The sequence below is a fragment of the Pristiophorus japonicus genome, chromosome 7 (genome assembly GCF_044704955.1).
Source record: "Pristiophorus japonicus isolate sPriJap1 chromosome 7, sPriJap1.hap1, whole genome shotgun sequence".
Taxonomy (NCBI): Eukaryota; Metazoa; Chordata; class Chondrichthyes; family Pristiophoridae; genus Pristiophorus; species Pristiophorus japonicus.
This window is the reverse complement of record NC_091983.1, coordinates 103020307-103308664: the sequence shown is the minus strand read 5'-3', so window position 1 is coordinate 103308664 and position 288358 is coordinate 103020307. Positions and strand designations below refer to the sequence as shown.

Here is a 288358-nt window from a genome sequence, read left to right as displayed (position 1 = left end):
TTTGGTCCAAAAAATAAGAACATATGAAATAGGAGCAGGAGTCGGCCATATGACCCTAAGCCTGCTCCACCATTCAAAAAGGTCATGGCTCAACTCCACTTTCCCACCCGACCCCCATATTCCATGATTCCCCTAGAGTCCAAAATCTATCTATCTCAGCCGTGAATATACTCAACAACTCAGCATCCACAGCCCTTTGGGGCAGAGAATTCTAAAGATTCACAATCCTCTGAGTGAAGAAATTCCTCCTCATCTAAGTCTTACATGGCCGACTCTTATCCTGAGACTATGCCCCCTAGTTCTTGACTCTCCAGCCAGGAGAAACAACCTCTCAGCATCTACCCTGTTAATCCCCCTCAGAATGTTATATGTTTCAATGAGATCACCTCTCATTCTTCTAAACCCCAGAGGGTATAGGCCCAATCTACTAAATCTCTCCTCATAGGAAATGCCTCTCATCTCAGGGATCAAACTCATGAACCTTTGTTGCACCACCTCTAAGGCATATATGTCCTTTCTCAGATAAGGAGACCAAAACTGTGCACAATACTCCCACCAGCCTTATTACTAGCTCACTGTTTTTTCTGCTGTCCTTGCTGGTCTTGTTGCTTGGTGCTTGCTTGCCAGCATGTTTTGCAACTGTCACCAACTTTGTTGCTGCCATTCACAGTCTTATTCTCAGTCTTGTTGCCATGCCACCAGTGCTCCCTTCAAATTTTCACCTAGAATACAATCTCCCGAGGCTAGTGTTGTAGGAATTGGGTTTAGGGTTAAAGCTGGGTTTAGGACTAAGTTTGGATTTAGAATTAGGGCTGGCCTTTCGTTAGGGGATGGTGTTAGTTAGTGTGAGGTTTGAGATTAGGGTTACTGTTATGATTAGGTTTAGGATTGAAGTTTGGCTTCAATTTTAGGGTTAGGCTTAGGGTTAAGGTTAACATTATGGTGTAGAATAGAGCTAGGGAGAATTTATTTCAGGAGTAAACTTTGTTTTATTGAAGGAAAGCAGTTATTTCATGGAGAGAGAATCTTGTGCTGGGGGGGCGGGAGGAGGGTTAGAAATAGTTCTGTTTTGTGCCCAACATATTTTCTGTCACCAGCTTCAATGTTCCCTTTGCCAACTTCTCTGCTGTTGTTGCTTCCCTCTCTCCCACTCTGGCCATGCTGCCTCTGCACCATCTGAGCATTAGCCATGTTTCTTCGGAAACAGTGGGTAATGCAGGGAAGTTTTTGCACCAACAATAATTCCTTAGTGTCAGCCTTGGCTCAGTATTGGCAGTCTTTTTTTTATATTCGTTCACGGGATGTGGGAGTCACTGGCAAGGCCAGCATTTATTGCCCATCACGTTTGAGAAGGTGGTGGTGAGCCACCTTCTTGAACTGCTGCAGTCCGTGTGGTGAAGGTACTCCCATAGTGCTGTTAGGGAGGAAGTTCCAGGATTTTGACCCAGCACCGATGAAGGAACAGTGATATATTTCCAAGTCAGGATGGTGTGAGACTTGCAGGGTAATTTAGAAGTGATGGTGTTCCCATGCATCTGCTGCCCTTGTCCTTCTAGGTGGTAAAGGTTGCAGGTTTGAGAGGTGTTGTTGAAGAAGCCTTGGCGAGTTGCTACATGCATCTTGTAAATGGTACACACTGCATACATGGTGCATCAGTGGTGGAGGGAGTGAATGTTTGAGGTGGTGGATGGGGTGCCATTCAAACGGGCTGCTTTGTCCTGGATGGTGTTGAGCTTCTTGTGTTGTTGGGGCTGCACTCATCCAGGCAAGTGGAAAGTATTCCATCACATTCCTGACTTGTGCCGTGTAAATAGTGGAAAGGCTTTGAGGAATCAGGAGGGGAGTCATTTGCTGCAGAATACCCAGCCTCTGACCTTCTCTTGTAGCCACAGTATTTATGTGGCTGGTCAATGTTGACCCCCAGGATGTTGATGGTGGGAGATTCGGCGATGGTAATGCCATTGAATGTCAAATGGCAGTAATTAGACTCTCTCTTGTGGAGATGGTCATTGCCTAGCACTGTCTTGCATCTGAGTCAGAAGGTTTTGGGTTTTAGTTCAGGTACTTGAGCACAAATACTTGGCTGTCACAGCAGTGCAGTACTGAGGGAGTGCTGCACTGTTGGAAGTGTTGTCTTTTTCATCAGCTGTTAAACCCTCTCAGGTGGACATAAAGATTTCATGGCACTATTTTAAGAAGATCTGGGGAGTTCTTCCCAGTGTCCTGGCCAATATTTATCCCTCAACCAACACCTAATAACAACTGATCTGGTTATTATCAAATTACTGTTTGTGGGACTTTTGCTCTGCATAAAGTGGCTGCTGTCTTTCCTACATTACAACAGTAACTACATTTCAAAAGTACTTAATTGTCTGTAAAGCATTTTGGGACGACCGGAGGTCACTAAAGACGGTATTTAAATATGTTCTTTCTTTTCCTTTTAGGCATTACTCATTGTCTTGGTTAAAATTAAATAGTGTCATTGATAAGATTCTTATCCATTTCAAATTAATGATTTTCTTGCTGCAATTGCTGGCTCCTGTTAGTTTTCAACACCGGATATATCCAGTAGATGCTGACGTATGGGAACTGCCGAGGCAGCTCAATTAAAAATTGCTTTCAACTACTGGAATCATTCTTGAACAATGCTTGAGACCCTTGTGAAGCAAATGCTAAAAGAATTTCCTTAGTAAATATTTAGCGTACTCAGATTACATCATTATGTATACAAATTATTTTAAGTGTAGTTACAAGGGCTCCCTGAGATATTTGTGTCAAGCTGAACTTGATACATCCTTTTTATTGCAGAACTGTTTCCATTATACTTCCTTGGCCTTATTGTGACTGTGACCAAGCATTTATGAATCCTAAAGTTTGCTTGGGAAATCAAAGGTTATGGAGTCGAATCAAAAGTTGCAAGCGGGATCAAATGTTGAATGATCAAAGTGAATGATTATACAAGTTATGGGGAGATGGGGTGAAGATGCATCCTGAGAAATGCCACTTTAACCACTAGGCAGCAATGTACTGTAAACAGCAAGGGCCTGTGCTATGTCCTCCGAAGGCTAGTACAACTATTTCCCACCCCAATTTTGCTGGACTCGCTGGAGGAAGATGGGGAGGCAGCATTCCATATGTTAATGAGGCTGCAAATTCAGCCAGCGGAGATGTGCCCCAACCAATAAATATTGGTTGTGACATCCTAAGCAAAATATGGGCTTGGGGCTATTTGTATTTCAGCATTTTGGTTATAAATTGCAATCAATCATTTGTTACTAAAATAGCTTCAGATTTATGCCTTGCTGAAAAATGAATGAAAATGAATAGTGAATAGTGAATTCCTAATCGGAGTAAGCCTGCTACATGTGTGAGCTGAGCCTGCGTATTATTTCTCATTGTGTTTTTTTCAGGTTTCTCCCTTTTTCTTCCTCTCTTGAAGGCATTACATCATACTGGGTAATAGTTCTTTAGGTACTAGCTGCCTCCAATAACTCATCCAAGTGGCTATTCTTCATGTGTGAGTCTGGACAGTATGGGGATCATAATAATCTAACCCACGGGATCGGGTGCAATGCCGGTTTTACATCCCACCGAATATTACTCTGCATTAACATCAGTTTCCCAATGGGTGGATTAGGTTAAAATTGCCTCCTGACTGTTATCAACCTATTCGACTGCAGGGGCAACACAACCAAGCTCAACCTCATTCTCACACACACAATTTCTCGTATGGGTCACTGGATAGTCTTCAGGAGTGAAAACATAAGAACATAAGAAATAGGAGCAGGAGTAGGCCATTTGGCCCCTCGAGCCTGTTCCGCCATATAATAAAATCATGGCTGATCTCCACTTCCCTGCCTGCTCCCCATAACCCTTCACTCCCTTATCGCTCAAAAATCTGTCTATCTCCATCTTAAATATATTCAATGACCCAGCCTCCACAGCTTTCTGGGATGGATAATTCCACAGATTTATGACCCTCAGAGAAGAAATTCCTCCTCATCTCAGTTCTAAATGGGTGACCCCTTATTCTGAAACTATGCCCCCTAGTTCTATATTCCTCCATGAGGGAAAACATCCTCTCTGCATCCACCTTGTCGAGCCCCCTCAGAATCTTATACATTGCAATAAGATCACCTCTCATTCTTCTAAACTCCAATGAATTTAAGCCCAACCTGCTCAACCTTTCTTCATAAGTCAACCCCTTCATCTCCGGAATCAACCTAGTGAACCTTCTCTGAACTGCCTCCATTGCAAGTATTTCCCTCCTTAAATAAGGAGACCAAAACTGTACGCAGTACTTCAGGTGTGGCCTCACCAATACCCTGTTAGATATGGCCCTTACGGCTAAAGGGTTCAAGGGGTATGGAGAGAAAGCAGGAAAGGGGTACTGAGGTGAATGATCAGCCATGATCTTATTGAATGGTGGTGCAGACTCGAAGGGCCAAATGGCATACTCCTGCACCTATTTTCTATGTTTCTATGTACAGTTACAATAGGACTTCCCTGCTTTTATACTCTATCCCCCTTGCACTAAAGGCCAACATTCCATTTGCCTTCCTGATTAATTGCTGTACCTGCATACTAACTTTTTGTGTTTCATGTACAAGGACCCCCAGGTTCCTCTACTGCAGCATTTTGTAATTTTTCTTCTTTTAAATAATAATTTACTTTTTTATTTTTTCTGCCAAAGTGGATAACCTCACACTTTCCCACATTATACTCCATCTGTCAAATGTTTGCCTACTCACTTAGCCTGTCTATATCCCTTTGCAGATTTTTTGTGTGCTCCTCACAATTTGTTTTCCCACCCATCTTTGTATCATCAGCAAACTTGGCTACATTACACTTGGTCCCCTCATCCACGTCATTCATATAGATTGTAAATAGTTGAGGCCCCAGCACCGATCCCTCTGGCACCCAACTAGTTACTGTTTGCCAACCGAAAAATTTCCTATTTATCCCCACTCTCTCTTTCCTGTTAGTTAACCAATCTGCTATCCCTGCAAGTATATTGCCCCGAACGCCGTGAGCTTTTATCTTGTGCAGTAACCTTATATGTGGCACCTTATCAAATGCCTTCTAGAAATCCAAATACACCACATCCACTGGTTCCCCCGTATCCACCCTGCTCGTCACATCCTCAAAGAACATTGGTTTATTTTTCCCCCATCATCACCTTAGAGCTGAGAGGCCATGTGCAAGCCCCCACTGTTAATCTGGTTGAGAGCAGCTAACTCAGCACAGACGAAGGATTGGTTCTGGAACACTTCTGACACTCTGGCTCGTATGCAACAAATTTACCAACTGAGCCATTGGGTGAGCTTATACCATCTATTTAGTCACTATCATTACATTTGCAGGGCTGTTATATTTGCAGTGAAACATAAAATGACATATTCGCAGTTTGCATGAGAATTTTGCTTCTGGACAGAAGTCCAACATGAAAATGTCCTCAAAGCACTTTTAATAAAGAGTAATGGTTGCACGACTAGCCATAACAACAGTTGAAAAGACTGGTGGGAAACTTTGAAAGTTTTTAAGTGAGCTGCTATGGTCTAAAGAAAACATGGTAAGACCAAGGCTACAGAACTTATTTTCACTTTGTGTCTGTAGACCTGGCAGCACCATGTCTCTCACTCCTCAGATTGTCTCACAATCAATGCATAGGCCATTCAGAATTCCTGGCAATGTGCCCAACATTAAAACAGAGTATTTGGATGTCACAGACTCTGATTTCTTCATTGGCTAATGCATACAATATTTAAGGCGATAGAACATATGATCAGATTTAATAAAACAAAGTTACTTTCATTAAGTATTGTAAGTTTTGGTTGAAAATGTAAGATAATTTAAGAATTATGGATTTCCGTATGCATTCACATCCTTTATATAATCTTTATGACCATGGCACATTGGTACATATCTAAATTGTTTTAATGCTTTTGTTCAATATCAGCCAAGTACGTGAATATATTATGCCAGGCTAATCTGTAACTTTATGAAATAATCTTTAAATGAACAAAGGAACTATTGCAACACAATACAGTGAACCGGAGCACATACTCGTATAAAGAGCAGTTAAAATAATCCCTTGAATATACCTTGTATCTGTCCTCATTATTGATGGATAGGTACTGAAATGTTGTTGAATATAGGCAGCCAATTTAAGACCATTCCTTTGAAATTATTTCACTAAAGATGAACTTTTTCAGATTCTTAAATCAAATTTTAATATAAATGTAAAGGTAAAGTTATGATCCATTCATTCTTCCACCGCTTGTCTGTTGAGTAATCCAGTGAAAGCTAAATGCTTTAGATAAGGGTGTCCAAGGTTTTGGTCTTCATGAGCCACATAGGTCCATGCCAAATAGTCCCAAGTGTCAGAAATAAAGTTTGCCTTCATATTTCCATTAATATACATTTATCTCAAGTTGCTGAAAACTAACATATCTTGGAGCTGTGATTTAGGACTAATCTACCAATGAGACAACAACACGATGAACTTCCTGAACCTTCAGGCTCACAACATTCAAATAGAAGAAATCAGTGAGTAAGAAATATAAACACAAACAGGACAATGTTGGCTGGGTTTCAAGAGCACAGCTTAGACACCCCTGCTTTGGATCAAATTCATTTGCCAAAACTGAGTTGATCTCTTCAGGCTTTCACTGTACATGTAAATAGAAAATTTTAGATGTACAATTTCTTCAGCGTTCGCCCTACTTCCTGCTGTAACTTTGGTGGAAGATCAGTGTAAACCCTGAAGAAATAGTGCAATTGACCATTATCACTGTTTCAATGGGATTTCCCCCAAATATGGCACAAAATCAGAAGAACCTCATGGAAATTTGAGGCAGTATTTTGTGTGTGCAGATCAACCACCCTGAACTTTAGGCCTATGGCTTAACTGCTGTGGAAGCCATGTACAGTATTACAAAATCAATACACGTGAATTGCGTTGACATCCGGTTTTGTGGTGTACCAGCTTTATTTAGCTTTGTTGAATGTACTACAAGGTATCCCGAATTGTACTTGAACTGAAAAGCAAGGAAATGTATCAAACGGAACTGCCGTCAGCCCCCAATGTAGTGTATGGGATTGCTGACCGCAGCTAAATATACTGAACTGCTTTTGAATGTACTGTACAAATTTTTATATGAATAAAGTATATTTTGAAATAAAAAACCCAGCTTTATTTAGCTTTACAGTATTGTTATTGTGCAGAACATCATAGCTAACTGAACTCTTTGTTGGTGAGACTTGAATTAACATAAATCCTTTAACACATTAACATTTATCAACTTCTGTTACTTTCAAGTAAAGAAAATCTTTAGCTTGGTCTCGTCATATCAGGGGGGGGGGCAAAATTGCTCGTTCCCTTAAGGCCTGTTACCGCCGGCACTCAGCAACCAGGCGGAGGAGTGAAATGGCTGCCGATTTTTCGTGGAATGGCCGCCATTTTGAAAATTGCCCTCCTGTGGTATCCTGCTGCTAGCGGTGGGAGATGGAGAAATGGGGACATCCCAGGAACCTAGTGACAGAATTATATCTCATACAGCCACATGGCATACAGCAGTCACTCATATGGTGATTGGTATCAGCAGCCAATGAATTTTCATCTTGTACATAATGGTTACCTTACCCATTCTTAATATAACACTTCCAAATCATCTCTTTACTCTCCCACAGGTCCATCAAATACCACCTCCCCCCTCCCCCACTGTCCAACCAGAGGAGGAAGATGACTTCTCGGAGGAACCTCCTGTCTCTGAGGCTGCAGGATCAGCAGATCCAAGCACACCCAGCACCAGTGCAGAAACGCACAGTTCAGTGGGTCCTGCGCGACATAGGGTGTCTCACACTTCACAAGAGCAGATGGTGTTGACAGGGACAGCAGTGGAGTCTCCTTGCCGGTGGGTGCAGGATGCTCCAAGCTCTGCTGAGCTTCATGCAGATGCTGAGCCTCGGGTGCTTTCAAGAAAGAGCAGCAACAATTTCAGGAGGCTCTGGCAGCTTTCAAGATCTGTCAAGGCATCTGAAGTGTATCTTCAGCATGCATATTGTTTGCTCTGTGACAAATCTGGTTGACATGTGGCTCTCATCATAACACTCCTCCGCCTCAGTACTTGGCGTCCTTAAAGATGCCATGAGCCACGTCTTCAGTGAATAGCCCTTGTCTCCAAGCAGCCAGCCGGTATGTCTGTTTGGAGGTGCAAAGAGCTGAGGGAGGGTGGACTGGCGCAGCACGAAAGAGTCATGACAGCTGCCAGGGAATGTGGTACACACATATGCATGATCATTTTATGATTGCAGACGTACTGCATATTGAGGGAGTGGAAGCACTTGCAGTTCACAAATACTCCTGGGTGAGGTGGGGGGTGCCTTGATGGCCACATGTGTGCAGTCGATGATGTCCTGCACCTGTGGAAAGCCAGCCAGAGCCACAAAGCCGAGCGCCCTCTCAGTTACACTGGTGTCATCAGTGGCAAAGTTCACATAATTGGCTGACTTGTGAAACATGGCATCGGTCACCTGGGTGATGCATCTGTGGGCCAACTGCGAAATGCTGCAAATGTCTACTACAGATCCCTGGAAGAAGTCTGAGGCAAAGAAGTTGAGAGCAGTGGTGACTTTGACAACCACTGTAAGGCACATCCACCAGGGCCTCTGGCATCAGGTCTTGTTTACACAAGCTGCAAATGTCTGGCTTGATCGCCTAAGCCTCCTGAAGCACGGCTGTTCAGTCATGTCCACGAAGCTCATCCTCTGCCTGTATAGCCTGAGTTGGGGGTATCGCCTCCGGCACGCTGCAGCCCTATGCTGATCCCCTCTCTCCTGTGGAGATTAGGTCACTGAGGAGAAGGCTGGTGTTGTGGTTGCTGGTGCTGGTGTGGCTGGTGTTGGTGCTGGGGTTCAGCTTGGTCCGATTCTGAGGACCAAAGTGAGACAGTATAAGCGGCACCCATGCTTATGTAGTAGATTGCAGGTAAAGAGAAGATCAGAGAGCCAATCCCTCAATGTTCTGATACTGAGTAGCAATGTGGTGAGAGTGACTTCTGAGATTGCAGGAATGACCTGCAAACAGCTGACACCTAAATCTGTGGATAAAATGGAGGTGTAAATGTTGGAGTATTTAAGTGCTTTGCCCAGCTCTCTATGAATGGAATTGCAAATTGGCCACTGAGCTCCCGCCTCCACCTCCCTTTCACAGGCGTGGTTCCTGAGCTGCATCAATCCTGCAGTTAGAGTTAAAAGCTGCTGTTAAACACCCTCTTCAGGATCTCTCAGCAAGCAGTTAATTAGTTGCTTAATTGGACCTGATGCCTTACATCCTAGGGTCTTAAAAGAAGTGGCTGCAGAGATAGTGGATGCATTGGTTGTAATCTACCAAAATTCCCTGGATTCTGGGGCAATCCCAGCGGATTGAAAAACCGCAAATGTAAAGCCCCTATTTAAAAAAGGAGGCAGACAAAAAGCAGGAATCTATAGACCAGTTAGCCTAACATCTGTTGTTGGAAAATTGCTGGAGTCCATTATTAAGGAAGCAGTAGCGGGACATTTGGAAAAGCATAATTCAACCAAGCAGAGTCAACATGGTTTTATGAAAGGGAAATCATGTTTAACAAATTTGCTGGAGTTCTTTGAGGATGTAACAAGCAGGGTGAATAAGGGGGAACCAGTGGATGTAGTGTATTTGGATTTCCAGAAGGCATTCGATAAGGTGCCACATAAAAGGTTATTGCACAAGATAAAAGTTCAGGGGCTAGAACCTCCACTTTTTTTGCATGCTTAATGCCCACTTAATGGCCATTTTACCGCTTGAAATGACGTATAATGCCCATATATCGCCCATTTTGGCACAAAATGGAAACTGGCGGGCATTTTTTGGAAACTTATCGCTGAGCATTACTTCCCCCATGTGCTTAACACCGGGAAAAAATATTACTGTCTGCCCACATTTTGGGGGCGGAATCATCAGAACGCCCATAATATCGGCCAGCATTACTTTCCACACTGATTTAACACTGAGATTCAATATTAACGCCTGCCCACTTTTTTTTGTCGTAAAGAGCATAATTACTGAAACTAGCGGCCATGAGATCGCCCAGCGTCAATTTCATCACCTCGCACACATATCATCCACAATATCACCGAGAAAAAGTGGCACTAACCAGAACTAATCACAGCATTATGGACGCCATGTTCTAGATCACATGTCACGTCCTTTAAAAGGCTGCTGTGCTTCAACCTCGGCAGAATTTGGATGTACTCTGCAGGTCATTGGAGTTGATGTGAACATCTGTAAAAACATCTTGACCACATTGTTACCGATTGGAATTGAATAGGTGTCTTCATCGGGCCATTCTATGTTTGTGACCAATCATTGGAAAACAGAGAGCTACTGCAATGGGGCCTGCCCTTTCTCACCCCCTCTTGTTGACCAATTACATGCAGCAGACTTGACATTGCCGAAGGAACGCTTCACTGCATTATGTGCCCAATGTAAGACATGACAGACAGATGAGGAGTACCAGACGTTACATCCCCTGCAAGTATAAAGAGAAGTATTCTTATCTCGACTTGCCTGACACCACCTGCCTTTGGAGACTGCGCTTCCACAAAGAGGTTATCACTGAGGTATGCCAGTTGATAAGGGCAGATCTGCAGCCTGCCAGCACCATCAGTACTGCACTGTCCGTCAAGGTCAAAGTCACCACGGCACTGTTGTTCTATGCCTTGGGTTCTTTTCAGGCCACAGTTGGAGACATTTGCGGACTTTATCAGCATGCCACACATCGCTGCATTAGACAGATCACTGAAGCCCTGTATGCACGCAGGAGGGACTTGATCAGCTTCCCTATGACCTGTGAGGCACAGAGTGAGAGGGCTCTAGGATTCTCCAGAATTGCAAACATCCCCAAGGTGCAGGGAGCAATAGACTGCATGCACATCGTGAAGCGGGCACCTTTTCAGGATGCTGAAGTTTTCAAGAACCGCAAAAGACAGAAAGGAGATGAGGAAAAGTGGAGGGCAGAGAAACCCAAGGCAAAGAACAAAAAGGGCCACTGTACAGCAAAATTCTAAAAGGACAAAGGGTGTTAAAAAAACAAGCCTGAAGGCTTTGTGTCTTAATGCAAGGAGTATCCGCAATAAGGTGGATGAATTAACTGTGCAAATAGATGTTAACAAATATGATGTGATTGGGATTACGGAGACGTGGCTCCAGGATGATCAGGGCTGGGAACTCAACATCTAGGGGTATTCAACATTCAGGAAAGATAGAATAAAAGGAAAAGGAGGTGGGGTAGCATTGCTGGTTAAGGAGCAAATTAAGGCAATAGTTCGGAAGGACATTAGCTTGGATGATGTGGAATCTATATGGGTAGAGCTGCAGAATACCAAAGGGCAAAAAACGTTAGTGGGAGTTGTGTACAGACCTCCAAACAGTAGTATGATGTTGGGGAGGGCATCAAACATGAAATTAGGGGTGCGTGCAATAAAGGTGCAGCAGTTATAATGGGTGACTTTAATATGCACAGAGATTGGGTTAACCAAACTGGAAGAATACGGTGGAGGAGGATTTCCTGGAGTGCATAAGGGATGGTTTTTTAGACCAATATGTCGAGGAACCAACTAGGGGGAAGGCCATCTTAGACTGGGTGTTGTGTAATGAGAGAGGATTAATTAGCAATCTCGTTGTGCGAGGCCCCTTGGGGAAGAGTGACCATAATATGGTGGAATTCTGCATTAGGATGGAAAATGAAACAGTTAATTCAGAGACCATGGTCCAGAACTTAAAGAAGGGTAACTTTGAAGGTATGAGGCGTGAATTGGCTAGGATAGATTGGCGAATGATACTGAAGGGGTTGAATGTGGATGGGCAATGGCAGACATTTAGAGACCGCATGGATGAACTACAACAATTGTACATTCCTGTCTGGTGTAAAAATAAAAAAGGGAAGGTGGCTCAACCGTGGCAATCAAGGGAAATCAGGGATAGCATTAAAGCCAAGGAAGTGGCAAACAAATTGGCCAGAAATAGCAGCGAACCCGGGGACTGGGAGAAATTTAGAACTCAGCAGAGGAGGACAAAGGGTTTGATTAGGGCAGGGAAAATGGAGTACGAGAAGAAGCTTGCAGGGAACATTAAGGGATTGCAAAAGTTTCTATAGATATGTAAAGAGAAAAAGGTTAGTAAAGACAAACGTAGGTCCCCTGCAGTCAGAATCAGGGGAAGTCATAACGGGGAACAAAGAAATGGCGGACCGATTGAACAAGTACTTTGGTTCGGTATTCACTGAGGAGGACACAAACAACCTTCCGGATATAAAAGGGGTCGGAGGGTCTAGTAAGGAGGAGGAACTGAGGGAAATCCTTATTAGTCGGGAAATTGTGTTGGGGAAATTGATGGGATTGAAGGCCGATAAATCCCCAGGGCCTGATGGACTGCATCCCAGAGTACTTAAGGAGGTGGCCTTGGAAATAGTGGATGCATTGACAGTCATTTTCCAACATTCCATTGACTCTGGATCAGTTCCTATGGAGTGGAGGGTAGCCAATGTAACCCCACTTTTTAAAAAAGGAGGGAGAGAGAAAACAGGGAATTATAGACCGGTCAGCCTGATATCGGTAGTGGGTAAAATGATGGAATCAGTTATTAAGGATGTCATAGCAGTGCATTTGGAAAGAGGTAATATGATAGGTCCAAGTCAGCATGGATTTGTGAAAGGGAAATCATGCTTGACAAATCTTCTGGAATTTTTTGAGGATGTTTCCAGTAGAGTGGACAAGGGAGAACCAGTTGATGTGGTATATTTGGACTTTCAGAAGGCTTTCGACAAGGTCCCACACAAGAGATTAATGTGCAAAGTTAAAGCACATGGGATTGGGGGTAGTGTGCTGACATGGATTGAGAACTGGTTGTCAGACAGGAAGCAAAGAGTAGGAGTAAATGGGGACTTTTCAGAATGGCAGGCAGTGACTAGTGGGGTACCGCAAGGTTCTGTGCTGGGGCCCCAGCTGTTTACACTGTACATTAATGATTTAGACGAGGGGATTAAATGTAGTATCTCCAAATTTGCGGATGACACTAAGTTGGGTGGCAGTGTGAGCTGCGAGGAGGATGCTATGAGGCTGCAGAGCGACTTGGATAGGTTAGGTGAGTGGGCAAATGCATGGCAGATGAAGTATAATGTGGATAAATGTGAGGTTATCCACTTTGGTGGTAAAAACAGAGAGACAGACTATTATCTGAATGGTGACAGATTAGGAAAAGGGAAGATGCAACGAGACCTGGGTGTCATGGTACATCAGTCATTGAAGGTTGGCATGCAGGTACAGCAGGCGGTTAAGAAAGCAAATGACATGTTGGCCTTCATAGCGAGGGGATTTGAGTACAGGGGCAGGGAGGTGTTGCTACAATTGTACAGGGCCTTGTTGAGGCCACACCTGGAGTATTGTGTACAGTTTTGGTCTCCTAACCTGAGGAAGGACATTCTTGCTATTGAGGGAGTGCAGCGAAGGTTCACCAGACTGATTCCCGGGATGGCGGGACTGACCTATCAAGAAAGACTGGATCAACTGGGCTTGTATTCACTGGAGTTCAGAAGAATGAGAGGGGACCTCATAGAAACGTTTAAAATTCTGACGGGGTTAGACAGGTTAGATGCAGGAAGAATGTTCCCAATGTTGGGGAAGTCCAGAACCAGGGGACACAGTCTAAGGATAAGGGGGAAGCCATTTAGGACCGAGATGAGGAGGAATTTCTTCACCCAGAGAGTGGTGAACCTGTGGAATTCTCTACCACAGAAAGTTGTTGAGGCCAATTCACTAAATATATTCAAAAAGGAGTTAGATGAAGTCCTTACTACTAGGTGAATCAAGGGGTATGGTGAGAAAGCAGGAATGGGGTACTGAAGTTGCATGTTCAGCCATGAACTCATTGAATGGCGGTGCAGGCTAGAAGGGCCGAATGGCCTACTCCTGCACCTAGTTTCTATGTTTCTATGCAAGGGATTCCACTCCCTGAATGTCCAACTGGTTGTCGACCACCAGCAAATTATACTGGCAGTGAATGCTCAATTTCTGGGCAGCATACATGATGCTCACATCCTGCGTGAGAGCACTGTATCTGACTTGTTTAACAATCAGCCACAAGGTCAATGCTGGACGCTTGGGGAACAAAGGATATGGCCTCGCCACCTGGCTGATGACCCCCCCTGAGTGACACCCACACTGAAGCCGAGATGCGACACAACGAGAGCCACAGATCAACTCGCAATATCGTCGAGAAAACCATTGGAGAGCTGAAGCAGCGCTTTAGATGCCAGGACCACTCAGGAGGCAAGCTCCAATACCACCCTGAGCAGGTAGCTAAATTCATGGTGGTGTGCTCCATGCTGCACAACTTGGCTATCAGGAGGGGACAAGAATTGCCTGATGAGTCTGACAGTCCACCTCAGCAGAGAGAGGAAGAGGAGGACGAGGAGGCGGACGCTGACATCGGCCCAGACAATCAGGCTGATGCTGAAGCCATGCCCCCGCCCCCCTGTAGACCACATGAAAGGGCCCATGGTGGCATGATAGCTGCAAGAGCCTTACGTCAGGAGCTCATCAATGATCGCTTTGCCTGAAAGAACGTTGGTGTTACTTACAAGGCTGACACACTGCTGGGTGTGCAGATGATACATCAATGGTGGGCATCACCTTGGTGACAGTTAAAGTTTAAATTGATTGAAGTTAAGTGTAATTATACCCTCTGATGTGAAGGAATCACCAGCATGTAGCGGTGCAGCTATCTGAGCCAATGCACTACAAAGTTTTGTTAAATAAAAAATATTTAAACCGAACATTAGTCTGAAATCATCAGTATTTCTGTGCAAACCAACCCTTCCCCCTCCCCCCCCCCCTCCCCGCTTCTCCTCCCCACCTCCAGCCCTATCCCTTCCCCTTCCCTCCTGACTCCAAGGCGCCTGGCCGAGGAGGTGCTCAAGCGATGCTTCATTGGTAGGGGGGAAGTGATTGCCGAAGCGCTGCTTGGACGGATATGGGAGAGGACGGTCCCGAGGTGGGAACATGCTCCGAGCCAGAAGCAAGATGTTGCTGCTGGCTCTCATGTGTGGTTGGCAATGAGGGTGCGGCACTTTGGGGCCACTAGGAGCCCTCTGCCACCAGTGTTCCTGGCTACCAGCTCCAGGGCCGCCTCCATCTCTTCCACGTTATATCTTATTTGTTGGACAAAAACTCAGTGCCAACTATGTTCTCGGTGCTTAATAGACTTTTTGCTACTGATGAATCTCTGTCATGCCTCCCACAACAGCCAGACAAGCACACACCACAGCCATATACGCTTTCAGTGCCTCTGAGCACCCACTCTCTCTGTCTCCTCTTCTGCGCATGTTATGATGACCCTTGACCTCCTGAATCGCGGGAATCGAGCATTGCCATGCTGTTACTAAGGACGGCCACACTTTACGGCAGAAGGTCAAAAAAATGTTACGCTACCACCCATTTGATATCAATCGTGTTCACGCCCATTTTCAAAATTGGAAACTAGATGTTTTGAGAATGGGCGAGAAGCCGGCGATCTGAAAATACCTTTTTAATGCCCATGCTGGAAATAACGCCCATTTTTGGGCGATGAGCACAAAAGTGGAGGTTCTAGCCCCAGGGGGTTTGGGGTAATATATTAGCATGGATAGAGAATTGGCTCACTAACAGAAAACAGAGAGTCGGGATAAATGGCAAACAGTGACTAATGAGGTGCCGCAGAGATTGGTGCTGGGTCCTCAACTATTTACAATCTATATTAATGACTTGGATGAAGGGACCGAGTGTAATGTAGCCAAGTTTTCTGATGATACAAAGATGGGTGGGAAAGCAAATTGTGAGGAGGACACAAAAAATCTGCAAAGCGATATAGACAGGCTAATTGAGTGAGCAAAAATTTGGCAGGTGGAGTTTAATATGGGAAAATGTGAGGTTATCCACTTTAGCATAAAAAATAGAAAATCAAATTATAATTTAAATGGAGAAAAATTGCAAAGTGCTGCAGAACAGAGGGACCTGGGGGTCCTTGTGCATAAAGCACAAAAAGTTAGTATGCAGGTACAGCAAATAATCAGGAAGAGAAATGGAATGTTGGCCTTTATTACAAGGGGGATAGAGTATAAAAGCAGAGAAGTCCTGCTACAACTGTACAGGATATTGATGAGGCCACACCTGGAGTACTGTATAGTTTTCGTCTCCATATTTAAAGAAAGATCATCATCATCATCATCATCATAGGCAGTCACTCGAAAACGAGGAAGACTTGCTTCCACTCTACAAGTGAGTTCTCAGGTGACTGAACAGTCCAATACGGGAATTACAGTCTCTGTCACAGGTGGGACAGACAGTGGTTGAAGGAAAGGGTGGGTGGGACTGGTGTGCCGCACGCTCCGGATATACTTGCATTGGAGATTGTTAAGGGAAGGTTCACTAGATTGATTCCGGAGATGAGGGGATTGACTTATGAGGATAGGTTGAGTAGGTTGGGCCTATACTCATTGGAGTTCAGAGGAATGAGAGGCGATCTTATCGAAACATATAAGATAATGAGGAGGCTTGACAAGGTGGATGCAGAGAGGATATTTCCACTCATAGAGGAAATTAAAACTAGAGGATGTAATCTCAGAATAAGGGGCCGCCCATTTAAAACTGAGATGAGGAGGAATTTCTTCTCTCAGGGGGTTGTAAATCTATGGAATTCTCTGCCACAGAGAGCTGTGGAGGCTGGGTTATTGAATACATTTAAGGCAGAGATAGACAGATTTTTGAGCGATAAGGGAGTAAGGGGTTATGGGAAGCGGGCAGGGAAGTGGAGCTGAGTCCATGATCAGATCAGCCATGATCTTATTAAATGGTGGAGCAAGCTCGAGGGGCCAGGTGGCCTACTCCTCCTATTTATTATGTTCTTATGAGTAAGAAATGTACAATATGAAACATATAGCTTGTGATTTTAATCTTGAAGTTGGAGGTAAACAGAATCTAAACTGGGCCAGCATGAAATGAATTATGCGGACCGCCTCTGCCAATCAGGTCCGTGGCGCACCATCTTAGGCGCCCGAGTTAAATGTGCAATGCGGCAGGATGACGGCGGGTTCCAGACGTGCTGGCAATTTCGGGATTTTTATTGTCAACCCAGCCCCCCCAAACCCACACGTTCGGCAACGGGAAAATTCCAGCCATAAAAATAATGTGGACTGCTTCTTGCTCTGAAATTCAGGGGAGGTCAGCCGTCACGAGATCTACAACCTGTTCTGATATGCAGGAGTTAATATTTGTGAAACATCAGTTTCAAAGAAGATTGCACTAATGGGAGCTAGCATAGAGTTGATCTAGAACAGTCATGATTGGTCTAAAGCCAAGTAGAGTTGTTGCTTTTCTCAAGATGGTGAATTTTAAAGATACATTTATCAGATTAAATAATTGCTGTCGGAGCAGTTAACTATCTTAAAGCTCTGGTAATTAATCCAATGGGGAGCTATACTCAGAAATTTTTATAACAGTTTTATCTGTACTTAAGGAGGATAGTACCTTTGAATGGAGATTTTCTTGTGTCTAGATCAGTGTCAGTCATTTTGATCTTAGTAATGCTATTCACCACAACCTGCTTTTCTTTGGTTTGTCCAAAAACTTGGTAACATTTACAGACCACAAAAATCATGGTTTAGAGCAGTGGTTCTCAAACTGGGATCTGCGGACCCCTGAGGGTCCGTAGAGACTTTCCAGAGGGTCCGCAAAAAACCCCAATCGGTAATGGAGAACGGGCCAGTGCGGAGCGACCAGGCGTTGCTGAACGGGTCGGTGAATGGTTACCATGGCGGCAGCAGCAGCGGCTGTGCGCTACAGGAACAGGAGAAGGAAGGAGGGAAAAGGACTGCCGGCCAACTGCGGCCACAATGCGCAGGGCCAGCTGCTTTGAGAGGAACCGACCGTCTGTAAACAAAGATCCCGTCCCGACTACCGGCCAGCTGCAGCAAAGCTGGGATATGGCCAAAAAGAACAGGCCCATAAGTCTCACATACATTACATTAGATCTGTCTGTCCATGATCAAGGGATGACCAAGGAGCAAATCTGACATAATCTGGGCAGCACTTGAATACACTGAATAACTAACACATTTGCAATTTAAAAAAATCAATGCCTTAACTTCATAATCATTTTATACATACATACGTGAGGGATTCCCCTTTTGTAAATGTCACCATAGCTATATTGCAATTCATTGTCAGAAGATTCTGGTACAGTATCAAGACAAGGGGGCGATAATAATTTAGATGGGGGTGGGGGGGGGCTCCGTGATTACTAATCCATTTGAAAAGGGGTCCTTTAAACATAAAGGTTTGAGAATCACTGGTTTAGTGGAAAACACCGGAAACACTCAGAATCAGTGCTCATACAGAAAGGCTTTCTGCACATTGTCGGAGATGGAAAAGCACAATGTCATAATACTGCGCAGAAAATGTCTCTGTTTATTTATACAACTTTTGAATACTTGAAGTAAATAAACGTCTGAGCAGCCTTTTTGTAATGCTTACTTCTCATATGCAGTAAAACAGCTCACATTATGAAAGATGTTGATACCAAGATAAAAATAACGAAAATTGAAAATGGTGGGAGGTAGTTGATGGTTACAGTAAGTTAAGATCATATGGCTCTGGCCTGAAATTTCTTAAGGACAGTTGACCTCTATTTTATTTGTTACAGTTGTCTCATGTGTGTATTAGAAACAAATGCAGAAATAAATTCAAATTTTTTGCTCAAAGTGGTGCTACAGTGTATGTCCACTGTAACATGTATTTAGATGGGATTGCTCGGGCACAGATATGTTGGAATACTTGTAGTAGTTTAAGTCAAGTGAATGTACTTATCTAGAACTACTACCATCCATGCGTGCAACATGAAATCATCCCAAATTTAGAAATCAAAGCGTGATTCAATATTTAAATAGAAATTAGCAGTCTAAAGCTTGCTCTGTGGAAGTGTATGTACATTGAGTTATATATGTGTTATTTATTTACTGAGTTGAATTAACAATGTCATTAATCCCGGGTGCTTCAGTTTGGTGTGATAATTCTGCCATTATCCCTTGATAAATGCCTGTTTGTTGGGCAAAAATGGGCCAATTTAGTAGTGGGACTGCCAGCACCAAAACTGCATTTGCCTTTGTGCCATTGCTAAATTCGTCGGGCCATTTTTTTAGGTGTCGCAGGTGGCCACCTAAAACAGATGTTAGGCCTCTTATATATGTTGGTGAAGGGCCAAGTCCTGCTTTAGGACCCCTCTGTGAAATTTGCTTTTGATGACTGGAGCAGGTGCCAAGCCTGCTCTGCTTAGGATTCTTCAGCGGTTCCTGCGGCCTAAGCAGCGGCCATCAACAAAAGGTAAAATATAATTTTTTTTAAAATGTAAAAACCATTCCTGTGGAGCCAGAAGCAGCACGAGTACTCGCAAACACCCCTCCGCATTTCCCGCTCCAACCCCGCCTCTCGCGACTTACTTGGATATTCATCCTCCAATTGTACAACCAGCAGCTCATATAAACAATGAGGACAGAGGAACAATTTCAAGCATCAGACCTCCCTGTGGCCACATTGCTGATTATGAATCTGGAATCGGGCCATAAACATTTTGTTGTATATGCTGACTATGGATGTACTCTATGTGTAGTCACTGTGAAATTGTATAAGATGGAGACTTGTTTACCTGATCTACTGACAATAAGGTTCACACCATGTACATACATGCTAGCACCACTAGAGGGTGCAACTGGTGGAGACCGGGGGTTTCCTGCCCAGGTGGCAGGGCCCTGTATAAAAGGCTGCACACCATGCTTGCACTGCACTCTGGTTATTTGGAATAAAGGACCAAGGTCACTACAGTTCAAGTACAACACATTGCCTTGTGGAGTCATTGATAAATGCACCAAAGACATAAAGGGCCCAAGTTTCCACATGATTTGCGCCTGATTTTCAGGAGCAACTGATGGAGAACGGACTATCTTAGAAATCGCAATTCTCCACATTTTTTTTTCTGCAGTTCTAGTCAGGTAGAACAGTTTTACTTTGGAACAGAATTTTTTCTTCAAAAGTGGGCGTGTCCGGCCACTGACGCCTGATTTCAAAGTTTCCACAGTGAAAATGTACTCCAAACTAACTTAGAATGGAGCAAGTGAAGATTTTTGTAGAACTGAAAAAACCTGTTCTATACATTAAAAAATCAGGCGCAGGTTACAAATTAGGCGTCCAGAACGAGGTGGGGGAAGGGAAGTCATTAAATTCTACAATAAATCCTTATTTATACTTCTACAAATATTATACAAATAAATCCAACCTGAATAAAAATTTATAAGCAAAGAAAAGATTAAATAAACCATCTTCCTACCTGTGTGAAAGTGCTTCTGCCACGGAGAATGCTGCAGGCGTTCGTTCCCGCGGAGGGTGGGGAAGGAAACAGCCGTTCGTTCCCGCGGAGCGGGGTGGGGGGAAGGAGACAGTGAGAAGGCTGCAAGAAGCCTCAGTGATGATGTGCTGATGGCAATGTGCTTTTATTAAAAAATGTTCAAAAATTAAACAGCTACAAAGAACTATAAAAATGGCCGAGAGCCAATGTTTCCTTCACACTGCGCGTGCGCGAACGCTCCGACGCGCACGCGCAGCGTTGCCGGCAGGAAAAAAACTAATTTAAATGGTACCCACCCCCTCCCACTTACAAAATCGGCGCGAGTGTAGGCTCCGCCCCCCTGGGCGCCGCGCCAAACAGACAAGGAGCTGCAGGGCTCTCCAGAATCGCGCGTTTTTTTTCCAGCGCCGTTTTAGGCGCGAAAAACGGGCGCCCAGCTCGGAGGGGCGCCCGTTTTTTATCGTGTGGAAACTTGGGCCCAATAACTGGTGATGAGAATAAGGACTTTCACGTGATCATGGCTACCTTTGGCACACTAAAAGACTTTGCAGAGGGTGATGATTGGGATGCCTTCATGGAAAGGCTCGAGCAATATTTCATGGCAAACGACCTGGCAGGGGAGACGGACACATTGGCGGAGAAGTGCAAGGCTATACTACTGACCAGTTGTGGGCCCGAGGTCTACCGCCTCATTAGGAACTTGCTGGCACCCACGAAGGCCAAGGATAAGACATACGATGAGCTGACTGAACTAATTCGTAACCAACTTAAACCAAAGGAGAGCATCCTCACGGCCAGGCACAGATTCTCCACTCACCACAGACCTGAGGGCCAGGAGATTGCAAAATATGCTGCCGACCTCAGGAGACTTGCGGCACCGTGTGATTTCAGCACGCACCTCAACGAAGCATTGCGAGACATCTTCGTTATGGGAATTGGCCACGAGGGTCTCCTTCACAAGCTATTATCTGCCGACACCACAGTCAACCTGCAGAAAGCCATCATCATCAGTCAGGCATTCATGACCTCGACCTGCAGCACCAAGCAACTCATTCAGCCTGTGGACTCAAACCCGGCAAGTACTGTACACAGAATGGTGCCTTTCACAGGCATGACTGTAGAATGTGGCTCTGTCCAGAGCAGTGAGCACAGACCTCCGGGTTCCGGAACTCAGAGTCCACTGAGGGGTGCTAATCAAGTAGCACCATGCTGGCGTTACGGAGGCTAACATAGGGCTCATCAGTGTCGGTTTGCGGAGTACGTATGCAAAGCCTGTAACACGAAGAGTCACCTCCAGCTCATGTGTACAAGAAATATGACTGACCATCTAGCAGAGTCGTCGGTAGATGACTTTGAATCCAGCGGGGAGTATGATGATTTGGCCAGAGAGGCAGCTCAGCCCCAAGAAGAAGTGTATGGAGTGTATACCTGCACCACTGATTGTCCTCCAATGAAGATGGAAGTCGAGATAAACGGCGTTCCAGTCTTCATGGAAGTAGACACTGGAGCGAACCAGTCAGTGATGAGCCAGGATGCCTTCGAGAGGCTGTGGAACGCAAAACGAACCGAGCTGGTTCCAGTGCAGGAAAAGTTGCACACCTACACCAAAGGAGCTGATCCCAGTCCTTACTAGTGCGGATGCAAGTGTAATTCATAATGGCGTGATGCATAAGTTACCTCTGTGGATTGTTGCAGGTGATGGTCCAACGCTACTCGGAAGAAGGTGGATGGGGAAGATCCAGTGAAAATGGGAAGACCTCTTCACTCCAGCAATCGATGTCCCCCGTGCTCAGTGGCAGAGCAAAACCTCACCTTCGCTTGGGCAAGGCACCAGAGAACAGACCAGCACAGCACCTGAGGCACACACATTAAACACAACATAAAAAATAAAAGAACATCTCACATATTTAAAATTAATTGAAATTTGAGTTAATTAAATGTTTTAGAAAAAAATATATTTTTGGGATTTAAAAAAAAATGTTTTAATAGGGTTTAAAATTAACTTTCCTTAGTGGACACGGTTTTTAACATCAAAATGTGTATTTAAATTTTATTTTTATATGTTTTAAAACTCTTAAGCTGGTAAAAGTAGGCCAAGCGCCTGTTTTTACCAGGTGCAGGAGTTTTAAGGACATTTGCTGGGCAAGCGTAGGGCAAATAGCCCAATCTCATGCACGCGAATGACCTGACTGTGGAGATGCGTTCGATCCATCAAACCAAAACCTGACAGATCGGAAAAGCTGGTTTTCGGTACATGCGCATTGCGTATGGACCCGGCAAGACCGCATTTTTGGCCCCAATTTTTTTCAGTAAGTCTCTGCTTATTGTAGTTATTGAAAGGATTCAGGGAAGAACAACTATAATGATTGAGGGGATAGAGGGATTGGATTAGGCCATTTGGCCCCTCGATCCTGCTCTGCCATTTAATAAGATCATGGCTGATCTGATCTTGGGCTCAGCTCCACTTCCCTGCCCGCTCCACATAACCTTTCACTCCCTTATCGCTCAAATATCTGTCTATCTCCACCTTAAATATATTCAATGATCCAGCTTCCACAGCTCCCTGGGGCAGAGAATTCCACAGATTTATAACCCTCTGAGAGAAGAAATTCCTCCTCATCTCAGTTTTAAATGGGCAATGCCTTATTCTGAAACTACGCCCCCTAGTTCTAGATTCCCCCACGAGGGGAAATATCCTCTCTGCAACTACCTTGTCGAGCCCCCTCAGTATCTTATATGCTTCAAAAAGATCACCTCTCATTCTTCTAAACTCCAATGAGTACAGGCCCAACCTACTCAACATTTCTTCATAAGTCAACACCTTCACCTCAGGAATCAACCTAGTGAACCTTCTCTGAACTGCCTCCAATGCAAGACACCTCAAGTCGCTGGAGAAATACCATCAATGATGCCTCCGCAAGATCCTACAAATCCTCTGGGAGGACAGACGCACCAGCATTAGTGTCCTCGACCAGGCCAACATCCCCAGCATTGAAGCACTGACCACACTTGATCAGCTCCGCTGGACAGACCACATTGTCCGCATGCCAGACACGAGACTCCCAAAGCAAGCGCTCTACTCGGAACTCCTTCATGGCAGACGAACCACGAGTGGACAGAGGAAACAGTACAAAGACACCCTCAAAGCCTCCCTGATAAAGTGCGGCATCCGCATCGACACCTGGAATCCCTGGCCGAAGACAGCCCTGAATGGAGGAAGTGCATCCGGGAGGGCGCTGAGTGCCTCGAGTCTCATCGCCGAGTGCATGCAGAAAGTAAGTGCAGGCAGCGGAAGGAATGCGCAGCAAACCTATTCCACCATCCCTTACCCTCAATGACTGTCTGTCCCGCCTGTTCAGTCACCTAAGGACTCATTCTAAGAGTGGAAGCAAGTCTTCCTTGATTCCGAGGGACTGCCTACAATGATGATGATGTACAGTTGTAGCAGGACTTCTTTGCTTTTATACTCCATCCCCTTTGCAATAAAGGCCAACATTACATTTGCCTTCCTGATTACCTGCTCTACTACAGTTATTCACAATATATATAAATGATTTGGATGAGGGAACCAAATGTAATACTTCCAAATTTGTTGACGACACAAAACTAGGTGGGATTGTAAGTTGTGAGGAGAATGCAAAGATGCTGCAAGGCGATTTAGATAGGTTGAGTGAGTGGGCAAACACATGGCAGATGCAGTATAACGAGGATAAATGTGAAGTTATCCACTTTGGTAGGAAAAACATGAAGACGAAGTATTATTTAAATGATGATGGCTTTGGAAGTGTCGATGTACAGAGGGACCTGGGTGTCCTTGTACACCAGTCATTGAAAGCAAACATGCAGGTGCAGCAAGTAGTTAGGAAGGCAAATGGTATGTTGGCCTTCATTGCAAGAGGATTTGAGTACAGGAGCAAGGATGTCTTACTACAGTTATACAGGGCCTTGGTAAGACCACACCTGGAGTATTGTGTACAGTTTTGGTCTCCTTACCTAAGAAAGGATATACTTGCCATAGAGGGAGTGCAGTGAAGGTTCACCAGACTGATTCCTGGGATTGCAAGACTATCGAATGAGGAGCGATTGGGTCAACTAGGCCTGTATTCACTAGAGTTTAGAAGAATGAGAGGGGATTTCATTGAAACGTATAAAATTCTGACTGGGTTGGATAGACTGGATGCGGGGAGGATGTTTCCCCTGGCTGAGAAGTCTAGAACAAGGGGCCACAGTCTCAGGATAAGGGGTATTGTTATATATGCAGACTATAGATATCTCTCTGTGTAGTCACTGTATAGTTGCATAAGATGGAGATTTGTTACCTGATGTACTATCAATAAGGTTTACACTGTGTATATACTATGCTGGCATCACTCGAGGGTGCAGCTGGTGGAGACCAGGGTTTCCTGCCCCTGTGGCAGGGGCTGTCCACCAGAGGGTACTGCAGTAGGAGACCTGAGGGTCACCTGCATAGGTGTGCAGGGCCCAGTATAAAAGACTGCCCACCATGCTTGTGCCTCATTCTGGAGTTACAAATAAAGGACCAAGGTCACTACACTTTGAGTACAACACATTGCCTCATGGAGTCATTCCTAAGTGCATTTCAGACATAACAACTGGCGACGAGCATACAGACTTTCACACGATTATGGCTACCTTTGGCACACTAAAAGACTTTGCAGAAGGTGATGATTGGATGCCTTCATGGAAAGGCTCGAGCAATATTTTGTGGCAAACGACCTGGCAGGGGAGACGGACACATTGGCGGAGAAGCGCAAGGCTATACTACTGCCCAGTTGTGGGCCCAAGATCTACCGCCTCATCGGGGACTTGCTGGCACCCACAAAGGCCAAGGATAAGACATACGATGAGCTGACTGAACTAATTCACGACCAACCAAAACCAAAACAGTGCATCCTCACGGCCAGGCACAGATTCTCCACTCACCGCAGACCTGAGGGCCAGGAGATTGCAAAATATGCTGCCGACCTCCGGAGACTTGCGGCACCATGTGATTTTGGCACGCATCTCAACAAAGCATTGCGAGACATCTTCATTATGGGAATTGGCCACAAGGGCCTCCTTCACAAGATATTATCTGCCGACACCACAGTCAAACTGCAGAAGGCCATCAGCATCAGTCAGGCATTCATGACCTCGACCTGCAGCACCAAGCAAATTATTCATTCTGTGGACTCAAACCCGGCAAGTACTGTTGCCTTTCACAGGCAAGACTGTAGAATGTGGCTCTGCCCAGGGCAGAGAGCACGGACCTCAGGGTTCCAGAACTCAGAATCCGTTGAGGGGTGCTAATCGAGTAGCACCATGCTGGCGTTGCGGAGGCTAACATAGGGCTCACCAGTGTCGGTTTGCTGAGTACGTATGCAAAGCCTGTAATATGAAAGGCCACCTCCAGCTCATGTGTACAAGAAATACAATTCACTGTCTAGCAGAGGAGTTGGTAGATGACTTTGAATCCAGCGGGGAGAATGATGATTTGGCCAGAGAGGCAGCACAGCCCCAAGAAAAAATGTATGGCATGTATATCTGCACCGCCGATTGTTCACCAGTGAAGATGGAAGTGGAGATAAACGATGTTCTAGCCTTCATGGAAGTGGACACGGGTGCGAGCCAGTCAGTGATGAGCCAGGATGTCTTTGAGAGGCTATGGAATGAAAAACGACCCGAGCTGGTTCCAGTACAGGAAAAGTTGCGCACCTACACCAAGGAGCCGATCCCAGTCCTTGGTAGTGCAGATGTAAGTGTAATCCATAATGGCGTGATGCACAAGTTACCTCTGTGGATTGTTGCAGGTGCTGGTCCAACGCTACTCGGAAGAAGGTGGATAGGGAAGATCCAGTGGAAATGGGAAGACCTCTTCACTCCAGCAATCGATGTCCCCCATGCTCAGAGGCAGAGCAAAACCTCACCATCGCTTGAGCCAGGCACCAGAGAACAGAAGAGCGCAGCACCTGAGGCACAGACAGTCCATCACGACTGCGTGGCAATGATCCGACCAGAATGACCTAAAAGTACCTTCCCGGCTCCAGTGGCAGGACTCCTGGGGAGGAAGATCGAATTAACAGGCACTCTTCCAGCTTTTGTGACAGAATCACGGGAGAGAAGGATCAAGGCAGTCGACCTCGAGGACAGAGGCAAAATGGCGACCCAGCTGCAGCGAGGTGCAGCGCGGCTGGAAAAAAAGATGGCCACGGCCAGACCACGAGGTGCAATGCTGAGGGACGAACACTTGGTGTCTAACAAAGGTTTTGATTGGGGTAAAGCCAGCAGGGCTCTCTTAAAGGAGACCTGCAACCAACTGATCTTAAAGAGACATTGTATGCATGGCAATCAATGTAACGAACCGATTAAGATTGTGAACAAAATGTTGTTGCGAGATGTCGGTACTATTCCTAATGTAAAGAACAAAATATTGTTACGAGATGTCGGGAATAGATTGTCCCCAAAAGTAGCAAGCGAGCGAATTCGGGAGGATAAAGGCATTGATCCTGATGCCCTGCCCCAGCTGTCCCCACACGTTATAGGCCAGCGACCTCAGGAGGGTGAAGGCACTGATCCTGATACCCTGCCCCAGGTCTATCCCACGCTGCAGGCACCCGATGGCACTATTCACCACGGACCTAGAAATGAAAACGACACCAATACACACAGTCGGCTGCCGTTGCCCACCACCCGGGTGGAGACGGTGCAGCCCCCAGACCCAGTCGCTACCTCGGCCATGTCCAGGAGCGAAAGGTCAGAACCGAGTTCCACAAACGGGACCTGGAACAGCCAGGTTCCCAACACCTTTAGAGAGCAGGCAGAAGATTCTGCAGCCTTCAAAGGAGGAGAGGGAGGCCGCACACATCTGTGGCTCTGCCCACCATTAGGCAACGACAAAGGTCCTGAGTCCTGGCTAGGTGAGCGAACCAAGCCCACCTCGCTAGCAGGGGGCACAGCGCCGCCATCAGACAACTAGGACCCCGTCCGTTTGCTCTGGAACCTGCGCCCTCGCATACCTGTACTGCTACCTCAGTACTGACCATGACGGAACCATGAATGCAATCTATCCAATCCTGGTGTACGACCACAAAACATAACGAATGTAAATCACTGAACCAAGGTGTCACGATACAAACTGTAACTTCCTTTCTTTGTACTTGCACTGTGTCTGATCCTGTATGTTAATGTAACAGGCCTGCTGCACGATCTCACTGTTGAGGGGAATGGATGTATGTAGCTATGGACACAGATATGGATCACACCCAGAACCCACTGGAACCTCCACTGCATCATCGAACCATCCAAACTGGTAACCACTACCCAATGTTGTGGCAAAAGGACCTGGGGTTAACAGGGAGAGAGCCAAGTCAAAGCACAGCCAAGGTGCAAGGGCTATTGGCACTTAAGTCTGGGGAGAGCTAAGCCAGAGCACATAGTACAAAGGTATTTTGCACAAAGGACTTGGGGAGAGTGATGTTATATATACAGACTATAGATATACTCGCTGTGTAGTCACTGTATAGTTGCATAAAATGGAGACTTGTTACCTGATGTACTATCAATACGGTTTGCACTGTGTATATACTATGCTGGCATCACTAGAGGGTGCAATTAGTGGAGACCGGGGTTTGCTGCCCTTGTGGCATGGGCTGTCCACCAGTGGGCACTGCGGTGGGAGACCTGAGGGTCATCTGTATAGGTGTGTAGGGCCCAGTATAAAAGGCCCACCATGCTTGTGCCTCACTCTGGAGTTACAAATAAAGGACCAAGGTCACTACAGTTTGAGTACAACACATTGCCTCGTGGAGTCATTCATAAGTGCATTACAGACATAACATAAGGAAATTTAGGACCAAGATGAGGAGAAATGTTTTCATTCAGAAGGTGGTGAACCTGTGGAATTCTCTGCCACAGAAGGCTGTGGAGGCCAAGTCACTGAATATATTTAAGAGGGAGATAGATAGATTTCTAGAAACAAAAGGCATCGAGATGTATGGTGAAAAAGCGATAATATGGTGTTGAGATAGAGGATCAGCCATGATCATATTGAGTGGCGGTGCAGACTCGAAGGGCCAAATGGCCTGCTACTGCTCCTATTTTCTGTGCATCTATGTATCTGCATACTAACTTTTTGTGTTTCATGCACAAGGACCCCCAGGTCCCTCTGTGCTGCAGCATTTTGTAATTTTTCTTCTTTTAAATAATCTACTTTTTCATTTTTCCTTCCAAAGTGGATAACCTCACACTTTCCCACATTATAGTCCATCTGCCAAATTTTTGCTCACTCACTTAGCCTGTCTGCATCCCTTTGCAGATTTCCTGTGTCGTCCTCACGACTTGCTTTCCCACCCATCTTTGTATCATCAGCAAACTTGGTTACATTACACTTGGTTCCTTCATCCAAGTCATTCATATAGATTGTAAATAGTTGAGGCCCCAGCACCGACCCCTGCTGTACCCCATTAGTTAACGTTTGCCAACCGAAAAATGACCCATTTATCGTGATTCTCTGTTTTCTGTTAGTTAGCCAATCCGCTATCCATGTTAATATATTACCCCCAACCCCCGTGAAGTATCCTGTGCAGTAACCTTTTATGCGGCATCTTATCGAATGCTTTCTGGAAATCCAATTACACCACTAGTTCTCCCTTATCCATCCTGCTTGTTACATCCTCAAAGAACTCCAGCACATTTGTCAAACATCACTTCCCTTTCATAAAACCATGTTGACTCTGCTTGACTGGGTTATGCTTTTCCAAATGTCTTGCTACTGCTTCCTTAATAATGCACTCTAGCATTTTCCCAATGACAGATGTTAGGCTAATTGGTATATAGTTTCCTGCTTTCTGTCTGCCTCCTTTTTAAAATAGGGGCGTTACATTTGTGGTTTTCCAATCCACTGAGACCTCTCCAGAATCCAGGGAATTTTCGGAGATTAAAACTAATGCATCCACTATCTCTGCAGCCACTTCTTTTAAGATCCTAGGATGCAAGCCATCAGGTCCAGGGGACTTGTCCACCTTTAGTCATAGAAATAGAAACATAGAAACATAGAAATTAGGTGCAGGAGTAGGCCATTGGGCTCTTCGAGCCTGCACCACCATTCAATGAGTTCATGGCTGAACATGCAACTTCAGTACCCCATTCCTGCTTTCTCGCCATACCCCTTGATCCCCCGAGTAGTAAGGACTACATCTAACTCCTTTATTTTAACAAGTACTTTTTCTTTAGTTATAGTGATTGTATTAAGTTCCTCCCTCCCTATATCCCCATTACTGGGATGTTTTTAGTATCTTCTACCCTTAAGACTGATACAAAATATTTCTTCAAAGTCTCTTCCATTTTCCTGTTTCCCATTATTAATTCCCCAGTCTCATCCTCTTAGGGACCAATAATTACTTTAGATACTCTCTTCCAATTTATATACCTCTTACTATCTGTTTTTATATTTCTTGCTAGTTTACTCTCATAATCTATCTTCCCTCTTTCTTATTTTTTTAGTCGTCCTTTGCTGGTTTTTAAAAGGTCCCAATCCTCTGGCCTCCCACTAAACTTGGCCACTTTGTATGCCAGTGTTTTCAATTTGATACCATTGTTTACTTCCTTAGTTAGCCACGGATGGTTCATCCTTCTCTTAAAGTCTTCCCTTCTCACTGGAATCTATTTTTGTTGCGAGTAATGAAATATCTCCTTAAATGTCCGCCACTGCTCATCAACCGTCTTACACTTTAATCTATTTTCCCAATCCAATTTAGCCAACTGTGTCTTCATACTATTGCAGTCTCCTTTATTTCAACCATATTATGGTCACTCTTTTCAAGATGATCCTTTACTACGAGATCATTTATTAATCCTGTCTCATTACGCAGTACCAGATCTAAGATAGCCTGCTCCCTGGTTGGTTCTGCAACGTAATGTTCAAGGAAACATCCCGAATACACTCTATGAACTCTTCCTCAAGGCTACCCTGGCCAATTTGTTTTGTCCAATCTATATGAAGATTAAATTCGCCCATGATTATTGCCGTATCTTCTTTACAAGCCTCCAATATTTTTTGATTTATCCTCCATCCAACAGTGTAGCTATTGTTCGGGGGCCTATAGCCTATGCCCACCAGCGACCTCTTCCTCTTATTATTTCTTATTTCCACCCAAACTGATTCTACATAGACATAGAAACATAGAAACATAGAAAATAGGTGCAGGAGTAGGCCATTCGGCCCTTCTAGCCTGCACTGCCATTCAATGAGTTCATGGCTGAACATGCAACTTCAGTACCCCATTCCTGCTTTCTCACCATATCCCTTGATCCCCCTAGTAGTAAGGACTTCATCTAACTCCTTTTTGAATATATTTAGTGAATTGGCCTCAACAACTTTCTGTGGTAGAGAATTCCACAGGTTCACCACTCTGGGTGAAGAAGTTTCTCCTCATTTCGGTCCTAAATGGCTTACCCCTTATCCTTAGACTGTGACCCCTGGTTCTGGACTTCCCCAACATTGGGAATATTCTTCCTGCATCTAACCTGTCTGAACCCATCAGAATTTTAAACGTTTCTATGAGGTCCCCTCTCATTCTTCTGAACTCCAGTGAATACAAGCCCAGTTGATCCAGTCTTTCTTGATAGGTCAGTCCCGCCATCCCGGGAATCAGTCTGGTGAACCTTCGCTGCACTCCCTCAATAGCAAGAATGTCCTTCCTCAAGTTAGGAGACCAAAACTGTACACAATACTCCAGGTGTGGCCTCGCCAAGGCCCTGTACAACTGTAGCAACACCTCCCTGCCCCTGTACTCAAATCTCCTCGCTATGAAGGCCAACATGCCATTTGCTTTCTTAACCGCCTGCTGCACCTGCATGCCAACCTTCAATGACTGATGTACCATGACACCCAGGTCTCTTTGCACCTCCCCTTTTCCTAATCTGTCACCATTCAGATAATAGTCTGTCTCTCTATTTTTACCACCAAAGTGGATAACCTCACATTTATCCACATTATACTTCATCTGCCATGCATTTGCCCACTCACCTAACCTATCCAAGTCACTCTGCAGCCTCATAGCATCCTCCTCGCAGCTCACACTGCCATCCAACTTAGTGTCATCCGCAAATTTGGAGATACTACATTTAATCCCCTCGTCTAAATCATTAATGTACAGTGTAAACAGCTGGGGCCCCAGCACAGAACCTTGCGGTACCCCACTAGTCACTGTCTGCCATTCTGAAAAGTACCCATTTACTCCTACTCTTTGCTTCCTGTCTGACAACCAGTTCTCAATCCATGTCAGCACACTACCCCCAATCCCATGTGCTTTAACTTTGCACATTAATCTCTTGTGTGGGACCTTGTCGAAAGCCTTCTGAAAGTCCAAATATACCACATCAACTGGTTCTCCCTTGTCCACTCTACTGGAAACATCCTCAAAAAATTCCAGAAGATTTGTCAAGCATGATTTCCCTTTCACAAATCCATGCTGACTTGGACCTATCATGTCACTTCTTTCCAAATGCGCTGCTATGACATCCTTAATAATTGATTCCATCATTTTACCCACTACTGAGGTCAGGCTGACCAGTCTATAATTCCCTGTTTTCTCTCTCCCTCCTTTTTTAAAAAGTGGGGTTACATTGGCTACCCTCCACTCGCTAGGAACTGATCCAGAATCAATGGAATGTTGGAAAATGACTGTCAATGCATCCGCTATTTCCAAGGCCACCTCCTAAGTACTCTGGGATGCAGTCCATCAGGCCCTAGGGATTTATCGGCCTTCAATCCCATCAATTTCCCCAACACAATTTCCCGACTAATAAGGATTTCCCTCAGTTCCTCCTCCTTACTAGACCCTCTGACCCCTTTTATATCCGGAAGGTTGTTTGTGTCCTCCTTAGTGAATCTTGATCTTCTGAGCCAATATCATTTCTCACTACTGCACTGATCCTTTATTATCAGAGCTACCTCACCTCCTTTTCCTTTCTGTCCATCTTTCCGAATTGTTAAATACCCCTGAATATTCAGTTCCCAGCCTCGGTCAACTTGCAACCACGTCTCTGTAATGGCTATCAGATCATACCCATTTAAATCTATTTATACCGTCAACTCATCTATCTTGTTACGAATGCTGCGTGCATTCAGATAAAGAGCATTTAAATTTTTTTTTTTACCATTTTTCCCTGCTTTGACCCCACTTTCTGATACACTCTTATGTTTATGCATTCTGTCCCTTCCTGTCACATTCTGGTTATCATTTCCCCGAGTGCTATCCTGCTCTATTGCCTTCTCCTTGCTCTTTGACTTTTAAAATTTCCGCTCACCTGAACTCTCACCATCACTATTTAGTTTAAAGCCCTCTCTACAGCCCTAGTTATTCGATTCGCCAGGACACTAGTCCCAGTACGGTTCAAGAACAGCTCCCTCTTTCCCCAGGAGTGGTGCCAGAGCCCCATGAACCAAAACCCATTTCTCCCACACCAGTCTTTGAGCCACGTGTTTAACTCTCTGATCTTATTTACTCTATGCAAATTTGCTTGTGGCTCAGGTAATAATCCAGAGATTATTACCTTTGTGGTTCTGCTTTTTAATTTAGTCTCTAGCTGCTCATACTCTTTCAGCAGAACCTCTTTCTTTGTTTTAACCTATGTTGTTGGTACCCACGTGAACTACAACAACTGGATCTTGCCCCTCCCACTCCAGGTTCCTCTCCAGCCCTGAGGAGATGTCCTTAACCCTAGCACCGGGCAGGCAACACAGCCTTCGGGACTCATGCTCTCGGCTGCAGAGAACAGTATCTATCCCCCTAACGATACTGTCCCCTACCACTACATTTATTTTTACTCCCCCCACTTGAATGGCCCCCTCTACCATGGTGCTGTGGTCAATTTACTCATCTTCCCTGTAGTCCCTGCCCTCTTCCACACAGGGAGCAAGAATCTCGTACCTGTTCGACAAGAGCAAGGGCTGAGGCTCCTCCATCACTACCTCCTGGGTCCCCATACCTGCCTCGCTCATAGTCACACCCTCCTGTCCCTGACTAAATTTGAATTAATTAACCTAAGGGGTGTGACTGCCTCCTAGAAGACAGCATCAAGTAACTCTCCACCTCCCTGATGTGTTGCAGTGTCTGAAGCTCGAACACCAGCGCATCAACACGGAACCGAAGTTCCTTGAGCTGCAGATACTTGCTGCAGATGTGGTCGCCGTGGACCCCAATGGTGTCCAACAGCTCCCACATAAAACAGCAATAACACATCGCCTGCTCTCCCATCTCTAATGTATTTAATTAATTAGATTTAGAAGTTTTCAACGTTTAGTTTTTATCCCAGCTCTTAATTTAAAGCAATGCCCAAGAAAAAAAGAGAAAAACTGACCAACCAATCACTTCCTTGCTCTCCTGTGACGTAACAATTTCAATCTTTTGACTTCTTATCTTTCCAGGTGAGTTGGAGCTGGTTGGGCTGGCTCTTTTGTAGGCTGCCGCTGCTCCCAATTTCGTGCTCTTCTGAGGAACGATTATATAAATTGGGCAGGTTCTCACTGGAAAAAAAAGATTGGGAGTTGATATGATTGCTGTTTTTAGGATTCTAAACAGACTAGATTGAATGGAATTGAAAAGCAGAGAAGTTATGTTGAATTTGTGTATAACCTGGGTTAGACCATACTTTGAGTACTCATAGAATCATACAGCACAGAAGGAAGCCATTCACCTCCCCCTGGACCATGGCCCCACCACCGAACATCAAGCCATCATTTCCAAGACTGTCACTGACCTCATCTCCTCTGGAGATCTACCCTCAATGGCCTTCAACTTCATTGTCCTGCAACGCCGCACAGCCTGCTTCTACCTCCTTCCCTCGATCCACAAACAGGACTGCCCTGGTAGACCTATCGTTTCAGCCTTTTCTTGCCCAGGAAACTGATTTCTTCCTATCTCGACTATTTTTTCTCCTTTTTCCAGTCTCTGCCTACCTACATCTGCGACTCTTCCGACACCCTCCAGCACTTTAAAAGTTTTCAGTTTCCTGGCTCGAACTGTCTCCTTTTCACCATGGGCGTTCAATCCCTCTAAAACCACCATCCTTCAGCAGGAAGACCTGAGTGAGAACTCTCCGCTTCTTCCTTGAATGGAGGCCCAACCAATCCCCATCCACCACCACCCTCCTCCATCTGGCTGAATCTGTTCTCACATTGAATAACTTCTCCTTTGACTCCACTCGTTTTCTCCAAATTAAAGATGTTGCTATAGGAACCTGCATAGGTCCTAGGTATGCCTGCCTTTTTGTGGGATATGTGGAACATTCTTTGTTACAGTCCTTCTCAGTTTCCCTCCCTCATCTCTTTTTCTGATACATTGATGACTGTATCAGTGGTGTTTCCTACTCTTGCCCCAAACTGGAAAATCTCATCAACTTTGGTACGCTCATAATAAAGGATGAAACTGAATACTGTGTACAATGAGCAAGTGTGACCTTAGCTTCTTTAATAAAACTTCAGAGTGCAGGTACCTCATGGGTGGCCTGCTTATATACCGTGCTCCCAAGGGATACTGGGATCCCTTGGGACTCCAACAGGTGGGCTCTCTGGTGGTCAGGTGTCAAACAGGTTCCAAGGGGTTAAATACATAACATCGTTCCCCCGTGAAATCAACAGTACACTTATTTACAAGGTGAGACGATCTGGGGCATTTCGTTCCCTTGTCGATCGTCTCGGTACAAATGCGGGTGTGGGTGAGTTGGTCAGTTCTTCACTGGGCTGTTGGGCAGCTGGCCTTGCCGGGCTGCTGGGGATGATGAGTTCGGCTTCGTGGTCAACCATGATGTCAGTTGCCACTTGTGTGTGTGTTGGAGGGTCAAAGATGGTGGTGTCTTCTTTGGGTTTTCGTAGCTATTGGTGAACCGCAATTTGATTTGGTCCAAATGTTTTCTGTACATTTGTCCATTGACCAATTTGACCTGAAACACCCTACTCCCCTCTTTGGCTGTGACCGTGCCAGCGAGCCATTTGGGACCATGTCCATAATTGAGCACAAACACAGGATCATTGATCTCAATATCGCGTGACAAATTTGCGCGGTCATGGTACACACTTTGTTGATGCCGCCTGCCCTCCACGTGATCCTGGAGATCAGGGTGAACAAGAGAGAGCCTTGTTTTTAGCGTCCTTTTCATGAGCAGCTCGGCTGGGGGAACCCCGGTGAGTGAGTGGTGTCTGGTGCGGTAACTGAGCAGCACTCGGGACAGCCAGGTCTGCAGGGAGCCTTCTGACACTCATTTCAAGCTTTGCTTGATGGTCTGAACTGCCCGTTCTGCCTGACCGTTGGATGCAGGCTTGAACGGGGCAGATGTGACATGTTTGATCCCGTTGCTGGTCATGAATTCCTTGAATTCAGCACTGGTGAAGCACAGCCCATTGTCGCTGACTATGACATCAGGCAAGCCGTGCATGGCAAACATGGCTCGTAGGCTTTCAATAGTGGCCGTGGACGTACTTACAGACATTATTGCACATTCAATTCATTTTGAGTAAGCGTCCACAACAACCAAAAACATTTTGCCTAGAAATGGACCCGCATAGTCCATGTGGATCCTCGACCACGGTTTGGAAGGCCACGACCACAAACTTAGCGATGCCTCTCTGGGTGCATTGCTCAGCTGAGAGCAGTGTTGCACTGGCGCACGCATGACTCTAAATCTGAGTCAATGCCAGGCCACCACACATGGGATCTGGCTATGGCTTTCATCATTACAAGCCTGGGTGGGTGCTGTGCAGTTCACATATGAACGTATCTCTGCCTTTCTTGGGCAAGACCACGCGATTGCCTCACAATAGACAGTCTGCCTGCAGGGACAATTCGGCTTTGTGTCTGTGGAACGGCTTAATCACCTCCTGCATCTCCGCTGGGACACAGGATCAGCTCCCATGGAGGACACAGTTTTTTACCAAGGACAGTAAAGGATCCTGGCTGGTCCAGGTCCTGATCTGATGGGCCGTAAAAGGGGACTTCTCGTTCTCGAATGTCTCCATGACCATGAGCAAGTCTGCTAGCTGTGCCATTTCCACCCGGTGGTGGGCAATGGCAGCCAACTGAGAGCATCTGCGCAGTTCTCTGTGCCCAGTCTGTGGTGGATTACATAGTTGTATGCCGACAGCATAAGCGCCCATCTTTGGATGCAGGCAGAGGCATTGGTATTAATCCCTTTGCTCTCAGAGAACAGCAATTTGAGCGGCTTGTGGTCAGTTTCAAGCTCAAACTTGAGGCCAAATAAGTACTGGTGCATTTTTTTCACCCCATAAACGTACGGCAGAGCCTCTTTTTCAATCATGCTGTAGGCCCTTTCAGCCTTGGACAAACTCCTGGACGTATAGACGACCGGTTGCAAAATCCCCGATTCGTTAACCTGTTGTAATACACACCCGAACCCGTATGACGACGCATCGCAAGCTAGCACTCATCGTTTACAAGGGTTATACAGGACAAGCAGTTTGTTTGAACACAACACATTTCTGGCTTTCTTAAAGGCAGCCTCTTGTGAATTTCCCCATACCCAGTCGTCTCTCCCTAGGGGTTCTAGCAGGGTGCTTAACCCAGGTAGGAAATTACTGAAATAGTTAAGGAGTCCCAGGAACGACCGCAGCTCTGTCACATTCTGTGGTCGCAGCACGTTCTTGATGGCCTCCATCTTGGCGTTGGTAGGTCTGATGCCGTCTGCCGCAATTCTTCTTCCCAAGAACTCGACATCCTGCGCCAGGAAAACACACTTCAAGCGTTTCAACCTGAGCTCCACGTGATCCAACTAACTAAGAACCTCTTCCAGATTCTTCAACTGCTCAATGGTGTCCTGACCTGTAACCAGTATGTCGTCCTGGAAAATCATGATGCAAGGAACCGACTTTAGCAGGCTCTCCATGTTCCGCTGGAAGATAGCTGGGCCGACCGAATCCCGAACGGACACCGATTATAGGTGAACAGACCTTTGTGCGTGTTGATGCAGGTGAGGCCTTTCGAAGACTCCTCCAGCTCCTGCGTCATATATGCCGAGGTCAGGTCCAACTTGGTGAACGTCTTACCGCCAGCCAGGGCTGCAAATAGGACATCTGCCTTGGGTAGCGGGTACTAGTCCTGCAGCAAAAAACAGTTAATCATTACTTTATAGTCCCCACAAATTCTAAGTGTGCCGTCCTCTTTAAGTACCGGGACAATCGGACTAGCCCAGTCATTGAATTCCACCAGCGCGATGATGCCTTCTCGCTGCAGCTCAATTTCCACCTTTTCACGCATCATAGAAACATAGAAACATAGAAAATAGGTGCAGGAGCAGGCCATTCAGCCCTTCTAGCCTGCACCGCCATTCAATGAGTTCATGGCTGAACATGAAACTTCAGTACCCCCTTCCTGCTTTCACGCCATACCCCTTGATCCCCCGAGTAGTAAGGACTTCATCTAACTCCCTTTTGAATATATTTAGTGAATTGGCCTCAACTACTTTCTGTGGTAGAGAATTCCACAGGTTCACCACTCTCTGGGTGAAGAAGTTTCTCCTCATCTCGGTCCTAAATGGCTTACCCCTTATCCTTAGACTGTGACCCCTGGTTCTGGACTTCCCCAACATTCTTCCTGCATCCAACCTGTCCAAACCCGTCAGAATTTTAAACGTTTCTATGAGGTCCCCTCTCACTCTTCTGAACTCCAGTGAATACAAGCCCAGTTGATCCAGTCTTTCTTGATAGATCATGTACGGTATCGTCTGTGCCTTGTGGTGGATAGGTCACATACCGGGAACCAAATGGATCTGCACTTTTTCCCCTAAGAAGCTTCCAATGCCTGGCTCGAACAACGATGGGAACTTGCTCAGAACCTGGGCACATGAGGCGTCGTCGACAGACGAAAGCACTCGGATGTTATTCCAGTTCCAGCGGATTTTTCCCAGCCAGCTTCTGCCAAACAACGTGGGACCATCCCTGGCATAATCTACAGCGGGAGTTCGTGTACTGCTCCGTCATAGGAGACTTTGACTTCTGCACTGCCAATTACAGGGATTAGTTCCTTGGTGTAAGTCCTTATTTTGGTGTGAATGGGGCTGAGCTTGGGCCTGTGTGCCTTTTTGCCCCACAGCCTGTTACTTATTATGGACTGACTTGCTCCCGTGTCCAGTTCTATAGATACTGGAATTCCGTTCAGTTCAACTTTCAACATTATTGGTGGACATTTCGTAGTGAATGTGTGTACCCCCGTACATCTCTGCCTCCTCAGTACGAGTCTCCAATTCAGCCTGATCCACAGTGGATTGGTCTTCCTCTGCAATGTGGTGGCTTGCAGGGTTTGCAGGGTTTGCAGCTAGCCTGCACATTCGCTGGAGGTGTCACATTGTTCTGCAACCATTGCACGCATAATGCTTGACGTGGCGTTGATGGGGCCGACAATCACCTCCAAAACGGCAATAAGGTGTTAACTGCCTCGCATTAACGGTTGATGGCGGACTCTGGGTCAACTAAGGTCGGGCAGCAGTAGCCGACGTGTACGTTCTGCCATGTACATTTCTGCTCGAAACTGACGTTATTTTATGCACAGTACTGGCCGAAACTTCTTTATTCTGCGAAATCTGTTTGGTGTTGTCGCTGGTGGACATAAATGCCTGGGCTATCGTTATGGCTTTACTTAGATTCGGAGTTTCTACAGTCAACAGTTTGCGAAGGATTGTCTCATGCCCAATGCCCAGTACAAAAACGTCTCTGAGCATTTGTTCTAGGAATCCCTCAAACTCACACTGTCCTGCAAGGTACCTTAGTTCGGTGATATAGCTCGCCACTTCCTGGCCCTCCAATCGTTGACATGTGTAGAACCGATATCTCGCCATCAAAACACTTTCCTTAGAATTTATGTGCTCCCGGACCAGCGTACACAATTCTTCTTAGGGTTTCTCTGTTGGTTTTGCCGACGCCAGGAGATTCTTCATGAGGCCATTGATTGTTGTCCCACAGACAGTTAGGAGGATCGCCCTTCCAGCTTGTTGGCCACAAAGTATTGGTTGAGTCTCTCCACGAAGGCCTCCCAATCATCCCCTTCTGAGAACTTCTCCAGGATACCGACTGTTCTTTGCATTTTCGCGCGGTTGTTCGTTACCTCATCACCAATTGGTATGCTCATAATAAAGGATGAAACTGAGAACTGTATACAATGAGCAAGTGTGACCTTAGCTCCTTTAATAAGACTCCAGAGTGCAGGTACCTCGTGGGTGGCTTGTTTATATACCGTGCTCCCAAGGGATGCTGGGATCCCTTGGGACTCCAACAGGTGGGCCCTTTGGTGGTCAGGTGTCATACAGGTTACAAGAGGTTAAACACATAACAAACTTTGCTTCCAATTTCCACCCTTCCCTCACCTTCACATGGTCCATCTCCCACTCTTCCCTTCTTTTCCTTGACTTCTGCCTCCATTTCTATGGATAGGCTTTTGACATATATCCACTATAAGCCCGCCAACTCCCACAGCTGCCTTGACTACGGTTCCTCCCTCCCCGCTTCCTGTAAGGACTCTATTCCATTCTCCCAGTTTCTCCATCGTCGCATCTGTTCTGACGATGCCACCTTCCATACCAGTGCATCCGATATGTCTTCCTTTTTCCTCAACTGAGGATTCCCTTCCATTGTGATTGATAGGGCTCTCGACCATGTCCGTTCCATTTCCTACACCTAGCGCTCTCACCCCTTCCCCTCCCTCGAAGAACCACGATAGGGTTCCCTTTGTTTTTACCTTCTACCCCACCAGCCTCCACATTCAACGGATCACCCTCTGCCATTTCCGCCACCTCCAGAGTGATCGCACCACCAAACACATCTCCCCTTTCAGCATTCTTAAGGGCCCGCTCCCTCCACGACACCCTGGTCCATTCCTCTATCACCCCCAGCACCCACTCCCCTTCTCACGGCACCTTCCCGTGCAAGCTCAGGAGATGTAACACTTGCCTTTTTACCTTATCCCTTCCCACTATCCAAGGTCCCAAATACTCCTTCCAGGTGAAGCAGCGATTTACACGTACTTCTTTTAATTTAGTATACTGTATTCGCTGCTCACGATGTGGTCTCCTCTACATTGGGGAGACCAAACGCAGATTGGGTGACTGCTTTGCAGAACACCTCCATTCTATCCACAAGCGTGGCCCCGAGCTTCCGGTCACCTGTCACTTTAATTCTCCGCCCCACTCCCATTCTGACCTCTCTGACCTTGACCTCCTACACTGAACCAATGAACCTCAATGTAAGCTCGAGGAACAGCATCTCATCTTTCGATTAAGCATTTTAAAGCCTTCAGGACTCAACATTGAGTTCAACAATTTCAGATCATAACCTCTATCCACATTTTTTCAGACATCAGCTGTTGCTGATAATTCTGATATGCCCATTTACACCTCTTCCAGACCCATCTTTTATTCCTTTACTTGTCCCATTACCATCTCCTTTCACCATGCACCTTCATCCCTTTTGTCATTTAATCTCTCCTGCCTTCCACAGACCTTCCCTTTTGTTCTTTCCTCCTCTCTCTCCTTTCCTTTACTCTCTGTACTTGCTTAAAAACTGTTACATCTGTAACATTTTCCAGTTTTGATGAAAGGTCGTCGACCTGAAACGTTAATTCTGTTTCTCTCCTCGCAGATGATGCTTGACCAGCTGAATATTTCCAGCATTTTCCATTTTTATTTTAGAAGATAAATACAAAAAAGATTTACAAGGATGATAGCAGAATTGAGAGGTTATAACTATCAGGAAAGAGTGAACGGGCTGGGGTTCTTTTCTCTAGAAAGGAGAAGGCTGAGAGGTGACCTGATAGACATCTTTAAGATTATGAAAGGGTTTGATAGGGTAGACCTAGATAAAATGTTTTTACGTGGGGGAGACCAAAACTAGGGGCCATAAATATAAGATAGTCACTAATAAACCAATAGGGATTTAGGAGAAATTTCTTTACCCAGAGAGTGGTTAGAATGTGGAACTCATTACCACAAGGCATAATTGAGGCGACTAGCATAGATCCATTTAAGGAGAAGCTAGATAAACACATGCGGGAGAAAGGAATAGAAGGATATGTTGATGGAGTTAGATGAAGAAGGGTGGGAGGAGGCTCGTACAGAGCAGGCATGAACCAGTTGGGCCAAATGACTTGTTTTGTATGTACATTCCAGATAATTCTATGCCAGATAATGTAGACCATGACAAAGTTATCCAGAACAGTAGAACCAGAGGACCCGGCCTGTGTTTGAAGGGGAGTAAACTTGAAACTAATCTGTGGAAGCGATATTTCTTTGAGCAAGTGGTCAATGTATAGAACAGGCTCAGTATTGATTGATTCAAATGCAAATTAGATACATTTCTTTCAGAAAATAATATTTTGAGATATAGAATATGAGTAATTTGAGACATGATACGTGGTAAGTATGGCATGCTGGGGGTGGAACAGGTGAGTTTGGACCTATGACTCCCAAAGTTTTCTACCATTGGGATTTTCCTCATTTCTGGATCTGTTGTAGTCTAATTGATAGAGATTATTTGCTACGATTAATCAACAACACCATTATCATTGTATCATGTGGCTACCAGGATGGTAGAAGGCAAACTAGATGGACCTTGGTCTTTTTCGTCTCGCAATTCCTATGTTCCGATGTGCATAAATTAGTGAATAGCAATAGTATGCAATAAAGCAAAACAAGTTTTGATCAGGTACACCAGATGAACATTTCTAATTCTTTAAGTAGGTATCATCAAGGAAAAGTCAAATGCTGCATTTCTAAACATTGTTATTTCCAAATCTCTTTTCTGTATTCGGCACTGCTCCCACTTCTCAGAATGGTTGGTGCAATGTACTCATAAAGATATGGGTATCTGCTTACTTTGTACAGCAGATAGTACTAGAACTCTCTAGGGGTAATTTGGCAAGGCTCCACTGCCAGTGCCCTGCTAGTGATAAGCGTGGGGAGGGGATAGAACAACCATACTTCAACTCCAATTATCTACCCACGCTTACTGCTAGCAAGGTCCCTCGCTGGCAGCATAGCCTTGTGAGATTATCCTTTATGTATCTAAGCACAGCAGTTCATATTGCCTCTCTAGGGTAAAGTCAGGTTTTAATACAATGAAACAGAAATATGAGAGAGTTAAAATATCTGCTGATTCACTTGGCCCCTATCTTAGCACTGGATTAATATTACAGGGCGTATAAAACCAAAATAACCTACCATTCTCGCAAACATTTTAAGTCTTCACTTCATGATAATGTGTGTTTCCAGGCCTGATACCATAGCTTTCTTGAAACAAATATCTCCAAAGCAGAGTGAATCATAAATATATAAATTGTGTGGGGTTTTTACCTAAGGCATGCTGTTCTGTAAAGAAAGAACATTTGAAATATTTGGGTATTAAATCCAGATGCTTCATAAGGTTCAAATCTGTGTTCTTTTAAATTACAAGTAATTGGAAAAATTAAAGAGGAACTTAACTTTTTTCCAAATGTTCCTAGCATTACAGATTCAAAACCAAGTCACATTTTAATTTAGAAAGGGTGGTTTGGAGAACAACCATCTTACAAACATATTCATTTCACGTCATTTATCAAATACAATGGGGCATGATGTACTTAAGTTTCAGTTTTAAGAATTAACTAGTTGTTATGATGGCATCTTGGGAACCTACAGTTTCTTATGTTTATTCAGCAAGTTTTACCATGTATTTCACTCGTCTACACTTAGACCACCCTGAAGTATAGAGTATCAAGTTTTATAAGAAAACAGAGCTCTGCTTAAGAGAACAGGAAACAATTCATTGTTATGTACTAGGCAAACAGGGTAAGTAGTAGTTACAGTGTACTTCCTAAACATGATAGCTTTATTACATTAGGGTCATTTTGTTTTGACTGTTAAACATACTTTTATCATAACTATTAGTATACCAGAAAACACAGTAGTCAATTTCACATGCAACATTTTTCCTCAAAGAGCACTCATTCAATGTAACATTTTGTAATGTTGTACTAAATCAAGCAGTGTATCATATACATCATCATCTGCTGTCCTAAAATACCTGACAATACTTTACTTACATAGAAACCTCAGGTATTTGAGCACCTATGAGGAAACTAATTGGTGTAGATGATAATTTGTGAATAGCATTGAACTAAAAAATGTCAGAATCACTGGTGAGACAGAGTTCATGCACTGTTTGATTATAGTTGGTAATGGATGAAGATCAAACCAAATACAGTGCAAAAGGTTGTGTTTGTGTGAGAGAGAGAGAGAAAACAGGTACAAGTTGAACCTCCCTTATCTGGAACCCTCGGGACCTGGCCTGTTCTGGATAAGGGATTTTTCCGGACGAAGGGTGGTCACATTAAATTGGATGGTGCAGGTACTGAACAAGGAGAATATCGGGGCTGGCTGGCTTGGGGCTGGGAGTGCATCAGAGAGATCATGGAGGGGAGCGGTGGATCGCAGGGTCAGGCCAGCGATTGCGGGAGTCAACAGCGAGGAAGGACTTCAATTTGTTCAATTTGTTCTGCGCATACACCACCCAGTGGCCAGGAATTGTCCCGGACAAGAGGTGGTTCCGGATAAGGGAGTTCCAGATAAGGGAGATTCAACCTGTACCATTTATGAACTAGCCTCAGGTATTGTGAAGATATTTTAACTGTCAGACCTCACACCTCATGCGTGGGCTCTCATTCTTTGTAGTTCAATTTTCACAATAATTCTTTCATTTCATGAATGCATCTATGTTGAAGTAACTGGTCTGTACAGAGAACCCAGAGAAATCCTTTGCATGTTGAGCTTGGGAATGGTTACAATACAAATAGGATGAGCTTTGAAATTGTATAACACCAACAAACACATTTTACTATCTATCCTGTTATATATTCTTGGTGATGGGTTTATCTAATGTTTTGCAACCAATCTAACAGCTGCAATAACTGGTGAACATTCTTGGTCCTGTCTACAAGAAAGCCAAAGAATTTCAAATTACATACAAGTTAAAAGAGATTATATCATTACTGTATAAGATGTTAGACATTATCTTCAGTACTGTGTGTTCTGATCACCTCAGCATAGAAAGGATATTATTGCCCTTAAGACGTTAAAGGGGCAAAAACCATTGGATTTTGTGTATCAGGAATTTAAGCTGTTAACAATTAGTTAAAAGAAAGCTGTAAAAATGTAAAATGTGGAGCACCAGATGGATACGGTTGCTCACAGTGGGAGGGTAAATAACTAATGAGGAAAGTGCAGGGCTGGGGAGATTATAACATGAAAGGACTACAAGAAGAAAGATGAACAGGGAGTGTGATTCCCCAGATTGGATAATGGTCTGTTCTTTTTATATGCTGAGGATGCACAAATAAAGGGAAAATGTTTTTATAATGAACCAAGAAAAGCAGATTAAAAAGAGGAAAAAATATAATTATAAACATTTTAGCAATATAAAATATATTGTAACAAAATTTAAGACATTGTCTCTCGTGCCCCATCCAGGGTCCTCATGGTGACCTAAGATTTCAAAATTAATTTCTACTAGATTGGTCACTTATGGTGTGGTAATAAGGAAAGAAACAATAAGACAGTACAAGATGGGGAATGAGTTGCTATTTGGGGCAAAGCAGTAAAAGTTGAGGCAGAGGCCAATGATCTTTTTATGGGAAATAGAGTAAGATGTTACAGTCTGGTCTGATTGTAATCAACAGTCCTTTACAAATATAGGTTCCAAAATGCTTAGACAACTGTAATGGCCTGGATTTTGCTGTACTGATTAATGGCAAAGCTGTCAGCACTCACAGTTATTACTGTGTAAAACTGACAGTAACTTTTGGTGTCCACACGTGCAGTTAAACGGGGAAATCCAGAGATTGCTATCAGTGATACCCTTTTCCTCCACAGGTTGTGCTGTTGCAGTCTTTGCCAATACACAGAGATCACTGTAATGGCATGAACTTTCTCACGTTAAAGACGGATGAATGAAAAGATTAGGGCTAATACAATCAGGAGTAACTGAGTTTTTAACAGAGCACTAAGTGATAATTACTGCTGAACAACCTCTCTAGCCCTGAAAAATTAATTTTACAACAGTGGAATCTCATACGCCTCAGACGAAAATCAATGTTGTAGATTTCTTTTTAAATAAACTTTAAAAAAAAAGTTTTACAGTTTTTCTCTTTTATGTCTCTTCCTTAATCACATGTGTATGTCCCAATCTTTATTTTGCTTCCTGTACAATGATTTCAATGTAATTTATATTTTCTGTTTTTTACTTCCTCCTTTGCAGTCTGTGTGTCTCACTGACGATTTTTCAATCTGATTGGTTGAAGAGCCTCCCTGCTGGCACAACCACCACAGATCCTCTGGAGAGGGCGCTGCACTGGATCAGATTCCCGATGACAAGAAATCTCTGATGACAATCCTGTGAAAAGTAATTGGGCAAATATTTGTAAGGTGAACGGCCATTCCGTCACCACTCAGAGCAAAGTCTGGGCCAATGTTTAAGCATTGACCATTCTCGATCAGTTCCGATGGAAGGGCCACATCATCCGCATGCCCGATACTAGACTCCTAAAACAAACGCTCTACTCAGAGCTCCGACACAGCAAGCAAGTCCCAGGTGGGCGGAGGAAATGCTTCAAGGACACCCTCAAAGCCTCCTTGAAAAAGTGCAACACCCCCACCAACATGGGAATCCCTGGCCCAAGACCGCTCAAAGCAGAGGAGAAGCATCCGGGAAGGCGCCGAACACCTCAAGTCTCCTTGCCGGGAGCACGCAGAAGCCAAGCGCAAACAGTGGAAGGAGCGCACGACAACCCAAGCAACCCACCCACTCATCCCTCCAACCACCGTCTGCACCACCTGTGACAGAGACTGTAGATCCCGCATTGGTCTCCTCAGTCACTTGAGAATTCATATTAGTGTGGGAGCAAGTCATCCTCGACTCCGGGGGACTGCCTACAAAGAAGAAGATCTCGAATCTTATCCCATTACCTCCTTTAAGGAATTTAATGTCTTTTATAACAGCCTTTAAATTACTTCGGTAAAAACAAAGTACAATACAGAGAAAGCTTTACAAAATTAAAAGAAAAATGCTTCCTTGTTGTATTTTACTTCCATAACTTTTCTTGACATTTGTATCACTGTTTCCATTATTTTTGTGAGCCAACCATGGTCAACATTCAACTGTCTAAGAGTTGATATTGTTTAGAAAAATATTAAATATTATTTTGAATGTTATGTTTATTTTTTTGTGCCCTGAGCTTCATACAACAGCTTGCAACATAAGAGTCAAATAATTAACATTGTAAACATATAAATACAATTTGCTTTAATTTATTTATTTTGTTAATAATTATTTGTATTGAGCTCCTGACCAGTGACTTCTTTGTGTCACTTCATGGCTTTTTGGCATCTCATAGAATCATAGCAATTTACAGTACAGAAGGAGGCCATTCAGCCCATCATGTTTGTGCCGGCCGACAAAGAGTTATCCAGTATAATCCCACTTTCCATCTCTTGGTCCGTAGCCTTGAAGGTTACTGCACTTCAAGTGCATATCCAAGTACTTTATAAATACTATGAGGGTTTCTGCCTCTACCACCCTTTCAAGCAGTGAGTTCCAGACTCCCACCATTCTCTGGGTGAAAACATTTCTCCCCAAATCCCCTCTAAACCTCCTACCGCTTACTTTAAATCTATGCCCCTGGTTATTGACCCCTCTGCTAAGGGAAATAGGTCCTTCCTATCCACTCTATCTAGGCCCCTCATAATTCTGTATACCTCAATTAGGTCTCTCCTCAGCCTTCTCTATTCCAAAGAAAACAATCTCAGCCTATCCAATCTTTCCTCATAGCTAAAATTCTCTAGTCCAGGCAACATCCTCATAAATCTCCTCTGCGCCCTCTCTAGTGCAATCATATCCTTCCTATAATGTGGTGACCAGAACTGCATGCAGTACTCCAGCTGTGGCCTAACTAGTGTTTTATACAGTTCAAGCATAATATCTCACTGCTCTTATATTCTATGCCTCTGCTAATAAAGGCAAGTATCCCGTATGCCTTCTTAAGCACCTTGTCCTGCTACCTTGAGGGGTCTGTGGAAATGCACTCCAAGGTCCCTCTGTTCCTCTATACTTCTCAGTGTCCTACCATTTATTATGTATTCTCTTGCCTTGTTAATCCTCCCCAAATGCATTACCTCACACGTCTCCATTTGCCACTGTTCTGTCCATCTGACCAGTCAATTGATATCTTCCTGCAGTCTAGAGATTTCTTCTTCATTATCAATCTCACAGCCAATTTTTGTATCATCTGCAAACTTCTTAATCATACCCCCTACATTCTAGTCCAAATCATTGATATATACCACAAAAAGCAAGAGACCTAGTACTGAGCCCTGCGGAAGTCCACTCAGCCTTCCAGTCACAAAAACACACGTCGACCAGTACCCTTTGCTTCCTGCCTCTGAGCCAATTATCGATCCAACCTGCTGCTTTGCCTTGGGTCCCATGGGCTTTTACTTTCGTAACCAGTCTTCCATGCGGGACCTATCAAAAGCCTTGCTAAAATCCATATAGACAACATCAAACACACTACCCTCATCGACCCTCTTTGTTACCTCTTCAAAAAATTAAATCAAATTAGTCAGACACAACCTTCCTTTAACAAATCTATGCTGACTATCTGTGATTAATCTGTGTCTTTCTAAATGAAGATTTATCCTGTCCCTCAGAATCTTTTCCGATAATTTTCCCACCACCAAGGTTAGGCTGACTGACCTGTAATTACTCGGTCTATCCCTTTCTCCCTTTTTAAAAAACGGTACAATGTTCGCAGTCCTCCAGTTCTCCGGCACCACACCTGTAGCCAGAGAGGATTGGAAAATGATGGTCAGAGCCTCTGCTATTTCCTCTTTTACTTCTCTTAATAGCTTGGAATACATTTCATCTGGGTCTGGGGATTTATCCACTTTCAAAGCTGCTAAACCCCTTAATTCTTCTTCTCTCACTATGTTTATTTTGTCTAATATTTCACACTCCTTCCTGATTTCACAAAAGAGAGGGACGATCCAGACATTGCAAACAGACACAAAGTATTCATTCAGAACCATACCTACGTCTTCTGCCTCCACACACAGTTTACCTTTATGGTCTCTAATAAGTCCTACTCTTTCTTTAGTTATCCTCTTGCTCCTAATGTATTTATAAAACATCTCTGGGTTTTCCTTGATTTTATTTTCCAATATTTTTTTCATGCCCTCTCTTTGCTGTCTTAATTTGCTTTTTAATTTCACCCCTGCACTTTCTATATTCCTCTAGTTTTTGCAGTATTGAGCCCTTGGTATCTGTCATAAGCCTCCCTTTTTTTCTTTATTCTACCCTATATGCCCCTTAACATCCAGGGTGCTCTAGATTTATTAGTCCCACCCTTTTTCTTTAAGGGAGCATACTTGCTCTGGACCCTCACTATCTCCTCCTTGAATGCCTCCCACTGCTCTGACACTGATTTACCTTCAAGCAGCTGTTTCCAGTCCACTTTGGCTAAATCACATCTCAGCTTAGTAAAGTTAGCTTTTCCTCAATTGAGAACTTTTATTACTAGTCTATCTTTTTCCTTTTCCATAACTACCCTAAATCTAACTAAATTATGATCACTAGCACCAAAATGCTCTCCCACTGATACCCCTTCCACCTGCCCAGCTTCATTCCCTAAAACTAAGTCCAGAACCGCCCCCTCTCTTGTTGGGCTTGCTATGTACTGGCTAAAAAAGTTATCCTGAATGCATTTTAAGAATTCTGCTCCCTCTATATCTTTCACATTAATTCTATCCCAGTTAATATTAGGGTGGTTGAAATCCCCTATTATTCCCTAGTGTTTTTGCACTTCTCAGAAATTTGCCAACATATTTACTTTTCTATCTCCCTCTGACTGTTTAAGAGTCTATAGTACATCCACAGCAGTGTGATTGCCCCTTTTTGCTGCCATTCCTGCCCTTCTTTCAGCCATTTCTCAGTAATAGCTATTTCATACTTTCACATGTGTATCTGTGCCCTCAGCTCATCTGTCTTATTCCCTGGACTCCTTGCTTGGAAGTATATACCATTTAGCAGTGCCAAACTCCCTTGTTGTCTATTTTTTTTAGCCTTTGTTTCTTCTGCCTCCCAAACCCGCTTACTAATTTTCTGCCTTCCATTTCCAGCTTTTCATCTCTCCCTTCTGAATCTACTCTCAGGTTCCCATCTCCCTGCCAAGCTAGATTAAATGCCCTAACAGCATTAGCAACCCCCCACCCCCACAAGGATATTAGTCCTGGCCCTGTTGAGGTGCAACCTGTCTGGCTTGTACAGGTCCCACCTCCCCCAGAAGCGGTCCGAATGCCTCAGGATTCTAAAGCCCTCCCTCCTGCACCATCTCTCCAGCCACACATTCATCTGCTCTATCCTCCTATTTCTGTACTCATTAGCAAATGGCACAATCTTTGACGTCCTGCTTTTTAATCTATTTCATCGCTCCCTAAAATCTACCCGCGGGACCTCATCCCTCTCTCTACATTTGTTGTTGATACCGATATGGACCAGGACCTCTGGTTGTTCACCCTCCCTCCTCAGAATGTCCTGCAGCTGTTCAGTGACATCCTTGACTCTGGCACCAGGAAGGCAACATACCATCTTGGAGTCACGTCTACAGTCGCTGAAACACCTGTCTGCTCCCCTCACTATCGAACCCGCTACCACTATTGGTATTCCACCCTTCTTGCTCTCCCCCCGCCCCCCGCCTGCTGTGGAGCTGAGCCACCTGTGGTGCCGTGGATTTGGCTCTGCACTCCCCAGAGGACCCATCGCCCTCACTAGTATCCAGAACTGAAAACCGGTTAGCGTGCACAATGCACTCGGGGGACTCTTGCTCTACCTGCCTGATCCTCCTTGTCTGTCTGGCAGTCACCCATTCCCTCTATGCCTGCACACTCTTATGTTGCTGGTGACCACAGCTTTCTTCCCAGAGTCATATTTTGTCATTTATATTTTTTATAGCTGTTCACTGTTATCTTGCAAAATCTATTGTGATCATGTCAAACGAGGTGACATCCCTTCATGGAGTATTTGTTATCTGTGTCATGGAATAGCAAAAAGGATTCTGTGCAGAGAAATCTGCTGATCAGCTGTACAATCTGGGAGGTATGTTGAGAAGAGAAATGGTAAGGTGCTTTCACAGAATGGTAGGATATAAACATTGGAAATTAAATCAGAAAGCTCACTCATGCGCTTATCATTTAGCTTAAAGTGTTTTTTGCAGAGGCCTGGGAGGAGGTTCCCTGTCTGAGTTTTTGGACATGGGGAAAGCAGTAAAGAGGAAAATAAAATAAAATAAATAAATAAGGCTACTCCACAATGCCTTTGCATATTCACAGGACAGCACTGGTAAACCATAAGGCTAAAACAGAGGAAATTGGACTATAATTGGAAATTGTCAAAACCAAGTGGATGTCCCTGTTGAACTATAAATCACCAATATGCAGAAGTATAAAATAACTTAGAATGAGAAGTTATGCTTAACGACAAGATTAATAACATAAATGCCAGCAATAAATGTGAAAAAGGTTTGAGCTGTGTTACAAATTGGGGTCAGCCATAGGTCACTCCCTTAAGCAATGTGTGTGTCTTACTTTATGGAAGTTGACCTATGGTAGCATAACCCAAGGTATTTATATAGCACCTTTAACACAGTAAAATGTCACAATGCGCTTCACAGGAGTGTTTTAAGACAAAAATTTGACACCGAGCCACACAAGAAATTATGACAGATGATCAAAAGCTTGGTCAAAGAGTTAGGTTTTAAGGAGCGTCTTAAGGAAGGAAAGAGAGGTAGAGAGGTTTAAGGAGGGAATTCCAGACCTTAGGGCCGAGGCAGCTAAAGGCACGGCCACCAGTGGTTGAGCAATTATAATCAGGGATGCTCAAGAGGGCAGAATTTGAAAACCGCAGATATCTCGGGGGGGGGGGGGGGGTTGTGGGGCTGGAGGAGATTACAGAGATAGGGAGGGGCGAGGCCATGGAGGGATTTGAAAACAAGGATGAGAACTTTGAAATCGAGGTATTGTTTAACCGAGAGCCAATGTAGGTCAGTGAGCACAGGGGTGATGGGTGAATAGGACTTGGTGCGAGTTCGGACACGGCAGCCAAGTTTTGGACCTCTAGTTTACATAGGGTAGAATGTGGGAGGCCAGCCAGGAGTGCATTGGAGTAGTCAAGTCTGGAGGTAACAAAAGCATGGATGAGGGTTTCAATGAGCTGAGGCGGAGCGGAGATGTGCGATGTTACAGAGGTGGAAATAGGTGGTTTTAGTTATGTGGTCAGAAGCTCATTTCAGGGTCAAATATGACACCAAGGTTGCAAACAGTCTGGTTCAGCCTCAGACAGATGCTAGGGAGAGGGATGGAATCAGTGGTTAGGGAATGCAGTTTGTGGAAGCGACCAAAGACAATGGCTTCGGTCTTCCCAATATTTAATTGGAGAAAATTTCTACTCATCCAGTACTGGATGTCGGACAAACGGTCTGACAATTTAGAGACAGTGGAGGGGTCGAGAGAAGTGGTGCTGAGGTAGAGCTCGGTGGCGTGAGCGTACATGTGGAAACTGATGCTGTGTTTTCAGATGATGTCACCAAAGGGCAGCATATAGTTGAGAAATAGGAGGGAGCCAAGTGCAGATCCCTGGGTAATAATGCAGGAGTGGGAAGAAACCAGATTGAAGGGATTCAAACATGGAGTTGCGGGAAAGATGGGCACGAATTTGGGAGGCGACAACACATTCAAGGACTTGAGAGGAAAGGGAGGTTGGGGGCGGTAGCTTGCAAGGATGGAGGGTTAAACGTTGTTTTTCTGAGGAGAGGAGTGATGATGGCAGATTTGAAGGAAAGGGGGACAGTACCTGAGGAGAACCGTTAACAATGTGAGCTAACATGGGAGCCAGAAAAAGAAGTTGGGTGGTCAGCAGTTTAGTGGGAATATGGACAAGGGAGCAGGAAGTGGGTCTCATGGACAAGATGAGCGTGGAGAGGTCATGAGGGGAGATTGGAGAGAAATTAGAGAAAGAACCTTAGAGGAAATTTAGCGTGGTGGGCTAGGGGAAGGAAGGGAAGTGGCAGAGATGGCTGATCGGATGGTCTCAATCTTAGAGACAAAGAAGTCCATGAGCTCCTGGCACTTGTTGTTGGAGGTGAGTATGGTGGAGACAGGAGAGAGGGATATAACAATAGCATATCCTCTGGACTGCATTTTATGTCTTTTGCACATATACTCCATCAAAGTTTATGAAGGCAAGCATTTAGTGAGATAAAGTCTGCTTCAAATCAATAATTGCTGTATTTTACAGTAAAGTGAGCATATAGAACTGGCATTATGACCAAACCCATTTGATTCAATCTGTGCAATGTATCTTTGACTAATCTTACAAAATTAAAAACATATCACATTATCTTACTTAACTTAAATAAGATAACTTCTAACTATTCTGTAGCATTTCTACCATTTTCACCAAAGTGAAAGCCCTTACAGCTTTCCCTTCAACAGCCCGAACCAGAAGTGCCGGAACCGGAAGTGTGGCCCCGAACCAGAAGTAGGACCCAGCAATCAGTCCTTCCATGTTTAACTAGCCTCCGAGCGACCGGGGCAGAGAGAGAGAGTCTGGGGGAGGGGGAGAGAGAGAGATCCTGGGGGTAGAGAGATATCTTGGGGGAGGCGGGGAGAGAGAGATCCTGGGGGGAGTGGGACAGAGATTTCCTGGGGGGAGTGGGAGAGAGAGATCTCCTGCAGGGTGGGGTAGAGAGAGATCCTGGGGGTGGGGGAAGAGAGATCTCCTGGGGAGTGGGGGAGAGAGATCTCCTGGGAGGAGGGGGAAGAGAGAGATTCTGGGGGAGGAGAGATCCTGGGGGGAGTGGGGGAGAGAGAGATCCTGGGGGTGGTGGAACTTGATGGTTTCTGGGAAAATCTATCCTCTGGCTCCTGAAAGGTAAAGTGGATCGAGTTACAATTTGCGAAGTTAGTGAGAACTTGGGCGGTTCCAGTTACACATTCCAGAGAAACTTCAGGGTGTGGCTTATCTGCCAAAGGGACCAGAGACAAAGGGCAACCATTTTTACAGTACAAGTAAACACGTCCATATTGTACATAAATGATGTGAATTTCCAGTCTATCCAGAATATGGGCTGGATTCCCTGCTGCGATCTCACCCAAAATGGGGTGGGATAGTGGGGGTGAATGCCTCACCATCCTGACTTCAATTTCCAGCCCCCCGTCTGTTCTGTTTCTGGCCTCCTCCACCTGCTACATATCAATGTTAGCGGGGTCTAGATTTAGTAGACACTCAGCCTCTGCTGATCTGGGAGGCGGGGGTAGTGGTCATTGAACGCTGCTGTGAAGTATCTTGGAATGTTTTACTACAGTAAAGGTGTTATATAAATACAAGTTGTTGCATGCATATGCAGCAGTGAATTGACTGTTCAAATATAATGACGGCCACACAGATACTGAGTTGGATCACTATGAAATGCAAGAATCTTGCAGATGCATTACCTTGCTGAGCAAAGCATCATGGAATGGAATTTGCAGTGTGTAGTAACAGCTTTTGCCATTATTACCCCTTTGAAACTGACCGCAACTTTAGGATGTGGCGTAGGCGCATCACAATGTGGAAATCCTGAAGTTGCGGTCAGTCATGTGCTGCTCCAACACTGGCTGTGCTGTGGCCCTGCCTCCCGGCATAGCCGGCTATCTGTGCAGTCAGTGAAATCACTGGAACTTAGGCTTTTCCACAGTATCATCATCATAGGCAGTCCCTCCAATTGAGGATGACTTGCTTCCACATCAAAAAGTTCACATATTTCAATGAAGGACCTAAAATTCCAGGTGCCGAACTAAATCTTGAAGGGTGGAAGATGCTTGTGCATGGCTTTTTTTAATGTGTGGTGGCCGTTGCACACCAGCCACCACAAGGCTTGACAGAGCTAGGTCTTGGTCCAGTGGCAAGGATTAACCAAGATGACTAGAGACCATCTCTGCTGCATGGACCTAGTGCGCACATATATCGCAGTGTGGGCTGGTCCGTGCTGCTCCTGGCCTCTCCTTGGCCCCGATCACATGCGTCCAGTTTCTCGCCCTGACCTCGCCACTCCTGCTGTACCTGCCTATGCTCCAATTACCGACCTGGACCTTGATGATGTCACTCTTCACTGCCGTTGCTCTCCTCCTCCAGCACATGCTGCTCCCTGGAGTGGCATGCCGCCACACTTCTCCTTCCGCTCCCTGGCCTGTTCCGCAGTAACAGCGCTGCTAAATACCCCATTAAATGTTAAGCCTCACTGGAATAGGGGTAAATGGGGTCTTAACAACGTATTGGCCCAACTCCAGCAATACTTTGCTCCTGACAAAATGCCTAGAACATGGTCTTGTCATTACCAACACCTTGTTCCATCAGAGATACAAGTACAAGGCATCATGGCAACACCCTCGCTCCAAGCACTGGCATCTGATCGACTACATCATCGTCCGACCAAGGGACTGCAAGGACGCACGCATCACCCGTGCCATGACAGGGGCCGACGACGGCTGACCCCTGGTTATCAAAATCCACGACGAAGCCTTGGACAACATGGACCATTTTCTATACCTCAGGAGCCTGTTAGCCAGGGCAGACATCGATGACTCGGTCCAACACCTCCTTCAGTGTGCCAGTGCAGCCATCGGTCGCCTGAGGAAGTGTTTGAAGATCAGGACCTCAAAACTGGTACCAAGTTTATGGTCTTCAGGGCTGTAGTGATACTCGCCCTCCTATATGGCTCAGAAATGTGGACTATATGCAGCAGACACCTCACAACGCTTGAGAAGTACCACCAGCGCTGCCTCCTGCAAATCCATTGGCAGGATAGACACACCATCCGTGTTCTCGCTCAGGCAAACATCCCCAGCATCAAAGAATTGACCATGCTTGATCAGCTCTGTTGGGCGGGCCACGTTGTTCACATGCTCGACACGAGACTCTCAAAGCAAGCACTCTATGTGGAGCTTCGACACAGCAAGCAAGCCCCAGGTGGGCAGAGGAAATGCTTCAAAGCCACCCTCAAAGCCTCCTTGCGAAAGTGTAATATCCCCATCGACACCTGGGAATCCCTGGCCGAAGACTACCCAAAGTGGAGGAAGAGCGTCCGGGAGGGCGCCGAGCACCTCGAGTCTCATTGCCGAAAGCAAGCAGATAGCAGAAGGAGCATGCGTCAACCCAGGCTCCCCACCTACCCTTTCCTTCAACCACTGTCTGCCTCACCTGTGACAGACTGTAGGTCCCACATTGGACTCTTGTGTCACCTGAGAACCCACTTTGAGAGTCAAATGTCTCCATTATGATCAATATTACAATTGTTAAGAAACTTAAAAAACATTTTCAGCTTCTACCTTATCCCTGTGAGAGCTCCATCTTTGTTTTGCTCTTAACATTTTTTAAAGTCCAGATAAAAGCAGCTTTTCATTTCCTGGTTCCGTCTGTAAGAATTCTGCAATGTGATTAGCTGCTTAGACAGCTTGCTGATGTCACAGCAGCATTACACTAGGAAACCCCACTACAGAGCACTGAAAGCACTTGAACGTCGAAAAAGGCAAACTTCTCGCCAGAGGTCGCGATATCTGTGGGGAACTTTCTTTGGGGCCAACGGTGAATACTTTTGTTTCGCCGCTGACTGCAAGTTCCAGGCCATTATTATTGCTTTATATGGTCCAGACTGTAGGCAACATCTCACATGATCCTTCACAAGGAAGGGTGCTGTTGGAGGTGAAGTGGATTCAGTAAGGAGATGCAGGATGGAAGGAAAACTGCTCTTTAATGACTTCTTTGAGTTCCCGACTTTGTTGTCTGGAATGTTCAAAGTGTTGGTAACTAGTACAATGCTTTTGAACAAAGAGTTCAGGACTAGGGAAGACACATGTTGAAGCTTTCTGGTCGGCTCTGTTCTGGTGCATCATTTTAGCAATGACTTTCAGGTTCTTTTGGCCCCTTTTGTAGGCCTTCAGATATATTTTTCAAGCTGATCCTCAAGTAATATTTCACCAATAAAGTACATCTTAAAAAGTTTGGATTGAAGGTTTGCAAAGCCACGAACATTGATGGAAAAGAATACCTATAAGTGTGCTTTTAACATCATTGGGTGTATTCAAAGTATATTGTTGTTGCGCTGGGCTAGATGATTTAAGGTGAGAAATTTCTAGAAACTTCTCCTTTATAACAAAATCCTGTGCATTCAAGTTCATGCGCTGGCACAATTTAGTATGGGGGAACACAAGCTATCAGCCCAGTAATACACCACTCTCATTTGTTTGAGATTAATATATTCCAAGATTGGAGTTTCTGAAGTGCATTGCTTCAAAGCTCAAATCCTAAACCTAACATTTTGAAAGTGAATAATTCAATAATTTAACACTTGGGTCTTATGCACACAGATTTTATTATTTTCTCAATAAAAAGGAAATAAAATTATACAAAGAATAAACAAATTTCACATTTTATTAGAATGTTACTCAAATCACAGTACAAATCACCCTTTTCCATAAGTTTAACATACAGTTAAGAAATGCTCAGAAATATTTATTTGACTGCTGAAGCTTTGATAGTAGTTCAGCTTAACATCCTTTTCTTGCAGTACTGACAAACATGAACATTACTCCATATATTACTTGTAGTCTCCATGTGAAATATACAAAGGATCCATATACACTACAGCAAAATGCTAAGCACAATTTGCATGGGGTGACATTTCTGAAGTTTCCTTTATATCCATTATTGCAACAGAAAATACTCTTTAAATGGAGTTCACTGTGAAATGCATGCAGAGCAGACGTTGTTCCACTATTCAATACTTGGCTGCCGCAAGCCCTTCTTTTTCCAGAAGCAGGTCTGCGTACCTTTGCTGGAGCTCTTTCTCTCTCTCCTGTTGCCGTGCAACATCTTCCCTCAAAGACTGAGTTTGGAGTTAGAAAAGGATATGACAAATAAAATAAATCAAATGATTGCTTATGAACAGACAATATCAGAGATCCAATCATTACTCATTCAGTTTGTTTTAAAGTCGGAAGACATTTATAGAATAAGCTTCACTCCAACTTTTTAAACTGCACTTTGAAAGATCACATACTTCCGATGTGCTATAGATCCTTCCTATATACATTTGGCAGCAATAGCACATATTACTCACACACCATTAGATAAATTATTCTTTTATCTTATGAAAAATAAAAAAATAAAATGTATCCTGTCAAACATAGCTATTGGGTCTAATTGACTAAAGCTAGTTGACTCAGAAAATACAAGTAGTCTGAGTGACAATTTCCACTAGCTTCTAAAGGTAAAATAAGATTACAAGTTTAAGTAAAACTGAAATATTAAACTGATAGGATTCTTGTAGGTTTAAGCAGAGACAAACAAGCAAGCTAACTTAGTTAATTGGCCAGCTAGTAAAAACTGGTTCTCTAAATGGGACAGTGGTGAGTCAGCTAGAAATAGTATAAAAAGAGGGGGCTTGGTGTAGTCTTGCTTGGAGTGCAGCAGCAGCTAAGAGTGCAAAGGTAAGAGTTTGGTAAGTGGGAGCGGGAGGTGTTGCTTTGTCTTGTTTTCCCCACCAGTGCTGACTCCCCGACCTGGGAGGAAAAGAAAACCAAGTGTGACGTCACAGCCAAGGTGGTAAGTGATTGGCTGGTTGATTGATGAGTCGTTTTTCTTTTTTCCTTATCTTGTCAGTAAGAACCCTTTGCCAAATTAGGTTATTTTAAGGGTTAAGTCATGGCAGGAGAGCCCAGACCCGTGTCATGCTCCTTCTGTGCCATGTGGGAAATGAGGGACACTTCTAGTGTCCCTGACAACTATGTGTGCAGGAAGTGTATCCAGCGGCAGCACCTGTTAGACCGCATGACGGCACTGGAGCTGCGGATGGATTCACTCTGGAGCATGCGCGATGCTGAGGATGTCGTGGATAGCACGTATAGTGAGTTGGTCACACCGCAGGTAAATGTTACAAAGGCAGATAGGGAAAGGGTGACCATCAGGCAGAGCAGGAGTAGGAAGGTGGTGTTGGACTCCCCTGTGGTCATCTCCCTCCAAAACAGATATACTGCTTTGGATATTGTTGGGGGAGATGGCTCAGCAGGGGAAGGCAGCAGCAGCCAAGTTCATGGCACCGTTGGTGGCTCTGCTGCATAGGAGGGCAGGAAAAAGAGTGGGAGAGCTATAGTGGTAGGGGATTCTATTGTAAGGGGGATAGATAGGCGTTTCTGTGGTCGCAACAGAGACTCCAGGATGGTATGTTGCCTCCCTGGTGCAAGGGTCAAGGATGTCTCGGAGCGGCTGCAAGGCATTCTGGAGGGGGAGCGTGAATAACCAGTTGTCGTGGTGCATATAGGTACCAACGATATAGGTAAAAAGCAGGATGAGGTCCTACATGCTGAATTTAGGGAGCTAGGAGTTAAATTTAAAAAGTAGGACCTCAAAGGTAGTAATCTCAGGATTGCTACCAGTGCCACGTGCTAGTCAAATAGCAGGATAGCTCAGATGAATACATGATTTGAGGAGTGGTGCAAGAGGGAGGGATTCAAATTCCTGGGACATTGGAACCGGTTCTGGGGGAGGTGGAACCAGTACAAACCGGACGGTCTGGGCGGGACCGGAACCAATGTCCTAGGGGGGAGTGTTTGGTAGTGCTGTTGGGGAGGGTTTAAACTAATATGGCAGGGGGATGGGAACCTATGCAGGGAGACAGAGGGAAATAAATGGGGGCAGAAGCAAAAGATAGAAAGGAGAATAGTAAAAGTGGAGAGCAGACAAACCCAAGGCAAAAATCAAAAAGGGCCACATTACAGCAAAATTCTAAAGGGACAAGAGTGTTAAAAAGACAAGCCTGAAGGCTCTGTGCCTCAATGCGAGAAGTATTCGTAATAAGGTGGATGAATTAACTGCTCAGGCAGCTATTAACGATTATGATATAACTGGGATTACGGAGACATGGCTCCAGGGTGACCAACATCCAGGGGTATTCAACATTCAGGAAGGATAGACAGAAAGGAAAAGGAGGTGGGGTGGTGTTGCTGGGTAAAGAGGAAATTAACGCAATAGTAAGAAAGGACATTAGCTTGGATGATGTGGAATCTGTATGGGTAGAGTTGCGGAATACCAAATGGCAGAAAACGCTAGTGGGAGTTGTGTACAGACCACCAAACAGTGCTAGTGAGGTTGGGGATGGCATCAAACAAGAAATTAGGGATGCGTGCAATAAAGATACAGCAGTTATCATGGGCGACTTTAATCTAAATATAGATTGGGCTAAGCAAGCTGGTAGCAGTATGATGGAGGAGGATTTCCTGGAGTGTATTAGGGATGGTTTTCTAGACCAATATGTCGAGGAATCAACTGGAGGGCTGTCCATCCTAGACTGGGTGTTGTGTAATGAGAGAGAACTAATTAGCAATCTTGTTGTGCGAGGCCCCCTGGGGAAGAGTGACCATAATATGGTAGAATTCTTTATTAAGATGGAGAGTGACAGTGTTAATTCAGAGACTAGGGACCCAAACTTAAGGAAAGGTAACTTCGATGGTATGAGATGTGAATTGGCTAGGATAGACCAGCAAATGATACTTAAAGAGTTGACAGTAGATAGGCAATGGCAGACATTTATAGATCACATGGATGAACTTCAACAATTGTACATCCCTGTCTGGAGTAAAAATAAAACGGGGAAGGTAGCTCAACCGTGGCTAACAAGGGAAATTAGGGATAGTGTTAAATCCAAGGAAGAGGCATATAAATTGGTCAGAAAAAGCAGCAAACCTGAGGACTGTGAGAAATTTAGAATTCAGCAGAGGAGGACAAAGGGTCTAATTGGAGGGGGGAAATAGAGTATGAGAGGAAGCTTGCAGGAAACACAAAAACTGACTGCAAAAGCTTCTGTAGATGTGTGAAGTTTTCCAACATTCTATTGCCTCTGGATCAGTTCCTATGGACTGGAGGGTAGCTAATGTAACACCACTTTTTAAAAAAGGAGGGAGAGAGAAAACAGGGAATTGTAGACCGGTTAGCCTGACGCCAGTAATGGGGAAAATGTTGGAATCAATTATTAAAGATGAAATAGCAGCGCATTTGGAAAGCAGTGACAGGATCAGTCCAAGTCAGCATGGATTTATGAAAGGGAAATCATGCTTGACAAATCATCTAGAATTTTTTGAGGATGTAACTAGTAGAGTGGACAAGGGAGAACCAGTGGATGTGATGTATTTGGACTTTCAAAAGGCTTTTGACAAGGTCCCACACAAGCGATTAGTGTGCAAAATTAAAGCACATGGTATTGGGGGTAATGTACTGACATAGATAGAAAACTGGTTGGCAGACAGGAAGTAGAGAGTCGTAATAAACGGGTCCTTTTCAGAATGGCAGGCAGTGATCAGTGGGGTGCCGCAGGGTTCAGTGCTGGGACCCCAGCTATTTACAATATACATCAATGATTTAGGTGAAGGAATTGAATGTAATATCTCCAGGTTTGCAGATGACACTAAGCTGGGTGGCGGTGTGAGCTGTGAGGAGGATGCTAAGAGGCTGCAGGGTGACTTGGTTAGGTGAGTGGGCAAATGCATGGCAGATGCAGTATAATGTGGATAAATGTGAGGTTATCCACTTTGGTGGCAAAAACAGGAAGGCAGAATATTATCTGAATGGTGACAGATTGCGGAAGTCCAGAACCAGGGGTCACAGCCTACAGATAAGGGGTAAGCCATATAGGACCGAGATGAGGAGAAGCCTTCACTCAGAGAATTGTGAACCTGTGGAATTCTCTACCACAGAAAGTAGTTGAGGCCAGTTCGTTAGATATATTCAAAAGGGAGTTAGATGTGGCCCTTACGGCTAAAGGGATCAAGGGGTATGGAGAGAAAGCAGGAATGGGGTACTGAAGTTGCATGATCAGCCATGATCATATTGAATGGTGGTGCAGGGCCAAATGGCCCACTCCTGCACCTATTTTCTATGATTCTATGGAATGTAGGCGTCGCTGGCAAGGCCACCATTTATTGTCTATCCCTAATTACCTGTGACAAGGTGGTGGTGAGCGGGCTGCATGAACTGCTGCAGTCTGTGTGGTGAAGGTACTCTCTCATTTGTATTAGGGAGGGACTTCCAGGATTTTGACCCAGTGACGATGAAGGAATGGTGATATATTTCTAAGTCAGGATGGTTTGTGACTTGGAGGGGAACTTTGAGGTAAAAACAGGAAGACAGAATATTATCTGAATGGTGACAGTTTAGGAAAAGGGGAGGTGCAATGAGACCTGGGTGTCATGGTGCATCAGTCATTGAAGGTTGGCATGCAGGTACAGCAGGCGATGAAGAAGGAAAATGGCATGTTGGCCTTCATAGCTAGAGGATTTGAATATAGGAGCAGGGAGGTCTTACTGCAGTTGTACAGAGCCTTGGTGAGGCCACACCTAGAATATTGTGTTCAGTTTTGGTCTCCTAATCTGAGGAAGGACGTTCTTGCTATTGAGGGAGTACAGCGAAGGTTCACGAGACTGATTCCCGGGATGGCAAGACTGACATATGAGGAGAGACTGGATGAACTGGGTTTGTATCCACTGGAGTTTAGAAGAATGAAAGGGGATCGCATAGAAACATATAAAATTCTGACGGGATTGGACAGGCTAGAGGCAGGAAGAATGTTTCCGTTGCTGGGGAGTTCCAGAACCTCGGGTCACAGTCTAAGAATAAGGGGTAAGCCATTTAGGACCGAGAGGAGGAGAAGCTTCTTCACTCAGAGTGGTTAACCTGTGAAATTCTCTGCCGCAGAAAGTTGTTGAGGCCAGTTCGTTAGATATATTCAAAAGGGAGTTAGATATGGCCCTTACGGCCAAAGGGATCAAGGGGTATGAAGAGAAAGCAGGAAAGGGGTACTGAGGTTGAATGATCAGCCATGATCTTATTGAATGGCGGTACAGGCTCGAAGGGCCGAATGGCCTGCTCCTGCACCTAGTTTCTATGTTTCTATGTTATCAATGGTCGTCCCACAATGCCCAATTCTCATAGTAGTACCTAGGAAGTTTCTTTAATTCAGAATTCATTCATCAATTAAGTCTTTCATATGACTACTAAGGAAAGTGAAAGGGCATCATTCTTGGGATGAAGCAGTATTGACCCAATATTGCTAAAACTACATTCTTCTTTGCTCAATAAAAAAGCCGGTCAGAACCTGTAACATCTGTTTCCTGCACTACACAAAACATCCATGCTTCCTTCCCCCACCCTACCCTTCCAAAGATAGCCTACTCTGCAGAGTGAAAGCCAAGCTTGTAAGATATCCAGTAACTAATTTTGCAACGGGGCTAGAAAATGTCCAGTACTCGGTTGGTGATGGTTGTGTGGTTGGCTTATGCTCCCTCCAAGATTCTGCATGATTGGCTAATTTAATGTGTCTACTCTCAGTGTATATTTGTGTGCGCGCAAGGGAGTGCTGCGTTACAAGGGGCATGGGGAATCCAAATTAAGAGTTGCTTCACTGAAAAGGAGGATCTTTCTTCATGGCGGATAACTGCTATGTAAAGGTGGTGGCTGCAGGAGCTGCAAAAACTGTTCCCTTTACTGGATCGACTGTAACATTCCCTCAATACCCCTCATCATCCAAAGTCAGCCACTTGAATAGATCAGCTTCAAGAAAAAGCCAGCTTTTCAATTATGAAGTTTTATTTTCTTTCACTACAATGTTTAAGATTATAATGATGCTTGCACCATAAGAGTCTAACTGCTTTTCTACCAAAAAGAGTGGAGCATGTTGAACCCTAATGATTTTTTTTTAAAAACACAGTTGCTAAAAATTCTTAGACTTAAAAAAAAATGTTACAGGTTATGTTTTGCCCCTCAACCCCAGCTTTCCATATCAATTATTTCAACATACTAGATTTAAATAAATTAGTATTGTATCACCAATGCATTTTAAAACATTCCATTGTGACAACTACTGGATATTTGCTTACAAAACAAAAATGAATCTACTGATACGCAAAACTCATAAGATTATGCCAGAATTACCTCTTGCCGCCTTGGAATAGCAATGTCTTCGTGTTTCTTCAATTCCTCAAAGGTACATAATTCCAGGTGTGCCTGTTCAATCTGATCCCAAAGATCGCTCAACTGTTTCATAAGGCCCGTAGCACGTGACTGATATCCACCAAGCAATATCTTGAGCTTTTTCTCCATTTTTGCTGCCTGTTTTGCTTCTGCAGTCATATGATTTCTGTTGGTCTGTAACAAGAAAAATTGCTGCTTGTATAACTTCAAAAACTACTTCCAGCATTTTCTAGAATTAAATAAAAACTAGCTATGTTGCATTACCCCTTAAATGCACATAATTTAGTGCTAATTTTATTTGAGCTTCTGACCATGTGATATTCCAAACATATCTGCTAAGTCCAAGTTCAAATAATCACATTTTCAAAGTTAGACATTTTATCCATTGTCTTTTTCTGAAGACATTTGATAAGTTACAGTATAAAGGCGTACAAAGATGAAGGAGTGTCAGCATTTTCCACGTACAAATTTAATATTGCTTACGAACAAGGGTAGCTGAAATGACAAATGTATTCTGCCTGTTTTAAAACAAGTTGTAGATGCCAATACAAAAACAGGGACACAATCCTGCTCACGAGGTCAGACTATAAATTGTGGTAACATTATTTTAGGGAATGCTCCTGAGAAATGTGTGTATGGATGCAACTTCAAAAATGCATAAGAAACTCGCTTTTAGCAAACCTACATTGAACTTGAACTTGTATACCACATTCATTATTTGAGGGTACGGTAGCCTAGTGGTTATGATACTGAACTAGCAACACTGAAATCATGAGTTTAAATCTCATGAATGGAAAGTTTTCAAATTGACTTAAATAAATCTACAGAATTTATAGGCTATCACTAAAAAAATGACCACTGTCGTAAAACCCACCGATGTCTTTCAATGAAGGGAACTTGCCAATCCTACCCGGTCTGGCCTACATCTGATTCCAGTTACACATTATGTTGTTGACTCTTAATGCCCTTAGGGAAAGTAGGGATGGGCAGTAAATACCATCTTACCAGTATCGCCAACATCCTAAATATAAGTTTTTTTTTTAAATGTCTGAATGCACTTCATAAAAGTGAGTAAACAACTGGAGACAGAAAATGGAAGAAGGAGGCTATGGGGTAATGACCAAAAGCAAGATGAAGAGGAGGATTCTGAAGTAGGGAAAGGTGCTTAGGCAGAATATTTCAGAGATGCCGAAATGCCTGAATTCTCTTCAGCTAAAAGCAGTGCAGAGATAAGGGAATACAAAGGCAGCCAGAATCAGAAAAGCTGAGGGTCGCACAGGAATATAGGGCTGAATCTGGTTCAAGAGGTAAGGAGCAATTTCTAGATGAGGATAAGGATTTTAAATGTATTTTATTGGTTGGTGAATAGTGAAGGTTCACGAGCAGAGGAGTCATTGGGGGAATAGGATTTAATGCAGGTTAGGATACAAGTGGCAGAGTTTGGATAAGTTGTAATTGAAAGAAAGGCCGACAGGGAGGACTTTGGAGTAATCGACTTTGAAGGCAATAAGGCATGGATAACCTTTTCAATTACAACAGTGGTGGGGGGGGCCGGGGGGGCGTTGAGGTTAGCATAGAGGGTGGCGATATTGCAGTGGACGACGAAGGCAGTCTTGGCGGCAAGAACATGGGATTTGAGGTTCACCTCAGAGTCAAGCATGACATCAAGGATGCATGGAGCAGGAAATGGGGTGGAGTTGGATGCTAAGATTTGGAGGTTTAGGAGAACCAAATATGGTGGCTTCAGTCTTGCTGATGCTGTGTTGAAGGAAATTCTAGCTCATCCAGGACTTGATATCATCTAAGCAGTTGGATAGCATAGTGGTACTCGAGAATGATGGCAAAGAGGTAAAGCTGGATGTTCTCAGCATATGAAAGTTGACTCCAATCTTATGAATAATGTCACCAAGGGGGAAACATGCAGACAAGGAATAGAATGGGGCCAAGGATAGAGCCTTGGGGCACATCAGGTGTGATTACAGCATTGACTGCATTGGAACAGGTAGCAGTGGAACAAGAACTAACTTGTTATAATTGAAGGTAAAATAGTATTTTAAGTGTTCAAGCTTATATCTGAAATAATGAACTATATGAAGATTTCTGTGCACTGAATTTCTGAATAGAACGGATACTGATCACATTAAAATAAACTGATCAAAAGGCCCTATTATAATTATTGCATTATAAACATCTGCCCCAGTAGCTCAGAATAAGAATCAGCTCTGTGAATAAGAAACTTTATACAGCACAATTGTGTAGACTGGTGGTTTATTATTTGACTGGATTTTTAGAAATAAATCTTGTCACTGGTTTAATTTAAAAAACAGGCATTCCTTTGTATGTCCCATTTAAGTATGCTTATTGTAATATTTTAAAAGAAAATGTTTTATCGTCCCGATTTTGTGCCATTTCAGGTGGTAAAACAGCAGTGTCAGAGAAAAGTCTTCAAGCAACACTAAGTTGTTTGAATTCCTCTTGTTTTTTTGAATATTGTTCGAGCCATACAATGTATATAACTGTGCATGACATTTAAGTAGCACTATAGACCAGAAGAAAATAAAAACCAGATAAGGTCATTCAGCACATACACCTCTTGTTATGCGGCCCTTTTCTGGAAGACTGAGGCTTTAAACACAAAATAATTTTCCTACCACTGTACATTATCAGGAATTGATCCATTTGCCATTTCAAATGATTCAAGAGGTTATTTCTAACTTTGCTTTGTGAAAAGGAGTGAGGGAGGGAGTAAAACTGCCTCAAAATTATTAATTGTGCTAGTTTTTCAGACTTCATTCCAGTCCACTTCACTGACTGTAATCCTTTATTACTGTTTTGATTCAAAATGGCAGCCAGGGCTTTGAAGTTTCACAGTAATATAACTTGGGAGACTGGAATGAGGGGGCAGAAACAAAACAATTACTTGAATTAAATTATATATAAAGATGGGCCATTAAAAAAATAATAGCTGGGAATGTGCTCGTTTAGTGGTTGTTCTTGCAAAAGGTCACAACTACCATGACTATTTCAAGCCACCAACTCTAAAAAGGATTAAGTAGAGTATGCACACCTTAGAGTTGTAATATACTGACAACCTTACAAACGTTTACTGCAATATGGTCTGCAGCTGTTTTCAATATCAATAGAAGCAGCGTAAATTCTCTGAATGGAACTGCTACTGCCTGATTCTCAGAACTACCCGTGTGAATGATTTCCAACCTACTTCCCACTTTTCCCTGCCAAGATATTTTAAACAAATCCACCCTTTGTGAATAACTTCCTTGATTAACTGAAACTTATCCATACGGGTATAAATAAAACATACTATCCTTGCAATCCTGTTGTGCTTATTTTTTCAACCAAAAATGGAGTTTAAAAAAAGAAACATGCTTATTCTGTATTAAGATTCTTGACATTCATTTTTGTTGCAGAAATAATAACCAAGTATACTATGAAACAGAAAGATCCATACTAAAATAATAGAAAAGCAAGATTTTAAAACAGCAGATTATAGAATACAACACTTTTTACCAGAAATACAAGGTAAAATGTCTTGATGCACATTAAAGCAATCTTATTGTCTCTTGGCCTGCACTCAGTTCAGTGATAGGTTTTAAAATGCACTTCAATTCTAAAAACTAAAACATTTGAGTAACTAATATTTAACCACTGAAGCCAAAAGAACTAACACAATTTCTGAAGAGTGTAGAAGTAGTTTCACAAATTAAACAATTAACAGGAGGCCATTGTAATGTACAGGTTGCTAGGGAAAGAGATTTATCATTTAGATTCACTTTTAGCTTTGTACCTTTTAACAAGTTGTTAAATAAAGGAACAAGCCATCACGATTCAATGAAAAAATTCAATAAACTTTCATCGACGACTTTGCAAATATCTTATTTATTCTGCATTGGGATAAAGTTCTGATTTAAAAATATGGCTTAATCAGTAGATTAATGCTGCGCCCTGCTGGATAACTAAGTGCAAGTCTTGCAAATATCTAGCATCACCTCATATTCCCAAATGTGAAATTTATTTTGAATTATTTCTATCTAAATGCAACATACTGTTTAAACTTAAATAAGTTATAATGTATGCATTTATAGCAAAATCATCAGCACTTCCTAATGTAGGTGAAATGGAAAGAACAAAATTGTTTTTGAAGTTTTAAAAATCATATTTAGAAAGAACTAAAAGTGCATTTATATTGTGTCTGTCATGACCTCAAGCGCTGCACAGCAAATGAACTACTTTTGAAATGTAGTCACTGTAGGCAGCCAAGTTGTACACAGCAAAGTCCCACAAACAGAAATTAAATACATGACCAGATAATCAATTTTAGTTGAGGGATAAATGTTGACCAGGACACTGGGAAACTCCTCTGCTCTTCAAATAATGCCATACAATATTTTATATCAACCCAATATATCTCACTAAAAACACATCACCCTCAACAACACAGCATAGCTCACTACTGCATTGTTTAGATCATGTCTCTTAAATAAAACATTAAACTAAAGCCGGGTCTGTCCTGTGGGCATAAAAGGTCCCATGGCACTATTCAAAGATTATCTGATCAAGTTCGGGAATGGAACTTGAACTCATGATCTTGAGGAGAATGATGTCTCTGAGCTAAGGTGGCAGTTAGGTCATGTTTATGGTCAGGTCTCTGCTATCTCCAAAATTCAGTAGTTTACAATACTTCTGCATTTTAGATGGAACCATTTCTGAGTCCAAAAATGCTGGCATGTTTTAATATAGTTTAAAAAATTGAGCCAGTATTAAATATTGCCAACATCACTAGACTAGGAGTAGTTTCCCCTTTTCATATTGCTTCTATTTTAAACTTAGTCAAGAGGATTTTTTGTAACAAATTGTGGTTTCAAAAATTGGTTATTACAGAGCTTAGAATTTTTCTAAAAGCATTACAGTGCACCACATCTGAATGGTGTGGACTTGATGGACCAGATGGTTTGTTCTTGTCTTCTTTTTCCCTGTAGATTGTCAGACATTGTAATAGCGAGTTTCTCCTGAAAGGTTAAATTTTTTGTGCTTTTACAGTGGACACCACCATCTACTATTAGAGCATGCACCAGAAGGTGCAACAATTAACAACGGCATCTCCAGATCTTATAAACTAGTTTTATATTGGGTTTAGTGGGTGTTAGGGATGCCAGGTGCGATGCATTGGTCTAGATCCAGTCTTTGTGAATCTAGCAACTTTATGTTGGATTTGCATATTGAAAGCCTGCAGTTCGATCACTGCACCAAATCCAATATGAAAGTAGCTTTTATAAATAACAGGATGGTTCTCTATTCTCTTACCAAATACGTTGAGGAACATCAAGGTTGAAATTGTTCATGTTATGGAATCTGTACTTCACACAATGGCCCCAAGTTTCCACATGATTTGCTCCTGATTTTTAGGAGCAACTGGTGGAGAACGGAGTATCTTAGAAATCGGAATTCTCCACATTTAAGTTTTCTGCAGTTCTAGTCAGGTAGAACAGATTCACTTTTGGACAGAATTTTTTTTTCAAAAGGGGGCGTGTCCAGCCACTGACGCCTGATTTGAAAGTTTCCACAGTGAAAACGTACTCCAAACTAACTTAGAATGGAGCAAGTGAAGATTTTTGTAGGCTTGAAAAAAACCTTGTCTACACATTAAAAACGCAGGTGCAGGTTATAAATTAGGCCTCCGGAACGAGGTGGGGGGGGGGGGGGGAAGGGAAGTCATTACATTCGACAATAAATCCTTAGTTATATTTATACAAATATTATACAAATAAATCCAACCTGAATAAAAATTTATAAGCAAAGAAAAGATTAAATAAACCATGTTCCTACCTGTGTGAAAGTGCTTCAGGCAGGCCTTTCAGGCAGCCGTTCCCGACGGCAGGGGGGGGGCAGGCAGCGAGAAGGCTGCAGGAAGCCTCAGAAGTTGAGGCAGCCGTTCCCGGCGGGCCCGACCGACGCCAAGGGGGGGGGGGGGGGGAAGGCAGTGAGAAGGCTGCAGGAAGCCTCAGAAGTTGAGGCAGCCGTTCCTGACGGCGGGGGGGGGGGGGGGGGGGGGGAGGCAGCGAGAAGGCTGCAGGAAGCCTCAGAAGTTGAGGCAGCCGTTCCCAGCGGGCCCGACCGACGGCAAGGGGGGGGGGGGGAAGGCAGTGAGAAGGCTGCAGGAAGCCTCAGAAGTTGAGGCAGCCGTTCCCGACGGCAGGGGGGGGGAGGGGGGAGGCAGTGAGAAGGCTGCAGGAAGCCTCAGAACTTGAGGCAGCCGTTCCCGACGGGCCCGACCGACGGCAGGGGGAGAAAGCTGCAAGAAGCCTCAGTGCTGATCATGGAAAGGCAATGTGGTTTTATTAAAAAATGTTAAAAATTGAACAGCTACAAAGAATTTGAATAGTCTTAAACAAGTGAAGGTGTCCTGTTTATCACAGTCTATCTTTAATTACAGAATGCACTCCCTCACCCTCACACACAGAAATATCAAGAAAATTAAAATACAAGCCTTTGCAAGGGTTCAATAAACAAATGTTCACTTTTTCTGCAGCACTTTTTAAAATGGCCGAGCGCCAATGTTTCCTTCACACTGCGCGTGCGCGAACGCTTCAACGCGCAGGGTTGCCGGCACGAAAAAAACTCATTTAAATGGTACCCGCCCCCTCCTACTTACAAAATCGGCGCGAGTGGTAGGCTCCGCCCCCTGGGCACCGCGCCAAGCAGACATCGAGCTGCAAAGCGCTCGAGAATAGCGCGTTTTTTTTCAGGCGCCGTTTTCGGCGCGAAAAACGGGCGCCCAGCTCGGAGGGTCGCCTGTTTTGCCGCGTGTGGAAACTTGGGGCCATTGTGTTGGCCGCGCGCATTATGTAGTAATGAGCATTATGAGCAATATCACAATCCTTAAAATAATGGTACGTCAAAGATCAAGAAAATATGTTGACTGATGAATTGACAAAATGGTGTGAATTTTAAAGACGCATAGCACAACACACAGCATAAACTAAGATATAATGAAATATGTTGACGACCTAATTACACGTCAATTTTTTGACTTTAAAGCAGTGTTGATCACTTGCACTCCATCCACATTTTGTTATTCCAAAGTTAATGTGATTAGCAGGTGTTCACTAGAATGCGAGAGCATTCATAAATACTAAAGTTATATTTCACCTTTTGGAAGGCTACCCCATCCAAAAATAATACAAGCTTAGACTTTCCATTTCCTTCAGCGTACAATATATCCTAAATCTTTTTCTACTCCAATACCCATAGGTTCTCGGGGGGTTAATATGCAGTTTATATCCTCAGTAAGACTTGCAAATCATACTTAACCCTTTAAGGGTTTGCAATTTTCAAAGTAGGTTTTCTTTTTAAATAAACATTTCCAAACAAGTTTTTCTACATCTTTCAAAAATAGATTAGAAACATAGAAACATAGAAAATAGGTGCAGGAGCAGGCCATTCAGCCCTTCTAGCCTGCACCGCCATTCAATGAGTTCATGGCTGAACATGAAACTTCAGTACCCCCTTCCTGCTTTCTCGCCATAACCCTTGATCCCCCGAGTAGTAAGGACTTCATCTAACTCCCTTTTGAATATATTTAGTGAATTGGCCTCAACTACTTTCTGTGGTAGAGAATTCCACAGGTTCACCACTCTCTGGGTGAAGAAGTTTCTCCTCATCTCGGTCCTAAATGGCTTACCCCTTATCCTCAGACTGTGACCCCTGGTTCTGGACTTCCCCAACATTGGGAACATTCTTTCTGCATCTAACCTGTCTAAACCCGTCAGAATTTTAAACGTTTCTATGAGGTCCCCTCTCATTCTTCTGAACTCCAGTGAATACAAGCCCAGTTGATCCAATCTTTCTTGATAGGTCAGTCCCGCCATCCCGGGAATCAGTCTGGTGAACCTTCGCTGCACTCCCTCAATAGCAACAATGTCCTTCCTCAAGTTAGGAGACCAAAACTGTACACAATACTCCAGGTGTGGCCTCACCAAGGTTTAGAAAATCTAAGGAATTGCACAACTCTATTTAATACGGAGTGACTCCTGACAATGAACCAGAAACTACCGGAAACTGCGCAAGTCAAGTCCGGACGCAACTGCTGCCAACGAACCAGAAGTAGTTCCGCATGCACAGTTCCAGTGGTTGTTTGTTGTCAGACTTCCCAAAATGAGGAATAAAGAAGCTGTTTAAAAAAAAATCTTGTCCATTTGTACTTTAATTTATTAATTGTGTGAATTGTAGAATTTAGTCAGGTATGAGCCACTTGTTTGAAACGGGATTGTGATCTGCCTCAGTGTTTCTGATCAGCCATTTCTCCTAACAGCTCCAGTGTTGACAGCCCTGACAAGTGATAAAATAGGTTAATTGTTTTTAAATTGACAATGTGGGGTGAAAAGCAAAGGGCCGTGATAACAGAGGTTAAGGAGGAACGAGAAACCTAGATAATGGTGATGTGACAGCAAGCTCGGCTTTTAAACACCTGTAGATTGTCGGAGGAAGGGAAGATTGAGGGAGGGAATGAGTTCCAGAAGTTTAAGGTCCCAGGAAAGTACAGATTAGTGCAGGATAGAGATGATGCTATTTACTGAGCGCTTAAAAATGGGTTTCTGCCGAGCTAGGGTGGCTGGGGCGCTCAACTACAGAGCTACACGAGCCATTGTGAATGTTATTTTTTTTAATTTGCCCATTATTTTTTTTTAATTTGCACAGCTTCCGGTTTGTTGTCAGGATTCACTCCGTTTTAATAATGAATGCAGTCGTGTATACACCCAAAGTATTAAACTTTTTTCCCCAGACCTGACTTCTCCAACACTTTATTTTTAAAATACTGTATTCATAATAATTGCTTGACTAAAATGCTAGTTTTTTTTTTTAAATCAGCGCGTTCAAGAGATGCTACTTCAGTCCTCAGCTAAATATTTTCTGCCAGAACAAGAACATTTGTAGTTGAGCTGAAAAAGCTTCCTCTACCCGATGGTAAGGCACTCCCAAAAACGTGAACAGTTAAATACACACCTAAGCCAAGTTTTAACAAAACTCCAGTAACCAATATAGATACAATGTTTCTAATCTGGCAGAACATTACTATAGGATACTGTATTCCAACTTTACAATACCTATCTGTAGGGAAATTGAACAACCATTCGATCAGAAATTACATAAATGTTAATATTGCAAAGATTCAAGTTGACAGATTTTGATTTACAAACTACATTGATCTGGATTTTGTGGTAAAAAGAACGGTGATCACGTCATTAAAATATAAATTGGACAGAAACTTTCAGTGACCACACGCGCGCAGTTATACACAAAAATCAGGAAATTGCTGTCCGAGTTGCCCTGCTCCTCATGAAGCTTCGCTATAACAGTATCTTGCCTAGGGACACGACATTGAAACACATGGAACAGCGTGAAGTTGCTATATTTAAAAAGAACAGCAGCTGGAGGGAGATTTAAACATCAGTGTCTCCCTGACAACAGGGGCAGCTCGAGCCTGGGACAGCTAGAGGGAGATTTAAACATCAGCATGTCCCTGACAACGGAGGCAGCCCGAGCCTGGAGCAGCTGGAGGGAGATTTAAACATCAGCGTGTCCCTGACAACGGAGGCAGCCCGAGCCTGGAGCAGCTGGAGGAAGATTTAAACATCAGCGTGTCCCTGACAACGGAGGCAGCCCGAGCCTGGAGCAGCTAGAGGGAGATTTAAACATCAGTGTCTCCCTGACAACAGAGGCAGCTCGGGCCTGGAGCAGCTGGAGGGAGATTTAAACATCAGCGTGTCCCTGACAACGGAGGCAGCCCGAGCCTGGAGCAGCTAGAGGGAGATTTAAACATCAGTGTGTCCCTGACAACGGAGGCAGCTCGAGCCTGGAGCTATTACAGGTCCTATCAAGAAAACAAAATGAGAAATAAAAAGTAATAAAATTATGACATCACAAGGATGCAGAACAGTCCTTCAATTAATTGAAATCATTCGACAGGGAATGAATCTTAAAGAAAGCTAACAGATTTAATTTGATTCAATTGCTAATTTTAAACTTAATTTATAATTATGGTATATATTATTTAATTTTGTTTAACTATGATTAATCTTTATTATACTGATTTTACTATTGTATATCCTTATATTATTTACAATGTAATTTGAATTTCTTTTTTTTTTTAAAAGTTTTTTTCGCCTGTGTCTATCTGCGTATGCATTTTGGCTGTCGCTTCGCACCCCAGCCTTTAACCTCTTTTTACACTTCTCTCTTTCCCTCCATGGTCAATACCAAACGTGTTGTAAAATTGTTGTGAAGCGCCTTGGGACATTTGACTACATTAAAGGCGCTATATAAATAAAAGTTATTATTATACTTGCGTGATATATACCCAATATAGAAAAAGTTAGGACTTGCCCATTACAATGCGAGTACATTTTTAACGGCGTTATTGCCAAACATCATCTCTGGCTCTGAAAATTAATTTTTACAAGTGTGAAATCTCACTCCTTCAGATTATAATTATTGTTGAGATTAAAAAAAATTAAAATATTACGGCCCGGATTTTGCAGACAGCGGCGAAATGATGCCACTTGTTTCTGACCTCGGAGAAAGCTTCCCACAAAGATCTAGCGATCTCTGCCATGGATTTCACCTTTCCTGATGTTAATTTGATTCCGGTGCCAAGTCCAGGGGATCTCCAGCGTTTAGCAACAATGATGTCATCAAACTGGCTACACAGCCAATCACATTGAAGAATTCATAGACACCAAACCAGGAAGCAAAATGCACTGATTATCTTTCACTTTTTAATAATTTTAGAGAGCGAAATAAAGATTGGAACATACACATGGGATTAAGCTAGAAACTGAAACATCATAAACAAGCCTTAAAAATATTAAAAACCGTGGAATTATCATAATGGAAAAATTAGTTTTTCAGAGCCAGAATGGTTGTTCAGCATTAGTTATGACTCAGTATGCCATTAAAAATTCAGTTTCACCTCATTTTACAAGGCTTAACTTTTTCAGGGCGGGGGGGGGGGGGGGGAGCTTAATAGCGATATGAGAGCGTAAAAGCTGGAGCTCTCACCAGTTCAGTGATTTCAATTGATTGCTGTTTGCAAGGACCCTGTGGGGGAGCAGGGAATGACCGACAGCAACTTTTGGATTTCCACATTTAAGTCCGCATGTGCGGACGCCAGAAATTGCTGTCAGTGAGGTCCTGCCTGGATGATCTTGCATTTTCTCGCGAGTGTAACGCTGCACTAAATGTCGTGCACACAGAGAAAGCAGTTCAGCTGTGAGCACTTCACTCTCACTCAGATGGGCAGGGTCATTGCAGTAGTTAGCCTTTTCGTAGTTTACAGAAAAAAACAAAGGCACACTGTCACACTGGAAGTCTGAACTTTCGTACATTCCTCATTTAAAACCTTTGAGACAGATGGGCTTTTAATCCTTTAGCAGATTAATAAAGTAATGTGACGAGGTGAAACAATTGTTAAAAAAAGAAAAACGGAATTCATTGACATACATCTATATTGCACCGGGAGGCCACTCGGCCAGGGCTAGGGGCGGGCGGGCAGGCGAACTGATAGAAATCATCCAGGCAGGAGCACTATCAGTTCTCCTGCCCGCCCGCCCCTAGTTCTGGCCGAGTGGCCTCCCGCACTGGCCGGCCCACTGCCTTCCCGGGCAGAGTTTGAAGATGAAGGTAGGACTTACTTCAATTTTTTATTTCTTATTGAATTCTTATTACTTTTTGTTTGCAAGGTTTGGTGGTTTGTAAGGCTTGGTGCTTTAGGTGCAGGCAGGTCCTCTCCGCTTCCCGCCCCTCTCCCAGGCCGAATGGCCTCCGATGTACCTATCTGCGCAGATTTATTTTAACTGTCCGCAAGGGTTTTCTGAAGTGGCCACATACGCTGGCCTAAGTGGATTTGGAGTAACTATTAGCTGGCCAAAGTTGCCTAAATGGGCAGAACTGGTGTAGGTGGTTGGTAACGCCCCCTTTTATATATTCAAGAGGGAGTTAGATATGGCCCTTATGGCGAAGGGGATCAAGTGATATGGAGAGAAAGCAGAAAAGGGATACTGAGGGAAGGATCAGCCATGATCTTATTGAATGGCAGTGCAGGCTCGAAGGGCCGAATGGCCTGCTCCTGCACCTATTTTCTATGTTTCTATGTTTTGAGAAAAAAAAACTAAACTAAAAAAATCGTTACTTACACTGGTGCAAATTGATTGTGGAAAATGGGGATTTTTAAGTTACGCCAGAAAAGCCAAGTTACTCCAAAAAATAACGGAGCAACTCCTGGCCAAAATTGAGCCCTATGTTTCTTTCATCTCTGGTATTTAACAGCCCAATTTGACGGGAACAAAAATGTTAGTGCTGGCTGCAAGACTATAATCTGAAATGATTCTGCAGTCTTGGCCCATTTCCCAGTGGGGTGGAGCCCACGGCACAAACCGTCTATAATTTGGCACTTTGAGAGGCTAGTGGATGTGGGAAATGGAAAATGTGATACTGCTGTTTTATGGGTTCTCTTCTGACGTTGTGGTATGACACACTGGTGGGTCATAACAGAGGAAGCTCTGGTCTTTACCTGTCCTGTGTCAAACCTAATCATTCTCTAGCACTGACATCCCACTCATTCTAATGCACACATAAATTTACCACTACAACCCAAAAACATAACATTTTATAAAATGGTAGGCACTTTTTCTAAGTAGTACATTTAATTGCTGCAGAATTAACATTTTTCCACTTTGGATTGATGACATCACCTCAATCAACATAACAAAAATGGATTATCTGGTCACGATCACATTGCTGTTTGTGGGAGTTTGCTGTGCACAAACTGGTTGCTGCGTTTCCCACATTACAACAGTGACTACGCTCCAAAAGTACTTCATTGGCTGTAAAGCGCTTTGAGACGTCCGGTGGTCATGAAAGGCGCTGTATAAATCAAAGTTTTTCTTTCATACTCCCTAGTTAAGTACCGCATATCAGAACCAATGCAGAGTCCCTACGATCTTACCCTGACCTGTCAACTTTCATTAATTTAACTGCACAACCTGTTTTGGCAAACTCACTCTTAAAAAATAAATGCAGTTTGTTTAAACAGGTCTGCAATCTGTCTTGCACAAATCTTACTTTTAGCATTTTCATGTCAACAATGTGCCTCATATTCCTGCCTCAACAATGTTGTCAGTTCCCAAACTGCCCGTAAACATCTGCAAGTGAGACCACAATCAGTTAATTGTGCTCAGTTTGAAAGGTTTAATTGTATTGATCTTGCATCCTCTAAGAAAACGGTTTTAAACAGGGCTAACTCATTTCCCTTTGGACCATGAGAGAAAAACAGTCTTTCCACCTTCTTGGGCTGCAAACAGCTTTCTATTTATAGCATCACCCAGTTCCTCATAATGCACACTGACCTCCAGTTTCTTTTCCAGTGATTCTATTCGGTCCTTCTTGCTAGCCAGGTTGGCGCGCGTGTACCTATTCTGTCCAGGCAGATACAGCACCTGACTGTAACATTCTTCCCACACCTGGTTATATGCGTCAAGTGGAAGGTCTCCATGGCCCATACCATGTTTTACAACCTCCATCTCCAGAGTTAACAAATCACTTGCCTGGAAAAAAATGTACACAGTAAATGTATTGTAAACTCTTAATTAAAGGTATTATTGGACATTATAGCATGATTTAAAAAAATAAATAAAACAATGCACTTGAACGGTTTTACTTGAAATAGCTCCAAATCCGATACTCTACTAGAATTGTGTCTTTCTAGTGTTTTCTTGCCATTTTATTCATTAAGGCAATAAATGGGTAATTTTGAATGAAAAGCCAACAATGTAGAAATACACTTGTTGTTGTCTTCTTCATTGCTTTAGGACCAGGTGAAAATGGCAAGTGGATTTGAAAAGCAACCTTAATTCTTTTGTCACAAAAGCAGACTATTATGTGAGCATCTGGTTCTGAGTGTGTGGGTCCATTCATTCATTAGTCTTGCCAAACTCTGTAGCACACTTTTGCAAACACATTACTGACATCCAGTGGCACAATCAAAGTATTGTAACAGTACCATGCAACATTTGATCTCAAGTATGCATTTTTCCTACCAAGTGGATCTTGAAACCAGTGCCATAAACCATATAAAAAGGTGCTTGCCATTAAGGACAGCAATAATGTGGCTTAACAATTTTAATTAGAGGCCAAAATGTGCCATCAGTGCATTATGCCCCACCCTTACCTTCACTCAAAAGTTTTTATTACTTTGATCAAAATTCATAGTCAGATAACTGGGAAAACAATACATGAAATACATGAATCTGATGTTTTAGATTTTTTTAATGCAAAATCTTCTTGAGAATTTCAAACATTATGGCTAAGAAATGCAAAATGTTACATTTTTCTAATTATAGTTTATTTATTCATTCAGATTACAAGGCCTCTGAAAGACTTTCTAAATATTATTCCTGGGACTTGCTAGACTGGTACATCATTATCAGTTTAAATAATGCAGAGATTAAAGGACCTAATTGCGAACATTAATGTGCAGCCATAGCTGTCGAAAAGAATAGCATTACTTTTTCAGACACAGGCATGCATTCAGACACAGCTATGGGCTATGTCCCCATGTACAAGTCTTTTTGATAATGCCGAATAAATTCAATGACAGTGACCTACTACTTCTTTGTCCAATCCAAAATGCTTCACATACAATTATACTAATCTAAACTTTTCATGAACATTTAATTAATTCTTATAATCTGTGCATGGTGCTTTTGCAAGTATACAAGGGCACCCACAATACATAGGAGGAAAGGATGAAGTGTTCACCCAATTTGGTTCAAGTATCCTGCAAATCACAATGACAGTATACATAGAATCATAGAAGGAGGCTATTCAACCCATCATGCCTGTGCCGGTTCTTTAAAAGAGCCAGACAATTAGTTCCACTCCGCTGCTCTTTCCCCACAGCCCTGCAATGTTTTCCCCTTCGGGTATTCATAATATTCCCTTTTGAAAGTTACGATTGAATTTGCTTCTACCAACAATTTCAGGAAGTGCATTCCAGATCAGTACCCTAGCTGAGGCCATATGAGTGACATAAATTATGCTACAATTGTAACGATCATGCTGGTTAATTTTTAAGAAATGAGTAATAACTAGCCAGCCATTTATTACAAGTTTATGTATATAGATTACGAAAAACCTCCATACTATCTGAAAACAGAAACTGCAATGCCCATCCAAAAAGCCACCGATCCCAGCTACATTTCCATGAACATCTGGACAAATCAGCAAATTAGATTAAAATGTAATTAATTCAGGCAGCTGAATTGCGAAGAAGTAACTGAAAAGCTTTTCATCAAAGCTTTTCATTAATAGTTTGGATACCGTACTACTTTTGTGATTTCAGGATTTTAAAATATATTAAATTGATTTTTTTCTGCCAAAAATAAAGCTAAGAGCAAGTTATTATTTAAATGGAGAAAAATTACAAAGTGCTGCAGCACAGCGAGACCTGGGGGTATTTGTGCATGAAACACAAAATATTAGAATGCAGGTACAGGAAGTGATCAGGAAGGCCAATGGAATCTTGGCTTTTATTGCAAAGGGGATGGAGTATAAAAGCAGAGAAGTCTTGCTACAGTTATACAGGGTATTGGTGAGGCCACACTTGGAATACTGCGTGCAGTTTTGGTTTCCATATTTACGAAAGGATATACTTGCTTTCAGAGGCAGTTCAGAGAAGGTTCACTAGGTTGATTCCGGGGATGAGGGGGCTAACTTATGAGGAAAGGTCGAGTAGATTGGGCCTCTACTCATTGGAATTCAGAAGAATGAGAGGTGATCTTATCGATACGTATAAGATTATGAGGGGGCTTGACAAGGTGGATGCAGAGAGGATGTTTCCACTGATAGGGGAGACTAGAATTAGAGGGCATAATCCTAGAATAAGGGGCCGCCCATTTAATACCGAGATGAGGATAAATTTCTTCTCTGAGGGTTGTAAATCTGTGGAATTCGCTGCCTCAGAGCTGTGGAAGCTGGGACATTGAATAAATTTAAGACAGAAATAGACAGTTTCTTAAACGATAAGAGAATAAGGGGTTAAGGGGAGCGGGCAGGGAAGTGGACCCGAGTCCATGATCAGATAACTCATGATCGTATTAAATGGCGGAGCGGGCTCGAGGGGTCGTATGGCCTACTTCTGCTCCTATTTCTTATGTTCTTATGCCAGATCAAAAAATGCATTACTGTTCAGTTTAGCACTTTTCAATCATGGGGTAGAGAGTACAATACTGTACAACTGTAAGTCAAGACAAAATTATACTGTTGCGCTATAATTCAGCAGGGCAAACATTTAAAGTGCTGATATTACTGGTAAACATTTAGTGCTGATATTACTGCACTTAACATGGGACTGTACAGCCACCTAAGAACTCATGGTAAGAGTGGAAGCAAGTCTTCCTCGATTCCGAGGGATTGTCTATGATGATGATAACATGGGAAATGTAATACCAGCACTTGTCATTTGCATTCTTGGAACATATTTTGGAATCTTGTGTTCTGCCTTTCAAATTGTTTTGTTCATTTTATACAATTTAAAAATGCAAAGCATGCATCTTTGTACTAATTTCAAAATTCTATAGTGATGTATATGCAGGCAATTATTAATATAAGGGAGAGGTTTTTTTTTAAGATACAAGCAATTTTTAGAGTTTCTATCCAATGTCAGATGAGAGAGCAAGTATAGGAAAGGAAATGCATAAGAAAATTCAAGAAAATGTAACATTTGCAAGAAATATTTCAGCAAACAGTCCAAGGAATAAAAGATGACCTTTCACTCAAAAGGTTCATATTTCATCATGGTGCTTGGGGTACATAACATTCAGTCTCATTAACTTTTTTTCTTGCGACAAAATCTTCAGTATCTCTGGTGTTATAATTCAGTATTGACTTTTGAAATCTTTTGAGATGTGGAAATGATGCATTTGTTCTCTGACTATGCCAAATACATCACGTGGTATGAAATAAACTCTAAAAGCACTGCAGTGCCCAGAAACCACCACACCCAAAAACACACATCAAAAATTAAACTTCATTCGAGCTACACATTTAAAAAAATTACTTCGACTTTTAACTCAGACATGGAAATGATCAGCTTATGAGCATATATATTTTGTGCTAGTTATGAGATTTAAACCTCTCATTCTATTATTATTGTTACAAGTTGCTTGTATTCTGATGGCTAAGAGTCATAGAGGAAACAGTTACTGCTGACTCCTCAATTTATAAAATAGGCAATATAAAACTGTGAACAAGAAAAAAAAAATTGGTTCATCAAACCTAATCTTTCCACATATCATATGCAGTTTACCCAGCCCTGGATTCTACTCTACTCATTTAATCGCCGGAGGGAATGTCCTGCATAATTATTTCCTAATCCTCAAAGGTGATCAAGCAATGATCTAAATTATTCATCCTGCCTCTTATCTCTTCTGTTCAACCTGGTGCACTTCACCAACCACCACTAAACCGCTTCTGCTGCCCTTCCCTACACCAGCAGCACAGAAATCATTCTGACCCAAGCAGTGTTTTATCCCTATTACCTCCAATCTAATTCCCAATCAGATATTCATCCATTTTATTTCTAAAGAAGTTGATTGGCTAAACTTCAGCTGCTTTTTCCGGCATATCCACTACTCAGTCGAAAAAGTCTCTTCTGATCTCAAGTACCACCTGAGGAGTATTAATTTTAAGCCTTTCTCTGCTATTCTGGCCACAGTAAGACAAATAGCTTGCTTATATCTCTACCTCCCAGCATTTTAAAGTCCTGGATCATTCTTTTTTTCCAATGAAAAAATGCAAGCTCATAATTAGGAGACCCAAGTCCTGGAATTATTCCTCTTCCGAGATGGAAACTTTAGAAAATTCTATTTTCTTTTGTTCCATACTTCAGATTTTGTTCACTCAATGGAATGTTCCATCATCCAAGGTCTATCATTGGTTACAAATTCTATTTGGAACATTAAAACAGTCAACAAACCTTTTTCATGTCTTCTTTACTGATTTTTTCGTATCCATTGTGCTCCAGGAAAGCAATATGCTCAGTATTACTAGAGCTTGATCCTGTTCCTTTCCCTCTTTTACTAAACTGGTCTACATATGGATGATGAAGAGTATCATAGTGAAGCATAATAATCATTTCTTTCTTCACCATCTCTTCAGCTTTCTGCATCTCAGTCAGAGGTGGTTCAACATTCAGAGGCCGTAATATGGTTTCATTTACCTACAATTAAAAGAAAATGCGGATTATACACTATAACTTTATATCTTGAAAGAACATTTTCATAGTATAATGCCTAATCTTACAAATTCTAAAAATGTTATTCATAATCCACTTTGGCAGAAATAATAGAAAAGTAAATTATAATTTAAATGGAGAAAAATTGCAAAGTGCTGCATTACAGAGGGACCTGGAGGTCCTTGTGCATGAAACACAAAAAGTTGTATGCAGGTACAGCAAGTGATCAGGAAGGCAAATGGAATGTTGCCATTTATTGCAAGGGGGATAGAGTATAAAAGCAGAGAAGTCCTGCTACAACTGTACAGGGTATTGATGAGGCCACACCTAAAGTACTGCGTACAGTTTTCGTGTCTGTATTTAAGGAAGGATATACTTGCATTGGAGGCTGTTCAGAGAAGATTCACTAGGTTGATTCTGGAGATGAAGGGGTTGACTTATGAAGAAAGATTGAGCAGGTTGGGCCTATACTCATTGGAGTTCAGAAGAATGAGAGGTGATCTTAACGAAACTTATAAGATAATGAGGGGGCTTCGACAAGGTGGATGCAGAGAGGATATTTCCACTCATAGAGGAAACTAAAACTAGGGGACATAGTCTTAGAATAAAGGGCCGCCCATTTAAAACTGAGATGAGGAGAAATTTCTTCTCTCAGAGGGTTGTAAATCTATGGAATTCTCTGCTCCAGAGAGCTGTGGAGGCTGGGTCATTGGATATATTTAAGGCAGAGATAGACAGATTTTTGAGTGATAAGGGAATAAAGGGTTATGGGGAGCGGGCAGGGAAGTGGAGCTGAGTCCATGATCAGATCAGCCATGATCTTATGGAATGGCGGAGCAGGCTCGAGGGACCAAATGGCTTACTCCTGCTCCTATTTCTTATGTTCTTATAATTATTTCTCTGTGCTACTTTTACTATCTTTCCATAATGCAATTCTTCCATTGATAAGCTAGCAATCCTTTCTATGTTCTATAAGATATGATTTACTAGCTTTCAATTCCATGTTTATTTTCTGCCTATATTTAATATTAAATCACAAGTTATACACTCACCTCTGTAGGTCTTGGAAAATTTCGCTGTATTGACTGGTGTCTCTTCTTTAATTCCCTCTCACGTTCAGCATCTTTCATTGCCTGAAAAGAAAATAATGAAACTTCTGAAAATTACAAAACATAAATTTGGCTTTAAAATACAAATACAACAGATCAGTTTCTGTAATTCAAATACTGGCCAGGTGATTCAATGAAATCTCTACTGTTAAAATGTGAGTCAGTATATTTGAAGTACAATGCATTACAAGTACACAAGAATTTTGAAAAGACTACTTTGGTAGAGCTCCTGAAGAAGCTTACTTGTCTACGAGATTCCACATCAGCAGCATCTTCTATGAAGTTATCTTCTGTCTCTTGTTCCTCAAGCTCTCGCTCTGCATTCTCTGGGAGCACAATTTCAAAGTCATTCTTCGGAGTAGGAAGGTTCAACAGACCCATTCTCAGTTGCTCACGATGCTCTCTTTCCTACAAGCAAAATTAAGTATGAGGGTTGGGTCAACATTAGCAAAGTCCAGAGTGGAAACACAATTGGAATGCAGCTCCAACAACACTCAAGAAGCTCGACACAATCCAGGACAAATCAGCCCACTTGATCGGCACCCCATCCACCACCTTAAACATTCACAACCTCCACTACTGGCATACTGTGGCTGCAGTGTGTACCATCTACAAGATGCAATGCAGCAACTCGCCAAGGCTTCTTTGGCAGCACCTCCAAAACCCACGACCTCTACCACCTACAAGGACAAGGGCAGCAGCCGCATGGGAACACCATCACCTACAAGCTCCCCTCAAAGTTACACACCATCCTGACTTGGAAATATATCGCCATTCCTTTATCGTCGCGGGGTCAAAATCCTGGAACTCCCTCTCGAACAGCACTATGGGAGTACCTTCACCACAAGGACTGCAGCGGTTGAAGGCGGCGGCTCACTGCCACCTTCCCATGGGCAATAAATGCTGACCTTGCCAGTGATGGCCACACCCAGGTATGAATTTTTAAAAACTGTAGGTGTGATAATATCTTGATGTTGGATTTCAATGCTGTATCTTTAATATGAAGTTTTGTAGAAAAAAAATCTTAAAAGTTTGAAGGTATTCAGAACCAAGTCTTTATTTAAATTTGCATAGCTCATTATTCATTTTTCAAACATTCTTTATGATATATTTTTTTAATTTTGGTGGAAAGACCATAGCAGAATAGGGTTCATTACTTTTTGCCAGCTTTCAAGGTTGGCAGGTATATGGTTACTTAGTTTTCTGTAAGATCACCTGGTTGTTGTTCCAGAGGGAAATTGGAGGAAAATAACTTAATCGTTTAAATCCATCTACCAAAAGCAGACAGATCTCACTCTGAGCTTGTGATTTTTTTTAGCATTTGAAGAAAACCTGCAACATGGTCTTGATGGTTTGCTAGATTTATCCAGTAATTAGCAAGAGCCATACATGCTAGAAGATGCCAAGTGCAATTCCCAATCTGTGCTGTGTTAGCAGATCTCAGCTGTTGTTATGGTACAGGACTCACAACTGGCATTAGCATCCTTGGATTGGGGTTAAGAGAGGGAGGAAGAAAGTTAGTCACAATCTTCATTCCTGATTTCTCTGTAGCAACATTTGCTGCAAGTGGTAGTTGGTAGACATTGGGTGAGGCCAGGATAGAACTTTGGTGTGATACTGCCAAAACTCATTTTCAAGGCTCACACGTGGGCAATTATCTGAGCGTGCCAGACAACATTGAATTTATACCCCAGCAAGGAATCAACAACTTCAGGAGAGGAGGAAAGTTGGCAAGATGGGAAAAAATTAGATCGTTTGGATGAATTTACACTGTAACTTAGATCAAGAACTGCAGTTAGAATTCCTGAAACCAGAACTGAGTTTATAGTGTGTGGCTCCTGCCTGGCTTGCTCAGATGAGAATTGTGTGTATGCCTGGATACAGACATTAGGCAGAGTTCTCTTCCCATTGTTAAAAATGTAAATGTTTAGAAAGGGGATAGCACTTTGTAGACCATGTTTGAGAATGCACAGGATTTATACTCTATGTTGTTCTCAAACTGAATTTGAGAGAAACTATTCTCTGTTGCAACTTTTGATGTTTCCAGAATTTCTGAATAGCATTTGTGAATATTAAAAACCATAATGATGGACATCCCAGTGTTAGCCTTAGCATAACTCTCAAGATAAGGCTGTCAGGTAACTAACTGTCAAAATCAGCTGAATATTAGCATGTGTAGATTTATTCTGTTGTACAGTGCCTGTTGATAATTTCAGAACCATTATGACTAACCAACCAAAGCACACATTTTAATAAATTCAGTTTCCCAAAAAAGGGCCAACTCTAAGCTGCGGAGGGGTATTAAAAAAGCGAACACACAAAATGGCAACACCCTCCCCACCCCAGATAGCTGGAAAGAGAGCAGCCAAAAAACTAGTAAAACAGAATAATGCACAGAGATGAACTCTCAGCCAGAGAGAAAGGCACATCTCATCTAGAAAGACGAATTAGCCTACAAAGATGACCGAGCCAATGATCTAAAAATAACCACCCACCCTAGAGCAGTATTCCAGGAGGGAGCCCAACTCTTTCAAGAACTTCTGAAAAGTTCCAAACCCATACTGTATGAAAGTTTTCAGATATATATCAGGCTGAGAATTGTCTAGATAGTATCTGTTTAAATTCTCACGTCCATTCCTTGTGATTGGTTCACTGTTTTTACTGTGGAAAAACATCCCATCAGATACTAAGAAAAGCATTTTAAGCTCACCTTTAGCGATCATTAGTTTTCTATTTAGCTCTTACAGCCATACAAAATAGAGAAACTGAGGCAAGTTGTGACTTTTCTATAAATCACTGGCATGTCCCCAATCCCATAACCTAAGTACATTGTGTTGCTCCCTTCCTGTGCCTCTCACTATACTACCATCTCTGAAACATCTTCGGACATTTATTTATCTACATTAAAAGGAGCTTTGTAAATGCAAGTAGTTGCTGTTAAGGAGAGGAAAATCAGCCAAGGTTTCTACCATTAATTTAAAAATAATAATCATTCTCAGGATGTGGGCATTGCTGGCATTTATTGCCCATCCCTAGTTGCCCAGATTTTGATAGAACTGAGTGGCTTTCTAGGCCATATCAGAGGGCAGTTAAGAGTCAACCAAGTTGGTGCAGGACTGACATCACATAGGCCAGACCAGGTATGGACAGCAGGTTTCCTCCCCTAAAGGACAATAGTAAACCAGTGGGTTTTTAAGACAAAGCATCAGTGTCACGGTCACTCTTACTTATACCAGCTTTTTAATTAAACGTTCTCTGCATTATTAGTCCAGGCCTCTGGATGACTAGTTCAGTTCAAGAAGGTGGCTCAAGATATATCATCAAGGGCAACTAGGTATGGACAATAAATGCTGGCTGTGACCCGTATCCAGAGAATGAATGTAAAAAAAAATAACCACTATGCTACCAAACCAGTCATTACTGGTAACCCCTGCCAAAGAGTGGATCAGGCTGTGGTGCCTTCCCCACTGCTCACCATCTAAGGATTACATATAAAGAAAGGCCACTTGAGTAAAGTATCAAGGGATGAACAATAACTATAGAACCGTCCCAAACAGTAGCAAACATCTTTTTCTCCACCGCTCGTCAAGGAGAGACAGTTGGCAAAACAGAAAAAATATATAGGGCTGCTTCAGATGATCTACAATACTGCACCTATACATTGGGCAGATTATATCTGCAGCAACAACAATTATTATTTTTTAAATACCCGCTAAATCAACAGGTTAAATAATGGTGAAAACAGTTCAGTACTAAATAGATTATCTTTTCTGCAAATCTTTCACTTACTGTTTAGATACCCTTTTTATAACAGTGGGCTGTGCAACTTTGGACCAATAGGTTAAATGCACTTTACATTATATATAAATCAAGTCAGGCTTTCTCTTTCATTTTCGATAAGTTAATTACCTCGAGACTAAAAAGGCAAGCAATAAATAACCAAAGTATTTAGTAATGCAGGTGATAAAAGTTTCACCAATTAGACGTAATAAATGAATTAGACAAGTATTCTACATCTCTCCTGCTTTAACACATTATAAAGCATGAATATTCAATCTATACTGAAAGCCTTTAAAGTAAAGGTATTGACTTCAAATTAAATACTCAAAACTACAGGCCATATCTGAATATAAACAAATTGAAGGGAAAAATTGTTTGGAATATTGATATTTATATTGCATAGTATATGTGCAGCACATGTGTAGGAATTTTAGTATTAGGCCAAGTACTTAAGCTTAGATGACTCAGTGTAAAAGTGAACTCCAGAAATGCCTTTTGTCCTACCAGTTGCTTGGTGTATGAAGGATCATTATAATCCACCATTTCCTCTCCTGGATTGATATTCAATTTGTCTCGTAAAGGAGTCCTTCCTGGGGTCACTGCAACGCTGGGTTTTGGTGTCATTCCACTATGTGGAGTTAAACCATCGCTACCATGTGTTGGAGTCCTAAATGATTTAAAATAAAAGAATTGTCGCTTATTAAATGTCATTCACTCTGCAAAGACTCCTCTCTTCTAAACAGTTAAATAAAATCTGAAAAGATGATGGATGTAACGCAGAAGCTACTTAAAAGCTCAGTAACGGTATTGACTACTGGTATCATTGCCCTCCACCTTTCCATTTGAAATGCTATTTTTTTTCTATTCTTACTTGATGTTTCTCTGCCCCCTCACCCTGGCAAGGTGATAAAGGATGTTTGTCTCATTTGCCTTGACTGGAAGCAATGCCACCCAGACCTATATTTGCTTTTGATCTGGTTTATCATTCTGTACTCAGTTTTTAAGACCTGAACATAAATAATGGTGCAAGGGGATGGGTTCTATTCTCTCTTTTCCAAGAGACAGCTCAGCATGCTCTTTAGTCAGTGTTGTACATAATCCAGAAGTTAATAATGTCACTATGCAATATGAACATAAAAACCAAGTTTAAAAAAAGAGGAAACATTATACAAGTCAAATTAAGCAAATAAGTCAGTTATCAATTGTTTATCTGTTCCTCCCCTCCAAAAATATAATCTAAACAACATTTTCTACTTTTTAATCCAAAACTGGTTGGAAAAAATATTAAATTGCTGTATCATAAAATTAATAACCTTTTTATTTAATAATTTTTATTTATTTTGTGCTATTAATGTTAAAATGTTCCAAGGCACTTCACAACAGTGTTATAAGACAAAACAGATAAATTTGACACAGAGCCACAGAAGAAGAAATTAAGACAGATGACCAAAAGCTTGTTTAAAGAGGTAGGAAGGAACGTCTTAAAGGAGGAAAGAGAGGTAGAGCGACGGAGAGGTTTAGGGAGGGAGTTCCAGAGCTTAGAGCCCAAACAGCTGAAGGCACGGCCACCGATTGTTGTGCAGTTATAATGAGGGATGTTGAAGAGGCCAGAATTTGAGGAGCGCAAACATCTTGAGGGGTTGTGAGGCTGAAAAGGATTACAGAGATAGGGAGGGGCAAGGCCATGGAGTGATTTGTAAACAAGGATGAGAAGGTTGAAATCGAGACGTTGTTTATCCGGGAGCCAATGTAGGTCAGAAAGCACAGGTGATGAATGATCGTGACTTGGTGCGAGTTAGTACACGGGCTGCTGAGTTTTGTATGACTTCAAGTTTATATAGTGTAGAATGTGGGAGGCCAACCGGGAGTGAGTTGGTGTAGTCACGTCTAGAGGTAACAAAGGCATGAATGAGGGTTTCAGCAGCAGAAGAGCCGAGGCAGGGGCGGAGGCGGGCAATGTTATGGAGATGGAAAAAGCAGTTTTAGTTATGTCGTGGATATGTGGCTAGAAACTCATTTCAGGGTCAAATATGACACCTAGGTTGCGAACAGTCTTGTTCACCCTCAGATTGATGCTAGGGAGAGGGATAGAAACATAAAAATAGGTGCAGGAGTAGGCCATTCGGCCCTTCTAGCCTGCACTGCCATTCAATGAGTTCATGGCTGAACATGCAACTTCAGTACCCCCTTCCTGCTTTCTCGCCATACCCCTTGATCCCCCTAGTAGTAAGGACTACATCTAACTCCTTTTTGAATATATTTAGTGAATTGGCCTCAACAACTTTCTGTGGTAGAGAATTCCACAGGTTCATCTCGGTCCTAAATGGCTTACCCCTTATCCTTAGACTGTGACCCCTGGTTCTGGACTTCCCCAACATTGGGAACATTCGTCCTGCATCTAACCTGTCTAAACCAGTCAGAATTTTAAATGTTTCTATGAGGTCCCCTCTCATTCTTCTGAACTCCAGTGAATACAAGCCCAGTTGATCCAGTCTTTCTTGATATGTCAGTCCCGCCATCCCGGGAATCAGTCTGGTGAACCTTCGCTGCACTCCCTCAATAGCAAGAATGTCCTTCCTCAAGTTAGACGACCAAAACTGTACACAATACTCCAGGTGAAGTCAGTGGTTAGGGAACACAGTTTGTGGCGGGGTCCAAAGATAATGGCTTCGGCCTTCCCAATATTTAATTGGAGAAAATTTCTGCTCATCCAGTACTGGATGTCGGACAAGCAATCTGACAATTTAGATACCAAGCAGGGATCGAGAGAAGTAGTGGAGAGGTAGAGCTGGGTGTCATCAGTGTACATGTAGAAACTGACTCCTTGTTTTCGGATGATATCGCCAAGGGGCAACATATAGATGAGAAATAAGAGGGGGCCAAGGACAGATCCTTGGGGGATACCAGATGTAACGATGCGGGAGTGGGAAGAGAAGTCATTGCTGGAGATTTTCTGTCTATGATTCGATAGATAAGAATGGAACCAGAATGTCAAAGGCTACAGAAGAATGAGGAGGAATAGTTTACCTTTGTCATACTCACAAAGGATGTCATTTGTGACTTTGATGAGATTACATATAAACGTTTACCTGAAAGGTGTAGCAAGCACAGTATTCGGTGTCTGAACCACCTGTCGTTGTGGGGTCACTCCAGAGAAATCACTTTCATGGAGAGGCGTGTTCAGTCCTCCTTTTAGAGGTGTATCAACATTTGTCAGTGCCATCAAGTTTTGAGCTTCCTACACAATGAAGAACAAAATAGAAAAAGCCACTTTAACAGCTCTCTAATTTTTCTGTTTAACTTTTCTATCCTTTCTCCTGAGGCCACTCATCACCTAAGGCCAAGGAACCCATTTCTAGCATTCCACCGATCCTACTCTAAACCAGAACAAACCCCTGCTGAATCCCCTCAAATCCGCTAAAAGAGCTTGGTACCTTCCTATAGTGGTACAACAGAGAACAAGAGCGAAGCAGAGATCTAATCTGTATTTTGCTACGTTGTAGAGTTCCAATAAACCACACTATACTCAAGTCAAAATGCACAATTTTATACATTTAAAAAATTTACCTCATTGAGCTTAGCAGAGTAGCTGTCCAAAAATAACAGGAAAAACCTAGGTTCAATTCCTGAGATGTGCTGAGTTAGTTCATTTCAGCCAGCACAGCATTTGCGATGCTACCACTGGCCTTATTGCTGCTGGGTTAAAGAAAGGAAATATATGACTATGGTTCCCAGGCTTGTTTTGTCCAATGATTCCTGCTGGAAGTGCTCACGTGTGGACATTAGACGAAGATTTAGACTTCAATGTAGGCCATGATTAAGCAGTTTGCAGATAGTACAAAAATTGGCCATGTGGTTGATAGTGAGGAAGAAAGCTATAGACTGCAGAAAGATATCAATGGATTAGTCAGGTGGGCAGAAAATGGCAAATGGAATTCAATCCAGATTATGAGAGATAATGCATTTGGTGAGGGCTAACAGACAAGGGAATACAAAATAAATGGTAGGATACAGAGAAGAGGAACATGGATAGATCAGGTGGTTAAGGCGGCATATAGTATAGAATACAAGAGCAGGGACATTATGCTTGAACTGTATAGGCCACAGCTGGAGTACTGCGTGCAGTTCTGGTCACCACATTATAGGAAGGATGTGATTGCACTAGAGAGGGCACAGAGGAGATTTATGAGGATGTTGCCAGGACTGAAGAATTTTAGGAAAGATTGGATAAGCTGGGGTCGTTTTATTTGGAACAGAAGGGGAGATTTAACTGAGGTGTATAAAATTATGAGGCCCAGATAGAGTGGATAGGAAGGACCTACTTCCCTGAGCAAAGAGGTCACTAACCAGTGGTCATAGATTTAAAGTAATTGGTAGAAGGATTAAGGAGTTGAGGAGAACTATTTTCACCGAGTGGATGGTGGGGTCTGGAACTAACCAGCTGAAAAGATGATAGAGGCAGAAACCCTCATCGTATTTAGAAGTACTTGGATATGCATCTGAAGTGCTGTAACCTACAAGCCTATGGACCAAGAGCTGGAAAGTGGGATTAGGCTGCATAGCTCTTTTTTGCCCGGCATAGATTTGATGGGCTGAATGGCCGCTTTCTGTGCCATAAACTAAACTTCTATGATAGGATCCGACAGCTGAATCAGTGTGATGCCATGTAGTTCAGTAGCCTGTGGTCAAAGTTCACGTTTTTATGGATGGATAAATGCTATCTATAATTTTTTTCTGTTTTTGAGCGAGATTCTTGTCTCGGATGAAGTGTGGAGTTCTTTCATTCCCTCATGAGAGCCATTATGTCATTCACAAAACTATCAAATTGTATTGTGTTTTCTGATCTGAAGTTAGACTGTTAAAACCTAAAGTTTCCATGGATAAGTAATTAAAAAAAAATACAACAAGTAATTGTGGAAGTGTAGTACCGGCTCTTTTAAGTTGTTTAGTTCTGGAGACCTAAAGAAACCTTCTTTTACATTCAAGATTTTGTACCACCAACTTTTATTCAGTTTTCTGAAGCTGTTGATTCCACACTAAGCTGTTCCACGACCACCAGCACCCTTGGTACCTTGCCTAAATACCCATTATTTATCCATCCATAAAAATTCAAGTGTATTAGTGATCATTGTACTGTGGGTGACATATTTGCATGAAGACTCCATATAATGACAATGCACTATGGGTTCCGATACAAAATCTGCAACAGTTCAGCTTCATATGGCTTGTTTACCTGAAGAATACGATCTTGGGCTGCAGGAGTACGTGCGGTTCGCAAACTCAAACCAGTGTTGGCAATGCTATATTCAGAAAGGAGAGCATTGGAGGCAGAGTTTGGCATTCCAGATTCTTCGACTGTCTGACAGGCCATCTCACTAGCCTGACCAATTTTGACTACTTCTTCCAGTTCAGCATCAGAGATCTTTTAAAAAGAAACACAAATAATTCTTTATTGGATAACAAAACTTCAATTCCATTGGTATTATAACATTTACAAGTTCTATTAAAATTATACAACTATTAAGTGTCTATCTGAAACCTGTTGGATAATATTTCTCCGCCCATAGAACTTAGCAAAGAATGGTAAAGTGACAAAGTCACAAATGTATTACGATGCCAGATAATTCATATCCAATGGCTCTGACAGCTTGCTGGTTAGATCAAAGGTACAGGACAGATAATTATAGATAGTCCCACTGCAGATTGAGATGATATGGTGTATAGTGCTATAAGGTGACAAGAAAACAAAACAATATCACAAAGCAGGGGAAAAAATGTAGCTATTATGCACAAAACTGCAGGGACTACTTCAAGTGGGTAGTTCAGAACTTCTGTTGAGTAGTTGCTATGAGATTTATTAAGCACAGGGTTTCCTGTACCGAGTGGATGAAGAGGAAACAGATGCCAATGTTTAAACTTTCAGTACATTCTATTCACACACAAGGAACAAAAAATAGATGGTTATGATCTTATCTTGCAACAGCTCAAGTAATAATTGCTGCTAATTCTCATTACTAACAAAAGCTATGGAGATCAATGAATTGGTTCTCTTAAGCAGTTCTTCGGCTTGATCTTCACAGACGTCAACAGTTTGTTAGAATGAGAAGTTTGATTTTTTTGGTACAACGGCCAAGTCGAGCTGTACATTTGTGCACAAGAATGTTCGAGTCAGCACTTGGTCCAACTAAATTCTGTTTTAGATAGAACTAAAGTTAAATTAAAAATATAGTCAGAGCAATTTTACAATGACAAATTGCTGCCACCTCATCACATCATCTGTTCAGCACATGGTGTTACTTAAGGGGACAGAAGGAGGAAAAGTAGTCACACTTAAGATGGAGATAAAAGTCATCACTACATAGACTTTCAAGCCTCGTTATGCTGAAGTTATCAAATTACATCTGCAAGTTCACACAAACAACCAGATGTATGAATTTTGAAGAAGGAAAATTATTTAAGTTGTGCAGCCTTAGGGAAAATGGGAATTTCAAGCTAGTGAGGGACCCTAAAAGAGAATATCATCAAAAGCTGTAGTTAAGGTGAAGACTAAAGAATGAAAACCAGGGTTAAAAATAATTTTTTGACAACCAAGGCCATCCAGGCTGTCTAAGGGGGTCAACATTTTACTTGTTACATAAAATTTGAAGTGTAGCAACAGAAGCAATTAAAAAGGAAATAGCCAAAGGTAATCTTACAAAAAAGCAACGGCCAAGTCGAGCTGTACATTTGTGCACAAGAATGTTCTCGAGTCAGCACTTGGTCCAACTAAATTCTGTTTTTAGATGGAACTAAAGTTAAATTAAAAATATAGTCAGAGCAATTTTACAATTTGACAAATTGCTGCCACCTCATCACATCATCAAAGTTTCTTAAAAAAGGATATTAAAGATATGCACACCTGTGATGGCCAATATCAAATTCACTTATTTTACACATATCTTCAAATATTTAAAATAATTGGAAGAGTATAACCATAGATTGACATGTCCTTGGGCCAAATCTCGTTCCATTCTTATTTTACAAAAGGAGGGCTTCCTCTACCATTGGACAATGTCTTCTAGATAATCTGAATTTATAAAGAGAAAGTAAAACCACACAGCAAAAGACCAGCAACATACATCACTCCTCAAGACTAGGCACAATATTTTAATGCAATTTGCTGGTTAAGAAATATAAAACTCTAAGAGTCAAGATAATAAATGGATTCTTAAGTTCATTTGGATCCAGTCAAATGTGTTCTTCGACCTCCAATTGAACTGTTGTTAAACTGATTGTCGTAAAAAGCGTACTGAAGGGTTTAATCCCAGTGACTCAGGCTGCACGCAAGTGCAACACCAAGCAGTAAAGTCAACATTTAAAACTTAACAGTCACACTGATAGACATTTAACCTAGACAGTGTTGATATGTTGAGCTATGGTACACCAAACTGTGCCTTTAGATTAAGGGGGAGAAATTGGCTTCCTTTGCTTCTCCCGTTAGCATGTCCAGGGGATGATAACACGGTGCTAAAGGCTTACCGACCGGGCGCGGTGAAAGTACTAATGCCCGCGAACTTCCCTGGTGGGTTAGCGTGGCGATAAACCTTACTGCCTCGATCTCTTGCGCCCCGGAGATAGTGAAGTCATTCGGTGCGTAGCGCCCTGTTATCGCCCCGGATCTTAAATTCGCTTCCACCCCCTGCAGTATCGCCGGGCATCAACAACGGCAGCTGCAGGAGGCGTTGAGAGCTCAGCCAGCCGCTTAGGAAGCGATAATTAAAGGATTGGTGGCCAGGTGGGCCAAATTTTTATTTTCACCCCACTGTGCTGCATTTTGAATTTTTCCCATGCCGCGATTGATCAGCCCTGCCTGCACTCTGTTAGACTGCTTGGGACCGATCTTCGCGGATCGCAGGTGCCATCACCAACCAGTCAAAGCCTTACTTTGAAACAACCTCAACATTGGCCCTTCCCTTTAAGGGAGGGAAGGAGCCGGTGAATTCGTTAACACTGCACTGAACAGTGTGCAGCGCTCTGCCACTACCGCCCCTCTTGCTTCGTTTAGCACGCCAAGGGAAGTGGTAGCGCTTCATTTAGCGCTCCACCTCCTTCCTGAAGCACTAACCCGATTGACTAAACTGATTGAATTTATCGAGCAGGTAACCAGGAGGGTCGATGAGGGTAGTGCGTACTATGTCGGGTATATGGACTTTAGCAAAGCTTTTGATAAAGTCCCACATGGAAGTCTGGTCACAAAGGTAAAAGCCCTTGGGATCCAGGGCAAAGTGGCAAGTTAGATCCAAAATTGGCTTAGCGGTAGAAAGCAAAGGGTAATGGTTGATGGATGTTTTCGTGACTGGAAGGATGTTTCCAGTGGGGTTCCACAGGGCTCAGTACTGGGTCTCTTGCTTTTTGTGGTATACATCAATGATCTAGATTTGAATCCAGGGGGTATGATTAAGTAGTTTGCAGATGTCACTAAAATTGGCTGTGTGATTGATAATGAAGAGGAAAGTGATGGACTACAGGAAGACATCATTCTACTGGACAAGTGGGCAGAACAGTGGCAAATGGAATTTAATTTGGAGGTGTGAGGTAATGCACTTAGGGAGGGTTAATAAGGAAAGGGTATACACATTAAATGGTAGGCCACTTAGAAATGTAGATGAACAAAAGAACTTTGGAGTGCTTGTCCACAGACCCCTGAAAGTAGCAGGCCAGGTGGATAAGGTGGTTAAGAAGGCATTCGGAATGCTTGCCTTTATTGGCCGAGGCATAGAATACAAGAGCAGGGAGGTTATGCTTAAATTGGATAATACACTGGTTAGGCCACAGCTGGAATACTAGGTGCAGTTCTGGTCGCCGTATTATAGGAAAGACGTGATTGCACTGAAGAGGGTGCAGAGGAGATTTACAAGGATGCCACCTGGAATGGAGAATCTTAGCTACGAGGACAGATTGGATAGGTTGGATTTGTTCTCCTTGGAACAGAGGAGGCTATGGGGAGACCTCATTGAGGTGTATAACATTTTGAGGGGCCTGGATATAATGGATAGTAAGGGCCTAGTTCCGTTGGTGGAGAGGTCAGTTACAAGGAGGCATAGATTTAAGGTGGTTGGTGGAAGGTTTAGAGGGGATTTGAGGGGAAGTTTCTTCACGCAGAGAGTTGTGTGGTCTGGAACTCACTGCCTGGAAAGGTGGTAGAGGCAGAAACCCTCACCACATTTAAAAGGTGCTTGGATGGGCACTTGAAGTGCCATAACCTGCAAGATTACGGACCGAGAGCTGGTGAGTGAGATTAGACTGGATAACCTCTTGTTGGCTGGTGCAGATATGATGCTAAGTACTTCAGGGAATGGAATATGCCCAGAGAGGTCTCCTGGGCAAGTTTTGAACGCCTGGATGGGTTGGAGAGGAATTTTCCCTAATTTTTCCCCCCCAATTGGTCTGGGTTTTTAAATCTCTTTTTTTGCCTCTTCCAGGAGATTGCATGGCTCCGGTTGAGGTGGAGTGTAAAATGTTGCGATACATGGAGTATTGCAGTTGTATGGGGCGGACTGGTTGGGCCGGATGCTCTTTATCTGTCCACCATTGTTCATAGGTTTATATGTAACCTTCAGGGCTGCTGACCGAGGGCCGCGTGGCTCTTTGTCGGCCAGCGCAGATACGATGGGCCGAAATGGCCTCCTTTTGCACTGTGAATTTCTATGTTTCTAGAGGTGATCCACAACTCGGCTGCCCATGTCCTAACTCGCACCAAGTCCCTCTCACCCATCACCCCTGTGCTTGCTGACCTACATTGGCTACTGGTTAAGCAATGCCTCGATTTCCAAATTCTCATCCTTATTTTCAAATTTCTCCATGGCCTTGCCCCTCCTTATTTCTATAATCTCCTCCAGCCTCACAATCCCCCAGGGATGTCTGCGCTCCTCTAATTCTACCCTCGAGCATCCCTGATTATAAATCGCTCAACCACTGATGGCCATGCCATCTGTTGCCTAAGCCCCAAGCTCTGGAACTCTCTGCCTAAACCTCTTCGCCTCTCTACCATTCTTTCCTCCTTTAAGACACTCCTTAAAACCTACCTCTTGGGCCAAGCTTTTGGTCACCTGCGCTAATTTCTACTTATGCGGCTCGTGTCAAATTATTTTTATCTCATAATAACTCTGAAGCGCCCTGGGATGTTTCACTACGTTAAAGGCGCTATATAAATACAAGTTGTTGTTGTTGTCAGGAGAACAACCCCAACATCTCCAGTCTATCCATGTAACCGATGTCCCTCATCAATAATTCTCGTAAATCTTTCCTGCGCCCTCTCCAAAGCCTTCACATCCTTACTAAAGTGCTGTGCCCAGAATTGGACACAGTACTACCGTTGAGGCCAAACCAGATTTTTATACTGGTTCATCATAATTTCCACGCTTTTGTACTTTATACTTCTATTCATGAAGCCCAGGACCCCGTAAGTGGTTTTTCAACCACTTTCTCAACCTGCCCTGCCACCTTCAACGATTTGTGCACATATTCCCTAGGTCTCTCTGTTCATGCACCCCCTTTAGGATTGCACACTTTAGTTTATATTTCCTCTCCTCATTCTTTCTACCAAAATGTATCACTTCACCTGCCTCGTGTCCACCCATTCCATCAGCCTGTCTATGTCCTCTTGAGGTCCAACACTATCCTCCTCTCTGTTCACTATACTTCCAAGTTTTATGTCATCTGCAAATTTTGTTATTGTGCTCTGTACATCCACATCCAAGTCATTAATACATATAAAGAAAAGTATTGGTCCTAGTACCGACCCCTGGGGAACACGACTGTATACCTGCCTCCAGTCCGAAAAACAACCTTTTATCACTACTCTGTTTCCTGTCACTTAGCCAATTTTGTATCCAGACTGCCACTGCCCCTTTTATTCCATGGGCTTCAACTTTGCTGCCAAGCCTATTATGTGGCACTTGGTCGAAAGCCTTTTGGAAATCCATGCACATGTCAAATGCATTGCCCTCATCAACCCTCTCTATTACCTCATCAAAAAACGCAATCATGATTTGCCTTTAACTAATCCATGCTGGCTTCCCTTAATGAACCCACACTTGTCCAAGTACCTTAATTTTGTCCCTAAAAGCTTCTCCACTACCGATGTTAAACTGACCGGGCCTATAGTTGATGGGTTTATTTTTACACTCTTTTTTGAAAAAGGGTGTATTATTTGCAATTCTCCAGTCCTTTGGCAGCACCATAATTCGAAGGAGGATTGGAAGATTATGGCCAGTAACTCCGTGATTTCTTCCTTCACTTCCCTCCGTGTCCTAGGATGCATCCCATCCGGTCCTGGTGACTTACCTACTTTAAGTACAGCCAGCCTTTCTAGTACCTCATCTTTATCAATTTTTATTCCATCCAGAATCTCCTCTACCCACTCCTTTACGATGTCTATGGCAACATCATCTTCCTTGATGAAGACAAATGCAAAGTATTGATTTAGCACCTCAGCCATACCCTTTGCCTCCATGCGTAGCTCTCCTTTTTGATCTTTAAATTGGTCCCACCCCTCCTCTTACTGCCCGTTTACTATTTATGCGTTTATAAAAGACTTTTGGATTACCTTTTATGTTAGCTGAGGCCACACCTAGAGTACTGCGTACAGTTTTGGTCTCCTTATTTAAAGGAGGGATACACTTGCATTGGAGGCAGTTCAGAGAAGGTTCACTCGGTTGATTCCGGAGATGAAGGGGTTGACATGAAGAAAGGTTGAGCAGGTTGGGCCTGTACTTACTGGAGTTCAGAACAATGAGGGGTGATCTTATTGAGAGATATAAGATAATGAGGGGGCTCGACAAGGTAAATACAGAGAAAATGTTTCAATTCATGGGGGAATCTAGAATTAGGGGGCATAGTTTTAGAATAAGAGGTCGTCCATTTAAAACTGAGATGAAGAGGAATTTCTTCTCTCAGAGGGTTGTAAATCTGTGGAATTCTCTGTCCCAGAGAGTTGTGAAGGCTGGGTCCTTGAATATATTTAAGGCGGAGATAGACAGATTTTTGAGCGATAAGGGTTATGGGGAGCGGGCAGGGAAGTGGAGCTGAGGCCATCATCAGATCAGCCATGATTTTATTGAATGACAGAACAGGCTCGAGGGGCCAAATTGCCTACTCCTGCTCCTAATTTTTATGTTCTAATGTTCTTTATGTTCTACCCGAGTCCGCTCTAAGGAACAGTGCCACTGCAGTTTTCCTCCACTTACACGTTTGGAAGACTGTAGTGTCAAGCAGATGACACCACAGAAAACACAAATATTACCTTTACAGTGTTTAGAATAAATATGTACTATTTACCTGTGGTGCTGGAAGAACTAATTTACTTCTTTTTTTGGTAAACTCAGAGACACCACTGATCTGTAATATCGCAGAAGGCAAATCAGATTCCTTCTTCTTTTTCAGACGCTGCTTATCTTTCTTCTGTTCAGATTCTTCTTTTTCACTGAATAAAAATGAACAATTTATATTACAATCAACATATTTAAAAACATCCAAGAATTACAGAAAGCTAACTGCAGGCTCTATCAGCCTATTAAATTTGTGAAATTGCTATGGCATGTTTTTTCTCTGAACTACTACAAAGCATTTTTTTTTAAAAAGCATTTTGATAAGGCCAAGAAACTGAAAACAAACATAGTTGAACTCAAAAATATTTACTGAAGCTTGTTCTCATGAAACAGTTGTACATGCTTGTAAATTTTAAAACTAAGCAGCAAGAACATTTTGGATAGTTAGGCCCACTTTGAATTACAAGTTGTTTCTAGTATTATGGATTACATGGAATAATATTTTATAAAGGAAGTAGAGGCTGCAGTGAAAACTAATGCTGGATTTCAGTAGTACATCAACATTGAAGCATGAATGGTGAGTTCAGGTATGAGTGTTGTCAAAGGATACTGTGATTTCAGCAGGCAATTCTTCAAACCAGGAGAATCATGATTGACAAGGAGGTTGAGATTCTGGGGAGTTTGGGGAGTCCAAGTCTGCATCAAGACTCTGGAATCCAAAGTCACCAAGGATGTCAGGATCAGCAAGGAGGTCTGTGTCAACCTCCATAGAATGATACAGCACAGAGGTGGTCATTTGGCCCATCATGCATGTGCCGGCTCTTTGAAAGAGCTATCCAATTAGTCCCACTCCCTTGTTCTTTCCCCATAGCCTTACATATTTTTTCCCTACAAGTATTTATCCAATTGCCTTATTGAATCTGCTTCCACCGCCCTTTCAGGCAGTGCATTCCAGATCACAATAACTCGCTGCAAAACATTTTCCCCTCATGCCGCCTCCAGTTCTTTTGCCTTTCACCTAAAATCTGTGACTCTTTGGTTACCGACTCTTGTGCCACTGGAAACAGTTTCTCCTTATTTACTCCATCAAAACCCTTCATGACTTTGAACACCTCTATTAAATCTCCTCTTAACCTTCTGTGCTCCAAGGAGAACTACCCCAGTTTCTCCACATAACTGAAGTCCCTCATCCCTGATACTATTCCAGTAAATCTCTTCTGTACCCTCTCTGAGGCCTTGACATCCTCCCTAAAAGTATAGTGCCCAGAAATGAACACAATACTCCAGCTGAGGCCTAACCATTGTCTTATAAAGGTTTAGCATAACTTCCTAGCTTTTGTACTGTATGCCTCTATTAATAAAACCAAGGATTCCATATACTTATTTGACAGCCTTCTCGACTTGTCTTGCCACTTCAATGATTTGTGTATGTACACGCGCCAGGTGTATTGTACCATTAAGTTTATATTGCCTCTCCTCATTTTTTCAACCAAAATGTATCACTGGAGAGTTTAACCAAATTATGTAAACTAAGCTGAGCTTGCAAAATTAGGTGGGAACAGTGTGCCAATAATACCGTAACTAACGCTAATCTTAGTTACTTTTGTGTTCTAAATCAAGGCGCAGCTGCCACCGGCTCCATGGACAACCCCTTAATCCCCCTCCAGTCTGCCACCCAGAGGAGCCTCTCTGCTCCTGTTCTCTGCTGATTCTTCCTAATCCCCTCCTTAGCACATTCATTTTGTCCAAGAAGCCTTCAAGCTGTTCCCTTGATCTCCTCTGATCTCAGATTGACCTTTCAAGTTTTCTTCTTCCACCCCATGTTGCTGACATCATTCCAATCATTTTATGTGGAAAAAATGCAAGATAACAAAACTAGGGAAGGCAAATAAACAGTGGGAATATAACGAGCTGCATTTATATAACGCCTCTCGAGTAGCAAAATGTCCTTAGGCGCTTCAAAGGAGCATTATCAAATAAAATTTGACATCGAGCCACATAAGGAGATATTAGGGTAGATGATAGGAGAGAGGGGTTTAGGGAGGGAATGTTTGTCAATAGCCTATCCACAGAAATGGAGACAGAGAAATTGACGAAGGGAAGGGAAAAGTTGGAGATGAGGGAAGGGTGGAAATTGGATGCAAAGTGAATGAAATTTTCTAGTTCAGGGCGAGAGAAGGACTGATACAGTCATTAATGTACCAAAAAGAAAAGGTGAGGGAGGGGGACCCGTGAAGGACTGGAACAAAGAATGTTCCACATATCCCATGAAAAAGCAGGCATAGCTAGGACCCATGCACTTCTGCACTGCACTTACCCCTTCCCTTCCCCTCCCTCCCAGAACCATGATTGGGTTACACTTGTCTTCATCTTTCACCCCATGAGACTCCAACATTCAACGGATCATCCTCTGCCATTTCCGCTACCTCCAGCATGATCCTATCACCAAACACATCTTCCCCTCCCCTCCCCTTTCAGCATTCCAAAGGGACTGCTCCCTCCGCGACACCCTGGTCCACTCCTCAATTACCCCCAGCATCCCTTCCCCTTCCCACGGCACCTTCCTGTGCAAGTGCAGAAAATGCAACACCTGCCCTTTTACCTTCTCCCTTCCCACTGCCCAGGGCCCCAAACACTCCTTCAGGTGAAAGAGTGATTTACTTGTACTTTTTAAATTTAGTATACGGTATTTGCTGCATTGGGGAGACCAAATCCAGATTGGGGGACTGCTTTGCAGAACACCTCCCTTCAGTCCGTAAGCGTGAGCCCAAGCTGCCGGTCGCCACTTTAATTCTCTGCTCCACTCCCACTCTGATCTCTCCGTCCTCAGCCTCTTACACTGTTCCAGTGAAGCTAAAGGTAAGCTCAAAGAACAGCGCCTCATCTTTCATTTAGGCACTTTACAACCTTCTGGACTGGAGATCGAGTTCAACAATTTCAGACCGTAACCCCTGCCCCAATGTTTTTTTCTGTTTTTTCCTCTTTCCCATGGCAGCTGTTGATGATTTTTCCATTTACATCCTATCTAGACTCAACTTTTGTTTCTTAACTTGTCCCATTACCATCTCCTTTTGCCTTGCGCCATCATCACTTTTGTCTCTTAATCTCTTCTGCCTTCCATCCTATCACAGACCTTCCTTTTTGTTCTTTCCTTCCCTCTACCCTTTCCCTGCCCAAACACTTGCTTAAAAAACCTGTTATATCTGTAACTTTTTCCAGTTCTGAAGAAGGGTCATCGACCTGAAACGTTAACTCTGTTTCTTTCTTCACAGATGCTGCCTGACCTGCTGAGTATTTTCAGCATTTTTTGCTTTATTACCTTAGGAGGGAGTACAATGTAGATTTACCAGAATGATACTGTGACTCCATGTGTTAAATCACGAGGAGATATTACACAAACTAAGATTGTACTTCCTGGAATTTAGACGGTTAAAGGGTGATTTGATCAAAGTTTTCAAGATATTAAGGGGAACTGATAAGGTCAATAGAGAGAAACTTGTGGATTATAGAGTCTAGGACTAGAGGGCATAGCCTAAAAAGTTAGAGCTAGGCCTTTCAGGAGTGAAGTTAGGAAACACTTCTACAGGCAAAGGGTGATGGAAGTTTGGAACTATCTTCTGCAAACGGCAGTTGATGCTGGGTCAATTGTTCATTTTAAATCTAAGATTGATAGATTTTGTTAATAAAGGTAGTAAGGGATTATGGGGCAAAGGCAGATATATGGAGTTAGGATATATGGAGTCACTGAATAGCAGAACAGGCTCAAAGGGCTAAACGGCCTACCCCTGTCCCTACGTTCGATGTGCAACAGAGACGCAATGGAGGCGGATGGTGTGTAAACAATTATGGGAGAATTGGATAAATATTTGAGGGAGTGCATGCAATCCTATACTTTCCTATGCAACCTGTGTCCTTTCTGTACAATCCTACCCTCCCCCAAATGTGCCATCACATCCCTCAAGATCCTAACCCCTTAACCCTGCCATCCTCTCCACTGACTGCCCTACTTCTAAACATCTGCCTACCCAGCTTTAGTTCTGTCCAGAAATGTGAACTTTACATCCATGATCAACTTCACAACATGAAGGTCTATGGAAGACAATGGCCTAGAAATTCAGGAGCGTCCCATTTGGGGGCGGTAACACTTGCGAGACGTGAGACTTTGCACCAGGTGCAGAAGTCTCGCCTCTCGCGAGAAATTGAGGTTACCACCCCAGAAAGGAAGTGGAGCACTAAATCAAGCGCTCCAATTCCTTTCTGGGGCAGTAGCGGGGTGCACGGCTCAGGAGCGGGGCGCACGGCTCAGGAGCGGGGCGCACGGCTCAGCAGTGCTACACACTGGGCCATGTAGTGCTGCCGTGTAGGAGGGGCTCTTCCCTGAATTAAAGGGAAGGGCCCAAGCTGCGTACTCTGCAGATTGTGAACACACCTACTTGGACCATCAGAGAGCAGGAATGCCACGCGATCAGCCCAGCACTCAAGCAGTGTGCCAGGCTGAGCGATCGCAGCACGGACCCCGCATCCAAAGTGGCAACAGTGAGGACAAGAAAATCGGACATTAATAGCAGCCAGCCACCGTGGCTTTAAATTTTGCCCCGCTCGCGGTCGGCCCCCTGATACACATCCCCTGAAGCTGTCATCGCCCGGCGCAGCTGCAGGGGGCGATACCCAATTTAGGGTCTAGGGCACTAACGGGGCGATGCGCATGGCAATGACATCACGATCTCTGGGCGCAGGAGATCGGAGCACAATGCCGTAGCGCCGCTGCTAAACTCGTGCTGAATTTAGCTGGAGTAGTTAGCGGCGCCGTGCCTAGTCGCAATGTCGTTTATGCCCTGTTAGCGTCCCCGGGGGCACTAACAGAGCACGCAAATGACCTGAATTTCTCCCCAATATCTTTCAAGGGTCCTATTGTTCGTCAAGCTGTGTAATATGTTCAGAAAGGGCATTGGAACTCCTTGTGGACTGCATCTCTCTTCACTGTTTACTGTATTACTTTCAGTAACTTTCCATGTTTTACAGGTTCTGTGCATTGTTCTACCTGTAAATAAGCATTAGTTTAACTGTGCACATTGATCTGACTTGCTTGTATCTTCCATCTTTCCATCTATTCCAAATAAATAGAAGAGATTCGGTCTGCTTAGGAAACTGGCTTTTTACTGTGAGCAGAAGTTTAACGTGTTAGAAGAAAGCCAAAATTCTAACATCTTGATATATGTAAAAAAATAAAAAGCACTGTGTAGCGAAGAAAAAAGTGTGTAGTATGTATATTTTCATACAGTAAGCAATTGACTTCATAACAGAAATACAGCAAATATACCAATCTTAATTATGAAATAGCATTTTTGCCGTAACTTACGATCTTAGTTCGCCATCCAGATGTTGCTGGCGGAGTCTTTTAAAGTCTGGTTCAAGTGTTTGATAGTTTTCCTCAGCAGTATCATAAAAACCTGGAGCAGGTTTCTTCTCAAAGGGGATTTCAGCATTATAGTCCACTCCCCTCTTCTTTTTTCTTTTCTTCTGTATCTCTATGCCAGCAGCTCGCAGTTCCCTGCGCTTCTGAAGTGCTGCAAGTCGTCTACATAACAGATGTTAATAGGCACAGAGATTATCAATTTGCCATCAAGGTTTTGTCTCCCATTCGATTAGAAATGTTATTTGATTATACAGTAAGATGATACCAAAGTTAGAACAAATTTACAGCATATTAGTATGCAAGTCAGAAAACTGAGGTTGATTGGACCAATCCTGAAACCTGTCTTTACATAAAGGTTAGCAAATGTTTGTTCTGAGAAAGTTCTTAAAAGGAAGCAACAGAATGTCAATCTTCACTGGCTCTGGGGTGAGTTTGAGATACTTATTGGAGACCAAAAATGTACACAATATTCAAGGTACGGCCTCACCAAGGCCCTGTACAACTGTAGTAAGACCGCCTTGCTCCTATACTCAAATCCTCTCTCTATGAAGGCCAACATGCCATTTGCCTTCTTCACCGCCTGCTGTACCTGCATGCCAGCTTTCAATGACTGATGTACCATGACACCCACCTCCCCTTTTCTTAATCTGTCACCATTCAGATAATATTTTGACTTCCTGTTTTTGCTACCAAAGTGGATAACCTCACATTTATCCACATAATACCACATCTGCCATGTATTTGCCCACTGAATATAAGCCTAGTCAATCCAGTCTTTCTTCATATGTCAGTCCTGCCATCCCGGGAATCAGTCTGGTGCACCTTCGTTGCACTCCCTCAATAGCAAGAATGTCCTTCCTCAGATTAGGAGACCAAAACTATACACAATATTCAAGGTGTGGCCGCACCAAGGTCCTGTACAACTGTAGTAAGACCTCCCTGCTCCTATATTCAAATCCTCTCGCTATGAAGGCCAACATGCCATTTGCCTTCTTCACCGTCTGCTGTACCTGCATGCCAACTTTCAATGACTGATGTAACCATGACACCCAGGTCTCGTTGCACCTCCCCTTTTACTAATCTGTCACCATTCAGATAATAATCTGTCTTCCTGTTTTACCACCAAAATGGATAACCTCACATTTATCCACATTATACTGCATCTGCCATGCATTTGCCCACTCACCTAACCTGTCCAAGTCACCCTGCAGCCTCTTAGCATCCTCCTCACAGCGCCACCCAGCTTAGTGTCATCTGCAAACTTGGAGATATTACATTAATTCCCTGTTTTCTCTCTCCCTCCTTTTTTAAAAAGTGGGGTTACATTAGCTACCCTCCAATCCATAGGAACTGAACCAGAGTCCATGGAATGTTGGAAAATGACCACCAATGCATCTACTATTTCTAGGGCCACTTCCTTAAGTACTCTGGGATGCAGACTATCAGGCCCTGGGGATTTATTTGCTTTCAGTCCCATCAATTTCCCTAACACCATTTCCTGACTAATAAGGATATCCCTCAGTTCCCCTTCTCGCTAGACCCTCAGTCCACTAGTATTTTCGGGAGGTTATTCGTGTATCCTTAGTGAAGACAGAACCAAACTATTTATTCAATTGGTCTGTCATTTCCTTGTTCCCCATTATGAATTCATCTGATTCTGACTGCAAGGGACCTACATTAGTCTGCACTAAACTTTTTCTCTTCACATATCTATGGAAGCTTTTGCAGTCAGTTTTTATGTTGCCTGCAAGCTAACTCTCATACTCTATTTCCCCCCTCCTAATTAAACTCTTAGTCCTCCTCTGCTGAATTCTAAATTTCTCCCAGTCCTCAGGTTTGCTGCTTTTTCTGGCCAATTTATATGCCTCTTCCTTGAATTTAATACTTTCCCTAATTTCCCTTGTTAGCCACGATTGAGCCACCTTCCCTTTTTTATTCTTACGCCACAAAGGGATGTATAATTGTTGTAGTTCATCCATGTGATATTTAAATGTCTGCCATTGCCTATCTACCGTCAACCCTTTAAATATCACTCTCCAGTCTATCCTAGCCAATTCACATCTCATACCGTCAAAGTTTCCTTTCTTTAAGTTCAGGACCCTAGTCTCTGAATTAACTGTGTCACTCTCCACCTTAATGAAGAATTCTACCATATTATGGTCATTCTTCTCCAAGCACGACCAGATTGCTAATTAATCCTCTCTTGTTACACAAGACCCAGTCTGGGATGGCTTGCTCTCTAGTTGGTTCCTTGACATATTGGTCTAGAAAACCATCCCTTAATTACTCCAGGAAATCCTCCTCCACAGTATTGCTACCAGTTTGGTTAGCCCAATCTATATGTAGATTAAAGTCACCCATGATAACTGCTGTACCTTTATTGCACGCAACCCTAATTTCCTGTTTGATGCCATCCCCAACCTCCCTACTACTGTTTGGTGGTCTGTACACAACTCCCACGAATGTTTTCTGCTCTTTGGTATTTCGCAGCTCTACCAATGTAGATTCCACATCATCCAAGCTAATGTCCTTCCTAACTATTGCGTTCATCTCCTCTTCAACCAGTAACTCTATCCCACCTCCTTTTCCTTCCTGTCTGTCCTTTCTGAATATTGAATACCCCTGGATGTTGAGTTCCCAGCCTTGGTTACCTTGGAGCCATGTCTCCGTAATCCCAATTACATCATATCCATTAACAGCTATCTGCACAGTCAATTCATCCACCTTATTGCGAATGTTCCTCGCCTTGAGACTCAGAGCCTTCAGGTTTGTTTTTATAAACACATTGTCTTTTTAGAATTATGTTGTAATGTGGTCCTTTTTGATTTTTGCCCTTGATTTCTCTGCCCTCCACTCTTGCTTCTCTCCTTCCTACCTTTTGCTTCTGCCCCCTTTTTACTTCCCTCTGCCTCCCTGCATAGACTCCCATCCCCTTGCCATTTTAGTTTAAACCCTCCCCAACAGCACTAGCAAACACTCCTCCTAGGACATTGATTCCGGTCCTGCCTAGGTGCAGACTGTCCGGTTTGTACTGGTCCCACCTCCTCCAGAACCAGTTCCAATGTCCCAGCAATTTGAATCCCTCCCTGCTGCACCACTCCTCAAGCCACGTATTCATCTGAGCTATCCTGCAATTCCTACTCTGACACTGGTAGCAATCCTGAGATTACTACCTTTGAGGTCCTACTTTTTAATTTAACTCCTAGCTCCCTAAATTCATCTTGTCGGACCTCATCCCGTTTTTTTTTACCTATATCCTTAGTACCTATATGTACCACGACAGCTGGCTGTTCTCCCTCCCCCTTCAGAATGCGCTGCAGCCGCTCCGAGACATCCTTGACCCTTGCACCAGGGAGGCAACATACCATCCTGGAGTCTCGTTTGCGGCGGCAGAAACACCTATCTATTCCCCTTACAATAGAATCCCCTATCACTATAGCTCTCCCACTCTTTTTCCTGCCCTCCTGTGCAGCAGAGCCACCCCTGGTGCCATGGACTTGGCTGCTGCTGCCTTCCCCTGATGAGCCATCTCCCCCAAAAGTACCCAAGGTGCTGTATCTGTTTTGGAGGGAGATGACCGCATGGGACCCCTGCACTACCTTCCTTCCACTGCTCTGCCTGATGGTCACCCATTCCCTATCTGGCTACGTAACCTTTACCTGCGGTGTGACCAACTCACTAAACGTGCTATTCATGACATCCTCAGCATCGCGGATGCTCCACAGTGAATCCATCCGCAGATCCAGTACCGCAATGCAGTCTGTCAGGAGCTGCAGCTGGATGCACTTCCTGCACATGTAATTGTCAGGAACACTGGAAGCATCCCTGACTTCCCACATAGCACAGGAGGAGCATGACACAGGTCTGGGCTCTCCTGCCATGACTTAACCCTTAAATTAACCTAATTGGTAACAACGCCAAAGGTTTCTTACTGATAAGAAAAGAAAAAGAAAACCACGGGTGCGAGTCAGTCTATAATGAGCAAAAAGGCCTTCAACAGGCTGTGGAGCAACAAGGCACACAGGCTCAAGCTTAGCCCCATTCACACCAAGCTAAGAACTTACACCAAAGAGCTGATCCCTGTAATTGGCAGCGCAGAAGTAAAAGTCTCCTATGATGGAGCAGTGCACCAACTCCCACTATGGATCGTGCCATGGAATGGCCCCACACTGTTCGGCAGAAGCAGGCTGGGAAAAATCCGCTGGAACTGGGACGACATCTGAGCGCTTTTGTCCGTTGATAACGCCTCATGTGCCCAGGTTCTGAGCAGATTCCCATCGTTGTTCAAGCCAGGCACTGGAAGTTTCTCGGGGGCGAAGATGCAGATCCACTTGGTACCCGGTACACGACCCATTCACCACAATGCACGGGTGGTACCGTATATGATGCGAGAGAAAATGGAAATTGAGCTGGACATGCTACATTGAGGTCAATGACCCTGTGTTTGTACTTAATTATGGACATGGTCTCAAATGGTTTGCTGGCACGGTCATAACCAAAGAAGGGAGTAGGGTGTTTCAGGTCAAATTAGCCAATGGACTAATGTGCAGAAAACATTTGGACCAAACCAAATTGCGGTTCACTAACAGCTACAAGCAACCTGAAGAGGACACCGCCAACTTCGACCCTCCAACACACACACAAGGGGCAACCGACATCATGGTTGACCACAAAGCCGAACTCACCATCCCCAGCAGCCCGGCAAGGCCAGCTGCCCATCAGCCCAGTGAAGAACCAACCAACTCACCCAAACTTGCATTTGTACCGAGACGATCGACTAGGGAGCAAAAAGCCCCAGATCGTCTCACCCTGTAAATAAGTGTGCTATTGACTTTGGGAGGGAAGTGATGTTATGTAATCCTTGGCAACCTGTATCACACCACTACCAGAGGGCCTACCTGTTGGAGTCCCAAGGGATCTCAGCATCCCTTGGGAGCACTGTATATAAGCAGGCCTCCCACGCTGTACCAACAGTTTAATTGAAGGAGCTAAGGCCACACTTACTCATTGCACACAGTACTCAGTTTCATCCTTTATTTTGAGCGTGATAATATCCATTTGACAGTCAATATAAAAAGGCTGTCATTTTATAAAATCAAAAATATCACTATAGATTAGCAACAGCTATATTGACAACTGCGACTGAACAACCATCATATTGTTTACTTCTCTTTTTGTAAAAAAAAAATAATTAAAACAAGAAATGTTTATTGGTTTTGATGTAGCATATCACCGACAGTAACAAAAGCATAATTGTAATATACTTACCTGGGGCATCATAGCATCGTATATTTCGGGCAAATCACGTTCGCACGCGGTAAGTGGAGGGGACTGTAATATCTATGCACATGCCCCCCACAGGGTTATGCCCAAAACAACAGACATTTGCTCATAAAATATGCTGTGAATTGTGGTGTACAAATTTGGACATAAAAACTAACCTGGCTTCTTCAAGCTGCTTTTCTCGTGCTTTTCGCTTAGCTTTCTTGCCCTGAGTATTAGCCAAACGAGCTCTAGCCTCAGAGAGCATCTCCAGCTCATCTAAGAATAAAAAGATTTTTTTTTAAAATGCAATCTGAGACAATCTAAGATCAATACCTCTGGGATATGCAAGGGGCAGATGAAAGTACTCAACATATAAAATGTACAGAAAAATATAGTCCCACACACCATAATAAATTAACCATTCACTGAAAAATAAGTGAGTCAGGATGAATCTCTTTGTTTTGTGTCAAATCTCAGCCTGAATATTTTATAAGCCATTTACATTAGAATTTGAGATGAACAGAAGTATGCTGCTGTTATAGTATCAACAGGAAATGGTAGGAAATGGAATCGCCCACTCCCAATGTAAATACCAATTTTAATACTACGAAGATTTAATGGACCATAAATTTCACCCACTCAGTAACACAATAATGAAATTTGATATGCAGTTAATATTTTTTTTGATGTTTAGCAAATATATCAAAAATATAACACTTTCAGGATTTGAATACAATGAATAAAAGTCCATACAAGACCACATATCTTTTACCACAAACAATGTATATATTAATTCTTAGCTGACAAAACATATTTAATCATATGCTCTCAAAAATAAAAGAACCACAAAGTAAAAACGTAAAATCAGGTATCTTTAAAACAGTGCCTGCTAATAACAAACTTGTATTTTGAAGAAAGGTTTGGTACAATTGGGGCAAATAGTGGAGGCACCTTAAACAGCATCTCAAACTAATCACTCTAGAAAAGCCTAATTCATAATAACCTTGATATTATCTTTGTCTAGAAATGGATGATCAATTCTAAATTAAACATTATGTGGATGCTCACAATTTAACTACTAGGGCCCTCAAACGAGGGATTGTGGGTCATGTTCAATTAAGATAAAAACAAGGAGACGGAATCCCTGAATGTGTCCAGGAGAAGTTTCTTGATCAGTATGTTTCCAGCCCAATGAGACAGAAAGCAGTACTGGATCTAGTTCTGGGGAATGAAATGGAGCAAGTTTCAGTGGGAGAGCATTTTAGAAACAGTGATCACAATATCATTAGGTTTAGCATAGTTATGGAAAAGGACAAGTAACAATCAACATTTAAGATACTCAACTGGAAGAAGGCTCATTTTAGTGAGTTGGAAAAGAATCTGGCCCAGATGGATTGGAAACAAAGATTAGCAGGTAAAACAGTAAACAATCAATGGAAGGCCTTCAAAGGTGAGATAGTTCAGGTACAGACTAAACACATTCCTATGATAGGGGCAAGGAAGAGCATCCAAAGCTAGACCTCCCTGGAAGACTAAAAGAAACTAAAATGAAGCAGAAAAGGGAGGCTTATGATAAATGTCAGATTTATAATACAGTAGAGAATCAAGCAGAATACAGAAATTACTGAGTGGAACTGAAAAAAAAATGAGAGACAGAGAGAGAGAATATAAAAAGATTAGCAGGTAACATAAAAGGGAACACTAAAGTCTTTTATAAACATATATTTTATAAACATAAGTAAAAGGATAATGAAAGGAAGGGTGGGCCTATTAGGGACCAAAGAGGAAATTTTCTTCTGGAGGCAGAGGGCAAGGTTGAGGACTAGCTGATTACTTTGCATCTGTCACAATAAAGGAGGGGGGGGGGAAGAGCTAGAGAAATTGGATAGGATAAAAATAGACAGAGGGTACTTCAAAGATTGGCAGTGATCAAAGTAGCAAAGTCACCCAGGCCGGATGGGCTGCTTCTTAGGTTGCTGAAGAAGGGAAGGGTGGAAATAGTAGACAGCTCTGGCCACAATCTTTCAATCATCCTTGGCCATGGGAGTGGTGTCAGAGGACCGGAGGGATGCAAATGTTACATCCTTGTTCAAAATAGGGGAGAGGAATAAACTTGGTAGCTACAGGTCAGTCAACCCAGCATCAGTGGTGGGGAATTTTCTAGAGACCATAATCCTGAACAAAATTAATTGCCACTTGGAAGAACATGGGTTAATAAATGAGAGCCAACATGATTTGTAAAAGGCAAATCTTGTTTTGAGTTCTTCAATAAATAGAGAGAGTTAATGTTGTGCATATGGACTTTCAAAAGGCATTTGATAAAGTGTCACAGAGCAAAACTGATGCCCATGGATTAAATAGGCAGTTACAGCTTGGCTATAAAATTGGTTAACAGACAGAAAGTAGTGGTGAACAGTTGTTTTTCACACACAAGGGAAGTATACAGTGATATCTCCCCATGAGGTCAGTATTCGGACCACAATTCTATAGCTCACAGCTGATATTTATTAATAACCTGGATTTAGGTATAGAAGGTACAAATTCAAAGTTTTCAAATGACAAAAACTTGTAAATGTAGTAAAGGGTAAGGAGAATAGTAGCAGACTTCAGGAGGACTTAGACCTACTGGTTAAATGGGCAGACATGCTGCAGATGAAACTTAACGCTGAGAAGTGTGAAGTGATGCATTTTAAATGGAAAACAAGGGGAGGCAATATAAACAAAAGGGTACAATTTTTAAGAAGGTGCAGAAACAGACACCCAAGGGCGCACGTACACAAATCTTTGAAAGTGGCAGGACAAGTTGATAAGGCTGTTAAAAAGCATATGGGATCCTTGGCTTTATAACTGGAGGCATAGAGTACAAAGCAACAAGTTATACTAAATATAGAAACATAGAAAATAGGTGCAGGAGTAGGCCATTCGGCCCTTCGAGCCTGCACCGTCATTCAATGAGTTCATGGCTGAACATGCAACTTCAGTACTCCATTCCTGCTTTCTCGCCATACCCCTTGATCCCCCGAGTAGTAAGGACTACATCTAACTCCTTTTTGAATATATTTAGTGAATTGGCCTCAACAACTTTCTGTGGTAGAGAATTCCACAGATTCACCACTCTCTGGGTGAAGAAGTTTCTCCTCATCTCGGTCCTAAATGGTTTACCCCTTATCCTTAGACTGTGACCCCTGGTTCTGGACTTCCCCAACATTGGGAACATTCGTCCTGCATCTAACCTGTCTAAACACGTCAGAATTTTAAACGTTTCTATGAGATCGCCTCTCATTCTTCTGAACTCCAGGTGAATACAAGCCCAGTTGATCCAGTCTTTCTTGATATGTCAGTCCCGCCATCCCGGGAATCAGTCTGGTGAGCCTTCGCTGCACGCCCTCAATAGCAAGAATGTCCTTCCTCAAGTTAGGAGACCAAAACTGTACACAATACTGTAAACCTTTATAAATCACTGGTTAACCTCAAGGTAGAGTTGTGTGTCCAATTCTGGGCATCATACTTTAGAAAAGATGTCAAGGTCTTAGAGAGTATTGAGGAGATTTACTGGAATGATACCAGGCACGAGGGATTTCAGTTATGTGAAGCTGGGATTGTTCTACTTAGAGCAAAGGTGGTTCAGGGTAGATTTAATTGAGGAGTTCAAAATTATGAGGGGCTTTGATTGAGTAAATAGCAAGAAACCGCTTCCAGTGGCAGGACGGTCAATAGCAAAGGACACAGCGTTAAGATAGTTGGGACTCCAACTATTTACAATCTATATTAACGACTTGGAAGAAGGGACTGAGTGTAACTTAGCCAAGTTTGCTGACGATACGAAGATGGGAGGAAAAGCAATGTGTGAGGAGGACACGGAAAATCTGCAAAAGGCCACAGACAGGCTAAGTGAGTGGGCAAAAATTTAGCAGATGGAGTATAATGTTGGAAAGTGTGGGGTCAAGCATTTTGGCAGAAAAAAATGAAAGAACAAGTTATTATATAAATGGAGAAAGATTGCAAAGTACTGCAGTACAGCGGGACCTGGGGGTACTTGTGCATGAAACACAAAAGGTTAGTATGCAGGTACAGCAAGTGATCAGGAAGGCCAATGGAATTTTGGCCTTTATTGCAACAGGGATGGAGTATATAAAAGCAGGGAAGTCTTCCTACAGTTATACAGGGTGTTGGTGAAGGAACACTTGGAATACTGCGTGCAGTTTTGGTTTCCATATTTACGAAAGGATATACTTGCTTTGGAGGCAGTTCAAAGAAGGTTCACTTGGTTGATTCCAGAGATGAGGGGGTTGACCTATGAGGAAAGGTTGAGTAGGTTGGGCCTCTACTCATTGGAATTCAGAAGATTGAGAGGTGATCTTATCAAAACGTGTAAGATTATGAGGGGGCTTGACAAGGAGGATGCAAAGAAAATGTTTCCACTGATGGGGGAGACTAGAACTAGGAGGCATAATCTTAGAATAAGGGGCCGCCCATTTAAAACTGAGACGAGGAGAAATTTCTTTTCTCAGAGGGTTGTAAATCTGTGGAATTCGCTACCTCAGAGAGCTGTGGAAGCTGGGAAATTGAATAAATTTAAGACAGAGATAGGCAGTTTCTTAACCGATAAGGGAATAAGGGGTTATGGGGAGCAGGCAGGGAAGTGGACCTGAGTCAATGATCAGATCAGCCAAGATCGTATAAAATGGCGGAGCAGACTCGAGGTCCTATTTCTTATGTTCTTAGGTGGGAAATTAAGAGAAATGTTTTTACACAGCGAGTTATGATCTGGAATGCACTGCTTGAAAGGATGGTAGAAGCAGATCCAATAGTAACTTCCAAAAAGGAATTTATACACCTGAAAAGAAAAAAAAATGCAGGGCTATGAGGAAAGAGCTATAGTGGGACTAATTGGATAGCTCTTTCAAAGAGTCAGTGTCGGCACAATAGGCTGAATGACCTGCTTCTATGCCATATGGTTCTATGATTCTGTATGTTTGGATTACTAATAAATTCAAAGCTCTCTGCATTAGCATGTTTATTAATTTTCTCTGCCCCAGTTTTGGTTCTCTCCTATACACGTACAATCAGGAGTACCAGCAAACATTAAATTCTCAGGCATCTGCCACTCTTTAACTAGTCACTAGGAGGTGTCCCATCAGACTGGATAAATACCGGAACAGATTTTCCTATCTTGCAGCAGCAGATGCATCTTGCCTCATTCAGAGTTTCTCAGTGCTATGATACCATGCGCTAATTTCTTAACTCTCCGCAAGGGTTTTCTGTGCGGCCTCATACGCTGGCCTAAGTTAGTTTGGAGCAACTATTAGCTGTCCAAACTGGCTTAAATGACCAAAACAGGCGTAGGTGGCTGATAATGCTCCCTTTTGAAAAAAAAAACTAAAAAAAATCCTAACTAACTCACTTACACTGGCGCAAATTAAATGTGCAGAATTGGGATTTTTAAGATACTCGAGAAAAGTCAAGTTGCTCCAAAAAAAAAAACGGAGCAACTCCTGGGCAAATTTCAACCCTGTAAGTGCACATCCAAGTATTTTTAAAAAATGTGGTAAGGGTTTCTGCCTCTACCACCCTTTCAGGCAGTGAGTTCCAGATCCCTATTTCCCTCTGGGTAAAGAAATTTCCCCTCATATCTCCTCCAAACCTCCCCCCAATTACTTTAAATCTATGTCCCCTGGTTGTTGACCCCTCTGCCAAGGGAAACAGGTCCTTCCTACTCACTCTATCCAAGCCCCTCATCATTTTATACACCTCAATCAGGTCTCCCCTCAGCCTCCTCTGTTCCAAAAAAAACAGACCCAACATCTCCAATCTTTCTTCATAGCCAAAATTCTCCAGTCCAGGCAACATTCTTGTAAATCTCCTGTGCATCCTTTCCAGTGCAATCACATCTTTCCTGTAATGTGGCGACCAGAACTGCACACAGTACTCCAGCTGCGGCCTAACCAGTGTTTTATACAGTTCAAGCTCTTGTATTCCATGCCTCGACTAATAAAGGCAAGTATTCCATTTGCCTTCTTAACCAACTTATCGACTTGGCCTGCTACCTTTAAAGATCTGTGGACCTGCACTCCAAGGTCCCTTTGTTCCTTTACATTTTTCAGTGTCGTACCATTTAATGTGTATTCCCTTGCCTGGTTAGGCCTCCCCAAATGCATTACCACACACTTATTCGGATTGAATTTCATTTGCTACTGTTCCGCCCACCTGACTAGTACATTGATATCTTCCTGCAATCCACAGCTTTCTTCTTCATTATCAACCACACAGCCTATTTTAGTGTCATCTGTAAACTTCTTAAACATACCCCCAACATTTAAGCCTAAGTCATTGATATATACCACAAAAAGCAAGGGACCCAACACTGCAGCATCCCACTGGATACAGCCCTCCAGTCACAAAAACACCCAACAACACCCAACACCCTTTCTCCCTGCCTCTGAGCAAATTTTGGATCCAACTTGCCACCTTGTCCTGGATCCCATGGGTTTTTACTTTCGTGACTAGTCTGCCATGTGGGACCTTATCAAAAGCTTTGCTAAAAACCATATACACTACATCATATGCACTGCCCTCATCAACCCTCTTGACTACCTCCTCGAAAAATTCAATCAAGTTAGTCAGACATGACCTTCCCATAACAAATTCATGCTGACTGTCCTTGATTAATCCATGTCTTTCCAAATGAAGATTTATCCTATCCTTTTGGATTTTTTCCAATAATGTTCCCACCACTGAGGTTAGGCTGACTGGCCTATAACTACTCGATCTATCCCTTTCTCCCTTTTTAAACAAAGGTACAACATTACCAGTCCTCTGGCACCACACCTGTAGCCAGAGAGGATTGGAAAATGATGGTCAGAGCCTCTATTTCCTCTTTTGCCTTATCCACGTCCAAAGCCGCTAAGCCCCTTAATACTTCCTCTCTCACTATGTTTATTCTGTCTAATATTTCACACTCTTCCCTCATTGCAAAGTCTGCATCGCTCCTCTCTTTTGTGAAAACAGATGCAAAGTATTCATTAAGAATCATATCCACATCTTCTGTCTCCACACACAGATTTCCTTTATGGTCTCTAATAGGCTCCACTCTTTCTCTAGTTATCTTCTTGCTCTTAATGTATTTATAAAGCATCTTTGGGTTTTCCCTGATTTTACTTGCCAACATTCTTTCATGCTCTCTTTGCTTTCCGGATATCTTTTTTAATTGCACCTCTGCACTTCTTATACTCCTCTAGAGTCTCTGCAGTATTAAATTCTCGGAATCTGTCACAAACTTCCCTTTTTTTCTTTATCTTACCCTGTATGTCCCTTGACATCTAGGGGGCTCTGAATTTGTTAGCCCCAACCTTAAAAGGGAACATACTTGCTCTGTACCCTCAGGATCTCCTTCTTGAATGCCTCCCACTGCTCTGACACCGATTTACCATCACGTAGCCGTTTCCAGTCCACTTTGGCCAAATTCCATTTTAGCTCAGCAAAATTGGTTTTACCCCAATTGAGAATTTTTTTTTCCTGGTCAACCTTTGTCCTTGTCCATAACTACCCTAAATCTTACTGAATTATGATCACTAGCACTAAAATGCTCTCCCACTGATGCCCCTTCCACCTGCCCCTCTTCATTCCCAAAAACCAAGTCCAGAACCACTCCCTCCCTTGTTGGGCTTGTTACATGCTGGCTAAAGAAGTTCTCGTGAATGTATGTTAGGAATTCTGCACCCTCTACCATTCACACTGCTTTTTTCCCGGTTAATATTAGGGTAGTTGAAATCCCCCATTATTACTCGCTCTATAATTTTTGCACTTCGCAACAATTTGCCCACATATTTGTTCTTCTGTCTCCCTCTGACTGTTTGCAGGTCTATAGTACACTCCCAGTAGTGTGATTGCCCCTTTTTTGCTCTTCAACCCATATGGCCTTGTTTTTTTTTTTTTTATAAATTCGTAGCCAATCGTTTCCAATTCTTTGTCAAGTCACAAACGCCAGAGGTCACCCTGCACCAGTCAAGGATCACTCTGCGCCAATGCTCTTAGCCAAAAGGCCTAGAGCCACTGCACCGTTCCTGGAAGTACTGCAATACCAGGTTCGTGCCATGGAGGTGGATGGGTCAGGTCCCCCACACACCTCCGTGGAGGTGGATGGGTCAAGCCATCCCACCCACCTCCTGTTTACAAAAATGTAAGCATATACCTTCCTGACCAGGGAGAAACCACCCGGAGGTCATGGTGGCTGGTCAGGTTAGCTATGCAGATCTTAGCCAAAATGGCCTTGTTTGATGACTTCTAACATAGCATCCCTTCTCACAGCTGTAATTGTTTCTTTAATTAATACTGCGACCCTTCCCTTCTTTTTTTACCGCCCATCTATATCCTGTCTGAAAACGTGTAAGCAGGAATGTTGAGCTGCCATATCTGTCCTTCTTTCAGTCATGTCTCAGTAATGGCTATAATATAGTACTCCGAAGTGACTATCTGCTCTCAGCCCATCTACCTTATTCCCTACACTCCTTGCATTGAAGTATATACCATTTAAATCAGTCAAATAAAAAATACAACAGAGGCTTTTAAATAGTATAATACGCATAAAAGTAAAATGGAGCAACTATGGGGATATAGGAACAGGAGGTCATTCACCCCCTCGAGCTTGTTCAGTCATTTAATTAGATCATAGCTGATCTGTACCTTAACTCCATCTACCTGCCTTGGTTCCATAACTCTTAATACAGTTGGCTAACAAAACTCTACCAATCTCAATTTGGACATTTTCAATTGACCTAGCCTCTACAGCTTTTTGAGGTAAAAGAGTTCCAGGTTTCCACTACCATTTGGGTGAAGACGTCCTTTCTGACATCATACTTGAATGGCATAGCTCTAATTTTAAGGTTATGTCCCCTTGTTTCCCCCCCCCTCCCCCAACCAGAGGAAATGGGTTTCTCTCTACTTATCCAATCAACTCCTTTGATCATCTTAAACACTTCAATTATCACCTCTTGATCTTCTACATTCAAGCTAATACAAGAATTGTCTATGCAACCTGTCCGCATAACTTAACCCTTTTAGCCCCAGTACCATTCTGATGAATCTGTGATGCACCCCTCCAAACCCAATATATCCTTCCTGAAATAGTGCCCAGAACTGAACGCAGTACTCCAGATGGGGTCTGGCCAGAGCTCTGTGCAGCTGCAACATAATTTCCACCCATTTGTATTCCAGCCCTCGAGATAAAAGCCAACATTCCATTAGCCTTTTAAATTATTTTTTGTGCCTATCTACTAAGCTTTTAGTGATTTCTGTACTTGGACCCTTAAATCTCTTTGCTCATCCACAGTTCCTAGCTTCTTGCCATTTAGAAAATACTCTGATCTATCTTTCTTGGGGCTAAAGTGGATGACCTCACACTTTCCTACATTGAACTCCATCTGCCACAGTTTTGACAACAGTTTTGTCAATGCCCCTTTGCAACTTTGTGCTCCCATCTAAACTATTTACTGTGCCATCTAACTTAGTATCGTCAGCAAACTTAGATATATGGCTCTCTATTCCTTCATTTATAAATATAGTGAAAAGTTGAGGCCCCAGGGCAGAGTTCTACAGAACACCGCTGGTCACATCCTGCCAATTTGAGTACAGACCCATTATCCCTACTCTCTGTCTCCTACCTCCTACCAATTCCCTATCCAAGTTCCACGTGCTCTCATTTTTGTTAACAGTTTCTTACTGGGACCTTGTCGAATGCCTTCTGGAAGTCCATATAAATAACATCCATAGTCACTCCCTTATCTATCATGTTCATTATCTCCTCAAAATATTCAACTAGGTTTGGAAGAGAGGACTTGCCCTTTACAAACCCATGTTGGCTCTCTCTGATCAGCTCATATTTGTCCAAATGCTCAGTCAGTCTGTCCCTAATAACAGAATCTAGTAATCTCCCCACACCTGACATTAGACTAACAGGCTTATAATTTCCAGTTTATCTCTCCTACCCATCTTAAATAATGGTGTGACATTAGTGATTGAGAAATCGTCCCCTTGGATTGGACAATCAAGAGTTTTAGAAGATCATGACTAATGCATCAATAATTTCCTCACCTATTTCTTTTAAACCCCTGGGTGGAAACCATTGAGTCCTGGAGATTGTCTATCTTTTATCTCAGTAGTTTTTCGATTAGCATTTAAAAAAAATTATATTGAATCTTGTTAGTTCTGCCCCTTGATTCATTTTTAGTTTTCCTCGCATCTCTGGGACTTTATCCTAATGCCCTATTGTGGAGAACGATACAAAGTAACTATTTAGTAAATTTGCCATTTCCTGATTTCCAATTATTATATCACCTGCGTCTATGCTTGACGGATTCACTATTTGCTTGTTAAACTGGGTCATTAAGTAGGTGGAAGGAGCTTCAACAATGACAGCATGGTTAGGCACACAAGTATGATCAAATGGCATTTTCCATTAAAATTTTCATTAAACAAGATTCATTAGTCATTTTAATCTCAACAGCAAGGTCACAAATCTAGTTGGCAAAGAACCATTGGAAACTTTAAAAATCGAGTTTGGCACATCTTTTCAACACCAACAGTGACCCTCTCCTGCACGCATGAAACACTTTTATTGCAACTTTGACTAGCCTGATGTTCTCATGTTATTTTTAACCTACATTCCTGAACTTTATTATGCAATGCCACATTCCCAAAGTCCTGTTACACACACCATCATTTCCAATTATATACATTAACAGTGACTGCTGCAGGAAACATTCAAAGCTGCGTTTATATTGTAGCTACTGTATTGAGATGCCAACATTGCAATAACTACATCTGAAGCCTGGTTGTGAAGTGCTGTCCCAATTATCTTGTTTCACCTCCACTCTCAAGCAGACTCTCAAAAAACATTTCACATCAAGAAATCAGGTGGACTTCTATTTGGGCTAAAGCTGTAGTATTAGGTTTTTCTAAATGATACGCATCTTCTCCAGAAGTTTCATAAATTTAAGACTTAATCTAATCTAATTGAAAACACATGGCTTATTTTGTTCAGATGCAAAATTTATACTGAAATTTTATTGGCTCTTTGACACTGACTTCGGAAAGTTTGGTGTAATCAGGATGCAAGATATATCCAGCTTTACTGACATGGGATTGAAGCTTCAGAATCTTTTTGCACTTACCATAGACTCCCTGAACCAAAAGTAAGCATTTCCCGAAGTATAGCAAAGTAGTAGGAATGTAAATGTTTAATACTATATTCTTCCTCTCTGTAGTGGAATATTAAAAATTAGATTTCTAATCTCTCAATCAAGTGTCTGCAACAGCAAGCACGACTACATGGAGACCTGCCACATCAAAGTCTGCTTCTTGCTGTAATCAGGCCTGTCCTTAACCCATTGCCCCTGTGGAAACCCATGCTCTCAAATCATGCTTAGCAATGTTAGATAGCCAACTGAGCAACTGCCACCCCATCACCTTTGCTGCTGAGTAATGGCAGAAAGCCGCTCATTTCCATCACCCTCCTTACATCTTTCTAGCTGCAATGGGCTTAAAACAATGCGAGAATGCATTAATCTGAAACTTCGGGCCCAAGTTTCCACACGATAAAAAACGGGCGCCCCTCCGAGCTGGGCGCCCGTTTTTCGCGCCTAAAACAAAAAATTGCGATTCTGGAGCGTTCTGCAGCTCCTTGTCTGCCATGGCGCAGCGCCCAGGGGGGCGGAGCCTACACTCGCGCCGATTTTGTAAGTGGGAGGGGGCGGGTACTATTTAAATTAGTTTTTTTCCAGCCGGCAACGCTGCGCGTGTGCGTTGGAGCGTTCGCGCATGCTCAGTGTGAAAAAAACATTGGCACTCGGCCATTTTTGTAGTTCTTTGTAGCTGTTTAATTTTTGAACATTTTTTTAATAAAAGCACATTGCCATCAGCACATCAGCACTTGCAGCCTTCTCACTGTCTCCTCCCCCCCCGCGGGAAGAACGGGCGCCTCCTAACACCCCCCCCCCGCAGGAAGAACGGGCGCCTCCTACCCCCCCCCCCCGCGGGAAGAACGGGCGCCTCCACCCCCCCCCCCCCCGCGGGAAAGAACGGGCGCCTCCTCTCCCCTCCGCGGGCAGAACGGGCGCCTCAGGCTGACTGCAGAATTCTCTGTGCCTGAAGCACTTTCACACAGGTAGGAAGATGGTTTATTTAATCTTTTCTTTGCTTATAAATGTTTATTCAGGTTGGATTTATTTGTATAATATTTGTAGAAGTATAAATAAGGATTTATTGTAGAATTTAATGAGTTCCCTTCCCCCCCCCCTCGTTCTGGACGCCTAATTTGTAACCTGCGCCTGATTTTTTAATGTGTAGAACAGGTTTTTTCAGTTCTACAAAAATCTTCACTTGCTCCATTCTACTTTAGTTTGGAGTACGTTTTCACTGTGGAAACTTTGAAATCAGGCATCAGTGGCCGGACACGCCCCCTTTTGAAGAAAAAATTCTGTTCCAAAGTAGAACTGTTCTCCCTGACTAGAACTGCAGAAAAAAAAATGTGGAGAATTGCGATTTCTAAGACAGTCCGTTCTCCACCAGTTGCTCCTAAAAATCAGGCGCAAATCATGTGGAAACTTGGGATCTTCATCCCTCAGAAACCATCCCCTCACATGATGATATTGAAACTGGCATAATGAAAAGATGAAGGAAATCTCCCCAGCCAACCATTGAAAGCAAAGTCAAAGCAATGAAGGAGTGAAAAGCAGCTCACTGAACTGAGGAGGAAATAGCAGCTTATATTCCCAAACGATGAGATAATGCACTTAAATGATCCCCAGTTCTTCTCCTCTTCTCCTATCCTCTACCTCTTCCCTTTGCCCTCACTTGGGACCAAATATACCCACCCCATCCTCTAATTCAGCTTGACCTGAATACTGCACATGCTCTTGACTCCCTGCATGCAACACAATGCAAGTATAAATAGATGTATACACATTTTTAAAACGTGATGCAGTATATGGTCATATATAATTCTGATGTTGTAATATTGGTTACAAGATTTTTTTTTAAAAAAAGAGTAACAATTTGGTAGCCCTTCAGAGTCACCCTTAAAACATTACTCATTTTAACCAAGATGTACCTTCATCCATATCAACTGGATCAGGCCTGGCTGGTTTAGTTTCTGGATTTGGATCAATTTCGCCAGGTTTAAGCTTTCGGGGATCATCAGCAGTTTCTTCTTCTTGATCTCTCTGGGCAGCCTTGTCTCTGAAATATGTCCAGGTCCATCAAGTCAGTTGCATAACAAACCTTGTAAAAAGTGATTTTCTAAAATAGTCAGTACTTGCAAAATCCACAAAAAGCAGGACAAATCCAATGCAGCCAATTACCGCCCCATCTGTTTACTCTCAATCATTAGTAAAGTGATAGAAGCTGTCGTCGACAGTGCTATCAAGCGGCATGTCCTCACCAATAACCTGCTCACCAATGCTCAGTTTTGGGTCCGCCAGGACCACTCGGCGCCAGACCTCATTACAGCCTTAGTCCACTACACATGGACAAAGGAGCTGAATCCTGGAGGCGAGGCGAGGTGAGGTGAGACTGTGCTTGACATCAAGGCAGCACTTGACCGAGTGTGATCATAAGGTCAGAAGTGGGGATGTTCACTGATGATTGCAGTGTTCAGTTTCATTAACAACTCCTCAGATAATGCAGTCCATGCCCGCATGCAGCAAGACCTGGATGACATTCAGCCTTGGGCTGATAAGTGGCAAGTAATGTTTTCACCACACAAGTGCCAGGCAATGACTATTGCCAACAGGAGAGTATAACCACCTCCGTCTGACATTCAACAGGATTACCATCGCTGAATCCCCCACCATCAACATCTCTGGGTCACCATCGACCAGAAACTTAACTGGACTAGTCACATAAATACTGTTGTTACAGAGCAGATCAGAGGCTGGGTATTCTGCGTTGAGTGCCTCACCTCCTGACTCCCCAAAGGCTTGCCACCATCTACAAGGTACAAGTCTAGAGTGTGATGGAATACTCTCCACTTGCCTGGATGATTGCAGCTCCAACAACACAAGAAGCTCGACACCATCCAGGATAAAGCAGCCCGCTTGATTGGCACCCCATCCACCACCTTTAACATTCACTCCCTCCACCACTGGCACACCGCGGATGCAGTGTGTACCATCTACAAGAGCCACTGCAGCAACCCGCCAAGGCTTTTTCGACAGCACCTCTCAAACCCGCAACCTCTACCATCTACAAGAACAAGGGCAGCGGGCGCAAAAGAACACCATCACCTCAAAGTTCCCCTCCAAGTCACAAACCATCCTGACTTCGAAATATATCACCATTCCTTCATCGTCACTGGGTCAAAATCCTGGAAGTCCCTCCCTAATACAAATGAGAGAGTACCTTCACCACACAGACTGCAGCAGTTCATGCAGACCGCTCACCACCACCTTGTCACAGGTAATTAGGGATAGACAATAAATGGTGGCCTTGCCAGCGACGCCCACATTCCATAGAATCTTAGAAAATAGGTGCAGGAGTGGGCCATTTGGCCCTGCACCACCATTCAATATGATCATGGCTGATCATGCAACTTCAGTACCCCATTCCTGCTTTCTCTCCATACCCCTTGATCCCTTTAGCCGTAAGGGCCACATCTAACTCCCTTTTGAATATATCTAACGAACTGGCCTCAACTACTTTCTGTGGTAGAGAATTCCACAGGTTCACAATTCTCTGAGTGAAGGCTTCTCCTCATCTCGGTCCTATATGGCTTACCCCTTATCCGTAGACTGTGACCCCTGGTTCTGGACTTCCGCAACATCGGGAACATTCTTCCTGTATCTAACCTGTCCAATCCTGTCAGAATTTTATATGTTTCTACGAGATCCACTCTCGTTCTTCAAAATTCCAGTGAATATAAGCCAAGTCGATCCAGTCTTTCTTCATATGTCAGTCCTGCCATCCCGGGAATCAGTCTGGTGAACCTTCGCTGCACTCCCTCAATAGCAAGAATGTCCTTCCTCAGCTTAGGAGACCAAAACTGGACACAATATTCAAGGTGTGGCCTCACCAAGGCCCTGTACAACTGTAGTAAGACCTCCCTGCTCCTATACACAAATCCTCTCGCTATGAAGGCCAACATCCCATTTGCCTTCTTCACCGCCTGCTGTACCTGCATGTCAACTTTCAATGACTGATGTACCAGGACACCCAGGTCTCCTTGCACCTCCCCTTTTCCTAATCTGTCACCATTCAGATAATATTCTGCCTTCCTGTTTTTGCCACCAAAGTGGATAACCTCACATTTATCCACATTATACTGCATCTGCCATGCATTTGCCCACTCACCTAACCTGTCCAAATCACCCTGCAGCCTCTTAGCATCCTCCTCACAGCTCACACTGCCATCCAGCTTAGTGTCATCTGCAAACTTGGAGATATTACATTCAATTCCTTCGTCTAAATCATTCATGTATATTGTAAATAGCTAGGGTCCCAGCACTGAACCTTGCGGTAACCCCACTAGTCACTGCCTGCCATTCTGAAAAGGACCTGTTTATTCCTACTCTTTGCTTCCTGTCTGTCAACCAGTTCTCTATCCACGTCAATACATTACCCCCAATACCATGTGCTTTAATTTTGCACACTAATCTCTTGTGTGGGACCTTGTCAAAAGCCTTTTGAAAGTCAAAAGCCTTTTGAAAGTCCAAATACACCACATCCACTGGTTCTCCTTTGTCCACTCTACTAGTTACATCCTCAAAAAATTCTAGAAGATTTGTCGAGCATGATTTCCCCTTTCATAAATACATGCTGACTTGGACCGATCCTGTCACTGCTTTCCAAATGTGCTGCTATTACATCTTTAATAATTGATTCCAACATTTTCCCCACTGCCAATGTCAGGCTAACCAGTCTATAATTCCCTGTTTTCTCTCTCCCTCCTTTTTTAAAAAGTGGGGTTACATTAGCTATTCCCCAATCCATAAGAACTGATCCAGAGTCTACAGAATGTTGGAAAATGATCACCAATGCATCCACTATTTCTAGGGCCATTTCCTTAAGTACTCTGGGATGCAGACTATCAGGCTCTGGGGATTTATTGGCCTTCAATCCCATCAATTTCCCCAACACAATTTCCTGACGAATAAGGATTTCCTTCAGTTCCTCCTTCTCGCTAGACTCTCGGTCCCCTAGTATTTCTGGAAGGTTATTTGTGTCTTCCTTAGTGAAGTATTTGTTCAACTGGTCTGCCATTTCTTTGTTCCCCATTATAAATTCACCTGATTCTGACTGCAACGGACCTACATTTGTCTTCACTAATCGTTTTCTCTTCACATATCTATAGAAGCTTTTGCAGTCAGTTTTTATGTTTCCTGAAAGCTTACTCTCTCACTCTATTTTCCCCCTCCTAATCAAACCCTTTGTCCTCCTCTGCTGAATTCTAAATTTCTCCCAGTCCTCAGGTTTGCTGCTTTTTCTGGCCAATTTATATGCCTCTTCCTTGGATTTAACACTATCCCTAATTTCCCTTGTTAGCCACGGTTGAGCCACCTTCCCCATTTTATTTTTACACCAGCCAGGGATGTACAATTGTTGAAGCTCATCCATGTGATCTTTAAATGTCTGCCATTGCCTATCCACTGTCAACCCTTTAAGTATCATTCACCAGTCTATCCTAGCCAATTCACATCTCATACCATCGAAGTTACCTTTCTTTAAGTTCAGGACCCTAGTCTCTGAATTAATTGAGTTACTCTCCATCTTAATGAAAAATTCTACCATATTACTGTCACTCTTCCCCAAGGGGCCTCGCACAACAAGATTGCTAATTAATCCTTTCTCATTACACAACACTCAGCTCTCTAGTTGGTTCCTCGACAAATTGGTCTAGAAAACCATCCCTTATACACTCCAGGAAATCTCCTCCACCGTATTGCTACCAGTTTGGTTAGCCCAATCTATATGGAGATTAAAGTCACCCATGATAACTGCTGTACCCTTACTGCACGCATCCCTAATTTCCTGTTTGATGCCATCCCCAACCTCACTACTACTGTTTGGTGGTCGTACACAAGTCCCACTAGCGTTTTGTGCCTTTTGGTGTTCTGCAGCTCTACCCATACAGATTCCACATCATCCAAGCTAATGTCCTTCCTTACTATTGCGTTAATCTCCTCTTTAACCAACAACGCTGCCCCACCTCCTTTTCCTTTCTGTCTATCCTTCCTGAATATTGAATACCTCTGGATGTGGAGTTCCCAGCCTTGGTCACCCTGGAGCCATGTCGCCGTAATCCCAATTACATCATATCCATTTACAGCTATCTGCGCATTTAATTCATCCACCTTATTATGAATGCTCCTTGCATTGAGACACAGACACTTCAGGCTTGTTTTTTTGACACCCTTTGTCCTTTTAGAATGATGTTGTAATGTGGAACGAAAAAAAAAATCAAATTGCACACCAGTTACATTTTTGTGCTACAATTTGTCTACAAATCTAAACAATCAAATTCACTTGATCCAGCCAAAGAAATTGATTACTTGAACTATACAGCATGAAGGCTTCAATGGCAATATGATGGTAATTGGTTCAATCTTGTGTATAGGAAATGTAGAAATATTTGTTTCCTTCATGATAGCTTCTCACTAAAACAACAATGTTTAAAACCAGTTTAAATTGGTGCATAAGTATGTAAATGAAAAAATTCATCATCTCTGTCATAAATGCAGAATACAAAGAACTACGGTTCACAGAGAATACATCATGCATGCCCGCACCCTTGTGCATATCCTCAATTCTGATTTCCAAATGAAAGCACTTCTCATATGCAACAAGTGACCATATAAAGGCTTTTGGACTCTTTGTACATTGATTTGTAGCAGACCAATGATCATTGGTGGTTTACCGGAAATCAGATTTGTCCAAATCACTTATACCAAGTTCATACCATTTCTGAGTGTCGAAGGGAAATCTGAAATATGGAGCAGATTTCTTTCAAATAAGAAGTGGCTTTCAAATATCTGGTTTGAAGAGTCTCTCCTGTGCAAAAATCCCTTTCTCCTCTACATCGCAGAAAAAGAATACTTGGTCTCTGCAGCTTTTTATATTAGTGACTCCTCGATAAAGGCAATCTTAAAATTAAGAGCAATTTGGCTGTCAATGGACACAGTCTAACGCTTATCGCTGGATTTGAACAAGGTGAAGAACACAGAAATTAAATTATCCTGTCTGCCACTTGTAAATGGAATTATCTACTGAAATCCTGACAGCTGCCGGCAGCACTAGAAAACTAGACGCGCCATCCCAAACCATAAGTAAATAACACACCAGTGTAAAAAATACACCTTTTCCCAAATCTGTCATCTATCGTGTTTAACAGTTTAAAAAAAAAAATTCCTAGCTTAAGTAAATGATTTGCATTTGTATCAAATAGAATCTTTCAATAAAGGCTGTTTTTCCACTTAACTAAAAACTTAGAACATATTACATAAATCTACAGTACTGTACTTAGTCAGCTTTTAGGTATTTCTATTCAATTACGTGTCTCCCCCGTGGCAATACAGGTTGAACCTCCCTTATCCGGAACCACCCCTCGTCCAGAACCATTCCCGGCTACCAGGTGGCGCATGCGCAGAACTCCAACATGAACAAATTGAAATCCTTCCTCGCTGCCAACTCCTGCAATCGCTGGCCTGACCCCGTGGTCCACCGCCCCCCAATGATCTCTCTGCCACACTCCCAGCCCCGATATCCCCTTGCTCAGTACCTGTAGCATCCAATTTAACATGACCACCCCTTGTCCGGAAAAATCCTTTATCCGGAACAGGCCAGGTCCCAATGGTTCCAGATAAGGGAGGTTCAACCTCTATAAGCTTTCCCCAGGCATTTTTTTCTCTTCCTACTATAGTGTTTTTATTTATGGGGAGCTTTTCTTTTTATTGAACACAAGAAATAACTAACCAGCAATATCACAGGTTATTGCACTCTTGTGAATTCTTGATAATGTAACATCTGTCTCTCTAGAATTGAACTAAAGCAAACAATCAGGTCACAGATTTTAAATTTCAAGGCACATTATCTGTCAACTTACAGAAGGTACTCGTAATGTTCCAAGCATTGGGCAGCTGTTCTGCCAATAATTGGAGCAATGGTCCTCCACTGGGTTGGCATGAGCTTTGCCAAATGAAGTAACTTCTCTTCTTCCTCCCTTGACCATTCTGTCTTTTTGATACTTGGATCCAGCCACTCGTACCTTGTTTGCAAAAAATAGCAAAAACATGATTTAATTAGATATAACAATGAAAAGCAAGTCTGCTCATCCACTGGCTTGGATTTTACTGTAATTAGCAAAGAAGCACACACAACCTAAAAAGCTTGACTCGAATGCTGTATTAAAGTAGTACATAATTGAAGAAGACTTTACTACAAGAAATTAAAACAAACAAATACATAATAAGACAATTCACTATTATAGTTCCCATTTTATGAAGCATCGTGCCTAAAATCACTGAACTATTATCTGTATTTAATCTATGCTGTGAAGCTGAGTGATGTTCTGTATCTGATAAATCTGGTACACCAGTTGCATCTTAAACCTATAAGCTGTTAACTGACAAGTACAAGGACCACACAATACTTTGATTATGTGATTCCCAATGTGCAACTTGTACATCCATTTTCACTGTATTGATTTTGAGAGCCAATAATCTTGTTAATAATGAAAGCTCGCTAAAGGGTTTGAATTGGAAAAAAAATCTCATTACATTCTATACTGGCCATAGAATGTCCAGATAATCAACTAATAATTAAGCTCACCGTAGGCGACATCAAAGCAGTTAATCATACCCAAGATAAATGTAAATGAGAAAGGTCATTCAACCCAACTTAGATCACCGATCACAGCACCCAAGGGACTCTTAAAGGGTAAAAATTTTACTAGCACTACTCTGACCAGAAATCTATTCGAAGTGACCATCATTCTTTGTGAAAATCTTGACATTTAAAGATCTGTTCACAAACACATTGAACTTGTCTTCACTCATCCTATTTTTGTGACAAAATGAAGTAGTGCTCTAGAGATTTACCTTTTCTATACCATTTAATATAATTCTCTATTGGTGCTCTTGCATCTTAAAGCTAACACAATTTTGGAATAATGACGGAACACAAGGCATCCTTTTTTTCATTGAAACGGTCTAAGGATTGTAATTCAAGGCACTACCTGGGCTGAATGAAGTAAAGGAAAAGATAAATCAGTAAGTAACATTAGGAAACATTGCTTTTGTTTTAAAAGCCCAAACGTGAAGAAGGAAGAGGGTAGAGAAGTTCTAGTTTTGAGGTGCTTGGAAAGAAAAAGTTAGAAGACTGTGGGCTGAGTGATATCAACAGTGAGGTTGTAATGTAGTGAGAAGGAAGAACATGCAGGATAGTATATTTGAAACTTAAACAGATAAAAGAAAGAAAAGTTGAGAGAGAGAGAGAGAGAGAGAGAGAGAGAGAGAGAGAGAGAGAGAGAGAGAGAGAGAGAGAGAGAGAGAGAGAGATTAGCAGAGCTTCTTCCCCAACCATGGGAGCAGTATTCAAGCTGATTGAAAAGAAGTGTTTGGCACAAAAAAACAAAATTCCCTGGAGACATCTGAGATCAGAAGAAATAGAGGTCCAGAATGTTGACAAATGAAAGAAAACTACATGTGCAGCCATCAGAGGTCAGTAGTAGTAGCTGTTACATCTGCAAAAGACATGAAAAAACTGTTTTTGAAGAAATGCAACACTTTTCATTCCCCCATTGAAAGACATGGGGAGGGGGAATTTGTTTTTCAGCCACTGCACTGAAAAAGGATTTTACATTATGTGCACTGAGAGTGAAGATCTGAAAGAAGTTGACGAATGTAGAATGGAATCATTAGTAAAAGTGGATAGGGCGAATGATGAGTGGAATGTTACTAATAAGAACAAGAAAGAAAGAGATCCCTATGGGATTGGCTGAGTTAATGGGAAAAAAGAATGAAGTCCATCCCAGTGCAATTCTATACATTTGTCAGCATTCCGTTTAATTTACACCATTGTGCAACTTGTCCAAACCCTCTGCAAATCTTAAAATGCATCCTCTGATTCTAATGCTCTCCTTATTTTAGTGTCATGTGTAAATTTAATAAACTTGCAAATAGTTTTAACATTCAGGTTATTTACATGGATCAGAAATTACAGCTGTGCACACACCGACTATTGTGGACTCCATACTTTTCCCTCCAGTCTGACACTACAGGGATGATTTTCCCACGTCCGTATCCTAGTTTGTCTGGAGCGCAGCAAATATTGGAAAATCAGGCCGATTGGAGCACGCATCTATAAAGAAATCTGCCCAATTTTCCTTGCGTTAGTTTAAATGGCATGCATTCCAACTTGTCCAATTTTGCCATATTCGCTGCAGCTAGGCAATCCAATGCACCTGGTACCATCCAGGAAAGTCTCCTTTTGCGTCTCTTACAGGTACTCTCGGCTTCCTGGTTTTTAGACCAACTTCTCACCTGGTTCCACGTTCTACCATGGATGGTTAGTTTAATCAAAAAGTCTTTCAAATGGAACTTCTTAAAAATCCAAAAACATTAAAGCAAGTGGGAAAACTTTTAATCTGAAAGCCCCTTAGACTCTGCTCTGTGGTTCCCAAGAAAGCCAAGCTGAGATCAGGAACTTATTGTGGACAACTGCAAAGGTAAGACCATATTCCACCACTCTGGCAACATGTAGTGGCAACATACCAGCTTCCTGTGAAGGATGTTTATTTTTGCTTCAAGTAACAACAAAGAGCAAGAAAATATTATCAACTTAGTAAGGGTTCTTTTAGCTGTGATATGGAAATACTTTTTATGTGTTTGGAGTATAGGAACAGGAGTAGGCCATTTAGCCCCTCAAACCTGTTCCTCCATTCTATTAGATAATGGCAGGTCTGTTCCTCAACTCCATTTACCCCCCATTTCTCCATATTCCTTGTTATCCTTACCTGACAAAAATCTATCTCAGTCTTGAAAATTTCAAGAGATTTCCACCACCCTTTGTGTGATGTAGTCACACATTCTGTTGTACAACTGCTATTTTGTGCTCACTAACAGCTTAAACAACAATTTCTGCTAAAATGGAAAGAAAATGTCAAACTTACCATCTGGCTTTGCATTGTTTGGCTGACTTCCTGTGTAGCAGAGATGCAATACGAGACCATTGGTTTTTGCCATATTTCATAACCGCTGCTTTAAGAATCTCATCCTAAATAAACAGACAACATGTTACTTATGACAGAACTGAAGTGTGACTTTTTAAAGCAAATAAATGTTTAGCATATGAGCCATTAAGATTGCAGAAACAGACAAATTCTGATAAGAGTCGTGGTTAGCCGGAATACTTCCATCAATTTTTTTTAATATTACATTGAAAATACATTTAATAAAACATTTTTAAACATTGTTTGTGCTTCTCCATTGTTAATTGGCAGGCTGTGGACTCTTTGTCATGATTCTCCAGTGTAACTAACTCCCAGTCTTGGCTGTGCTATCAGGTGGAGAAAAAAAAGCAGGATTTTCCCCACAAACAAATGGACAGTAATCAGCAGCTACTCTCAAATGGTTCAAATTCAAAATTGTTAAAGGTCATTTGTCGTTGGGGAAATTGCATGTGGAACAGATGGGTTTTGGTTTTTTTTTAAAAAAAAGGTGGGGGAACCAGAGGAAAGTAGGGCAAAATAAATTAAACAGAAACAGATCAGAAAAATGTTCTTAAAAATGCCTAGTCTTGTGTCACTAACTTCAACACTGATGCATGCTAGATTAAATAGGACAATGTATTGAACTCTTTGTCGTCTCCTAAATAAATGGAGATTAAATTCATTCTGAAACTGTAAATTCCTGTCCCCTCAGTACAGATTCACACGAGGTATGTAGTGAAGTCAAGGTCACTCTGGACCGGCATCTTTATTTCACAGCTCTGGAATGCTGCACTTGCCTGAGACCTGTCCTTATATACCTGTCTCTTGCAAGTGCACCCCTGGTGGTAAGGTATGCTGGTGGTTACAGGTCATATCTTATTACAGTCATGTATAGCATGTTAGGATACATTTATATATAATAATGTAAGATACATGACATCACCCTCCCCCAAGGTCTTATTGTCTTTATAGGTTCAGTCTCTCAGGTGGTCTACGCTCTCGCGTGGAGCGTCTGAGTTGTGGTTCAGTTGTTTGCCTTGGTGTCTGTTTTTCTTTGCTGGTATCTCGCCTGGGCTGTCTGTTTCGATGTGTGTGATTGTTGTTGACTCGCCTGGGCTGTCTGTTGTTCTCTCTGTCTGTCCATCAGGTGTGGTGCGAGTTCCACATTGTAGTCTGCCTCTGGTTCCGCAGTGTTGTTGGTAAATCTGTTTTTGACTTGGTCTACATGCCTCCGGCAGGTTTTGCCATTGTCCATTTGTACTACCAGTAGCCTGTTTCCTTCCTTGTTTTGTCTGTGTGTGGGGGTAGCAGCTTGTTTAGTGCTGTGAACTTCTTGTTCTGATATTTCGTTAGTTGTCGTACCTGCATTGTAAATCAACCTTGTTTCTTCTTCCCTACCAAGAATGTCTGTGCAACCAGTGCTGCTGCCTCTAAGGTCAGGTTCTTGGTCTCTGAGCTTTCGGAATATGCCTGCGTGGCCTATTCCTTCAATGAAAAAGTCTTTCAGCATTTCTCTCCTCAGTTCATCGGAGAACTCACATAAACTAGCCAACCTCCGAAGTACCACCACGAAGTCGGGTATGCTCTGGCCCACACAGCGTCTGTAGTTGTAGAACCTGTGTCTGGTCATGTGTAGGCTGCTCGCTGGCTTCAGATGGTCTTAAGCCAGTGTGCTCAATTCTTCAAACGACTTGCTTGCTGGTTTCTCGGGTGCCAACAGATCCTTCATTAAAGCGTATGTTTTCGAGCCACAGCTGGTCAAGAGATGGGCTCTTCTCTTGTCTGCCTTATCGTCGCCTAACCAGTCTTTGGCTACAAAGCTTTGCTGGAGCCTTTCTATAAAGTCCTCCCAATTGTCTCCCGCATTGTACTTTTCATCTGATCCGTTGTTCGCCATTCTGTGGATTCTGTAATCCCGTAACTCGTCGCCACTGTAAAGTCCTGTCCCCTCAGTACAGATTCACCCGAGGCATGTAGTGAAGTCAAGGTCACTCTGGACCTGCACCTTTATTTCACAGCTCTGGAATGCTGCACTTGCCTGAAACCTGTCCTTATATACCCGTCTCTTGCAAGTGCACCCCTGGTGATAAGGTATGCTGGTGGTTACAGGTCATATCTTATTACAGTCATGTATAACATATTAGGATACAGTTATATATAATAATAGTCCGTTGCTGGAGCCTCTTCACGTGCTACTCAGGAAGGAGTGCGATTGATTTTGGGGGGACGCCCAGGAACGCGCCTTCAATAAGGCACGCAACATTCTGTGTTCCAACAGTGTTTTGACTTTCTTTGATCCAGGTAAAAAGCTAGTTCTCACATGCAATGCGTCAGCATATGGAGTTGGGTGCGTTTTGCAACATGTCAATAGTGCTGGCAAATTACAACCCATAGCTTATGCCACCAGGTCACTTTCGCGGGTGGAGCGCAGGTACGGAATGGTAGAGAAGGAGGCGTCGCGTGCGGTGTCAAAAAGATGCACCAATACCTTTTCGGGGCAAAGTTCGCATTAGAAACCGACCACAAGCCCCTCACGTCCCTCCTATCCGAGAGCAAGGTATTAAACGCCAACGCCTCGGTGCGAATTCAACGGTAGGCACTCATGCTGGTGTCCTACGACTACACCATAAGGCACAGACAACTGTGCCAACACGCTCAGCAGTCTACCCCTGGCGACCATGGAAGGGTCTGACGAACAGGACTGTGAGATAGTCATGGCAATCAATGCCTTTGTTCGCCCATGACGGCTCGCCAAATCAGAGCCTGGACGGCCAGCGACCCCACGTTATCCTTAGTAAAAAGATGTGTCCTAACCGGTGACTGGGCAGAGGCTCGCGATGCCTGCCCCGAGGAATTAAAACCCTTTCACAGGCGCATGCATGAGCTATCACTACAAGCAGACTGCCTGATGTGGGGCAGAAGAGTAGTCATGCCTCTGCGAGGCAGAGAGGCATTTGTCCGGGAGCTCCACCGCGAGCACCCGGGGATCGTTCTTATGAAGGCCATAGCCAGATCCCACGTCTGGTGGCCTGGTATTGATGCGGACTTGGAGCTCTGTGTCCGAAGGTGCACCATTTGTGCCCAACTCAGCAATGCCCCCAGGGAGGCTCCACTGAGCCCCTGGCCCTGGCCTACCAAACCGTCGTCGCGGGTGCACGTAGACTATGCGGGCCCATTCATGGACAACATTTTCCTCGTAGTTGTAGATGCATTTTCAAAGTGGATCGAATGCACCATTTTAAACTCGAGCACAACCTCCACCACTGTGGAGAGCTTCGCAACCATGTTTGCAACACACGGAATCCCTGACATATTAGTCAGTGACAATGGTCCGTGCTTCACCAGCGCAGAATTCCAAGACTTTATAATTGACCACGGCATAAATCACGTCAAGACGTTACCGTTCAAGCCGGCCTCCAACGGCCAGGCGGAGAGAGCAGTGCAAATCATTAAACAAGGCATGCTTAAAATCCAAGGACCCACGCTGCAGGGTCGCCTGTCGCGACTGCTGCTGGCATACAGATCTCGTCCGCACTCATTGACTGGGATCCCCCCCGCGCAACTGTTGATGAAAAGGACTTTAAAAACAAGGCTCTGATTAATCCTCCCAGACATGCACGAAATCGTTGAGGCAAAGTGCCGTAAGCTGACCGAGTACCATGACAGAAATTCGAGGGGGAGATGGAATGAGATAGGGGACAAAGTGTTTGTACTAAACTATGGCAGGGGTCCCAAATGGCTTGCAGGGACAGTAACGGGCAAGGAAGGATACAGTTATATATAATAATGTAAGATACATGACAGAAACCATTAAAACTTAAGTTTAAAATGGATTTATTGGAAGATTCATTTATGACTGGTGGAAAAGAGAAATTCACTCGATCAATCAAATTCTCACATTTGTTACCAGCCTGGAACCGATAATCTTGAACTAGAACGCCAAACAGTCAGTGCTTTCACCAAGGCAAGAGATGCCAGTGAGAGGAAATGGAACATCTTTTTGGCACCCATTGTCAAGTATCCCTAGATCACACCCAGGGGAAGAGCAAACACCACAGCAATTTCTCAACTCAAATCTCTGAACATCACCGCTATGAATTTGTTTCACGCCAGCTATCTTTCCAAATCCTAAAATGAGATTGCTAATTTGATACAAATTGCAGAAATATCAGGTGTACATAATCGTATCAAGCAGATTGAGACTGCACAATCTCATGTTATTTAGGGCCACTCCAACAAATAGAGAGCAGAGTTTTAATTATCAGTTTAGGTTTATTTCAAACCCAGATCCAAATATGAAAAGACAGTGTGCTACCCCCAATCCACTATTTGAAGTGCTTGGCTATTAGATGGTCCAGAAGCACAGACAAGCATCTTTTCCAAGATTGATAAGTGTGTTGCGAGGCACAATGCCGATTCTGGGCACAGCCTCATAAAAATTGGAAGCCACATGCTAGCCTGAACCAATAAAACCCGACACTCCACCTTTAGTCTTCATTAACAGCACAGAGCTAACCACTATGACCCGTGTCCACATCCTGTGCCATATGTTCCCAAAGATCACTCGTTGATTAGTAAGTATGGCAGGATAAAATCACTAACAACAAAAAACTGGAATGCACTGACAGCTCCAGCATTGAGGCTATGATAATCAATGCTCAGCTTCACTGGGCTGAACACGTTAGGCTGGATGCCATATGTTTGTCGGAGCAAGTGCTTTACGGAGAACTGGTACATGGTAGATGAAAGCAGGGCAGACAGCAAAGGCACGACAATGGCACACTGAAGATTCACTTGAAGCAATGCTACGAGTCAACTATTTACAATCTATATTAATGACTTGGATGAAGGGACCGAGTGTAATGTATCCAAGTTTGCTGATACAAAGATGGGTGGGAAAGCAAGTTGTGAGGAGGATACACAAAATGTGCAAAGGGATATAGGGCCCAAATTTCCCCAACCCCTTTTTTCGACACACTCTCCCGAGATGCGCCGACTTGATGCGCTGGAAACGGCGCCGAAAAACTTACTCACGATTCTAGCCGCTCTGCTGTGTGTCCCGGCGCGGCGCTCCTCGTGGAGTGGAGGGCGGAGCTACAGCCCTGCACCAAAAAACAGCGCTGGCAGCTGCACGCATGCGCAGTAGCTCCATCCCATGATTATGATGCCTGCAGAACGCGTCCAGCCCCTATCTCAGGCCGAATGGCCTGCCGCACAAGCCAGCTGCTGAGGGCTGCAAGAAACAGATTGGTGCGACTGAGTTTTGATCGAGGCGAGGCGAGGGGTGGGTGGCAGGGGGAGGTTGGTCGTCTTTGCCTGCAGTCTAGTGGTTTGGACCGAGGATAGCTTGTCGTATAGCGACATAGCTTGCCATGCTGGGCTGGCTTTGCATTCGATCGGTCTTGTCATGTTAAAGAAGCACATATACAGTGACAGCCATGTGCTTAACCTACATAGAAACATAGAAAATAGGCGCAGGAGTAGGCCATTTGGCCCTTCGAGCCTGCACTTTCAATATGATCATGGCTGATCATGCAACTTCAGTACCCCATTCCTGCTTTCTCTCCATACCCCTTGTTCCCTTTAGCCATAAGGGCCACATCTAACTCTCTCTTGAATATATCTAACGAACTGGCCTCAACAACTTTCTGTGGTAGAGAATGCCACAGGTTCACAATTCTCTGAGTGAAGAAGTTTCTCCTCATCTCGGTCCTAAATGGCTTACCCCTTATCCTTAGACTATGACCCCTAGTTCTGGACTTCCCCAACATTCTTCCTGCATCTAACCTGTCCAGTCCGGTCAGAATTTTATATGTTTCTATGAGATCCCCGCTCATTCTTCTAAATTCCAGTGAATATAAGCCTAGTCGATCCAGTCTTTCCTCATATGTCAGTCCTGCCATCCTGGAAATCATTCTGGTGAACCTTCGCTGCACTCCCTCAATAGCAAGAATGTCCTTCCTCAGATTAGGAGACCAAAACTGTACACATCATCCCATCCTGTGTATCAATAAATAACCAGCAACATGCAGTTAGGTTGTATTACAAACAATTTGTGTCTCTTTGAAGATGTCAGTGGACAAAAAGGGAAAAGGGGAAAATGGGCAAAAAGGGGAAAAAAAATCCCGCCCAAAAAGGGTTGAAAGTCGGTGGGGCGGCAGCCGCATTCTCCCTCCACTATCCCAGGCCGAAGGTAGGATTTACTTCAGCTCTTTATTTGTTAATTTTGATAATTTAATTATTTAATTCAGTTCTTTAGTTTTTATTGAATGGTTATTACTGCTTGTGCTTTGTTTGATGCTTGGTGGTGCTTGAAATGTTGTTTAGGTGCAGGGTTCCTTCTATTTTTTTATTTTTTATTTATTGATTGCTTATTACATTGGTCTTGGTGCTTTAAGTGCAGGAATGCTTCTATTTCATTTTGTTAATTAATTGCTTATTACTTTTTGTGCTTTGTTTGGTGCTTGGTGGTGCTTTAAATGTAGTTACTTGCACCGATTCCTTAACTGTAAGTAAGGTCGTTCTGTGCGGACAAAAGTGGACACATACACTGCCCCAAGTATGTTTAGTACAACTTTTTTCTGGCCAAATTGGCATAAATGGTGGAAGTGGCTGGGAATGCCCCCTTTTGAAAAAAGAAATTGACCTAACAAAAAACCTAACTAACTCACTTACACTGATGCAAATTTAATGGCCATATTTGCAACTTAAAAGATACACCAGAAAAATCAAGTTACACCAAAAAAAAACAGTGCAACTCATGGGGAAATTTGGGCCCAAAGACAGGCTAAGTGAGTGGGCAAAAACTTGGCAGATGGAGTATAATGTGGGAAAATGTGAGGTTACCCACTTTGGCAGGAAAAATGAAAAAGTAAATTATAATTTAAATGGAGAAAGATTACAAAATGCTGCAGTACAGAGGGACCTGAGGATCCTTGTGCATGAAACACAAACAGTTAGTATGCAGGTACAGCAAGTAATCAGAAAAGCAAATAGAATGTTAGCCTTTATTGCAAGGGGGATAGAGTATAAAAGCAGAGAAGTCCTGCTACAACTGTACAGGGTATTGGTGAGGCCACACCTAGAGTACTGTGTACAGTTTTGGTCTCCGTATTTCAGGAGGGATATACTCGCTATGGAGGCGGTTCAGAGAAGGTTCACTAGGTTTATAACTGAGATGAATGGGCTGTCTTATGAAGAAAGGTTGGGCCTATATTCATTGGAGTTTAGAAGAATGAGAGGTGATCTTATTGAAACATATAAGAAACTGAGGGGGCTCGACAGGGTAGATCGATGCAGAGAGGACGTTTCCACTCATGGGGGAATCTAAAACTAGGGATCATAGTTTAAGAATAAGGTGTCGCCTATTTAGAACCGAGATGCGGAGAAATTTCTTCTCTGAGTGTCGTAAATCTGTGGAATTCTCTGCCTGTGAAGGCTGGGTCACTGAATATATTTAAGGTGGAGATAGACAGATTTTTGAACAGATAAGGGAGTGAAGGGTTATGGGGACCGGGCAGGCAAGTGGCGCTGAGCCCAAGATCAGATCAGCCATGATCTTATTAAATGACAGAGCAGGCTCGAGGGGCCGTATGACCTACTCCTGTTTCTTATGAGCTTATGCACATGGTTGTTGGCTCTTGGGACACCCTAACCATTGATAGGTGGCAATGACACGAGATGTGAGAGGAGAGAAGGGCTTTGAGATACAACACCATGCCAGTATGGTGATGAAATGCAAGAGACGTATGGATCAGCAAGGTCAGAGGGATCAACAGGAGAACCCGCCCCCAGGAATGAGGTTATGAGAGACTTATGGAAGAAAATATTTATCACCTATTGGCCTGCATAGTCATCAACACAATCGTCTATGATTAACTTATGCGCCCTTCCGTTGGCACTGTCATCTTTAAGTACAAGGGACACACGGCTACTAGCACACAAGCACATAATACAAGAATCTACATGAAGACATATGGAGTCAGCATGGCATCACCTTGAAGACTACGGTTATGGTCTACAATACAGCCGTTGGTGCAGCTGGCTATGGATACTCTGGAAATGGCATTAGCATTATCAGATTGTAGTATTTCATTGCTACACAAGCTTCAAGATGTTGTGTTTCCATAACAGCAGTAGTATGTGCTAATGGAGCTCTCATTCTTAGACTAGAATCCAGTAATGTGCAGGTTCCAGCTACTCGGGGAAAACTATTTTAAGTAAGCTATTATACTGTGGGAACCATTGCATCGAGCCTAATTTTGTCCAAGCTTGGTATGCACACTTAAAGCAGGGATTTCAGATAATGACCAGGAGTGAGAACCATAGTTGATTTTTACCCCATTCCCTCCCCTACCTGTGTTTGCTGTCTAGCCTTTGGCCCATCATTCACCATGACATTTCTACAGCTACCCATCTGTTCAATCACACCCACGTCTCCACCTACAATGCTCTTATGCCATCTAAAACCATTGCTGTCTCTCACCCTGGTTGTTCCCCAGTATGGCCGTCATCTCCACTCCCTTAACTCCAGGGGACGCAGACTTGAATGCTTATGGCAGACAACTGGTTGAGCCATTCATTGCCAGATTTGGCTGGGCCACATAAAGCACTATCGGGTCCTGCTCTGCTAAAACTGCACACTATGATCGTCCTGGAATGCAAAAGTTACCCCCAGATTCCCTTCTCCACTACAAACCGTCTTCTTTAGCCATAAATAACCTTCCGAATGTATTAGGGGACAGTGGGTCTAGTGAGAATGAGGAATTGAGGATATTATTATTAGGCGGGAAATTGTTAGGGAAATTGATGGGATTTAAGGTCGATAAATCCCCGGGGCCTGATCGACTGCATCCCAGAATACTTAAGGAAGTGGCCCTAGAAATAGTGGATGCATTGGTGATCATTTTCCAACAGTCTATCAACTCTGGATCAGTTCCTATGGACTGAAGGGTAGCTAATGTAACACCACTTTTTAAAAAAGGAGGGAGAGCGAAAATGGGTAATTATATACCGGTTAGCATGACATCAGTAGTGGGGAAAATGTTGGAATCAATCATTAAGGATGAAATAGCAGCGCATTTGGAAAGCAGTGACAGGATCAGACCAAGTCAGCATGGATTTATGAAAGGGAAATCATGCTTGACGAATCTTCTGGAATTTTTTGAGGCTGTAACTAGCAGAGTGGACAAGGGAGAATCAGTGGATGTGGTATATTTGGACTTTCAAAAGGCTTTTGACAAGGTTCTGCACAAGAGATTGGTGTGAAAAATCAAAGCGCATGGTATTGGGGGTGATGTACTGATGTGGATAGAGAACTGGTTGGCAGACAGGAAGCAGAGAGTCGGGATAAACGGGTCCCTTTCAGAATGGCAGGCAGTGACTAGTGGAGTGTCGCAGGGCTCAGTGCTGGGACCCCAGCTCTTTACAATATACATTAATGATTTAGATGAAGGAATTGAGTGTAATATCTCCAAGTTTGCAGATGACACTAAACTGAATGGCGGTGTGAGCTGTGAGGAGGACGCTAAGAGGCTGCAGGGTGACTTGGACAGGTTAGCTGAGTGGGCAAATGCATGGCAGATGCAGTATAATGTGAATAAATGTGAGGTTGGCAGATGCAGTATAATGTGGATAAATGTGAGGTTATATATTTTGGGGGAAAAAACACAAAGGCAGAATATTATCTGAATGGCGGCAGATTAGGAAAAGGGGAGGTGCAACGAGACCTGGGTGTCATGGTTCATCAGTCACTGAAAGTGGGCATGCATGTAAAGCAGGTGGTGAAGAAGGCAAATGGTATGTTGGCCTTCATAGCTCGGGGATTTGAGTATAAGAGCAGGGAGGTGTTACTGCAGTTGTACATGGCCTTCGTGAGGCCTCACCTGGAATATTGTGTTCAGTTTTGGTCTCCTAATCTGAGGAAGGACATTCTTGTTATTGAGGGAGTGCAGCGAAGGTTCACCAGACAGATTTCAGGGACTGCTGGACTGTTAAATGAGGAGACTCTTGATCAACTGGGCCTTTATTCACTGGAGTTTAGAAGGATGAGGGGATCTCATAGAAACGTATAAGATTCTGACGGGACTGGAAAGGTTAGATGCGGGAAGAATGTTCTCGATGTTGGGAAGTCCAGAACCAGGGGACATAGTCTTAGGATAAGGGGTAGGCCATTTAGGACTGAGATGAGGAGAAACTTCTTCACTCAGAGAGTTGTTAACCTATGGAATTCCCTGCCGCAGAGAGTTGCTGATGCCAGTTCATTGGATATATTCAAGAGGGAGTTAGATATGGCCCTTACAGCTAAGGGGATCAACGGGTATGGAGAGAAAGCAGGAAAGGGGTACTGAGGGAATGATCAGCCATGATCTTATTGAATGGCGGTGCAGGCTCGAAAGGCCGAATGGCCTACTCCTGCATCTATTTTCTATGTTTCTCCTCTGTCTCCTCGACCTTCATCAACAAGTGCGAGGAGCTCCTGGACGACTTAGTCACTATGATTGGAACCATCCATTCAGCTGCCTCTGCTGATTCCCCCCCCTTCCCCTCGTCCAGCAAGCCAAACTTCTCCTATGGTTTCCGCCAGCCCTGAAATTGCATAATTGTCTAGTTTCTCTCCTATCTCATGCCTTCTACGAGCTCATCTGGTCAATGAGACCCACCTCCTGCCTCCGCGACCATATTGTCACCGAGCTGCTGACCACCCAACTTCCATTCCTGGCCCCATGTTAGCTAATATTGTTAACGTTTCCCTCACCTCAGGTACTGTCCTCCTCGCCTTCAAATCCACCACCATCACCAGCCTCATCAAAAACCCTACCCTTGACCCGATGTCCTTGCAAACTACCGCCTGATCTCCAATCTCCTTTTCCCTTCCAAAGTCCCTGAATGTGTTGTCGCCTCCTAAACTCCTGCCTAACTTTCTGGCAACGCCATGTTTGAACCCCTCCAATCAGGTTTCTGCTCCTGCTATAGAACGGAAACGTCCCTCATCAAAGTCACAAATTACATCCTGTGATTGTTAGCATGTAAAAATAGCCCTTCTTATCCTTCTCGACCTGTCTGCAGCCTTTGACACGGTTGAGCACAACATCCGCCTCCAACGCCTCTCCTCCATTGTCCAGTCCTTGCCTGGTTCCATTCTTATTTATCCAGTCATAGCCTGTGAATCACCTGCACTGGCTTTTCTTCCTTCTACTGCACCTTTACCTCCGGAATTCCCCCAAGGATCTATCACTGGTTCCCTCATATTTCTCATCTGCACATTACCCCTTGGCGACATTATCCAAAAACAGATCCGATTCCCCATGTACACTATGACACCCAGCTCTACCTCATCACCACCTCTTGCAACCGCTCCATTGTCTCAGAGTTGTCACACTGTATGTTCGACATCCGGTCCTAGATGAGCAAAGATTTCCTCCAAATAAATATTGGAAAGACCGAAGCCATTGTCTTTGGTCCCCTCCACAAACTCTGTTCCCTAGTCACCGACTCCATCCCTCTCCCTAATCACTGTCTGAGGCTGAACCAGATCATTCTCAACCTTGGCATCCTGTATGACGGATGAGCTTCTGACCACATACTCGGTCCATCACGAAGACCAGCTACTTCCACCTCTAAGAGTGGGGGTCGGCACCCCTGCCTCCGCTCATCTGTGCTGAAACCCTCATCCATGCCTGTGTTACCTCCAGACTTGAATATTTCAATGCTTTCCTGACCTTGTACTCTGGTAAACTTGAGCTCATCCAAAACACTGCTGCCTATGTCCTAACTCGCACCAAGTCCTGTTCACCCATCACCCGTGTTCGCTGACCTACATTGGCTCCCGGTCCAGCAACACCTCGATTTAAAAATTCTCATCCTTGTTTTCAAATCTCTGCATTGCCTCATCCCTTCCTATGTCCGTAACCACCCCACCAGATCTCTGCGTTTCTCCAATTCTGGCCTCTTGTGCATCCCGGATTTTAATCTCTCCACTATTGGCGGGCCTTCAGCTGCCTAGGCCCCAAGCCTTGGATTCCCTCCCTAAACATCCGCCTCTCAATCCTCTTAAGAATCTCCTTAAAATCTACCGCTTCCCTGTCCTTATATCTCCTTGTAACTCGGTATCAAATTTTGATAACACTCCTGTGAATCGCCTTGGGACGTTTTACTATGTTAAAGGCACCATACAAGTGCAAGTTGTTGTTGTTGAGGCCAATTGTAGAAGTGTTTATTCATGATGCCGCAGACCAGCTAATTCAAGAAATTAGATTGAACCTGGGAGCTTTTTGGTTTGTATGGCTCAAGGAAGGAGTGATCTCTGTTGTTTACAATAGGTATTTGCTTCTCCTTTTCTTAGATATTCCAATCTCAGAGGTTCAGCAAACATGTTCAGGCATTCTGCCAATATCACTCTGAAATCTATAGGTAATGGAAATGCAAGGACAACCCACAAAGGCTCTTCACTTGGATTCCCCTCTTCCTTAAACTCCCATAAAGGCAATGCACCCTCAGGAAAGATAGTCTGGCACAACAGAATGGTAGGAAACATAGAAAATAGGAGCAGTAGTAGGCCATTTGGTCCTTCGAGTCTGCACCGCCATTCAATATGATCATGGCTGATCCTCGATCTCAACACCATATTCCCGCTTTTTCCCCATACCCCTTGATGCATTTTGTTTCTAGAAATCTATCTATCTCCCTCTTAAATATATTCAGTGACTTGGCCTCCACAGCCTTCTGTGGTAGAGAATTCCACAGGTTCACCACCTGCTGAGTGAAAAAATTTCTCCTCATCTCGGTCCTAAATTTCCTACCTCATATAGAGGTGTACCGATGGATGTGGTGTATTTAGATTTCCAAAAGGCATTCGATAAGGTGCCACACAAAAGGTTACTGCAGAAGATAGAGGTACGTGGAGTCAGAGGAAATGGATAGAGAATTGGCTGGCGAACAGAAAGCAGAGTTGGGATAAATGGGTCCTTTTCAGGTTGGAAATCGGTGGTTAGTGGTGTGCCACAAGGATCGGTGCTGGGACCACAACTGTTTACAATATACATAGATGACTTGGAAGAGGGGACAGAGTGTAGTGTAACAAAATTTGCAGATGACACAACGATTAGTGGGAAAACGGGTTGTTTAGAGGACACAGAGAGGCTGCAAAGAGATTTGGATAGGTTAAACGAATGGGCTAAGGTTTGGCAGATGGGATACAATGTCGGAAAGTGTGAGGTCATCCACCTTGGGAAAAAAAAACAGTAAAAGGGAATATTATTTGAATGGGGAGAAATTACAACATGCTGCGGTGCAGAGGGACCTGGGGGTCCTTGTGCATGAAACTCTTTTGAGTTTATCTGTGAAAACATAAAACATTAAACGGTGCCACCCGACCTGGGTGACACTCCAGACATTTACAAGGCCCATTTTTTTTTCCCCCTTTTTTGTGTTTTTTTTTTTTGTTTTTTCTTTTTTTTTTTTTGTTTTTTTTTGGGCACTAAAATCACAATTTTTCCCCAGTGCCCCCTATAAAAGGGAAGGGGACACTAAAAGCACCGGCAATTAAAACAAATTAACTTTAAAACGTAAAATCAAATTAAAATTTGGTTGCCGGGCGTGATGATGCACTCCAGTCCCTCCGGTGCCCACCTCTCGCGGAAGGCCGCGAGCGTACCGGTGGACACCGCGTGCTCCATCTCCAAGGACACCCTGGACCGGATGTAAGAGCGGAAGAGAGGCAGGCAGTCAGGTTGAACGACCCCCTCGACCGCCCGCTGCCTGGACCGGCTGATGGCACCCTTGGCCGTGCCCAGGAGCAGTCCTACGAGGAGGCCTTCGGACCTACCCGCTCCCCTCCGCACAGGGTGCCCAAAGATCAGGAGAGTGGGACTGAAGTGCAGCCAGAATTTCAGGAGCAGCCCCTTCAAATAATGGAACAGGGGCTGCAACCTTGTGCACTCAATAAAAACATGGAACACGGACTCCTCCAGACCGCAGAAATTGCAGGCGGCCTGGGAGTCCGTGAACCGGCTTAAAAATTTGTTGCACGGCACTGCTCCGTGCACCACCCTCCAGGCCAAGTCCCCGATGAATAGTGGGAGGACCCCTGCGTAGAGTGCCCTCCATCGGGGACCCCCGCCTCCTCCGGACGGCAAGATGGTGCGCCATGGCGTGTCCGGACGGCCGGCGAGGATGGCAAAGTTGAGGGTGTGCAGGAGCAGCCCGTACAGGAAACCCCTCCGCGCGGAACTGAAAGGCACGGAGGGGATTTCCCCGAGGCGGCTCAAGTTGTGAGGCGCCGGCCCCCGAGGGAGGTTCCGGGGTTTGGCGCCGATGAGGAATTCCGTCCGGACGGGGGTCAGTTCGGACGGGATCTCCCCACGTGCTTGAGCCTCCTCGATACACCTAACGGAGTCAGGGCCCAGAGCTGTTTTTAGCGACTCGATGGCATCGGCCGCGCGGCGGACGTTGGCAGAATTTAGGCGCCGCGCCAGCGTGACTGGCGCCATCCAGCCCGCTCCTCCGCCATCGAGCAGGTCCCTGACCCTGGTCACCTCACCAGCCACAGCCCTCTCTTCCGACCGCCACATGAAGCCTCGGCCGTGGAGGTACGGATTCCCGAGCAGCGGCTCCTGCAGGACGGCCGCCACTCCAGCCGGCGGAGAGCTGCGCTTGGTGGAGACTTTGTTCCAGACCCTGATGAGTTCCCTGTAAAAGACAGGCAGCTCCCGGAGGGCGGTCCTGGCACCCCCCAAGTTCACAAACAGGAGCTGCGTGTCATAATTGAGGTCGAGCTGCTGGCGGAAGAATCCTTGTGCATGAATCCCAAAAAAAAAGTTAGTTTGCAGGTGCAGCAGGTAATCAGGAAGGCGAATGGAATGTTGGCCTTCATTGCGAGAGGGATGGAGTACAAAAGCAGGGAGGTCCTGCTGCAACTGTATAGGGTATTGGAAAGGACGCACCTGGAGTACTGCGTGCAGTTTTGGGCACCTTACTTAAGGAAGGATATACTGGCTTTGGAGGGGGTACAGAGACGATTCACTAGGCTGATTCCGGAGATGAGGGAGTTACCTTATGATGATAGATTGAGTAGACTGGGTCTTTACTCATCGGAGTTCAGAAGGATGAGGGGTGATCTTATAGAAACATCTAAAATAATGAAAGTGATAGACAAGATAGAGGCGGAGAGGTTGTTTCCACTGGTTGGGGAGACTAGAACTAGGGGGCACAGCCTCAAAATACGGGGGAGCCAATTTAAAACCGAGTTGAGAGGGTTGTGAATCTGTGGAATTCTCTGCCCAAGGAAGCAGTTGAGGCTAGCTCATTGAATGTATTCAAATCACAGATAGATAGATTTTTAACCAATAAGGGAATTAAGAGTTACGGGGAGCGGGCGGGTAAGTGGAGCTGAGTCCACGGCCAGATCAGCCATGATCATATTGAATGGCGGAGCAGGCTCGAGGGGCTAGATGGCCTACTCCTGTTCCTAATTCTTATGTTCTTATATCCTGAGACTGTGACCCCTTGTTCTAGACTTTCCAGCCAGGGAAAACATCCTCCCCACATCCAGTCTATCCAACCCAGTCAGAATTTTATACGTTTCAATGAGATTCCCTCTCATTCTTCTAAACTCTAGTGAATACAGGCCTGGTCGACCCAATCTCTCCTCATACGACAGTCCTGCCATCCCAGGAATCAGTCTAGTGAACCTTCACTGCACTCCCTCTATGTCAAGTATATCCTTTCTTAGGTAAGGATAGAGTAGGCTTGTGGGATTCATTTAAAAAAAAATACCATAGCAGAGAGCCTGCAAAACATGATTGGCCTTCTTCTGTGCTGTAAACCTCTAGTTCTAATACACCAATTCTCCCAACTCTGTACTGCTGTGGAGTACAGCCATGCAACAAGTGTCATGTGAAGAAACGGTTATGACATTATACATCAGAAATCCTTTCACAAACACAAACCAATACAACTGGCATGAAAGCAATGTTCAACAGGATTATTGGGTCAACCACGTTGTTTATATGATAGACAACCGAAGTCCTAAGCTAGTAAGTTTGTGTGAGATCAAAAATTGCAGGTGTCCTCTGGGTCGGCAGCAGTGGTACGACGACACCTGGAGAAAGCTAGGACTGGGAGGGCAAGTCTGAATAGATTGGAATATTACATCATCTTGAATGGTGTAGTACAGTTTGGAAAGAAACACCAGTACAAGCCGAGCAGACAGAGAAACCCAGGGAGCCACACAGCAGGTGCTGTAACAAATCCAAGCACAGTATCTCTTGTGGTTCGCAGACTGGACTCATCCAACACTCACCAACAACGGGTATTTATATAGCGCCTTTAACGTAGTAAAACGTCCCAAGGCGCTTCACAGGAGTGTTATAAGACAAAACAAATAAATGACACCAAGCCACAAAACTTGGTCAAAGAGGTAGGTTTTAAGGAGTGTCTTAAAGGAGGAAAGAGAGTTAGAGAGGAGGAGAGGGGGAGAGAGGTATAGGGAGAGAACTTCAGAACTTGGGGCCGACGCAGTTGAAGCCACGGCCACCAATTGTTGAGCATTTATCGGAAGATAAAGGTTCCTTTAAAAATACCCAAAGCACTTGAGTACTGCACTGAACAATCACTGATTAAAGATAAAACTCAAGACAGGTCGGTGTAACATCAGGGGGAGGGACTGGGGAACCTCCAACATCACAGTAGCTTAGTATCAATATCATGGCCCGGAGTCTATTGAAGTGTCGCACAGTCCCAGGGGCCGGAGCTCAGGGCTTTTGGTGCAAAATCTGTAAAATTCTGCACAACAGGACTTTATTCGGGCATAAAGCACACAGTGTCATTGTATCAGAATATATCACACTGAAACCGTCGGTAAGTAGCAGGGACAGAGGCCCGGGGTTAGGAGCAGGGGGATCGGAGTCAGGGATCCAGGGGATAGGAGCCGGGGGTCAGGAGCTCACGGACAGAAGCCGGCGGTTAGGGGGCCCAAGGGACAGGAGGTCAGGTGGCCCAGGAAGTCAGGGGCCCAGGAGATCAGGGGCTCAGGAAGTCAGGGGGCCCAGGAGTCAGGGGCCCAGCCACGGTGGCCCAGGTATCCCCGCCGGCCCGTGTGGCGCAGGCCCGCCGCTCACCTCCGTGTTCCTCCAGACGCCTCCTTTGATCATAATTCGCGGCATCTTGGCGATGGGCTGGAGGCGATCCTCCGACAGCCGAGCAAGGGGAGACGGGGGGGATGCGCTGGGTTGGTGGTCAGCTGGATGGCGGTCCGGCAACGCAGGCTTGGGCCCAGCGCACAGCAACAGCCGAGTGCCAACAAGGAACAGCTTCCACTCCCCGCACCGCAAGAAGACAACACGCCGCCGCCGCGCTCACTCCGGCTGCGTGCGCGCCCTCTAGTCAGGCTGACGGGCACTGCACCCGGGCGCAGCACGCACAAGCACATCCATCACCTCACTCTCAACTTAAGGCATTGGGGTTAGAGTTGCCAACCCTCCAGAATTGTCCTGCAGTCTCCAGGAATTCAACACTGATCTGCAGGGCACTCCTGGAGAAAAATCATTGGGACTGGAATAAGCTACTTGAAGGTAAATCAGTGTCCGAGCAGTGGGAGGCATTCAAGGAGGAGATCCTGAGGGTACAGAGCAAGTATCTTCCCTTAAAGGAAAAGGGTGAGACTAACAAATCTAGAGCCCGCTGGATGTCAAGGGACATACAGAGTAGGATAAAGAAAAAAAGGGAGGCTTATGACAAATACCGAGTGCTCAATACTGTAGAAACCCTTAGAGGAGTATAGAAAGTGCAGGAGTGAAATTAAAAAGGAAATTAGGAAAGCAAAGAGAAAGCATGAAAACATTTTGTCAAGTAAAATCAAGGAAAACCCAAAGATGTTTTATAAATACATTAAGTGCAAGAGGATAACTAAAGAAACAGTAGCACCTATTAGAGACCATAAAGGTAATCTGTGTGTGGAGGCAGAAGACATGGGTATGGTTCTTGATGAATACTTTGTGTCTGTTTTCACAAAAGAGAGGGGCGATGCAGACACTGCAATCAGGGAGGAAGAGTGTGAATATTGGATGAAATGACCATAGTGAGAGAGGAAGTATTAAGGGGTTGAGCAGCTTTGAAAGTGGATAAATCCCCAGGCTTGGATGAAATGTATCCCAGGCTGTTAAGAGAAGCAAAAGAGGAAATAGCATCGATTTAAAGTAATTGGTAGGAGGTTTAGAGGGGATTTGAGGGGAATTTTTTTCACCCGGAGGGTGGTGAGGATCTGGAACTCACTGCCTGAAAGAGTGGTAGAGGCAGAAACCTTCACCATATTTAAAAAGTACTTGGATGTTACTTAAAGTGCCGTAACCTACAAGGTCATGGACCAAGAACTGGAAGGTGGGATTAGGCTGGATAGCTCTTTATCAGCCGGCACAGACACAATGGGCTGAAATAGCCTCATTCTGTGTTGTAAATTTGTATGGATCTATGATTAAAACAATTAGGTGTCTTTTTAATTTTCTTTTAAGACATTTGCTAATTAGTTATAAAAACATTGGAGATGGGAAATAGAGCTGCTTGACTGATGTTGAGAATAATCTAATTGGATAATGAAAAGTCTGTTCCCTTCTCATTTGGCTTGGGCAGGTGATGCACCATGAGGATGGAAGTGTTAGTAGACCGATCAATGGTGATGGCAGGGCCGTTGGAGGTGGGAGGTCATGTGATGAAACCTCCAGGAATATGTCCAACCGGAGTTGGCAAACCATATATGGGTGTATTTTCCTTTGTGAGAAAAAGGAATTTTTTTTTCCTGAACTGTTTTTATGAACGAATTACAGCATTTCTTTTAACTTTACACACAGAAGATATACTATCATGAATATTGTTAAGTGCATGTCCAAATGATCTGCATTACCACTAGGATTTCAGCAAAGCCTAATATTCATACAAAGTTTAAGAACTGTGAAAAAATATTCTCTTTTTAACTTAAGCCTGGATAGATAACTTTGAACTATATAGCCCTAAAATTCCTTGGTTGTGGGAAGGCGTCAATCAAGATTGGCATCTGAGGAAGGGGAGCAGAAATTTCTGGTGTGGCCGATTTACTCAGGGATCCACTTTGCTCCTTACTGCCATTCATTACATTCTAATCCTGAGCCTCAACATCAGCATTTTAACTCATCTCCATTGTCATACAAGAGAAACAAATACCAAGCAGTGTTTACATTGAATATTCCATTGATTTATTGCAAATATTTACAAATGCATCATTTAGTTCTGTCACCATGCGCAGTCCTTTTGACCATGTGAGTTTTGCAATACTTTTATTCAGGGGTCTGAAATGTAGACGGCAGCTGCAAAATATTATGAGCCTCTTGGATTGAAGGTGGACCTTCTGGCAGAGCCCCCAAATCCTGAGATGACTGCAGACAGTTTGACTCCTTATCATGGACTTTGTGACAGCCTGATTGTGCAAAGATGAAAGCTTCTGCAGAAAACTGATGGACTGCTCCTCTGGGTAGACCATTGGTCATAAACCAACTGGTGGGCCAGCCCTACAGACATACCTACTATAAGTTGAGTATCCTGCAAAGTGGTGTGCGATGGCAATATTTTTCTTCTGCCAGTTGCATGGCCTGAATTACAACAGGCAGTTCTTTTACAACAGATTACAGGGATTGACCGCATCTTTGCAGAAGCTGCCTGTCTTTTACTGGGACATACTAAAAGTTTAGAATTTGGTTGCTTCCAGCAGGGGCATTTTCCCAAATGAGCTGGTAGCAATCCTGGTGGAGCCGCTCCTCCGAGAACCACAGTTGCGCGTGTTTGGGTTTAGTAAACAAGGCTGGTGGAGAGAAGAGCCTTGTTGGAAAAGTAATCTGAGTTAGGAACCTATTGGATGGTAATGGGGGCGATGGCTATCGCCAGAGGCATTCGCTGACCTAATGTCTTGGTGATATGTTCACCTTGTGACCAGAGCCATCTCGGAAACAAAGTCGTCTTTAGGCACTGATTGAGTATGGTGTACCGAGGGTTAAAGTTCATGGAGTGGTTCCATCCGATCTCACCCCATGTTCACATAAGAACATAAGAAATAGATGAATTGCTCATCAACACAAGGCTCCAAAGCCTCTCTCGAGAACTTTTGCTTCACAACTCGAGCCTTCTCTTGGAAATTTCCTCCACGACATTCCATTCTGCATGGTGGAATTTCCTGTATAATTTGCTACTGCACACTCAGGATATTGCATGGCACTGTGGCTTTGAATAAATTATTGACCGACTTTATGTACACTTGTGTGTTCTTCCGCCTTGAGAACCCCTCCCCGACAATTTTTATTCTTGTTTCATCTGGTGTGCAGGGGAGACAGGCTTGTCATTGGAACTCCTGGTCGATCTGCTCCTGGCAAAAATCGGCATCCACAGATCTAGGATACACAAGACTGATGGAAAGGAATGCTGCAGTTGTTTGCCCCTCTTTCAAGGCCTCATAAGCACCCAGATGACCTCAGGGCTCCCTTCAAGCCTTTTGTGACTGGTGTGCACCACAGGATATATTGTATTCTCATCTAAAAGACAGCACCTTCGATTGCACTGCACTAAAGTATTTGGCTAGATTATGTGCTCAATCTCATGGAGAGGGTCGTGAACCCACAACCTTCTGATTAAGAGATGAGAGTGCTCCTGACTGAGCCATGGTTGACACAAATTTGAATGCTTTTCATCGTAACATTATCTAATTTTGACAAAGGAGTTGCATCTGAATGTTAATTTGACTGTTCTCTCCACAGATGCTGCCTGAGTGTTTACAGCAATTTCTATTTTTGCTTTAGATTTCAAGCATCTACAATTTTTTTTGTTTTTTGTTCATTAGCTGGGATAAACATGAAATTGAATTACAGTTTCAAGGATTACAAGACATGCTTACCAAAGTTTGTTATTTTCAGTTTATATATCAAACTAACAGGGCAGCCCTTGTATATTACATTTATCTATACCTTGAATTATATTAATATAAAAAATATTGCCTTTGATCAGCCAACAGTTTTTTATTAAAACAGTTGAGTCTTTCTCTGCGGTGCGCTGCTTCAAGCCTTTCAGCAACTTGCATGTTGTTTTCTTTCTTCCTGTCGTCTTTGCCAACCTTCTAGCTAGTACCGTACATGTATTTACACTGTTATACTACACTGAACTTTTTGTACTTCTCCTAACTTATAGTACTGAATTAATTGTTGGATAATGCTGTTCCATATACTACTATAAACTGTTCCAACTGTTGGTCTATCCTCTGGTTCAAAGGGTAGTCCAATAATTTGATGGTTTTCAGATATCTACTGTTTAGAGATGTCGTCTTCTATGGTAAATACACTTCTTTCAATGTGAATTTTGTCTTTAATCATAAGATCACAAGACAATTGCAGATGAGAAAGGTAATTTGGTCCTTCTTAATTCATCCTTCCAGAGATATCCTAATGTATCTCCATTGTAGCATACAATTGTTACTTAAATGATTCCAGGGTTTTCCCAAATGTTGATCACTCTTTGTCTGAACAAGAATATTCTTATATAAGTCCTAAAATGACCTTTTACTTTTTTGAAAATACTCAACAGGTCAGGCAGCATCTGTGGAGAGAGAAACAGAGTTAACATTTCAGGTCAACGACCTTTTGTCAGAACCGTTCGTGAAAGGTGCTGTATAGAAAGATAGAAACATAGAAAATAGGTGCAGGAGTAGGCCATTCGGCCCTTCGAGCCTGCACTGCCATTCAATAAGATCATAGCTGATCATTCCCTCAGTACCCCTTTCCTACTTTCTCTCCATACCCCAATACTCCAATAGATGCAAGTCTTTCTTTCTTTATTAACCTCTATCTCTACAAGTTCTTGACTGTTAATTTCTTTTTGACTTATAACACTCCCATGAAGCACCTTGGGACATTTTATTACGTTAAAGGCGCTATATACATACAAGTTGTTTTGTTATCATTTCCATCATCCTTTTGTTTTTTTATTTCAGATTTCCAGCATTTACAGTTTTTCTTTTTAGCTCTGAATATTGAAGTGAATTTCAACAGGTCATTTAAAGATGATGACCTCATTTACCAGTTGAAGTTATATCTGATTTTTTAAGAAGCTATTGGGACTGATAGAAGTTCCTGCTGTCATCCAGGGGGAAACTATAACTCCCATGATGCTGTGGGCGGGGTGCGCAGTGCGCATGCCCGGATCGCCCCTGGCGCGGTGCGGGCCGGGATGTGAGTTCCCCCTTAGCTCCGGCCCGGCCCCGGCCATCATGGTGGGCACCTACTGCTGTGTCCCGGGCTGTTTCAACAACACGCTCAAGAACAAGGAGCTCTCCTTTCACGTCTTCCCCAAGGACGAGGCGCTGAGGGGCGTTTGGATCGGCAACCTGTCGCGTTTGGACGAGAGGAAATTCAGCGTGTGGCAGCCCAAAGCCCACCACAAAGTGTGCGACGCTCACTTCGCGGGAGGCAAGAAGACCTACATGAACAATGTGCCCATCGTCTTCCCCGTCAAGGTCGAGCGGTCCCGCAGGAAGGAGCAGCCGCGGCTGGTGGCGGCCGCCAGGGAGCCAGCGCTCGCAGGTACACTTCCCCCACCCGAGCAGCAAATCCACGTCAGAGGTCAAATCAAAAGTTTAATCCGTGCCGAGTTTAGTAACTAAATGTCACCCAAAAAATGGAAAATTCAGATGTTTTTTCTTTAGTGATTCGCTTTATCTGGAGGTGCAGTGTCCCGTAGGCAGGTGTGTGTATACCACATACAATCCGCCCTCTCGTAAATAGAGTCTGAGCTGCAATATGTTTTGTTTACTGTGTAATCTCAACACTTTTGCTGTGCAACTCTTCTATCATTCACTAGTTTTTATTGAGTATTTTGTGATGACGTTGTGGTTCCCTGACCTGTTTTTAAAATGAGGTTGGGATACAGCTGATTTAATTTTAGCTTCTCCCATCATGCCATTCCCCTACTAAGAGAACAAGAAAGCAATGTGTTCCATTGCTACTTGAATAGGTAACTAGTATATATATTTCACCAATGGCCTGGGATACTTTCTCCTCGGTTTATTTTCCTTTCTGTGTACATCAGGCAAGAAATCTCAGAAACAAGAGGTATTAAGAAAAACATTTATAAAATCCCCCTGCGCCCCCATGGCACATCCTTGGCAGGAATTCTCCGAAGAACACTTTGGCTCAGCAGCATATTCTGCCACTAGTGGTACAGTGCATTGAAACACACTGCCCTAGTTATTTAATGAAGATTGTGAGGTGGAGTTTAAAACGGACAAAAGTTATTACTCCAGTGGCAGCATACTGTGACAGGTCTATTCTTAGTAAGCACTAATAGTCCTGTGCTTTTTTATGCAAAGCTTTCTGAGTACAGCAAAGCTCAAGGGTATTTGCATGATTTGCAAACTGATCAATTTTACATTACTAACAACCACAATATTTTATTTACATCTGATTCATTGTGTCTTTCTAGTAAATTTGTCTCCTTGATTCTGGAGTCCAGCTCGCCCTGTAAGGGTCTATGGGGCTGAAATTTGTTTGCTTAGTGCCATCCGTTAGCATTCGAGAGGGACACTAACGGGCCTCTGAGCTCCTACTGATCCGAGCGCCCCACTGGCAGTGCCTCCCAGGAACTTTAGTCGGGGTTCATCGGCAGTGCTAACAGTTAGCGCTGCACACTCCAGCGCCACCCACTTGGTGCCGTAATGCACGTGCAATGTCCCATTAGTGCCGTGGTTGCAAACTTCATTGGGTTCACTTGCCACTAATCGCGACAGGGAAAGCAGGCGTTCCCCAACCTCCTGGGGCGATAAGGAGACGGCTGAGCAGGTGGGTGTCCGTAAGTTGCGATTTTTAAATTTGCATTTAATTATTGTGCACTTATTTCACTTTTATTAGTGTACAACAGTCTTCAAAGGAGCTCTGGTTGATTTTTTTTTTCCAGTCTTCAGGTAATCCTTCAAACCTCTTTAAGCGCTAGGATGCTGGTTTCCTAGTGCCAAAACTTCAGATGCAATGCAGTGCACTACCCCAGGAATCGGGGTTAGCGCCCTAAGAGGAGTGTGGAACGCTTCCCTTAGTGCTCCACTCCCCTCTTGGGGCACTAAAATGAATGTCCTGGTTGGGACGGTAAATATCGTCCGGTGTGAAAGTTAGCGATCAAGCGGTGTCACCACTTCAAACCGGGCTATACTGAATTTCCGCCCCATGTCTCTCAGCCAGATGCCAGCCAGAACTGTTCACACTGGTTTAATTATTGGATCATTTTCTAGTATTTCCTCTGATTTTATTGCTCCACATTGTTCAACAAGAATTATTTTGTCAGTATTTGGGGATGTCACTCTAGAATTACTGGGAAAATTATCATCAAACCTTGATTAGGATTAGCCTCCAATTAGGATTAACCAGATGGTAGAGATTCAGTATAAATATCTGAGCCAAATGGAGCAAATGACACTCCACGTACTGACCATAGATAGAGTAGTAACATCTATGACTTGCAGTTTATAAAACATCTCCGAGTCTATGTACTGAATGCCTGGCAGTGAGTGGAGTACCTCCTACTCTGAAATTCAATTAGGGTTGAAAATTAGAATATTAAATAAATATCTTGGAATTAGGTTTGAGGGTCCAGGGAAAATGAAATCAGTTTTATCTTCTCGGAAATTAAAGTTCAGCGTTCACTTCCCTCCAGATAGTTGTCAAATTGGGGAGATTCCACCATTGTCCAAATTGTGCTTGATCTTTTGGGAAAAGACATAATGGGCCCAATTTTGGCCATGACTTGCATAAATTTTTTTGGAGTAAGTTGTTTTTTCTGGCGTAAGTTTAAAAAATGCCATTTTACCTCAAAAATTTGCTCCAGAGTAAGTCAGTTAGGTATGATTTTTTTTTTTTAGTTTTTTTTATTCAAAAGGGGGCGGTCCCAGACACACACCAGTTTTGGCCATTTATGCCACTTTGGCCAGCTAAAACTTACTCCAGCATATGTGGCCAGCTCTGATAAACATTGTGGGCAGTTAAGAATTCGGCGCGCAGGTTAGTACATTTAAAGCACCAACACTTACAAAGCACTAAACAAAGCACAAAAATAAGCATTCAGTAACAAATAAAAAATACAAGGAAGCTGAGAGGACCTGCACCAAGACTTACAAAGCACGAAACAAACCACAAAAAGTAATAAGCAATCGATCAATAACAAAAAATAAATAAAACTACTACCTTTATGCCAGAATCAAGTTTTTTTTTTAAGTTCTCTTTTCCCCCCCTCCCCCCATCAAAACAAACTTTCTCTTTCCCCCCCCCCCAAAAAAAAAAACTCTCCCCCTCTCCGCCCCCCCCCACCAATCGAAACTCTCGAGCACAACCAACAATAAAAAAAACTGAAGTCCTACCTCGGCCCAGGAAGTCAGCGAGCCGGCCGACTGACCGATGCGGGAGGCCACTCGGCCGGGGATAGGCTGCGGTGAAGATTGGGGCATCCCTTCGGCCGGGGATAGGGGCTGCGAGTATCGGGTCCTGCTCACAGCCCGCAGGACACGCTGGGAGGGCAGGAGCATGTGCGCAGACTTCACTGTGCATGCGTGCAGCTGCCAGCAGTGCTTTCTGCGCTGGCCTGTTGCTCCGTCCCCCCACTTCACTAGCTACACCACGCTGGGACACCGGAGACTCGGCAGAGCAGGCTGGATGGGGCCCCTTTTTTTCGGCGCCATTTTTGGCGCATTTAAGGTAAGTGCGCCGTAAAAAGAGGTTGGGTAAAATTGGGCCCAATGAGTGGAATTGCTTGCTTTTATACCATATTTTAGCTATATATTCTAATACCATATTAATAGATATACAAGATAACGAAAATTAGGCAAGAATCAAAATTTATATTATATATCTTGCCAAAAGAATTCCAGCAATTTATTGGTTACATATATTGCAGTTGTTCCTAGAATAGCAGATGGGAGAGGAGAGAGAGCTGGTTTTATTGACAGGTCTACTCGTAAATCATTGAACGGGGAAGAAGTCACAGTGACTGTCTTCTCGCAGGCTGGGAACAGATAGGCAGTGGGTCAGCCATCCAGGTCTGGCTGGCCCAGTGAGGGGAATCGTGCTCTTCTCAAGCCCAGTACCGGACAGGATCAGAAGGCTGACCAAGGAAAGGTTAAGCAAACCTGCTAATATATAGTGTGGCATAATTTTATTATTTGTCTTTTGGGTTCTGTCATTAATTGAAACAAGGTGAGACTTGATATGTTACTCTACATTCACTTGCTGTCTAAAATAAAGCAGCTTAACCATTCATATCTGGTCCTGTTGCATTAAAGTTTCTCATTCCACCATCGGAAAGATTGGAGACGTGCATGAGGGCACATGCAAAAGACAGATCAGATTACTAGAGGGTCTTATTGTTACACTCTAGAGTTACGCTACAGTATAATTAGATATTGTGCAGTATGGTTATACTCCTGCACATACGACACTCCGACTACTTGTGGATGTGACTGGCACTGCTGTAAAATATCTAAGGCAGACCCAAAACTTGTAACAGTACATTTAATATTAAAGTATACCCCCCATATGAATATATATTCCTAGTCTCAATTCAGCTTGGAGAGGATAGAATAGGAAAGTAATGGATAAACAGCTTATGATCGGTGAATAGGAACACAATGTATAAACAGCTTATGATCGGTGAACTAGGTGTTACAGTGGTGAACATTGTCCTTTCACCTCAGAAGTCTAGGTTTGAATAAGCATGTAATGAGATGACATTATCTCTTCTAGTCGTGATGGTTCCAGACCTCATTACAGCGTTCGTCCAAACATGGACAAAAGAGCTGAATTCCAGAGATGAGGTGAGAGTGACTGCCCTTGACATCAAGGCAGCATTTGATTGAGTGTGGCATCAACGAATCCTACTAAAATTGAAGTCAATGGGAATTGGGAAAACTTTCCATTGGCTGGAGACAAACCTAGCACAAAGGAAGAGGGTTGTGGTTGTTGGAACGCAATCCTCCCAGCCCCAGGACATCGCTGCAGGAGTTCCTCAGGGCAAAGTCCTAGGCCCAGCCTGTTATGTATGTAAACCTGTAAATACCATGTCTAACCACCTGAGGGCTTATCCCCTGGAGTCTCAAGAGATCCCACAATCCCTTGGGAGCACATGTATATAAGGAGGCCTCACAGGCTGGAGAGGCACTCTTGAGATCTGTAATAAAGGACTACGGTCACACCTTACTTTGAGCTTGCAGTATCTAGACTGACTCTTTTTATTCAGGACATAACAACTGGCGACGAGTTACAAATGACAAACCCCACCGTAACAATGCAGAGAACCGTGGGCATCCTGGAGAAATTTTCGGAGGGAGATGATTGGGAAACCTTTGGGGAGCGACTCAACCAATACTTCGCGGCCAACGAGCTGGAAGGAGAAGCGAATGCTGCCAAACGAAGGGCGATCCTCCTCACTGTTTGCGGGGCACCAACATATGGTCTCATGAAAAATCTGCTTGCTCCAGCGAAACCCACAGACAAGTCGTACGATGAGTTGTGCACACTGATCCGAGAGCAGCTAAACCCAAAGGAAAGCGTTCTGATGGCGAGATACCAGTTCTACACGTACAAGAGGTCTGAAGGCCATGAAGTGGCGAGCTACGTCGCCGAGCTAAGGCACCTTGCAGGACATTGCGAATTTGAAGGACACTTGGAGCAAATGTTCAGGGACTTCTTTGTACTTGGCAATGGCCATGAAGTAATCCTTCGCAAACTTTTGACTGTAGAGACCCCAACCTTGAATAAAGCCATAGCGATAGCCTAGGTGTTTATCGCCACCAGTGACAATACCAAACAAATTTCTCAGCACACGAGTGCTGCTGCAAGTACTGTAAACAAAGTAACGTTGTTTTTGAATTGAAATGTACAGGGCAGGACTTACACGCCTGCAGCTGCACGTCTGCAGATGACTGAGTCCACCATCAAGGGTGGTGAATACAAGGCCATTAACACCTTGTTGGGGTGTGGGGGTGATCATCGTTTCCATTCATGCCGCTTCAAAGGATACGTCTACAAGGGCTGTGGAACAATGGGAGACCTCCAACGTATGTGCAGGCGAGCTGCAAACCCTGCTAATCCTGCAAACCACCATGTTGCAGATGGGGACAGATCCACAGTGGATCACGACGAACCAGAGCCTCAGACCAAGGGGGCAGAGGTATATGGGGTGCACACATTTACCACAAAGTGTCCCCCGATAATGCTGAAGGTTGAATTAAATGGACTCCCGGTGTCCATGGAGCTGGACACGGGCGCAAGCCAGTCTATAATGAGCAAAAAGACTTTCGATAAATTGTGATGTAGCAAGGCCTCAAGGACAGTACTGACTCCCATTTGTACTAAACTGAGAACGTACACAAAGGAACTGATTCCCGTAATCGGCAGTGCTACTGTAACGGTCTCCTACGATGGAGCGGTGCACAATTTACCACTCTGGGTGATACCAGGCGATGGCCCCACGCTGTTCAGAAGGAACTGGCTGGCAAAGATACGCTGGAACTGGGACGACGTCGGAGCGCTTTTGTCCGTTGACGACACCTCGTGCCCAGGTCCTAAACAAGTTCCCCTCGCTGTTCGAACCAGGCATCGGGAAGTTCCAAGGAGCAAAAGTGCAGATCTATTTGATTTCGGGGGCGCGACCATCCATCACCAGGCGAGAGTGGTACCTTACGTGATGAAAGAGAGGGTGGAGATCGAACTGGACAGGCTGCAACGCGAGGGCATCATTTCACCGATCGAATTCAATGAGTGGGCCAGTCCAATTGTTCCAGTCCTCAAGGGAGATGGCACCATCAGAATCTGTGGTGATTATAAAGTAACTATCAATCGTTTCTCACTGCAGGATCAGTACCTGCTACCGAAGGCAGAAGACCTATTTGTGACGCTGGCGGGAGGGAAAACGTTCACGAAGCTGGACTTGACCTCGGCCTACATGACGCAGGAGCTGGAGGAATCATCGAAAGGCCTCACCTGTATCAACACGCACAAAGATCTCTTCATTTACAACAGATGCCCGTTTGGGATTCGATCGGCTGCGGCGATATTCCAGAGGAACATGGAAAGCTTGCTGAAGTCGGTCCCGCACACCGGGATGACATCTTGGTTACATGTCGGGACACCGTCGAACACCTGCAGAACCTGGAGGAGGTCCTTAGTCGGCTTGATCGTGTGGGGCTCAGGCTAAAACGCTCGAAGTGCATTTTCCTGGCACCTGAAGTGGAGTTCCTGGGGAGACGAATCACGGCGGACGGCATCAGGCCCACCGATTCGAAGACGGAGGCAATCGAGAACGCACCGAGACCACAGAACGTGATAGAGCTGCGGTCGTTTCTAGAACTCCTGAACTATTTTGATAACTTCTCACTGGGTCTTAGCACATTGTTAGAACCCCTGCACTCTTTACTGCGTAAAGGTGATGAATGGGTATGGGGTAAAAGCCAAGAAAATGCCTTTGAGAAAGCTAGGAAGCTGTTATGTTCAAATAAATTGCTTGTGTTGTACGATCCATGTAAATGTTTGTTACTAGCATGTGATGCGTCGTCGTATGGGGTCGGATGTGTATTGCAACAAGCTAATGAATTTAGGAAATTGCAACCGGTTGCTTATGCATCCAGAAGTCTGTCTAAGGCCGCGAGGGCCTACAGTATGATCGAAAAAGAAAGTTAGCGTGTGTTTATGGGGTAAAGAAAATATCTGTTTGAGCTCAAATTTGAATTGGAAACTGACCATAAGCTGCTTATATCCCTCTTTTCTGAAAGTAAGGGGAGAAATACGAATGCATCGGCCCGCATCCAGAGATGGGCACTCACGATGTCCACATACAACTACGCCATTCGCCACAGGCCAGGCACAGAAAACTGCCGATGCTCTCAGTAGGCTGCCATTGCCCACCACAGGGGTGGAGATGGCATAGTCTGCAGATTTAGTCATGGTAATGGAAGCATTCGAGAGTGAGCAATCACCTGTTACTGCCCGACAGATTAGAATCTGGATGAGCCAGGACCCCTTACTGTCCTTAGGAAAAAACTGTGTGCTCCACGGGAGTTGGTCTAGTGTCCCGTTAGAGATGCAGGAGGAAATAAAGCCGTACCAGTGGCGCAAAGATGAAATGTCTATACAGGAAGACTGCCCCCTATGGGGTAATCGGGTAGTGGTGCCAAAAAAGGACAGGGACACTTTCATCAGTGATCTCCAAAGCACCCACCCAGGCATCGTAATGATGAAAGCGATAGCCAGATTCTATGTGGTGGCCCGGTATCGATGCAGACTTAGAGTCCTGCGTGCACAAATGTAATACATGTTCACAGTCGAGCAATGCACCCAGGGAGGCGCCACTAAGTTTATGGTCCTGGCCCTCCAAACCGTGGTCCAGAGTCCATGTCGACTATGCAGGCCCATTCTTGGGAAAAATGTTCTTGGTGGTTGTAGATGCGTACTCCAAATGGATTGAATGCGTGATAATGTCGGCAAGGACGCCCACTGCCACCACGGAAAGCCTACGGGCCATGTTTGCCATGCACCTGATATCCTTGTAAGTGACAATGGGCCTGCTTTACTAGTGCTGAGTTCAAGGAGTTCATGACCCGCAATGGGATCAAACATAGAAACATAGAAATTAGGTGAAGGAGTAGACCATTCGGCCCTTCGAGCCTGCACCGCCATTCAATGAGTTCATGGCTGAACATCTAACTCCCTTTTGAATATATCCAATGAACTGGACTCAACAACTTGCTGTGGTAGAGAATTCCAGAGGTTCACAATTCTCTGGGTGAAAAAGTTTCTCCTCATCTCGGTCCTAGATGGCTTACTCCTTATCCTTAGACTGTGACCCCTAGTTCTGGACTTCCCCAACATCGGGAACATTCTTCCTGCATCTAACCTGTCCAATCCCATCAGAATTTTATATACTTCTATGAGATCCCCTCTCATTCTTCTAAATTCCAGTGAATATAAGCCTAGTTGATCCAGTCTTTTTTCATGTCAGTCCTGCCATCCCAGGAATCAGTCTGGTGAACCTTCGCTGCACTCCCTCAATAGTCTCCTAATCCTCAGATTAGGAGACCAAAACTGCACACAATACTCAAGGTGTGGTCTCACCAAGGCCCTGTACAACTGCAGTAAGACCTCCCTGCTCCTATACTCAAATCCTCTCGCTATGAAGGCCAACATGCCATTTGCTTTCTTTACTGCCTGCTGTACCTGCATGCCTACTTTCAATGACTGATGTACTATGACACCCAGGTCTCGTTGCACCTCCCTTTTACTAATCTGTCACCATTCAGATAATAATCTGCTTTCCTGTTTTTGCTACCAAGGTGGATAACCTCACATTTATCCACATTATACTGCATCTGCCATGCATTTGCCCACTCACCTAACCTGTCCAAGTCACCCTGCAGCCTCTTAGCATCCTCTTCACAGCTTACACTGCCACCCAGCTTAGTATCATCTGAAAACTTGGGAGATATTCCATTCAATTCCTTCGTCTAAATCATTAATATATATTGTAAATAGCTGGGGTCCCGGCACCGAACCTTGCGGTACCCCACTAGTCACTGCCTGCCATTCTGAAAAGGACCCATTTATTTCTACTCTTTGCTTCCTGTCTGCCAACCAGTTCTCTATCCACGTCAATACATTACCCCCCAATACCATGTGCCTTAATTTTGCACACTAATCTCTTGTGTGGGACCTTGTCAAAAGTTCAAATACACCATATTCACTGGTTCTCTCTTATCCACTTTACTAGTTACATCCTCAAAAAATTCTAGAAGACTTATCAAGCATGATTTCCCTTTCATAAATCCCGCCACTGCTTTCCAAATGCGCTGCTATTACATCTTTAATAATTGATTCCAGCATTTTCTCCACTACTGATGTCAGGCTAACCGGTCTATAATTCCCTGTTTTCTCTCTCCCTCTTTTTTTAAAAAGTGGGGTTACATTAGCTACCTCCAATCCATAGGAACTGATCCAGAGTCCATGGAATGTTGGAAAATGACCACCAATGCATCTACTATTTCTAGGGCCACTTCCTTAAGTACTCTGGGATGCAGACTATCAGGCCCTGGGGATTTATCGGCCTTCAATCCCATCAATTTCCCCAACACCATTTCCTGACATAAGGATTTCCCTCAGTTCCTCCTTTTTGTTAGACCTTTGGTCCCCTAGTATTTTCGGGAGGTTATTCGTGTTGTCCTTAGTGAAGACAGAACCAATGCATCCACTATCTCTGCAGCCACTTCTTGTCACATCTGCCCCGTTTAAACCAGCGTCCAACAGTCAGGCAGAACGAGCAGTGCAAACAATCAAGCAGAGCTTGAAAAGGGTAACTGAAGGCTCACTGCAGACTCTCTTATCCCGAGTCCTGCTTAGTTACCGCACAAGACCCCACTCGCTCATTGGGGTCCCTCCTGCTGAACTGCTCATGTAAAGGGCACTTTTGACAAGGCTCTCGTTAATACACTCTGATCTACACGAACAGGTAGAGAGCAGGCAGCTTCAACAGAATACATATCATCATCGCGCTAATGTGTCACGCGAAATTGATATAAATATCCCTTTATTTCTGTTGAACTATGGCCAAGGTCCCAAGTTGTTTCCTGGCACTGTTTTGGCCAAAGAGGGGAGTAGGGTGTTTGTGGTCAAACTCTCAAATGGACTCACCTCAGGAAACACTTGAACCAAACCAAACTCAGATTTATGGACTATCCAGAACAGCCCACAATAGACTCCACCTTTTTCGACCCCCCCCCCCAACACACACACACACACAAGTGGCAACTGATCCAGCGGTTGACCACTAAGCAGAAGCCATCACCCGCAGCAGCCCAGCGAGGGCCCAACAAACGACTCACCAAAACCAGCATTTGCACCGAGACAATCAACCAGGGAAAGGAAGGCCCCAGATCGACTCACATTGTAAATAGTTACACTATTGACTTTGTGGGGGGGGTGGGGGAGGGGGAGCGGGGGAGAGAGTGGTGGTGTTATGTATGTAAACCTGTAAATACCATGTCTGACTACCAGAGGGCTTATCCCCTGGAGTCCCAAGGGATCCCACAATCCCTTGGGAACACATGTATATAAGGAGGTCTCACAGGCTGGAGAGGCACTCTGAGATCTGTAATAAAGTACTACAGTCACACCTTACTTTGAGCTTGTAGTATCTAGACTGACTCGTTATTCAAGACATAACATAACCATCTTCAGCTTCTTCATCAATAGCCTTCTCTGCATCATAAGGTCAGAAGTGGGGATGTTCGCTGATGATTGTACAGTTCCATTCGCAACTCCTCAGATAATGAAGCAGTCTATGCCCACATGCAGCAAGACCGGGATGACATTCAGGCTTGGGCTGATAAGTGGCAAGTAACATTCATGCACACAACTGCCAGGCAATGACCATCTCCAACAAGCGAGAGTCTAACCACCTCCCCTAGATATTAAACGGCATTACCTTTGCCAAATTCCCCCCACCACCAACATCCTGGGGATCAACATTGAGCAGAAACTTAACTGGACCAGCCACGTAAATACTGTAGCAACAAGAGCGGGTCAGAGGCTGGGTATTCTGTGGTGAGTTTCTCATCTCCTGACTCCCCAAAGCCTTTCCACCATCTACAAGGCACAAGTCAGGAATGTGATGGAATACTCTCCACTTGCCTGGATGAGTGCAGCTCCAACAACATTCAAGAAGCTCAACGCCATCCAGGGCAAAACAGTCCACTTGATTGGTACCCCACCACCACCTTCAACATTCGCTCCCTTCACCACAGGTGCACCGTAGCTGCATTTATGTACCAATTATAAGATGCACTGCAGCAACTCGCCACAGCTTCTTCGGCAGCACCTCCAAACCCATGACCTCTACCACCTAGAAGGACAAGGGCAGCAGATGCATGGGAGCACTATCACCTGCAAGTTCCCCTTCAAATTACACACTGTCCTGACTTGGAAATATATCGCCTTCATCGTCGCTGAGTCAAAATCCTGGAACTCCCTCCCTGACAGCACTGTGGCAGTACCTTCACCACAAGGACTGCAGTGGTTCAAGAAGACAGCTCACCACCACCTTCTCGAGGGCAATTCAGGATGCACAATAAATGCTGGCCTTGTCAGCAACATCCACATCCTGGAATGAATTTTAAAAAACTATAGTGAATTTGGAGAGTATCAGTCCAGTTTCACAGCACAAAACTGCCAATATTGTGGAACTAGATTCACAGTTATTCAGAGGCTGGAACGATGACTGGTTTTGGAAATGAAAATATCACACTAGTGCAAGAGAAGCATTCCTATGAGCATCTTGGTACTGAGGTATATTGTTGGAGGAATGTACTCTGAACCTGTTCCAAATTATGTCTGACTTGGAAAAGCGCTCACCTGTACAATTACAAGTTTTTGATCTTCCAAACTTAGGTTGTGTTGGAAAAGAACATTTTGAGCCATGTAAGTCTGCTTACCTTCTAGGATGCAGTGGTAACAGGTGCTCTCTTGAGCAGTATGAGTGTCTTACTTTAATGGGAGTTGACTAACACTGTCCTATATCTACTTGTACGATAGCATAACCTGGGATGTAATAATAGCATTCTCTGGATTGGATACTCGTGTCTTTCGCATGTGAATTTTTTTAATATCTCCGAACTGAGCAAATACTTGGTGAGCCGATACAATATGAATCATTAATTTGCTTTGTTACACAATAAGGCGAACACCGAGAGCAACCATTATGATGAAATTCACTTTGTTCAATTGATAAAACTTGCCTTTGTGCTGTTGAGCATACTATATAATATCCCACTTTAACGGGCCATCTTATTTAACTCAAACCGAGTAACTCTTCTGCATTCAGTCCGACAGCTCACAGAACGTCCTCTCCTTGCCATCTCCTGTCTGACTGCCTCCGCAGCAAGCTGATTTCAAAAGCCAGACTGTCTTGTTTTAGTGCCAGTCTCACCTTATTTCTGGCTGTTCTCACCCAGAAAGAGATCAAAAACTTTCTAACACAGTGGGTGTGGGGCATTTATTGATTACTGAGACAAGCTAACAAATTGTTAATTATTTGCAGTCCATGAGGAAACAACATCTAAGCTAGCTCATTAGCAGCTTAATTACTTGCCATCTCAGACCCCCACCCAGTTCCTTTATTTTCACGAAAATACTATGCTTTACAACACAATATTTAAAGTAACTTTTTTTCCAAATCTTTTTTATGGAAAAATAGTCAAGAGATCGTGAAATGTGCCGAAGGCCGAGACAAAGCCTAAGGTTAAAGGTCTGTCACTGGTGCTGATGACAGCAAGTATTGATGATAATATGCTTCTTGTACAATACTCTTCATTTAACACTATCAAAAGTACCATTCCTCCTTATGGCATATTGGTGCCAATGGTGTTTAATGACCCTTGTAGGAGTAGTCATTTATAGTGATTCTACTGTCCCTTTATGGTTACTGTTCGCATAATTTTAAGTAAGACATCATTTAGAGCTGTTCTTATTTCTAGTCATTCTAAAAATACAGTTTCTTGCAGAGTGAAAACGTACCCATCCCGTTGATGCACTGTTTGATGTGCATGACTGAAGCTGAAGCTAGTCAGTTCTGAATGAATGCTTTCTCCAGCCAATCTCTATACCATCAGGCTATAAATAGGATTAACACTGCAGGTATAAAGACAGGTTTTATATGTAAATTCTTACCCCATATTAGGCTATTTTCATGTCATACCACAAGTGGCACTGAGGATATGTTTGACAAGTAGAAGATAGTAATTTTGTATGATAGCCCACTTGTGATCAGGCTACTATATATCCTCATGTATAAATACATTTCGATCACTATATGGGAGTTCAAATGGGAGTGGGGAGAGGAGTGTCTAAGACTGCTTATACCCATATCATTTGGGTGGATGGTCTGTAACTCACTCTTGGGGAACGCACACACCTGCTTCTGACCTAGGCCTGCTTGCCTGTCTGCTTTGGAGTTATCAGTGCCAGCCTTTCAGCATCTGGACTGCTCTCTGTGTGTAGAGGCAGTAGTGCATGATGGAACAGTCACCATATTAAACTTAAAGTTAGTATTCTACGGGAAAGTGTGGTGATTGATCAGGCAGTTCCCCACAGAGTGGGACATTTGAATGAATGCTGACTGCTCCACATGCTGCTCATGTGTATAAGCACAATCCAAAAGCAGAAAACTGTGTGGAGGAAAGAGAGTTGTTTGCGAATGAGGCATGGGAGACCAGATACTGGAGCGTGAGGCGAGGAGTTGGAGAGAAGTAAATGCAAGACTGTATAACACGCTACTTTGTCAGGCCAATCTTAGTTTTAATTTTCGTGACCATAATGCTGTTTTGCTTGAGCTAAGACGAGCTGGGACCTGCCTAAAATTGACCCCAAATTGCACATTCTATGGGCCCAATCCTGGCCATGACTTGAATCAATTTTTTTGGAGTAAGTTGTTTTTTCTGGTGTAAGTTTAAAAAAATTCAATTTTCCACAAAAAATTTGCTCCAGAGTAAGTCAGTTAGGTACGATTTTTTTTTAAGGTCATTTTTTTTTCAAAAGGGGGCGTTCCCACACCAGTTTTGGCCATTTATGCCACTTTGGCCAGCAAAAACTGACTCCAAATCCACTTAGGTCAGCGTATGTGGCCAGCTCTGAAAAATCTTGCGGGCAGTGACGAAAAAGCAGCACACATTCAGCAGACATTAGGGAAGGGAACTGGATAGGATCTCAACAAATAAGCACCAAACATTGCAAGGAAAAGCTCAAACAATTAAAATACTAATAAAAATGAAGTAAATCCTACTGGAGAAATGCAAACTGCTGGCCGCGATGTCACCCAGGGAGTGGGGGGGGGTAAGGCAGAGAGACGCTCTTTTTCTCTCTCTTTCTCTTCCCCCCCCCCCCCCCCGCCACATACACTCCTCCCCCTCCCCAGTCAAAAGTCAGCACAGCCACTAAATAAAAAATAAAAATGAAGTCCTATCTGCCCGGGAACTCAGCCGGTCGGTACGGGAGTCCACTCGGCCGGGGATAGGGTGCGGCGAGATCGGGCGTCCCCTCGGCCTGGGATAGGGGCTGCGAGCATTGGGTCCTGCTCATGGCCCACAGGACGCGCTGGGAGGGGGCAGGAGCATGCATGCAGGTGCCGGCAGTGCTTTCTGCGCTGGCCTGTTGCTCCGCCCCCTCCCTTCAGTTTCCACGCCACGACTCCGGGGACTCTGAAGAGCGGCCAGGATGGGGCCCCTTTTTCCTGGCGCCCTTTCCAGCACGCAAAGTCGGTGCGCCTCAGGTTAGTACGCCGAAAAAACGGCTTGGGCAATGTTGGGTCCATTGAACCTTAAATTATAGAACCAGATTGAATTTGGAAGCATGCAAGTAGATCAAGATTGGCTTGATTAAGATCTGGAAAGGACTCCAGAACTCCTCCATACACACATTTCTCTACTTTTCATTCATATAAAATATATAGACATTGGTCCCATTATCCAAAGTTGATTATGTATTATGATTAATGTCTGATGATTTTAATGCAAAATTATTAAGGGAGAGCTGGCATGTACACATTCTAAAGTAGTTTCAACAGTAGTGTGTGAGGCATTTGAGTTATGTATAATCTGTATTGTTACAAAATATATTAGTCTATTTTTTTCCGTCAATGTTTTCCTTCTCTTCTCCAGCAGGTATTGACTTGTGCTAGATATGCTTCCATGGATGTCAGCTGCCCTCTTGCCAAACCAAAGTGGCTATTCTTCACGTGAGCTTTGATGATGAATTGCCAGCCTGCAATTTGACCATGGGGGAGGGGGAGTCATAACTAAACTCAATCCTGACTTCACCCCATGTGCGTGCGTGCGTGTGTGTGCGCGCGTGCACACGCACACACGCACACACACACACACACACACACACACACGGGCATTTTACAGTAGGAGCTTCTAAATAACATTCAGGAGCTGAGATCCTGGTTGACTTCCCCCTCTCCAAAGCCCACACATGCTGAAGACAATTGCAGCATCTCACTACTTTCCTGCCTGAGATCAACTGACTCAGTGCAGATCAGTAAATGAACTGGGCAGTACCTTTATAACTGAGCCTTCAGGGCAGCCTCTTTCAGCTTTTGACGTTACACATTTGGCCCAAAAAGCAGTGAAAAGATTTTGATGTGTATCGTTACACTATTAAAAGCAGATATCCCAGTTACAGTGATCAGAGTTAGGGTCGTGTCATTTTCCCAGTAATAACTTTAATTGTGGAGCACCAGCTGGTTTTCTGTGTGAACAAAAATCAGTCCTTTATTTTAAAACCATTATTTTTCTGTTGTATTATTTTAATATATATTTTTTAATTGAAGTGCTCATTGTGGTAATCATTTTAATTTAATCGCTGCAGCAAAAGTTCAATATATTTATGTAGCTAAAGCTACATATAAATTTCAGGTTCTGTGTACACCTATACCTTTTGAGACACAGTTACCACTGTTAAGTGGACAAGAATAAGTTGACAATAATTTATTTTCACTTTATCCTGTCATTACCACTGAGGAGAGGACTCTTGATCTTTGAGGTTTCTTATTGGAGACAGAGCAATATCAGTAACTGGATTCATTTCAATGTGACTCAAAGTATCTGTTCTAAATTAATTGTTTTCCTCTAAAATAAATTCACATTTGGAGAATTATTAGACTTTCAATGTACCTACATTCCTGGAGCAGTGCTACAACCTGCAGTTGAGAGTAGTCACATTAAACCATTTAGGGTATATTATGAATAATCTTTAATTTGAATTAAATACAATGCAATGCTTTGTGACATAAATATAAAAATACATCACATTGTTATCCAATTATCAGACATAAATAACTTTTTCCCGATTAAAATTCTAAAGCCCTGGTGTTTACAGAGACCCAGGTTCGAATTACAATCTTGACAGCTATTTGAATCTGGGTGTAAAATATGTGTTGGCTGAGTTCCTCGGAAGAAGGAAAACATTACTCTGGGGCAAGCAGTGTAACGAGTTGTGCTCCTCACAGGAGCACAACTCGTGCTACCCTGTATCAACCAGTGTTGATGGCAACCGTGAAGTGCCCAGACCATCTGCTTGACATAAGAACATGAGAATTAGGAACAGGAGTAGGCCATCTAGCCCCTCGAGCCTGCTCCACCATTCAAAAAGATCATGGCTGATCTGGCCGTGGACTCGGCTCCACTTACCCGCCCGCTCCCTGTAACCTTTAATTCCCTTATTGGTTAAAAATCTATCTATCTGTGATTTGAATACATTCAATGAGCTAGCCTCAACTGCTTCCTTGAGCAGAGAATTCCACAGATTCACGACCCTCTGGGAGAAGAAATTCCTTCTCAACTCGGTTTTAAATTGGCTCCCCCGTATTTTGAGGCTGTGCCCCCTAGTTCTAGTCTTCCCAACCAGTGGAAACAACCTCTCTGCCTCTATCTTATCTATCCCTTTCATTATTTTAAATGTTTCAATAAGATCACCCCTCATCCTTCTGAACTCCAACGAGTAAAGACCCAGTCTACTTAATCTATCATCATAAGGTAGCCCCCTCATATCCGGAATCAGCCTAGTGAATCGTCTCTACCCCCTCCAAAGCTAGTATATCTTTCCTTAAGTAAGGTGACCAAAACTGCATGTAGTACTCCAGGTGCGGCCTCACCAATACCCTGTACAGTTGCAGCAGGACCTCCCTGCTTTTGTACTCCATCCCTCTCGCAATGAAGGCCAACATTCCATTCGCCTTCCTGATGACCTGCTGCACCTGCAAACTAACTTTTTGGAATTCATGCACAAGGAACCCCAGGTCCCTCTGCATCTCAGCATGTTGTAATTTCTCCCCATTCAAATAATATTCCCTCTTACTGTTTTTTTTTCCAAGGTGGATGACCTCACATTTTCCGACATTGTATTTCATCTGCCAAACCTTAGCCCATTCGCTTAACCTATCTAAATCTCTTTGCAGCCTCTCTGTGTCCTCTACACAACCCGCTTTCCCACTAATCTTTGTGTCATCTGCAAATGTTGTTACACTACACTCTGTCCCCTCTTAGAGGTCATCTATGTATATTGTAAACAGTTGTGATCCCAGCACCAATCCATGTGGCACACCACTAACCACCGATTTCCAACCCGAAAAGGACCCATTTATCCCGACGCTCTGCTTTCTGTTAGCCAGTCAATTCTCGATCCATGCTAATACATTTCCTCTGACTCCGCATACCTTTATCTTCTGCAGTAACCTTTTGTGTGGCATCTTATTGAATGACTTTTGGAAATCTAAATACACCACACCCATCAGTACACCTCTATCCACCATGCTCGTTATATCCTCAAAGAATTCCAGTAAATTAGTTAAACATGATTTCCCCTTCATGAATCCATGTTGTGTCTGCTTGATTGCACTATTTCTATCTAGATGTCCCGCTATTTCTTCCTTAATGATAGCTTCAAGCATTTTCCCCGCTACAGATGTTAAACTAACCAGCCTATAGTTATCTGCCTTTTGTCTGCCCCCTTTTTTAAACAGAGGCGTTGCATTAGCTGCTTTCCAATCCGCTGGTACCTCCCCAGAGTCCAGAAAATTTTGGTAGATTATAACGAATGCATCTGCTATAACTTCCGCCATCTCTTTTAATACCCTGAGATGCATTTCATCAGGACCAGGGGACTTGTTTACCTTGAGTCCCATTAGCCTGTCCAGCACTACCTCCCTAGTGATAGCGGATGACACTAAGTTGGGTGGCAGTGTGAGCTGCGAGGAGGATACTATTAGGCTGCAGAGTGACTTGGATAGGTTAGGTGAGTGGGCAAATGCATGGCAGATGAAGTATAATGTGGATAAATGTGAGGTTATCCACTTTGGTGGTAAAAACAGAGAGACAGACTATTATCTGAATGGTGACAGATTAGGAAAAGGGAAGGTGCAACGAGACCTGGGTGTCATGGTACATCAGTCATTGAAGGTTAGCAAGCAGGTACAGCAGGCGGTTAAGAAAGCAAATGGAATGTTGGCCTTCATAGCGAGGGGATTTGAATACAGGGGCAGGGAGGTGTTGCTACAGTTGTACAGGGCCTTGGTGAGGCCACACCTGGAGTATTGTGTACAGTTTTGGTCTCCTAACTTGAGGAAGGACATTCTTGCTATTGAGGGAGTGCAGCGAAGATTCACCAGACTGATTCCCGGAATGGCGGGACTGACCTATCAAGAAAGACTGGATCAACTGGGCTTGTATTCACTGGAGTTCAGAAGAATGAGAGGGGACCTCATGGAAACGTTTAAAATTCTGACGGGTTTAGACAGGTTCGATGCAGGAAGAATGTTCCCAATGTTGGGGAAGTCCAGAACCAGGGGTCACAGTCTAAGGATAAGGGGTAAACCATTTAGGACCGAGATGAGGAGAAACTTCTTCACCCAGAGAGTGGTGAACCTGTGGAATTCTCTACCACAGAAAGTAGTTGAGGCAAATTCACTAAATATATTCAAAAGGGAGTTAGATGAGGTCCTTACTACTAGGGGGATCAAGGGGTATGGCGAGAAAGCAGGAATGGGGTACTGAAGTTTCATGTTCAGCCATGAACTCATTGAATGGCGGTGCAGGCTAGAAGGGCTGAATGGCCTGCTCCTGCACCTATTTTCTATGTTTTCCAGGTCCTCCCTTCCCACATTCCCGTGACCAGCAATTTTTGGCATGGTTTTTGTGTCTTCCACTGTGAAGACAGAAGCAAAATAATTGTTTAAGGAAACAGCCATTTCCACATTTCCCATTATTAAATCCCCCTTCTCATCTTCTAAGGGACCAACATTTACTTTACTTGACGAAGGACATGGAAAGCTTCAAAATAAGGATAGAACTATTAACATTTTCAGATAGATAATGAAAAGACTGCTCTGTACAGTAAGGACTTAAATTGCAGCTTGGTTATTTGACCATTTTTTCTATGGCTTTTCTTAATATTAAATTTCACACCTTTGCTGATGGGTCTAAAATGTAAAATCAGCACCTTTTCTTCTTTTTCTTCAGGCCAGCTGTCACATGGCGGAAACCAGTTTAACTATCCTCAGAATGTCTTGGCATTTCACAAGAGGGCAAAACAAAAGTATGGCCATAGACAACAAAAGGATCTTCCAAAAAGAACCAGAGTTGCTTTTGCTGTGCCTGCAGTTCAAGAGGAAGGATCAGTTGTCGCATCGTTATCACTGAATCATCAAGAGGGTGATGATGAAAAAGCACGGTTTGAGGCTGCACAGACTCTGCTGGATATCTTCAAAGTTAATTCGGGCTGCGAAGGTGTTCAGATGACCACTGTGTGTGAGGCACTACAGCAAATAAATGAGAAACTGAATACAGAGATTGCTGGTTTGAAAGATGAACATCGGTATCTAAAGGCAGAATATAATCAAATCAGTGGGGAGCTGAAGAGATTTAAAGAGGGTGAACCCAAATGTTGCAGTCAATGTCCAATTTATTCAACATCACCATGGCTACAGTCCAAAGTAAGTTCTGAACTTACAAATGTGGTTTGCAATGTCAAATACATTTTATTTCAGTTTACTCACTTTATTAAGAAATGAATTTACTTTAATGTTTATTAAATGTAGCTTTGGCTGGTGCTAATGATTTAAGGTCTTCATATGAAAGAACCATATGAGCAATTGTGGCTTTATTGACTATTTTAATAGCTTGCGTAACCTATATATTGCACTATGAATATCTATTCAGAAAGCATTCTGGCTATGAGACTGATTATCAACCAGTAGTTACTGATCCCATTTTGCCCCACAGTTTCTTGTTAATCGAACCAAGCTGTTTTCTCTTAGACATGATTTCTTGTTCATGCTTATTCATTTTTATGTTGGTCTTGAAGGTTTAAGAAGATTGGGTGGGTTACTGTTAATAATAAAGTCAGGAAGTCACCAAGGCAGCAAGAAACAGAAACAAGAGTGATCGATATAAGATTGTTGACGAGCAAACACAGGACAAGTGTACTGAGCAAATGGAGAGAAATCACAGGCTAAGTATTAATGTAGAACTATTTAGTGAGGAGCAATAGTGAAACTGTTAAGTCAGACCATAGTATGGACGTGATGAGCACTAAATGAGATCAGGTACAGCAGAAAACCCCCAAATATATTACAGAAAAAATGACAAATAAAAAGCAATAAAATGATCTGCACTTCATGTACCAGCTGACATAGCTGACTGATAAATAATGGTTTTACTGTAAAGCTCAGTAGAGGACAAGTTTATAAATAAAATATAGGAGCTGTTTGACTTTAATAAACCAAAGTGCTGTAAGACTCAGTGCTGTCTAGTTTTCGTGCTCCATTGGGATCCCTCTTCCTTGCGTAATTGGAACACAATCATCGTGAAAGTGAATGACTTCTAGGCTTGAAGAGGAGAGCTTCACTTGTCATGCTGCCTTTGCTGTTATAGTACCATGACCATTTATCTAGTGGTGTAGGTGGAGAACACATCTTAAATCGCCCTGGCTGCGCTACTATACAGGATGAAGGATCTCTGTGCAGGCCTGCTCAAATGCATATTGAGTGCAATTTACTGACATTTGCAGTGCTGGTGTCTTTTCTTAATATGCAAAAGAGCTGTAAGCTTCCAGGACAATCAGCTGTTTACAGTCAATACAAAGTCGGTCGCCTGCTGTACCACCATATTTTTTTAAATTGTGTCGTGCTGGTTGTTGCAAGACTAAACATGGGCAAAACTTGCCTTGTTTTTTGTCTATATTTTAAAAGTTAGATTGGTACTTGATGGTACAGAGCAGATAACATGATGGCAGTCACTCGATGAATTGGAGGTGTCAATGCCAGCATACAAGCTGTGTGCGAGGCTCATGAGGCCGCTGAATTTCATTTAAATGAAACACCTGCTCCCTAACGTGGCTGGGCTGGCGAGAAGTACCAGCACTGCACATGGACTCGTTATCAACCCCTAAATATATTGTATCATTGATCATTTTATTTTCATGGTAGTTATTCCTGGACTAATCATTCTGGTGCTAAGAGGGCAAGCAACCTGCTGACAGACCTACACTAATGCTGGCTGCTTGGAATTGTGATTTACTCCCCAGGCTGCTCCACCTTGTCATTGTTTTATTTTCTGTCTTCCTGTTGGGAGACACTGCAAGTTCTGTTCATGGTTTCCCACTTTGGTGTGGCTCAGATCAGGAGCCAAATGGATTGGTGGAATTGAACCTTCGTCCTCCCACACTGGATGTTCAGTTCCACAAGCTTTTAACTATGCTTGGTTCTTTTCCAAGAATGCAAGTTAGTCCTGTGAGGATTTCTTTTACTTTCTCCAGTGAAACCAAAATAACTCGAGCTGTTCCTGTATATCACTGTCATAGTTTTATTTTCAATTTTATCTCATCCTCTGCTGGAGGTGCTGATTCTTCCTGTTTTAGCAACTTGGATTCCAAGTAATAATTATCTGGTGTTTGTCTACATAATAACAGTGACTGTGCTTAAAAAAAAAAGTCATTGGTTGTAAAGCATTTTGGGACTTCCTGAGGATGTGATACAAGACTATAAATGCAAGTTATTTATTTTTCATAGAATCCTGGAATAATGCAGCACAGAAGGAGGCCATTTGGCCTACCTTTGAAAGAACTATCCAATTAGTCCCACTCCCCACTCTTTTCCCTATAGCCCTGCAAACTTTTCCTTCTCAAGTATTTATCCAATTCCCTTATCAATTCCACATCCACCACCCTTTCAGGTAGTGCATTCCAGACCATTACAACACGCTGCGTAAAATAATTTCACCTCATCTCCTTTGCCAATTATCTTAAATCTGTGTCGTCCTCCTAGTGTAAAGTTTCTCCTTATTTATTCTATCAAACTCTGTATAATTTTAAACACATCTATTACATCTCCTTTTACACTTCTCTGCTCCAAGGAGAACACCCTCTCCAGTGCCTTGAAATCCTTCCTAATGTGTTGTGCCCAGAATTGGACACACTATTCCAGCTGAGGCCTAACCAGTTATATGTAAAGATTTAGCATAACTTCCTTGCTTTTGTACTTTCTGCTTCTATTTATAAAGCCAACGATCCCATATGCATTAATTTTTCTCATTTGGCCTCTGTGAAGCACCTTGGAACTTTTTTTCTGTGTTATTAAAAGAGTTCTATAAATGTAGTTATTGTTGATAATGGAAGTGGAGGTGGGTGAAACACTTCTGTACTTTGGGTCCTCAAGCGTGACGTTAATGGGCTTGGAGGCCTGAGGGCCACTCGCTCATGCCTGCGATTGGGAAGTATTTGGAGCATGTGCACAACTATCATTGTGGAATGGTACTTAATGCCGATGAGGGGATTTCCATAATGCAGTTCCAAGGCTTGACCAGTGCCCATCTAAAACTGACTTTGCAAGGGGATGGAGGTGGGGAGTGGGGTGAGGTGCTGTTTCATTTGGTTGGGTTCTTATAAGAAGATAAGAAATAGGAACAAGAGTAAGCCATACGGCCCCCCGAGCCTGCTCCGCCATTCAATAAAGATCATGGCTGATCTGATCATGGACTCGGCTCCACTTCCCCACCCGTTCCCCATAACCCCTTATCCCCTTTATCGTTTGAGAACCTATCTATTTCTGTCTTAAATTTGTTCAATGTCCAAGCTTCCACAGCTCTCTGAGGCAGCGAATTCCACAGATTTACAACCCTCTGAGAGAAGAAATTTCTCCTCATCTCTGTTTTAAAAGGGCGGCCCTTTATTCTAAGATTGTGCCCTCTAGTTCTAGTCTCCCCCATCACTGGAAACATCCTCTCTGCATCCACCTTGTCAAGCTCCCTCATAATCTTTGACGTTTCGATAAGATCACCTCTCATTCTTCTGAATTCCAATAAGTCGAGGCCCAACCTACTCAACCTTTCCTCATAAGTCAACCCCCTCATCCCCGGAATCAACCTTGTGAACCTTCTCTGAACTGCCTTCAAAGCAAGTATATCCTTTCGTAAATATGGAAACCAAAACTGCACGCAGTATTCCAGGTGTGGCCTCACCAATACCTTGTATAGCTGTAGTAAGACTTCCCTGCTTTTATACTCCATCTCCTATGCAGTAAAGGCCAAGATACCATTGGCCTTCCTGATCACTTGCTGTACCTGCATACTATCCTTTTGTGTTTCATGAACAAGTACCCCCAGGTCCCGCTGTACTGCGGCACTTTGCAATCTTTCTCCATTTAAATAATAACTTGCTCTTTGATTTTTTTTTTCTGCCAAAGTGCATGACCTCACACTTTCCAACATTATACTCCATCTGTCAAATTTTTGCCCACTCACAGCCTATGTCCTTTTGCAGATTTTTTGTGTCCTCCTCACACATTGCATTTCCTCCCATCTTTGTATCGTCAGCAAACTTGGCTACGTTACACTCAGTCTCTTCTTATTAAAGGTACATTGCTCTTCAGCATCTCATCTGTTTCGGAGAGAAATCCAAGCTCCATTCTCAGCAGTTGTAGGGGCCCTTAAGCAGACCCTCTGGCCAGTAAGTCACAAATTTTCATTCGCTCTTAGATCGCCTCCTCTTGGTGGCCACCTAGAGGAAAGGATTAATCATACCATTAGCAGTAATACTTTGAACCATTGCAGTGTGTTGGGCAGCTGTGAATACACATTTATGTTTGCGTGTGAGAGAGTGTCGAGCAGGAGCTGTGTCAAAATATGTAAATGAGCTGATTCTACATTGTGGTTACCCCGCAGTGGCACCAGGAGTCTGTTATCTGCCCTCTTGTTTACAGTCTGTGACTTGCCTTGCAAGATGATAACATTTTGAATGTCCAGATATTTTTATGATACACTATGGCCTTGAAAATCAACGGGCTTTTGATTCCGGCATAAGCACTGACCTGCTGGGAACTACCATTACTGACCCAGCTGGAGTATCAGAGGGAACTTCTCTCATCTCCATATTTGTGTTGGGTGTCCACACAACTATAAGGAAATGGAGAGGCTTTTCCACCAGTCTGGCTGAATTGAAACCCAGATTTCAGAATAAATAGAACTATGTTGAAAACCACTTCACTGACCTATCCACTCTTTTTAAAATTAAATTTTAATCATCATTACAAAGAAAGAAAGACTTGCATTTATATAGCGCCTTTCATGACCACCAGACGTCTCAAAATGCTTTACAGTCAATGAAGTATTTTTTGAAGTGTAGTCACTGTTGTAATATAGGAAACATGGCAGCCAATTTGCGCACAGCAAGCTCCCACAAACAGCAATGTAATAAGATAATGACCAGATAATCTGTTTTTGTTATGTTGATTGAAGGATAAACGTACAGGATATCATTTTTGGAATAATTGGCTATGAATAAATAGTTTTTATTCAAAATGCAATAATGGTAGAAATTCTGATTGCCAACATAAACTGGTCCATGCCTTCAAGAAAATAGTATGAGTGTGGTAAATGTCGAGATACGATCTTTGCTGATCGTATAAAGTCTTGCATCACAACTTTTAAAAATGTTTTTAATTTCTTAGGCATCGGTTGAAAGTAACCCAGTTCAGCCTAGTATTTACTCAGACTGCTATACTGACTGGAGTATAAAGACAAGGGTCTTGATTACCTCACCTACTCCATTTTCCTGGGCAAAATCAAGTACCAAATGGTCATCGGGAACGGGATCCATTCACGGAACTACAATAATACCTAATGAACTTCACATTAAACAGGTGAGGCAATTTTTAAAAACTACTTGTTATTCTTTATGGGTGGCACCAGTCACTATATTCTAAGCTAACCTGCTCATTTTGTTTCTGACTTGTTTTGTTACTAAGAATCACAATATGAACATAATGTGAGAAGGTAGTAAAGAGAACAGCTCCCTCCCTCCCTACCACCGTCCCCCGTCCCCCCCCCCCCCTCTTGAATAGCCTTCTGCTTCAAGTATAAAGAAATCCTTCCACGGAAGCATTCTCTAAAATACAAATGTTTAAAAATCTTCCTTGTAGGAAGCATTACTATTATCAGCATGTTAGTTTTCCAGTCAACAGAGATCTGCCATTTCAGGCTTTCCTTCTCTCTGTTAGTTTTATCTATGAGGCAGATGGTGAGCACTTTTCCCTAGAGTCTCAAGGATTGGTTTTCATGCTAGTCCTGGATACTGATTGGGAGCAGGTACTGAGTTTGCCAGTTTGGTGACTCCTGGAACTGGGATGGAAGATTCTAATAATCACTGTGCTTCGCTTCTGAGTTTCATCCAGCTCAAGGTTTTCTTAGCTTAGAATCATTTCCCTTATTATGCTCTCCTGATTCGGGACAAAGAACTTTCCAATTTCTCCATCGGTTTACCTTCATGATTTAAAAACTTTTTTCACTCTTCAATCAATCATAGTCATTGTTCATTAAGAAAATATTTAGTTTCTTTAGCATCTCTGTATTGTGCTATACTTGTTGCCTTTCTTTGGATTTTTTTTGTAAGTATGTTGAACAAATTGTAAAATAGAGCAATATTTTTTTCCATTAAGGAAACAAAATATTTAAAATAAATTGAAATCTATTGGTCTTTTGCACTGTTGGGAGAGGAACATGGTTGGAACATTCTTGTCCTGGGAGGGCTAATGGAACCGTTACATTTTTTAAGTGTACAAATTCCCTGTGCTGTAGTCTTTCTTTACTCCCTGTGCAGCAAGCTGGGTTGTGCTTTCCCTGTGGTTGTGAAGTCAGGTAGGTGATCTGCTTCAAGGGTTCTGTCGGTGCTGCTCTTCAGTCTGCCTTATATCTCAGATGACTATTTCAAGTTTTCTTATGAATTATTCTTAATTTGCTACAATTGTTTACAACCTGAATTTTTTGTGATACTCTGGGCTACAAATTCGAGGGCTTTAGGCCACCCGCTACCAGCAAAAAAATAGCAAAAAGAGAGCGGCTGCCACTCTTTCGCCAGCTGGTGGCGGGTCCCACGCGTCCTCCATTTTCACAGACCCAGTAGTGCTTGCCAGTAAGATTCATCGCACTGAAAATTAAAATGAGGGAGAGGTGCCATCAGTCGGTGTGGAACACCAACTTAATGTCACCACAGCGAACTTGGACTTTTATGCTGAGTTCTAACCTCGCCATGTAAACCTAGGGTGCAGCAGACTGACAGAAGCACTGTCAGCACCTCTTAAAGGGCAACACCCATCTTTTAGGTAAGTTTGCATTTAAGCTTTTGGACTGGGTTTTTTGATTTTGATTTGGGACTTCTTTTTAATAATTTTTTTTAATGGCATAAGGGCTGAAAACTGCTTTTTTTCACTTCAAATTTATTTTTTGTTGAGAAGGCATTGACCCATTAATTTCCCACAATGCCTAGCAAACTCTTGCCTCGCTTCCAGGGGTGGTTGGAAGCTGGAACGCCGCTTGTGGATGAGAACTTCGACTCCCATGCCTGCACTAATGCCACCAGCAGGGCATTACATGGTAAGTTAGCACTGGGCTAAAAATCTTTAGCCCCTAACATGAATTCTTCTCTGGTGGCACTTTGTCCATTTTCAGCGGCCGTTAACCCGAGGTCACAGTGACATCGACAAATCTCGTGGTGGGCTCCCATTTTTAGCCCAGAATCTTTTCTGTACATATTGTTTAAGGAATGTACTTAGAATAATATGAGCCCCTCTTCTATCTTGGTTGGCGTATTCAACTTTTATGTTGTACTATGCTGTTTATCATTGTTCTGAACATTTATACAGTTGTACCCAATAGCTTGAGTAGGAATTGAAAGAAAGAACTTGCAAATGTATAACTCCTTACTTGTCTTCAGGATGTCCCAAAGCATTTAACAGCCAATAAATTACAAAGGAGAATGATGGTGAAAATATTTCTTGAAGATAAAACTAAAAATCAACATTTTTGTTTGTTTGAGTCCTATTTAATGAGCACCGAGGATTTGCTAAAAATAAATACTTCAACTTTTGTGAAAACATTAAAATATCCCCAAAAGGAAGTCGGCTGTCTTGGATAATCCATCATCTAACCCACAAATTCGTATCACCACGATAAATAAAATATATACATTAAAATACTCTACTGAACCAAAGATGAAGAAAGAGCACTTTGTCTTTGATCTCATGAATCATGTGTAATATTTGATGATACACGAGGCAGCCACTAATCCATTTTAAAATGTCTAGACAAGGAGGGCCATATTTTAAAAATGTGACCAAATGAGGAAAAAACTGACTCTGTTGGGTTTCCAGGCAGTAAAATTGAGGAGTACATGTTCTGAAAATAAATTGTTCTGTTTGATTTAGCATAATAAATATACAATTCACCATTAATTTTAGAAAGAGAAAATACTTGCAGGTGTTGCTGAATATTGAAATAGTGTCTGTCACTAAGCCCTATTTAGCACGCTGGCACAGATACACTTAAAAAAAATTGCACTTACGCCAGTACACTTTAATGTTCTACCAAAATGCTTCATGATACTTTTAATTTATCACCTCAACTTACTGAGTGGCAGACCCTTAATCACCAATACTTCATCTTATTTTGTACAGCTCAAAATATTTTCCCCAGACATAGCTCAAGTTTGGAAAAGCAGAATCTATAATTGTACTATTTTATACTTTTCACAGTTCACACAAACACAGTGTGAAAATTTCACACTCACTATGCTTTACTGAAATCCTGGTTGCAAATCCTATTGCACTTTCATGTATATCCATAACTATCATGTTTTTGACTATTGATAATTTTTCTATCAAGGGGAATGGAGAGAAAGCAGGAAAGGGGTACTGAGGGAATGATCAGCCATGATCTTATTGAATGCTGGTGCAGGCTCGAAGGGCCGAATGGCCTACTCCTGCACCTATTTTCTATGGGTTTTTTTTCTATGTTTTTTCATGGGAAGGGTTTTGGTATGATTTATATTAAAAATATTTTCTTTAAGTCCAGCTCACAAGAAATGTGTGTTAAATCTAGATAGACCAGCTTGTGGAATGTTGCTGCTTGTATACCATTTTAGACTGGGTCAATAATAGTTAATTAACTCATCCCAGACTTACTGTGCCAAAATGGCCTCATTCATCTTGAGAATAGCAGATGATAGTTTCTAAGGACCCAAGTTTCCACAGGAGTTGCTCCTATTTTTTTGGAGCAACTAGGTTTTTTTGGAGTATCTTAAAAATCACACTTCTCCACATTTAGTTTGCTCCAGTTTCAGTGAGTTAGTTCACTTTCTTTTTAGTTCAGTTTTTTTTCAAAAGTGGGTATTACCAGCCACTTATGCCTGTTTTGGCCATTTAAGCAAGTTTAGACAGCGAAAAGTTACTCCAAACTAACTTCGGCCAGCGTATGTGTCCGCTCTGAAAAACCTTGCGGAAACTTTAGAAATCAGGCGCAGGTAGCCAGAGATCGGGGGCGGGGTGGGTGGGGAAGGGAAGTTAGAGGATTTTCTAAAGCACTAAACACCTTCACAACAACATTAAAGAAGCATAAGTACATTTAAAGCACTAAGCACGAAACAAAGCAGTACATTTAAAGCACCAAGACTTACAAAGCACAAAAAGTAATAAGCAATTAATTAACAAATAAAAAAAAAATAGAAGGAACCCTGCACCTAAAGCACGAAGACCAAAGTAATAAGCAATCAATCAATAAATAACAAATAGAAGTCCTATCTTTATGTGAAGGGAAGGCAGCGGGCCGCCGCTGAGGGCAGGAGAGGAAGATATGGGGGGAGGGGGAGGAGGGTGGGGGAGGGGAGAAGAGGGGGATGTGTGAGGGGGGGGGGAGAAGAGGGGGATGTGTGAGTGGGGGAGAGGAGGAGGAGGAGAAGGGGGGGCGAGGATGAGAGAGAGGAGGAGGATGGGGGCGGGGGCAGACGAGCCTGCCCTGTGAGCCTGAACTTCCATTAGTACAAAACTCTTGCAAGAATCCAACTCCACTTACTCACTTCACACACAAGTATTAATTATCAAAAAAAAAGTCCTGTCCAACTATACCTAGGTGCTGAACTCACTATCAGGCTGAACTCCCACTGAGGCTAAATTCCATAGTCGTCTGTGCTTTCACAGTCCACTGTTCCCTCGCAGGTCGCGGTGGGGAGCCCATTCGGCCAGGGCTAGGGGCAGCGTGCTTCGGGCCCCTCCCACACAGCCTGCAGCACACGCACACAGAATCTGGGGGCAAGGAACTACTGCACATGCGCACACGCTCTAGCGCACATGTGCAGAGGTCCCGGCACTGTTTTCAGTGCCGGGATCTGGCTCCGCTCCCCACGCGTTCTGCTGTGCTGCGCCAAGGGCCTAGATCGATCGGACTGCATGGAGAATATGAAGGTAAATAAAAGGCGCCGTTTCTGTTCTTAAAAAGTCAGTGGACCGCACGGAGGTGCGGCGTTCTAAGGGTCGGTGAAAACTTGGCCCCTAAAAACCCACACCCATGGGGAGAGGACAGTAGCCAACTAAATTGACAGTCCTACTAGCCAATCCCCAGAGGGGAAGGGTCAGCTACTAATTTTCTGTCCAGAAGGAACTTCCATGGCAGATTTAGTGCTGGCGATAAAACTTAACGCGCCCCGGATATCGTGATGTCATCCAGTGCGCAGCGCCCCCTGCAGCATCGCCAGGCTGCATGACACATTGTGCAGTGCTCTGCCTCTCGCTTCCTTTAGCGCGCTAAGGGAAGTGGTAGCACTTGATTAAGTGCTCCACTTCCCTCTTGGAGCACTAAACTGGAAGTTCCTGCCGGAATCAATTGTGTAGCGCCCAGCAATACCTTTGCGCTCCCGCAAAAATGATCGCCCCAAACGGAGTGCTACGCAATTTCTTGCCCTTTGTTTCTGCAGATACAAATATTAATGACAATTAGATTCACCCAAAAAGGGAAATACTGGCTTGCTGTATGTGCACAAAAAGTTTAAACTACCACTGATCACACTCTTGTAAAGGAAGTAAATTACCTTGCTTGCTCACTGTAAAGTTTAATTTTTAATTATAATTTCTCTTGTTAAAAATTTAGCACGATGGATGGAGACACTCCTGGTATATTTAGCTTAGTCTGGTCTACTTTACTGTTCACCTCTACTACTAACCATAGAAAATCTTTCAGGTTTTTTTGTACAGAGTGAAACATGCCTACTTGTTTTATTTTGATTTTGTTTGTTTACTAATTCAGGAACCTGATGATAGCCCTACTTTAAAGTGTGCCTTTCAGCAGAGTATGGAATACTGGATGTACCCCAGGCTGCCCTGGTTGCAGCTTTTTCCAAGAATTGGAGTTAACAGTGTATCAGTTGATAATGGATTACAGTGGTCCCCGGATTGCAAGATACAGAATATTTTAATGAAAGATTGGTAAGTCAGTACTAGCCAACTGAGAAACGACATGCAGTGGAAAACACATCAAATCAGTCGATCCCTAATATTTAGTTCTGAAAAAATGCATCTAGGACATTATTTTTTCTCTCTCTGCCGTTTTCAGTTTCAGAAATGTGTGCTCTTCTGTGAATGAAAGGCATGTGGAACAGAGTCAACTCATTTTTGAGTGAAAATTAGAATAGCTGCAGAGCTTGTGCCATGCAGATTATTTACTTAACACAACTTTCAAACTTATCGAGTGTTTCTCGATGCTCATAATGTATATATTAGTAATAATTTTCTGTTCTAAATTTTCCTCAATGTTTATACTTTTAGAAGAAGACTACTCAAAATATAAAATGTTCAATGCCATCATCATTCTTTTTTTATCATTGTATTCACTTGTATTCAGAAGAATGAGAGGGGATCTCATAGAAACGTTTAAAATTCTGATGGGTTTAGATAGGTTAGATGCAGGAAGAATGTTCCCAATGTTGGGGAAGTCCAGAACCAGGGGTCACAGTCTAAGGATAAGGGGTAAGCCATTTAGGACCGAGATGAGGAGAAACTTCTTCACCCAGAGAGTGGTGAACCTGTGGAATTCTCTACCACAGAAAGTTGTTGAGGCCAATTCACTAAATATATTCAAAAAGGAGTTAGATATAGTCCTTACTACTAGGGGATCAAGGGGTATGGTGAGAAAGCAGGAATGGGGTACTGAAGTTGCATGTTCAGCCATGAACACATTGAATGGCGGTGCAGGCTCGAAGGGCCGAATGGCCTACTTCTGCACCTAGTTTCTATGTTTCTATTACTGAGATTGGGACTGACTCCAAGGCATTCTTCTCACCCAATGAATATGGAGTGGAATTCTGGGTGGGGTAGTACAGGCTAAAACCTTGAAATCATTGAAGAAACTGCTGGATGCTGTGATGGGAATAGCTTTTTCTGGATGGATGAAGTAGGATGGGCCTTCCTCGCCTGTATATGAACATACAAAAGTGACGGACAGGAAAAGATCCACTGGTCCATCCAGCCTGTCCCATACAATCAAAACCTTGGCCATCACAACATATACACTCCCCATGCCACCCAAAATGCATGTAGCTAGTGATTTTGGAATAAAAATTATGCTCTTGGTGATTTACAGAATGTGGGCTGTGAACATGGTAAACTTGTAATATTTACAAAGGATTTTTTTCTTCATGGGAAAGAAATAGACATTTCATTTGAAACTTGATTGTGAGCATTTCTGGCCAAAGGAATACAAAATCTTTTAACCTTTTTTAAACTTGTTTTAGTTTTTCACACACTAAAATCTATAATAAATTCTATTCCAGGTTGTCGACCTTTAACTCACTCTTTGACCTTCTTCAGTCTGGTCATTGCCCTTTCTTTTACATCTGTACACACCAATTCACAGTGCTCTTCAGGGCTGCTTGGGAATCCAGGAGAGAACCAGTTACAGCCTTGTTGTATCCAGCAAGTGTGGAAATTTTGGAAGCAATGAGATCGTCAGGTAAATGATTTCTATTGCATAATCCATTTTCAATTGAGCACCTTTGCACTAAAATAAATAGCACTCTTGGGAGTCAAGTAGTACTATTAATGAAATTCTAAATGCCAAATATTGAAAAAAATCTTTGCTCTTACGAATATTGGTGATACATGCTCGCCAACAGTTGCACTGTTTTTCACACCAATTTTGATCTTGTACATCATTGTCAGCCGTGACTGAAACCATTGCATAAAAATGACTTGAAAATATGAATACAGAAAATTTAGGAAAGCTAATAATCCAGAAATTATGTATCCTTAGAACAAGCATCTTTATAAATGGAGTAAATATTAAGTAATGATACTTTCAAAATTCTGTAGTTTTATGGAAGATGAATGGATCAAAGGACTAGTTAGTAATTTCTGTAAAAATAATCTTTCAGTACAATTTGTCTATTAATGTATTTCATATTTTGCAGAAGTTGTGTTTTCGACATATTTAGTGGAGCATTCTCAGGAAAATGGTTACATGAACCTTTCTTCACCAGATGGACGTGGGTTAGTGCATCTTAAACCAGCTTTCTCGTAAGTAGCACAGTATACAGTTAACAGTTTTGTTTTTTTGCTGTGTCAGAAATTGCTGTGACATTTTCCTATTGCCATTTCTAATTACTGTGTACATTGCATTTTTGTTCCCCCGTCATAACTGCCCTATATTGTCGGATAGCAATATGTTGACGCCACTCAAAAAGTATGTCAATTAACCCCTTTTTCCTGAGATGGAATGTAAACAGTATCTCTTCCCCCTCCATGAAAAAGAAACACAAATAGAGAATCCTATCTAGTGACGAAATCAAGCAATGAAGATGGTAGAGCAGTAGTTACAAATTGAATCTATGAACATAGGATTGCAAAGTGGGGATCTTGGTTGCTATTGCTACTGAACAGCACATGATGTTTTAATATTTTTATAAGTAGAGGATTCCCTTCATGTTCCTCCTGCTAAATTAGAAGATATGTTTTATAATTGGGCCCAATAAGCCCTAACATGATCCATCACATAATAATGGACAAAATAAATGCATTGCATCTGATTTGAACATTGTGTTGAGTTTTTATTTGCCATTGGTTACAATAGAACAGAAGCACAGAATAAGATGTCAATTAACGGTATTTGAATTACTGTACATGTAAGAGAAGATGATTCATGCATAGCGACTTTACAGATGTGATTTACAGACTTAAGAAATGGTGTAGTTCTGGCACTGGTTGAAAGGAACCTTGCTGTGTAGCTTGTTGCACATTTAATTAATTGCTATCATTTTCACCCACTTGCTCTGCTATGCTGGTCATTGACCTACATACTAAGGCCTCTTTAGAGGATGGAGTTATGTAGCAGATGACAGTTGTTCTTGAAACTCTATGAAATTTGTTTGGTTGAGATATCTGAAGGATGATTCTGTGCTGGTAGTAACATACCAGATATACATTCAGAGATTAAAATCCCTTTCAGTTCCTACATGGGACAGCAATGTGCACAGGTGCAGTGATGACACCATGACTCTGGGTAAACTAACACACGTGTAGAATTGTGTTTCTGTATCGTGTTACTGCACTAGTCACTAATCACAGATGGAACTGCTGAAGTCTTTGACCTTAATACATCTGTGGGCAGAAAACTCATTAATGCTATAGATGCCCCCAGTTGCTAAGTTGGAAGAAACTGAAAAGTTAGAAATTAAGGACCAAGAAGTCTTCCAGAAGGAAATAGCACAGCTCTGTTGCAGTCTCCGTTAACTTTAGCCTCCTTAGACACATCCCAAGTAACTATGCCTGGTATGGTAAGATCCGTTGTATTGCCTGATGTCTCAAGCAGCCTGTTCCTACTCCTGGTGGTCCTCATGTACCAAGTCTGGTACTGGTGGAGCACTAAATGCAACCCCATGGTGTGCCAGAAGTTGAATGTATTTGTTTTCCAATTAAACACTCCCAGGGCAGAACTTCGTGTGATGAGAGCACATAGAAGGAATGTGGGCATGAAGGTCAACATGCTTGATTCATGGCCTTCACAATTTTCTGTCCATTGATAGTGATATTTATGAATTGGGCAGTCGGTGAGGGCTAACCAGCACTTACTAAATTGTTGTTGTAATAAGCTTAACACCAAACTGCAATTTCCAGGTCATCATCTATTTAATAGCCATGAAGGAGAGACAGATTAGCCCATGGAGGTTGGTTTTCTTTGGACATGTATGTGTAGGTGTAGCACTGATCCACATTTCCAATGCCAAACAGCCAGAGGTGGCAAAAGACACATACTTTGGCAGGTACTATACGATTCTTCTGTTTCTAAATAGAACTAATTTTATTCAGCTCCAAATAATGATGGGCTGAGTGCGCACTGCTGGAATCTGAATGTGGAGCTTCCAGGTCCGAAGTCCAAAACTCAACTGACTGGTCTAATTGACAATCATATAAGTAATTTAACTGGTAATTTTCTTTGTTGGTCAGATGTACTACATTTTACATGTAATATTTTAATTTTCTCTTTTTAATAGAAATAATATAGGAAATGTTAACAAAGCAGTGACTGATTCACATTCACAGAAGTCTTTTCAACCCATAAAGACAGAACCTCAGGAAGGCATTACTACATCAGACTCTTCAGAATGCTATCTGTATCCTTTTTGATATGTTGCTGGAAGCTTACTTTCTAGCCAGGTGTCAACATGAGGCAAAAGCAATAGATATCCAGCTTATTAATATTCATCTTTTTAAGGAGATTTATGCAATGGAGTAATACTGATGCCAGACTTCTGAACGAGCCCATAATTTAGTTCAGATATTGCTCAGTCTCCAGAACAGTATAGGAATTGGAGGTGAAAGAAAATAAATGATTTATGTGACGTCAAGATAGATGTACAGAACACAGCTTCCATCAATACTCTTTGAGCTTATCAATTGAGTAGCTGAGCTACGTAAGTCATTAAGGTCTTCGGTTTGAATCCTGGATTGTGCTGAGTGAATTGATTTAGTTATAGTGATGTTATGGGTGCTACAACTGACCTCTGGAGATTTGTGGAAAGAAGAATCAACCCCTAGGACTGTACTCTAGCAAGGAGTCACTACAAAAATATTTTGGGGGAGAAATTCAGTCGTGCCATTAATCCAGGTGGAGCCTGGATTAATACCACAACGACTTTTGGCACCTTGAAAAAGTTTGCGCCTCCTGTCCAGAAATTCGTCAGAATCAGTCAAAGAGCTGACTGGTGCTAAATCAGCCGTTGTATACCAGAGCTAGGGGTGGGGGGGGCGCGAACAAAAATGCTGCCGCTAAATCTAACCGACCCATCACACATGTGCCGAACTCTGATTCATATTCCAGGAAAAGCCAAATCTTAAAGGTGTGGCATTGTAATGCACCCATTAAAATTTTCAAAATCACTTTTTCTCAAGGTGAACTCTTATTTCTGTCTGCTGCTGCAAACTCGGAGGCTCACGCACCGTGCTGTATGTAAACGTTGCACTGCCTGTGACCTCCGAGGGAAGCGCTCCCTCATCCCTTTAAGTAGCCACCAGTTAATGACTCTGTAAGCCTATAATGACTATTTTTCCAGACGTTCTTGGCGGTCACTAAATCAGGTGGCCACACCTAATTTACCAACCGGGGCGCAGACGTGGCCGATACATCAGGATCGCACTGATCCTCAGCAGCCAGTGCTACTGGTTTGCCCCCTGGTGAGCCTCTAATCAATTTTCGGTCGGGGCACTAAAAGCTGCGATTCCAGTCGGTAACCTCTCACGCTCCCATTAACGCCCCCTCTGGCCGCTAATTGAGGCATTAGCCAACCGAAAATCAAGCCCTATATGTTTTATTCTGCAACATCACTCAAGAAACTTATACATACATTCAGGGATATAATTCTAGTATAATGAGTTATATTGGATTCATATATTAATACTTGAGTGAGGAATATATCCAGTGCTTTTTATGACAATAAGCATTGAATAATAGAAATGAGTGTTGGCAAAATGTATTTAGAAGTGCAAATTATTATTTTTAGTGCTACAATAACTAAAAACATTGAGCAAAGAACCATGGGTATGTATACCAGAAGTTAACCAGCCAAGCAAGCTATCGTGTTTTTTCTAAAGTGTCATTAGACCAGTCTTTAAAGTATATGCTTATAATGTAGTTCAGTTGTCTTGATGAAGACACCACAGAACTTAATCATTTTGGCTTTATTGGTACGTCAAAGATTCAAGTGAAATAGATCATAAAGTAAAGTCCTGTAAACAAGCTAACTTCAATGGATCAAAAAGAACAGATCATACATCACTGATCTGCGTGACACAAAAGATCTGCTAAGCAGGACCTGTTCTACCTTGCATGCATGCTCCTGCGTATATACACCCAGAGCTGCCTAAAAGTTCTCCTTTGAAACACTTGGTGTACGTGACTACTGCCCCATTTACTCATTATATGATTACAACAAAAAAAGTTAAAACAAGTCCATGTCAGGTAAAACTTATTAGACAGACATTTATCTATAGCTTCGCTAAAGAGGATACCATTCTTTATACCAGTGGGTACCAGTTAATTTACCACACAGTATATTTTTCTGCATCTAGTTACTGTACATCCTTGGGAGCCTATAGATTTCCCAAATCTGCTGTTAATCCTGCTTCTCTCCAGTTCCAGTCTGTCTCATCTTGTATCTCTCCCGCACATTATTCCTACATTCCAGTGTTCACTTTACTTTATTTGTACAGCAATTTTATGTTCCAGTGATAGTTCTACATTCTAATGTATGTTTCATTCATACATTAATTCTATGTTTGACATTCTAATGTATTAACTCTATTTTCTTCAGTGTGGGATCAACTATAATAATATGTCCTTTCATTGTTTCTTGTCATGTAGATCGCTTCTTCCCTGTGCTGTAAACAATAAGATTACATGGCAAGATGATGTATGGAGTCAAGTGTACAATATAAGCTATTCCAAAACTAACCCAATAGAAGCACAATAATTAAATATTCAAAGTGATTGTAGGACTTATTTTCCTTACATTATTCTGATCAGGCATCAGCAATATCAGGATAAGCAGCTTAAGTTTCTGGTTGTAGTTGAAGGACCCTATACAGCATCCTTAATAACCTTTCTAATGAACTCGCAACATATAGTTGCACAGGAGGGTGTGCAAAGAGGACTGCCACCAACTCTGCTTTGCCCTATGGCCTTCCCTGGAGCATCTTTACAGTTGCTTCAGGTAAGTTTCTATTGTATCAACTGAAAAACATTTTTAAGTGTCTGAATCAAAGAGAGAGGTAACTGGAAAATCATCTATCAAACCAGTTTTTGAAAAAAGAATTTTTTATTTTGTAATGAAAAAAATGCTAATTTTAAAGATTGGATTTACTTTGAGAATAAATCTGAGGTAAACTGTGTGTGGGAGTGTGTGTTTGTGTGTGGGGAAGAGGTATTATCATGCTTTGATTATAGTTGTCGTATGAACCTGGAATATTGTTTTCTGTCAGCTGTTGTCTTGAAACCTGCGAAGGGAAAAGGGATGGCCCCAATATTTACAGGGAAGCGGGTGGGGTGGTGAAGCATGTTTACAATTCTCTATCATTTTTTTACTCCATTACCTGCCTGGCATCCGGCTAGATTGAGAGGCTGGGCGGGACTGCCACTGGTAGAAGGCCGTAGCCAGGAACCACTCAGAACAGTCCCCACCAACCGGGAAACATTGTGGGTTGGTGGAGAGGTGATGTTGTACTGGCAGTCAGGAGGGTGGGAGCTGGCAAACTTTGGTGGGGTGGGGAGGAACATCTGATCGTGTGAGGGGCCAGGAATTGCAGCTCCTCTTGGCCCATAAGCAGGGCTCTTTAAAGAAACCATTTATTTGCTGGATCCATTAACTCCCACGGCCGTTAAGTTTAAGTATCAGGATTGGAGTTGCAATTATATGTTATGTTACAGGTCACTCGGATGCACCCAAACCAGCAGTGATTAAAACGGAAGCAGGGCGTTTGTGGCAGGTTGGGGTCGAGTTTTGCAAATTTGCCGATTTAACCTCCCCTTCCGCCCGACATGGGGTTCCCCAATGATTTTGAGCGAACCTATTTAACTTGAGGTCAGAAGTCTGAGTGGGGAGGAGAGCAAGGACACAGTGCTCACAATTATTTCCTTACTTCGTCTACTGCGATATTATTGTGTTTTATCATCATGTGACCATCTATGTGTTGATGCTTTTGAATGCATTCTAGAATTTTTGTATAGTATATAATATAACATAATTCTAATCAGACTTTCTTTTGTTTTCTCTCTCTTGTAGGTCGATAATACTTGCGGAAAAGTCCAGGGTTGCCTTGGTCCTGTAGACTCTTACAGTTTAGAGATCACAGGTCCCATTCTTCCTCACTTTATGGACTGTATCAATCGTATTCTGCAGTGTAATGAGTATGGTGGAACAGCGACTGTTGTTAATGTTCACGAGTGCACCTCTGTCTTCAATGTACATTTATCTAGTTAGTCAAAATCCAGACACTATGTTTGTTGTCAATATTATACCATAGGTAGTTATTATTTAAAAAAAAATCTTTTGGCTAGAACGCATCCTTGCTCCAAGGCCAAGCTGCTCTTGCGAAGCTAAGGGAATCGTAATGGAAAATAAATACATTTTAAAAAAAACAAAGTACTCATTTCTAGAATTTAAGGGTAGAAATGATCTTACAGGTGTAGATTTGTCTTGAGTTTTAGTGTGTTTTTCAAGAATCAGTTTTAGCATTTTCATTTCAGGCCAAAACTGTCCCTTGTGTACACATCTCATTCACTGTTACCTAATTATTTTGTGAAGATTAACTACATTATTATTGTGAAAGTATGTTTCTCCGTATCTAGCACAATACCGATCAATATTGTGAATATGTGTATATTCCTTTTTATAATCTAGTTTGATTACGGCAATAGAATGTTCTAAGTTATATTTATATTGTGTATTAATCATTGACTAATTAACGGGAATAAATAAGTGGTATTAGCAAGGTCTGGATATAGTGCAGGGAATCTCTACTGATAACAATTATTTTGCATTAAATTAACTTAAAATATTAAATAAACATTATATTGATTTGGTGTACATTAATCTATGTTGAATGATATCCAGCTGTAATAAACAAATATTAATTGTGTATCTTTACAGCACAATCATTTTGGGTCACTCTGTAATCTCTTCCCACATAAACTACCTGTTTGATCCATGACAAACACTGCAACACGCAAGTTATTTAATTGTCTATCCTGTCAATTAAATGTACATATACAAGATGCATTGTTTTAATGGACTAATTATTTCACACTGCCATAACTTGTGTCACAAAGCCTTTCAAAAGTTATTAAAACTCAGAAAAATTATTAAAACTAATACACAAGTCATTTTCACTTCATATTTCCATGAGTCTTGAAATTATTAATTGCCCCAATCTATTTTCAGTTCCTTAGCATAGAACATCACCAAGGTTCAAAAGGATAGAAGAAAATGTGTGATAAATCAAGGTGTGTTGATTAGGTGATGCAAATCTTTGGTTTTAAAAGATTATAGAAAGGGAGGAATGAAGCGAGTGAGTAATTTCACTTTTTGAGATTGTGGTAAAGAGTAAGTTAGAGAAGGAAATGCTGCAATAGGTTTTTTTTGATTCCACAGATGAGTAGCAGCGAATAGAATGGTGTATTTGGAGATTTGAAAGAAAAATTTGGAGAAAAAATTCTTAATATTTATGTTTATATAATGCATAATGTTGAAATATTGCAAACACCCCACACAATTCATGACACTAAACGCAGTTATGTAAGAAGTGCAGCAGCCATTTTGTGCCAGCAGCAAAGCACAGGCAAGTGCAGAAGTTACATTAAACATGTATAAAACCTTGGTTAGACCACACTTAGAGTACTGTGCATAGTTCTTGTCTCCATATTACAAAAAAGATATAGAAGCACTGGAGAAATTGAAAAAAAGATTTACAAGATGATACCAGAACTGAGAGGGTACAACTATCGGGAAAGATTGAACAGGCTCTTTTCTCTCAAGAAAGCAAACTGAGGGGTGACCTAATAAAGGTCTTTAAAATTCTGAAGGGATTAGATAGGGTAGACATAGAGACGATGTTTCCAAAACTAAGGGCCATAAATATAAGATAGTCACTAATAAATCCAGTAAGGAATTCTGGAAGAACTTCTTTACTCAAAGAGTGGTAAGAATGTTGAACTTGCTACCATATGGAGTGGCTGAGGTGATTGGCATTGATGCATTTAAGGCAAAGCTAGATAAGTACATGAGGGTGAAAGGAATAGATGTTGATATGGTGAGATGAAAGTGGGAGGAGGCTTGTGTGGAGCATTAACACTGGTGGAGACCTGTTGGGCCAATGGCCTGTTTCTACACTATAGAAGTCTATGCAAGATTATTGACTAATTAATCTGTTTTTTGGTAAATGTTGGTTGAGGGCGGAATATTGACTGGGACATCAGGATAACACTGCTCTTCAAATAGTGCCATGGGGTCTTTAGCATCCATTTGAACAACCAGACAAGCCAATAATCCATCTGAAGGATGGCACCTGTAATAATGCAGCACTACCTCTACCTTACATGGTGAAGCAAGGCAATTTCAGCTCTTATTATTCGTGAAGGTTGCAGTCAATTTAATATAATGCCCCTCTTGTTTGTAATTGAGATTAGTAGCATTTCTGATATGTGGAAAAGTGCTGCACAATTGGGAAGATGAATAATGTGCATTTATATAGCACCTATAACATAGGAAAACATCCCAAGGTGTTTCACAGAGGCATGAGGAAAAAATGCCTCTGCAAGCCAAAGAATGAGATATTGGGATGAATGAACAAAACTTCAGTCAAAGAGATGGATTTTAAGAAGGGTCTTATAGGAGGAGAGTGAGATGGAGAGGCATATCAGTTTAGGGAGAAAATTCCAAAGTGTTGGGCGAGTGAGTAATTTCACTTTTTGAGATTGTGGTAAAGAGTAAGTTGGAGCAGGATGCAGAAAATGTAAGTCAGAAGCTCAAGGGATGCAACAGTCTCGTTCAGCCTGAGACAGTGGTTTAAAAAAAGGGGATGGAGTTTGTGGCAAGGATTGAAGATGAAGGCTTTAGTCTTTCCCGGTGTTTAGCTGGAAGAAGTTGAAGCTCATCCAATATTGGAGGTAGGTGTTAGAACATGGAGAAGGAAAAGGCAGAGAGGTTGATGGGAAATTAAGGCCAGCTTAACATTAGGCTATAGGCAGGGTGGCCAATCAGCACCTCTTCAGAGGTCAATATGTGTCTCCTGAAATCTTTCAATAAGTACAGGTACAGTCCGGCGTGCGATTGGTCCGACCCACGTGTGACCCGAACTGTCCCAACTCACGTGCTCCCTGACCCGACCCAACTCACGTGCTCCCTGACCCGAACCGACTCATGTGCTACCCGACCCGACTCACGTGCTCCCTGACCCGACCCGACCTCACGTGCTCCCTGAACTGACCCGACCCGACCCGACTCACGTGCTCCCTGACCCGACCGGACCTGACTCACGTGCTCCCCGACCCTACCCGACTCACGTGCTCCCCGACCCTACCCGACTCACGTGCTCCCTGACCCGACCCGACCCGACGCACGTGCTCCCTGACCGGACCCAACTCACGTGCTCCCTGACCCTACCTGACTCACATGCTCCCCGACCGGACCCGACCCGACTCATGCGCTGTTTTAATTCGAAAACCGGCACGGCTTTGGCCCCGAGTTTGCCGGATTCGGGCCGTCAGATTTTCTTACCCCATCTAACAATGAAAGGCAAGTGCAAATGGAAAGTAAGTTTTCATTATTATCATAGTTCATTATATGTACAATAACAATGTATATTCATACATTTATAATGTATATTATCATTATTTATTATATATGTAATATCATTACATATTACTGTGGCTCTTTGACAATGTATATTTGTAAATTCTGGCTCCTTGTCAGGCTTAGGTTGGCCACCCCTGCTATAGGGCAAATGAACTAGCTTGGATTTTAAATTAGTATTTCCTTAGTTGGGGAGAAGTTAAACTAATATGGCAGGGGGATGGGAACCAATGCAGGGAGACAGAGGGAAACAAAAAGGAGGCAAAAGCAAAAGACAGAAAGGAGATGAGGAAAAGTGGAGGGCAGAGAAACCCGAGGCAAAGAACAAAAAGGGCCATTGTACAGCAAAATTCTAAAAGGACAAAGGGTGTTAAAAAAACAAGCCTGAAGGCTTTGTGTCTTAATGCAAGGAGTATCCGCAATAAGTTGGATGAATTAACTGTGCAAATAGATGTTAACAAATATGATGTGATCGGGATTACGGAGACGTGGCTCCAGGATGATCAGGGCTGGGAACTCGACATTCAGGAAAGATAGAATAAAAGGAAAAGGAGGTGGGGTAGCATTGCTGGTTAAGGAGGAGATTAAGGCAATAGTTAGGAAGGACATTAGCTTGGATGATGTGGAATCTATATGGGTAGAGCTGCAGAACACCAAAGGGAAAAAAACGTTACAATGAATGAATGGAGGGAACTATGAGCTGGCATGTATACAAGCAGAAAGTTATGGCCTCCATGTTTAACCTAATAGGTTCCCTTGATACAGATAATGAGGTGGTAGATAAAGGATGATTAATAAGTACTTTTTCTCCAACTACAAACTCAGTAAAGGAAAGAACGGGATTCTACTTTGAAGTTTGAAGAGTGCACTCATTTTAATTACAGTTTCTTGTAATCAGCAAACCATGACTAATATCCCACAAGTAGTTAATTACTTGTTTCATCTATTCCTTGCTCACTTTTTCATATCATTTCCTCCACTTATCTTTCAGGACAGGTGACATTGGATTTTTGGACAGCTGTCTAATAATAGATCTGAATCTCTAAGGATTCTGATAATGCATTTGATATATGTAATGTAAAACTGCAGTTGCTCTTGATATAATCTGGGCAGTCCATTATATAGTTTAAACTAATTATCTCCTTAAATCTTTTCATTGAAATCAACATGATGATTGAATGGTAGATCAAGTACAAATATTTTGTAGTAACTTTGTAACAAGGCAAATATAATATCTAATACTTTGAAATAATTCCAAGGAGAGTGGCAACACAAGACTGGGCTATTTGGAGGGTCCTTTGATGGCTCCTCTGACATTAAGAAAGAACTCACATTTAAATAGTGCCTTTCATGACCCCAGCATGCCTCAAAGTGCTTTATAGCCAAGGAAATACTTTTGAAGTGTAGTCGCCTTTGTAATGTAGGGAAATGTGGCAGTCAACTGTACAGAGTATTGGTGAGGCCACACCTGGAGTACTGCGTACAGTTTTGGTCTCCATATTTAAGGAAGGATATACTTGCAATGGAGGCTGTTCAGAGAAGGTTCACTAGGTTGATTCCGGAGATGAGGGAGTTGACTTATGAGGATAGGTTGAGTAGGTTGGGCCTATACACATTGGAGTTCAGAAGAATGAGAGGTGATCTTATTGAAACTTATAAGATAATGAGGGGGCTCGACAAGATGGATGCAGAGAGGATATTTCCACTCATAGGGGAAACTAAAACTAGGGGACATAGTCTTAGAATAAGGGGCCGCCCATTATAAACTGAGATGAAGAGAAAGTTCTTCTCTCAGAGGGTTGTAAATCTATGGAATTCTCTGCCCCAGAGAGCTGAGGAGGCTGGGTCATTGAATATATTTAAGGCAGAGATAGACAGATTTTTAAGCGATAAGGGAGTACAGAGTTATGGGGAGCGGGCAGAGAAGTGGAGCTGAGCCATGATCTTATTGAATGGCAGAGCAGGCTCGAGGGGCCGAATGGCCTACTCCTGCTCCTACTCCTATTTCTTATGTTCTTATGTTCTAGCCAGTATGTGTAAAACAAGGTTCCACAAAACAGCAAATAACTAGATAATCTGCTTTTAATGATATTGGTTGAGGAATTAATATTGGTCAGTAGACCCAGGCAAACTCCTTTGCTTGTCTTTAAATGATGTCATGTGATTTTTACTCCACCCGAGAGAGGGAAGATGGGGGTCTCAGTTTATCAACTCATCCAAAAGATGAAAGTTACACTCAAATAATGTAGCTGAATAGGTTAATCTCTCCTTGAGTAATGAATCCACAGAATGTAAAAAGTTTGCTTTACTTTAGCAAAATTAGGAGATTTTCAATTTAAAGAAGTTTTTTTGCCCTAGTTCATAATCACAACAATCCAAATTGTAATCCCTACTACAAGAGCAATCTAGAAGGTTCCTTTGAGCCTACTGGATTGGAGATTGTCCGACTTTGAATCACTGAAGACTCTATGTGGCCAATAACTTGCTGCTCGCAGTGCAGTGCAGTGCTGGGACTAAGCTTGGTTTAGTGGTCACACTCTTGCCTCTGAGTTAGCAGGTTCTGGGTTCAAGTCTCTTGCATGCAGTACTGAGGGAGGTACTGCCTTGTTGAAAGTGTTGTAATTTGGATGAGATGTTAAATTAAAGCCCCTTCTACCTGTTTAGGTGGATGTAAAAGATCATGGAACTTTAAAGATGAGCTCTCTTGGTGCCTTGCACAACATTTATCCCTCAACTAACACCACCAAAAGCAGATGAACCATTTATCTCATTACTGCTTATGGGGTCCATGCTGTCTAGGTGTAAAAGAGCATGCCAGGAGCAGCACCAGGCGTACCTAAAAATGAGGTGCCAACCTGGGGAAGCTGCAACACAGGAGTACATGCATGCTAAAAAGCGGAAGCCAAGGCTAAGCGATCCCACAATCAAATCAAAGCTCAGCAGTCCTGCCACATCCAGTCATGAATGGTGGTGGACCATTAAACAATTAACGGGAGGAGGAGGCCCCATGAATATTCCCGTCCTCAATGATGGCGGAGTCCAGCACGAGTGTAAAAGACAGGCTGAAGTGTTTGCAACCATCCTCAGCCAGAAGGGCCAAGCGGATGATCCATATCAGCCTCCTCCTGAGGCCAGTCTTCAGCCAATTCGATTCACTCCATGTGATATCAAGAAACGGCTGAGTGCACTGGATACAGCAAAGACCATGGGCCCTGACAACATCCCGGCTGTTGTGCTGAAGCCTTATGCTCCAGAACTAGCCGCACCTCTAGCCAAGCTGTTCCAGTACAGCTACAACACTGGCTTCTATCCGACAATGTGGAAAACTGCCCAGGTATGTCCTGTCCACAAAAAGCAGGACAAATCCAATCTGGCCAGTCTACTGTCAATCATCACATGATGGAAGGTGTCGTTGACAGAGCTTTCAAGTGGCACTGACCAATAACCTGCTCCACCGATATCCAGTTTGGGTTCCGCAAGGAGCACTTGGCTCCAGACCTCATTACAGCCTTGGTCCAAACATAGACAGAAGAGCTGAATTCCAGAGGTGAGGTGAGAGTGACATCAAAGCAGCATTTGTCCAAGCATGGCATCAAGAAGCCCTAGTAAAACTGAAGTCAATGGGAATCGTGGTGCAACTGTCCACTGTCTGAAGTCATACCTAGCACAAAGGAAGATGGTTGTGGTTATTGGAGGTCAATCATCACAGCCCCAAGACATCGCCGCGAGAGTTCCTCAGGGCAATGTCCTAGGGTCAACCATCTTTAACTGCTTCATCAATGACCTTCCCTCCATCGTAAGGTCAGAAGTGGGAATGTTCGCTGATGACTGCAGTGTTCAGTGCCATTCGCTAATGATTCCTCAGCTAATGAAGAAGTCCATGCCCGCATGCAGCAAGGCCTGGACGACATTCAGGCTTATGCCACACAAGTGCCAGGCAATGACCATCTGCATATAGGTACCAACGATATAGGCAAAAAACGGGATGGGGTCCTACAAGCTGAATTTAGGGAGCTAGGCGTTAAATTAAAAAGTAGGACCTCAAAGATAGTAATCTCAGAATTACTACCAGTGCCACGCGCTAGTCAGAGTAGAAATAGCAGGATAGTTAAGATGAATACCGTGGCTTGAGGAATGGTGCAAGAGGGAGGGATTCAAATTCCTGGGACATTGGAACTGGTTCTGGGGGAAGTGGGACCAGTACAAACCAGACGGTCTGCACCTGGGCAGAACTGGAACCAATGTCCGAGGGGGAATATTTGCTAGTGCTGTTAGGGACGGTTTAAACTAATATGGCAGGGGGATGGGAATCTATGCAGGGAGACAGAGGGAAGTAAAATGGGGGCAGAAGCAAAATGTAGAAAGGAGATAAGGAAAAGTGGAGGGTAGAGAAATCAAAGGCAAAAATCAAAAAGGGTCACATTACAACATAACTCTAAAAGGACAAAGAGTGTTTAAAAAAAAACAAGCCTGAAGGCTCTGTGCCTCAATGCGAGGAGCATTCGTAATAAGGTGGATGAATTAACTGCGCAGATAGCTGTTAACGGATATGATGTAATTGGGATTATGGAGACATGGCTCCAGGGTGACCAAGGCTGGGAACTCAACATCCAGGGGTATTCAATATTCAGGAAGGATAGACAGAAAGGAAAAGGAGGTGGGGTAGCGTTGCTGGTTAAAGAGGAGGATAACGCAATGGTAAGGAAGGACATTAGCTTGGATGATGTGGAATCTGTATGGGTAGAGCTGCGGAATACCAAAGGGCACAAAACGTTAGTGAAAGTTGTGTACAGACCACCAAACAGTAGTAGTGAGGTTGGGGAATTAGGGATGCGTGCAATAAAGGTACAGCAGTTCTCATGGGTGACTTTAATCTGCATATAGATTGGGCTAACCAAACTGGTAGCAATATGGTGGAGGAGGATTTCCTGGAGTTTTTAAGGGATGGTTTTCTAGACCAATACATCGAGGAACCAACAAAGAGCTGGCCATCTTAGACTGGGTGTTCTGTAACGAGAGAGGATTAATTAGCAATCTTGTTGTGCGAGGCCCCTTGGGGAAGAGTGACCATAATATGGTAGAATTCTTCATTACGATGGAGAGTGACACAGTTAATTCAGAGACTAGAGTCCTGAACTTAAAGAAAGATAACTTCGATGGTATGAGATGTGAACTGGCTAGGATAGACTGGCGAATAATATTTAAAGGGCTGACGGTGGATAGGCAATGGCAGACATTTAAAGATCACATGGATGAATTTCAACAATTGTGCATCCCTGTCTGGCGTAAAAATAAAACGGGGAAGGTGGCTCAACCGTGGCTAACAAGGGAAATTAGGGAAAGTGTTAAATCCAAGGATGAGGCATATAAATTGGCCAGAAAAAGCAGCAAACCTGAGGACTGGGAGAAATTTAGAATTCAGCAGAGGAGGACAAAGGGTTTAATTAGGAGAGGCGAAACAGAGTATGATTTAGACGAGGGGATTAAATGTAGTATCTCCAAATTTGCGGATGACACTAAGTTGGGTGGCAGTGTGAGCTACGAGGAGGATGCTATGAGGCTGCAGAGTGACTTGGATAGGTTAGGTGAGTGGGCAAATGCATGGCAGATGAGTATAATGTGGATAAATGTGAGGTTATCCACTTTGGTGGTAAAAACAGAGAGACAGACTATTAACTGAATGGTGAAAGTTTAAGAAAAGGGGAGGTGCAACGAGACCTGGGTGTCATGGTACATCAGTCATTGAAGGTTGGCATGCAGGTACAGCAGGTGGTTAAGAAAGCAAATGGCATGTTGGTCTTCATAGCGAGGGGATTTGAGTACAGGGGCAGGGAGGTGTTACTATAGTTGTACAGGGCCTTGGTGAGGCCATACCTGGAGTATTGTGTACAGTTTTGGTCTCCTAAGGAAGGACATTCTTGCTATTGAGGGAGTGCAACGAAGGTTGACCAGACTGATTCCCGGGATGGCGGGAATGACATATCAAGAAAGACTGGATCAACTGGGCTTGTATTCACTGGAGTTCAGAAGAATGAGAGGGGATCTCATAGAAACGTTTAAAATTCTGATGGGTTTAGACATGTTAGATGCAGGAAGAATGTTCCCAATGTTGGTGAAGTCCAGAACCAGGGGTAACAGTCTAAGGATAATGGGTAAGCCATTTAGTATCTGTAAAAGCCATTTAGTATCTGTAATAAGGTGGATGAATTAACTGTGCAAATAGATGTTAACAAATATGATGTGATCGGGATTACGGAGACGTGGCTCCAGGATGATCAGGGCTGGGAACTCAATATCCAGGGGTATTCAACATTCAAGAAGGATAGAATAAAAGGAAAAGGAGGTGGGGTAGCATTGCTGGTTAAAGAGGAGATTAATGCAATAGTTAGGAAGGACATTAGCTTGGATGATGTGGAATCTATATGGGTAGAGCTACAGAACACCAAAGGGCAAAAAACATTAGTCCTCCAAACAGTAGTAGTGATGTTGGGGAGGGCATCAAACAGGAAATTAGGGGTGCATGCAATAAAGGTGCAGCAGTTATAATGGGTGACTTTAATATGCACATAGATTGGGATAGCCAAACTGGAAGCAATACGGTGGAGGAGGATTTCCTGGAGTGCATAAGGGATGGTTTTCTAGACCAATATGTCGAGGAACCAACTAGGGGGGAGGCCATCTTAGACTGGATGTTGTGTAATGAGAGAGGATTAATTAGCAATCTCGTTGTGCGAGGCCCCTTGGGGAAGAGTGACCATAATATGGTGGAATTCTGCATTAGGATGGAGAATGAAACAGTTAATTCAGAGACCATAGTCCAGAACTTAAAGAAGGGTAACTTTGAAGGTATGAGGCGTGAATTGGCTAGGATAGATTGGCGAATGATACTTAAGGGGTTGACTGTGGATGGGCAATGGCAGACATTTAGAGACCGCATGGATGAAATACAACAATTGTACATTCCTGTCTGGCGTAAAAATAAAAAAAAGAGAAGGTGGCTCAACCGTGGCTATCAAGGGAAATCAGGGATAGTATTAAAGCCAAGGAAGTGACATACAAATTGGCCAGAAATAGCAGTGAACAAGGGGACTGGGAGAAATTTAGAACTCAGCAGAGGAGGACAAAGGGTTTGATTAGGGCAGGGAAAAGGGAGTACGAGAAGAAGCTTGCAGGGAATATTAAGACGGATTGCAAAAGTTTCTATAGATATGTAAATATAAATAGGTTAATAAAGACAAACGTAGATCCCCTGCAGTCAGAATCAGGGGAAGTCATAACGGGGAACAAAGAAATGGCATACCAATTGAACAAGTACTTTGGTTCGGTATTCACCAAGGAGGACACAAACAACCTTCCGGATATAAAAGGGGTCAGAGGGTCAAGTAAGGAGGAGGAACTGAGGGAAATCTTTATTAGTCGGGAAATTGTGTTGGGGAAATTGATGGGATTGAAGGCCGATAAATCCCCAGGGCCTGATGGAATGCATCCCAGAGTACTTAAGGAGGTGGCCTTGGAAATAGCGGATGCATTGACAGTCATTTTCCAACATTCCATTGACTCTGGATCAGTTTCTATCGAGTGGAGGGTAGCCAATGTAACCCCACTTTTTAAAAAAGGAGGGAAAAAGAAAACAGGGAATTATAGACCGGTCAGCCTGACCTCAGTAGTGGGTAAAATGATGGAATCAATTATTAAGGATGTCACAGCAGCGCATTTGGAAAGAGGTGACATGATAGGTCCAAGTCAGCATGGATTTGTGAAAAGGAAATCATGCTTGACAAATCTTTTGGAATTTTTTGAGGATGTTTCCAGTAGAGTGGACAAGGGAGAACCAGTTGATGTGGTATATTTGGACTTTCAGAAGGCTTTCAACAAGGTCCCACACAAGAGATTAACGTGCAAAGTTAAAGCACATGAATTGGGGGTAGTGTGCTGACGTGGATTGAGAACTGGTTGTCAGACAGGAAGCAAAGAGTAGGAGTAAATGGGTACTTTTCAGAATGGCAGGCAGTGACTAGTGGGGTACCACAAGGTTTTGTCCTAGGGCCTCAGCTGTTTACACTGTACATTAATGATTTAGACAAGGGGATTAAATGTAGTATCTCCAAATTTGTGGATGACACTAAGTTGGGTGGCAGTGTGAGCTGCGAGGAGGATGCTATGAGGCTGCAGAGTGACTTGGATAGGTTAGGTGAGTGGGCAAATGCATGGCAGATGAAGTATAATGTGGATAAATGTGAGGTTATCCACTTTGGTGGTAAAAACAGAGAGACAGACTATTATCTGAATGGTGACAGATTAGGAAAAGGAGAGGTGCAACGAGACCTGGGTGTCATGGTACATCAGTCATTGAAGGTTGGCATGCAGGTACAGCAGGCGGTTAAGAAAGCAAATGGCATGTTGGCCTTCATCGCGAAGGGATTTTAGTACAGGGGCAGGGAGGTGTTGCTACAGTTGTACAGGGCCTTGGTGAGGCCACACCTGGAGTATTGTGTACAGTTTTGGTCTCCTAACTTGAGGAAGGACATTCTTGCTATTGAGGGAGTGCAGCGAAGGTTCACCAGACTAATTCCCGGGATGGTGGAACTGACCTATCAAGAAAGGCTGGATGAACTGGGCTTGTATTCACTGGAGTTCAGAAGAATGAGAGGGGACCTCATAGAAACGTTTAAAATTCTGACGGGTTTAGACAGGTTAGATGTAGGAAGAATATTCCCAATGTTGGGGAAGTCCAGAACCAGGGGTCACAGTCTAAGGATAAGGGGTAAGCCATTTAGGACTGAGATGAGGAGGAACTTCTTCACCTAGAGAGTGGTGAACCTGTGGAATTCTCTCCCACAGAAAGTTGTTGAGGCCAATTCACTAAATATATTCAAAAAGGAGTTAGATGTAGTCCTTACTACCAGGGGGATCAAGGGGTATGGCGAGAAAGCAGGAATGGGGTACTGAAGTTGCATGTCCAGCCATGAACTCATTGAATGGCGGTGCAGGCTCGAAGGGCCCAATGGCCTACTCCTCCACCTATTTTCTATGTTTCTAACAAGCGAGAATCTAAACACCGCCTCTTGACATTCAACAGCAATACCATTGCCAAATCCTCCACCATCAACATCATGGGGGGGGTCACCATTGACCAGAAACTTAACTGGATCAGCCACAATAAATACAGTGGCAACAAGAGCAGGTCTGAGGCTGGGTATTCTGCAGCAAGTGTCTCACCTCCTGACTCCCCAAAGCTTTTCCACCATCTACAAGGTACGACAAGAGTGCGATGGAATACTCTCCACTTGCCAAGATGAGTGCAGCTCCAACAACAGTCAAGAAGCTCGACATCATCCAGGACAAAAAGCAGCATGCTTGATTGGCACCCCATCCACACCTGAAACATTCACTCCCTCCATCACCGGTACAACGTGTCTGCAGTGTGTACCATCTCCAAGATGCGCTGCAGCAACTTGTCACGGCTTCTTTGGCAGCACCTTTGAAAGTCGCGACCTCTACCATCTAGATGGACAAGGGCAGCAGGCACATGGGAACACCATCACCTGCAAGTTCCTCTCCTAGTTACACACCATCCTGACTTGGAAATATATTGCTGTTCCTTCATCTTCGCTGGATCAAATTCTTGCAAGTCACTCACTAACACTCTGGGAGAACCTTCACTATACGGATGGCAGCGGTTCAAGAAGGTATCTCACCACCACCTTCTCAAGTGAAATTAGGTATGGCAATAAATGCTGGCCTTGCCAGCAACGCACACGTCCCATGAACGATCAAAAAAAAAAAAAAATTGGCTGCTGCATTTGCCTCTTAGATACAATTAGCACCTTGAATATATTAAAATGACCCAAGGTGCTCACAGGAACATTATAAAACAAAATTTAATACCAAGCCACACAAAGTAATATTAAGGCAGATGGCCAAAATCTTGGTCAGAGGTAGGTTTTGAGGAGCATCTAAGAAAGAGAGGTAGCGAGGCGCAGAAGTTTAGGGAGGGAATTCCAGAGCTTAGGGCCTAGGCTGCCGAAGACACAGCCACCAATAATGGAGCGACTGATATCGGGGATACTCCAGGGATCGGAATTAAAGGATCAGAGATATCTCTGAGCATTGTGGGGCTGTAGGGGATTACAGAGAAGGGGATGGGCGAGGCCACGGAGGGATTTGAAAACAAGGATGAGAATTTTAAAATTGAGGTGCTGTTTAACCCGGTAGCCAATGTAGATCAGTGAGCACAGGGGTGTTGTGTGAATGGGACTTGGTGCAAGTTAGGACATGCGCAAGTTAGGACATGCGCAGGGGTTTTGGATGATCTCAAGTTTATGGAGGGTAGAAGATCGTCAGCTGTGGCTCAGGGGGTAGCACTCTCGCCTCTGAGTCAGAAGGTTGTGACTTCAAGTCCCACTCTAGAGACTTGAGCGCAGAAATCTAGGCTGACACTGCAGTGCAGTACAGAGGGAGCGCTGCACTGTCCGAGGAGATATCTTTCGGATGAGACGTTAAACCGAGGCACCATCTGGTCTCTCAGGTGGATATAAAAGATCCCATGGTACTAATTTGAAAAGCAGGGGCGTTATCCGTCGTATCCCTCAATCAACATCATAAAAAATATTTGGTTATTATCACATTGCTGCTTGTGGGACCTTGCTGTGCGCAAATTGGCTGCGACGTTTCCTACATTACAACAGTGACTACACTTCAAAAGTGCTTCATTGGCAGTAAAGTGTTGAGACATCTTGAGGTCATGAAAGGCACTATATAAATGAAAATATTTATTTTAGAACATGGGAGGCCGGCCAGAAGACCACATAGGTACCAACAACATAGGACAAAGAAAGAAGTTCTGCTGAGGGAGTATGAGCAGCTAGGGGCTAAATTAAAAAGCAGAACCACAAAGGTAATAATCTCTGGATTACTACCTGAGCCACAAGCAAATTTGCACAGAGTAAATAAGATCAGAGAGATGAACGGTGGCTCAAAGATTGGTGTGGGAGAAATGGGTTTCAATTCATGGGTCACTGGCATAAGAGGGAGCTGTTCCGTCGAGACTGGCTTCACTTGAACCAGGCTGGGACCAGTGTCCTGGCAAATCGAATAACTAGCACTAGATAGAGCTTTAAACTAAATAGTGAGGGGGAGGGATCTGGTGAGCGAAAATTTAAAAAGTCAGTCAAAGAGAAAGGAGAAGGCAAAAGTGCAGGGTAGTGATGGGGTAATAATAACCAGAGTGTGACAGGAAGGGACAGAGCATATACACATAAGAGTGCACCAGAAAGTTGGGTCAGAGTAGGGAAAAATGGTAAAAAGACAGAATTAAAATCTGAATGCACACAGTATTCGTAAAAAAATAGATGAGTTGGTGGCACAAATAGAAGTAAATGGGTATGATTTGATAGCCATTACAGAGACATGGTTGCAAGTTGACAAAGGCTGGGAACTGAATATTCAGGGGTATTTTCCATTTTGGAAGGATAGACAGAAAGGAAAAGGAGGTGGGGATAGCTCTGTTGATAAAGGATGGGATCAGTGCGGTAGTGAGAAATGATATTGGCTCAGAAGATCAAGATGTAGAATAAGTTTGGGTGGAGATAAGAAATAATAAGGGAAAGAAGTCACTGGTGGGAGTGGTCTACAGGCCCCCTAACAGTAGCCACAGTGTAGGACAGAGTATAAATCAAGAAATAATGGAGGCTTGTAAGAAATGTACAGCAATAATCATGGCTGATTTTAATCTTCATATTGATTGAACAAATCAAATTGGCAAAGGTAGCCTTGAGGAAGAGTTCATAGAGTGTATGCGGGATGGTTTCTTGGAACAATACATTGTGGAACCAACCAGGGAGCAGACTATTTTAGATCTGGTAATGTGTAATGAGTCTGGATTAATTAATTTCATAGTGAAGGATCCTCTTGGGAAGAGTGATCATAGCTTGGTAGAATTTCAAATTCAGTTTGAGGGCGAGAAAGTTACGTCTCAAACTAGTGTTCTGAACTTAAATAAAGGCAATTACAAAGGTATGAAGGCAGAATTGGCTAAAGTGGATTGGGAAAATAGATTAAAGGGTAAGACGGTAGAAGAGCAGTGTCAAACATTTAAGGAGCTATTTCATAACTCTCAGCAAACATATATTCCAGTGAGAAAGAAAGACTCTAAGAGAAGGATGAACTATCCGTGGCTAACTAAGGAAGTAAAGGATGGTATCACATTGAAAACAAAGGCATACAATGTTGCGAAGAATAATGGAAGGCCAGAGGATTGTAACATTTTTGGAAGCCAATAAAGGACAACTAAAAAATGATAGAGAAGATAGATTATGAGAGTAAACTAGCACAAAATATAAAAACAGATAGTAAGAGCTTCTACAGGTATATAAAAAGGAAGAGAGTAGCTAAAGTAAACATTGGTCCCATAGAGGATGAGACTGAGGAATTAATAATGGGAAACAGGGAAATGGAAGGGACTTTGAACAGATATTTTATATCAGTCTTCATGGTAGAAGACATTAAAAGCATCCCAATAATTGATAATCAAGAGGCTGGGGGGCTGGTGGAGACTTAAAACAATCACTATCACTAGAAAAAAGTACTAGGCAAACTAATGGGACTAAGAAAGGTGGACAAGTCCCCTGGACCTGATGGCCTGCATCCCAGGGTCTTAAAAGAGTGGCTGCAGAGATAGTGGATGCATTGGTTGTCATCTACCAAACTCCCTGGATTCTGGAGAGGTCCCAGCGGATTGGAAAACCGCAAATGTAATGCCCCTATTTAAGAAAGGAGGGAGACAGAAAGCAGGAAACTATAGAGCAGTTAGCCTAACATCTGTCATTGGGAAAATGCTGAAATCCCTTATTAAGTAAGTAGCAGGACATTTAGAAAGTCATAATACCGTCAAGCAGAATCAGCATGGTTTTATGAAAGGGAAATCATGTTTGACAAATTTGCTGGAGTTCTTTGAGGATGTAACGAGCAGGGTGGATAAAAGGGAACCAGTGGATGTGGTGTATTTGGATTTTCAGCGGCATTCAATAAGGTGCCACATAAAAGGTTACTGCACAAGATAAGAGCTCACGGGGTTGGGAGTAATATATTAGCATGGATAGAGGATTGGCTAACAGAAAAAAGTCGGGATAAATGGGTCATTTTCAGGTTGGCAAACTGTAACTAATGGGGTGCCACAGGGATCAGTGCTGGGGCCTCAATTATTTACAATCTATATTAATGACTTGGATGAAGGGGCCAAGTGTAATATAGTCAAATTTGCTGATGATACAAAGATGGGTGGGAAAGCAAATTGTGAGGAGGACGCAAAGAATCTGCAAAGAGATATAAATAAGTTAAGTGAATGGGCAAAAATTTGGCAGATGAAGTATAATTTGGGAAAATGTGAGGTTTTTCACTTTGGTAGGAAAATTAAAAAAGCAAATTATTTAAATTTGGAGAGATTACAAAATGCCGTGGTACAGAGGGATCTGGGGGTCCTTGTACATGAAACACACAAAGTTAACATGCAGGTACAGCAAGTAATCAGGAAGGCAAATGGAACATTGGCCTTTTTGCAAGGGGGAATGGAGTATAAAAGTAGGGATGTCCTGCTACAACTGTAAGGAGGATTGATGAGACCACACCTGGAGTACTGCATACTGTTTTGGTCTCCTTACTTAAGGAGGGATGTACTTGCATTGGAGGCAGTTCAGATAAGGTTCACGAGGTTGATTCCTGAGATGAAAGGTTTGTCGTATGAAGAAAGGTTGAGGAGGTTGGGCCTACACTCATTGGAATTTAGAAGACTGAGAGGTGATCTTATTGAAACATATAAGATCCTGAGGGAGCTTGACAGGGTAGATCCAGAGAGGTTGTTTCCCCTCGTGGGGAAATCTAGAACTAGGGGGCATAGTTTCAGAATAAGGGGTTGCCCATTTAAAATGGAAATGAGGAAGAATTTCTTCTGAGGGTTGTGAATCTTTGGAATTCTCTACCCCAGAGAGCTGTGGAGGCTGCGTCATTGAATACATTTAAGGGGGAGATAGATAGATTTCTGAATGATCAGGGAGTAAAGGGTTTTGGGGAGAGGGCAGGGAAGTGGCGTTGAGGCCATGATCAGATCAGCCATGATCTTATTCAATGGTGGAACAGGCTCGAAGGGCCAGATGGGCTACTCCTGCTCCTATTTCTTATGTTCTAATGGAATAGTCAAGTCGGTAGATAACATAGTTGAGGCAGGGGCGGAGTTGGGCACATTTCCGGAGGTGGAAATAGGCCATCTTAGTGATGGCGTGGATATATGTTTGGAAACTCATCTCTGGGTCAAATATGACACCAAGGTTACGAGCAGTCTGGCTCATCCTCAGACAATTGCCAGGGAGAGGGATGGAGTAACTGGCTAGAGAACGGAGTTTGTGGCAGTGACTGAAGACAATGGCTTTGGGTCTTCCCAATATTTAGTTGGAGGAAATTTATGCTTATCCAGTACTGGCCGCAAATAAGCAAACTGACAATTTCTATCCAGTGGTGGGGTCGAGAGAGGTGGTGGTGAGGTAGAGCTGGGTGTCGTCAGCATACCTGTGGAAACTGACATTATGTTTTTGGATAATGTTGCCGAGGAGCAGCATGTAGATGAGAAATAGGGTGTGGACCAAGGATAGGTTGTTGGGCAGGGGGATGGGGTTGTAGGTCAGGAAAGCAATAGTAATTGAGCAATAGTTAAGGGAAAGACAGGCATTTCTGCAGCCGCAGATCTGACTCCAGGGTGGTATGTGGCTGCAGGACAATCTGAGGGGGGAGCGTGAACAGCCAGAGGTCATGATCCATATTGGTACCAATGACATAGGTAAAAATGGAAGAGGTGCTTCAGGCAGATATTAGGGAGCTAGGAGAGAGATTAATAAGCAGGACCTCAAAGTTAGTCATCTCCAAATTACTCCTGGTGCCACGCGTTAGTGAGTACTGAAATAGGAGAATAGAGCAGATAAATGCATGGCTGGAGAGATGGTGTGGGAGGGAGGGCTTCAGATTCCTGAGGTATTGGGACCAGTGCAAGCTGAATGGGTTGCACCTCAATAGGGCTGAGGGGTTTGCTTGTGCTGTTGGGAAAAGGTTTAAACTAGCTTGAACCCGCGCATAGATTCAGAAGGGAGAGAAGCAAAGCTGGAAATGGAAGGCAGAAAATTAGTGAGTTTGGAAGGCAGAGGAACCAAAGGCTAGAAAATAGACAACAATAGGATTTGCAGAGCTTAATGGTATATATTTCAATGCAAGGAGTCTGATGAATAAGACAGATGAGCTGAGGGCACAGATAGAGAGTATGATATTATAGCTAATACTGAAAAATGGCTGAAAGAGAACAGGAATGGCAGCTCAACATTCCTGGTTACAGGGTTTTCAGATGAGATGGAGAGGGGGATAAAAAAAAAAAAGAGGGGAGGCGTCACAATATTGGATAAAGAAACAATTACAGCTGTGAGGAGGGATGATATGTTAGAAGGATCATCAAATGAGGCCATATGGGTTGAACTGAAGAACAAAGAAGGGACAATCATGCTGCTGGAAGTGTACTATAGATCCTCAAATAGTCAGAGGGAGATAAAAGAGCAAATGTGTACTGCAAATTTCTGATAAGTGAAAAAATAGGGCAGGGATAGTAGAGGATTTCAACTAACCTAATGTTGACTGGGATATCATCAGTGTAAAAGATATAGAGGATGCAAAATTCTTAACTTTTTAGCTAGTACGTGGCAAGCCCAACGAGAGAGGATGGTTTTGGACTTGGTTTTCGGGACTGAAGCTGGGTAGGTGGAAGGGGTTTCTCAGTGAGAGCATTTTGGCGGTAGTGATCATAATTCAGTTAGATTTAGCAGAGTTATGGAAAAGGACCAAGATAGACCAGGAGTAAAAGTTCTCATTTGGGAAAAGGTCAATTTTAATAAGCGGAGATGTGATTTAGCAAAAGTGAACTGGAAACAGCTCCTTGAAGGTAATCAGTGTCAGAGCAGTGGTAGGCATTCAAAGAGGAGGTAGTGAGGGTTCAGAGTAATTATGTTCCCATAAAGAAAAAGGCGAGATTCCCAAATCTAGAGCCCCCTGGATGTCAAGGGGTATACAGGGTAAGATAAGGCAAAAAAGGGAAGCTTATGTCAGATACCATGACCTAACTACTGCAGAAAGCCTAGAAGAGTTTAGAAAATGCAGGGGTGAAATGAAAAAAGAAATGAGGAAAGCAAAGAGGGCACAAAATAATATTGGCAAGTAAAATCAAGGAAAACCCATAGATGTTTGACAAATACATAAAGAGCAAGAGGATAACTAAAGAGTAGGGCCTATTAGAGACCAAAAAGGTCACTTACATGTTGAGGTGGAAGAAGTGGGTATGGTTCTTAATGAATACTTTGCATCTGTCTTCACAAAAGAGAGGGGCTTTGCATCTTTGAAAGTAAATAAATTGCCAGGCCCAGATGAAATGTATCCCAGTCTGTTGAGAAGCAAGGGAGGAAATAGCAGAGGCTGACCATCATTTTCCAATGCTCTCTGGCTACAGGTGTGGTGCTGGAGGACTGCTAAAGTTGTACCATTGTTTAAAAAGAGAGAAAGGGATTGACCAAGTAATTACAGGCCAGTCAGCTTAACCTCGGTGGTGGGCAAATTGTTGGAAAAAATTCTGAGGGAGGGTAAATTGTCATTTAGAAAAGTAGGGATTAATTACGGACACTCAGCATGGATTTGTTAAGGGAAGGTCGTGTCTGACCAACTTGATTGAATATTTCAGGAGGCAATAAAGGAGGGTCGATGAGGGCAATGCATTTGATGTAGTCTACATTGATTTTAGCAAGGCTTTTGACAAAGTCCCACATGGTCAAAAAAGTAAAAGCCCATGGGAACATGACAAATTGGATTCAAGATTGACTCAGTGGCAGGAAGCAAAGGGCAATGGTCGATGGGTGTTTTTGTGAATGGAAGGCTGTTCCTGTGGGATCCCGTAGTGCTTAATAGCAAGCCCCTTGCTTTTTGTGGTATATTTCAATGATTTAGACCTCAATGTAGGGGGCATGATTAAGAAATTTGCAGATGATACAAAGATTGGCCGAGTGGTTGACAGTGATGAAGCTGTAGATTGCAGGAAGATATCAATAGACTGGCAGAAAAGTGGCAAATGAAATTTAAGCCGGAGAAGTGAGTTCACGCATTAGAGGTGAGCTACCAAGCCAAGGGAGTACACAATAAATGGTATGATACTGAGAAGCGCAGAGGAACAGTGGGACCTTGGAGTGCATATCCACAGATCCCTGAAGGTAACACGGCAGGTAGATAAGGTGGTTAAAGAGGCATACAGAATGCGTTCCTTTATTAGCCGAAGCATAGAATACAAGAGCAGGGAAGTTATGCTTGAACTGTATAAAACACAAGTTAGGTCACAGCTAGAGTACTGCGTACAGTTCTGGTTACCACATTACAGGAAAGATGTGATTGCACTAGAGAGGGTACAGAGCAGATTTACGAGGATGTTGCCAGGACTGGAGAGTTTTAGCTACGAGGAAAGATTGGGTAGGTTGCTTTCTTTGGAACAGAGGAGGCAGAGGGGAGACTTAATTGAAGTGTATAAAATTATGAAAGGCCTAGACAGAGTGGATAAGATGGCCTTTTTCCCCTCAACAGAGGTTAATAACCAGAAGGCATAGATTAAAAATAATTGGCAGAAGGATTAGAAGGAATTGAAGAGAACAGTTGAGGGAGTCTGGGACGCACTGCCTGAAAGGATTGTAGAGGCAGAAACTCTCAATGCCTTTTAAAAAAAAAAAGTACTTGGATATGCATTTGAAGTGGCGTAAACTACAGGGCTATAGCCCAAGAACTGGAAAGTGGGATTCGGCTGGATAGCTCTGTGCCATCTTTATTTGTGCCATCTGCAAACTTTGAAGTTATGCCCCGTCTACCCAAGTCTAGGTCATTAATATATATCAAAAAGAGGTGTGGGATATACTTCCCTCCAGTCTGAAAAACAAATGTTCACCATTACACTCCATCAACACAGTTACTGCCCCATTAATCCCAGGAGAGGCGTGGGCCCAGGAGCAGCATGGTCCAGCCCACACTGCGAGATGTGTGCACACTAGGTCTGTGCAGCAGAGCTGGTCTCCAGCCATCTTGGTTAACTCTTGCCACTGGATCAAGACCTAGCTCTGTCAAGCCCGTGTGGTGGCTGGTGTGCAACGGCCACCACACATTAAAAAAATCCACGCACAGGCACCTTCCACCCTTCAACATGTAGTTCGGGATCTGGAATATTAGGTCCTTAATTGAAACACCTGTGAACTCATCCCTTTTTGGCGTGGAAGCAAGTCAACCTCACTTCGAGGGGCTGCCTATGATGATGATGATGATGATGATCTTTTAGCTGGCGCAGACATGATGGGCTGAATTGCCTCCTGGTGTGCCATAAATTTCTATGATTCTATGAATAGGCTAGTGCAAACAGTAACTTTCAAAAGGGAATTGATATATACTTGAATGATTTGCAGGGCTATGGGGCGAGAGTCGGGAGTGTGGGATTAATTGGTTAAGTTTTCAAATAGCTGGTACAAGCAAATCCCTCAGTGCTGCAGGATTTTATGATTGAGTCTAGCTGCTGTAAATTAGGCTTCACAGAAAAAGCTACACCCTTTCCAGTTCACCGTTTCTATCCCTGGGAAACAATTTACATCTCTTTAAATTCAACCTTTATTCATACACATTATTTGGACAAGTATGCATAGTACTTATAGCAGCTTCCCTCACTAGTGTAAACCTCTAGATTACCCATTTCATTTTTTAAGATCCCAAACTTTAAAAAGCAGGACAAATCCAATCTGGCCAATTACTGCCCCATCATCAATCATCAGCAAAGTGATGGAAGATTTCGTCGACAGTGCTATCTCGCGGCATGTACTGACTTACCGGTGCTCAGTTTGGGTTCTGCTAGGACCACTCGGCTCCAGACCTCGTTACAGCCTTGGTCCAAACATGGACAAAAGAGCTGAATTCCAGAGGTCAGGCAAGAATGACTGCCCTTGACATCAAGGTTGCATTTGACGGAATATGGCATCAAGGAGCCCTAATGAAATTGAAGTCAGGGGGATATCTCTCCATTGGCTAGACTCATACCTAGCACAAAGAAAGATGGTTGTATTTCATCTCAGCCCCAGGACATCGCTGCAGGGGTTCCTCAGGGCAGTGTCCTAGGCCCAACCATCTTCAGCTGCTTCATCAATGACCTTCCCTCCATCATAAGGTCAGAAGTGATGATGTTCGCTGATGATTGCTGTTATATATGTAAACCTGTAAATAGCATGTTTAACCACCAGAGGGCTCATCCCCTGGAGTCCTAAGGGATCCCACAATCCCTTGGGGGCACCTGTACATAAGGAGGCCTCACAGGCTGGAGAGACACTCTGACCTGTAATAAAGGACTATGGTCACACCTTACTTTGAGCTTGCAGTATTTGGTCTGACTATTCAAGACATAACAATTGCAGTGTTCAGTGCCATTCGCAACTCAGATAATGAACCAGTCCATGCCCACATGCAGCAAGACCTGGATGACATTCAGGCTTAGGCTGTTAAGTCTAATCCTGGTTAGACCACACCTGGAGCACCGTGAGCAGTTCTGGGCACCACACATTCCGAAGGATATATTGGTCTTGGAGGGACAGCAGCGTTGGTTTACCAGAATGATACCCGGACTTCAAGAGATAAGTTATGAGGTGAGATTACACAAATTAGGGATGTATTCCCTAGAATTTAGAAGGTTAAGGGGTGATCTGATCGAAGTTTTCAAGATATTAAGGGAAACAGATAGGTAGCAACTTGCCAAGGCTTTTTTGACAGCACCTTCCAAACCTGCGACCTAGACCACCTAGAAGGACAAGTGCAGCAGGCACATGGAAATACCATCACCTGCAAGTTCCCCTCCAAGTCACACATCATCCTGACTTGGAAATATATTGCCGTTCCTTCATAGTCGCCGGGTCAAAATCCTGGAACTCCTTCTCCAATAGCACTGTGGGAGTACCTTCACTGCATGGACTGCAGCGGTTCAAGAAGGCAACTCACCACCACCTTCTCAAGGGCAATTAGGGATGGACAATAAATGCAGGCTTTGCTAGCGACACCCACATCCCGTGAATGAATTTTAAAAAGCAATGAGAGGTCTGATGCAAGAAGCAGACACTAACTGGGAAAAAAAATAAAGTGGGACAATGGTGCAGGTCCTTGGACTTTATACAAATTGGCATATGATCATGTGCAGTATTGCCCATCTACATCATGATGCCAATGGCATGCACTTGCTTGGCATGTAGTTCTCAGACCTATTAAACTAGTTTATATTCCAATGGTGTATGGAGGAAATAAAATAAATGTTCATAACTTGCAAAGCAGTTAAAGTTCAGACTATAACAAATCTGTTCTGCTAACTCTGGTCTCTTGTGCATGCCCTTACCCGTTGACACTCATTTGCAGCCATGTCTTCAGCTGCCAAGTCCTACTCTGTGGAATTGTCTCCCTAGACTCATCACTCCAACTCTCTCTCCCTCTGCTCCTTTATCCTTTAAGATCCTCCTTGAAACCTAACTATTTGCACAAGCTTTTGTCCAATTCTCCTAATCTTTCCTCCTTTGGACATGTGCTCGTTTTCCTCATGCCTCTGTGAAATGTCGATGTTAAAGGTGCTATAAAACACAAAATAGCAATAGAAACTTAGCCCATAAATAAAATATTTTCAATTGTATTTGTCTGTCTGGACATGAAGCTGTAACAGTTCACAATTATTAAACACTCAAATTCGATTGAATTCCAAATAAAAGGCATTTAGCTTAAATTACTTGTGTTTAAGTATCAGCATGCTATTTACACAAGAGCTGTTATACAATCTTCATAAAAGCTTTTAATGTGTGATTATAGTTTACCCCACAAAGTGAATTGAGTTACAAATAGTTACAATATATGGATAAACTATAAACTTTCCCAGAAAGTACAGAAGACAAATATATTTCAAGTCATTTTTGATTGGCATAATTGAAAACAAACTTCTAAAATACAAAAGTATTAATTGCCATCCACAATGACGTTCACATTGATTGTTGCCTCTTGACTAAATTTCTCTCAATGTCAGCAAGCACCTGTACAGCTGCAACTGGAATTCTGGTACCTGGGCCAAAGATACTGCAAACGCCTGCCTTGAACAACATGTCATAATCCTAGAGGAGTTAAAGAATTAAATGTTAGCATTATTTTCTTCTGTTTGAGACATAAATCAGTCACCCAATACCAATATTAAAATGGTTACCCTGAATTTAAGCAGTTTCTTACTAGAAGTCTTTTCCTTTCACATACATATGGGACATTCCATATTAGGATGCACTGTAACTGAAAACTATATTAAACATGGAAAAAGTGGAATTTTCAGGTTTAAAAAAAATTACAACTATATTTGCTGAACAGTAATATTTGTATTCCCAACCAAATGTCAGTGGGGGAAAGATTGGATGATCGCAACATCCACCCTCAGAGCTTTACTGGCCTTCTAGTTCCAACACAACTCGAAGAAGAAATTGTTCTTTTACCTTGGTAGGGTAAGGCTGTACCAAGTACCAAAAGAGCTTATGCCCCGTCACTGAATTGATCATCAGAGTTGTTTCTCCAAATTGGTTAAACTTGCCAAGTCTCCAGCCTCTAGTCCAGAAGTTTTCAAACTTTTGTGTTTGTCTCACAGAAGCAGTACTGATCAGAAGGATTTTTGTTTCTCATCTGTCTGCTGCAATCCCTACCCTCACCATCTTCATCTGTGCACTTTTCCTTGATCTTCTTCTCATTCAATTCCTGATAATTTAGCTTCTCTTACCCTCCGCCCCCTCCCCATCACCACATGTTAGCTGCCACCATCAATGGGTTCCCTTTCCTCAGACACCATCCCTCTCCTCTTCAAAACCTCAGTAATCACCCCCATCAAAAAATCCACCCGTCCACTAACTTCACCTCATCTCCAACCTCTGCTTTCTCTCTAAAGTCCTCCAACATGTTTACAACTCCCATCTCAGAAACTGTTCAAATACCTCCAGTCCAGCTTTCTCTCTTCTCAGCACTGAAACACATCACAAATCCTGTGTGACCATTACCATGGTGTATTATCCACCCTCGAGCTTTCTTCAGCTTTCAAAACAGTCTGCCATGCCATTATCCTCCAATGGTACTCCTCTATCATCCAGCTCCATGGGACTGCTTGTGCATTGTTTTATTCTTACCTATCTGAACACAACTAGTGTTTCTCCACTAATGGCTTCTTCTCCCTCCCCTGCATGGCCACTTATATAGTTTATCCCAGGTCTCCTCCTCTTCCTTATCTACATGCTGTCCCTTGGTGACATCATCCGCAGGCACGAGGTCAGCTTTTACATGGACTATCTCTCCACCACTCTTCACGAGCCCTCAACTGCCTCTGTGCTGTCAGACTTCTTGTCAGACATCAATATCTGATTATTTCACAATTTCTTCCAGCTCCACAATGGGAAGATTGAAGCCATCAGCTTCAGGTCCCTTCACAAACTCTATTCCCTTACCACTGACTCCATACCTCTCCTGGATCACACTGAACCAGACAGTTTGCAGTCATTATGTCCTTTCCGATCATGCGTAGAGTGTTAAGCCCCAAATTTTATCCAATGCAAGGCTGCTTAATTTAGTGTCTGGAACATTGCCCATCCCTACCTCAGCTGCTGAAACTCTTGGACATGTCTTGCTCACTCTAGACCTGACTATTCGAACACTGTCCTGTTGATCTCACTTCCTCCATAAACCTCAAATTGTCCGAAACTCTGCTGCACATATCCTGTCTTGCACACTTATCGCCCCATGCTTGCTTACCTCCATAAGTTCCCTGTTCCCCAACATCAAAATTGAAAATCCTTGACTTGTTTACAAATATATCCATGGCTTTGCTCCAACTTACCTCTAATCTTCTCCAAGTGTATATTCTCTCCTAAATACTCCGTTCCTCTTATTGTATCTACCCCGCATCTTTTCCCCCACCACTAGTGGTGGAGTTATCAGCTGATAATTGTACTCTCGCTGGGAGTTCTCCCAATCAGCCACTGTAAATGAGATTTCCAACAGATCTGCTGAATCTCCGAGGCAATGTCTCTCCCCTAAACCTCTCTGCCTCTCCTCCTCAAGTTCGACCAAGCATTCAATCACTACTTTTGCTTCCTGACTCATTAGGCTTGATGTTAACCTTCACATGACAGGCAAGAGGTTGGTTGTTAAACGCTTACAACAGAAAACGCAATCCTAACCTACCACTTTTACGGCAGCGGATAACATGCCATGCAAATGTTCCACCGTGGCGAGGCAGGACACTTCATTAACATATTTAAATCAGGCTCCCACTGTGCAATTGGGAGCCTGATTTAAAGTTAAGTGCTGTCGGTTCCAGAAGGCAAGTGTTTTTTTTTTTTTTACAGCACTGCTTGTGGGCTAGGAGAAGCAAGAGTACTCCAGCCAGCTCAAAGAAGCCTTTAGCCTTCCTTCTGCCAATCGTGGCCTCTCTCTAGCCCCTACAGCGATCAGCGACCTCCCTTACTCCCCTCAAGGCCTGCCCCATGGTCACCAGCCCCCTCCCCCCCAAGCCCCGATCTGCAGCATGTCCCACGATTGCCGAATTCCCCAAGCATCGATCTGCAGCCCGCAATCCCCTCCCAATTGCTGGGGATGGACCCAAGGGTCCTCAGTTGCAGCCTTCTGCTGCTGGTTTTGCCCGTCAATTTGGCCAACTGCCGGGCAGGAATCGGAAGGAAAAAATAATGAGGCCCTGCCATTAAATTCGGCAGAATCTTCATGCCCCGGCCTTGCCGGGTTTCCCCTGCACTACCGCGCACCCTCCTTGCAAATATCGGGGCCATTGTCCTTACAGCTATTTGTAAAGTGCCGAGGGACGTTTCTTTACATTAAAGGCACTATGCAAATCCCAAGTTGTTGTTTCAGATTACTAGCCATGCTTTTTCTTCAGCTTAAAGCAATGTGAAAAAAGAATTATGAAACAGCAGTTTATATTTTCTAGTTCATATTTTCTAACATTGCTACTCGTTTTCTGAATGCTATACTATCTAACTTGAATGCCAACTGAATATACCCATCATAAGGCACTACAGCAAGTAGGATGATGTTAATCAATGAGTGATATTAGACCCTTGTTAACAGCCAGGTGGCTTTCGTCAAATGGGAAGAAACTGAACCCTTTAATTTTGGAGAAATGTTCCCTCCCACACAAGGTGATGGCTGAGCTCACTGGCTAGCTCAGGAAATTTATTCCTGACCTATGCTGTATTAGCTGATTTTGATAATCTGTCAAAACATCAATAAGGTGTTACAAATGAGCTTGAGCACAGAGCTTGGAGAACACAAACAGTGAGTCACAAGCAGAGTGAGGAATTTTGTGAGTGCAGGAATTGGTGGTGAGGAGACAAGATAAGTTAGATAAGTAATAATCATATTGGCTTTTGGCTTGGCTTTGGAATTTGGCTTTGTCTTGTAACATAGAAGAAATTGCATGGTCAGTGGCAGTTAGCAGCGATCAGCTGTAAGTGGTTGCTGGAGTAGGTGGTAAAAGCTGTGAGCTAGAAGCCATCAACAGGTCCAGGCAGCGGGCAGTCGCAGGGGTCATTCAGCCCGACTGCTTGCCTCTCTTCCCCGGCTACTTTTGTGCCCGGGAGTCCCTGGAGATGGAGCACGCAGTGTCCACCGGTACGCTTGAGGCCTTCCGTGACCAGTGGGCACCGGAGGGACTGGAACATTACAATTACAAGGAAAATAGCATACATTGTATACTGTTTCTCCAACTGCCACTGTTCAACACAATCCTGACAAAAGAACACAAGTGTGATTAAGGAAACACTCACCCAACATCAGCATATGTATCATTATTCACAATACAAGAGAGACCTTGAAATTACATCTTAAATGTAGTACCTGGGGAGGGATCACTCCACCACAGATGACCAAAATATCAGGGCGCCGAAGATCACAGAGCTCTTTAATCAGTTCTGGCACAAGAGTTTTGTGCCCAGCAGCCAACGAACTGACACCCACACAGTGAACATCTGCATCTACTGCTTGCTGAGCCACCTCCCGAGGAGTCTAAAAGTGAAATAGTGGCAATTTGGTAGAGTTATAATGAGATATTATCTTTTGATTAACATTTTAAACCAAAAGCGGATTTTTAGACAACCGCACCAATTAATATCCTTCTGGTTACTTTCTGTAATACTTGCGGCAGAATCCTAGATGGCCTGATGGTATAGCATCTAATCTCACTGAATTGGCAACACATTTAACATGGCTATTAAGTGCAGACAAATTGAGGGGGGGGGGGGGGCGGTGGCGGGGGGAGTAGTCTTGATAAATAGATAATGGCCGAGAAATCCTGGCCTGAGTGTGTATGGACCCGGGAAGGCATAGTAAAAGCCAGGAAGGCATCTCAAAAACCGGTTTTCAGCGCAGCTTGACAGATCCTCCGTATCTCCACAGCCAGGACATTCGCATGGACAAGATTGCGGTATATGTTGCCCAGCAAATGTCCTGAAAACTCTTGCGCCTGATAAAAGCAGGCGTATAGACTACTTCTACAGGCATAAGAGTTTTAAAACCTACAAAAACATATTAAAATAAAATTCAAAAAACATTTTATTGTTAAAAACCCCGCTCACTACGGTAAGTTTATTTGAAACCATAATTAAAAAAACTACTCAAAAAAAATTGGGAAAGTATTTTTTTTTTTTTCTAAGACATTAACTTTAATTTCAATTAATTTTAATTATGTGAGGTGTGTTTTTTATTTTTTATTATGGTGTTTAGTGTGTGTTTTTTTTCCTCATTAATAGCATTGAGAACTTGTAGATACGGTGTTCTCATTGCTATTAATGAGAATGCTGTGGAATACTGTACCTGATTGGTTGTGCAGTCACACGTGACTGCACCTTCTGCATCCAAACCTCGAGGACGGGAGCGTGTTTTGCAGCGCGGAAAGAGAAGGCCTTCCCATCAGAATCCCAGGCGCTTCTGGGACTACCAGGTAAATTTGTAAAAATTCTCCGGTCGGAGGCGTTCGTCCAAAAGAAGCCTCTGACAGAAATTTCAGGCCCATAATGTTTTAGGCAGAGGCCCACAGGGAATTATGCTTGACCCCATTTAGTTTCTTATCTTTATCAACAACTCTGTAGTCTTCTACTTGGTTAACATTCATCTTAAAAAACAGTGTTAACAAATAAAAATTCTACATGAGTACTTTTAGTACAAAGTATTCTTCTATCTGCAAAGTTTTTGAAAATACGAATTGCTGAGAATTTGTAGCCGGTTGCCCGCTCAGGGAAGGCTACCATTTCAAACTCCATCAGCACTCTGTGGGACAAAAAACCATTCATAGAAATTTACAGCACAGAAGGAGGCCATTTCGACTCATCATGCCCGTGCCGGCCGACCAAGAGCTATTCAGCCTTATCTCACTTTCCAGCTCTTGGTCCGTAGCCCTGTAGATTATGGCACTTTAAGAGCACATCCAAGTGTCTTTTAAATGTGGTGAGGGTTTCTGCCTCTACCACCCTTTCAGGCAGTGAGGTCCAGACCCCCACCACCCTCTGGGTGAAGACATTTCCCCTCATATCTCCTCTAAACTCCCCCGAATTACTTTAAATTTATGTCCCCTGGTTGTTGACCCCTCTGCCAAGGGAAATAGGTCTTTCCTATCCACTCTATCCAGGCCCCTCATAATTTTATACACCTCAATCAGGTCTCCTCTCAGCCTCCTCTGTTCCAAAGAAAACAGACCAAGCATCTCCAATCTTTCCTCATAGCCAAAATTCTCCAGTCCAGGCAACTTCTTCTAAATCTCCTCTGCGCCCTTTCTAGTGCAATCACATCTTTCCTGTAATGTGGCAACCAGAACTGCACACAGTACTCCAGCTGCGACCTAATCAGTGTTTTATACAGTTCAAGCATAACCTCTTGCTCTTGTAGTCCATGCCTCGACTAATAAAGGCAAGTATTCCATATGCCATCTTAACCATCTTATCTACCTGGCCTGCTACCTTCAGGGATCTGTGGACCTGCACTCCAAGGTCCCTTTGTTCCTCTACACTTTTCAGTGTTGTACCATTTAATGTGTATTCCCTTGCCTTGTTAGACCTCTCCAAATGCATTACCTCACACTTATCCAGATAGAATTCCACTTGCCACTGTTCTGCCAACCTGGCCAGTACATTGATATCTTCCTGCAGTCCGTAGCTTTCTTCCACACAGCCTATTTTAGTGTCATCTGCAAACTTCTTAATCATATCCCCAACATTTAAGTCCAAGTCATTGATATTTACCACAAAAAGCAAGGGACCCAGCACGGAACCCTGCGGAACCCCACTGGATACAGCCTTCCAGTCACAAAAACATCCATCAACCATTACCCTTTGCTTCCTGCCTCCGAGCCAATTTTGGATCCAACTTGCCACTTTGCCCTGGATCCCATGGGCTATTACTTTCGTGATCAGTTTGCCATGTGGGATTTTATCAAAAGCTTTGCTAAAATCCATATACACTACATCATACGCACTGCCCTCATCGACCCTCCTGGTTACTCCTCGAAAAATTCAATAAAGTTAGTCAGTCACGACCTTCCCTTAACAAATCCATGCTGACTGTCCTTGATTAATCCATGTCTTTCCAAATGAAGATTTATCCTGTCCCTCAGGATTTTTTCCCAATAATTTTCCCATTACCGAGGTTAGGCTGACTGGCCTGTAATTACTTGGCCTATCCCTTTCTACCTTTTTAAACAAAGGTACAACATTAGCAGTCCTCCAGTCCCACATCTGTAGCCAGAGAGGATTGGAAAATGATGGTCAGAGCCTCTCTTTTGCTTCTCTTAACAGCCTGGGATACATTTCATCCGGGCCTGGGGATTTATCCACTTTCAAAGCTGTTCAGCCCCTTAATACTTCCTCTCCCACTATGTTTATCTCATCTAATATTTCACTTTTCCTCCTCCCTCATTGCAAAGTCTGCATTGCTTTTGTGAAAACAGATGCAAAGCATTCATTAAGAATCCTACCCATGTCTTCCGTCTCCACACAGATGTCCTTTATGGTCTCTAATATTATGTTAGAGCAACACTGGTAGCCCTCTGAAACGGAAATGAAGTGCTAGTCTATCCTGTTTTTTTATTTGACTCAGAAACCTCTTCCACGTTGTCCAACAAGCAGCGACAATTAAAACCACCTTTATAATCAACAGTTAAGGATTGTGATACCCTTATACAGCACTCTCAGCCAATATTGGTGGTGAAATTGGACACTAGTCAAATGCAACCCTTTGCGCTCATTCAGATTTGCCAATTAATTTCTCTGGACAATCATGTGAGATTGTAGCCTCAACCTTTATCTACACTTGAAAATAAAAAGCATTGAATCTTGGAGGATTATAAAGAATGAATAGTGACACAGTGGGACACTATTTAGAACATCCAATTTTTGTTTATACTCATTAGGTAGGCAGTCAATGTGGGCAGGACAGGAGGGGAGACAGCTTGGGGAAATTACAACAGAACTAAACTCAACTTTAGGATTTCAAGAGAAATAAACTGAGATAGGTGCCTGCTGCACTATCCTTTAGAACAAAGAAGGAAATGTCACAGCTTTAGCCAGCTGGAACCAAAAGATTTTTATTGCATTATCCAAGGAATTTTTTCTTAAATATGATGCACTTTACTAGCTTATCTGCCCCAAAACAGTTTATACTCTTCTCTAAGCATCGAGTGAAATGCATGATATACTTCAAAGTTTGATTTCAAACCTGCAGGGTAATATGTAATCAGCAAATCAAGTCCTCTACCTTCACAGGAAAAAAAATTACAATTGTTTTCTTTATCACCATATCTGAATTTATTTAAATGAGTTTCTGCCTCAACTTACTTGGTGAAATTAGAATAGTATTGGTAAACTACCTGAAACAGTGGTCCTATATCCACATCAAAGCCAAGATCAGCAAATCCTGTCGCAATAACTTTTGCGCCTCGGTCATGCCCGTCTTGACCCATTTTAGCAACAAGCAGACGAGGTTGACGGCCTTCATTTTTAGCAAATTCTTCAATCCTAAATGTAAAAGGATCAAAAGCCAGAATAGTTTATCGGCAAACTGTGAATAAATTTCAACTGAAACTTTAAACTCTTGTGAACATCTTGAAGACACTTTAAGAATATATATTACTTTGCATATTTATATTGGTCAGCTGACTAGACTTGGAAGGAATGCAGTGCAGATTCACCAGAATGTTAGCAAGACTCCAAGAGATTACATAAACTAGTCTTGTATTCCCTGGAATATAGAAGTTTAAGGGTGATTTGATTTGAGGCTTTTAGGATTTTGAAAGGAATTAATTAGGTTAGCTAGAGAGAAACTTTTTCCACTGGTGGGCGAGTCTAGGACAAGGGGACATAACACTTGTGCAACCCTAATTTTAATCCCTCTCCCCACCCTTCCAAGATGGGGACAAAAAATAAAATGACAGTCCTAATAAACACGGTGACAGTTGGACAAATTAACCCAAAATGATTGAAGTTCATATCTTAATTGTACATTTGCTGAGTAGTAACTGTCTATTAAAATACTGACGTTTTAGTGACTTTAATGAAAGCATGTATCGTTCCTTTTAGGTATCTCAGCCAACCCAAGAAAACTGTAAATGTTAATAATTAACTTAGTTTCTAGCTCACCGGTTTACTGCCATAGAAATTTCTTCATGGTTACCAAATTCATGTCGGTATGCACCGCTCACCATGCGGTCACTAGGTCGATGTTCACCGAACACTTTTTTCATTGCATCTGTAATTTCTCCAACTGTACATCTATATAAATAAATAAATATATTTAGTGCATAGTAAGGCCCAAATATTTAGTAAGCTTATCAGTGATTTCTGTTAAATTAAGCAGACAAGGAATGTTGGAGTGGGGTAAAAAAATATGTACAACAAAAGTTAGTGCCTCGAGCTCCAAATCCTTGGTTTCACTTCCTAAAATATACCAGCATGCTTGATATTTACATTTCTAATCCTTTCCTCTGGTGATGTATTAAAGTAGCTCTTTTGCTCCTATATAATTCCAACAGTGTACTAGTGGGTTGACCTAACTTACTGCCACTGACACAAAGGGAAGGCACTGATTTGGTTTGTCCTTTATGCTTACAAAAACAAATACTAGTAAAGTCTAACAGCCCTCTTTTTAATTGAGCATTTTTATCTTTGCACCTGAATCCAGAATCCCCAGTATCTTGGTCACCTTTAATCTTAATGAGCATGTTCCAAATTCTTGATTTTATTTTATAAAGATTTATTGGAAAGTCCATGCATCTCATTTCCTCCCAATGGTATGTGAAATTATTGACACTTAATTCACTGATTTAGCACTCTTCTAGAGAAAAAAAATTGGCGAGCTGTACAGTTGTCCAAAACACACACAGTAGAAGTTTCTGTTAACCCAAGAAACACAGACTGGGACACCAAAGACTCAAGCTTTAACATTCTGTCAACAACTCTTGTTCTGTCAACGTAAGAAATAGGAGCACGAGTAGGCCATATGGCCCCTCTAGTTTGCTCCACCATTTAATACGATCATGGCTGATCCGATCATGGACTCAGGTCCACTTCCCTGCCCGCTCCCCATAACCCCTTATTCCCTTATCGGTTAAGAAACTGTCTATCTCTGTCTTAAATTTATTCAATGTCCCAACTTCCACAGCTCTCTGAGGCAGCGAATTCTACAGATTTACAACCCTCAGAGAAGAAATTCCTTCTCATCAGTTTTAAATGGGCGGCCCCTTATTCTAAAATTATGCCCCCTAGTTCTAGTCTCCCCTATCAGTGGAAACATCCTCTCTGCACCCACCTTGTCAAGCCCCCTCATAATCTTATACGTTTCGATAAGATCACCTCTCATTTTTCTGAATTCCAATGAGTAGAGGCCCAACCTACTCAACCTTTCCTTATAAGTCAACCCCCTCATCTCCGGAATCAATCAAGTGAACCTCTCTGAACTGCCTCCAAAGCAAGTATATCCTTTATTAAATATGGAAACCAAAACTGCACGCAGTATTCCAGGTCTGGCCTCACCAATACCCTGTATAACTGTAGCAAGACTTCCCTGCTTTTATACTCCATCCCCTTTGCAATAAAGGCCAAGATTCCATTGGCCTTCCTGATCACTTGCTGTACCTGCATACTGAGGTGGAGAAAGTACATCCAGGAGGGCGTCGAGCTCTTCGAGTCCCAACGCAAAGCGCAGGCAGCGGAAGGAGCGCGCGGCAAACCAGCCCCATTGACCCCTTCCCTCGACGAATGTCTGACCCACCTGTAACAGGGTCTGTGGCTCTCGTATCGGACTGTTCAGCCATCAAAGAACTCACTTTGGGAGTGGAAGCAAGTCTTCTTCAATTCCGAGGGACTGCCTATGATGATGATGATACTAATCTTTTGTGTTTCATGCACCAGGACCCCCAGGTCCCGCTGTACTGCAGCACTTGGCAATTTTTCTCCAATTAAATAATAACTTGCTCTTTGATTTTTTTCTGCCAAAACATTATACTCCATCTGCCAAATTTTTGCCCACTCAGCTTGTCTATGTCCTTTTGCAGGTTTTTTCTGTGTCCTCCTCACACATTGCTTTTCCTCCTAGCTTTGTACCGTCAGCAAACTTGGCTACGTTACACTTGGTCCCTTCTTCCAAGTCGTTAATATAGATTGTAAATAGTTGCGGTCCCAGCACTGATCCCTGCGGCACCCCACTAAGTACTGATTGCCAACCCGAGCGTGAACCATTTATCCCGACTCTCCGTTTTCTGTTAGTTAGCCAATCCTCTATCCATGCTAATATATTATCCCCAACCCCTTGAACTTTTATCTTGTGCAGTAACCTTTTATGTCCAATCAACAGGAATAAACATAATTTATCTGACAACATAAAATCATCCCATGTTGCAGAAAACAGATCAAGTGGAGAAAAAAAACATCCTTAGGCAGACGCTACGAAGGTAAACATACAAGATGAAATCTAATGCTGCTGCATTACACTTCAATCAAACATCCATCAGACCAAAATCCCTACAAATATGGGAAAGGCCTTACTCCGTTCATGAAGGAAGTGCTCCACAAACTTCAAAATTCTACTCCCTATACCCAAGTACAGTAATTTATATACAAGAAAGGCAATAGCCCTAATACTAATCCTCGGGGTCCTCACTGCATATTTGTCTCCAGTCAGAACTTAGTTTCTTATCAGTTGTGATTCTGGACAAAAATACATTTCCATCTACCCCATTAACACACATCTGAAGGGCAATATGGAAAAAAACAATGAGCAACAAAAGGTCCATATGTTCAAGATCTATACTAGTATGTAACTTTAGCAAAATGTAAAGCATCTCTAACATCCAGTACAGAGTTACATTTATGGAATAATCTCCAAACTCATGTTGCTTAAAAGAAACAAAACAAGAGACCCATCTAAGGTCTGTGGAATCTACCATGTTTACATCATCCAATGAGCATCAAGTAGAAAAACTATTTCTGTTCACTCCCGAAAGTAAGAATCCTTCCCTCTTTTAACCACAAGAATCTGTGCTTTAAAGGCTTCAAGAAAAGCATAATTCGGCTATTGGAAGATACTGGATACACTATGGTCTGAAGTACTGCATTTAAGCTAAAAGTTGAAAGTTATTAGCCACATACATCACGCCCCTCTTTACTCAAAGTAAAGATTATTCAGAACATGAACATCGACAAAACAGTTAATTATCTAGTTCAAATGTCAATAACTAATAGGCCATATCAAATGGAATTTAATTCATTAAAAACATGCATTTGGTGGGAGCCTTGGCACCATACCAAATGGTCAGCACCTGATCCTATACACTCATGTTCAATATATGTAATTTTCCCTTCATTCAGATCATTGTCACTGTTGCTCTTCAGTTTAGGAGAGAGGATAGATCGAGGACAGCTCCTTATAAACCGAGATTTTCACCTGGAATTTATGCAGGGATTCTCTTAATCATCTACTATAACTTTGATAGAAATCCCATGGAAATGCTATCCCTCGATCTCTAATTAACGCTCAGCACTAAGCAAAGAAAACGTGAATCGCTGCCACACTTCAATCTTACTAGGCTCATCAGATGGTGGAACCTTCTGGGCAGAGGAAGTAAAAGAAGCATTTAAAAAAACATATGAAGCCTGTGCATTGAATCTAGGAGTTGGAAAAATTCAGTCTATGGTAACTCACGTCTAAATAGATGGTCTCTCACCTGTAATTAATATAGAAATACCAAAATAGAGAGATACGAATATCAAGGTAGAGAGAAAAGAATAGCAAGGTAGAGAGAATACAGGAGGAGAATAGGGAAAGGTACCCTTTGCTATTGCAAAAGAAGCAGGTAGACTGTGGTCAATTTTATAGTGGGAAAGAAAAAAAATTAAGAAAAAATACAGTAACATTCTTCTCCAAGGATGAACAATCGTTTGCATTTATATAGTGCCTTTAATGTAGAAAAAAATGTTCCAAGGTGCTTCATAGAGGAATTATAGAAAAATAAAGCTGCATAAACCCAAATCCCGATCTCCTTTAAATGAATGAATGAATGCGATTAAGGACAGGCATCTATTCAAAACTAATCTGACACATAGGGTGAATGCACCCTAGAACTGTTGAATCTGTGCTAAGGTTAGGAATTAAAACATTCCTTTCTAGGTTACTTACCATGGGCTCAATTTTCCCCAGTGATTTGCGCTGTTTTTTGGGAGCAGGCTGCTTTTTCTGGCCTAACTTAAAAATCCAGTTTCCCCAATCAATTTGCACCAGCTTAACTCATTTAGTTACGATTTTTTTTAGGTACTTTTTTTTCATCCAAAGGGGATGTAACCATCCACCTCCGCCAATTCTGGCCATTTAGTGAACTTTGGCCAGCTGATAGTTACTCTATTTCCGCTTAGGCCAGCGTATGTGGCCTCTCCAGAAAACCCTTGCGGAGAGTTAAAGAAATCGCGCAGGTAAGTAAATCAGAGGCTATTCGGCCTGGGCTAGGGGCAGGAAGCAGAACGGATTGGGAAGGCACTCACTCAGGGCCAGGAGAGGGTCGGCGGGAGAGGGAGCGGACAGACCGGCAAGCCCTTCTGCCTGGGCGGGAAGCAGAGTGGAGCGAACCTGGAAGGCACTCACTCAGGGCCAGGGTTTGAGACTGCCGATCAGAAGGCTTGGTGCCTGGGGAGGGGGAGGAAGAAAGAGGTCACAAGACTCAAAGGGGGGGGGGGAGAAAAGAGAGGAGAGGACACAAGACCTTTGGGTGTAGTCCATCCATACAGACCTTGGGGAGAGAGAGAGAACCTCAAATCTGTGCTGTCTGCTTTCCTGCCGTTTTGAGCTTCTTTGAAAGTTTAACTTTTAAGTATGGGGGTAATACTGACTGCCATACCTTGTGCAAGCGTTCTGCATCATGGTGCTACGTAGGAGACAATTGATTAGAGATCATCGCATCAGGAACATCAGCGCCCATAGGATGCTGGGCAGGAGGCCTTACCCATCTCGGGTATATCTAGGCAGGCATTCGTACCTGCACCCGAGTGATGCAGACTGTGTCAGAAGGCTGCATTTCCACAAAGAAGTTTTCCGTGAGATCTGAGAGTAGGTGAAATCAGACCTGCAGCCGAGAAGCATCAGGAGGACTGCTTTGTCAGTTGAAGTGAAGGTTACAGCTGCACTTTTATTCTATGTCTCCGGATCGTTTCAAGCTACAACTGGGGACGTGCACCATCTCTCAACATGCAACACATGTCTCCATTCGCCAGGTCATGGCTGCACTGTATGCGCAGAGGAATAACTTAATCAAGTTCCCCATGACCGCCCAAGCAATCCATGACAGGGCTGTGGGCTTCTCAAAGATTGCTGGCTTCCCAAAGGTACAGGGCTGCATTGATTGTACCCACATCGCCTTGCGAGCACCTTTGCAGGATTCCGAGATTTACAGGAATAGAAAAGGCTTCCACTCCAATAATGTGCAGCTCATGTGTGACAAACTGCATCATATGTCAGTCGATGCAAGATACCCTGGCGGCACCCATGATACGTTCATCCTACACGACAGCGTTATATCTGCCATGTTTGAGCAGCAGCCAGAAGGGCAGAGCTGGCTGCTGGGAGACAAAGGGTACGGCCTCGCCACCTGGCTCATGACACTCCTACGCATAACCCGGACGGAAGTTGACCGTCAATACAACATGTTGTACATTGCGACACGCAGCATCATTGAGAGGACCATTGGCATATTGAAACAGCGTTTCCAATGCCTGGACCATTCCGGAGGCTACTTGCTGTACTCCCGAGCCCGTCAGTCAGTTCACTGTTGTGTGCTGCATGCTGCATAACTTAACCATCATGAGGCAGCAGCAGCTGGTAGTGGAAGACCCACCTGCGGTGAGAGTGGCTGATGATAATGATGTCGAAGATGCAGATGACGAGCAGGAGGAGGAGGAGGAGGAGGAGGAGGAGGAGGATGACGAGGATGAGGAAGCCATGCAAGTGCCTGAGGCTGGAGCACGACGGCGGAGGAGGGCGGGCCATCATGCTCCTTTAACGATTGCTCGAGCCTTGCGCCAGCAGCTCATCCGTGAACGCTTTACTGATGCCTGAGGCCTCAGCGACAACTGTTCCGCATGGACATGTTTATTTTTTGGAACTGTTCCGTAATGTTGTGTTGTGCTAATGGAACATGATTCAGTTTTAATGTCTATTTAATGTAACTTTAACAAAATTATTCTTGTATCAAACTTTACATTAATATCACTCGAAGATCACTTATAAATTTGTAAATTTACATAACTTACAAAAAGCTTTTCATTTGGGAACAGTAACAATAATAACAACAACAACAGCAGCAAAGAAAGGCTGCACCCACACCTCATCCCCCTTAGTGCAAGACTGACCGCCCGCTGTGCTTGGTCTTGGACCCTCCATCACCCCTGCCCGCAGGCGGTGGTGCAGTGATTTTGGGCTTGGTACCAAGCTTATTCCTTCTAACATCTCGGATACTGAGCACCTCTTGACGGTGGGGGGGCGTCTGCGTCAAGCAGCAAGTTGGAGGGCCCGGCTTGGGGCTCTTCAGAGGCTGGTGTGGGGATTGTAGTGGGAGTGGCGGTTGATTCTGTCAATGGGCATGGGGTCTGGGCATGTTCCCTTATTGCAGCAGCTAACTCACTCATGCCGTCCCTCATGCACCCTGACAGTGTCTCAGCGACTGAAACATTCCCTCCCTGATGGCCTGTACTACCCCTGACATTCCATCCCGCACGGCCACTGCTGTGCTTTGCACAACCTCTGACACTCCCTCCCTCATGGCCAGTGACGTGGTTTGCACTACCTCTGACATTCCCTCACTGATGGTCCCGACGAGTGTTGTTACTACTCCCGACAGTCCTGCTACCTCATCACTCACCCCACTGATGGTGTCCAGGAGTGATCGGGTAAGGTCAATGCTCTCTGCACTCAATGACATCATCTAAACCACATCTGTTACATCCTGCATCTCAGGAGAGTGTGGTCGAGCTCTCCTTCCCCTCTCCCTGGGTCTGCCTCGCTGCACCCCAACAACGGAACTCGTAGCCTGGGACGGTGGGGCCCTGGGCGTGCCTTGCTGCACCCCACTACTGGGACCCGCAATCTCGGAAGGTGCAAAACCAACACTCAAATCACTAGTCACGGAAGGAGCTGTCGGCGGCACCTCCTCCAAAGTCCGTACAACAGTGGGAGCTTCATCCAGCTCCATCCCCTCCCTCTCCCCACCCATGTTTTGGTCTGGAGGATGGGATTGGAAGATGTTCTCCTCTTCAGGCTCGTCCGCTTCTGAATCTTCTGCACCTTCAGGATTGGCCTCAAGTTCTGCAAAATATAACAGAACAGTCAAATGGTTAGCAGCAGAGGAGGGGGCAGGATGAGTGGCATGAGTAGGCTCACACATAGCAGGCCAGGCAGCAGGTTGATGTGAAGGGCCACGATGAATTTTCAGGACTTGCCCTCTCCCTCGAACGTGGGCCCAGCTTGTGCAGTACTGATTGATGGGTGCTGCCTGGAGAAAAACAAAGCAGCGACCCAATCTTCCAGGGGTGTCAGTGGGTGCAGATTTGGTGAGCCTCCTCCTGTTCGAGTTCTTTCCAGTTTGCTGTGGGCCAATTTCCTCTGCAAAGATAAAAATGCAACTTTTTAGAGAGGGTGTCTTTCTGCTGGGTGGGACATATACACTGGTCACATTTACAATTGCATTGAATAAATGAAAATATTACTTACACTAACTACTTGACCAAGGTCCTGCCATTTCTTTTTACACTGGCTTCCAGATCTCTTGGTGTTCACCACTGCGCAGTAATCTTCTGCAACTTGGTTCCAGCGTTTCTTCATTTCTTTTGGTGGAACTTTTATGATACCAGCAGAGGTCACCAACTCCTGCCTTCTGTTCTCAATCACAGTAACAAATGCCACCACTTCTTCCAGCAAGAAATTCTTGGTCCTTGGACCGCGTTGCATCTTGTACTGCTGCAGCTGCGATTTTTCCAATGCTCTAACACACACACACAGCAGTCCTTCTGTCACACACACAATTGGCTCTTTAAAAATGGCCGATTGCCGATTCAGAGCTGTACTGCGCATGCGCGTCCATTGCAGTGACATCAAAAACGTAAGTTTTTTTCCCCGTGCCTGCGCAGAAAGCCCGGCTGCATTTATCGGTGCAGACAACAGGCTCCAACCCCCGAGGCAACTGGCCACGCTGCATGGCTCGGGATTGCAGTATCAAGATCGGAGAAAGTTTGGACAACAATTTCTGCCGCATTTCTGGACCTAAAAACCCAGCGTAACTCTGGCAATATGCCAAAAAACAGGCTTGAGCAAAATTGACCCCTAAAGTTTGGTGGATTTTAGAATGATTTCCCCCCACTCCTGGGTATTAACAAATCCCTCCCCGCCGCCAAAATAATCAGTTTTCTGGTGGCTGTCATCCAAAATTACATAGATTCTAGAACGGTTCCCGCAGATTGGAAGGTAGCAAATGGAACCCCACTATTTAAGAAAAGAGGGAGAAAGAAAATAGGGAACTACAGACCAGTTAGCTTGACATCAGTAGTAGGGAAAATGCTGGAATCTATTACTAAGGATGTGGTAACAGGACACTTAGGAAATAATAAGATTGGGCAGAGTCAACACGGATTTATGAAAGGAAAATCATGTTTGACAAATCTGTTGAAGAGGTTTTTTTTGAGGTTGTAACTAGCAGAATAGATAAAGGGGAAACCAGTGGATGTGGTGTATTGGGATTTTCAGAAGGCATTGAACAAGGTGCCATACAAGAGGTTATTAAATAAAATTAGGGCTCATGGGATTGGGGGTAGCGGACAGAAAAGAGAGAGTAGGAATAAACGGGTCATTTTCGGGTGGGTAGGCTGTAACTAGTGGGGTTGCGCAAGGATTGGTGCTTGGGCCTCAGCTATTCACAATCTGTATCAATGATTTGGATGAGGGGACCAATTGTAATATATCCAAGTTTGCTGATGATACAAAGCTAGATCGGGGCCCAGGAGAGGCACGAATTTGGGGCCCTGAAGAGGCGTGGGCCCAGGGGCAGATTGGGCCAGCCCACACTGCAATATGTGTGCGCACTAGGTCCGTGCAGCAGAGCTGGTCTCCAGTCGTCTTGGTTAATCCTTGCCGCTGGACCAAGACCTAGCTCTGTCAAGTCCATGTGGTGGCTGATGTGCAACGGCCACCACACGTTAAAAAAATCCAAGCACAGGCATCTTCCACCCTTCAAGATTTAGTTCGGGACCTGAAATATTAGGTCCTTCATTGAAACACCTGTGAACTTTTTGACGTGGAAGCAAGTCATCCTCGATTTGAGGGACTGCCTATGATGATGAGGTGGGAATGCAAGTTGTGAGGAGGATGCAAAGGGACTTCAAGGGAATATAGACAGGCTAAGTGAGTGGACAAGAACATGGCAAATGGAATATAACAGGGAGAAATGTGAAGTTATCCATTTTTATAGAAAAAATAGGAAAGCAGAGTATTTTTTTTAGTGGTGAGAGATTGGGAAATGTTGGTGTTCAGAGAGACCTGGGTGTTCTTGTACATGAATCACTGAAAGTTAACATGCAGGTACAACAAGTAATTAAGAAAGCAAATATATACAGAAAATGCTGGAAATCTCAGCAGGTCAGGCAGCATCTCTGGAGAGGAAGTAGAGTTAAAGTTTCGGGTCGATGACCCTTCATCAGAACTGGAGCTTTTGCTTTTGTAAGAAGGCAAATAGGTTGGCCTTGATTACAAGAGGATTTGAGTACAAGAGTAAAAACATCTTACTGCAATTATATAGGGCCCTGGTGAGACCACACCTGGAGTAGTGTGTACAGTTTTGGTCTCCTTACCCAAGGAAGGATTCACTTGCCATAGAGGGAGTGCAGCAAAGGTTCACCAGACTGATTCCTGGGATGAGGGGATTGTTCTATGGAGGAGAGATTGAGTAGACTGAGGCTATATTCTCCAGAGTTTAGAAGAATGAGAGCTGATCTCATTGAAACATACAAAATTCTTACAGGGTTTGACAGGGTGGATGCAGGTAGAATGGTTCCCCTGGCTGGGGAGTCTCGAACCAGGAGTCACAGTCTCAGAATAAGGGGTCGGCCATTTAGGACTGAGATGAGGAGAAATTGCGTCACTCAGAGGGTTGTGAATCTTTGGAATTCTCTACCCCAGAGGGCTGTGGAAGCTCAGTCATTGAGTGCATTCAAGACAGACATCGCTAGATTTTTGGATATTAAGGGATATTAAGGGAATCAAGGGATATGGGGATAGTGCAGGAAAGTGGAGTTGAAGTAGAAGATCAGCCATGATCTCATTGAATGGCGGAGCAGGCTCGAGGGGCCGAATGGCCTACTCCTGCTCCTGCTCCTATTTCTTATCCTGCTGTTGAATTTCATCAGGTTACCCATTTTTTTGCAAGTCACTTTGTTCTGAAAATGATCACCTGTGACCTCATGACCAAGCTAAAGAGTGGGATTATTTTAAACAAATGCATCAGTCACATTAGATTATTCCCCGAAATGAAGACCTCAGTGGAAAGCCTCAAAAAAGAAAACAAAATTGTAGTAACCTGTTGTGAGCAGGAGATCTTCTGTCTAGCATCTTCTTTCTTCGAGTTGTCAGCTTGGCTCAGTTATTAGCACTCTAAGTTAGAAGGTTGTGGGTTCAACCCTAGGGACAATTTTCAACTGCCAGCCACCCTTGTTTCACCTGAAAAATGGGTGGCCGACAGTTAAAAATCAAGGGCCGGGGGGAGGAGGGTCACCTAGGCCACCCAATTGATGCCCCAAGTCCACCTGAAGCAGTTTTCAGGTAAGCTTGTAGATGGGAAAGCAGCAGATCAAGTTTCTGGAGGAAGGTTGCTGAACTATGCAAATCAGGATCCTACGCCAGTTGTAGGACCCAGTTTGCCATTTTCTGGTACAAATTAGCGAAGTGTGTTCTGTGCACACGCCACCTATTTTTACTAACTTAAGCCAGCGGTCCTTAAAGGGACTAGTGATGACGGCTCAAAAAACTGGCACAATTTTCTGGGAGAATTTGTATAGGTCCAGAAGAAGCAAGAGTGCTCCTGCTAGCTCCACAAAAATACTGCGAGCCCATACTCAATCCCCGCAGATCACCGCTCCCCGGACATCGGACAGCTTTGAAGTGCTGTCGTTTTACACACAAAGTAATTTGCAATAAATGAAGCACACTGGGATTTCCTCTGGTACTACTAAATAAATGCAAGTCTGTTCCCTTTTGCTTGTAACTGATCACTATCATTTATAAATGTATAAATAATGTCTATAGCACCATTTTTGCAAATCCACCGTTACAAAAGCAAAGTCTAAACACATTGTGGAAACCACAAGGAGGGTTAAAAAAAAAACTCATACTAAAACAGTTTGCTTGTTAACTAAAAGGACACTGAAGAATGTAGAATTTTGCACAATGGAAAATTAGATATAGGTTGCACGACAAGGATGCATTTAAATTCTACAAATGCGCTGAACTGATCGAACCTTCAAACCAGATATGGTCAGCTCCATGATGTGGTTATACATCAGATCTCAAATATTCATTTTTGGCATTCGGGAGCCTTGCTTTACCTTTCACGGGCAGCTTCCACTGCAAGAGCCAACAGGTTTCTCTCTCCTGAGCGTGAACATTCGGAGATGGCATTAAGACACTGTTCTACTGCTGCTTGATTTCTGGATGCTTTTAACTGAGTTGAAGAAGAGTAATTTTTGAATTGAGCATACGTACTACTTACTGCACCATAGCATTAACCCAGTTAACACGAATTTTTAAAATGTAAACATTCTTTAATTCCTTCCATCACTTTTCTACTCAGTCTAAGGGTGCATTTACACAACAGCGTTAGCATTAGCATGCGTTAGCATTGTTACAAACTACCGACTACGAAGTAATAGGAGGTAAAATTTCCATAGGAGTTCCCCAACTGTCACGAAAAGCCCGGAAAAACAGTGTAAACAGCCGTAAATGTAGTTTTGCTGGAGTTTGTGCTGATCTTCAGTCAAGGTTATGGTGAGATATCAGAAGATCCCCTGCGGAAATACAGGTGACAGTGTCAATTGTGAGTTAAGGCCTAATTTGTGTGGTGCCCCAGCAGGTGTAAAAGGACCTTGGGGGTCCTTTGGACCATTTACACAATTTTTAAACCCATCCGCAATTAATTCATCAGCTTAAACAATGCAGATTCTATTGCCCAAATTGTCTAAACATTTGTGCTTAGAATTTTCACTCTTAAGGGGAAAATACAGCTTATTGGGAGCACAGGGGTGGAAAGTGTGAAGCAGGCATCATTGCCATTATTGGGGCCCACATTGCTATATTCAAATGACATTTGATCCAATAGAAATCAATAGTTGATTGTTTGTGGCGTCCACCAGTGAGGGAGCAGCAGCGAATGAGATTGGAAGCTTCAACATCTATAGCCTGCCACCTGCTCAGAGAAGCTGTGATTGCTAACAGCAAAGGTCAAGGCTAGATTTAATGGAGGTATTCAAAATTATGTGGATTTTGATAGGGTGGATCAGTAACCAGAGGAGTAAGATTTAAAATAATTGGCAAAAGAACAAGAGGTGAGATGAGAACTTTTTTTTGAAATCAGCGATTTATGATGACCTGGATGCACTGCCTGAAATGGTGGTGGAAGTAGATTCAATAGTAACTTTTAAAAAGGAAATTGGATACGTATTGGATATATGTGAATTTTGGGACAATTCCTCATTTTAAATAACAATTTACAATTCAATGTTTTATAAACTAAAAACAAACTTAAAAACTAAAACAAACTAAGGAAAAGGGGTAAGCCATTTAGGACCGAGATGAGGAGAAACTTCTTCACCCAGAGAGTGGTGAACCTGTGGAATTCTCTACCACATAAAGTTGTTGAGGTCAATTCACTAAATATATTCAAAAAGGAGTTAGATGTAGTCCTTACTACTCGGGGGATCAAGGGGTATGGCGAGAAAGCAGGAATGGGGTACTGAAGTTGCATGTTCAGCCATGAACTCATTGAATGGCGGTGGCAGGCTCGAAGGGCCGAATGGCCTACTCCTGCACCTATTTTCTATGTTTCTATGAATGGAAATATCTGAAATATGCTTCAGCTACAATGAGATTTAATAGCACAGTATTTGAAATGCTTAAATAGCACATTAAACATGATTCACATACTAGTTTTTAAATTATTGTCATTAACTTGCAGTACGAACATCTCAATCTGAAGCAGGTAAAGGAAAATAGCCTACCCTCACTCAATAGGTTGGTATGAAACCACAATCTGGTATTTAAGACAAGTGCCCCTTAAGGGCAAAGCCAGCACCATGGGAATTAATGTATTAAGTATCAATAATGCAGTAATCGTCTCTCAACCCATTGGAAATGATCAAACTCAGTACATTATGTCTATTTAGTTGTCTTTCCATTATTAGATCCAGCCCTGTCTTATGTCAGTCCCTCAGCATCTGCAGTATTTTGCTTTTGTATTATTATAGAGGAGCCTTACTTGTTTCTTCCGCCAAGTCTGCTCTACAAAGGGTCGACAGAAAAGCAGCCTCGGCAGGCAGCTAACCTCCAATACAACAGTTCATCCCTCTCCCAAGGTCAGCAACTCTCCACATGAGAATTCCTGGGCTTAAACTTGCATCCACTGTTCCATAGTGAATTGGCAAACTACAACATCATAGTGTCAGTACAGTAGTATGTTGTAGCTCTAATAGACAACAATTTTGGAAACATCTTGTTACCTTGTTCAGCTTTGCAATCTGTTGTTTGCGAACTGCAGTATTATCAATAACTAACACGTCAACACGTTCCTCTTTCTCCAGACGATATTTGTTTACTCCTACGATTACCTGAACACCTATGAAGGGATGGGAAAAAAAACGCTACATTCAAAGTATTGCTCAAAAGAACCACTGACCCTCATTTACTGTAAATCTCAGCCTAAATTTACTCCTGACACAGGAAGTCTGTTGAAGCTAAAAGTTCAGATTCAAAATACCTTCCAAGCAAAATTATTTTCACAGGCCATCATTTTGGCCCTTAGCAGCATTTTAATCTAAAAAGGCATTCAAAGCTTCAAGACTTCCAACTCCAAATAGATGAAGTAACTGAAGTCTTTAAATTCAAATGCTTTATTGACTGTGCCAGCAAAATAAACTTAATCATATAGAATGGTTACAGCACAGAAGGAGGCCATTCAGCCTGTTGGGCCCATGCCGGCTCTTTGCAACAGCACTTCAGTTAGTCCCACTCCCGCGCCCTTTCCCCGTAGCCCTGCAATGTTTCTGCCTTCAGGTGCTTATCCAATTCCCTTTTGAAAGCCATGATTAAGTCTGCCTCCACCACCTTTTCAGGCTGTGCATTCCAGATCCTAACCACTCAGTACATCAAAAAGTTTTCCCTCATGTCACCTTTGGTCCTTCTGCCAATCACCTTAAATCTGTGTCCTCTAGTTCTCGACTCTTATGCCAATGGGAACAGTTTCTCTCTATCTGCTGTGTCTAGACCACTCATGATTTTGAACTCCTATCAAATCTCCTCTCAACGTTCTCTGCTCCAAGGAGAATAACCCCAGCTTCTCTAGTCCATCCATGTAACTGAAGTCCCTCATCTTTGGAACCACACTCGGAAATTTTTTGTGGACCCTCTCTAAGGCCTTCACATCCTTCCTAAAGTGCAGTGCCCAGAATTGGACACAATACTCCAGTTGAGGCTGAACCAGTGTTTTATAAAGGTTCATCTTTGCTTTTGTACACTATGCCTCTATTTATGAAGCATAAACCACTTTCTCAACCTGCCATGACACTTTCAGCAATTTGCGCACATATACCCAAAGATCTCTCTGTTCATGCACCTCCTTTAGGATTGTACACTTTAGTTTATATTGCTTCTCCTTGTTTTTTCTACCAAAATGTATCACTTCGCACTTTTCTGCGTTAAATTTCACCTGCCACATGTCCGCCCATTTCACCAACCTGTCTATGTCTTCTTGAAGTCTATCACTATCCTCACTGTTCACTATACTTCCAAGTTTTGTGTCATTTGCAAATTCTGAAATTGTGCCCTGTACATCTACGTCCAAATCATTAATATATATCAAGAAAAGCAGTGGTCTGAGTACCGACCCCTGGGGAACACCACTGTATGTATTCCTCAAGTCTGAAAAACAACAGTTCACCACTACTCTCTGTTTCCTGTCACTTAACCAATTTCATATCCATGCTGCCACTGTCCCTTTTATTCCATGGGCTTCAACTTTGCTGGCAAGCCTATTATGTGGCTTTTTGGAAGTCCATTTACTTAACATGAGATATTATAGAATTATAGAAATTTACAGTATGGAAGGAAGCCATTTTGGCCCATCGTGTCCGTGCCAGCCAAGAGCTAGCCAGCCTAATCCCACTTTCCAGCTCTTGGTCCGTAGCCCTGTAGGTTACGGCACTTTAAGAGCACATCCAAGTATTTTTAAAATGTGGTGAGGGTTTCTGCCTCTACCAACCTTTCAGGCAGTGAGTTTCTGACCCCACCACCTTCTGGGTGAAGACATTTCCCTCCTATCTCCTCTAAACCGCCCTCAATTACTTTAAATCTATGTCCCCTGGTTGTTGACCCCTCTGCCAAGGGAAACAGGTCCTTCCTATCCACTCTATCCAGGCCCCTCATAATGTTATACACCTCAATCAGGTCACCCCTCAGCCTCCTCTGTTCCAAAGAAAACAGACCCAGCATCGCCAATCTTTCCTCATAGCCAAAATTCTCCAGTCTAGGCCACATTCTTGTAAATCTCCTCTGTACCCTTTCCAGTGCAATCACATCTTTCCTGTAATGTGTGACCAGAACTGCACATGGTGCTCCAGCTGCAGCCTAATCAGTGTTTTATACAGTTCAAACATAGCCTCCTTGCTCTTGTATTCCATGCCTCGACTAATAAAGGCAAGTATTCCATATGCCTTCGTAACCACCTTATCTACCTGGCCTGCTACCTTCAGGGATCTATGGACCTGCACTCCAAGGTCCCTTTGTTCCTCTACACTTTTCAGTGTAGTACCATTTAATGTGTATTCCCTTGCCTTCTAAGATGATACAAAGATGGGTGGGAAAGCAAATTGAGAGGAGGACACAAAAAATCTGCAAAGGGATAAAGACAGGCTAAGTGAGTGGGCAAAAATTTGGCAGATGGAGTATAATGTGGGGAAATGTGAGGTTATCCACTTTGGATGAAAAAATAGAAAAGCAAATTCTAATTTATAAATTGCAAAGTACTGCAGTACAGAGAGACCCGGTGTCCTTGTGCATGAAACACAAAAAGTTAGTATGCAGGTACAGCAAGTGATCACGAAGGCAAATGGAATGTTGGCCTTTATTGCAAGGGGGATGGAGTAAAAGCTACAACTGTACAGGGTATTGGTGAGGCCACACCTAGAATACTGCATACAGTTTTGGTTTCCATATTTAAGGATGGATATACTTGCATTGGAGGCTGTTCAGAGAAGGTTCACTAGGTTGATTCCGGAGATGAGGGGGTTGAGTTATGAAGGTAGGTTGAGTAGGTTGGGCCTATACACATTAGAGTTCAGAAGAATGAGATGCGGTCATATCGAAACATACAAGATAATGAGGGGGCTCGACAAGGTGGATGCAGAGAGGATATTTCCACTCAGGCAAAACTAAAACTAGGGGACATAGTCTCAGAATAAGGGGTCGCCCATTTAAAACTGAGATGAGGAGGAATTTCTTCTGAGAGCTGTAAATCTATGGAATTTTCTGCCCAGAGAGCTGTGGAGGCTGGGTCATTGAATATATTTAAAGTGGAGATAGACAGATTTTTCAGCAATAACGGAATAAAGGGTTATGGGGAGCAGGCAGGGAAGTGCAGCGGAGTCCATGATCCGATTAGCCATGATCTTATTGAATGGCGGAGCAAGCTCGAGGGGCCAAATGGCCTACTCCAGCTCCTATTTCTTATGTTCTTATGCCTTGTTAGACCTCCCCAGATGCATTACCTCACACTTATCTGGATTGAATTCCATTTGCCACTGTTCTGCCCACCTGACCAGTACATTGATATCATCCTGCAATCCACAGCTTTCTTCTTAGTTATCAACCACACAGCCTATTTTAGTGTCATCTGCAAACTTCTTGAATGTAGGGGGTATGATTAAGTCCAAGTCATTGATTTATACCACAAAAAGCAAGGGACCCAGCACTGACCTTGCGGAACCCCACTGGATACAGCGTTCCAGCCACAAAAACACCCATCAACCATTACCCTTTGCTTCCTGCCTCTGAATCAATTTTGGATCCAACTTGTCACTTTGCCCTGGATCCCATGGGCTTTTACTTTCGTGACCCGTCTGCCATGTGGAACCTTATCAAAAGCTTTGCTAAATAATTACTCAGTCGATCCCTTTCTCCATTTTTAAACAAAGGTACAATATTAGCAGTCCTCGGGCACCACACCTGTAGCCAGAGAGGATTTGAAAATGATGGTCAGAGTCTCTGCTATATCCTCTTTTCCATTGACTTCAGTTTTCAGGATTGATTTCAGGAGTGGAATGGCCGCCGTCTTTTGGTGGAATGGCCGCTGCGAGCCCAATTGCCCTCCCAAGGTTTCCCGGCGGTGCTCTGATCACCTCCTTACTGCTCCGCTTCTGCCGATCGGTGTTAAGTAAGTCATCATCGTGCTATTGCCGATCTAACCTCCCCCCCCCCCTCCCCTCACCGACGGCGACATTCCCATTGACAAATCTATGGCCTGCCCGGCGGTGCCAAAACAAGCTTTTCCACGGTGGCCCAGCGAGGCTGTGGCCTTCTGCAACGGCGGTGCGGCATCCTTTAAAGGGGAGGGCTCACTGCAGCTGCTGCCATGTTTTTTTTTTGGTCGGCCGATTGCCACGTCAGCCTGACAATTATGCTCCCAGGTTTGGCCGGGCTGTTTAAAAATTGCGAAGGCTCTCCCCTTAAGTGAAGGGGAGAGCTATGGTGACATGGCGCCGTGATAACGTCATTGCGGCGGTGACTCTGCACCACCCCTATCTTCCACCCCTCAGTTGCTGTCACTGCCATGTCTTTGCTCCTCAGGTGTAGTCACTGCCCCCATTTACACCGATTTCCAGATCAAATCAAAAAACACACTAAGGAGCGGAATTTCGCAAAAGAGTCAACCTGAACTGCAGCTGTGGTATAAAAACACCAAAATGGAATGGGATGGGAGGGGGACAATTTGTGCCCACGCATGTTAAAAAGGCAGTTGAGGGTCTGTAAATGAGCAGTCAACAACCTCAATGAGGTCACCCATCTCTCCCAAGCAGATCCGAGGTGAGCCTTGAAACGCGCCCTAGTGAAATGTGGAAGTCAGCGGTTTCCCGACGCACTGTCAATTTCAGCACTTTTAACTGCTGACCCGCACAATCTGCAATGTGAAAATTCCAACCCATTTGCCTGAAATGCGAACATGCTCCTATTCCAGTACAGTAGAAATATCCCTAATCTTAATTTTAAAACAACTTTTTCATAGGGTAACAAACTTTGACATAAAACTCACCAAACAAAAGGAAAATCAGCAAAGCCTTAGAAATACAATTTAAAACAAGAAATTCCTTCTAACAGGCAGAGCTGCAGTAGCCAACAAAAGGCAGAACATTGTGCCAAGGTCTTGTTTTATCTATGGCAAAACAGGCTATTTCTTCAGAAAAATCAAAGAAAAACTCGAAGTTTAAAAAGTGTATCTGATTTAAACATAACGATACAGACATGACAATACAAGTTATTTTTTATTCTTTTCCCCTTTTTCTGTTAATTTCATGGGGGGAAAGGAGAGAGTATTAAGTCCTTGCTGGGATAGAGTTTCATGGCATTGGGTGCCTTGAAGTACCTCATCCAAATGGTCATTCAAAAGTGCAAACCTGACAAGAGTCAGCAAGCTATTCAACTGCAGAAAGCATCACAACCAAGTGTTACCATGTCTCCCCTGACATTCACATACATGCACCTTCCGCAGGGGTCACTGCAAAGCAATGATGAGTAGGAATCCTGAAATGATTTTCCCCCTCTCTAACCCAAGATGGCGAGCTAAACTGTAGCGTCCCCATTGTTAACCTGGCTGATATCAGCTAGCTCAGCACAGACTGAACAAACTTAGAGCCTCCCCGATCTGTATGGCTCAGCTACTCAGTTAAGAACCACAGGTAGTTTACAATTATTTGTCCAGCTTCAGTGTGCTACATATGGAGCACTGCTGTTCATACATCATAACAAGGAGGTGCAACTGGAAAGAACTATTCAACACACAGAGTTGGGTATTAACCATAATCTTTGAAATTGATAAGCAAAAATGCTTGAATTCCAATTACTTGTGCTATCACAAATTCCATGGGGCTAAAATTCCGGCCTCACCAGTTCTGTACAAAGTGCTGACAGACCCGGCGAGGCCTCACAAAAGTCGGTTTTCGGGGCTCAATTGCGCATGCACCAAAAACCGGCTTTTCCGATCTGTCAAGATCTTGACAGATCCTCCGCATCCCCGGGAGAGGGACATTCGCGCGGGTGAGATTGGGCTATTTGCCCAACTCAAGCCCAGCGAATGTCCTTCAAACTTTTACACCTGATGAAAGCAGGCGCATAGCCTATTATTACCAGCATAAGAGTTTTAAAAACATAAAAACGTGGTTTTTAATTTATATTTTGTATGTTAAAAACCATGTCCATTAAGGTACATTTATTTTAAACCGTATTAAAACACATTAATACTAACATTTAATTAACTTTAATTTCAATTAATTTTAAATGTGAGGTGTTTTATTTATTTATTATGTTGTGTTTCTTGTTTTAGGGGTTTATTCTCATTGATAGTAATGGGAACTCGTAAAAACGGAGTTCTCATTATCAATGAGAATACTGCAGGCTGATTGGTTTCCAGGCCCACGTGACTCCAGCTTTTTCACACATCAGTAGTAGGGAAAATGCTGGAGTCTATTATAAAGGATGTGATAACGGCACACTTAGATAATATTAACTAGATTAAACAAAGTCAACATGTAATTTATGAAAGGAAAATCACGTTTGACAAACCTACTGGGATTTTTTGAGGATGTAACTGATAGACGAGATAAGGGAGAGCCAGTGGATGTAGTGTATTTGGATTTTCAGAAGACCTTTGATAAAGTCCCACATATGTGCAAAATTAAAACACATAGGATTGGAGGTAATGTATTGAAAATTGGTTAATTGACAGGAAAGAAAGTAGGAATAAATGGGTCTTTTTCGATGTGGCGGGCAGTGACTAGTGGGGTACCACAGGGATCAGTGCTTGGGCCCCAGCTATTCACAAATATATATATTTGGATGAGGCAACCAAATGTAATATTTCCAAGTTTGCTGACAACACAAAACTAGGTGGGATTGTGAGTTGTGAAGAGAATGCAAAGACACTGCAAGGTGATTTAGGTAGGTTGAGTGAGTGGGCAAACACGTGGCAGATGCAGTATAACATGGATAAATGTGAAGTTATCCACTTTGGTAGGAAAAACATAAGGACAAAGCATTATTTAAATGGTGATGGCCTGGGAAGTGTCGATCTACATAGGGACCTGGGTGTCCTTGTACACCAGTCATTGAAAGCAAACGTGCAGGTGCAGCAAGTAGTTAGGAAGGCAAATGTATGTTGGCCTTCATTGCAAGAGGATTTGAGTACAGGAGCAAGGATGTCTGATTACAGTTATACAGGGCCTTGGAGAGATCACATCTAGAGTATTGTGTGCAGTTCTGGTCTCCTTACCTTGCCAGAGGGAGTGCAACGAAGGTTCACCAGACTGATTCCTGGGATGACAGGACTGTCGTATGAGGTGTGATTGCGTCGACTAGGCCTGCATTCACTAGAGTTTAGAAGAATGAGATGGGATCGCATTGAAACGTATAAAATTCTGACTGGATAGACTGGATGCGGGGAGGATCTAGAGAAGTCTAGAACAAGGGGTCACAGTCTCAGGATATGGGCAGGAAATTTAGGAGCGAGATGAGGAGAAGTTTTTTCACTCAGAGGGTGGTGAACCTGTGGAATTCTCTACCACAGAAGGCTGTGGAGGCCAAGTCACTGAATATATTTAAAGAGGGAGATAGATAGATTTCTAGAAACAAAAGGCATCAAGGAGTGTGGGGAAAAAGTGGGAATATGGTATTGAGATAGAGGATCAGTCATGATCATATTGAATGGCGGTGCAGACTCGAAGGTCCGAATGGCCTACTACTGCTCCTATTTTCTATGCTTCTGTGGGAAGTCATCTCTCTGTACACTACGCATGGAACGAAGGCCTCTGACCGGAATCGAGGGCGCCTCCGGGACTACCAGGTACATTCGCAAAAAAATTCAGGTCAGAGGCGCTTATCCGAAGGAAGCCTCCCACCGGAATTTGAGCCCCAATATGTAACATACCTAATTTTTTTTTTGCGTAATCCAAGTTTAATTATATTGCCAAGATTTCTTACCTCATACATAGTCGTAAAGAAAGTGCTCAATGTCATGATACATGATCACTTTTCATGAAGTTATACATGGAAGTTCAGTATTGTGTATTTAATTAGTGCAGGGTCCACTAAGGCAGTGGTTTTATGCGTCCGAGTACTATCCATTCATCCTTAGGAACTATGTTTGAATATAGCAGAAATTGGTAGGATGAAAAAGTAATTCCTTTTACAAACACCATCAAAAATAGGATTAAATGAAACTGAAGTTATAGTTACAAGATATTATGTTCAATAATTTCATATTTTTAATATCAATTCCTTTCTATTGAGACAATTTTCTGAAAACTATGCTGGTATGGTACAATTTAAAAGTCAATTACTTTGAATGTGTGCATTTAATAAAAATTCTAAAGTTAACATGATTTAAAAAATGTTTTCAAACAGTATCTGGTCAACTGTAATAAGACTTGTTTTCCTCCTTTCATCCACTATTTCCCTTTCAGCACCAAATAATGAGTAAATGTTTTTGTTTACCAGAATCAATCCTTGCTTGGTTTCTAGCTGCACACTCTTCAATGCGAAGTTTTGGAATACCATCTGCTACCGCTTTAGCCATACCACCCATTTCTTCAATCTCATTAATGAGCTAAAATTAAAAACAATTATATTGTTAGTCCAGGTACCTGTAAACAATATTTTCATTTGATTGTATTGCAGCACTAGATTCAATTGTGGGTAGAAAGAAGGATAAGTAAGCAAGCAATCTGAACGGAAGAGAACAATTGGGAAATGGTGATGTCATTGATTAGACTAGGCCTATATTCTCTGGAGTTAAGAAGAATGAGGTGTGATCTCATTGAAAGATATAAAATTCTTACAGGGCTTGACTGGGTAGATGCAGGAGGATGCTTCCCCTGGCTGGGGAGTATAGAACCAGGGGTCACAGTCTCAAAATAAAGGGTCGGTCATTTGGGACTGAGACGAGGAGAAATGTTTTCACTCAGAGGGTGATGAATCTTTGGAATTCTCTATCCCAAGGGGCTGTGAATGCTCAGTTGTTGAGTATATTCAAGACCAAGGGATATGGGATTGTGCAGGAAGGTGGAGTTGAGGTAGATCTTATTGAATGGCTCGAGAGCGAAATGGCCTACTCCTGCTCTTATTTCTCATGATAACTAGGGAGATAATGCAGAAACAGGAGATAGCTGAAGCATTAACCATAAATTTTCAAAAACTTTTTGGAAGCGGGAATTGTGCCAAAGGATTGGAGGGTGGTAAACGCTGTATCCATTGTTCAAGAAAGTAATGTCAAGAAATTATTGGCCAGTAAGTCTATCCTTGTCGTGGGTAAGCTTCTAGTCATAATATTGGATGAAATTAGTTAATACTTAGAGAAGGTATGGGTTAATCAGGGACATTCAGCAAACATTGGTTAAAAAAAAAGGTTGTGATTGATTAATATAGGGTCATTGATGATACCAGCTATATCTCTTCAACACCTCTGTCGACCCCTCCCAATGCCTGTGTTGTCAAACTGCTTATCCAACATCAACTTGCATTTATATAGCACCTTTAACATAGTAAAACATCCCAACGGGGTGGGTTGGAGGCAGGATCAGGTTGGGAACCCCATTTTTAACAACTTAACTGCTCCCACGCTCCAAACCCATCCATTTTTTTCTTAAATAGGGGAAAATTCTGACCATTCTTTGTGGTTTATATCTCTAGTTATTATCCTATAAAGTAACATTTATTTTTTTCTTCCACGTGCCTCCACATTTAACAGATTATCCTCCGCCATTTCCAGCATGATCCCATCACTAAACACATCTTCCCCTCCCCTTTCAGCATTCCAAGGGGGGGGGGGAAACCGCTCCCTTCGTGACACCCTGGTCAACTCCTCAATCACCCCCTCTCCTTCCCACGGCACCTTCCCGTGCAAGCGTAGGAGATGCAGCACCTGCCCTTTTATCTCCTCCCTTCCCACTGTCCAGGGCCCCAAACACTCCTTCCAGGTGAAGCAGCGATTTACTTGTACTTCTTTCAATTTAGTATACTGTATTCGCTGCTCACGAAGTGGTCTCCTCTACATTGGGGAGACCAAATGCAGATTGGGTGACCGCTCGGCAGAACACCTCAATTCAGTCCATAAGCGTGACCCCAAGCTTCCGGTCGCCTGGCACATTAATTCTCTGCTCCACTCCCACACTGATCTCTCCGTCCTCGGCCTCTTACACTGTTCCAATGAAGCTCAATGTAAGCTCGAGAAACAGCACCTCATCTTTTAGGCACTTTACAGCATTCTGGATTCAACATCAAGTTCAATAATTTCAGACCCTAACCCCTGCCCCCATTTCTTTTTTTCCCTCTTTCCCATGGCAGCTGATGATGATTCTACCATTTCTATTTTCACCTATCTGGACTCATCTTTTGTTTCTTGACTTGTTCCTTTTGCCTTGCACTATCATCCGTTTTGTCTCTCAATCTCTTCTGCCTTCCACCCTATTATCACAGACCTTCCCCTTTGTTCTTTCCTCCCTTCCCCCATTTCCCTGGCCCTACACTTGCTTAAAAATCTGTTACATCTCTAACTTTTTCCAGTTCTGATGAACGGTCATCGACTGGAAACATTAACTCTGTTTCTCTCTCCACAGATGTTGCTTGACATGCTGAGTTTTTTCAGCATTTTCTGTTTTAATTATTATTTTTTTCAATATGTACTGGATTGCGGGGGAGGGGAGGGGGGTTGAGAATTGGTAGTCGGGGATTGTGGTGGAGACTCAGCAGTGGTAAGATCGGTAATCGGGGGGTTAGGGACGGCCATCGAAGGATTGTGGCTGGTCTCAGCATTATCAGTGGGGTGAGGTAGGGCATCATGGGAGGAATTGGAGGCCCTGGAAGGTGATTGGAGGCCTCGTGGTGGGGTCTCCGATCACAGGGATGGGTTAGTTAAGAACCCTGGATCCAGGAGGTAGGTATAAAGCCACTTATCTCTTGGATGCAGCACTCCCCGCCTCGGTTTAACTAACGGGGTTCACGAATTGTGCATGCAGTTAAATTCAAAATGCAGGTGAAAAAGAGAGGCTTCCAGCCTCATTATATTTAAATGGATGCTCCACCCCCTGGCAGCTGGTTGGTCACTCCGCCACCGCCCCCCCCCCCGCCCCCCCCGCGTCCAAACTGGAAGTGGGTGGGTTGGAAGCACAATCGGGTTAGGAGTCCCATTTTTAACAACATAACTGCCCCCATGCTCCAAACCCACCAATAAAGGGGAAAATTCTGGTCATTTTTTCAGTGGTCTGTATCTCTAGTTATCATCCTATAAAATAACATTTATTTTTTCAATATGTACAGGTACAACGTCCTGAATCCGGAATCCCAGATTGTCTGAAAACCAGACATTTTTGGGGCGGCGAAGATGGCGACTTTGGGCCGCGAGGGCCGAGGAAACTGATAAAAAAAAATGCAGCGCCAGGGGGCCGCAGGTGGCGAGGAGCGGAGGGAATCGGCAGGCAGCGAGGAGCGCCAACAGCGAGGTCTGAAATCCGGCAACACCCAAAAACCGGCATGGATTCGGTCCCGAGGTTGCCAGATTTCAGATCTTGTACCTGTACTGTATTAAGTTGCATAGATACGCACTACTTAATTTACCATTACCGATACAATGTTTGTTGACATATGGTGCCTGCACATACTGACCTGTAAAGCAGCATCATACATCTCATTAGTTAGAGACTCCATCATAAATGAACCTGCCCAAGGATCTGCCACTGTTGTGATGCCAGATTCCTCCTGGATGATGATCTGAGTATTCCTAGCAATCCGGGAGCTTTGTAATGTGGGTAAACTTAATGCCTCATCAAAGGAATTAGTATGCAATGATTGAGTTCCTCCAAACACAGCTGCCATTGCCTCAATCACTGTACGAACAATGTTGTTATGTGGATCCTGAAATTGAAACATTACATTAGCATATGAACAAAATAAACATTTTAAAAATTGTGTTCATTTTATTCAATATTCTAAAAGTACAAAAGAATAATTCACAGAAGCTATTTTAGACAAACACACTCTGGACAAAAGAACTTTTAGAAGGTATTTGGATTCTAGCTTAAGAGAATATTCATATTCCAGTGTCCCCTAAAAATAAGAGAAAAATAAGTTCCATAATTAGAAAGTGCAATTCACTACCTCTAATGGAGAATGGAATATATCTGGGTGTGATTCTATTTGAACAAGGAATTTAAAAGGTCTGTCCCAGCAATGAAAAATGAGGGCCTTTATGTCATACTGTCTCTTTCCTATTATGCACATAACTGAGAACAATCACTTCAAATTTCATCCCAGGTGAAGTTGTGATAACAACTTTTACACTTCAGAATAGCACATCAACGCCCTCTAACCAACGCTCTAGTTCCCTTTTTCAGTAATATGCCTCTTATCTGAGAATTTAAACAAATAGTCCAGCACCTGTCATGACAGCTGATATAAAAACATTTAAGATAAAAAGGGAGGAGATAATTGATAAACTAAATCAAACTTGGAAGGAAAAAGCCCTGGTCCGGATGGAATGCATCCATCCATATCAGAAGTTAGGGAATTCATTAGAAAAGGGAATAGTGCCAGAGGATTGGTGGACAACTAATGCTATTCCTATATTTAAAAAGGAAAATTGGAAAAAGCTCAGGGAACTATAGACCAGTTAGATTAATGTCGGTGGTATGAAAGATAATGGAATCTTTATACAAATATCTAATATAAAATCATCTAGAAATTAAGTGAAGAGTAGTCAGCATGAATTTCAAAAGGGAAGGTCATGCTTGACCAACGTTAAATGAATTATTTGAAGTAACAGAAAGAGGAGACAAGGGTAGTATTAGGCAGTCCCTCGTATCGAGGATGACTTGCTTCCACACCAAAAAGGGATGAGTTCACAGGTGTTTCAATGAGGGACCCGACATTCTAGGTCCCGAACTACATATTGAAGGGTGGAAGATGCCTGTGCGTGGATTCTTTTAACATGAGGTAGCCGTTGCACACCAGCCACCACACGGGCTTGACAGAGCTAGGTCTTGATCCAATGGCAAGGGTTAACCAAGATGACTGGAGACCAAGCTCTGCTGCATGGACCTAGTGCGCACACATGCTCCTACTATCCATAGATCGCAGTGTGGGCTGGCCCGTGCTGCCCCTGAGCCCTCACCTCTCCTGGGCCCCGATCACGACACTCCTGGGCCCTGATCTCTCACCGCTCTTCCGTCCCGATCAAAAATGGAGCATTCAGTAACAGGACATCAATTAGTCTCTTATCTTGGAGACATCAAATATCAACACACTGTTATTTGAAATATCAAAATATAAAACTCCAGCCTAGTTGAAGGGTTATCATCAGAAACAAACGGCAACTAACAGAATAAACACGATTCAGTAGGGATGTGAATGACAGCAGCAAGATCAGCAGAATCCAACCCCTGCAGTTAATTGTGAATTCGCTGGTGTCCTTCCCACACTCCGAGCAGGTGAACGGTCTCTCCCCAGTGTGAACTCGCTGGTGTGTCAGCAGGCTGGAAGAGACCATTCACAGACAAGGGTAATGCAGTAGATGTAATAGATTTGGATTTTCAAAAGGCCTTCAATAAAGGTACCGCATAGTACACTGGAGTCAGGGGATAATATAGCAGAATGAATGGCAAGTTGGTTACAAAACAGAAAAAAAGAGAGTAGAGGTAAAGCGCAGTATTCAGACTGGCAAAAAATGGGAAGTGGTGCTGGGACCACTGTTATTCACAATTTGGACTCAGGAATCAGAAGTATAATTTCTAAATTTGCAGACAACACAAAATTGGGTGGGTGTATTTATTACAAAAAAGGAGAATGTGACAAAATACAGGAAGACATTAATAAACTTGCAGAATGGGTATGAAATTTGTTAAATTAACTTCAATATAGGTATGTATAAGCAGCCCTATTTCCCTCTCTTACCATGGAGATTTTTTTGTTTTATCCACACATATCCTTGAATTAGTCACTTTGTAAGCCCAATCTACTCAATCTCTCCTCATAGGACGACCCTCTCATCACGGGGATCAATCTAGTGAACCTTCATTGCACCGCCTCTAAAGCATATATGTCCTTTCTCAGATAAGGAGACCAAAACCATGCACAGTACTCCAGGTGTGGTGTCACCAAAGCCCTGTACAATTATAGTAAGACTTCTTTATTCTTGTACTCCAACCCCCTTGCAATAAAGGCCAACATGCCATTTGCCTCTCTAATTGCTTGCTGTACCTGCATGCGAACTCTGTTTCCTGGACAGAGACACCTAAATATCTGACCACTTAACATTTAATAGTTTCTCACCATTTAAAAAATTATATTTTCTATTCTTCCTACAAAAATGAATAACCTTATATTTCCCCACATTATACTCCATCTAACACCTTATTGCCACTCACTTAACCTGTCTTTTTCCCTTTGCAGACTGTGTGTGTCCTCCTCACAGCCACCTAGCTTTGTATTACCAGAAAACTTGGATACATTGCACTCGGTCTCTTCATCCAAGTCATTAATATCCCATAGGAAGTCCCCAGGAGTCAAGGATGATTTGCTTCCACACTAATATGAGTTCTAAGGTGACTGATAAGACCAATGCGGGATTTACATTCTCGGTCACAGGTGGTGGTTGCAGGGACGGGTGTATGGGTGCTTGATTTGGCATAGGCTCCTTCCGCTGTTTGTACTTGGCTTCCGCGTGCCCGCGACGAAGAGACTCAAGGTGTTCAGCGCCTTCTCGGATGCTTCTCCTCCACTTTGAGAGATCTTGGGCCAGGGATTCCTAAGTGTCAGTGGGGATGTTGCATTTTTTCAAGGAGGATTTGAGGGGGTCCTTGAAGCGTTTTCTCTGCCCTCCTGGGACTCGCTTGTCATGTTGGAGCTCGGAGTAGAGCGCTTGTTTTGGGAGTCTAATGTCAGGCATGCGAACAATGCTGGGGATGTTGGCCTGAGCGAGAACACGGACGTTGGTGCGCCTATCCTGCCAATGGATTTGCAGGATTTTGTGGAGGCAGCGTTGATGGTACTTCTCCATTTCTTTGAGGTGTCTACTGTACATAGTCCATATCTCTGAGGCATATAGGAGGGTGGGTATCACTACTGCTCTGTAGACCGTGAGCTTGTTGCCGGGTTTGAGATCCTGATCTTCAAACACTCTCTTCCTCAGGCGTCCGAAGGCTGCACTGGCACACTGAAGGCGGTGTTGGACTTCGTCATCGATGTCTGTTCCTGTTGGCAGTAGGCTTCCAAGGTATGGAAAGTGGTTCACATTGTTCAAGGTCTCATCATGGATCTTGATAATCGGGGGGCAGTAGTGTGTGGCGGGGGCAGGTTGGTAGAGAACCTTTGTCTTATGGATGTTTAATGTAAGGCCCAGACTCTCTTACCCTTCGGTGAAGGTGCCAACGATGGTTTGGAGTTCGGCCTTCGAGTGTGCACAAACGCAAGCGTCGTCTGCATACTGTAAATCAGTGACCGAGTTTGGAACGACCTTGGATCTGGACTGGAGGCGATGGAGGTCGAACAATTTGCCGTTTGTCCTGTAGTTTAGCTCCACTCCAACGGGGAGCTTGTTGAGGGCGAGATGGAGCATTGCAGCAAGGAAGATTGAGAAGAGCATTGGTGCGATGACACAGCATTGCTTGACACCGGTCTGCACGTGTATTCGGTCTGTGGTGGATCCGTTGGTAAGGATCACAGCTTGCATGTCATCATGAAGCAGGCGGAGGAAGGTGACAAATTTTTTGAGGGCAGCCAATTTTGAGAAGGACACGCCATAATCCCTCACGGTTGACAGTGTCAAAGGCATTTGTGAGGTCAAAGAAGATCATGTACAGAGGTTGATGCTGCTCCCTACATTTTTCTTGGATTTGACACGCGGTTAAGATCATGTCCATTGTGCTCCTGAGTGGGCTGAATATGCTGTGTGACTCTGGGAGGAGTTCTTCAGCCACTGGGAGAAGACAGTTGAGGAGGATTCTTGCAATGACTTTCCCTGTGGCAGATAGCAGGGAAACTCCACTCTAATGACCGCAATCGGACTGGTCACCTTTCTTGAAGATGGTTATGATTACAGCATCTCTGAAATACCCTGACATGCTCTCTTGCTTCCAGATAAGAGATGAGGTCATGGATTCGTGCCAAGAGTACTTCTCCACCATCCTTTAGTACTTTGGTGGCGATTCCATCTGCTCCTGAGGCCTTGTTGTTCTTCCACCCTCTAAAAGGAAGTTTGTGACCTGGAACTTCAGGACCCTCATGGACAACCCCAACAGTGACAGACCTGAACGTCGTGCAGCTATCGTTGCCCGGGAACTCAGGCGTTTCAACATCGGCGCTCTGAGTGAGACACGGCAGGCAGGGGAAGGCCAGCTCAAGGAACAAGGTGGTGGATACACCTTCTTCTGGAAAGACAAACCAGAAGATGAACGCTGCCTCCATGGGTAGGCTTCATCATCAAAAATGAACGCGTTGGGCATCTTGGGGAGTCCCCTTGCGGGATAAATGAACACCTCGTGACCCTTCGGCTCACCCTAGCCCAGTACACTACCGTCATGAGCGCGTAGGCCCCAACCTTGGAAACTACAGATGAGACCAAAAAGGAATGCTACTCCAGCTTTGAACAATCCCTGTCTTGAGATACAAGCTGATTCTCCTTGGCGACTTTAATGCCAGAGTTGGAAAGAACAGAGACATCTGGAGAGGTGTGATCGGCAGAGAGGGCGTGGGGAAAACCAACTCCAATGGTACCTCCTCCTGACGAAATGCTTAGAACATGGTCTTGTCATAACCAACACTTTGTTTCGTCAGAGAGACAAGTGCAAGGCCTCATGGTAACACCCTCACTCTGGGCACTGGCATCTGTTAGACTAGGTCATCGTCCGAGCGAGGGAGCGCAAGGACATCCGCATCACCCACGCCAAGACATGAGCTGACGACTGCTGGACTGACCACCGCCTAATCCACTCTTATCTCCATCAATGTAGCCTCAAAACAGCGGCAGCAACAGAAGCCGCAGGAAAATCAACGTTGGAGCACTCAAAGATCCTGCTAAGAAAATCCTATTAAGTCAGGGCCTCACAGCCAACCTGACGACTTCCAATGAACTGGAGCCGCAGAGTGTTCACAGTGCCTAGTCTGCCCTCAAGTTTATCATAATTAGCACCTGCAGAGAGAGAGACTCGGTCACTCGGTCAGGAAACACTAAGACTGGTTCGATGAGAATGACCAGGAGATCCAGGAGCTAATAAACCGCAAATGCAAGGCATTCTTGAATTGGAAGCAACATCAAAACTCGAGAGCAAGAAAGCAGATATACAGACAACTGAAGGCTGAGGCCCAACAAAAAACCCGTGACGTAAAGAACAGATGGTAGATGTAAAAAGTGCAGGAGATCCAGCAACTAGCTGACAACCACGACATGCGTGGATTTTTTTAGCACAGTCAAGACCATCTACGACCCAAGCACCCAAAATCCTACCCCACTGAGGGCTAAGAACGGAGAGGTGCTCATCAAAGACAGAGAGGCAGTCGGTGCCCGCTGGAAAGAGCACTTCGAAGATCTCCTTAACAAAGACACCGTCTTCGACACGAGTGTCCTTGACTCCATCCCACAGCATGCTAACCGCCACCACCTCGGCACAACTCCAGCCCGGCATGAGGTTGAAAAGGCTATCTGATAACTGAAGAACAACAAGGCTTCAGGAGCATTAGTATAGATTATAAATAGCGGAGGCCCAAGCACTGATCCATGCAGGACCTCACTAGTTACAGCCTACCAACTGGAAAATGACCCGTTTATCTCATTTCCCTGTTAAAATAATTCTGAAATAAAAAGATAACTAAAACATCTCACATATGTATATAAGGGATATAAAGCATATTTTTCAACATATGACGCTAAGCACAAATTCAGGCATAGAAGATTTCAGCATGTATGGGAGTAAATAGTAGATGCGGTGAAAGTGTATACAAAGCTAGGAAACTCAGAAATTTTAAGAGGCCATTTAATTTCCTGCTCCCCAACTTAAATTTTTTTTTTTTTTAAAGTTGATCTCAACCCTACCTTCCCAATAGGATCCCCCACTAACATCTTAAATCCATTTGCACAGTTTCTTTCAACGGCATTCCCTATTTGCAACAGACTCTCTTTTATGTAAAGATCATTTACAATAATAACAGCATGCAACCTCACAGCAATATTATACTTTTTTACATTACAGGTACATACAAAATGACCAGTTCAAGGATATGTGTGGGTAAAAGAAAAAAATCTCCATGGGGACGGAAATAGGGCTGTTTATACTTTATTTGTTAGAAGTAACAATAACATTTGTTAGAAGTTAAAAGTCTAGTCTCAACATATGGTTTTGGTACTTGGAATACCAGGTTTCCAATAGATACACTAACCTGCTCAGTGAGGGACCAACCAGAGGTCTGACAATGAGCTCGCAGCAGCAAAGATTTCACATTTTTAGCGTTAAATTTTTCTTTTATTAAATGAGCCCAGAGTCTTCTACCTGCTCTCAGCTTTGCTATTTCCATGTAAAAGTTCATACCGATTCCCCAAAAGAAAGAAAGTCTGTAATATAAAGGTGACAAAGTTAATCTCTAAAATAACTCTATAACCTTCATATTTCCCCATATATTACAATTACTTCCCAATACTACCAATTATTTTTTCTGTTGGATGTATCGTTGTAAGTTGAACGGACTAGTTAATTGTCTAATACTGGTCCAATTATCTGTATAATTTGCTGAGTTGGGGAGAAACATAAAATTAGCTACTAATGCATACTATGCATATTCAGAATTTAAAATATTTTTTCAAGTAAGGAAATGTAATTTGCCAGAATTTTAAACATGCCGATTTTTCATGAAGATTCAATTAGAGCTAGATGCTCTAGTCACCAGTTTTCCTGACATATTCATTTATGCTGTTATTATACTGCAATTAATACAGTATCACTAACAATTGAGCAGTGTGTGTTGGGAATGCAGCATATGTTCACACTTCTATGCAAAATTGGGTAGTAGAACTCAACTCTTGAAATGGAGTATTGCTGTTCATCTTCTGTCAATAAATGTTATATTGATTTGGTTAGCCGTGGTTCAGTGGTAGCATTCTTGCCTCAGTCAGAAGGTTGTTTAAGTTCCACTCCATAGACTTGAGCACAAAATCTACACTTTAGTGCAGTACTGAGGGAGTGCTGTATTGTTGGAGGTGCCATCTTTCAGATGAGGTGTTAAACTGAGGCCTCGTCTGCCAACGATCCTGTGGCAGTATTTTGACGAAGAGCAGGGGAGTTTTCCCAGTGTCCTGGCCAATATTTATCCCTCAACCAACATCATTAAAACAGATTATCTGGTCATTATCTTATTACTGTTTGTGGGACCTTGCTATGCGCAAGTTGGCTGCCACACATCCTGCATTATAAGCATGACTAAAAATCTAAAGTACTTTATTGCCTGAGGTTGTGAAAGGCACTGTATAAATGCAAGTTCTTTCTTCCTTGGCAGATAATAGAAAGATAATTTCTTATACAAAACTTCAAATACAAAAATGGTACATGGCCATGTCTCATTTACATTACCGTGGGCACCATAATGCATGTTTGGAGCCAATGTATCAAAAATCTCATTAAAAAGGTACAGATTAACGGCATTAATAGAGAAGTGGAGGCAAGGCCCAGATATTTTAAATGAAGCAAGTTCCATACGAGAGAATTCTATTGGATCCAAGAAGCCAAAGGGCTCTGCATTTTAGTCGACCGTGACAATTTAGTTCACCATATAACTACAAAGATATGTGTTAATGTGCTAGTCACTGCAGAAAGCACGTGCATGAAGATTCAATCCCATAAACTAGATCTATGGAAACATAAAAGATGGAGCAGTCTCATCTCCATTACTATTTGTTTCAAGTTTATGGCTTGAAATATTTTAATCTGAATGTCGTTTTTACAAAGGCAGAGATATACTGCATATGTTGCACCATTATGAAGCAGTGTTAACACTGCACTGACACAAAATGTTCACTATAAATGCAGCCAAACTGGCATTGTTCAGAATATTTCTATATCAATTGTAAATCCACTTGAAGCACCTCACACTGCTTCAATTATGCACTGTGCAAAGCAAAAATTTTATTCAAATTAAAAAGTTAGAAACAACCTGGATAGTTTGCTGGACCACCATTTAATATTACAGAACCAAGAGGAGAATCTATTATTCATTAATTAAAAGCCAACTGCTGCATTAACATGCATTTAATTATAATGCAGTGTAAAATCAGAAGACGTAGTTAAAAAGTCATCGTAGAACAATGAATATTTGTAATCAAAGCAGAATGTGCACACAATTCCCTACCATCTTCTACAACACTCTACCAATAATAGTGCTCCACACACTTCTCAATGGTTGGCATCTTTCTTCCACATATTATGTAGATATCTTATTTCCTTGTTAAAATAGTTCTGAAATAAAAAGATAACTAAAATATCTTAATAAACACTATATTGCATAAATAAATGATTTAAAGACCTGACAAGATCAGGCTAGCAAGTGACTTTTGAATCGACAAGTTGTTTTTGTTTCACTATAAATACAACAATGTTTTATTAAATATTACCGTGGCGCAAATTCATCAATGCTAAGTCCAACTTGGATACCAGTCCTGCAGTATTCTAAACCATTCGCTATGGTATAAGCTAATTCCAAAACAGCACCAGCACCAGCTTCTTGGAGGTGGTAGCCACTGATAGAAATGGAGTTAAATCGGGGCATATGCTGTGGAGGAAGTAAAACAGCTTTTTAAAATAAAACCATTTAGCAACAGCGCTGCTTCTATTAAGATGCAATAAAAGCAGAACGATAAAAAATATTCTTTACTAACCAATGTATGGAAATTGAACTTGAAGCTAAAATAGAGAACCCTCTTATCTTATTCCATTTGTAGCAAAGAATTGTATTCGTCTCCCTTGCCTATGCACGAATTCTTTCCTTCACCTATTTAAGCATTTTTTCTTCTGTATCTTTCATAATCAAGCAGACAGCTAGGTTTATAACATACAAATCCTGTTCTTATTTATTTTCCTTGCTGAGAAGTAGTGCTGCCCCACCGCAGATTACTCAGTTGAGATAGAGAACAAACTGCATAAGGAATATGAGAATTGTGCAAATACACTACACCATCAGGACACCCTGATAAGTTTTTAAGAATTTACTTAATTGTGATTAACTTCTACACCAGTTGCAATTTTGCTACTGAATACCTTTCTACACAAGAACATAAGAAATAGGAGCAGGAGTAGGCCATATGGCCCCTCGAGCCTGCTCCGCCATTCAATAAGATCATTGCTGATCTGATCATGGGCTCAGCTCCACTTCCCCGCCTGCTCCTCATAACCCCTTATCGTTTAAGAAACTGTCTATTTCTGTCTTAAATTTATTCAATGTCCCAGCTTCCACAGCTCTGACGCAGCAAATTCCACAGATTTACAACCCTCAGAAGAAATTTCTCCTCATCTATGTTTTAAATGGGCGGCCCCTTATTTTAAGATCATGCCCTCTAGTTCTAGTCTCCCCTATCAGTGGAAACATCCTCTCTGCATCCACTTTGTCAAGCCCCCTCATAATCTTATACATCTCGACAAGATCACCACGCATTCTTCTGAATTCCAATGAGTAGAGGCCCAACCTACTCAATCTTTCCTCATAAGTCAATCCCCTCATCCCCAGAATCAACCTAGTGAACTTTCTCTGTACTGCCTCCAAAGCAAGTATATCCTTTCGTAAATATGGAAACCAAAACTGCACGCAGTATTCCAGGTGTGGCCTCACCAATACCCTATATAGCTGTAGCAAGACTTCCCTGTTTTTATACTCCATCCCCTTTGCAATAAAGGCCAAGATACCATTGGCCTTCCTGATCACTTGCTGTACCTGCATACTATCATTTTGCGTTTCATGCACAAGTACCCCCAGGTCCCGGTGTACTGCGGCATTTTGCAATCTTTCTCCATTTAAATAATAACTTGCTCTTTGATTTTTTTCTGCCAAAGTGCATGATCTCACACTTTCCAACATTATACTCCATCTGTCACATTTTTGCCTACTCACTTAGCCCATCTATGTCCTTTTGCAGATTTTTTGTGTCCTCCTCACACATTGCTTTTCCTCCCATCTTTGTATCGTCAGCAAACTTGGCTACGTTACACTCAGTCCCTTCTTCCAAGTCGTTAATATAGATTGTAAATAGTTGGGGTCCCAGCACTGATCCCTGCGGCATCCCACTAGTTACTGGTTGCCAACCAGAGAATGAACCATTTATCCCGACTCTCTGTTCTCTGTTAGTTAGCCAATCCTCTATCCATGCTAATATATTACCCCCAACCCCGTTATCTTGTGCAGTAACCTTTTATGTGGCACCTTGTCAAATGCCTTCTGGAAGTCCAAATACACCACATCCACTGGTTCCCCTTTATCCACCCTGTTCGTTATATCCTTGAAGAACTCCAGCAAATTTGTCAAACATGATTTCCTCTTCATAAATCTATGCTGACTCTGCCTGACCGAATTCAGAATGTTACTCAGCACATCTATCTATTTCCGTCACTGAAAGACTAGCACAACTTTCAACAGATTAAAAAGCTGGTTTACCAAATATTTCTCTCTAACTTATGTTTAGTATCTGTCTGCTGAAGCGTGTTCTACCTGAAATATTAACCTACCTTTTCTTTATTTAAAAGGTGCCAGGAGACCTGCATTTCCTGTTTTTATATTTTTTTGAATGTTTAATACGACTACTTTTCAATTTCTTGAGAATAAACTCTCATCTTAGTGACTTCTGTAAAAATCCATGACACGTTGAAGAGCACAAAACAGACTGGAAACCTGTCCTGTACAATTATATAAAGCTCTGGTTAGATACCATTTAATTCAGTTCTGGGCATTGCACCTCAGGAAGGATATATATTTGCCTTGAAGGAGGTGCAGCGCAGATTCACGAGAATGATCCTGGGACTGAAAGGGTTAAGTTATGTGGACGGGTTGCATAGACTTGGCTTGTATTCCCTTGTGTACAGAAGATTTTGGGGTGATCTAATTGAGGTGTTAAAGATGATTCAAGGAGTTGATATGGTAGAGAGAGAGAGAAACTATTTCCTCTGGTGTGGGAGTCCTCAACAAAGGGGTATAACCTTACAATTAGAGCTAGGCAGTTCAGGCGTGATGTCAGGAAACACTTCGTCACAAAGGGTAATGGAAATCTGGAACTCTCTCCCCAAAATGCTGTTGAGGCTAGATCAGTTGGATTGATACATTTTGTTGGGCAAGGGTATTAAGGATTATGGACCCAAGGCAGCTAGATGGAGTTAAGATACAGATCAGCCATAATCTAATTGAATGGCAGAACAGCTTGAGTGGCCAAATGACCAACTCCTGTCCCTATGACCAGTGTGTCTCAAGGGCTTTCCTTAAAAATTAATTGTTCTTAGAAAAGATTAATCACATCCCTATGTAGTATCAATTGAATAAAACATTTTTGTTATACCAACAAAAATATACTAACTTTAGCGGTATACTGGAATATATCAGCTACAATCTTCATGGAAGGTTCAGGTGGGTAAATGAAAGTGTTCCTGACCATGAATTCTTTCAGTATATCATTCTGAATGGTGCCTGTTAGCATCTCTTCAGGAACACCTTGCTCTTGCCCAGTCACAATGAACATAGCCAGGATTGGCAGCACCGCACCATTCATTGTCATGGAAACAGACATCTTTTCCAAAGGAATTGCATCAAACAGCAACTTCATATCTTCAACACTGTCTATTGCAACCCCTGCCATGCCAACATCTCCACGAACACGGGGGTTGTCTGAATCATATCCCCTGTGAGTGGCAAGATCAAAAGCCACAGAAAGTCCCTGTTGGCCAGCTTTAAAAGAATAAGTGAATTAGGATTATTGTCAGTCAGGATTGTCTATGTACATACATTGAAACATTCAAAATTACTTAGTTTAACTTCAAAAAGCATCATAATGTTATTGAGCTGTAATAAAAGCACTAATAAAAACAGGACAGCTGATAAAACAATATGTCAGATCTTGCAGCAAGTTCTATTAGTTGAACTTTATCCTGCACCCTTCTGTTCGAATATAATTTGCGCCGTAACTTGCTGGAAGCGCGAGCTGATAACAGCACGGCGAGGACAACAGGGCATTTGGAAACTTAGTGAACTGTGGGACAAACAGTGTATCTCCATAACAGTCGTCCTAATGGCCCGGATTTTGCAGTCAGCGGTGAAGTGACCCGTTCGTTGCTGACCTTGAAGAAAGCAGCCCATAAATTTTTAAGCAGGCTCTGTGGCATCGATTTCATCTTTGACATTAATTTCATTCTGTTGCCATCTATAGGGGATCTCTGGTGTCTAGTAACAGTGATGTCATCAAGCAGGCTAAACAGCCAATCACATTGAAGAATTCTCAGATAGCAAACCAGCATGTAAACCAGCAGGTTTTATCATTCACCTTTTATAATTTTGCAGAATGTGAAATAAAGATTGGGACATAGGATTTAGGTAGAAGCTGAAATATCAAACAAACTTTAATAAAAACAAAAAAGAATTTTTATTTTAAAAATCTATAGAATTATCATGGAATGGAGAAAATTAGACCACAAATATTTTTAAAAAAACAGAAAATGCTGGAAATACTCAGCCGGTCAGGCAACATCTATGGAGTGAGAAAGAGAGTTTAATGTTTCAGGTCGATGCCCTTTCATCAGAATCCACAAATACAATTTTTTTTTCAGGGCCAGAGAGGTTGTTCAGCATTAATGATGACTTAGTATGCTGTTAAAAACTCAGTTACATCTCATTCAACAAGACTTAACTTTAAGGGTTTTTACAAAGGGAATAGTGCATAAAAAGTGGAAGTTCACATCAATTCAGTGATTTCTAATTGATTGCCATCTGCGAGGACAAACAGCGCATCCTGTGGAGCAACGGGGCATCACTGACAGGAACTTCAGGTTTCCCGCGTTTAAATGCGCATACGCAGACTCCAGAAGTTGCTGTCAGTTTTACAGTGTAATGGCAGCGAACACGGAGTTTTGCTGTCATTACAACTGCAAATTCTAGGCCTAGATACTTAGATTTCCAAAAAGCCTTTGATAAGCTACCACATAATACTTATGACTAAGGACAGAACATGTGGAGTCAGGGGACAAGTAGCAGGATGGATAGCAAGCTGGCTAGTAAACAGAAAACAGAGAGTAGGGGTTAAAGGTAGTTATTCAGATTGACAAATGGTGGGAAGTGGTGTTCCACAAGGATCAGTGCTGGGACCACTGTTGTTTATCATTTACATAAATAAGTTAGATTCTGTAAATCGGAAGTACAAATTCAAAATTTGCAAATGACACCTCTGTAGTTAATAGAGGAGGACTACGACAAAACACAGGAAGACATCAATAAACTTGCAGAATGGGCACGTAACTGACAAATGAACTTCAACATAGATAAGTGAGGTGAAGATGAAGGAAACCACATATTGGGCCCAAGTTTCCACAAGAAAAAAAACGGGCGCCTCTCCGAGCTGGGCGCCCGTTTTTCGCGCCTAAAAAAATCCTCGGTATTCTCCACCTACTTGCAGGTCCTCTGGCCCTCGGCGCAGTCAGCACGAGCTGTGGGGGGGCGGAGCCAGGTCCCTGCGCTGAAAACAGTGCTGGGACCTCTGCACATGCGCGCTACAGTCGGCACGCAAGTGCAGTAGCTCCAGGCGCCGAACTGTGTGGGAGGGGCCCGAAGCATGCAGCCCCTAGCCCTGGCCCAATGGCCTCATGGGGCTGCGTGAATGAGGCTCCTCCCACGGCCAGCTCCTGCGCCCCGCCCGACCAGACCCGACACTCGCTCCCCCCCCCCACCCCCCGCCGCCGACCAGACCCGACCAGACACCCGCTCCCCACCACCCCCCCCCCGCACCGAGACCCGCTCCCCCCCCCAAACCAGACACCCGCTCCCCCCCGACCAGACACCCGCTCCCCCCGACCCGACACTAGCTTCCCCCCCCACCCCGACCCGACACCCGCTCCCCCGCTCTCCCCCCCCCCCCCGCCCCGACCCGAGACCCGCTCCTCCCCCCCGACCAGACACCCGCTCCCCCCGCCCCGACCCGACACCCGCTCCCCCCCCCCCCCCCCGGACCCGAGACCTGCTCCGACCCGACCCGACACCCGCTCCACCCCGACCCGACACCCGCTCCCCCCCCCAGCCCCGACCCGACACCCGCTCCCCCCCCCCGCCCCAACCCGAGACCCGCTCCCCCACCCCGACTGACCAGACCCGCACTCCTGTTCCCCGACCCGACGCCCCCCCTCTCTCTCTCTCTCTCTCTGCGGCACGAACGGCTGCAGAAGAAGCACTTTCACACAGGTAGGAAGATGGTTTATTTAATCTTTTCTTGGCTTATAAATGTTTATTCAGGTTGGATTTATTTGTATAATATTTGTAGAAGTATAAATAAGGATTTATTGTCGAATTTAATGAGTTCCCTCCCCCCCACCTCGTTCTGGACGCCTAATTTGTAACCTGCGCCTGATTTTTTAATGTGTAGAACAGGTTTTTTCAGTTCTACAAAAATCTTCACTTGCTCCATTCTATTTTAGTTTGGAGTACGTTTTCACTGTGGAAACTTTCAAATCAGGCGTCAGTGGCCAGACACGCCTCCTTTTGAAGAAAAAATTCTGTTCTAAACTAGAACTGTTGTACCTGACTAGAACTGCAGAAAAAAAAATGTGGAGAATTGCGATTTCTAAAATAGTCCGTTCTCCACCAGTTGCTCCTAAAAATCAGGCGCGAATCATGTGGAAACTTGGGCCCATTCTTTGGAAAGTAAGTGTCTAAATGTGGAACTGAAACAGATCTGGGGGCACAGCTACACAAATCACCAAAAGCAGCGACCCAGGTTAATGTCATAAGAAAGCAAAGAAAGAACGGGGGCTCATTCATTTCTAGAGGGATAGAATTGAAAAGCAGGAGACATTATGTTAAACTTGTATAGAATCTTGGTTAGCTCACACTTGGGAGTACTGTGAACAGTTCTGGTCTCGATATTATAAATAGGATATAGAGGCACTGGAGAAGGTACAAAAAAGATTTACTATAATGATACCAGGTCAGAGTGGTTACGCCCATCAGGAAAGATTGAACAGGCTGGGACTCTTCTCTAGAAAGGCGGCTGAGAGGTGACCTGATAGAGGTCTTGAAGACTATGAAAGAGTTTGATAGGGTAGACCTAGATAAGAAGTTTTCACTTGTGGGGAGACAAAAACTAGGGGCCCATAAGATAGTCACCAATAAATCCAATAGGGATTTTAGGAGTGTAGTTAGAATGTATAATTTGCTACCACGTGGAGTAACTGAGGTGAATAGTATAGGTGCATTTAAGGAAAAGCTAGATAAGCACATGAGGGAGAAAGGAATAGGCGGCTATGTTGGCGGGTTAGATGAAGAAGGGCGAGAGGAGGCACTTGGAGCATAAACACCAGCATTGATCTATTGGGCCGAATGGCGTGTTTCTGTGCTGTAAATACTTAGTAATATTTTCCAACCAGTATGATTTAAGGATTGAGAAAGAACAGAGGAACAGAGAAGGAGGGTGAATTAGAGTTAAATCAGGCACAGAAACAGAAATAAAGATGGAAAGAAAGATGGGATTGAGATAGAGAAAGAGAGAGAGAGAGAACACAAGAGAAAGGAAAAGCAAGCAAAAAAAAAAAAAGAGACCAGTTAAAATTTGTCCTTTTCGGGGCCAGAGTTTGATTGGCACTGCATTAACAATTATCACGGCATTAAAAAGGTATTTATGCTGTTAAATTACAGCTACAACTTTCTGCAGCGACTTTAATGGGCAATTAATGTGCAAATCCAGTAAGTTCTTAAAAACAGAGGTTAAGGTAGAGATGCCGTTTGTGCAAAGCATGTGGTGGAGCGCATAAATCGAACAGCAAGCTCTGAAGATTTGCAGCTCACGGCATATCTCTTAATCCCATTAATAATGGCGTGCATTGTTAACAAATCATTGTTTTTCCAGCAAGATCTGGCCCATGTTTTGTACTATATTATATTTAAAGAGGAACTACATCTGCGCTTGCTTATTCAACATTGGTTCAATGTAGCTCTGTATATAGTTCTGTATACCATAAGAAACAGGCTGAATTTACTGAAGGATAGTTCAAACCTATTTATCCCAAGTGCTCAAGATTGTATTACTACATGTTCAGTTAAGTCTTCCCACCGTTCATATTAAAATCTATTGGGCTCAATTTTCCCCAGTGATCTGCCCCGTTTTTTTGGTGCGCGCCGCTTTTTTCGGCCTAATCAAAATATCCAAGTTTCCCCAAAGATTGTGCGCTAGCGTAACTCAGTTATGATTTTTTTTAGGTTAGTTTTTTTTTAAATCATAGCCAACGTAACCTGATGTCTGCGATGTTTTTCATATTTCTGCAAGTTTAGACAATTTACATTTCTCCTCGGACAGCATACGTGACCACTCCCAAAAAAACCTTCTGCATTTAAGAAAAACCAGCGCACATCAAAAAAAAAAAATCGCCGCAGAAAGACGCCATTGGCCCAGAAATCCCGGTTTCTCCTTCCTGCACACGTTCGACTGGATTCTAGAAAAAAGCAGCGCATCTACCTGAAACTGCTGCGCCCACGCGAGATCCTGGTCCGGAGACGACTTCTGACTGTGCGTCACAGCGCGTGCATGCAGGGATGTGCACAGGCCTGGAGCTGGAGTCACATGGCTCTGGGCAACCAGTGATAGTATATGCTCATTCATAGTAATAGGAGTTTCATAAGCCCGAAACTCCTATTACTATGAATGAGAAACACCCCCAAACACTACATAAAACATTAAAAAAAACACCTCACATAAATACACTATAGAAATTAAAGTTGATAGAAATGTTTTTGAAAAAAAAATTTGCCGATTTTAAAAAAAAGTTTTAATTATGGTTTCAAATAAAATTACCTGAGTGGGCGGGGTTTTTAAACAAATATGTATTTTTAAATTTTATTTTAATGTTTCTGGCATGTTTTTAAACTCTTATGCTGGTAAAAGTAGGCTATGCGCCTGCTTTTACCAGGCGTAAGAGTTTTAAGGACATTCGCAGGGCAAGAGATGGGCAAATAGCCCAATCCCTGCCATGAGAGTGTTCTCACTCCCAAGTTGTGTGCGATCCGTCAAGCCAGAAACTTGACAGATTGGAAAAGCCGGTTTTCAGCGCATGCGCATTGCACGCCGAAAACCGGCTTTTCCGATGCGTTCCTGGGTCCATAGAAACTCCGTACCGAGCCGGGGCAAGCCGCAATTTCTGGGCCATTGTTTTTAGGCGAAGTTTTGGAGGGAGTCAAGAACACATTAAATATGCATCACAAAGCTTAATTTTTTCAAACTTAGAACGCAGAAAATGCAAGTTTAATGCAATTCTTTAATCTTGGATTTTTTTCAAAGTGCCCCGCCACCACCGAACATCTCCAAACCGGGCTCAAGGGTCAGCACGTCGGCCAGCAGAATCAGTCCCTCGCCCGGACACGGGCTCGGCTTCAAAAGAAGCCCGGGGGGCAGTGGGGTGTGGAAGCCGAACTGAAGGAATGAGAACCCTTACACTATGCAGCAGCATCAAATGAAGCTCGGTGTGGGGGGAAAGGATGTTTGCCAAGCCCATGTCCGGGCAAGGAAGCGATTCTGCTGGCCGACGACCCTCGAGCCCGGTGAGGAGAGGTTCAGTCGGTGGTGGGGTGATACTTTGAAACAAATCTAAAATGAAATCATTGCATTAGACTTCGTTGCCCCAAATGTCTGAGCAAGCCTATTATGCATGCCCAGACCTGGGTGTGGTCCAAAGTAGGGCATCGACCTTGGGGAGAGAGACAACAAAGAAGCTTGTCCTGCTGTTTTGAGCTTCTTGCAAAGGTACAATTTAATCATGGGGACAATACAGACAATGCCATACCTCATGCAAGCCTTCTGCATGATGGTGCTTCAGAGGAGACAATTAATTCGACGGCATCGCATGAGGAACCTCAGAGCACGTAGGATGATGGGCAGGAGGCCTTGCCCACATTGGGTATATCGAAACAGGCGTTCATAACTGCACCCGAGTGATGCAGACTGTGAGAAGGCTGTGTTTCCGCAAAGAAGTTGTAACCGAGATCTAAGAGTTAGTAAAAACAGACCTGCACCCTAGAAGCGTCAGGTGGACTGCTTTGTCAGTTGAAGTGAAGGTTACAGCTGCACTTTCATTCTCTGCATCTGGATCATTCCAGGCCACAACTGGGGATGTGTGCGCCATCTCTCAACATGCAACACATCTGCGTTCGGCAATGACTGCTGCACTATATGCCCGGAGGCACGATTATATAAAGTTCCCCATGACCGCCTAGGCAATGCATGAAAGGACTGTGGGCTTCTCCAGGATTGCTGGCTTCCCAAAGGTACAGGGCTGCATTGATTGTACCCACATCGCCTTGCGAGCACCTTTGGGGGATTCAGAGATGTACAGGATCAGAAATGGCTTCCACTCTGTTAATGTGCAGCTCATGTGTCGACATGCATCGCATCATGTCAGTTGATGCAAGATACCCTGGGAGCACCCATGATGCATTCATCCTATGCGAGAGCGCTATATCTGCCATGTTTCAGCAGCAGCCAGAAGGACAGAGCTGGCTACTGAGTGACAAAGGGTACGGCCTTGCCACTTGGCTCATGATGCATCCTACGTGTAATCCGGATGGAAGCTGAGCGGGAATACAACATGTTGCACATTGCGATGCACAGCATAATAGAGAGGACCATTGGCATCTTGAAACAGCGTTTTCGATGCGTGGACCATTCCGGAGGCTACTTGCAATACTCCCGAGATTGTCAGTCAGTTCACTGTTGTGTGCTGCAAGCTGCATAACTTAGCCATCATGAGGCAACGGCAGCTGGTAGTAGAAGACCCACCTGAGGTGAGAGTGGCTGATGATGAGGAGGAAGGTGCAGATTACGAGGAGGACAACGAGGAAGCCATGCAACTACCTGAACCCGGAGCACGACGACGGAGGAGGGCGGGCAGTCGTGCCCCTTTAACGATTGCTCGAGCCTTGCGCCAGCAGCTCATCCATGATCGCTTTGCTGCCTTAAGGCTCAGCACCAACTATTCCAAATGGACCACATTTACTGTTTGGACCGGTTCTGTAATATTGTGTTGTGTTAATGGAACAAATAATGGAAATTATTCTTCTTTACTTCAAAAAGTTGTGTTAATAATGGAAATGATTGTTATAATTTAAAATATATTTTATTCAAAAGTTTAACACTTGTTTGTACTTAACTTAAATAAAAATATTCTTGTATCAAACTTTAAGGTTTTCAGTTAAGATCACTTACAAATTTTTAAACTTGTAAATTTACATAACTAACAAAACACTTTTACATTGAGAACAGTTACAACAGTAACAATAACAACAACAATAACAACAATAGCAAAGAAAGGCTGCACCCATCTCTTCTCCACCTTATTCTAAGACCGCTTGCTGTGCTTGGTCTTGGTGACTTCACCCCTGCCTGCAGGCAGTGGCGCAGCGTTTCTCAGGTTGCTACCAAGCTTATTCTTTCTTTCGAATATCTTGGGTAATGCGCACTTCTTGATGGTTCGAGTTCTTTCCCTTTTGTTGTGTGCCACCTTCCTCTGCAAAGATGAAAATATACTTTTTATATTGGGAGATCAAGGAGTCAGAGGCCGATAATGGCCCATGAGCGAAGAGTCCGGGGAGTTCGTGGAGGCGGGAGTTCGTTGGTGAGGCGGGAGATCGAAGAGCCAGAGGCGGGAAGTGAATCCGCCTGCAGATCCTGACAGACCGCATTGCGGCACTGGAGCTGCGAGTGGATTCAGTCTGGAACATCCATTATGCTGAGAATGACGTGAATAGCACGTTTAGCGAGTTGGTCTTACTGCAGGTAAAGGGTCCACAGCCAGATAGGGAATGGAAGACCAACAGGAAGGGCAGTGCAAGGAAGGTAGTGCAGGGAACCCCTGCGGTCATCCCCCTGCAAAACAGATACACCGCTTTAAGTACTGTTGAGGGGGATGACTCATCGGGGAGGGCAGCAGCAGCCAAGTTCATGGCACCGTGGCTGGCTCTGCTGCACAGGAGGGCAGGAAAAAGAGTGGGAGCACGATAGTGATAAGGGATTCAATTGTAAGGGGAATAGATAGGCGTTTCTGCGGCCACAACCGAGACTCCAGGATGGTATGTTGCCTCCCTGGTGCAAGGGTCAAGGATGTCTCGGAGCGGGTGCAGGACATTCTGAAAAGGGAGGGTGAACAGCCAGTTGTCGCAGTGCATATAGATACCAACGATATAGGTAAAAAACAGGATGAGGTCCTACGAGACAAATTTAGGGAGCTAGAGGTTAAATTAAAAAGTAGGGCCTCAAAAGTGGTAATCTCAGGATTGCTACCAGTGCCACGTGCTAGTCAGAGTAGGAATCGCAGGATAGCTCAGATGAATACGTGGCTTGAGCAGTGGTGCAGAAGGGAGGGATTCAAATTCCTGGGGCATTGGAACCGGTCCTGGGAGAGGTGGGACCAGTACAAACCGGACGGTCTGCACCCGGAGCCAATGTCCTAGGGGGAGTGCTTGTTAGTGCTGTTGGGGAGGAGTTAAACTAATATGGCAGGGGGATGGGAACCTTTGCAGGGAGACAGAGGGAAATAAAATGGAGTCAGAAGCAAAAGATAGAAAGGAGAATAGTAAAAGTGGAGGGCAGAGAAACCCAAGGCAAAAAAAAAAGGGCCACATTACAGCAAAATTCTAAAGGGGCAAAGCGTGTTAAAAAGACAAGCCTGAAGGCTCTCTGCCTCAATGCAGTATTCGGAATAAGGTGGACGAATTAACTGCGCAGATAGCAGTTAACGGATACGATGCGATTGGCATCACAGAGACATGGCTCCAGGGTGACCAAGGCTGGGAACTCAACATCCAAGGGTATTCAGCATTTAGGAAGGATAGACAGAAAGGAAAAGGAGGTGGGGTGGGGTGGCGTTGCTGGTTAAAGAGGAAATTAATGCAATTGTAAGGAAGGACATTAGCTTGGAGGATGTGGAATCTGTATGGGTGGAGCTACGGAATACCAAAGGGCAAAAAACACTAGTGGGTGTTGTGTACAGGCCACCAAATAGTAGTAGTGAGGTTGGGGACAGCATCAAACAAGAAATAAAGGATGTGTGCAATAAAGGTACAGCAGTAATCATGGGCGACTTTAATCTACATATCGATTGGGCTAACCAAACTGGTTGTAATGTGGTGAAGGAGGATTTCCTGGAGTGTATTAGGGATGGTTTTCTCGACCAATATGTCAAGGAAATAACCAGAGAGCTGCCCATCCTAGACTGGGTGATGTGTAATGAGAAGGGACTAATTAGCAATCTTGTTGTGCGAGGCCCCTTGGGGAAGAGTGACCATAACATGGTAGAATTCTTTATTAAGATGGAGAGTGACTCAGTTAATTCAGAAACTAGGGTCCTGAACTTAAGGAAAGGTAACTTTGACGGTATGAGGCGCAAATTGGCTAGATTAGACTGGCAAATGATACTTAAAGGGTTGACGGTGGATAGGCAATGGCTAACGGGGAAGGTGGCTCAACCATGGCTAACAAGGGAAATTAAGGATAGTGTTAAATCCAAGGAAGAGGCATATAAATTAGCCAGAAAAAGCAGCAAACCTGAGGACTGGGAGAAATTTAGAATTCAGCAGAGGAGGGCAAAGGGTTTAATTAAGAGGGGAAAAATAGAGTACGAGAGGAAGTTTGCCGGGAACATAAAAACTGACTGCAAAAGCTTCTATAGATATGTGAAGAGAAAAAGATTAGTGAAGACAAACGTAGATCCCTTGCAGTCGGATTCGGGTGAATTTATAATGGGGAACAAAGAAATGGCAGACCAATTGAACAAATACTTTGGTTCTGGCTTCATGAAGGAACACAACTAACCTTCCAGATGTACTAGGGGACCGAGGATCTAGTGAGAAGGAGGAACTGAAGGATATCTTTATTAGGCGGTAAATTGTGTTTGGGAAATTGATGGGATTGAAGGCCGATAAATACCCGAGGCCTGATAAGTACTGGGGTGTAGACTAAGGAAGTGGCCCTAGAAATAGTGGATGCATTGATGATCATTTTCCAACAGTCTATCGACTCTGGATCAGTTCCTATGGACTGCAGGGTAGCTAATGTAACACCACTTTTTAAAAAAGGAGGGAGAGAAAACAGGTAATTATAGACCGGTTAGACTGACATCAGCAGTGGGGAAAATGTTGGAATCAATCATTAAGGATGAAATAGCAGCGCATTTGGAAAGCAGTAACATGATTGGTCCAAGTCAGCATGGATTTATGAAAGGGAAATCATGCTCGACAAATCTTCTGGAATTTTTTGAGGACATAACTAGTAGATTGGACCAGGGAGAACCAGTGGATGTGGTGTATTTGGACTTTCAAAAGGCTTTTGACAAGGTCCCACACAAGAGATTGGTATGCAAAATCAAAGCACATGGTATTGGGGGTAATGTACTGACGAGGATAGAGAACTGGTTGGCAGACAGGAAGCAGAGTCGGGATAAACGGGTCCTTTTCAGAATGGCAGGCAGTGACTAGTGGAGCACCGCAGGGCTCAGTGCTGGGACCCCAGCTCTTTATAATATACATTAATGATTTGGATGAGGGAATTGAGTGTAATATCCCCAAGTTTGCAGATGACATTAAAATGAGCGGCGGTGTGAGCGGTGAGGTGGACGCTAAGAGGCTGCAGGGTGACTTGGACAGGTTAGGTGAATGGGCAAATACATGGCAGATGCAGTATAATGTGGATAAATGTGAGGTTATCCACTTTGGGGGCAAAAACACAAAGGCAGAATATTATCTGAATGGTGGCAGATTAGGAAAAGGGGAGGTGCAACGAGACCTGGGTGTCATGGTTCATCAGTCATTGAAAGTTTGCATGCAGGTACAGCAGGCAGTGAAGAAGGCAAATGGTATGTTGGCCTTCATAGCTAGGGGATTTGAGTATAGCAGCAGGGAAGTCTTACTGCAGTTGTACAGGGCCTTAGTGAGGCCTCACCTGGAATATTGTGTTCAGTTTTGGTCTCCTAATCTGAGGAAGGATGTTCTTGCTATGGAGGGAGTGCAGCGACGATTCACCAGACTGATTCCAGGGATTGCTGGACTGACATACGAGGACAGACTGAATCAACTGGGCTTTATACACTGGAGTTTAGAAGGATGAGAGGGGATCTCATAGAAACATAAGATTCTGACGGGACTGGACAGGTTAGATGCGAGAAGAATGTTCCCGATGTTGGGGAAGTCCAAAACCAGGGGACACAGTCTAAGGATAAGGGGTAAACCATTTAGGACTGAGATGAGGAGAAACTTGTTCACTCAGAGAGTTGTTAACCTGTGGAATTCCCTGCCGCAGAGTTGTTGATGCCAGTTCATTGGATATATTCAAGAGGCAGTTAGATATGGCCCTTATGGCTAAAGGGATCAAGGGGTATGGAGAGAAAGCAGGAAAGGGGTACTGAGGAATGATCAGCCATGATCTCATTGAATGGTGATGCAGGCTCGAAGGGCCGAATGGCCTACTCCTGCACCTATTTTCTATGTTTTTACAGGGAGGGTGTCAGTCTGTTGGGTGGGACATATACAGATGGTCACATTTACAATTGCAATTCCATTGAATAAATGAAAATATTACTTACACTAACTACTTGACAAAGATCCTGCCACTTCTTTTTGCACTGGCCTCCAGACCTCAGGGTGGTCACCATTGCACAGTAATCTTCTGCACGATGGTTCCAGCGTTTCTTCACTGAGCCACGTTGCATCTTGTATTGCAGCTCTGATTTTTCCAATGAGAATGAAAGTTCTCTCACACAACTGACTCTTTAAAAATGGCCAAATGCAGACCGGGAGGTGTACTGGGCATGCGCGCCCATTGCAATCACGTCAAAAGCGTCCTTCTTTTTCGCGCATGCACAGAAGGGAGGGCATCGTTTTTTCGGCGCAGACATTAGGCTTCACCCCGGAAAGTTGAAAGACAGGCTGAGCGGTACCAAATTCAAAAAATAGAGCGGGGAAACTTGCTAGTTATTTTTTTTTTTGGGAGTAGTCAGGGCCAAAAAAAAACAGCCGCAACTCTTGCAGTACGCCAAAAAACGGCATTGGGGAAAATTGAGCCCGTTGTTTTTAATCAAATAAAGCTAATGAATTAAAATACAATAATTGCTTTCAAAAGGTATACTTTTTAAGGCACTTGCAACCTTTTAAGGAAGTTTGTTTTGCCTTACAAAATAATCAGCATGCTAATACACTACATTGAATGGCATTATAGCTTTAGCTGCATAAAATTGTGCAAGCACAGCTGGATGCCGAGATGACTTGAAGCAAATGGTCCTTAAACTCTTCATTATCTGCAGGGAACACTTGGACAGGATACAGAAATATTTCTCAAATTTCTTGCTTTCATTGAACTTTAAAATATATTCTGGATGACTTAGGTTGTAGTATATTCCTGCATCTCACTTTCTGCGTTAAAGCATCATTGAGAAATATTGACAGCAGATTCTCATTAATCTGCTCAGTTATAAACATTTAAAGTTGTCACAAGGTCCAAAAACAGTACTTAAAAAAAAAACTGCCTAAAAAGAATGAAAATATGACAAAGCAAATGAAAATCAATTCAGCAACATCCAATCAAAAGGTCATACTTGTACTATTTTAACCAGTCAGGAAGTCAGAACAAGCTTCATTAATCCCCCTGGACAATGCAACACCAAGAAGCACAAATGCTACAACCCAAATGACAGACTTTTGGGTCCCGATAATAACTGGGAAGGGAGAGAAGGGCTGGGGTGATATTTAGTGGCTGGGAAAGCCAGAAGCATGGGTTTCCCCAAAGGTCCCGCTGAATCTGACGGCAGGACCCGATTTACATTTTTTGCATGGGATTCCTGGTCACAGTCAGCCAGATTGAGAGGGCACAAGAGCAGGACCAATGGCAGCACAACAAAGGGAGTCGGCCGTGCAGCCAAGCAGCCAGCCCAACCAGCATCAAAAGATAAGTAGTAAAAAGAATCGTGTGATGTCACAGGAAAGCAGAGGTGATTGGTTGGTGAGTTTCTCTCTTTGCTTGGGCATTTCTTTAAATTAAGAGCCGAGATTAAAAACTAAACATTAAAAACTTCAAAATCTAAGTAATTAATTACATTATTGATGGCAGGGCAGGCAATGTGTCACTGCTGCGGCATGTGGAAGCTGGTGGACACCACTGAGGTCCACATCTGCAGCAAGTGTCTGCAGCTCGAGGAACTTTGGCTCCTCGTTGATGCGCTGGAGTCCGAGCTGCAGATGCTGCGACACATCAGGGAGGGGGAAGAGTTACACGGACGCTGCGTTCTAGGAGGCAGTCACACCCCTTAGATTAATTAATTCAAATTCGGTTCATGGTCAGGGACAGGAGCGTGTGACTACAAGTGAGGCAGGTATGGGGACCCAGGAAGTAGCGGTGGAGGAGCCTCAGCCCTTGCAATTGTCCAACAGGTACAAGATTCTTGCTCTCTGTGTGGACAAGAGCAGGGACTGCAGGGAGGATGAGCAAACTGACCACAGCACCGTGGTACACGGGGCCATTCAAGTGGGGGGAATAAAAAGAAACATTGTAGGGGAGAGTATCATTTGGGGGATAGATACGGTTCTCTGTAGCAGAGAGCACGAGTCCCAAAGGCTGTGTTGCCTGCCCAGTGCCAGAGTTAAGGACACCTCCTCAGGGCTGGAGAGGAGCTTGGAGTAGGAGGGGGAAGATCTAGTTGTCGTGGTCCACATGGGTACCAATGACATAGGTAGGACAAAGAAAGAGGTTCTGTTGCATGGCAGATGCAGTATAATGTGGATAAATGTGAGGTTATCCATTTTGGGGGCAAAAATACGAAGGCAGATTATCTGAATGGCGGCAGATTAGGAATAGGGGAGGTGCAACAAGACCTGGGTGTCATGGTTCATCAGTCACTGAAAGTGGGCACGCAGGTACAGCAGGCGGTGAAGGCGGCAAATGGCATGTTGGCCTTCAAAGCTCGGGGATTTGAGTATAGGAGCAGGGAGATCTTACTGCAGTTATACAGGGCCTTAGTGAGGCCTCACCTGGAATATTGTGTTCAGTTTTGGTCTCCTAATCTGAGGAAGGATGTTCTTGCTATTGAGGGACTTCAGCCAAGGTTCACCAGACTGATTCCAGGGATGGCTGGACTGTCATATGAGGAAAGACTGGATCAACTGGGCCTTTATATATTGGAGTTTAGAAGGATGAGATGGGATCTCATAGAAACGTATTAGATTCTGACGGGACTGGACAGGTTAGATGCGGGAAAAATGTTCCCGATGTTGAAGAAGTCCAGAACCAAGGACATAGTCTTAGGACAAGGGGTAGTCCATTTATGACTGAGATGAGGAGAAACTTCTTCACTCAGAGTTGTTAATCTGTGGAATTCCCTGCTGCAGAGTTGTTGTTGATGCCAGTTCATTGGATATATTTAAGAGGGAGTTAAATATGGCCCTTACGGCTAAGGGGATCAAGGGTATGGAGAAAAAGCAGGAAAGGGGTACTGAAGGAATGATCAGCCATGATCTTGTTGAATGGCGGTGCAGGCTCGAAGGGCCAAATGGCCTGCTCCTGCACCTATTTTCTATGTTTCTATGTTGAGGGAGTATGAGCAGCAAAGAGCCAAATTAAAAAGCAGAACCATAAAAGATAATAATCTCTGGATTACTACCTGAGCCACGAGCAAATTTGCATAGGGTAAGTAAGATCAGAGAGTTGAACACGTGGCTCAAAGATTGGTGTGCGAGAATTGGGTTTTGGTTCATGGGGCACTGGCACCAGTACTGGGGTAAGAGGGAGCTGTTCCAATGGAACCGGCTTCACTTGAATCGTGCTGGGACTATTGTCCTGGTGAATCATATAACCAGAGCTGTAGACAGGGTTTTAAACTAAATATTGGGGGGCAGGATTCAGGAGAGTGGAAATTTAAAAAGTCAAAGAGCAAGGAGAAGGCAATAGAGCAGGGTAGCACTGGAGGAATTGGTAACCAGAGCGTGTCAAGAAGGGACAGAATGTGGCGTCAAAGCAGGGTAAAATTGGTAAAAAAAACATATTTAAAAGCTCTTTATCTGAATGCGCACAGCATTTGTAACAAATTAGATAAGTTGACGGCACAAATAGATATAAATGGGTATGATCTGATAGCCATAACAGAGACATGTTTGCAAGGTGACCAAGCCTGGGAACTAAATATTCAGGGGTATTTGACAATTCGGGAGGATAGGTAGAAAGGAAAAAGAGGTGGTGTAGCTCGGCTAATAAAGGATGAGATCAGTGCGTTGGTGAGAAACGATATTGGCTCAGAAGATCAAGATGTAGAATCAGTTTGGGTGGAGATAAGGAATAATAAGGGGAAGAAGTCACTGGTAGGCCCCCTAACAGTAGCTATACTGTTGGACGGAGTATAAATCAAGAAATAATGGAGGCTTGTTTAAAAAAAAAGAATGGCAATAATCATGGGCAATTTAAATCTTCATATTGATTGGACAAATCAAATTGGCCAGGGTAGCCGAGAGGAATAGTTCATAGAGTGTATCCTGGATAGTTTCCTTGAACATTACGTTGCAAAACCTACCAGGGAGCAGGCTCTTATAGATCTGGTACTGTATAATGAGACAAGATTAATAAATGATCTCCAAGTAAAGGATCCTCTAGGAAAGAGTGATCATAACATGGTTTAATTTCAAATTCAATTGGAGGGTGAGAAAGTTAGATCTCAAACCAGTGTCCTAAGCTTAAATAAATGAGGCTACAAAGGTATGAAGGCAGAGTTGGCTAAAGTGGAGTGGGAAAATAGATTTAAGTATAGGACAGTTGAGGAGCAGTGGCAGACATTTAAGGCGATATTTCATAACTCACAACAAAAATATATCCCAATGAGAAGGAAAGACTAAGAGAAGGGATAGCCATCCATGGCTAACTAAGGAAAAAAGGGATGGTAACAAATTAAAAACAAGGGCATACAATGTGGCCAAGACTAGTGGGAGGTCAGAGGATTGGGAAACTTTTAAAAACCAGCAAAGAACTAAAAAAAGGTTAGTAAAGACAAACGTAGATCCCCTGCAGTCAGAATCAGGGAACAAAGAAATGGCAGACCAATTGAACAAGTACTTTGGTTCGGTATTCACTAAGGAGGACACAAACAACCTTCTGGATATAAAAGGGGTCAGAGGGTCGAGTAAGAAAGAGGAACTGAGGGAAATCCTTATTAGTCGGGAAATTGTGTTGGGGAAGTTGATGGGATTGAAGGCCGATAAATCCCCAGGGCCTGATGGTCTGCATCCCAGAGTACTTAAGGAGGTGGCCTTGGAAATAGCGGATGCATCGAGTCATTTTCCAACATTCCATTGACTCTGGATCAGTTCCAATGGAGTGGAGGGTAGCCAATGTAACCCCACTTTTTAAAAAAGGAGGGAGAGAGAAAACAGGGAATTATAGACCGGTCAGCCTGACCTCAGTAGAGGGTAAAATGATGGAATCAATTATTAAGGATGTCATATCAGCGCATTTGGAAAGAGGTGACATGATAGGTCCAAGTCAGCATGGATTTGTGAAAGGGAAATCATGCTTGACAAATCTTCTGGAATTTTTTGAGGATGTTTCCAGTAGAGTGGACAAGGAAGAACCAGTTGATGTGGTGTATTTGGACTTTCAGAAGGCTTTCGACAAGGTCCCACACAAGAGATTAATGTGCAAAGTTAAAGCACATGGGATTGGGGGTAGTGTGCTGACGTGGATTGAGAACTGGTTGTCAGACAGGAAGCAAAGAGTAGGAGTAAATGGGTACTTTTCAGAATGGCAGGCAGTGACTAGTGGGGTACCGCAAGGTTCTGTGCTGGGGCCCCAGCTGTTTACATTGTACATTAATGATTTAGACGAGGGGATTAAATGTAGTATCTCCAAATTTGCGGATGACACTAAGTTGGGTGGCAGTGTGAGCTGCGAGGAGGATGCTATGAGGCTGCAGAGTGACTTGGATAGGTTAGGTGAGTGGGCAAATGCATGGCAGATGAAGTATAATGTGGATAAATGTGAGGTTATCCACTTTGGTGGTAAAAACAGAGACAGACTATTAACTGAATGGTGACAGATTAGGAAAAGGGGAGGTGCAACGAGACCTGGGTGTCATGGTACATCAGTCATTGAAGGTTGGCATGCAGGTACAGCAGGCGATTCAGAAAGCATATGGAATGTTGGCCTTCATAGCGAGGGGATTTGAGTACAGGGGCAGGGAGGTGTTGCTACAGTTGTGCAGGGCTTTGGTGAGGCCACACCTGGAGTATCGTGTACAGTTTTGGTCTCCTAACTTGAGGAAGGACATTCTTGCTATTGAAGGAGTGCAGCGAAGGTTCACCAGACTGATTCCCGGGATGGTGGGACTGACATATCAAGAAAGACTGGATCAACTGGGCTTGTATTCACTGGAATTCAGAAGAATGAGAGGGGATCTCATAGAAACGTTTAAAATTCTGACGGGTTTAGACAGGTTAGATTCAGGAAGAATGTTCCCAATGTTGGGGAAGTCCAGAACCAGGGGTCACAGTCTAAGAATAAGGGGTAAGCCATTGAGGGCCGAGATGAGGAGAAACTTCTTCACCCAGAGAGTGGTGAACCTGTGGAATTCTCTACCACAGAAAGTTGTTGAGGCCAATTCACTAAATGTATTCAAAAAGGAGTTAGATGTAGTCCTTTCAACTAGGGGATCAAGGGGTATGGCGAGAAAGCAGGAATGGGGTACTGAAGTTGCATGTTTGGCCATGAACTCATTGAATGGCGGTGCAGGCTCAAAGGGCCGAATGGCCTACTCCTGCACCTATTCTCTATGTTTCTATGTAATCTACCAAAATTCCCTGGATTCTGAGGCAGACAAAAAGCAGGAAACTATAGAAGAGTTAGCCTAACATCTGTTGGGAAAATGTTGGAGTCCATTATTAAGGAAACAGTACCAGGACATTTGGAAAAGTATAATTCAATCAAGCAGAGTCAGCATGGTTTTATGAAAGGGAAATCATGTTTGACAAGTTTGCTGGAGTTCTTTGAGGATGTGATGATCAGGGTGAATAAGGGGGAAGCAGTGGATGGGGTGTATTTGGACTTCCAGAAGGCATTTGACAAGGTGCCACATAAAAGGTTACTGCACAGGAAGTTTGTCAGTGTATTAGGACTCGGTGCTTCGGGGGACATCACGATGCTATCTATTGAGCCAGTGGGTATATATTCCAGTGTGTTGAGGGAGATCAAGGAGGAAATTTGTAGGGCACTGGCTATCATCATGGAAGAATCACTAGGTACTGGTCATGTTCTGCAGGACTAGAAACAGGAAAATGCTAGTATTTATATTTAAAAAGGGTGACCAAAACAACTACAGACTCATTAGTCCAACATCAATAAGAAAATGAAATCTATTTTATTACAATAACTTAACTAGCATGGGTTGAGGAATTTGCAAGACAAATCTCTTTCATTTTTGAGATTACAGATAGAGAGAGTACCAATGTGATATTTTAAATTGTCAGAAATTCCAAAGGAAAGATCTAGTTAAACTAAAAGCCACGGGAATTTAGGGTGGAAAGTGTACATGGTTTAAAAGATAACAAACATAGCACTGGAGATGTGTTATGTCAGACTGCAGCTGAAGTGTTGTGTAGAGTCTTATAGAGGTCAGTATTTGGAGCACTGTTGTTTCTAATCAAACGGGTATAATGGCTGGAAGCAAAGTAACCAATGATGGGAGTGGAGGAAGACACACAGTAGACAAGAGGCAGAAGAGAAGTTCAGCTATGACTTAGTGCTAAAGACGATTGTAGAGCTGGGATGGGGTGAGACCAGAGGATTTTCAAACTAAGACAAGGAATCAATACACTGGAGAGTCAGATAGCCTGTGGAGTTTGTGCAAACTGTGGAATTCTAGATGAGTTTGAATTTTTGTTGCATTGAACTTGGAAAGGGAATGAGAGAAATGAAGCTTTGAGTTGAACAAGATATGAATGAGGGTTTCAGCAACAACAGAATGTAGAGACAGGCGAGGTTGATACTGGAAAGGAAGGTCAGATGGCTCAAATGGAAGTTTGTGAAAAAATAAACAGAGCATGTATAAGGAATATGGAGTGCATAAGGGATGGTTTTCTAGACCAATATGTCGAGGAACCAACTAGGGGGAGGCCATCTTAGACTGGGTGTTGTGTAATGAGAGAGGATTAATTAGCAATCTCGTTGTGCGAGGCCCCTTGGGGAAGAGTGACCATAATATGGTGGAATTCTGCATTAGGATGGAGAATGAAACAGTTAATTCAGAGATCATGGTCCAGAACTTGAAGGGTAACTTTGAAGGTATGAGGCGTGAATTGGCTAGGATAGATTGGCGAATGATACTTAAGGGGTTGACTGTGGATGGGCAATGGCAGATATTTAGAGACCGCATGGATGAATTACAACAATTGTACATTCCTGTCTGGCGTAAAAATAAAAAAAGGAAGGTGGCTCAACCGTGGCTATCTAGGGAAATCAGGGATAGTATTAAAGCCAAGGAAGTGGCATACAAATTGGCCAGAAATAGCAGCGAACCCAGGGACTGGGAGAAATTTAGAACTCAGCAGAGAAGGACAAAGGGTTTGATTAGGGCAGGGAAAATGGAGTACGAGAAGAAGCTTGCAGGGAACATTAAGGCGGATTGCAAAAGTTTCTATAGGTATGTAAAGAGAAAAAGGTTAGTAAAGACAAACGTAGGTCCCCTGCAGTCAGAATCAGGGGAAGTCATAACGGGGAACAAAGAAATGGCAGACCAATTGAACAAGTACTTTCGTTCGGTATTCACTAAGGAGGACACAAACAACCTTCCGGATATAAAAGGGGTCAGAGGGTCTAGTAAGGAGGAGGAACTGAGGGAAATCTTTATTAGTCGGGAAATTGTGTTGGGGAAATTGATGGGATTGAAGGCCGATAAATCCCCAGGGCCTGATGGACTGCATCCCAGAGTACTTAAGGAGGTGGCCTTGGAAATAGCAGATGCATTGACAGTCATTTTCCAACATTCCATTGACTCTGGATCAGTTCCTATCGAGTGGAGGGTAGCCAATGTAACCCCACTTTTTAAAAAAGGAGGGAGAGAGAAAACAGGGAATTATAGACCGGTCAGCCTGACCTCAGTAGTGGGTAAAATGATGGAATCAATTATTAAGGATGTCATAGCAGCGCATTTGGAAAATGGTGACATGATAGGTCCAAGTCAGCATGGATTTGTGAAAGGGAAATCATGCTTGACAAATCTTGTGGAATTTTTTTGAGGATGTTTCCAGTAAAGTGGACAAAGGAGAACCAGTTGATGTGGTATATTTGGACTTTCAGAAGGCTTTCGACAAGGTCCCACACAAGAGATTAATGTGCAAAGTTAAAGCACATGGGATTGGGGGTAGTGTGCTGACGTGGATTCAGAACTGGTTGTCAGACAGGAAGCAAAGAGTAGGAGTAAATGGGTACTTTTCAGAATGGCAGGCAGTGACTAGTGGGGTACCGCAAGGTTCTGTGCTGGGGCCCCAGCTGTTTACATTGTACATTAATGATTTAGACGAGGGGATTAAATGTAGTATCTCCAAATTTGCGGATGACACTAAGTTGGGTGGCAGTATGAGCTGCGAGGAGGATGCTATGAGGCTGTAGAGTGATTTGGATAGGTTAGGTGAGTGGGCAAATGAATGGCAGATGAAGTATAATGTGGATAAATGTGAGGTTATCCACTTTGGTGGTAAAAACAGAGACACAGATTATTATCTGAATGGTGACAGATTAGGAAAAGGGAAGGTGCAACGAGACCTGGGTGTCATGGTACATCAGTCATTGAAGGTTGGCATGCAGGTACAGCAGGCGGTTAAGAAAACAAATGGCATGTTGGCCTTCATAGCGAGGGTATTTGAGTACAGGGCAGGGAGGTGTTGCTACAGTTGTACAGGGCCTTGGTGAGGCCACACCTGGAGTATTGTGTACAGTTTTGGTCTCCTAACTTGAGGAAGGACATTCTTGCTATTGAGGGAGTGCAGCGAAGATTCGCCAGACTGATTCCCGGGATGGTGGGACTGACCTATCAAGAAAGAATGGATCAACTGGGCTTGTATTCACTGGAGTTCAGAAGAATGAGAGGGGACCTCATAGAAACGTTTAAAATTCTGACGGGTTTAGACAGGTTAGATGCAGGAAGAATGTTCCCAATGTTGGGGAAGTCCAGAACCAGGGGTCACAGTCTAAGGATAAGGGGTAAGCCATTTAGGACCGAGATGAGGAGAAACTTCTTCACCCAGAGAGTGGTGAACCTGTGGAATTCTCTACCACAGAAAGTAGTTGAGGCCAATTCACTAAATATATTCAAAAGGGAGTTAGATGAAGTCCTTACTACTCGGGGGATCAAGGGGTATGGCGAGAAAGCAGGAGGGGGGTACTAAAGTTTCATGTTCAGCCATGAACTCATTGAATGGCGGTGCAGGCTAGAAGGGCTGAATGGCCTGATCCTGCACCTATTTTCTATGTTTCTATATCAACCAAGCAAATACAGGCAAAAAAAATGGGGCTCTTCAAAAGATTACGCTACTAGAGGAATGAGCTGCATAGCTTTGAGAAAATACAGTTGGCCTAACCTTTCTAAATGTTTTTTTTAACTAGGAACAGAATAAAAAGGAGCAGGAGTAGGCCATTTGGCCCCTCGCACCTGCTCTGCCATTCAATAAGTTCATGGCTGATCTGATCTTGGCCTCAACTCCACTTCCCTGCCCGCACCCCATAACCCTTTACTCCCTTATCATTCAAAAATCTGTCCTATTGCCACTTTAAAATATATTTTGTGACATTCAGCACAGCCCATGGGGGTGTAGGTGATGCAACTATGGGGCACGATAATAAACTATTGGCAAAGCAGAACTGAAAACACAAGCATAGCAGGTCAATGTGCATCTGTAAAAATACGGGTTAAAGTTTGGGTCTGATGGAGGCTACAGGCCTGGACCATGACGCCGCACGTTGGCCACCGGCTGCCTGGCGCCCCGCCCTCCACGTGATGTCATGAACGGGTAGTTGATGGCATTAGTGGCGCCATAAACGGATAGTTGATGACATCACAATGTGTAGACCTCGAGCCGCCCCGAGCTGACCTTTGATGTTGTTGCGGTAAAAGCGGTTACTCTCCTCCACCGTGCTGAAGCCCGCGTATTGCCGGATGGTCCAGGGCCTGTAGGTGTACATGGTCGGGTAGGGGCCGCGGGTATAAGGCCACACGCCCGGCAGCTCCTCGGGCAGGTCCGCCGTGTCCCGCTTGGTATAGACCGGCTTGATGGCGATGCCGTCCGGCGTTTCCCGTATCAGATCCTCGGCCTTCTTCCCCTTCAGCTGCTTCTCGGCTAAAGCGGCCCACTCCGGGTGCAGGACGTGCTGGCCCCGGCGCAGCGCCACCTCGGTCGGGGCGCTCGAGGACCGCAGCCTCAAAGAGTTACAGAAGAGTCGCCGCGCCCGCAGCATGTTGCCGGTACCGAGCGAGCGAGCCCCGGGTAATGGAGTCAAGCGGCGGCCAGCACGGCCTCTCGCAGCACAACAGCTGCAGTCTGGGGATGGAGTGACAGCACCACCGACCAATCGGAACTCCGCAATGACACGTGGTCACAATGGAACTTGTCAATGGGGGCACGGAGGAGGCGGGAGTTTTGATTGTCAAGGTGTCGCAAACTAACAGCTGAGAGGTCAGTTGGAGCATTTTGTCTCCTGTTATCTTTCATTACAACAGAATGTCGTACTGACTGGGTTATTTGCAAACGTGGATAGCTTGTATCCCTTTTTCCTTCAGAGGCGCACACATGTGTACTTTAATCAGTCTGTTCAGTCAGACTGTCATTTGAAATCCAAGGTCAGGCCATATCTCTCACCCCATATTGCACACTACAGCCTCTCAGTGGGCAATCATGTAAGCAGCAGATTTATTTAAATGGCCAAATATATGGCCATGCACATTGTAATGTCTGTAAGCTTGTATGTGGACGTATTGTGTACTGCAATTGCACAGTTAATAATTAAACAGAACCAGGCAGATTTCTGGAGGCTTCTGAGATAGCTGCCTGCCATGTAGGAAGCTGTGTGTGCTTGTGCTCTTAATATCTCACATTTGGCGGCGAGATGGGATTTTTTTGGATGATTTAAAGCTTAAATTTTGTTGGGGAAGGATTCAGCCAGCTGACAAAGAGACTTTGGAAGTTTCTGTCTTTGGAAAAAAGCTACAAAATCCGAGGTAAAATACAGCACATGGTGTGAACAGCTAGAGATTAAAATGGCAGGTGTAATCGGACATTTGGGGGACTATAGACACGAGCGTGTGTGGATCGGCTAGAAATGTATTTCACTGCAAATAACAATCGAAGTTCCAGACAATGCAGTCCAGAACCTGGCTGTGTTGGAACGTAAGAAAGCGATCTTATCGGTGGTAGGTCTGACATTGTACGAAACCCTTGTAAATCTGCTTATGCCTGACGAGCCAAAGGACACAACGCTTAAAGAGATTTTAACGAAGCTGGAGCAGCACTATAACCCCAAACCGTTAGAAATTGCTGAAAGCTATCGTTTCTGAATTTGGAATCAAAAGGCTGATCAAAGTATCAGTGATTACATTGTAGCATTAAAAAAGCTATCGGTGCACTGTAATTTTGGAAACTTTCAAAACCGAGTATTACGGGATCGTTGTTGGGTGAAAAATTATGCAATCACAAGGAAGTTATTGACGATGGATGATTTGACTTTTGAGATTGCTTGTCAGACAGCGAGGTCGATGGGCATGGCCGAACAATATTCCCGAGAATTAAATAATGATTACGGTCGTCAGTCAACTGAGGTAAATCACCTGCAGGTTCAAAGTAAAAGATGGTGGGGGCCCAAAGTCTCTGAAACTGGAAATTCTAACAGAGCGTCGAAGTCGTGCTATAGGTGCCTGGGACAACACATTGCTAAAAGTTGTCTATACGTGAAGGCAGAGTGTTTCTTCTGCAGAAACACTGGGCATCTTGCGAAGTCATGCCGACTGAAGGGTAAACCAGCTTTTAAAGCTATGAGTCCAGCATTCAAAGCTATGAGTAGAAATCCCAAGAGACTACATAGCATGGAAGAACAACAACAGGACGAGGGGATGTTAGTGTTACACGTCATCAGGAGCACGAGGTTAACGGACAGCGATTTGGAAAGCACCAAA

General features: G+C 43.3%; 3 protein-coding genes across 3 annotated transcripts; 1 reads left to right on the top strand and 2 right to left on the bottom strand.

The window, feature by feature from the left end:
• Positions 1-56918: 56918 nt before the first annotated feature.
• On the bottom strand, positions 56919-149300 carry cdc5l (CDC5 cell division cycle 5-like (S. pombe)). Its single transcript, XM_070885188.1, has 16 exons — positions 149082-149300; positions 131926-132029; positions 128860-129021; positions 122875-123002; positions 109946-110045; positions 104448-104666; positions 99099-99243; positions 92014-92202; positions 89870-90018; positions 87285-87447; positions 83244-83408; positions 82944-83024; positions 81634-81876; positions 77006-77203; positions 63546-63758; positions 56919-57450 (listed from the first exon to the last, which is right to left on the bottom strand). Exons 1-16 carry the CDS (start codon positions 149124-149126, stop codon positions 57343-57345), a joined length of 2412 nt encoding a protein of 803 aa, XP_070741289.1. The 5' UTR covers positions 149127-149300; the 3' UTR covers positions 56919-57342.
• A 4882-nt stretch (positions 149301-154182) lies between these two features.
• Positions 154183-194173, top strand: LOC139267220 (protein downstream neighbor of Son-like). The gene is made up of 9 exons (XM_070885187.1): positions 154183-154550; positions 174059-174531; positions 179542-179733; positions 185162-185340; positions 186684-186862; positions 187320-187425; positions 189399-189518; positions 191927-192113; positions 193182-194173. The coding sequence occupies exons 1-9, from the start codon at positions 154238-154240 to the stop codon at positions 193377-193379; spliced, it is 1947 nt and encodes a 648-aa protein (XP_070741288.1). The 5' UTR covers positions 154183-154237; the 3' UTR covers positions 193380-194173.
• A 23313-nt stretch (positions 194174-217486) lies between these two features.
• On the bottom strand, positions 217487-286752 carry mmut (methylmalonyl CoA mutase). Its single transcript, XM_070885186.1, has 12 exons — positions 286284-286752; positions 263518-263885; positions 260578-260735; positions 258357-258528; positions 251595-251843; positions 248430-248541; positions 240176-240291; positions 238010-238125; positions 226523-226654; positions 225754-225901; positions 221736-221903; positions 217487-217972 (listed from the first exon to the last, which is right to left on the bottom strand). Exons 1-12 carry the CDS (start codon positions 286645-286647, stop codon positions 217844-217846), a joined length of 2232 nt encoding a protein of 743 aa, XP_070741287.1. The 5' UTR covers positions 286648-286752; the 3' UTR covers positions 217487-217843.
• Between the last annotated feature and the right edge of the window lie 1606 nt (positions 286753-288358).

Excerpts from the sequence above, each read along its gene's own strand:
- cdc5l (XM_070885188.1), bottom strand. The coding sequence starts at position 149,126 with ATGCCGCGAATTATGATCAAAGGAGGCGTCTGGAGGAACACGGAG. Across the intron at positions 104,667-109,945 it reads AAGCAGCTTGAAGAAGCCAG|ACGACTTGCAGCACTTCAGA; the intron begins GTTAGTTTTTAT and ends TCTGTTATGTAG. Across the intron at positions 92,203-99,098 it reads TAGTTCTTCCAGCACCACAG|ATCTCTGATGCTGAACTGGA; the intron begins GTAAATAGTACA and ends TCTTTTTAAAAG.
- LOC139267220 (XM_070885187.1), top strand. The coding sequence starts at position 154,238 with ATGGTGGGCACCTACTGCTGTGTCCCGGGCTGTTTCAACAACACGCTC. Across the intron at positions 174,532-179,541 it reads CACCATGGCTACAGTCCAAA|GCATCGGTTGAAAGTAACCC; the intron begins GTAAGTTCTGAA and ends TTAATTTCTTAG. Across the intron at positions 192,114-193,181 it reads CATCTTTACAGTTGCTTCAG|GTCGATAATACTTGCGGAAA; the intron begins GTAAGTTTCTAT and ends TCTCTCTTGTAG.
- mmut (XM_070885186.1), bottom strand. The coding sequence starts at position 286,647 with ATGCTGCGGGCGCGGCGACTCTTCTGTAACTCTTTGAGGCTGCGGTCC. Across the intron at positions 238,126-240,175 it reads AGATTGCAAAGCTGAACAAG|TTAAAAGCATCCAGAAATCA; the intron begins GTAACAAGATGT and ends TCTTCAACTCAG. Across the intron at positions 221,904-225,753 it reads ATATAGGACCACTGTTTCAG|ACTCCTCGGGAGGTGGCTCA; the intron begins GTAGTTTACCAA and ends TTTCACTTTTAG.